At 35.0% G+C, this 288358-nt stretch overlaps 1 protein-coding gene across 8 annotated transcripts; it reads left to right on the plus strand.

The window, feature by feature from the left end:
• The first annotated feature begins 74443 nt into the window (after positions 1 to 74443).
• On the plus strand, positions 74444 to 216596 carry IKZF2 (IKAROS family zinc finger 2). 8 transcript variants are annotated; one of them, XM_045560326.1, is made up of 9 exons: positions 74444 to 74548; positions 76414 to 76480; positions 78005 to 78053; positions 78881 to 78985; positions 165022 to 165288; positions 172168 to 172335; positions 203160 to 203297; positions 210126 to 210269; positions 215692 to 216596. In XM_045560326.1, the coding sequence occupies exons 2-9, from the start codon at positions 76478 to 76480 to the stop codon at positions 216414 to 216416; spliced, it is 1599 nt and encodes a 532-aa protein (XP_045416282.1). In that variant the 5' UTR covers positions 74444 to 74548; positions 76414 to 76477; the 3' UTR covers positions 216417 to 216596. The 8 variants fall into 8 exon arrangements, with proteins under 8 accessions (XP_045416282.1, XP_045416284.1, XP_045416281.1 ...); XM_045560325.1 differs by lacking the exon at positions 74444 to 74548 and adding an exon at positions 75045 to 75261; XM_045560328.1 differs by lacking the exon at positions 76414 to 76480.
• Positions 216597 to 288358: the final 71762 nt, after the last annotated feature.

Raw genomic sequence — 288358 nt, forward strand, 5'->3', positions numbered from 1 at the left:
GCAAATATATCCTAATTACGTATGTCTCACAATAACTGTACCTTTTTGAAAGTAGACACCTGAGGAAATTGACATTTACCTCACCGATACTGCCCTTGCCTAAAGTATATTTTGGAACTCTTATTTGGGAGCTGCTTTCTATGCTGGGAGTACATTTTTGGAATACCTGTTTCTATGACAAAACTTTGCTTTTGGTGGTGGATTATAATTCTTTGAACAGCATTAAAAGGCATTTGCAGCCAAGACTGCAAATAGCAGTTTCATTAAGTAAAATAAAACAAAAAATAAAATAAAATAAAATAAAGGAGTAGGGCTATAATGTACTGAGCATGATGGAGGAGTTGTGACAGGTGTAAATTACATTAAAGGCTATTTTGAAACTACCCTTAAACCACCAGTGAGACATTTCCCAAATAATTTCAGCAATTTTAGCACTTGGGGGATATGCATAAAGTTTCTCAAGACACCTGTTTTAAGGGTGATGGATGTGCTCTGTTTATAGGTTTCTTTTATCACTAAAATGTTTATTGAACTGTTCATTAAATGTTTATTACATTGAAATTGTTATTGAATTGGAAAACAATTATAATTGAAATGTTTTAAACACATTCTCAAAGAATTGTATATATATCATTAGCATACAGAGAAAATAATTTTCATAAACTGAACACATCCATGTAACTAGGGCCTAGATCAAAAAAGAACATTATTACTTAATAGAGTTTTTAAAATAATCTCAATGTTTTGCATTCACATAATTATTACAAATAATCTTGTAAAAGAAAATGCATCACCCAGCAAGAACACTTGGGAAGGAATGCAATTTTAATTTAAAAAGCAAGCTTATATTTCATTTCAATCCATTAAAAATTAAAATGTTTTAATATCATATAATAAAACACTTAATGAGATGTTTTTAACTGAGCACACTTCATAAATACTTTGATAATTGTTTAATAAGAAGAAAATTGAGAAGGAACAAGAAGTAAAAAACAAATTTTGATAAGATTTCTAACATTTTTTTGTTATTTTAAAATCTAAAATTCAAATTTAAAGAAAAATTTCCTAAGTAATTTTGATAACATTTGAATGTATATTTCTATTCATGATGTCAAAAATAGGCTCCCCAAACTTTAATCTCAAGCATTAGTGTGCATACTAGTCACTTGGAGGATACTGTCAAAATGCAGATCTTGGTTCATTCTGTCTAGGCTGGGGCCCAGGAGTCTGCATTCATAACAAGTTCCCAGTTGCTGCTGATGTTGCTAGATCTTATACCACACTTTCAGTAGCAAAGATGTAGACTTCAATTTGGATATAGATATCATCACATAATATTTTATCCTTCTCTTTCAAATATTTTTCTCAGTCTCTCAACATGCCATTCATTTTCACCTTCCCTTGCTCTGGCCCTTTTTTTCTGGTTAAGAAAAAAAAAAAGCAAAAAATTCCCATTACTGTGGATTGTCTGACTCTTTATTGACAGTGGTGGAAATTCCCTTAAAACCCTCTCCCTTTCCCTTGCCTGGGCCCATTCTCCCCCTACTCCCACACCTGCAGCTTCTGTAGGCACTTTGATTTCAGAGGTTAGTTTCTAGCTCCATCCAATGCCCACCTTAATTCTTCAGTGTGATTCTGTGTAGTAAAAAAAAAAACTGTAATATCAATGTCCTGGACCCATGGAGGTTAGAAAGCTCAATAATTCAACCCTTAAAAAATCAGTTCTGCTTAAAAACAAACAAAACCTGGAGATACCCAAGGCAGCTGTTCTGTAATACTACAATTCATCACCAAGTACCATTATCTGATAAATTTTGTTCAACCTTAAAATATTACTTGTTTTCATGTTTTGGTTAATGTAAAAACAATAGTTCCTTTTATATCAATTCTACAAGACTGAGGCGGAACAATTTAAAGAATACAGTCAATGATTTCAAGAATGAAAAGAGGGGTCTATGCTAACTTTAATGCACTTATACCTGAATAAAGTATTAATAGCTTTGAATTAATGGTTGAATTTTCAAATAGTACAAAAATTTATCCCATATAAACTTTTCAAAATCTTGGCTTTTGAAATAAGCTTTGGAATAGTTTCATGTAAACTATTCAAATACTTTGTCAATTAGGGCAATTAAAAAAACAAAGCTTAAACCATGACAAAATAAAATTTCAAGAATTTTTTTTAATGCCAAATTTGGAGAATGAAAGAAAGAAAAAGAAAAATTTATCTGTAAGATGGATACCTGGAATTATGTATCATTCGGTAATTTGCTGTTAATGGAATTTTCTGATCTAAAAATCTTGCAGTTGTTGACAATCTATAATGAATCCATCTATAATAAACTCATAGAGATGTATAAATAATAATCACAAAAATCAGCCAATTTGGGTCCTTCCAAGACAAATTCATATGTTCATGAATATTTTTACTAGATATGTCTATGAATTACTTCAACTTATCTCTTCAGTAACCTGAAACAAATTATTAATTCTCTTTATAGTTATGAAACAACAGTGACAAGTGAACATGTCAAAAACAATTAAATATGTCTGTCTGCATTTCTGGTTCATTCAGACCATGGCATAACGAGTCCTGATCTGAGAATTGAAAACCTGGAATCTAATTTTGGCCCCAGCACTAATTAGCTTGTGATCTTGAACAGGTCAGCTAAATTCTCTGACTTCTGGTGTCTGATTCTGGGACAAATCTTTGATGCTAGACAGGATGATTTTAGGAATCCCAGGAGTAAGCTCACAATCAAGTCTCATTCTGACCTTAAACCCAGCTTCTAAAAACTAGTTCCTGGCTTGATTCTTAAGACTAGACATCTGTGTCCCCACTCCTGGCCAAGGATTCTTGTCTCTGCCTTGCTGCCCATGCTTCTGCCTTGGTTCTCATCCAGGACTGTGCTCTAGGACTGAAATGCAGACTTATTCCCCCAACACTTTCCTAACACTTGAGATTTTCTTCTAAACCCCATGCCCATAGCTACCTTCTTCCCTTTACTCCTAGACTGCCTAGACTTCTGGCTGATGCTTCTTGCCAAAGCCCTCTTGATTCTGAGATTGGCCCATCTGCCTGGGCTCTACCTGCTGCCCAACCTCGCCTCATCACCCAGCCCGGCTTAACTTTGTTTTTCATGGTCCCCAGGTCCCACGCAGGACCTATCCTGTGAGAACAACATAGGTGTTGAAATAACACTGACCCGAAATATCAGGGCTAGGCCTGGGATGGCGGTCTGAGGGTGACAAACTGAAGGCAGTAATGCAACAAGGAGGGCAGGACAGATGGGGGAAAAAAAAGTGAAGATGACGAATGTGTTGCATCACTTCAATAGAACGTTTTCTTTATCAAATATAATTGTCGTGAAAAGTAGCAGGTTAAGAGAACAAATATAGCTTAGACAACGACTTGCTAATATCAGTCCTGAAATCATGGTAACAAGTTTATTTTCCAAAGGTCATATGCTTCTCGGTTAAGTGCAAGTGTTCATAACAACATCTCTTCTAGGAAGCTCTCATTTAAACAAGTGGGAATACCCTGAAAGACAGAACTGAAATAAATTGGCACTGATCATTCAGGATTTATTTGTATTAATCTACTTGCTCAAATTATTTTCTTTCCTTGATCTCTACTGTGTACTGTGCCTGTATCTTACCAAAGCAAAAGTCAAATATGACAAATATAATAGATAGGAATGTGTCTAACAAGCCAATATTAAAACATCAGGATTGTTTCACATCTGGTAGCTCTCGTTGCAACAAACCCTGGGTTTCCAGTCACTCATTATCATTTCTGATTATTATTTTTAAATCACATATCTGATTTTTGTGATCATTTATTTTTAACAATAAGTTCACAGAAATATAAACTTGTCTGTGCATAAAAATACGGGTTTCTGGATCTACAGAGTTAGAATATTCAAGTATGAACTAGAATTCACATTAACAAGCTAACCAAGTCATTCTATCCCTGCCTTTCCGCAGAGGCCACTAGAGAATGACTATTGTCTTCTTAATTTAGCCCCTCTGCCTAAAATGTTAGGAAAGTAAATGGTTTTGTTTGATGAGCAGTGTTTTAAAAAATAAGGACTGAATTTAAATACCTTTAAACAGAGTATACCAACCTCTCATCTCAATTCCCACACCAACTTAGCAACTTCAGAGGTTACTTACGTGCCTGGCTCCTGAGGCATTGTAATTTGCTACCCTTGACCTCAGTTATCCGAGGAAATTATCATTACCAGTTGCAGAAAGATACTGAGCAAATAAAGCAGACAAGGAACCGTGTGATTTATATAGTTTAGTTCAACTCAGCTTGCTTTTCTTTCTGTTCTGTAGACATCACAAAGATGGAAAGGCCAATAGCTAATGTTATTTAAATCTAAGAGTAAGGATCATCTTTCAATTGAAAGGTTTTCTTTTCAATTATGGATAGACTAAGAGACATTGCCACAGTGGTTTTAAAATAAAGGTAACACTTTTTAAAACTAATCCATGGTATCTAAAACTAAATGAAATCCCTCTAGAATACTGGGCATTATTTTTTTTAAGTGTGTCAAACTTAAATAGTTTTGAAAATTCAATAAGTATTTATTGAACATTTACTATTTTTTAGATATTCAATCACCAAAATAGGGTGGCAACAAATTCAAATGAAAAATGCATGCGATTTCTAATCTCCCTTGGACTAACTGGAGCTTATAAAAATATATATTAAATATATGTGCATATATATGTGCACAGATACATAGACATTTCACTTTTAAATGACTATTGATTTTCACCTAACAAAGAGTTCTCTAATTATAAATATTTTACAGTGTCTTGACTGTGTCTTCACATTTTATGCAGTATATATGAACAGGAGCTTTACAAAATAACAATGTTTTAAGTAGACATGTCCAAAAAGAATAGACCGTAAGTATTAAGCAATGTTCTGGAGATTTTTACCTCTAAACATTCACTTATTTTGCAGGTTTGGTACTTTTTTTTAAGTTAAGTATTAACATTAAATCATATAAAAATGGACCCAATGACTAAGCAATAGTTTTTGTCTTTTTTATTTCACTTTTAAATACATAATTATTCTTAAATCAAAACTACAGTCCTTGCCACTAACATTATTTAATAAGCCTTCATAATGTCCCTGATGTCTAAACATACAGTATAGGAAATCTACCTTGTTTTTGTATTAATAACTTCATGAGGACTTGGTGTTTAGAACTGTTTCTTTTATTTATCAACCAAATGTAATCAAGAAACAAACTGCCTCCCTTTATTATCTGGATAGTTCATTATAATTCAGGCAATAACAATGACCATTACATTTTGTTTTGTTCCATAATATTCTGAAATCTCCGATTTTATAGTGTGAATTATTTCTGATTGTTCTCGTGTCAATAGGGCATTTGATATCTTCTTGGTTTTGGTAACTATAGAAAGTTTAAAATTGAGTCATCTCAGGAGAAGAAGTTATTTGTATATTTTTGTAACTCATGGACATCGAATGTGAATGAATCTGATATTCTGGTCCTTTAATATTAATATTATGGCACTTACTCCTGAATTCTCAAAATGGCTTTGGCAACACCCCAAACCCCAGTGCAAGAGTGTTACACGTTTATCTGTTCAGATCCTAGGTTGAGCAACAAAGACTGCTTTTGTTCAAAGAATAACTAACAGATGAGTAATGAAGTCACTACCCAAAACTAAATTCCATTGTCAATAAGAGAAGATTTGGATTGTATAGTTTCATCTAAAAACTATGTTGGAATTTAGCTTTTTTAGCAGAAGTCAGAAAACAACTGTTCTTTCAACCAGACAATTTTTTCTCAAGAATACACCAGCAATTCATACAGTATTTTCATTTGTTCAGTTTTTTTAGAAGGGGCCCTTGAGCTTGTGTTATATTGTAAGCTTAACTCCTGAAACAAATTGGTGTTTTCACCTGTTTGTTATCAGCAGTGGGTTTCCATTGTTGCTTTTTTTTTTCTAGTAGAGTTTTTGAAAGCTGTACGGGCTTGTCTGTTTTTGTTTTGTTTTGCTCTTTTTTGCTTTTATTTTTTTTTAAATAGCTTTTAAATGTTCATTTTGTAAAGGAGTCAAAGTAGAACTAGAAAGGCAATTCTTCAGGAAAATTTGCCTAAACTTAAAATTCCTTTGACCAGTACTGTGTTCTATAAATAATTTTGCCATTAAGGCATGAAACAAATGGAGTTAGGATACATCTGCTATCAAAGTGCAGAAATTAAGTCTCAGTGAGAAGTAAACCTCAATGGAGGTTTGCTAATGGGATACTCTATTTATTTATTTATTTATTTACATTGCATTTTTACTTCTCTCCAAAATGCCTACTGTTGAGATATGGGAACATTGATACTAACTTCTGTGTAGCACCTTTGGCGGGTTCCTCCCAGTTATGCAGATTTGGCACTACTCCTATATATAGGAATCGATTTTAAAATAAAATAGATAAAAATATGTCCTTCCTCCCTTCTCTCCTGGAGACATATACAATGCTGCCCATGGAAAAGCTGGTTAGGAACACATTTTTACTAGATTTATATGTGCACAATTCTCAACTTCAGTTGTTATAGTAAATTAATAGTTGCCCAAACCACAAAATTATTTTCTCTCAGTCACGACTTTTCTGTAATTTTTTAACAGATTTCTTTGCCTCATTTTATATACATTTTCTATTACCTTTCCAGTTATTTTTCCTTTTTCCCCTGCAAACATTCTTTCTAATACATTTTGACTTTCACATAATTACGCTAATTTTTGGTGTCATGTTTCTACACGATACCTTTCTTGTGAACCGCAATATCCATGATAGCATACTGTCTTCTCTCCAGGGTATTCTTAACCAGCTACCAAGCTTGGTCTCTGATAAATGAACCTGAGGCTTCAACTGCCTTTTATTTTACTTGTGCCTTTTTTATAGTCTTTTTATAGTCTAGATTCTAATATTGTTTCTCAATTTTGAACCTTTTCCCATAACCTCAAGTCAAAGTATTATTTCTAATTTCTAACTATAAAATAATTTCAACTGCTTATTTGTATGGTATGCAGTAATCAGGAAGTGTTTAGAACACGGCATTTTAGCACATCTGATGAAAATGAGAAAATAATCTTGTCTTAAATCTATAAAGTTTTCAAGACAACCACAACAGAATAGTCGCTAATAAAATTTATGTCGAGGGTCACAAATGGTGGATCAATGCATGAGTAAGAACTTAAGCCTTTCCTTTTTTTCCTATAACCACGGCACTGTTAATCTAATAGTTTTTCATTGTTCCTTGAACCCTCAGGTAATGACTATAGCTAAAAACAGGATATTAGGTCATCCAATTATCTGATGTATTGTTATATGTTCTACATGTTTATATTTTCAGATTTTTCACTATGATGGCAGAAAATCTAGACCTGGATGAGGCTATATAAAGTTTATCCAACATCCATTAAATTTATCTAAGGACTCTATCAGATACTTTCAGTGTGGTCTCTCCTAAGTTCATTGAAATTCAAAGTAATTAATTGAAGTAAAGCCCTGCATTTGTGCATGCATTCTGAGTAATTAACTGAAGTGAAACACGTGTATTGCTAATCTTGCTTGCTGTGATTAAGATAGAAATGAAGACATCCATCAAACTAGATTACTTCTTCATCAACGAGGCACAGAAATATCTCCACAGCTGTTTGGCTCATTTTAATTGTATCAGAGCCTTGCTTATCATGGGTTTAAGTGAGGCACTATTTCCCCCCATTAAAAAAGAGAATATTAAAATATGAGATTATACTAATCAGCATGTGAAAGGAATCACGGTGCATTTAAAGCTGTCTTCATGAGTAAAATTAGATTAACTAAAGAAACAAAAGGCATTTTGTGTGTTTATGGGTCTATTTTCATACTTAAATGCACAAACACAGAGCTGGGAGGACCAACTGAACCCTCCTTTCCATTATCAAATGTGCCCACCCGATTCTCTCTAGCCAATCTAACTCCTTTATTTGAAAAAAGAACAGGGAATGGTGCTACCTTCCCTATGTAGAAAAGAAATCTAATTAATGACCCACCAAAAATAACACTTGATCCTTTTTCCTCAAGTTAACATTCCTCCTTCCAATAGAAAGAAACATAGGTTTTTAAAGCACCTAATTATTCCAAAAGAACAGAAACCACTTAACTCTACCAATTTTTTGGTTAGTTACTCAGAATTGCCCCTACTAATATAAACTTGGAGTTCCGGCCACTCAATAGGACTGAGAAATAGCAAAATAAGACTAGAAGTTGTCTCAGAATAATGAAATAATTTGACACAAAGTGATTTCTTAAAAGCCAAAGTTACCAGGTCAGGAAATTCATTCTCTTGTGGTTCAGTGAGATATGAAGGAGGTGAACCAAACAGAATGAGAATAAATCAAGATTGTACATTTCATGGATACAGAGCCCTTTCTTTGAGTATCTCAAAATACTGCAAGAAGAACCAATTGTCTCATCTATCTTCAGGTGATTAATCTACTGACTTTTATCTTAAAAACTAAGTGAAAAACTGTTAAATGATTTGAGACAGAAATATATATGTATATTCCTATTCATAATAGCATGAACCAGCAAAAATATCTTCCTATCTAATTATATTACTTTAGCAGTAAGCTGTGTAAAAGAAAAATTTAGTTTTAAGTAACATTTATGTTTTTTCTCCACTCTGTTGTATATTTAAGGATCCATATGATTTCTATTCATTTAATGGGTCCTCTAGTTAAACACAAACAAACATAACACTAGACTCTCAGACTTCAGGAACCTGTAGGTCAGAGTGGTTCAATCGAAAAATCAGAGAGAAACATGCAGGTCCATGGCGACAAAATGACTGACCCCCGACACTTTACCAAAACTGGACAAGCAAATATTTAAATCACTAAGAAAAAAACATGATTGGACAAAGTATGAAGTAGTGATACTGAAAATGACATGTATTGATTGAACAGAATTCAAATATTGAAAAGAGTATCTTTATGCTTTATAACTTTAATCACAATTGCTAAATCAAATGGCAGTGTTAATGTTAAATAAATTGAAAAATACATGTTCAGGTAGGAAAACCAATAGGAAATTGGAATGTCCTATAATAACTAAAAGTATTGTTGTTATGCATTTATTGACACAGAAAAATGTTTACATTACGCTAAATTTTAAAAGCAAGTTATAAAACAGTTTTACATTCTGTAATATATCACATAATATATAAACTATATTATGTTGTATATAATAATCAATAATATTAAAATAGGTAATCTTATCTATTATTCTATAAACTACATATTCTAGAGGACTATGCAATAAAATTTTAATAGTAGCCATATAAAATGGTAAGAATGTATTCATGACTTTGAATCATTTGTCTTCTAATGTGCCTACAATAAACATATATTACTTATGTAAAAAATTCATTTAATTCTACATAACTTAGGTACATTTTGGCAGTTACTTAACCATGTATGATTCAGTCCCTTCTGTCTCTCCAATGACGCATTTCATTTCCCAATGAAATATTCATAGAAACACAACAAACAATACAATTTCTCATCAGCACAGAAAGTAAAGAAGCTCCGTCTGCTAACTGAGTACCTCTTGAAGGAATTACTCCTAAGTACAGTGTGAATGAAATAAACTGAGAAATGATGAGGAACAGCCAATGGTATAGAGACTTCTCTCTCCCCACTCACCACCACCGCCTCCAAAGACACCTACAACAGAGACGTGGGACCTCAGACCAGAAAGATCTAAATGCTATATTATTCACAAATTGCCTGCTAAGATTGTCAGAGTTGTCTGCTATTCTTACATTAGGTATTCCTTTTTCACAGGTATTAAATATTTAAAGTAATCCAGCAGGGCCGGACACCCAAAAGGAATAGCAGAGGAAAGCAGTAAAGAAACAGGAAGAATCCCTGGAGAATAAGAATTGAGAATATCAATAATAAATTTAAAGAAGAGAAATCCAGACCAATCAGACCACTGTCCCTCCTCTTTGGGAACAGAAGTAAGAATGGAGACAGAGTTGTTTTCTGGGAAGGAAATTCTTAAAGAAAAGCCAATGAGGTAGAAATAATTACATGTATTTCAGACAGAGACCAACAAAGTTCAGAAAGATAAATATTTGACTGAAAATCACATAAGAGGGATCTTGAAATTCTGAATTCCCATAATCAAACTTATCACTCCAAATAATGAAGTCACTGTTTTTAATTACAAATGCCAAAGATAAAATTAATCCAATCGCAGCATTTTAAAAAAATGCTTTTATTCAGTGTGTTTTCAAATCAATAATCTCTTTCTTTAACTAGTGGTTCTAGTGTCTTTTGAACTAGTGAAAGAGACAAAATTATCAAGATTGTTACTTTTTTTCCAATTTCAATAGTTTTTCAAGGTTTATGATTTATAATAATATTATGATTAATTAATAAGACAAGAAACAAACAAATAAAGCCAATATCATGCTGAAAATTCCTCATCACCATGATCTATCATTGTTTTAGTAGTCATTTGAGAGTGGGATTTGACTCTTAGTTTTTTAACTACTTAAGATGATAAATGATACCTCTAACCACACAAACTTCTCAATATCATGTTTTGCATACAATATGAACTTTAAAGTATTTTTTAATAGAAAATTAATTAGTCCTAGGTAGTTTAGGTAATAATGGTTGTGGGATCCCTTTTATTTATATGACTTTTGAATTCCTCCTGAAATTTCCACTATAAATGGTAATTCTTCTTAAACTCCCTTTGATAGAAAAATCAATGCTCCCAACCAAGGACAACATCCTTTCAATTCATACCAAATAGGGATTTAAGTGCTGCTAAATCCACTGCCAGCTAAGGACAAGCATAGATAAGGAAATGTTGATATGAATCACTTTCCACTAACTAATGGATAGTATTTTCATTTTAAACAGGATAATCTTTTACTGATAATCTAATATGCAAACTTAGTATGCAATTTATGTAATTATGTCATTATTAAGCATAGCATCCTATATCTTCTGCAGATTACTAAATATGTCTCCTCATATAGCAATCGGCAACCTGTAAAAAAGATGAAATGCTGTTTCCATAAGACAGGTAGAAAAACCAATTAGTCTAGGTTTTGCATCAAATAGCCTTTGATTTGATGCTTGATATTAATTGTTTTTAACTGTGTGAATGTTATGTTATTTAGTGTGTCTAAACCACAAATGGCTCCTGGCAAGACCTCATACCATTAACAATGAGATTAGCAGAGGAAAATTCAAAAACACTCATGGGGATTGTTTGTACTGTTTTTTGTTGGGTATGTTTTTGCTCTGTGGGATAGAAGACAGTTTAAAACAGCACTGCATGAAAAAAGAAGCGACCGACCGCAGGTTGCGAGCATGCTTCAGTGAAGCAGAGGTTTCTACAGCTCCATCTCAGCAAAGGGGAGGTTTCTAACGGTCCCCTGCTGACTTCAAATGTGTTCACAGCCTGCACGCAGCAGCCACAGTGGAAACTTACCGGTGTGATAATAATCACTTAGAGTGAGACTGTGGTGCAGACCCTCTTCCCCCAACCAGAAATCCCCTGAGTAAAAGCTTTATCCCCTGGGAGGTCACAGAGCTGCAAAGACATGAAAACAGGTGTACCTTTCCCTGACATTCAGAAAAATTTTCCCTCTTCCTATCCTCGGAGTCCAAAAAGTAGCACAAACACAATGTTACCCGACTGTTAAGCATCTAACTTAGAAGTGCCTTAAAACATTTGTTGAGACCATTTTTAACATGTAAAAAAAGACAATTTTCATTAAAAAGAAAATAAGTTTCTGGTGAGAGAGAAAGTGAGTGGGGTAGTATGTGTGGGGGGATAATTATATTTATATTTTATATAAATAAAATCCTGGAATAATACACAAAAATATGTTAATAGTTATTGCCTCTGGAATGTGAGGTGCAGGATTTTTTACATTTCTGCATCGCTTGCATTTTTTAAAATCTCTATATAGTACTTTTATTATTATTTTTTCAATCTTTTTTTTAGTTACTCTGAACAATTTCCTTTGATGAAGGTGAATTATGTTCTCTAAAAAGCTGCCTTAACTTTTTGTAAAAGATGTGGTATAAGTAAATATACAAAACAAAATGTCCTTCAAGGGTCAACATCTTATAGATCATTAAATTCATGAAGGTAATTTTTAATTAGATTCAATATTTCTTTGTCATTTTACAGATTCCAAAGTGCTTTGCATATTCATGCCCACATATTATGCAAAAACAGCCATCTAAGGTAGACAATCACCCTTATGATATTACACTTACATTAAAATATGATAATAATTATTATATATAAGGAGTAATATAATAAAAGCAAACTTGAAAATATCAAAGTTCAAGAAAACATTTCATACAATGAAAATATTTTTGCTATATTGAACTGAGATATCATAGAATGCTGTCAAACCATTCTCTAACAAGAAGCCTAAAAGCTAGTACTTGAGCAGTATTAAAAATTCACTCAGTAGTTGGGAAAATTTCAAGAGGGATAAACATAAGACAAAAGAACACAAAAGCAGCTCGAGTTTGCATGTAGGTGGACATAGTGATGGACCCTCATGAATCTAGATGCTCTATTCATTCTTTCACACATCCTTATTTTCCACTCTAGTCAAACTCACATAAGATTGGAAAACAAAATTTCTGGGGAACCTATAGCGTGTTCCCTCCACAGCTGTGGCTGCTAATACCAGGGAAAAGCTAACCTCATCCTCAGATTTAAAAGGTCTGTGAAAGCAAAAAGCTTAATTAAGAACACATTTTAGAATCACCTGGGGATTATTTTAAATTTATAGATCTCAAGGAAGGCTAAAATTGAATGAACAGAATTTCTGGGGGTGAAACCCTATCATGTATATGCATATTAAATATATGTTCATATTTAAACCTCCACAGGTGATTAGAATGCCCTGATTACAAAATATTTGTAGAGGAACCTAGGATAACAAAAATTAAGTGAATCTAGTGGTAAATTAATTTAAAAGTCTATATTCCATTTATCTAATTCCAAAATTGAGAACTGAGAATTATGATTATTTACCTGCATTTAATAAAGTGACTATAACAGTCAATTTAATTTGTGTCCTTATGTTAATCTAATTCATGTCTGCCTTAGTATTAGGTTGCCATGGTGAAGTAAAGTGGGTACTTGCTAAATTTCTCTCATCAATGTACAGTACTTTTTAATTTTATAAAAGTTAAATATCAGAAACTTTTTAGAAAAAACTAAAAAATGCCTCAAAAAAGTAAATTCCAATTAGTGAACACTGTTTCCTGTTTATAAGCTTACATAGATAGAATCCTCCCTTTTCTGTCACCAAAGCACAGTTTTTAACCAAATACGACCTAATAATATAAGCCTTACTTATCGTTATACATATTGCTTACTTAAAAGAACTCAGAGGTTTGTGGATGCTAAATCATCACTCCAGAATTCCTGCAAGTGGAGGAGAAGGAGTTAATTGTATATACATATATATGAAATTGAGGCATACACATATTAATAAGCTAACAGGAGTCTGTAGCTAGGCCAGGAATAGAATCCAGGTTACATATTTTTAGACTAGTGCCTCTTTGATTTTCACACACAATATGATACTTACCCATATGCTTTAAAAGGACACAGCTTTCAGCAAGGAGAGTATCAGGAAAGAAAGAATTTGAATAACCCTAGCATGGAATAAAATCTGCATGGCATGGTCATAAGTGTATTTGAAGTCTTCTTTAAACCACACATGCATTCCTTCAAATCTTTTTTTTTCTTCCCCTAAGCTCCACGCTCCACTCTCTACTTTTCCTTACTCTAAGGAAACATATATCACTCAAGGACGTAACAGCAATAATGACAATAGCTACTTCTTATATTCCAGGCACCATATTAGATACTTGACACAAATTATTTTATATAATGGTCATAACAAACCTACACAATAGGAATTATTCCCAGTTTATAGATCAGGAAACTGAGGCTCCATGATTTACCAAGTACAAACTCGAGTTCTTTGCACACATTCCGGGTGGATATGAGAAACTGATATTTTAACTTTTTCTGTTTGTGTTTACTACAAGTTACTTCAGGTGATCAACCAGATAAACTGGGAGGATAACTCAACGGTGACCAAAACGCTGACTCTTGGTTTCACTCCTAATACAGCTGCCCCCCTACCCCCTTATTCACGGTTTTGCTTTCTGCTGTTTCGGTTACTCGCAGTTCAAAAATAGTCAACGAAAAATTCCAGAAATAAACAGTTCACAAGTTTTAAATTGCATACCGTTCTGAGTAGCGTGATGAAATCTTGCATGGTCCCTTTCCGTCCCACCTGAGACGTGAATCATGTTTGTTCGGCGTATCCGAGCTGTATTTACTACCTGCCCGTGGGTCTCTTAGCTGCCGGCTTGGCTAACAGTCCTCACTAACAGAACCACTGCTGTGGTATCCAAGTGCTTGCATTCAGTACTATCCGCAGTTTCAGGCATCCGTGGAGGGTCTTGGAACGTATCCCCAGCAGATAAGGAGGGACTACTGTACACACGTTAGAGAAGAAAATGTTAAGGAATTCATCAAGAAGCAATATAGTATAAAAGTAGGTACTTTGGGGTTAGATAGCCAGGTTTAAATACTAGCTTTGCAATTTATCACCTTTTTCACCTTGGGGAAATTACTTAAATCTGTTTTCATTTCCTCTTTTTACAAAATGATACCATTGTTCCTATCTCACAGGGCTGTTGTGAAGTTAAAAAGAGACAATGCACATAAATGTTTAGTTTTTCACGTAGCACAAAACCAGTGTTCAACGTCAGCCACTGCGATTCTAGAAAGATCATCACTGTCTGAGCCCTTGGTGAGGGCCCTGGGGCTAACTGCTGTTGATTATCTTCTCCATTATCAGTAACAACAGATTGCCAATCACACAGCAGTCTCTGGTGGATCATATTTCTTCAAATAGTATATTAATACTTAATGTGATACAAGAGAGATTTTCTGTTCATTTTATTTAGGCCTAATTTGGTTTGGAGTTGTTAAAATACCTTCTACTTATTGAGAACTTACTATTATCCAGGCTTTAAGTATATTAATGTATTTAACTTTCAAAATCATCCTGTGAGGAAAGATAGATAGATGCATAAGGAATTTAAATAACTTCACCATGTGACAAATAATGGATAATAGGTGCTGAAGCCAGGACTCAGATCTAGGCATTCTGGCTATGTAGTGCACCCTCTTGCATTTACTGTAGTGCTTCTCACCGTGCTACATATTTGATTATTTTATTCTCATCACTCTGCTTCACAGAAGGCATTTATAAAGTCTCTTTATTACCCCCCATTCCCAGCACTTTAAAACCTTGAGTTCTTTTGTAATATGGGTAGGCATCATCTAGGCAGAGTTATGGAAGAAGATACAGGAAATTCTGATTTCTTACTACCTGACAGGACCTTTGCTTTGGGATTATAGCGTTTCCAGAGTTCCACACCTGATCCCACCATTTGCTGCTATGGGCTCCTTTTGTCACATCAGCACATTACCAATGTCCTCTGAGCATTAAAAATTGAAAAACACTGACCATAAAATTTGATACTGCTCATTAAACTAAATGTAAAATGAAAATCTTGCATAAATAAAATTTAGTGTTAATTCTTTTTCACATGAAGGGCAATATATTAAGAGCACTGTATGTATTTTAATATGATGGAAGTATTTCAACATTAAAGTCAGGCTCCTAGTTGGGTTGTATGATGGCATCCTGGTGATATCATAGCACAGGTTCTTCATGAAAGAATTCTTCATATCTGCAAGTTAATCCAAGCTTCCAGGCACTCATGTTATGTAGAACAAGATTTTTCTCTAAGGCTTCTAATCTCTTCTGCAGTTAGTTGATCATAGAGAGTGAGACTTTCTCTGAATAAAGATTGAAATTGAGTGCTTTTTCTTACAAAGTGTGAAGGCATGTACACACGCACACACATATACGAAGCTAGAGAAGCTTGTTTTCAGTGTATTCTTTATGTAAATACCTGGGCTTATCCTCCTTTTTTTCCTCAAGCTTAGAGGTATGTCTCAGCCCTGGGACAGCCAGGAAAAGCCTACAGTGGCCTAAGTGGGCTCATCTATATACTCCACAGCACTGTGTATATATTGTCCTTTTCAATATGTACCATATGACTCAAGGTTGGTAAGTACCAGCTAAGATATTTTTCAGTGCTAATCATTTGTACACACACCCTCAACGAACAACCAGTACAGTCTGTAATGCAATGTGTCTGGGTTTGTTGTTATTGTTTTAATTTCATTTTTAAGTAATTCATTCTTATTATTTTACAAAGGTATCTGTCCATGATGGAGTGGGGGGAAAATGGCCCCTCAACATAGTTAGACAAGGACTTGTTCCAGGCTACATCTACCTCAATCAATAGTAAGTTGAGACCTTCTGCTCTCCTCCAGTTTTGGAGTCTCCCCCATCTGCTTATTTATATTCAATCAGATTTGATTTTAGTCTCTCACATTCAAGCCAAAGTTCATGCAGGCCCCATTGAGGTTGGAGGAATCATGGTCACTTGTTGATGGCAACTGCACTAGAGCGCACATGATCTTGGTATTGTCACCAAACCCAAAGGCCTGGTGTTTTGTGTGAAATCTGACTAGTAGCAGATATGCTTCCATTTGCTTCCATGTGGCTAATGCTAGAGCATCTTTTCCTTGCCCGCTGCAACCTTTCCAGGGCTGTCCATGATGAATGCCACTTCTGCCTATTATAGTTTTCTTAAACCTTGGCTGTCAAAACTCTTCTCTCGTCACCTGGGTTGCCAGTGTTTGAGCTTGTTGGATTGCCTCACATAGCCTATATAGCCTGTCCCCTGGTTAACAGGGACAGGATGTGTTCACCATCCCTCATTGATTCCATTGCCTCATGGATTCAGAATCATCATTCTGATTCACCAACCTGACCTGGTGCAGGGGTCAGCCCACTGCCTCATTTCTTAGAATCTACTCTTATGATGACTTTATCTTAAAGAGAAATTGGGCCAGACACAGTGACCCACACATGTTTTCCTACAATTTTGGGAGGCTGAGGTGGGAGGATCTCTTGAGGCCAGGGGTTTGAGACTAGCCCGAGCAACACAGCAAGACCCTATGTCTAAAAAAAAAAAAAAAAAAAAAAAATAGCTATGATTGTGCCATTGCACTTCAACCTAAGAGACAGAGTGAGAACCTGTTGTTAATAAATAAATAATTTTTACAAAGAAAGAAATTGCCTTTATGTGCTACAAGACCTACATCTAATGCTACCCCAGCTCACCTCAACAAATTTTACAAACTTTGACTGTACTATGGAAGGGGTGTTGATCCATTTTCTACAAAATAGCAATTGGGCTTGATCATCTCCTTCACCAGCAGGCTTCAAGCTTTACTAATTAATAGGCTTTGCCAAAGAATATATATGGTTTACATTAATTCTGCTTCCCTAGAAATCCCTTTACATATTTTAAAATTTTTGTTGACCTTAACATTTTTCATACATCACAGTTCATTTTAGACTTTAGCACCTCTGACATTATCCTGACAGTCAGTATCACCGTAATATTTAAGTAAGTGGCCTTTCCTCTTGTGTCTCACCAATTTAAAATCTGGTCTTGTCAGTAATTTCCTGGGAAGTTACACTGGTTTCTTTCAGTACGTTGGTCCTTTTTTTTTTTTTTTTTTTTTTAATCTAGCCAATATGAAAATGTATAGGTCAATACTACGAGTTTCCCTGGTAACTTTCTTTACCTTTTGCTGGATGGAACTATCAGTGAGATAAGAAAAGAGCTTATCGAATGCTTGGCTCTCAAGAAATGAGATTTTCAGTTAATGTGTACTCAAAGTCCAGCTTTGTCATCTGCACCGGGTGAATATAATCCATTCACTTTCTCTTGTCAAGTCCTCTCTAATACACTCAATATAGTGATAATAATAGTTAATATTTTTGAGTACCTCCTTTATGCCAGGAAATTTATGTTTAATCCCATTTAATCCTCACAAATACAGATGAGGAATTCAAAGCACAGAGAGATTAAATAAATTGCCCAGGGTCCCCCAGCTATAAGTGACATCTTCAGGATAGGAGCCAAGGCAATCAACCCCAAAGTTCAGCCAGGTAACCACTGTGATACACTGCTAATTTAGTTTCTAATTTCCTGTTAGCTTCACACAACTACTTTCCACGCTTTTATAGATTTTCATGAAGGAATATATTATTTTAGCACACAGCCCTACTCTGTCTTTCTTAATAAAAGTTCTGTTTGATTTGAACCAAGGATCATCAGATCCTTTCATAACGTATTCCAGCAGTGAATTTCTTCCTTCCTAGGCTCTCGGGTCATATTTACATCCTTATGTCAAAATCTCAGTTTCATTTTGTTTATTAATCATGTTTTTTAACTACTCGGGCCTTTAGGTAATAATACATATACAACAGATGGCCTGACCAGATTAATCTAATGTACTTTTCTCAAAAGTATATTAGGTTTTAACAAATACAGAGAGGAGCATATTCTTATATTCTCCATTACTTACCTTAGATATTTTTTAAGTGAGAACACTGCAAGAAGAATTATTTGTAAGGTTAAAGTTGGAAGAGATTTTGGAATTCATCTAATACAGCAATTTCTTTTACCCTTGAAAAAATCCTGCTAGGGTAAGTTAAATGACCTGCATATAGTTAAATCAGCTAGTTCCTTAAATTGTTTTTTCCATGGTAATGCTTTCAGTAAATAATCACTAGTTAAAATTACATTTAACTTTAAATTTACTTATATTAACTTCATCATTCTCTAACATCTTTGCCCTAATTTAATGTGTAGTAAATTTAAAATGTACCCTTTTATCACTTTGTATTTTGAGTTCCTAAGAGTACAGTTGTTTCAATTATATACAAAGTGGGGGATTCAGAATGGATAGAGGACTAGATATTGTTACATAAAAACTTCTAATTTAATTAGGCAACACATATTCCGGAAAACATATACGATAGCAGCGTACTCAAAAAATTCTATAGTATTTCTGATGAAAACTTTCTAAAAATGTCAAATATAGGCAAAAGGAGGTTAATAAAATTTGTACACAGGTTCTAAAACAATAGGAAAATATCCATTTAGTGGAGAAACATATAGCTGCTTTTCCTCTGTTAGTTTTGCTTTTCCCCTCCTTGGAAAGTTAACAGATTTCTTGTTTCATCCTAATACACAACATTTGACAAGAGTATACAGCAGTTACCTGTGGTTGTTTAACTCATTATTTTGCCATAAATTTCACTTATGACATACTTTATAAAAAATATTCTGGTTTTAAACATAAGCATTGGCTTAAAAAAAAGATCAGGGCATTATGAAGAAACAGGTTTTAAAATTTACAATTTGATGATAAAAATCTGCATGAGTAGGTGAAACTGGATATCCAGGAAGTCTGAGAAAATTAACAATTGTAGAAAAACTCAGAAGTTTCATATGTGATATATTTTAATCATACCCAAACTCATATCCTTTCATACATCTGATATTCAAATTAAAAGTACAATTCAAAGGTAATGTGGAAACTAAATTTCATTTGAATATTATTATATACTTCATTTATGAGAATACAGATTTGCAAACAGGGGCTTGTGGGATGGTGTGACCATGACATAATGGGAAAGTAATGATCTCAACACAAAGGAGTCCGTTTCTTTTCAGCTTTTTTCCCCTGAGTTTTGTTGTTGTTTGTTTGTTTTTAGCGGTATTCAACCTCTCTAACAAGTGTCTCTTCCTTGTAGGCTGCCTATATGGTGGGATTCATCTTCATCCTCGTATTCTCTGAGGGGCTTATCCTCACAGCAAGGAAGAAACTGGTCATCTACTAAAGTGCACCGCCTGCTTTTAAGACCTCTGGTTGCAAACTTGAGAAGGGATACGTTTCAGAAAGTTAATAGCTCACCTTTTCAAATAAAGAATTAAGACATTTAGTGGTCTGGTCATTAAAAGCAATCTGGGTTCACAGACATCCTCAGGAAACTAGGGGGTTCCATTGAAAGGAATCCTGGGTCTGAGGTCGGAAGTATTTGAGCTCTAGGCACTAATTTGCAAATAAAAACCTGCTAATAAATTGAGAAAAGTCACTTAACCTCTCTGTTCTACATCTTTCTCACCTATGAAAAGGAGATGATGCCAGTTGTTGCAGTCTTCATTCATTACTTATTTTAGTTTTTTTTTTTTATTTTTTATTTTATTTTTGAGACAGAGTCTCACTCTGTTGCCTGGGCTAGAGTGAGTGCCGTGGCATCAGCCTAGCTCAGAGCAACCTCAAACTCCTGGGCTTAAGCGATCCTACTGCCTCAGCCTCCCGAGTAGCGCATGTGCCACCATGCCCAGCTAATTTTTTCTATATATTTTTAGTTGGCTAGATAATTTCTTTTTATTTTTAGTAGAGACAGGGGTCCCGCTCTTGCTCAGGCCAGTCTTGAACTCCTGACCTCGAGCAATCCTCCCACCTCGGCCTCCCAGAGTGCTAGGATTACAGGCGTGAGCCACCGTGCCTGGCCTTTAGTTTTATTTATGTATTCATTCATACCACAATTTCATCTCATAATAGATCTGAGACAGCTTCTAAAATAAATAGAAAAAAATTAGATTAAAAATGAAGTAGTAAAATCAGAACAAGAGGGGAAAAAAAGGAGAGTAAAAATAAAATGAAGTCAGGGAAAATGTTGGTAGACCGTTTGCATGACTTTATATATGAATGTAAATTTCTCTGCAGCCAATGACTCTCATCTTAGTGTGAATTGATGTCCTAGCTATCAGAGACAAAATGTTGATAGTGGAAAAAGTAGAGAAAACATAAAAATTTCTAAATTTTTATCAGGGACATAGGATAAACATATATTGTTTAATTATTTTACAGTTTTTCCTCCCTTGGTACATACCTGAAAAGAAAGAACTTTTCTTAAACTTTATGTTTTAGAATGGCCAGTACTGTTTGCCTCTGGCTATGTAACCAAATAATCATATAATTTTTAAAATAAAAATATCATAATTCCAGAAGTTAAAAGATCTTTTGATTGATGCTGACATAGGAAATAATTCTATAAAATATTCGTTTTTTTACACTGCCAGTACTAAAATAGATAGACTCTCCATGTGTTACTAACGCTTGAAAATACTTTCTTTCATTTTTTGCCACTCTCCAATTTTTTTCTTCCTCAGTCTCAAATTATGGAGGCAGTTTTCAAGGTCTTACAGATGCATTTCCTTCCAATTCAAAATGAGCCTTAATAATGTTAGTGTCAGAAACTAGTTCCATAGCAACAATAACAGGAGCTTTTACATGGACACACATTTCTAGAGAAATTATGTTTGAAACTCACAGTGGTACAAAGAAAGTTAAACTAAGATTATCTTTTGCCTCTGGTAGGAGAAATAGGAGTACTTCAAAGATCTTGAGGAAGTTTCTTAAGAATTCTCCCTCAATTAAGTTATATTATTTTGCTACCAAGCTGGTTATTGTAAAACAAGATTCAGGGCCTGGAAATAACACTAATCTTGTCTAGCTAAATGATTTAAATTATCATGGTTTTCAAAAGATAAAAAAAAAAAAAGGCTAGGATAATTTTGTCACTCTATCTTATAATTTCCTTTCTCACATATAAAATAATTTTATTCTTCTAAGAAAACCTGCTGAGTTAATATGGAAGACATTTCCACTACAAGTAGTAAAAAATTAGTCACCCTTACAGTTCATAGAAAGAAAATCAAATTCTATTTTAGTGAAGTTTTCATAACAGCCTTTCGGTAATAATGTTGAAGAATCATGATATATTTAAGAGATATTAATTCTAGTAATAGTCATTTATCTTTGATGTCAGAGAGAGACAAAGGCTTGAGAAATGGAAGATTTATGATGACATATTATAGATTCACTTGGTAGATGTTAGATTTTTTACTCTTCCTCTGAAACGACAGATAATGAAGCTTTATCAACTTCCTTTTATTAAGGCTAAAAATATATCCTATAATAGGATCATAAACATTTAATGAAAACCACAGCTGTACTGAATTTTAAAATTAGTTGAGGATGGGCAAGTAGTTCATAGAAAAGTAAATCAGCATAACTCATACATTATGAGTTTACAACCCAGCTTGTTTTAATTTAATATATCTCTGGGTCTGACCTCTCTCCTGAAGTCCAGACTTATACTGTCAATTTCCTAAATGAACCTGGATGTCCAAAATGAGTTGATTTTCTTCCCAAGCACATCTGAGACATATCAGTGAGGAAAGCTCAAATTCAGGAAGATAGAACAGGATGACCAATCTTGCCTTTATTCTTCCCACTACTTCCTGGGAAGAAGATTAAAATTCTTATTATCTCTATCTTCTTAAAAAAATATGGAACACTTCATGAATTTGCATGTCTTAAGTTGGATTCTCCACAAACAGGCTCTGAGATGAAAATTCATGTGAACGTGATTAATAGGAAATTTTTCCTGGAAAAACTAGTAGGGCAATGGGGAAATAGGACTGGTACAGTAAGGAGGCTAAGCAAGGGTATGTTATCAAGCAAAGTCTCATGGAGGGTAACTTTGCCTCTGTCCCACAGAGACACACCTTAGACACACCTGCACCACCGTGCAGGTCACACCTTAGATTTACCCTGATCAAGCCAAGGTGGCTGTAATATTGAAACCCCTGCGCCTGTCAGTCATTGGTTAAGAACTGCCCCTGGGGGAGGTGAAACAAAGTATTAATAGGTTCTGGCAGTCTGAGACCAACCCTCCAACAAAGAGATACAGTACTGGCTACTGAAGAATAAAGACAAACGGGGAGCCAGAGTGCCTGGGAATTAAAAAGATCTATGCAAGTTATAGTGGTGCACTGAGCATGACTGCTTCAGTCTCTATAGTGGCCACTATTTAATCTTATTTTCCTACTACCTATCTTTATTCTTTTTCCATTTACCTACTCATATTTTTCTTCTCCTTTATTTCTTCTATGTGCATCCCGGAGGTGGAGATGTGGTCAGGGGACATCAATTGCTGACAGAAGACTGCTACCATATGGGCCAAGATCATAGCTCCTTCCTTAATACTCTGTTCTACAGTTGAATAAGGCCAGTAGATATGTATTATTGGCCAGCTCAGTATTTTAAAAACTTGAACACTTTCAGATGAGACATGTTTTTTTCTAGTTCACCAGAATCTCCTAAAAGTATCAGTTGCATATACCAAAAAATCAAAAGTAACAGTAGTTCTTAAAGTATGGTTCCCAGACCAGCGGTATCATCTTCACCTAGCAGTCAACAGATAGTACAATGTTCTTCTGAGTCATTAAGGACCCAGGCTCCTCCCAGCTTCATGGTATAAGAAGGCTGCTTTAGCAGCATCCATCACCTCCTCATTCCAAGCAGCAGGTGTGGGGGAAGATGCAAGGAAGAAGATTCAAGGGGCTTATGCAAGGTGTATTTTAAGAAGGATAACAGCTTATAGTTGGCTCGTTGTCCAGAGCCAATAGCATGCTAGAAAATGTTTGACAAACAGCCCTCCAATCTTCATTGTGTAAGTATGCCTGCCACGGCTGATTTCAAACTTGACATCACTGAGCAAAGACAGGGAGAGATATATACAAGTGGCTCTCCCAGCGTGGCCAACTCCAGCATACCACTGTCCATAACTCTAACATATAGCCATCCCTAGCTGAAGGGAAGCTTCAAAATGAAGGCATTATTCCAAGGAGTCATGTGCTCAGAGTAAAATTTGAGGTTATATTGCTGAACATGAAAGAAAAAACGGATATTATATAGACACTGGCTCTCTCTGCCACAATACTGTCCCACACCAAACTTACTAATGTGCATTTACATCCATCCTTCTTGGATCTTGCAGAAACAAATCTCAGATATAGTGCCAAAATCTAATCAGATGTCTTACAGAAACAAATACAATTGACCTTTGAACAACATGGGTTTGAATTGCACAGTGCCGCTTACACGTGGATTTTTCTCAACCAAATGTATCAAAAATACAGTATTTGCAGGCTGTGAAACCCACATGTATGAAGGGTTGATTTTTCCTATACTCAGGTTCCTCCCATCAAATGCAGGACTTAAGCATGTACAGATTTTGGTATATGCACGGGGTTCTAGAACCAATCCCTCATGTATACCGAGTGACAACTGTAATTGCTCACGGAAAATGAGTAGGCAATGTGTAACAGATGTCAAAATGGCCTCAAAATACATTGCTTATGATCATACATGAAGACCAGAAAATATCTTTAGATAGACAAAACTCATTCAGAAACTAAAAATTCATAATCTTCTTTGCAGTAGGAAAAATAGAATATTAAATTGCCCATTTTGTGATGCTGTGAGGATCCGTGTGCTGCAGTAAAGAAGCACATCCTCTGTTGACTGTCAGACCTAGTTTCAAACCACAACTCTTCCACTTAGACTTTGTAAAAGTTTGTTCATATTCTTGAAAACTGTATCCTCACATGTAAGGAACTACTTAAGTAGAACAAGAAACAGGGTATTTGGGTAGATAATGGATTCACATATACATAAAAATCTATTATAAGAAGGAGCGGCATTGAAAACGAATGGTAGATAGTTACATGGTAACCTTCCAGATTAAAGGTTACTGCTACTCTGTATTTGCGGCATCAGAGTATGTTAGTGTTAAAGAATTCAAAAACTTTCTCATAGATAATAAAGTCATTAGAGCTCTCCTGCCTTCTCCTTCTCACAAAATTTTTCCTAGTCAATGCTTGCTGCAATTGTAGTCCTCTTTCCCACCACGTATCTCAATGATGATGGCTCTGAATCTCACAATGTATCTGAATCTTGTCTCATTTCTATGACTATGGATAAAATACTTGTGGTTGTGGTTATATTACTGGGCACTAAATTCAGTCTGGCTGAATTTAAATCCAACTCTGCTGCTTATTATTTAAATAATAGTAGAAATCTTACTTAATTTCTTGTGTGTGTGTGTGTGTGTGTGTGTGCATGTTTGTGTGTTCCAATAAAACTTTATTTATGGACATTGGAATTTGAATTTCATATAATAAGCACATGTCACAAAATACTATTCCTTTGATTTTTTTCAACCATTTAAAAATTCGAAAATATTCTTAACTCACAGTCTGTACAAAAAGAGACAATGGGCCAGATTTGACTCGCATGCTGAAGTTTGTCCACTCCTGCTCTGACTGCATCTTTTCTTTAAAACAGCATTATTGAGATAGAATTAATCCTTTTATCTTCCACTCTTTCACCTTCAACCTATTTTTTTATCTTTGCATCTAAACTGTCTTCTGTATACAGCATATAATTTGATCTTTTTTTGTTTGTTTTGTTGTTTTAAATCAAATCTCTACACGTGGAAATGGGGGCCCATGGTGGCTGGCCCTTATCTTCTGGGCTTTACCCTCTCAACATGGAACTTCAATCCTCTGAGTGATCTGGTGTTGGGAAGTGCAGTCAAGGCCTTGGGATTCTATGTCTGGTTTGCCTAGGATAGAGCTCCTGCCCTACAGATGGAAGCTGCGTAGGGAGGGGACTCAGTCCACTCAGCCATGCCTACTTCTATAACATGGACTTGGAAGGAATTAGAACCTCTGGTAGCCTATTCCTCACAGGATGGGGAGCTGGGGAGATAGGGAGCCCCTGTCTTGGCTGCACATGCTGAGGTGAGCTTCCACGACACCAAACTAAATAATATAGCAAGTCATAGTTCAAATGCTAGACTCTTATTGTTCTTACTCAGATTTAGTGCATTTTCTTGAATGAATGTTTCTCCATTTTCTGTATGCCTGTAGGACAATTTTCAAAGATTTAAATAAATGCTTTTCATACTTTTTACCAGTTAAGCCGTTTTGCAGGGGAGATTTTCCTCCATCGTTCTGGAAGTCCTATTCTCTATTTAACCTCTTTAAGCCTCATTTTCCTCTTCTGTTATATGTAGATGATAATAATAATGATTGTATGAGATGAACTGAGATGATGCTATAGGAGATCAGAATATGCCACCCCAAAATATCCCACTTTGGCGTAACCATTATTTTCCGCTGAAGGCAATTAAGGAAAAACAGATACAGGGTATACATTTCCCTTGTGAAACTGTCCTCCTCTCTCATACCAGGAAGGAAAGTACAACCTTTATCAACAGAGACAGAAACAGCATCAAGAGCAGTCTGCATACACAAAACCTTTTTAAATAACCCTTGTCTTCCATTGGTTTCTGCTATATATTTACCATCCTACAATTTACTGCCACAGTAGCCAAAATTCCTTTTCCTTTGTCTTATCACTTCTCCATAATTTATTGTCCTTTGTTAAGATATTATACAATCCCCTTGAGTTTAATCGCTTCTATGGTTCTTTATTTCTTTCTATGAAGGCCTCCATGCACATCAAAATTAAAATATTAACATCAAATAAAATTTATTTGCTTTTTCTCCTGTTGGTCTATGTTTTTTTCAGTTTAATTCACAGCTCCCAGCCATTTAACATAAGAAAATAGAGGAAAACTTTTTTTCCTCCCTTACAATGTATTTCCAGTGCCTGGGAGTTACTAAATACTCAAAAAAATGTCATATATAACTACAAAGAATACCCAACTATAGTCTTCTTTCATTTTATTTTTTTTACGTTTTTATTTTTTCAAAGTAAGCACAAAATGAGGTTTATTGAGGAGAGAAAGATAGGATCACAGAGCAAGAGCAAGATCTAGGTTTACAGAGTAAGAGCAAGATACATTCACCACAGAATGGCAAACGAACCTCTTGGCATAACAAAAAAGGCCTCTTCTTCCATTTTAAACAGTTATCTATCAATGCAATTCCTTAATTAACACGAAATCAGCAGCAATGTATAGAGTGAAAAAAAATTAGGAGATCTGATCCTCAAGAAATGGAATATTCTGTATGTATATATACTTGAGTTATAATTTCAGTTCTGTTGCAGACATCCAATGAAATTTTCGATAGCCTATTTTACTACACAAAATTGATTCACATTTGGTCTTGTTCTTTACCTTCAGCATGTACAAAATGATCAAATATGGAACATTCCCTAATGAAGAAACAGCTTTCTCAAGGGATAGCATTGTTTTCTTCATGTGAAATATAAGATAGTCTTGAAACAAATTCCTGTCAGGAATAGCAGTTGGTTGAATGTATGCATCAATATTTATGACATAAAGACAAAATGTTCTATAACAAGGAGGTAGTTACATCTTGCTTCTTGAAATGCTGAAACTCTATTTGACCCTGGAACAAACCTGAATGGAAAATAATCAGTTATTTAAAAAAAAAATGATTAGCATGGTAGCTTCTGGTGACTCACTTAGTAGTTGCACTTGCCCGAACTGGTTCTAGCTGTTCCTTTTTCTGCATTAGCCAGCCAGATCCAAAGTAAGCTGGTGTTGACTAAACCTGTTATTTTTTAGTTGTGTAAATGAATTTGTGCTCATTCATCTACAATTTCTCCCAAGAACAACTTCTATATATTTGTAAGTCATACAATCTGAAATGGAATGAGTTAGAAACACTCCATTAGAACTTTATAAAATCATTTTTGTAGAACCAGCCCCAAGTTAAAAGAATTTTCATGATTTTTTTAGAGAAAATCCATCTAAAAATATTCACCCATTTCAGCATGTTTGATGCCTGCGATTTTGTTAAAAAATAACTTATCAGACCTTAAACCATTTGGTCTTATTTCTATGCAAATAATCATCTATAGAGGTAAGTCTTTGGTCAATGGAGGAAGAGATTGAGACCAAAGGAAGTTGTCTGAGAATGGTAGTTCAATGGATGGGTCTTTCATTACTGGAAAAATGGCATCATGAAAGATGGTATAGACTCCCAAAGGAAAAGTAGGATCTCAAGCACACACACGTACACACACAAAGTCCAACCCTCTCATAACTGTCGTAGTCAGTGTTCCGGCTGCCATAACACAATACCATAGACTGAGTGACTTAAACAGCAGGAATTTCTTTCTCATGGTGTAGAGGCTAAAAAGTCCAAGATAAAATTACTGGAAGATCCAATGTCTGATGAGGGCCCCTTCCTGGTTTGCAGATGGCAGTTTTCTCCTTGTAGCCTCACATAGTGGAGAATAGAGAGACAATACACTCTCAGCACTCTTGGGTCTCTTCTTACAAGGGTGCTAATCCCATTTATAAGGGCTCTACCTTGATGACATAATTACTTCCCAAAGGCTCCATCTCTTAACATAAAATTGGGGGTTTGGATTTTACCATATAAATTGGGGGGGACCTGTAAAGATTCAGTCCATAGCAACAATTGTCCCTACTCCAATATAGAATCTCAGCTATACTAATTAAAGTTTTGAAATAAAATATTTGAAGGTATACCAAAATACAGCACTAATGTGTGTGTCCCAAAAGCTTCTATGATAATTTTTCAGGGGTTTCGATGCAGGACCATTTAAAGAGAACCTAACAGATCTTCATAGCTTCAAAACAAGCATGCATCAAAAAAGTAGCATAGCAGAATTTAGAATAAGACATAGGATCATTTTTCAACTGTACCTTCACATAGGTCAATAAACACATCATTCATTTATTCTAGTTCTGTGCTCATTATTATCCCTAACACTGGTTGTTTGCACCATCTCTTTTTGTTCTTAATAAATTTGCCAGTCTCAACTAGTTTTTTGTTGTTGATCTTCATTTTTTTTATATTTTAATTCATTAATTTGTAAATTTGCTCATTGTTTTCTACTTTCTTGCTTTTATATGTTGTTCTTAATCTAAATCCCTAAATCCTATGCTTAACTCATTTCTTTCTTTCTTGTTTTCTCTTAGATATGTGTAATGAGCTAAAAAGATCTCACTAAGAATTTCTATAATGGAGTACAACAAATTTCTAATTTCTATTCCGTGTTGGCAAAAATGCATTGATTGTAATGGTTCCTATTTTGATTAATAAAGATGTGTTTGAGCCTAGTTATAATGATTTAAAACTCATGGTCCAAAATTGCAATTACTTTTGCACCAACCTAATAAGCCATAGCTCAACCAGCAATCCTCTCCTTCCCAACTATCATCCCAGCTGCACCCTGCCTCACTGATTGTAGAAACAAAAAACACGGGAGGAGAAGTGAAGTACTGTGGCTTTCATTTACAACTGCCCCCTCCCCCCCCACCTCCCCACCCCACAAACATAGGTGGAAGAAGACACTGGGATGGGAGGGGTGCAGAAACCAATAAGAGAGGACACCACAAAAAATCACTCATAAAATTTGGAAGCACCTGCCAGAAGTAGAGAGTGACATTTCATCTAGTTTAGCCAATGGATTTTTTGTTTTCCCCTGAGCCTACCAGAGCCAAGAAAAATATAATTGGAAAATAATAACAGGTCAAAGACAAGGAGGGAATATATCAGCCAGCTTTTCTACCATTTATCATGACAGAATGCCTAAATTTCCTGTGAGTTAATAAACACAAATAGATGGTAGCCAGGTTTTAACTATTTTGCTGGTACGTAGGAAGAAAACCTACCAGAGAGGGAACAACAGCAGAGAGTAGCCATGGGAGATAATCACAAGGGCTGATGAGTCTAGGAAAAGGAAAACCTGAGCAATGTCAATCCAGAGAACTCTAGGAAAATGAAGTCTTCTCCAAATGTCTTTAGGAGATGGCAAAGTTTGAACATTGGTTGACAGCAGCGATTCAAGGGAAAAAAATTTTTTTTTATGTTTGTGCCATATTGAGTTCAAAAGGTTCAAGGAATAGGTTTTAAGTCCATAGAATGTTGAGAGTGAGTGAGCCAAAGAAGAAATAAAGTAGACTCTGTGGTTTCAAATCTGGGTGATTTGGAAAATGATGATTCTCCTGACCAAAGGGAAGGGAGGGAGAGGATTGCTTGGGAGGGGGCCAGAAAAACTAGCTGGTTGGGTTTTAGATATTTGAGTTTCAGGGGTTGCTGAGATTTCCAAATCGAAATATCCAGGAGGTAACTGGAAATGCATGAAGAAAGGTAAAAAGGAGGGCAAAGAGAATGTATATGGTAGTCGTTCAGAAAGAGATGGTCACGATATATGAAAGGGAATGAATTTTCCATGGTAGGATGCTCATTAAGCTCACTCAGACATTTCTCTAGGTGATAATGCAGGTTCCTTTTGTCTCCTTTAAGAGACAACAGAAAATGAAAATATTTAAATATCACGTTAAAGTAATGACAGAAAAATCAAAACAGAGTGGCCTGTGCCTTTTAGCTATATTTATTACTTCATTAGTGAAACACTAAATTTTTACATTTGGCAGTAGGTATTGTATTTATAATAAAGTCTCTTCTCCTTTTTATGAAAAGGACATGCTTTTCTTCTCAAGAAAGCCAAACTTTATTGAAAGATCCTGTCACTTAATAACTCCAGTTGTGCTATTTAAACAGCCTGGATTTGTTCTTAATGACCAGACAAGTGTCTGTCACTGTAAAATTAGGCAAGTCAAACTTTTAACTTTTGGAAAGTTAAAGTTAACTTTCTGAGAACCATGCTTCACAGGAATGAAGGGACAAAATGGATAAGGGCCTAATTTTCGAGACATACAATCTTTCTCCACCAAAAATAAATGTTACACTATTTTCTCCTGTAAATTTGACTGATAGCACTTGAACTTCATTCATAAAAACTAAAAAGGATTAGGCTGTCCACTTCAAACAGTACAAGTGTGTGTGTCTGGATATTCATGGTGTTTAATAAAGCATACCCTAATACGAATAAAGAAGAAAAAAAACATCTTCAGTCTGAAAGCAAGGGTGTTTCCCCCCCCTGGCACTTTATGACACTTGGCAGCTCATTATCACACTTCACAGAGTCTCGTGTCAGCATGTCAGATTTCTCTAAATTTTGACAGAATTAAAGTAGTGCCGTTTGATATAATTGATATTGTACAGTTAATCAGGCAGTGGCTCCATCACAGAGTAACATTCTCAAAAGGCTTAATTACTGAACTGTGAAGATTTACTGCCATCTGGAAGTTCCTTCCCAAAGTTCTGTTCCTGAATTTTATGTAGAGTTCACAAAAATAACTTGGTCCATTTAGAAATCATGCCCTCGATTTGGAAATTAAAATTGTTATTTTTGGAATCTCATTTGGCCTAGAGATCATAGAAACCTTATGAAAAATAAAGGAGCAATGGCAAATGAGAAAAAAAGAAATAAAAGTGGAAGCTCTGGAAATTATTCTCTTTATGTAATGTTTAAGAGGGCACACTCCGGAGCCAGATGGCTAGATTTCAAACCCCATTTCTGCTGCTTACTAATTGTGTGACCTTGAACGAGTTACTTAAACCCTCTGTGCCTCAGTTTCTTCATCTGTAAAATAAGGATACTAATAGCACCTACATTGTAGGGTTAGAGTGAGGAATAAATGTGCTAACAATTGAAAAGTGCGTGGAACTGCGCCAGGCACATTGAAAGAGCAATCTAAGTGCTCACTATTATTATTCTTAAGAGACAAACATACTATTTGAAAAGCTTCTTCTGGAGTAGTAAACTTCCTATGTCTAAAGATGAATAAGTCAAATGTAAAGTAACACCATCATTTCTCAGGAATTCTATATCTGGGACTTCTTTTGAGTAAAAGGTTGAATTGGATTCCCACTAAATCCATGCTTTTCTAAGAGTCTATAATTCTATAAACTCGATAAAATCAATTATAATGGGTAAGGTAAGGGAGGTTTAAGAAACATCAATTCATCATCTTCTAACCTGCTAATGCAATACCTATGAAGGAGGAGGAGGAGAAGAAGGAGGGAGGAGGAAGGGGAGAGGAGAGGGAGGAGAAAAGAAAGGAAGAATCAGTGTCCTAATGGGAGTTCTCTACTGATAGGAAGTTATAAATAATTCTGAGAGAAAGTAAGGTCTTCTATAGCCTGAGTAGAACCCCAGGAGGATATAGCAAGATGTACAGGGAAAGAGAAAAGACAAAAAGGTATTTGAAAGTTTAATCATTCCCAAGAATGAGAAAATTATTGATTTATGCAAAAAAATAAATGTATAAAATCAAGTCACATATCATCAAGATAACCAGATTTTCCAGTTTAAAATAACTTGCTGTGGATTTTTTATATCATTATATATACTTCTTTAATTTTTATTTATTAATTTATTTTTGTTTAAGGATTCACAGTGTTTCATTGAACAGACATGTCACAATTTATTTAACAAATCCTGAATTGATGAAAATCTACATCGTTTTTATTAGTTTAGTGACATGATTGGACACCTCGTAAGCACTCTTTTAGATGCTCTCAGCCTTACCTGCCTTTATTTCAGACACTTCTGTCACAATCAGTACTGCATAAGCTCTGACCAGCTTCCCGGCTTAGGCACCTGGGATGAACCTCTCACCTCCCATCCCAGGAATTCTTCATTTACTCTGAGTCATTAGATTCCAGGGAACCACTTGATGCCCACACCCCATGGAGTGAAATTTTGATCAATGAGAGTAAAAACTGATGGAGGGACAGACCTGATATGCATTTCATATGGTTTCTCAGATGGTCCCACATGATTTAGCAACCAGCAACCATAGTGGTTTCCCTTTTTCTGCTTTCCTTCCCTTGTCCATTGCCTCTTCTCCAAATCTAGCACATATACATAAAGCCTTTGTTTGAGGCTCTGTTCTCCATAAGACAGATCATGAAAGATGATACTAGCAAAGACCTTGGAAAGCAGACCCTCAGGAGAAGATTTTGGAACTGGATTACTTAATGGTCAGACATGACTAAGGAGGCTCCCCTCCCCCTACAGGTGGTAAGAACCCCTGTTGTACAATGGCATCACAAATACTAAGGCTCTCTCCATTGGTAAATTAAGATGAGGTCTAGATAGAAGGTGAGACATTTGAATGGTATGGATGGGGACAGTTATAACTACAGTTATTATATTTATAAGGATTTTGGTATAGGCTAGTTTTTGTTACCTGTGTTGGAAGCCTTGATATCCCTTATGCACCACTTCAGAGCCTCTCAGCCTTGTATTTCAGACACTTCAAGAGCATTGATCGGCTTCAGATATGAACGCTACTTCTGGTCAGACTTAGAAAGAGTGACCCTCAAGCAGAGACTTGGGATTCTGTGAGAGTAGGGGATACAGAGGAGCTGTCCCTGTGTCACCTGGAAATGTGGTAACTTTTGCCCAATGAGAAATGAGAGCAGGTGCATAAAAGTGCCCCTTTCTCTTTCAGACGGAGAGCCTGAGACATATTTCCTCTGGCTTCCCAGATAATTCTGCAAAAACGAGCAGCCTCTTGCCCTTAATGGTGACTGAATTGACAATGCGTCCTTTTTCTGGCCCCCAATCCTTCCTCACTTTGCTTTCTGCCCTCACTCTTGCTCCATAGGATGATAATCCAGTAAAGGGCTCACCCACAAGGCTTTGTTTCAGGGTCAGCTTCTGGAGGACACAGGCTAAGACACTAAATTTCTTCATGAATTTATGTTTTTTAGGATAAATTCCTAGATCTGGAATTGCTGAGTGAGTCAAAGCATGTTTTTAAGGCTTTATATGCATATTGCCAAAATTGCTCTCCAGAAAGATTTTTTGCAGTTGACTCTTATGAGTTTGCCTTATGAGGAATATAAAAAGTGACTGTTTCCCCACATACTCATTAATAATTGGCATCTTTTTTTTACTATTCTGAAATTCAATATGTAAAATGGCATATTCTTGTTTTTATTTTTCTTCTACATAAAAATAAATTTGAACTTTTTTCAGTAACCATATGTTTATTACCCACTTGTCTATAGTTGAAGTTTATATGTTTTGTCATTGTTGTATCATTTTTATGTAATTTCAAAAGATCTTTCTTTATCAAAGATTTTTACTAAGGTTATGAATGAACCCATTATCTTTTTTACATGTTGTTTTTTTTTAATTTTGCCTATGTTTTTGGAAATACAAAATTTATTGTTGTTGTTTTGGAGGTTTGGCCCATTAAGGTGACTCTTTCTATATGAGAATCACATTATCATAACAGTTGTATGCTACTTTAACATAATGCAGACTTTCCATTTTCTTTGTCCATTTTTAAAAATATTCTTGGCTCTTCTTTTACAGTCATTCTTTCCAAACTCACATTGGTTTATTGAATTTTAACAAATGACTCTGGACATCTAATCTAGGTGTTCATGTGTCATTTTCATTTTGATTTATTAGAATTGTGAATTAAAGCAATATGTTTCCAAATTAAACAACATTTTAATCTCTTGAATAAACCCAACACAGTCTCTTTCTACTTCCAGGCTGCTACTTATGTTTGGACTTTTACCATTTCATATCTGGTTTATTATCCTTAAAACACTCACTATCTACAATCTTGTCCCAAGATTCTAGTAGGGTTTTCTTCAAACCATTCTAGTAGGGTTTTCTTCAAATAATCAAATCTGATGAATTTTCCTTGTTCTCCATACCCTCAATATGAAGTCCATTTAACAGAGCATACAAGGCCCTTTGCAATCTAGGCTTTAGATGTCTCTCCTTCTTCATCCCTTGCCATTTGCTTTGCCCTTTCCCACCCCAGTCCCATGTGGGCCTCTGCAGTTCTTTAGTTATTCTGGAAGGAGCAATATCGTCTGTCTTTGGTGCCTATGCCCAGACTGCTCTGCAAAAACTGACTCATCCTTTTACTGTTCATCTTCACCTTTCTAATGTCTATTCATGATATGCGACTCAGCCCTTATCTTCTCTAACATGCCTTTCTTGACTCAGTTTTAAATTTTTTTTTATCTATATATTCCCAGCACACCCCATACATAACTGCTATCTTTACAATGCTCATACTCCACAGTCATTGTTTCTAAATCTTTGTAGTCTGGCATATAAGGGTCAGTTAACGTCTGATGATAGAATGAATAACTCTCAGTTTCCACACCTAAACAATGAGGAAAATATTTCAACTGAATATTATATAATGGTAAAGTTAGATAAATATATGAGAGGGCTTTGAATTCTGTAAATTGATATACAAATACAAAGTGAGAGCCAAAGATATAAAGTTATATTCCCAAATGATCAGAGTGAAGTAGCTGTTACTTCCTAGATTAAAGAAGAAAATGTAACTATTTACATATTGAATTCTGTTTAACCCAGTGACATTCAAGAATCATTTTCAGTTTTTAAACATTTCATTTGGGATTTTTTTCATCAGTACTTAAAAATGTGCTTTTCATACGTAATCATGGTTATTCCTACCTAACTTTTATATTTGTGACATTCTCAAGTTTTAAAACTTTCCTTTGTTAAAAGGTTATATTTCACCTTTTTCTTTACAAAGAAGTTTCATCAATTACCTCAGAAGATGAAATCATATCTTTTTTAGTCTAAAAACTGTTCCTATCTATATTCACTTCAGAATGCTTTCAAAGGGCAAGTATGCATCCTAAATAACAAGTTAGGTATATTAAATGAGTATAGTAAAAGTCAGAAAGACTAATCATAAATGTCTAAAGTTCCTGATATTCTTATCACATAAAAAAAGAGCAAGCAGTGGAAAGTTTTTTTAAGCTACCCATTAAAAAGCTGTTTATAAGTGGATTCAGACTGTGATCTCCTGAAACTTAAAATTAAAGACAAATTTTTATGTTAACAAATGTTCCAAACTGATCTATAAATACCATTCCATTTTGATGAACGGTAAACACAACAGACTGAGTATTGAGTCCATAAAAAGTGAACTTTGTATTTTAGAATATACTTTTTACTTGTTAGGAAATAAAAATAAAAAAGATAAAAAGTAAAACTGATAAATATCATATCATATTAGGTATAATACAGATTGTCAATAAAGAAATTCCTATAAGTATTATAGACATATTTGATTTTTTAAAATGTCCATGAAAAATTTAAATGCCCACTTTAAAAAAAAAAACTAAACAACTCAAAAGCAATATTTCATGTAGTAAGCAAACAATATTTTGTGTATTAAGAAAAACAGAAATTACTTAAAACTTTCTTTAATCTTAACAGTGGGTGATTGATTTTTGAAAATCTGAGGCATACTTCTACATTAGGGACAGGCTTCCACTTTAAGACATACACATTAGGGACAAACTCTTGGTTGGTGGCAAGGTCTTCTCTTCCACTATCCAACTGTATTTCTCAAACTCTTTCTACCAAGTGTCAAGCAGCTCTTCTCAGTCACAATATTCTATGTTCAGACAGCACAAAACGTTCACAGGAAAGATCTAAGTCCATGTTTCCCAAATTTGTAAGTGCATAGATATTATAAGTTTTTTTCTTTATTTTCTGAGCCTCTTTATCAAGAGTATTTTATCTACTTTCATTTTCTGTTATTTTTTAAATATGCTTTTCTGTATGTGGAATATGCTTTTCATTTCTGCAAATCGTTGTTTTTTTAAATGGAAATAGCTTGATTTTCTGATTAGCAAAATATTATAGCCTCAATGGAAATAAGCCAGACCATATAACAACTTTTTAACATATATACTTCTATTTATACTTTTTACACAAATGTGAACATACTAGAACTGGCTTTTTTTCCACTTAACATTACATGTTAGAAATTCTATGTCCATATCCAGAAAGCTGATCTACTATATATTTCTTAATGATTAAAGAGTATTTCATTATATAACTGGTATCTTAATTGGCTATTTCAATCTCCTATTTACTGAGGTCAAATGTTTGCTATTTTACATTCTTGTACGTACATTTTTGCTAACCCATTAAACTATTTCTTAGGGAAAAATCTAAGAACTGGAGAGGCACACACATTCTTTTAAGTGTTGCAAATAGCCAATTTGCCCTGCACAGCATTCGTATCCACCAACAGCGTGGGAGAATGCTTCTACTGTACTTGTATCCCCATCCTCTTCAATGCTGAGACTTACAAAATCAAATCAATAAAAAATGAGAATTTTGCTATTTTATTTTAATTCCTTTGATTTCTAGTGAAACCAATGACTACTCTGCCTTTGAGATAATACTTAGAAAATATTGCCCAGCGTGGACTGAATGGCATTCCCCAAGATTCATATGTTGAACGCCTAACCCCAATCTGGCTGCATTTAGAGATAGGGCGTTTAAAGAGGTAATTAAAGTTAAATGAGGTCATAAGGGTGGGACCCTAATCCAATATGACAGGTGTCCTTATAAAAGGAGGAAGAGCCACTGGGCATCCGGGGATGTGCACGCACAGGGAAAAGGCCATGTGGGGATACACAGAGGCCTCAGCAGGAATCAGTTCTGATGCTGCCTTGTCCAGCCTCCAGAACTGAGAAAATAAATTCCCATTGTTTATTGTTTAAACTACAGATATTTTGTTATAGCAGCAGACTAATACACTTCCCCACCTCAAGATTATAACATAATTAACTTACATTTTCTTCTCTTATTTTATGACCTTATTTTTTGCACTTAAATCTCTGATTTTAAATTCCAAAATATAATTAAATTGGAGGCAGGGTTCCAATGTTACATTTTTGCAAACACTAGCCATTTTTTCCAGAACATTTTTTGGAAAATTAATTCAGTCCCTTGATTTGAAATGTCATCTATAGTGTTTGCTAAACTCCTGGGGTTTTTACACTTGGGTTTGCTTCTGGACTCCATAATCTCTTCCCCTGACCTGCCTGTTTATTCTGATGCTGGTATCACACACTATCGCAATTTCAATTGTCACATCTTAACAATATGGTTAAATATATCATAGGTAAATTCCTACTCATTACTCTTTTTCCTCAGAATGTTTCTATATATTCCTACATATTTAGTCTCTCATATAAATAAGAGTTTTGTTGTCATGTCAAAAAATATTGGGATCCCTGTGTTATATTTACAAATAAATTTGTAGAAAATTCCCATCTTTACAATATCTATCTTCCCAACAAGGGCATGAATGTCTCTCCATTCATTCTGAGATTCTTTTATGTCCTTCATTTAGTTGGTTACTTTGTTTTGGGTTTTTTTTTTTTCTTCATACAGGTTCTATATATTTCCTGTTACTTTTATTCTTAGCATCCTTTGTACTGGACCTGGACTTTGTAGGGGAAGATAAGCTGTCCTGCTGTGCTGGTTTGAGTCTGAAACTTATCCCTCCTTCTCAAGCCTGGCTTATTTCTAAAAACACCATTCTTGAAGAACTTTGATAGGCTTCCAGTCAATTTTTCTCTTGAGAACTCCGTGGTTTAAAATACAGAACCAGAAATCTTGAAATGAGAGGCTTCTCCCTGCATCGCTACATCCACCTTGTCACTGACTCTCAATAGCTGCAAACGTGACCCGGGAAAGCTTTGGTCGCTTAGCAACAAATGGGACTAGCTCCTCCCCTCTCCATTCTTTTAGAAATAAAGGCTTAAGCCTCAGGGCCCTGAAGGGAAACATCAGTTAGAACTCACAGTAAAGGGCCTTTCTTCCTTAATCTGCCTTTGCTTATTTCCAAAAGCCCCTGCTGCATTCCAAGCTTTGGTCACAGGATGGATTTATAAAGGGATGTCTCATCACACGTGGGAGGAGGCTTGCACTGGAAAGTGCCTCAGATGGGCCAGGGTGCCAAGAATTCCCAGCTCTCCCGTCCTCCAGAATAACCCGATTCCCTGTCAGGATCCCAACCTGACCCATAGAAACAGAGTTTAGGAGAAGACTCCACTAGTGTCATTCAGTGCCGACAAAGTCAGAACCCGGCAGAAACCGCTTTCTGCAGCAGGAAGGTATAACACCCTTGGGTTCCCTATCTGTTTCCTACCAGACATCCCAGGGCGAGCTTGTATTCAAGTGTTCCTTTCCGTGATGTACTTCATTAAAAGCTACAGGAAGTTACCAATTCACTTCAACAACGCACTTCCATTTAGCTCATTATGTAATTCTCCAAATTTAAAAAATAAACCCAATCCTCTCCTTTTCAGCTAGGACTCAAAGCACAGCTTGGTCGTCCTTGGTTTTGTGTCTGTCATTGGTCTGATCAACTGCAGCCAGAGGTGGGCTGGAGTCACAGGATAAAGAATATATGGCCTTTATTCCTGTTGTTGGGACATTCGCAAGGAGCGAATGTTGGCAATAGTGATTAGCTTTTCTAGCATTATGTCCCTTGCTTTTAAGTTTTCAGTCATATTGTTTCAATTGTCTGTTTTCCACACCATACAGACTGCTTTTTGACCTAATTGGAGGGTTAATCTATTAAATAAATGAGTTACTTAATCCTATTTTTATTTAGATTTAAGAATAGCAATATTTAATTCAATAATATAAACTAAATGTATTAAATTATTTAATTTAATGAAGGTGATCAGCATTCATGGAACAGGTACTGTCATAATGCCTTTTTATGTAAATGACATATTATCATTTAACCCTCACATATAGGTTGTTTATTATCCCCATTTTATAGATGAGGAAATGGAGGCACAAACAGGTTAGGAATCTCACTCAGCAGCACACACTTAGTACTCAGTGAACCAGGATTGGAACCCGGGCTAACTGCTTGCAGAGTGCAAGCTTTCCCCCTCCCCTGTTTCAGTTTTCCATGCTTTATGCTGTTTATCAATTTTTATTTTATTTTTTTTTTTTGCTGTATGGTAAATATTCTCTCCTCTACTTCCACTGGTCTCCTATTCCTGTTCCTCTCCACTGCAGACCACCCCTCTTCATGTGAGGGGGCTCCACTCCTTCATCTGAGGGAACTTGGTGACTAAGGAAAAGGCCAGATCACAGGGACAAAGTGAGGAGGGGCTGGGTGCTCACTTTACATTCCAGAGATGCCAGCACTGCCTAGGAATGTTGTTGAACTGTGGTGGGAAAGAGGCTCAAAGGCCCCATCATTCCTCAGAGGCTGCCTGCAGCTCCATCCTTTGTCTCTCCAGTATTTGCAGGGTTTGCCAGAATTTCCTCTACTTCCTATAAGACTATTATACTCTCTTAAAAAAAATAGTATCTCCCTTTACTTTGGTTCTAAACGCTACTATATTTGGAAGAAATTCTGTCATGTTTTTGCTCTGTGTTTGGTATCATTCCCAAAGTCAGGATTACTCCCCTCCCTGCCCCGTCATTCTGCTCCACTGTACCTGTCATTGATTTACTTTGATCAACGAGGTACTTTTTTGTTTGCGGATAGAATATATGCACCTATGCTACTATCATTCTAGAGCTGTTAACTTCCTTTTGATTCAAGGTAATCTTTAATTCATTCCATCTATGTGAGGAAAACTTTTGAGCTCTCCAAAATCACCATTAAAAGTAGGCCTAAATATTTTAGTAATGAACAATCAGCAAAACTTTATTGTTTCTGTACATAGACGCCATTTAACTAAGTTGTCTACAAAGTAAGTTTAATGGAAAATAACAATGAGAATAAGCGGTAATGTTAATATTTTATACAATAAAATCATTAAGCACATGTTTATATTTTAAGTTAATACTTAACTACCAGGAATATAAACGTCATTATAAATGCTACATATTTATCAAAAAATCCCACTGAGACCAGGAAAACAGTAAAAGAACATTATCCTGCTATATGGGACAAAGTTCAACAGTTTCTCGTTTGTAGTTTGTATTCTGGGATGTGGAATGAATTAGATTCTGGATGTCTTACAAAATTTCACCGACTCTAGTAAAAGTCAATGGAAGTTTTATATGAGTCAGATCATGTTCCTTAAGTTATTTAAACACTAAGTATGATTTTGGACTAATAGAAGAGAAATTGATTAAGGTCAAGCGGGTTGTAATTAATGTGTAGGCCAATAAGCATTGCAGAAGGTTTAATTTCAAAAGTTATGCCAAAATATGACAAAATAATTTAAAAATAAACTGAGAGAGTGCTCATTGAATCTTACCATCTTATTGAAAAGGTAAATAGAATGGTGCAATGATGTCTTCTTTTAAAGGTATTTTAAAGTACTATCTGAAAAATGCTCATACTCTACTTGGAATCATCTGCCATATCATTCTTAATATGATAATAAAAGTAGAAATACATATAGAAGTTTCATTTATGTTCCACAAACCAGCATAAGAAAAAACTTCTTAAGTCTTCTTTCTGTTACAGAAATATGGCAGTAAAAACGTCTAAATATAATATTTACTAAACCTCATAAAATACAGAATCCATCACCAGAATCCTATAAGAGGGATGCAACATGGTCAGAATCATTTCTGGTTTTGCAAACATCCATTATGCAAACCATTAGGATTGTGTTTTACCAGCAACTGCTTACCACATATCTGGGAATTTGGTATAATTTCCACAAATGAGGCAGCTAATGTAGTTTTATGCTATAACTTACCTCAAAATAGTACCATACCTCTCAAGGAGCATCCTAGGTCTTGGAAATATTAAACGCCACACAGGAAATTATATCTACACTTTGTGGGAAAAAGAAAACTATCACAAGACATGTAAACCCATGAAAAGGAAGGAGGAGGAGCAGAAAAAGAGAATGAAGAGAACAGAGAAAGGGATAAAAATCTAAAAAAAGAGAAAATTATGACTGCTATTTGACTATACAGTAACCATTCTGGTTTTAATGTGAAATATTTTTCATTGCTTTTTGGTTATACTTCATAAATCTTCTAGAGTAGAAAAAAATCACTTTAAAATGATGGCATATGGTAGAAAGATAACCTTATGTCCCCAGTGAGAGGGCAATTAATTCAAATGGTATTCAGCATCCAGTTGTAACCTTGGATCCTTAAGTTCACTTACTGGCAAATCTGATTTTTTTCTATTCAGTATATAATTTTTCTACACTGAATCATTTCTGTAATGAATTATTTTTGTGGCTCTCTTTATGATATCTGAAATTATTGCTGTACTTAAAATTAAAGTAAAATGAGTCTTCTTTACCATGTTTTGAAAAGGATTTTTAAAATTTTCCTTTGACCTGTTGGTCCCAAATCTATGACTGATCCAAACTAATATATTAATACTTATTATATATCAATATTGCCTTCTCCAAGAATATACCCAAAGCGTGTATATTCTTATTCAAGGTAACCTGATAATTTCCCTTTTAAACACAACTTCTGAGCCACCCACACCGCAGAAGCTATAGGCAGTGTGCCAGTTCCACAGTTCAACAAGAAGAAATTAAAGAATTTCAAGATGATGAAGAAGAATCTTCATTTGCATTGAGAAACATATTTAGAAAGTGGAGTATTTCTAGCTTGTCCTTTCACTGCCACAACTAACATTGGCCTGGATCTAAGGAAGCTGGGACTAATGATACATGATTTCATCACCCATGTGGCATTTGAGACAAATGACATGTAATACATCATGGAGTAAATAAAGTAAAGGGAAAAGACCCAGAAAGAAGGACTACTGATGGTTAACAAACTCTGTTATCGAAAGAGCCAGACAGGTAATATAGACGAATGAATAGGGCTCTTGTAAGTACATATGTGTAGCAGAGTGGGTAGAGGGGACTATGGAAAATTAAAGAGAGCAAGTCCTGTCTAAAGGGGTAGACTAATCTACTGTAATTATATATATATAAATTTTTAAAAGAGAGCGATTCATTAAATATTTATTAGCATAACCTTGATCTACACTTGTTCCTGAGTATCTTCAGACCCACAGCTTTAAAACCATTATATGCAAATGACAGAAAATATCACATCCCGGACCAAAATACTTACCTGAACTCCATACTATCACTTCTGGCTTTCTACTTGATATTTTCACTTGGACATGTACCAGGCATCTCAAATGCAACAGTCTTGATTCTCTCCTCTGAAATCCAAATAGGATCTGCCCTCATTACTTTCCCATCTCAGCGGATAGCTTCGCCATCTACAATTTCTCAAGGCAAAACTTTAAAGTCATCCTTGATGCTTCTGTTTTTCCTGTCCTCAGATATATCAGGAAGACCAGTGGGCTCTACGTTCGAGACAGGCTCAGAGTCAGACCACTCCTCTCCAGTCCAGCACTACAACTCCACTTTTATCTCTGCCCTGAACAATTGCAAATAGCCCTCTTTACTGTCTCTCTGCTTCGACATAATTCCTCATAGTCTCTTCTCCACACAGCAGCTAGAGATTCTTTTAGACAATAAAATAAATAAAATTTTTAAATATAAAGTTCCTCAGAAACATTTAGCTCCAAGATGATCCTAGTGGAAAATAAAAAAGGGCTAATCAAGACTCCTCTACCTAGGAGATGTGCCCTCTTTTTTCTATCTCTCTGAATATCACTAAGTATGCTCATCAGTTTCTTTTCTTTTTTTTGAGACAGAGTCTCACTCTGTTGCCCGGGCTAGAGTGCCGTGGTGTCAGCCTAGTTCACAGCAACCTCAAACTCCTGGGCTCAAGCAATCCTCCTGCCTCAGCCTCCCAAGAAGCTGGGACTACAGGCATACGCCACCATGCCCGGCTAATTTTTTCTGTATATTTTTAGTTGTCCAGCTAATTTCTTTCTATTTTTTTAGTAGAGACGGGGTCTCGCTCTTGCTCAGGGTGGTCTCAAACTCCTGAGCTCAAAGGATCCACCCACCTCAGCCTCCCAGAGTGCTGAGATTTACAGGCGTGAGCCACCATGCCCGCAGTCTCATCAGTTTCATCACAACCACTGCTATAGAGCGCTTTATCATCATCTGACATGCTATACTTGTACTCTTGTTAATTGCTCATTCAGTGACTTTAGAATGAAAGCTCCACAAGGGAGGTTTTGCCAGTGTTATTCACTGCTGTATCCAGAGATGCTAGAACTGCGCAAGGCACACAGTGGCTGCTCAAAAATGAGTGGCTGTATGAATGAAGAATTAAGATTTAAATCCATGCATGTAATCTCAAAACTTATGTTTTTGCCACTAAATAGGATGACTCCTGGAATGGTGCTAAGTCAGGAAGGGTCTTAGGAGTTACAACAAAGAGTTTCAATTTTATTCTCCAGGCAAGCAGCTATTGAAGGGTTTTAAATGGAATAGTGACACAATTAGAGTCACACTTAAGAAAGATTGCTTTGATAGCATCCAGGAGAATATTTTGGATGGGGGGAAACGACTTAGGAAGATTTGTAATAATCTAAGTAAGAGATGTTAGTGGCCTGGATAATAGAATTGTGGCAACAGAGGTTAGAAAAAAAGACTAGTGAGAAAGTTGTTTATAAAGCGGATTCCTCAGGAACTGATGACTGATTAACCATGGGGGGTAAGTGGAGTGAGGAGTTAAGGGTAGTTCACAAGTGGCATCCTCTGCTGTAGGTTCTAGCAGGTTTAGGCAGTTGATTAGTTCAGTGTGGACATGTTGAATTTAGATGTTGGTAGGACATACATGTGGAAGTATCATAAGACCAGTCAGATATACTCAATATTGAGGTCTAGCCTGGGGCTTACGTTTTAGAGTCATTTAATAAAGAACTTATAATTGGAGCTATTGAAGAAGAGATCATTCAAGCAGACCATGAAGATTAGGAGTTGAGGAGAACCTAGGATAGAATCATGAAGGAAACATGCAAGAGACAGGTAGAGGAAGAAAACCTTGCAAAGGAGAATAAAAAATGGTTAATGGGTATAAGTAAAATCTACTGTTGTTTGCTCAGAATAAACTAAAGCAGCTTACTGAAGTGCCTAATATATTCTCCAGAAGTAGTATGTACCAGGAGACTTTGAATCCAATTACAACATCATTCAAAAGAGCTAATGTGTAAAGCCATCAGAGCAGAGTAGATGGACAAGCTGGAAAGACATAATGGGTTGATCAATACAATGTCATGCTTGGTATTAAATATGGTATATGATAAATAAGCAATAACGGATAGCAAGGTGCTGGGAAATGTTGAGTAGAGGAATGATGACAGAGGAAATAAAAGAAAGAGAAATGAAATCTCAGAAGATGAACAGGGCCCATTCTACCTCAATCTTCCCTCTGTATTCAATGTTTACTTATAAAATTTTTCAGTACTTTGAAATCACCAGAGATTGCTCCTTCTGAAAATATATGAAGAAAACACTTAATTAGCAGACTTTTGTATGGGTTTAACTATAATTCTGTTGTACACAGCTGCTCATGTTGCTTACTCTTAACTCTTAGGATAAAGAAGTAGCAATTCTAAAGGCAAAAATCAGCTAATTTTCAATGGCTGCCTCCAAATATTATGGCAAGATCTCTTAGATTGCTGTTTTAACAATCATAAATTGCAAAAATGCCAATTTTTTCAATATAATTTTACATAATTGCATACTTAGGATACAAGTTGAGATTACAATTGAAAATATGTCTGTTTAGTAACAGCTCACATTTATCGAGCAATTATTATGTGCTTGAGAATCTTTTAAGTGCGATACATGCATCAAATAATTTAACCTACACAATGACCCTAGAAAGCAGATTAAAACAGATTCTATTATTATCACCATTTTCCAGATGAAGAAGCTGAGACCCAGAGACTTTTACTCGTTCAGTAGCAGAGCTCCTGTAGTCTGACTCCGGCACTTAGGGTCATTTTCCTTTTAGTTATTTTGCTTCCAACATTTCATCATATTGGCCTTTCACTTGGCAACATTTATTTTGTGATTAGAGTTAAATCTCAAACAAAGAGTTATCTCTGTCATTTTATATGATGTAGTACTAATTTTTTATATTTACAGTAGAAGCAAATTCTATTGTGTTGCTTTTTGAATTGAACAATCATACTGAAAGTGAACTCAATAGGGAAGCACTTACATATAGATTTTAATGTGAAATAAATATAAAATTGTGATCAATATTTAATCTCTTACAAATGATGGGCTTATTTCCATTTCCTGGTGAGAAAACCTCGAGAGACCTTAGCAGCTGACAGAGAAGATGACTGGGAAGGGAACAGAGCTAGGTCAAGTCTCTCCCAAGTAGTTCCTGAATGCCTTGACTCTTTGCCCCGAGATTATTTAAAGTTTGCACAGCACACCTTCTGAGTTCATCTTGCTATTTATCCCTGTTATTGCCATAAATTTCCAGATTTCTGTAATTTCTTACACATTGATCAACGTGCTTATCGGCTGATAGGCATTTTATCACTATAATTTTACTCTTAGAAGAAATTAATAACCTATGTACAATTTTATTTTTAACATTTTATATGTTATTTTAACACTTTGTATTTAAAACACAAATAAAATATGATATGTATTTATATTTTGGTATTTTCCATAAGCAGACTTTAATGTCACGTGTATCTGATAAACGTGAGGTAAAATGCTACCATATAAATGGTGAAATTAGAGCTTGGATTAATTAAACAAGATAGCAAAGCCACTGGTTTGATTTTAATAATAATAAGTAGATTCCTATAACTCAAGTTAAGGACAATTGATTGTGGAGTAAATACACGAATGAGACCTTATATTCTCAATTCTATTCTAGAAATAGAGATAAATATGTAGAGATGCTAGAGAAAAGTGTGTATATTCATCAAAACACATACTCAGACGTGCCTGTTAATGAGTGTTGCCTAGGGAAATTTACATCAGAAGTGTATGACCACTAGAAAATGAACCTGGGTCCTTTGTAAGCTAGTTGCAGAAATAGCAAATGGTAGGGATGCTTGATTCATAAGAATTTTTTGGTTTGTTCATTTCTTTTGACAAATGTTTAGTTCAAAAAGTAAGTATAGGAAGCATAGGAGGGAGGGAGGTGTGGGTTGGAACTGTTGAGTATCTTAACTGTGATAGACACAGGAATGAACAAGAATGAAGTGATGAAATTGTAAGGAACTTCACACACATACATGTGCACACCCTCTCACAAATGAGTTCAAGTGAAATTGGAAGTCTGAGTAAGATTGCTGGATTAGATCAATGTCAACATCTTGGTTGTAATATTATGTAATAGTTTTGCAAAATGTTATCATTGGAAGACACTGAACAAAGTGTACAAGGAATATTTACATATAATTTCTTACAATGGCATGGAAGTTTGTCTACAATTATCTCAATGAAAATTTCAATAAAAATTAATTGTATTATTTTAAATTAACTTTATTAAACAGTGAATTAAAATAAAACCAAATTAAAATTTAAAAACCTACAATGCCACAATGTGTACCTTATTTTAAATGTACTTTATATAATTATCTCATCTTTGATAACTTTTTTGCATACTCTCTTCTAGGGCAAGTCTCATTTGTTAATTTTCTCATATATAGATATTTGTTCCATGGGCATGTGACTGAAAAAGAGACCAGCCAGGTTTAATCTACAGCAGGTACATGGAAAGATTATTTTTTATTATGAAGTAGAAAATGTAATGTTTTATTGTACCTCAAAGTAGAAAAAAAGTAATTTTTATATGGGGGAAAAAAAAAACTACAATTGTTTCCTAACTTGGATGGTAACAATATCAGAACACTATTGTAGAACAATAAGAACAAGAAAAATTGCTAGCACTTATTAAGTATTTATATCTGACACTAATATGTGTTTTGGTTTTAACACCTTTATTTTTTTTTAATTTCAGAATGTTACTGGGGTACAAATGCTTGCAAGTGTGCCCAACCCCCAAACATTGCACACCATACCCATTAGGTGTGAATTTACCCATCCCCTCCTCCCCCCTCCCACCTGGCTGATGCCCTATGGATGTTGCTTCCATATGTGCACATAAATGTTGACCCATTAGTACTAATTTAATGGTGGGTACATGTGGTGCTTGTTTTTCTATTGTTGTGATACTTCACTTAGAAGAACTCCTTTAAACCTTAAAATAATCTTCTAAGATTTATATTATAATTATCCCCATTTTATAGATAAGAAACCTGAGACCAAGATAAATGAAATTCTACCAAAATGAAATATCAAATATAATAAGATATGTACATTTGATATATAAGATAAATGTAGTAAGATATAGGATAGTATATTGAGATCAAATATAGTGTCAAGACTTGAATTAAAAGCAAAGCAAATTTCCTTTGGCCTTCAAATATCTTGTACACAAATCCGAATGTAAATCTCTACTTTACCCATGATATGGTTGTATTAGCTAACTAAAACGTCAAGATATTCCGCATTGACTAGAATTACATCAACAGAACTGATAACATTGATTAATTTTTGCTAATCTTTACAACTTTAGGTGAACTGTCATGACATCTTGGGAATTTCTGTGGTCCATAGGGAAGAAAGTGAAAACCAGAAATCACTGTTATAGCATTTCCTATGGCCAGGAAGAGAAACAAGCAAACAAACAAACAAAATCAAACAGTAAAACAACGTTTTCACATTCAGTTTTGCAGCAGTTTTATAATAATTAATATGTGTTAACTATGGCATAGTGCTAATGAGATCAAAAGCACAAGTTTATAAGTTTGATTTACTCCTACAAATATTTTTTATGCACAGCTATATGCAAAGCAATATTCTTAAAGCTAGGAGAAATATGGAAATATGTAAATTACAGTCCTTGCCTTTGAGGAGCTCAAAATCTATGAGAAAAGATAAGAAATGTAGGTAAATAAATTCAGGGCCAGGCACCATGTGGTGATATTGAAATAAATGGGAAAAAATAAAATATTTAGTAGATGAGTATGAATACAATTCAGAAAGCTGTTTCAGTTATGATACCTAACTGGTTTTAAGTCAATAAAAGGCAATTTATTAACTTACAAACTCAAAGTATCACTACAATGGAAGTTGCAAGCAAGGCTTGACTCAACAGTTCTATGGTAGTCACCAAGGAACAGTTTTGTTTCTCTAAGTTTTTTCTATTGTGGCAAATTTATTCCAAGTTTGGTTGGTTGCAAAATGTGGCTGTGTGGTTACAAAATGGCTACCAGTAACCATGGTAATAGAGTGGAGACGAGAGAAAGATAGTTGATTGATTAAATTTCTGACCCCAAGCATCAACTAAAGCCTTGGGCTTCTTTCTATCTGGACCACGTAAGTCCTGTGCTGACCCTTGGCTAATCTCTCTGACTACAGGAATTCCATGCATTAAGCTGGCTTAGGCCTTGATTCACATGATCTGTCCATGAACAAATCTCTGCTGTAAGGGGGCTTGTGACTATGTCATTCAGATTGGCATCGGCTAATCAGGGGTCAATCTTAGGAAAGTTGGACTGGCTTAATTCCACCCAAAACACGTGGCTGTTAGACAATGAGGGTGATGTAGAAAACATACTAGAGGGCAGCTGATGCTGACCACTACAGTCCATTCCATGCATCCATACACACCCTCCTTCCCATACAAAAAAACTTTCTTGGAAGAGGTAGCATTTGAAGTGACCGCTGAAAAATAGCAAATAAATATATAACTATTTATTTATTTATTTATTTTTATTTCAAAATATTAAGGGGGTAGAAATGTTTTTGTTACATGAATACACTGTATAATGCTGAAGTCAGGGCTTTCAGTGTGCCCATCACCTGGAGAGTGTTCCTTGTACCCCATAGGTAAGTTTTTATCCTTCATCCCCCACCCATCCCCCCACTTCTTAGTTTCCAATGTCCTTTAGGTCTCTTTGTGCCCGTGCATAGCTATCATTCAATTTCAGGAGGCACTTCAAGACCTTTTATTAAGTTAAGGGCATCATTATATTCAATTTACTGAAGTGAAGAAATGATGAGATGTTAGTTATTCAAATCCCCCAGACAGTCATTCAGTTTCAGACAGAGAAAGCTGTTCCCAGAGGCAGAGTTGTTTTGGCTGCTACATTCTGTGAAGAATCTTCCCTTCCTCTCTCTATTTCCCCAACTCTCATGTCTTTTCCCTTGCCCCACATAGGGAAAGCTTTGAGTGGCTCTTCAAGGCTTTCCCTAATCTGTTTTTAATTTTTCAACTTTTCTCTCATTGTTTCCCAAAATGAATTATACATTCTAGTCTAGTTGGTTTAATTACTATCCTGTGGAGACATCAGTGATGATTTCACCTTGTACTCTTTGTTTACCCTCTTTTCCAAAGGAGGAAATCAGGGTAGGTAGGTTATTCCTACTTCTGTATTTACCCAAGTCCTTCTGAATTTCTAAGGAATCATTCAACTTCCACCTCCGTAAGACTTTCCCTGCCCATTAAATACACAGTGGTCCCTTTCTCTTCTGAACTTCTTTGGCACTTGTCTGTACAACTCACTTGGAACTTTATCATACAAAGTGTGTGATCTTTGATTTGTCATATGTATAGATGTGTTCTCATCTTTTAGAATATAGGATCCTTGAGGGCAGGGTCTGTTTCTTAAGTCTCTTTGTATCTTCCACACAGTGCTAAGTACATGAGAAGGTCATAGGACAGAACTGTTGAATGAACTGAGTAAAGAAAAACTTGGTTTCAAGGTGGCAGATTTTTGTTTGCTTCTTGGATCACATATGTATTTTCCCTACAGAACCCACAGGTTTAAATTTAGGGTACTCGTGATCATTAATTTTATGTGTCACCTTGACTAGGCTAAGGGATACCCACATAGCTGGTAAAACGTTATTTCTTGGTGTGTCTGTGGGGGTATGTCCAGAAGAGATTAGCATGTTAATAAGTAGACTGAGTAAATAAGCTCACTTTTACCAACCTGTTGAGGGCCTAAAAAGAACAAAAAGTCAGAGGAAGTGCAAATTCTCTCTCTCTTCTTGAGCTGGAGCATCCATCTTCTGCCCTGGGATATTGGAACTTTTGGCCGCTGGGGCCTTTGGACTTTGGGACTTAACACCAGCCTTATCCACATCCCATCCCCAGTTCTCAGGCCTTCAGACTCAGACTGAATTATACTTGTCCCTTAGTATCCACAAGGGATTGGTTCCAGGACCCCCTGTGAATACCAAAATCCACAGATGTTCAAGTCTCCTATATAACATGGAGTAGTATTTGCATATAACATATGCACGTCCTCCAGATTACTTATAATAACTAATACAATGTAAATTCTATGTAAATAGTTGTTATGTTGGTTTCTTATTTGTGTTATATTTTTGTTGTATTGTTATTTTTTATTATTTTTCTTTTTCCCAAATATTTTTGATCCATCGTTGGTTGAATCCATGGAAGCTGCAAATGCACAGGACTGACCGTACAACACTGGCTTTCCTGGTTCCCCAGCTTGCAGACAGCAAATGGAGGGAGTTCTCTGCCTCTATAATCATGCAAGCCAATTCCCATAATAAATAAATACATGAATATATATTCTATTGTTTCTGTTTCTCTAGAGAACCCTGACTAATACAATGCTAGATCATGAATTTCTGCCTGCTAAGCCTTCTCTCTTTTCTTGGCAACTCACTGGCCTTTTCTTACTCCTTACGTGGAGTAGAAATCACTAAGTTTCTTCAGAGGCAAATCAGTCAACAGGTATTTACTGATTGCCAACTATGTGTCAGACATAGTTTATATACGGAGAATTAGGACTTTTGTGCCCAGGGGGCTTATATTCTAAAAGACATGGGGTTTGAGTGTCAAAGGGGCAATCACAATTTCCTCATTTTGAGTTCATTCTCCTCTTTGGGCTATTATTTGTCAACAAGCTTCTAAGTTATTACAGACTTATCCAAAGACTGGTGACCTTCCTCGACTTTCAAATATTGGTCTACTCCTGAAGATATGCCTCCTTTCTTGTTCCTGGTGTTAAGAAGGAATTTCAGTGGACTACAGGTTCCTTTTCATTAAACAGTAAATAGAAATTGTCAGTCACTTGGGTATATTGATGACAAGCTGTATCTTAAATGAAGCTGAATGCTCATCAGTGCTTAAAATATTTGCCCAGAGGGCAGCTTTAAACTCTTCTATATTTGCTTAAAAAGACCAGAGGTCATGGCTCTGAATTCTTATTCTAACTAAGCAGAGTGTTTTTATTACCCTAAATTCCTGGAATGGAATATGGCAGTGGTATCTCCTTGTGTAAATCTTGGAATTATTGCCTTGATATGTTGAAGTAACAATGCACATGATTTCAAAAAATAAAAAGCAAACCAATCCAACCAACCAAACAAAAAATTTAAACTATCGTTTTGAAACTGAGTGTGAATTATGCTGTCTACTTTTTATATAGTCTTTGCAACTTTTTTCCTGAACATCTAAAACTATTCTAAAAAAGTTTAAGACATGGTTTCTGACCAAAACAAAAGACAGAAGAGAGCATGGATACCATTTGTCCCTCATTTTAGTCTTTCTGTTACTTCAAATTCTATTCTTATTATGTCATTAGGATAGGAATATAAAATCCTATTCATTGTATAAATTAAATTATAAGATGTCACTCCTTTTTCTTTTTAAAACCTCTTGCTTGATTTGCTGAGAGTCAATCAGATAAAAAAATATAAAAAGCATTCTATCCTTCATACCAAATAAAGAAAAGACTTAAGTGCATTGACATAATGTATTGTCCTTCATATATAATCATAAGGCTGACACACTGTCAATAGCACTCTGATTTGAGCCAAGCAATGATGACAGGTTAATGCTGAGCTATTCACAAAGTGCTGCAAAACCTGTTCAGTAGAAGATGAGCCTGGAGTTTGGCTGGAAGTGGGACTGGGGCTGAACCTGATTCTGGTAAACCTGGATGAGAGTCAAAATAGTTTTAGAGGTGAACTTTGCTCATGGTATGAGATTTGTCCAGCCTTTGGCCAGGATGGTTAACTGAGGTGGTGTGAAACTTACTGATAGTGGTCCAATAGTGTATTCTTTAGCTCAATGGTTTCAAAAGTGGTGTATGTACAGAAAAGTCTCTTGCGGTTAAAGGAATAAAACATTGGAACTTGTACTTATATTTATTTTTATCTAAAAAGAAATACATTAAACTTTATCGATATTTAATATATGAGTTAACCCTGGTACCTGTACTAGATTGGTTCCTTAAGTGATCTTTGGTAGAGGAGAACATTGTTTTCACAAACCTTGTTTCTATTGGGAAGACTTTCCTAGGCAAAGTCTTGGCCAGGCAACTCAGTGCTGTCAGTCTCCCTGCACCCCTATAGCAACACTTAGACAGAAGGGGTAAGTCTGCTAATTCTGTGGTCCCTTTAGTGGGCCAATCTGGGTCTCACATTAAGCTACATTCTTTAACCTACATTTCTTAATAATAAAAAGATCATTTATCTTCATATGCCACATGTTGCTTCATTTCTCAAGTTGTTTAGAAAAGAGACCCCATTAGAGACGCTAACAGTCTTTTGTCATATACGTTAATATGAGGTTCTGAGGGAAATGTAGGTATTCCACAACTGGAGGGCCTGTCAGCGGTACTCTCATTCATTGATTCACTTTAAATCTCTTATAGTTCATGTGTGTGTGATCAAGTGATTTTAAGAGTGTGCCAGATATCTTCATTGGTTCCTCTAGACCTATTTTCACCCCTTTTCACCTTCTTCTTTGCCCTGACCTCAATGGGCTATATCCAAGGGCTCCCTTGACTGTCAGCTGTTGGTTGGTGACATTATCTGTGATAGCCAGTGCTTATACTGCCTAACATACACTTGCAAAAATATAAATAATCAGTCCTTCATGGTTGAGGTAATATTTTTTCAATGAGTGATATAGTATTTACTTTTAAAAATAAGTTCATGCTATAGAGGGTATATTTTGAAAAGAGATTTTTGGGATGGTTTCTACTATAATGTTCTTTTATAGCTAAAACAGTATAAGTAAACCTTCCATATTTAAAAATACCTTTCATATCCTGATAGGTAGAAATTTAAGAACAGAATTTTCTGACATGCTAAAATATTTCAGAATGTTTGAAGTGCATCTGTCAAAAGCAAAATAGTCAATCCTTTGATTGCCTTGTAAGAACTACAAATTAACATCAGGGAAGTAAGATTTACAAGTAAAATTTCAACAAAACATTTGTATAAATTGGTGGACAAGATTGAAAGCTGAGTATCATGATGTTTTTAGTGCAAATATATATTTCTTCCATTTGGTTCTACCTCTGTTTGGGGGTTTTCAATAAACAATCAAATCTAAGTATTATGATAAACTGAACATCTAAGCAGATATTTTAATTATTTCAACAAAAAGTTTTAAACCAAGATTTCCAAAAATATAAGTTTTGGTAATTCAAAATAAAATAATTTAAGATGGAAGGAACCTGATTCTCTTAATCAGTGAGTGGTATGTCACTCATAAATCCACAATAATCTGTTATGTGAGCAGAAATAAACTTTTAGTATATTAAGGCACTGAGATTTCAGTGTTTAATTACACCAACTATCCCACCTCAATAAGTACAGATATTGGTTTTTTGACACGTGCTACTATTGTAACAATACCCCAAAATGAGTGGCATAGGTTTAGTGACTGGCCAGCAGAAGGTGAGGATACAATATAGTGGGCTGGATATCTGGAGAGTTCTGCTATGCCTCAGCAAATTTTCAGTAAAGCTGTCATGGGGAACTTGGAAGGCAAACCACTTATCTACTGAGTGTGTAGCTCTAGGGGAAGTAATTGGAACTGTCAGAGTGATGGTGTGTTGGCCACAAGTTAAGCAAGAAAGAGAGGCACTCAGGTGAGTTTGGGCTGATTTCCAGGCATAGAAAGGAGAGAAGAAAGTTCAGGGAGCAAGAGCCTTGCATGGTTGAAAAGTTGATATCTTTTGGACCTGGAGTAAAAAATGGCCCTGCATGACAAAGGGCCAGTGAGATTTCTCAAACAACTCAGCTCTTCAGTAAACATCAGATTAAGACAGATACTTTTCCACCACAGCATATTGTTTCAGATAGCCTAAAGGTACCTACCATCAAATTGAAGGGAAAATATGAGGACTAGGAAATAAAGAGTAAGGTAAGTTTAATAACTATGTCTGGTAAAAACTTTAGCACATGGGATTAACTGGAAGCAAATAGATCAGAAACTTACTAAGAAATTTTTGAATAAATTATAGAGCCAAAGAAACTGTGAGCTAAGGCTAAAAAGGCCTTAAAACAGCCCTTGAGACAGATTAGAGTTATGAAAGCTGCACAACCCCCAAGAGAGAATATTTTTTAACAACCATTTCAAATATTGTCATGGAGGGTAATGGTTAAGATGAACTCTCAGGGAGAGTAGCCAAGGGCCACAGAAAGAGGAATCAGGAACAGAAAAGAAACTACCCACATCTTGGGTAGTCATAGTCACGGTGCCTACCCAAAAAGATTTAATAATTTCTATAGGTCATTGACAGCTATGTGTATCCTATTCTTTTTTTTTTCCCCCTGAATGGAATCTTTTATTGCAGTTATACTGGGAAGATGACATACATCACCAGACAGAGGGCAAGCTACATAATTTGCAGTATAAAATGAAAATGGGAGAACCTTGGTTCAAAAAAGCAGAGAAAATGTGCCATTAAAACTACTAAAATATAAAGCTTTTTCTTTTCTTCCACAGTATGTTTTGACTTGTCATGCTGTGTACTATATTTGCTATTTAATGCCATTCTAAATAAAGAAAAATTTAATGTTACTGCTTATCTTGTGCAATGCGAGTTTTAAATACAAATACAATACAATTTAACTTGTATGTAGAATTACTCAAAAGTACACAATTTGTGTTTCATGACTTGTACGTGCATGCATCTTTTGTTCTTCCCAGAACAGCAGAGATAATGCACACAACTAATTCAACTGTTTTTATTTGTCTTCTCAGTGTACGCATATTGCAGCAAATCTGTCTACCTTTAGCTTGCTGACGAATAAGGAAGGGATAAAAAGAGAAGGAATTATGGTTACTCTATCATTCCCTTTCTTTCCATGACATAATTTTAGTGTGATTGGCTAATACAGGCAAATATAGCACAAGAGAAAAAGATATAATAAGGTTCTTTAGTCTTTTGTGCTTCTTCGAACACCATTGTTTTCTATTTGTGTTCAAAGCACGTTTTAGTTCAAATGACAAATGTGGCTTCTCAGTGCTATGTCAGTCGTAGATGTAGCATGGTTACCTTGTACACACTTCGAATATTGCTAAACAATCAAGCGTCATAGGTCTACCAGAATTCTTCGCTCGTGGGTCATCACAAATGCTATATGTGAGCGAGACAGGAAGAAACAGAGGACACACATGTTGCATGTATCTGTTCTCACACTCATGCTCCGTTATCCCATTGGACTTGACTGAAAAAAAAACACAAGTTCAAAGATGCAATTATTATTAATTTTAAGATAGGGATAATTGAGTATTAAATCAATTGCAAGGGCCCATCTGAGTATGGGACTCATGAGGCCAGTCCTGATTGGACCTGAGATAGCCACAACAACCATGACCGGGAGGTCCTGAACTTTGAGCTGGATTTGCTGGCTGAGTTGGACATTGGATGATCTCACTTGGGTTGAGGATAAGTAAATTCTTTGTGAGGGAAAAAGAGTGAAATGGATCTTAGGGTAAATGAAAAGATAAGACTATTGACTTGCCAGAACCTATTTTTTCCTGCAGGGCATATGGTTAGACTATATTTCCCAGCCTCCCTTATAGTTAGGTATGCCATTTGACTGAGATCTATCCAGTGGAATTTGGTTAAAAGTGATGCATAGCAGTTCCAAGCTGGACCCAAGGAACTTTCCCCATGCTTCTCTGCTTTCTTCCTTCCTTTATCTGCCAGGTACAGGCAGAGGGGTCAGGAGAGCATTCAAATCTCCTAAAGGGATGATTGAGCAAGAGTTTAGAAAGGTCCTAAATCTCATCAAATGTTTTGAGCAATGTGTTAAGCCACTGAGATTTTGGGGCCTGTTTGTGTCAAATGCTAGCCTCTGTTGAATAGAAGAAACCTCCATCTTCATAATACACAATTTTCAACTCAAGAACTTACCACCATGAAGGCATAAGTGGCAGCAAGACATATCAGGCAAGGATGTCAGCTAACCTTGGAGACTGGACAGATATAGGGTAATGAAGGAGATTTTGGTGGTGGAATCTTTGGGTGCAGGAAAGCCACTGGTTGATTCCAAAACATGGGAGTGAGGCTACCCCTGGCTGTGTATGTTAAATAGCTGTAGTTTTCAATTTGGTGGGCTACAGTGGCTGAGGGTGGAAGGTAGGGTAAAGATATTTTTAAATCAATGTTTTATTCTCCAATAGGCCTTTAGTCATGCCTTAGTAGCACCCCTCTACTCCCACTGTTTTATTCCTTATCATGACACCTTGCTTGGTTGTTCTGTGACACATCAACATATAATACACATCGTAATTGTACAATTTATTTGCTGAATTACCTCTTCATTGTCTGTTTCACCCAGTTTAATGTGTATCATAAGGTTGACTTTGTCAATTTTATTAACTCCCCCCACCGCATGTCTAGTAGAGTGCTTATCACTGAATTACTGAATAATGGAAAAATACAGCTGGCCCTCCATATCTGTGGGTTTTGCATCTGTGGATCCAACCAACTGTGGATTGAAAATATTCCAAAACAAAAAAAAAAGAATGGTTGCATCTGTACTGAATATATTCAGACTTTTTTCTTGTTATTATTGCCTAAACAATACAGTATAATGACTATTTACATAACATTTACATTGTATCGGGTTTTATAAGTAATCTAGAGATGATTTAAAGTGTATGTGAGAATGTGTGTGTGGATTATATGACAATACTGTACCATTTTATATAAGAGACTTGAGCATCCATGGATTTTGGTATCTGCTGAGAGTCCTGGAACCAATCCCCCATAAATTCATAGGGACATTTATTACTTTAGACTCTTTAATTGGTTCCTGCCTTGTCCCCTGGCACAACAGTGAATGGATATCTTGCTCCTGAGCTCAGTTTTTCTTGACTGGATCCCTGTGTCATGCAATTGGACCTCTATAGCACTGTCCACCCCACAGCTTAGACCTCTTTCATTTGCCCAGCACCTGCCCCACCTTTGCTTAACTAGATCCACTGGGCTTTCTTCCCTCCACTGGGATGTTTTGTCCTTGGTTCTCATTCCCATATTCTCATTTCTGACCTATCTTCAGACTCTGTGTGTTTGTTACCACTATTACTGACACTGGCTTCAATACCCAGGTCCAAGATCATATATCCAATTGCTGCCATTCTGAATTTTTTTCTCTCTCCTTCATCCTTTTTATTATTTTTTTATTTCAGAATATTACAGGGGTACAAATGTTTAGGTTACATATATTGTCTTTGCCCCACCTGAGTCACAGCTACAGGTGTATCCATACCCCAAATGGTGCGCACTGCACCCATTAGGTGTGAATATGCCCATCTCCTCTTCCCCCCTCCCACCTGCCCAACACCTGATGAATGTTACTACTACATGTGCACATAAGTGAAATAGGAACATTCACACTGCTGGTGGGACTGCAAACTAGTGCAGCCTCTATGGAAAGTAATATAGAGGTACCTCAAAGAGTCATTCTGAATTTAAGTGCCCCCAGTCAGCAGCTGCCTCTGAGCTCTGTCTCTCCAAATTTTGTGTTTAACACAGAACAGCTTACTTGGGCTCAGTTAAACAACCCTCCTGAACTAAATGTGGTTCATATCAAACATGTACACTTTTTCTAATAAAATGGAACGTTTAAATAAAAGCGATAAGAATTTAATTAAAAATATTTTGGTAGTACTGAAAAAAAAAGGTGATACTAATACTTAGAAATTAATTTCAAGGAAGGGCTTGAGAGGTCAAGGATTGTCTCTGTACTACCTTATTTTGGATGTGATTCCCAATATACTACTACGCACATAGCAAGTACTCAGTAAACATTTCTTTATGGATTTCTTGGTTATTGTGTCTAAAAATTCATAATTTTACAAATATTGATGCAGTAAAATATGCCACAAAGTCTATTCCTAGTTCCAGTCCATTTTAGCAGCCTTGGCTCACTATCCAAATGATTATGTTCTGAGGTATCACAGAGCCACATTTCATCACTGTAGTGACAGCACTGAAGTGGTTGAGCAAATGTAGTGCCTGCTCATAAAATCATTTCAAGTAAAGGGCTTCAAGATCCTTCCAGATGTTATTCAAATCTATATCATTATTTACAGTAGGAAATAAAACATCAAGGTCTCATATATTTTTTCCTTTATTGAACTAACACCAGTCAAGCCATGTGACAGGGCATTGAGGTAGAATAAACGTGGTCACCTCATAATTTGTTTTCTCAAGTATTCTATTTTTTCTCTAAATTGTGGATAATTAGAATTGACAGTCACATGGACTTTGAGGGAATGAAATGCAATAGGCTAAGGCTTTGGTGCTTTGAAATGTATGGCTACACATATTAGGTGCAGGTCACTGAGAAGTTATTATGTATCTGTTTTAAGATAGACACTTTGCTGCTGCTAATATTCTGTAACTTTTTGTTGTATTAAAAAAAAATACGCCAAACTTGTTGCCATGGAAATGATTATGATGTCACAGAGGATGATGACTTCTTGTAATCTATAAGCAGCAAGAGCAGATGTGCTTGCAAGAAACAAAGATCTTGTTTTCATACAAATGTTCTCAAAATAAAACACAAAGGAAGAAAAATACCCAGAGCACATAATGCAAAGAACAAGAATTGCTTCTAAATAGAATGTTTTACAAAGTTTTCCATAAAGCCTCAGCTGCTCCTCAAAGCACAACCCGCTTGAACATGGATAGCAGACGTGAAATTACAGTATTCACAAAATTAGTATTCAGCTTGCAGAATCTCTCCTTTCAAAGGCTTCAAGCATACTTTATGCATGCACAATTATAGAAGCAGGTAATGAGAGAGATTCTGATTTTCCCCCATTGTTGTTATTGTACTTTGCTAGATAAGTCTTGATAAAAATTGCTTTGGTAAAAGTAAACCTAAGCAATAATTTATTAATTCTATTGAAAAGATCTTTTGGCTGTTATTATAAAATACATTGGATGACTTCTCTAAAACACACATTATTCTGTCCATGGAAATGGATTGCAACATATCAACTTTTAGTAAAGAACCAGAAAATTCAATAGCAATTAATAACCTGCAAGCTACAATAATTTTTTATAATTTTATTATTTCACATCACAATTAATTTCACTTAATTATCAGATTTTTAAAAAGGATATTCAAAGTTTATGACTATGATCTGCTGAAATACATAGATATGATAAACAATATATCAAATGAATGGGTTGTGTCAGAATGTTTTCATTACATCACTTTGAATTTAATCCTATATACCTTCATGGTCATTGATGCCCTCCTAAATTAATTCTTCAGATTTTCAAATATCTCTTATAGTATTTCAAATATTTCTTAGAATTAATCAGAGTTAAAATAATAAAAATGAATTAATTATAATAAGTTCTCACTTTCCTGCAATAAAAAACTCTACATCCAACTTGCAACATGGATTTACCAATAAAAATTTTAAGTTCTTATATAACTAAATGAGAGATATGAACTAAGTGGAAAGGAGATAAATTAACTATTTTGACAACTCCTAAGATATTCTGCACCTAAAGAAATCTACTATAGAATAACCTTTAACATGAAAACATAAAAGATTAAGACATTAAATATACATTAGACTAGAATTCTGCATTACTATTAAGCACATAAACATTTAATTTTACTTTCAATTTAATGCCAAAATTAATTTTTGTTTTTCATTAACAAATAAAAAAGAATACATGAATTACATAAAATAAAAACAAGTAAAAATAAGCAAAGGATAAAAAAGTGAAAGTTCACTATGTTCTTCAGCCTGAGTTGAAAGAAATTGAGAATAAGTTAACAGGTGTTTCTGAACGCTAGACTTTAATCCTAGTGTTAGTTCTGTGATCATATTGAAGTCATATACTATTTTAAGACATAAGCTCACTTTTTTAAAGCACATAATATAAATACAGTACTCTAAATGAACACCGATGTTTAAGTTGTATATTGAGAACTGAAAAGACTATGATAACATAACTTCTGAAAAAGAGAGCTGAAAACACTTGAGAGACTTTTTTTATAAACACCAAAAAGATTTGAAAGAAACCAAAGAGATGTGTGTTTAAGGACTGCAGAAGACAATAATAGCTTGGTTGATTTAGTCAAAGTGCAAAGGCCTAAATTAAAAAATAATATAGGTATTTGAATATAGAAAAAAAGGGAAAGAAAATTGCATTAATGGTGCTTTATAATGAATGAATGAGTAGACAGCATTGGAATATTTTATAAAACTTTATTGGCAAAGGATTTTATCTCTATGATAATTTTTATTACAAGATAGTACCAAATCTGTGTAAAGCACTGTATTAAGAAATAAGAACATTATAAAAAAAGAAGATGATCCAATCTTTCTCTAAAATTGCTCTAATATAGTAGGGTAGATAAGACACACATACATGAAAATATGTATTTTATTGTGAGATAAATGATAACATTATTGACGTAGATAGTAGGTGCTAAATAAGTTAACTTAAATGGAATTACAAAACATTCATTTATAATGTATGGTATCAGCATAGTTCAAGGGCAGAAATAAAAATGTGGTGTAGTGATTTAACAGAACTAAAACTTCATATAAATAAAATGTGATAGACCTATGTGGTCTTTTCACATACAAAGGTTTTTGTTTATAATTAGTTTTTTTGGTATCTTCGATTTGATTTCATTCAAAAAATGCTTAAACCAAAATTTTCCATTTTAAAGACTCTCACTAAAGGCAAACAAACAAAAACTGGACAGTTTATAATGTTAGGGGGAGACAACTTGTCAAATTGTCAAACCTTGCATTCCCTGCATGAGCATAGGTTAGTTTAGCTGATTGTTGCTATGTGAAAATTTTCTAGGCATGCTCTAATTTATAGTTGGCTGATAGAAATGCTCTAATTTATAGTTGGCTGAGGTCTGGATAGAAAAATCTGAATCTGACATACTTTATTAGGAGGATTATATTTTGAAGAGAAAGCATAAGAAGTGAGTACTCTGATCCATGTGGGAGAAAATGTGTTTTTTATTTGTCTATTTTTCTTTTTATAAAAGTGACCATCAGACATTTGGGGAAAGATTTAAAAATATTAGAAAGGAAATCAATAAAAATTAAAGTACAAAACAATGGTCAGCTTCTATGGCACTGCAATAATTATAATATCTTCAACCACACCAAGAATGTCCTTTGTAAAACTATTTGGAATACTTGCTTTCTTAATTTATTAAGTAAACATGTATATAACACCAGGCATCAGATGTTGCTCTCAGCCTTGATTTGATCAGTTACAAATATTAACTCATTTAATCTTTATTTTAAAAAAGTAAGATAAATTTTATTATTTCCATCCACTTTTAACAGATGAGGAAACTGAGAGATTAAGAAACTTGTTCAACTGTTCAGTTACATGGTAAGTAGTAGAGCTAGGATTTGATGGTAGGCCTTCTGACTCGAAAGCTCTTGATCATTGTACCACCAATGACACTTTTGTCAGTATTTCCTGGATCAAATTCCTCTTGGAGCACTGAGCTCGGAATTTTTTTTTTTTTTTTTAATTTGGGGAGATGAGTTCACAGGCTTCCTAGACAATTAGTTATAAAGCCTATAGTGTGTTTCCGCTTTTGCCTAGTCGCTCCGATTTCAGAAGTAATCTTTGTGTTCAGTTGTGGCTTTTTCATAATCAGGGTTTCTTGATATTTTTTCTTTCCCCTTTGCATCTTAGTTTGTTTTATTATGTATATTGTTTCACCTTATTCTCTGAATTTACCCTGAGTTCAAATTCTTTTAGGAAGCTTTGGTGGATATATCAATCAACCAACTTCAAAAAGTAGCCACAGGCCAGGCATGGTGGCTCACGCCTGTAATCCTAGCATTCTGGGAGACCAAGGTGGGAGGATTGTTTGAGCTCAGGAGTTCGAGACCAGCCTGAGCAAGAGCGAGACCCCGTCTCTACTAAAAATAGAAAAGAAATTAGACGGACAGCTAAAAACATATATATATATATAGAAAAAATTAGCCGGGCATGGTGGCGCATGCCTGTAGTCCCAGGTACTCGGGAGGCTGAGGCAGGAGGATTGCTCGAGCCCAGGAGTTTGAGGTTGCTGTGAGCTGGGCTGATGCCACGGCACTCTAGCCCGGGCAACAGAGTGAGACTCTGTCTCAAAAAAAAAAAAAAAAAAAAAGTAGCCACAAATCAGTGCTGAACAGAACTCCTTGCTGTTTTCAATTTATAAATCAAATAACTAGAGGCTAATATCAATCATTTAAGATGAAGCATGGCAAAACTAAACTGAAAGTTTACTTGAAACCAGTGATTTTAACTACTTCTAATATTTAACAATAACAGCATATAGACATTTGATTAAATTTGATCTTTTCAAAACATTCTCTCCTTCAGCAGCATTAAAAGAGCCATAGGTCACTAAGCCCACTTCATATAGTGAAGATTAGCATAATGATAATCTCTTGATTTTACCATCATAGTTAAAATGATGCCATGTCCTTTTATCTTTCATCAAAGGCTGAGTTAAGGGGTAGAGAGTGAAATACTATGGTTCCAGATGACTTGCCTATCTAGCCTGAGTTCTACCACTAACTAACTGGTTAACTTTGAGAAACCATTTAAATTCTATGGATTGAATATTATATGATTAAATCATATTTTCATTACACAATTCCACTGCTTCTTCCAGCTGGACACTTTGATTACTTTCTGGTATTAACCCTTAATTTCACAGAGGAAGAAACAAAGACAAGAGCAATAAAGTGACCAAATCAGAGTATAATAGTTAATGGCAGAGGCAGCATTAGAACAAAGATCTCTTGCTTTCTATTATAGAATTGTGTTAAGAAATCAAACATTGCAGTTGCATCCCATCCTCCTCTCTCTCACCCTGGAGGTTACTCCTTTTCTAAAAGTGGAGTCTTTCTTTCCATTTTATCATAATTTTACAGCATATACATATGTAAGTAAATAATATGTAATATTGTTTTCCACGTTTTTAAGAATTTAATTAACAGTTAATGTAAGTAATCTTTTATAATTGTTTTATTTTACCCAACATGACATTTTAGAGATTTATGTAGTAGTATCTGTCAATATATGTACTGGGTGTATGTGTGTGTATATATATGTATTGACATATGTTAAAGTATATAGCTGATGCATAGCATTTTAATAACATGATACACTTTATTTTGTTTATGCATTCTCTTGACTAGTGACTTTTAATCTTTTTCTTTGACCATGCAATTCATAGGGGGCAAAAATATATTTTACATGATGACCCAGTAGATATACATGTACCTCTAAAACAAAAGTTTACCTTTTTATTTATCCTTGTTATATGTGAGGCACTCTATTCCATTCTATTTTATTTGTTTTAGATGCTAGCTATGACTGACGAAATACACAGCCCACTAGCGGGTTATAACCAGGCATTTAAAAAATACTATTGTAGGGGGATATTTTTCAGACTGTTGTAACACTTCTAATACTTTGATATTCCTGTGGAAAGGGGTGGGAAGCTAGTACAGGGGGTAAGACCAGCTTAGAATTTTTTCAGGCAATGAAAGATGTAACTAAACAGGAATATATTAAACATGTAAATTGCTTAGATACAGCAAGTAAGTTTTTTAACCATGGTTTTAGGCAGTAAGGCTGATTATGAAAAAATTCTGAAAAATCATGTATAGATTTTTCAATAAATGATTCATATTTTGAATTGATGCTGCAAGCTTACTACTTTAAGGATTCCTCTGGACAGTCTATCTGTAAATTGGAATGAAAGTTTTTTTAGAAAGCAAATAAAAATCACTCATTTTAACTTATATATTTACTTGTCATAGTGATCGAAGAATATCCATAACTCAGGGAAATGGCTTTACCTACATTTCCATAAATTACATTGATAAGCTTTACGTCTCAGTTGCATTGCAGTACATATATTATTTGCAGACTTAAATACAAATGACCTCATTGACTCAAAGGTCTCCTATGATGATGTTGTCATGGGGATTTCTATGTTTAGTGAGAGAGGATCATTTCTTTTTTTATAAAGGAATCTTCAATTCCAATACGGTTACATGTTATATTGGTCTTTGAAGGTACATTTTAGTCTATGGCTGTGACTAGAGGCATAGAATATTTTGCTTTTAGCAAGGGTGGTAATTTTTGCTTCCTTTTTGGCATTGTCATCTGACTTAAGTACTCTAATCCTTTCGTCATCAGCTCTCAGTGTACAATGCTTGGCAAAATCTAGTGACTTCGATGAATAAACCAGTTTTCATATGTTCCAGAGGCCTTAAGCTGCCTTGTTTTCTTACCTTGATTTTAAAGCAAGTAATGGAGTTGAGTTGGCAGAAATAGAGCTGAATCTGCCAAAGCTCAGAATAAAGAACACTCAAAACATAAGTGCAAGAGAAAGTAAGTGGTAGGAGGTTATTGGCTCAATTAGGAGCCATACATAGTATGGCAAGGATCTGCAAGCACTTGGACTCTGGTAAACATTTAACTCACCCTGTAGTACATTAACTGCTGCAATCATTGGTCACAATGTGAAAATATAAATCATAATAGGCATATTTAACCTCTGAAGGCTCGGCTGTCCGTCTGACTCCAGACTGAAAGAATGAAGATTGAAATGGAAGATGCGAGCTCCAGCTGAGGTCAACTCTTCTCTTATTCTCCTAATTCCAAGAGCGCTTGGTAACTCCTCTCCCAGGGTTCAGTACTGCTCACTACCATCTCAAATCCCTTTTTACTATGGTCTGTGGAACTCTGTTTTCAAGCAAAACAAACAAATGTAAACAAGCAAATCCAACCTACATCCTCCCACTTCTTTTAAAAAACATTTGTTTTCTAAATAAAAGAGCTCTTCCTTGGGGCCATTACTTCACTCTAAGCTAGAGTGAATAGGTAATTTGACAAAGAAGCCAGGACACTTAAAAAGTAAAAGGGGGCACTATTTATTAATTATCATATCAGGGCCACAGGTGTAAATCAGAACTGTTCTTGGCAAACCAGCTCCTATGGTCATCCTATCTACAGTCCTCTGAAGTGGAGGCTATTCATTTTCCTATGATTCACTTTGCACAGGGTTAGTATATTGGGTCAGCATCCCTTATGTCAACATATTTTCAGAATATTTACACTTCCACGTAAAACCCCAGTTTCTCTGCTGCTCATTCTTTCCTGCTACCTCCTCACAACACTTCCTCTTTGTTGCTATTTATCAGCCTCCCAGGGCCTCATTTTTTAACACACTTCAGTACCTAGTTCAGTATCTCCCTCTATTCCCTAAGAACTACATGTCCTGACTATCTTATCATTTCTCTGATAATCCAACTCCAAGTGGCCATGACTTCTCAACCTCCGTTCTGGATCCTGGCACCTTTCCCATCAGAATTTTCCCTTTACAATCTTCTATACTTTCATGTCTCTCACTCAGTGTTCCCTCTTTCACAAGTTCTTTAACCTCATTGAGACCCAAGGTCTCTATATCCTTCTACTTCTTTCTATCTGCCGGTACCCTGTTATTATTCTTTATATAGCTTACTCAGTGGTCCATTATGCCCATTTATTTCTTTTAATTGAGGTCAACTTTGTTGATTCAATGTCTTCCAGCTCTCCAACAGGCAAATTTTTTACAATGGATCAATCCTGTGATTTACTCTTCAAAATCATATCCAGGCTATGAACTTAGCTATAGTTACTGCATTGAGCATATTGATGACTTATAGTAGTCATCAGCTTCAACTGGGTCCTCTACTCTGCTCACCAATTTTCCTTTATCTTTTTAGTTAGCCTCCTTCACATTCTTCATAGCAACTATTTTAAGCTTATTCACTCCTCTTAAACTTTTAATCCAGTGGCTTTCCCCTTCACCCTTTGTAAGTAACATCGATACTTTCTCCAAACCCTTTCTCAACTTCCCATCATGACAAACTATAATAACAAATTTACTTGCATCTGTACCCATCCTTTCTTACTTATCTTCAGTATAAGAAGTAGGTCCTTTTTTATCTGAAGCAAATCATGTCAATTACACAATAAATCCTTTTCTTTCCTGTCCCCTCAGGGACCTCACTTTACCAATGTTCTTCTATCTTCAGTCTCTTAATTGCAGTTGATACTTTCTCATCAGCATTGAGACATGCTGAAGTCTTACTTAAAAGATAAAAATTAAAACAAACACAAAACTTCCTTTAATCCCGCATCTTTCTTGAGCTACTAGCTTCTACTTTTCCTTTTATAGCTAAACTTTATGAAATTATTGGCTATGTTCATAGCCTTCAATCCCTCACTTCTTCTTTCCTCAACAACTCTAACCTGTCTTCTGCTGTCATCATTACAGGCAGCATTAGATGTTGTTGATCTCTCCTTTCTCAGATCTCTGAGGGGCTCCATTTAGACAGTCTATCTCAAAAATGCTGCTGTCTCTCATGAATCTCCTTAAGTAAGCTGGCTTGATTGAGGCTACAGGATCCATAGAAGTTCTAAAGCAGGCAAAAGAAGAGTCCATACTATTTATTCTCAAGGGTCAGTAGAGAAGTCTGGTCAGATGACAGGGGCATTGCTGAATGGCATGACCTTAGTGAGATCCACTGTCCAGGGTCTGGCCATTAGCTTTAAAACTGAAGTTCATAGGTACACCACTGTATTGTTATGAAAAAGGAAAACAATAAATTTCTAAGCTCATAAGAAATAGGTGTAAAAAACTCAGAAACATCATTATTTGTAAAGAAAAGCACACTTGTCAAGTATATTCTCTTTGCATGGGAATATCCAATGGAAAGCAAAAATATCAGAAAGTTGCTAAGGTTGGATTTAGAATTGATCAAGGGGTTTTATGTATATTCGACTGTCTAATGGAACCAGGCCAGCAGCCTGCAACATTCATTTCCACATCAGGAATGACCTCTGAAGGCAATTATTTCCAAAGACTTAGGAGGTGGGGTACTCCTCTGGCATCCATATTAGATTGTGAAGTAAGATGATTCCTGCTTAAATATTCAACCAGTCTGATGTCAAGCATTCATTCTCTAACATAAATATTGAAAAATGTTAAACTATTTTTTAAGAATATATTATGAACATACCAGATACTATGTTCATTTTATTTGTTAGCTAATTCCTGATGTTTTAGGAAGCTCTTCTAGGTTAGGATAGGTTATTCAAAATGCCCTAAAGCAAATTTTCCTCAGAGCCATTGATCAGCTTTCAAATAAATAGTATGTTTGTTATCAAATAAAAGCATTATTTCTTTTTGTTTTTAGAAAAAAGAGATCTTTTTATGAGAAAGCAAATATAGCAACTTCCACACCTATGCAAACAGGAATAGAAAAGCCTAAGTAAAATAATATAGTTATGTTTCTCTACTTCAATAATCACTGTATTTGTAAATTAAAAGTGAGGACAAAATCTTAATCTCATAGGCTTAACTTAATAGATACTAGCAAAATGTTCAAATTGGCTTTTAGTATAAATTGAGAGCTGTTCTCCACTGCAAAAATGTCTGTTTTCTGAGAAATCCAAAATATCATTTAAGAATGCCACAATCATTTAAAATCACAATGTTCACCACACAAAGTCATTCATTCATTCTTTGCACACCTAAATGAAGTAAATCTACAAAAGGCAGAAGCAGGATCCATACGTTTCTGGGAGTAATACATTAGAAATGATCCCCTTTGAAATAAAATGTGCAAATATGCTTGGTGACCCAGACTTTAAAGTTATGTTCTTGTCTGTATCTGTTTGTCACCATTAGTTGTTACTCAATTCTTTACAGGGTCATTATGTTTTAATTCACTCTCAGTGATTCTCCCATGTCATTCATTTATTCAGAAGAGCTCCAGGTAGGTCTTAACGAATATCTGATATTAAGGTATTAAATGTCAAACAGATCATGTTTTATGCTTAGATAGGCACTGGGTTTGGTAGAGAGTTCTATGTTGATGTGACATTCAATTAAACTTGTAAGAACATACTGGACATTCAGTAGAGATTCAATATTAGATAGTTTGGTATCCAAAGGGCTGGATTTAACTATAACAACAGGTCTGCATGATTGATGAAGACATTTGGGTATTTAGGAGAGAGTATAGCATGAATGGTTAAGAATATGGGCTTTCTAGAACTTAAAGCAAGTGTTTGACACTGTCTAGCTCTGACATTATGGGACCCAGGACAAGTTAATAATATCTCCAAGTTCCAATTTCTTCATGTGAAAAATGGGGATGATATAACCTCTGTTAACATGGCAGTCAGTATTAAATGGGATAATGCATGTAACATGCTTACCATAGTGCCTGGCACAAAATAAATGCATATAATAATAGTGATATATATGGCTTTCCTAGTCCAACTGATACTCCAACTTCATTGAAATCAGCTATATCAGTCTAAAATGCTGTAGATTCTGCATATGGATTTATTTCTCAATAATGGTATACTTCAAAAATGCAGCCTTCCAATTTAGCAGTTTCTGGAATATAGTTTATAGGACTTTTAGTGATGGTCTACTGAGTGGGAATTTCCCAGGCGTCTAGTACCTGACTGTGACATCAGGTTTTTAGTACCTTTTTGAAGCCTGGGCACAGCTGCTGGGGAGAGATTCTGGTGGTGTTATTCTCGTCTTCATCTATCATGTCTTGAGACAGTTCAGACACTAACTTCTATATTAGGCTAACCTTTCTCTAAACCACAAGTCATGAGAATTGGGGGAGGTGACATTTGACTTTACTACCTGCAAATGACCTTTCTTTGATTCAATTATTTTTCCATAGCACATACCCTCTTTCAGAGTTATCAAACAGAAAATGGCTCCCCAGTTCTATTCCCACATGATTCTCAATTCCATAGATTGCCACCATCTGGCTATGAAAAGAGGGAAGGTAAAAAATCCCTGGATTCTTTCCTTTACTTTCTATTGGTAATATGTTTCTCTATTTTCTTCAGTATATATAGGATTGTTTAAGCAAGTGATTCAACTTTGTTGTACTGTCAAGAATTTTGTTTTATAAAGAGTTGAAGCTTCTCACAAACACTGGGCATGTACTTCCACAAGCTTTTCACAGGACTAAAAAGACATGATCATACTGCTATGGGCACTGGTTTAACCACCAAATGTTTCCCTTGAGATGTAGCCTGTTATCACTCTGCTTTAGAGGATGGATCTCTCTTGCAGAATCTAACCTTTGGTATCACAGATATTTAGGCTACTTTGTTCTATTTTCACCTCCCAATTCCAGAGTCAAATGATCATTTTTGGTTTTCTTTCTTGTCTGCAGAAAAATAAGTTTCTTTTTAATCTCTTGCACTTAGCTGCTGAAGAATATTCTACATTATAGAAGGTGTTTTTTATCATGTATCTAAATTAATGCTCACTAGACAATGTCCTCTCCTTTGTTCTCTTCTATTGGTAAGCTATGTCTTCACAAAGTGAATCATCTCTTTTTCATTTCTTACATTAACACTTTATTGAGAATTCCACTAACCTCACTGTACTTTTTGTGCTCTAAAATTTTAGGGTTTCTTAGAAGAATGTTCTTCCCAATGGTTTTTAGAGTTGGGTTTTGAGCATCACCATTTGACCCAGCTCAAAGTTCCTTCATTTTTGCATTAATGGAACTCATTTCCTCAAATACTGAACACATCTGCATTTTATAAGCAACTATGATGGATTTTAATGACATCTTTAAAAATGTGTACTTTCATTTTTATTCAGAAACCTCTCTAGTCCCTCATCCCATTGGTCTAACTCCCACAATTTATAATTCTCCTTTGGGATAGAGATACCTTATCATCTGCTCTACATCAAAACATGTTCTCAAGAAGAAATCTGATATTATTCTTTCAAAGTGTGAATTTAAGTCATAATGTTACCTTTTCTAGGGACATGGGTATTTGCACAAGAGCCTTATCTCTAATTGCAAAGTGACACTCTTAAGAATTGCTAAAAGAAACTATTGTTGAAGGTGGATGGAATGAGAAGACCCTTACCATGTAGGATTTAGATGCCAGCTGAACAGACCCAGACTATTAGTGTACTCAGGAAGGCAAAGTTGGTGGTATTAACATATCTTACTTATAAACTGGATTTGGTATCTTACAATGTTTTCTTTGAAACTATGGTTCAATTTCTGGCTTTGTTGCTTCTCCATAGTACCAATCTAGGTCAAGAGGAGTAAGTGAGACCATTGTTCCATATCCCGTTTAAAAAGAGAATACTACTTCAAAGACAAGAACACCACTACCTGACAAAAATAAAACAAGTTATCAGTTTTAAAACATTGTGCCTATGTGTTCTTGTTAATCTTAACTTTTTCAGGGATTCAAGTTATGTTAGGACACCTACTCTGGGTGATTATGTTCTATGTCTAGTATAATAAAGCCATTTAAATAAAAAAATAAATATATAATTAGTTTCCAAAATTTTTTAATTCTTTGATAGTAGGAAAGAATTGCAATTTTCCAAATTTTCTCACCCTCTGCTAACAAAAAACCCCCAAAATTTAAAAATATGGAGTTAATTTCTTAAGCAAACAAAAATGATATTTTTATCCCATTCCCTTAAAAGTATACTTAAGGCTTTTAAATCTAAAATAGATAAAACAAACCATCCAAAGAAAATAAAACCAGTACTCCATAATGTACCTTTTAGTTACACTGCTTTGTAAAAGTTTTCTTTTGGTAATTGAACTTAGTGTTTATAAAATTAAACTTGTTGAATTCTTTGATAGTCACCCTGGTTCATGAATTGTCAGGTAGCAACATGAAATAATTTGTTTATGAAACAGAGAGGTCACATAAGTGCATTTTATTCAAAACTCCATTTTATATATAGTTTTAACTACTTTTACTATTTATATTTCTAAAATTTATTTTATAATATCTCTCAAGAAGTTTTCATCCTTCATTTGGACCACAGACCAGAGCTGACTGGTTACAGATATTTGTAATATGACTTATGAGCCAGGATCTAATAAAATTCTTTATGGAATCAGAATGTATCTTTGAAATCCAATCCTTTTTGTCCCTTGAAAATAGAGCTTTATACAGGAAAGGTAGGTGAGTATGTAATTTCCTCTGTGTTCATTCAGTAAATGTTTATTGAGGACCAACTTGTACCAAACATTGCACTGTGCTAGTTCTGAAAACAATGATTAACAGGACAGACATAATCCCTGCCCTTAAAAAGATCATATTCTAGTGGGAAAGATTTTGTTTTAAAATTCAACACATAAATAAAATATTGCAAATTGCGTTATGAAGGAAATATGCAAGGTGCTAACACAGGAGTTGGTGCTGGGAAGGAGCACCTGTGAAAGCATGGGACAGAAAGGATGAGAAAGAACCAGCTATGTGAAAAATGGTAGGGGTGGAGTATGTTTTCTCCTGACCTTACCACCTCCTCCCCAAAGTGAAAATGTAACTCTCCAACTGGATACATTGGCCAAAGAATATGAATTCCACCTCCCTGGTGGTATATTTTCATGCACAGTATAATAACATACGTGCTTTTAAAAATGTGTATAGTGTAGTTATGGCAAAGGACAGAAATAAATGCATCCTCTAACAACTATCAAAATACTGTCCACAGAAATTTGAACAAAGTGAATTAATATAGTTTATACAAGAGTTCTTTCCCATCAGTGGATTTCATTGTGAGTCTTAGTGCCAGGACTATAGATACCACAGGCATGAAATAGAACATACGATCTTAGTATGAATGCATAATCCTGACTACTCTGGGTGAGTTGGATACACCATGATATGCGAATAAGACAGGGACATGAGATGTTAAAAAGAAAGAAAACGTTTGCCAAGATGGGCTAATTCTCACAGGTGTTCATGAGATCTTTGCCATTCTAAAATCTGGGATTCAATGTCCCCTGACCAAATCTCCCATTCATGGGGAGACAGGGCGACAGAATGTAAACTGTCTGAAGGCTTAGCCACTAGAGGGAGAAAGTGTGCCTCTGGTGACTAGGGAGCCAATGAAAGTCAACTCATGTTAAGGATAGGCTTCAAGGGAGCTAAATTAAGCTCTAATCAGCCAGGGGCAAGAGCTATATCAACTGTGGTAGCTTTGGGGAACTTGAGGATGTATCTTTAAGAACTCACAATGGATTCTCTTCTACCAAAGAATTGAATTGTTTGAACTATGAAGCGATTTCATCTTAATTTTGAATGTTTTAACTCATCTTTTCTAAGGTCCCCCATAACTTTACAGATAGTTAAACACTTAGGCTTAGTTGCTAGGAAAAATTTATGACAATTTAGAGAATTTATGCTACCCTTTATATATTGGACATTTAGATATTACGGACAGCACCCCAATTTCCTGAGGTAATTTAAGATTAAAATCTTTGCTGTCCAGTGGGATGATTAGAATGATTTATGGGTTCTCTGTTCATTCTTTCCCAAATAAGACTTGAGGAAAACTAATTTTATTTAGGTAATTGGCAGATAAGTTAAAAAAGTGCTTTCCCAATATATAACTCACGGGAATTGCAATTTCTTAAAATGATCAGAAAGTTGTTGCAAGCCTGAGCCCAAATGGTTTCTCTCCAATGAAAATTGGTTAATCTTGTTTGCTGTCTGACACCAACTATCAATTTCAACAATTAAAAAAAGAGCCTATTGTTACAATTGTTTAATAACACAATGCACGGAACAGATTTTTTAAAAATAATTCATTTCAAAATCTTAATATAGTATTATATGGGTTTCATTATTTAGTGTGTATTAATATGAATAAATTCCTTCCCCACACCAAAATCTAAAGACATTATCCAAAATTTTCCTGACACAGAGTGGTGCTTAAGATACAGCTGATGATTTAATTTTCAATATATCATTTCTCTTTCCTCAGCAGAAAAAAAACCTCAGCAACTATTTCTGGGATTCTTGAAAAGAGTAGGAGGAGAACGGTGCCTGCTCCTACTCTTTCAGCATTGATTTTCTTCACAATCTGTGATATGGTTTCTCAGAAATGCTGTTTGGCAGTCCTGATAATTTCATGTGTTTTCAAACTTAAGCCACCCAGACTACACAGTTCACTATTTTCAGCTCCTTTCATTTTCCTTTTCCCTTTAATTATAGAAGTCTCTATTCCCTCTTTTTGCAAATGTGGTCAAGAAAGATACTAAATGCTACTATTTGTAGAAAGAATATACATTTGTTTTTCTCATGACGATTCACATACGTTGTAACCCCAATCAAGAAGCTGTGATGGATGGTATTGATAGGCAGCACTTCAAGGGTAACAACTTTTTGGATCCTCATCCATTCCTTTGACTTTGAGGGATGCGGCACATACCGGGGGAGAAAAAGCAAGTAAACACTAATTTTAAACTTGCCCTGTAAAGCACTTTCAAAAGAGTAATAGTTGAGCTTCATCTCAGACCTGAATTGCTTTCTCAGTCTAGTCCCCAGGACCCCTCTAGCCTGCCTGGCGTCCTGGTCCTGCGTGCTGTTTTCGGAAATCGTGCGGCAGGATTCCTTGCGAAGCCTGAGCGTGCGGGTGGGTCCACGAGCACACCCAGACTCAGGCCCGGACGCCTATCCCGGAGCTCCGCGCGGGCGGCCGCGTCGCCGCCCAGCTCCCTTCGCCGGCCTCCTCACAAACCCCAGTTTGAAAGAAAACTTCACGCGGCCGAAATGAATCTCCCCTCACCGTTCCAATCCTCCCTGCCCGGCCAGCAGAAAACGTGAGATTTATTATGACACGGGGAAAGGCGGGGAGCGGGAGGGTCTCGGGGGCATGCTCGGAAGCGGGTTACCTGGCCCCCTTTGGGGGCGGGGTCCGCCGGCCGGGGCCGACTGGCCGGGGGCGACGCGGCCAGGCGCGCGGGTGGGCGCGAGGGAGTGCGCGCGTCTCGGCGCCGCCGGGGCAGCACTTGTCCTGTAATCGATTGCCGAGCGCGCCGAGCGGCTGAGCGCGCAGACACGCGCACACGAGCCCTCCAGCCCGCGCGCGCGCGCGCGTACACACGCATACACACTCACTCACACACACACACGCAAACAGGCGCTCAGTCCCCGCACATCCGCACGCCCGCGGGCGCGCACGCACGCCCGCCCGCCCGCGCCCGGGGCCCCACAGCCCGCAGCTGCCGCCAGCCCGCCCTCCGCCCGCGGGCGTCTGCGCGAGCCCGGCCGGCGGGGGAGATGTGCTCGGGCTCCGCCGGATCGGTTTCTCGGGGTTTGACCAGCTGTCCCGGGCTAACCCTGCTCCTCGCTGAAGATGGAGGAAGTAAAAACAGGATTACCCTTAGCTACAGATCCACTGCCTTAGTTTCCACCACCAACTGCAGTGCACAAACACACGTTAGGCACAGGAAAGAAAGAAAGAGAGAGGACACATTAACAGTAAACACAAACAAAAGGGTGATGGGATTATTTTACTGCATGCACTGCTGAGGTAAATCTCCGCTTGGCTTTTGCGTGGTGAAGAACAGCTCTTGTTTTATTTGTCTTCTGATTCATAGATTATATATAAATATGTGTATGATTTGCAAAGGGGGGAGTGTTTTCAAAGTTAAGTGTAATTATATAGCATCTCGTTTTGCACTGTGATGTGATCAAATGACTTGTTGCTGTTAACCAGTGATGATAATATAGGTATTTTTCTCCGGGAGAGATGGATTGTGGTTATGATTAGGGTAATGATTTCTGTAAAGGACGCTCAGGGAATCGGGTTGAAGATGATGTCCTCTGCCTTAATTTATCGTCCCCTCCGTGTATTCTGTTTCTGGGATGTTAATCGATTAATCAGTTCTCATCTCTATAGCTGTCATGGATTTGGACTTGTTTTGCTTTGTTTTAACTTGAATTCCAAGAAGAAAGATTGGGTAGCGTGGAATAAATTCCAGCTGTCCAGATAGAAGGTAATATCCAGATCCTGTTGGAATTAAAAAGAAAATAAAAACTGGTATGACACATATAAAAAGGCAGCAGCTAAATCACTTTGACAGGTTCTAGTATGGGCGAAAGAGATGGAATTAAGATTTAATTTTTTTTTTTCTTTTTTGCCAAGGGCCAAAAAACAGTCCTGTGAAGTTGGCCTAGGTTCCTTGCTGGGTTCTGCCTGACTGTCCCTCCCCTCTTGCCCGCCCCCCTCCCCTTTTCTTTCAGTTTTCTTGTCTTAGCTTTTGGTCGATTCTTAAGGAACCGGTGGATCAAGTTTTTTCTCTTGTTAATCGCATTGCTGTAGCACTGACTGACCTCTCTCTCTCTCTTTTTTTTTTTTCCTCTTTCCTGAAAGTACGTGGTGCCATTCCTGAGTGACTTTTCCTACTAGACCATCCCAAAGGGACGAGGGGGAGGGGTGGAAGGAGGAGGAGGAGGAGGAGGAGGAGGAGAAGGGGGGTGTTCCTTCTCTCTCATTTCTTGGTTTTGTTTATCAGCCGATCTGTTTGCTGGATTTGGGCTTGGAATGACCCACCTGTAAAGTGCTTTTCCTTCCTCCTCGCCTTGAACTCTGCAGGGGGCTTGGCTTGGAGGGGCAAGGGAGGGAAAGAGAGAAGGGGGAACACAAAAAAACTTCTTTCTTTCTCCCTCCGTTTATCTTCAGCCCGACATTGTCACCTCCTCTTTGAGGGGTTAGAAGAAGCTGAGATCTCCCGACAGAGCTGGAAATGGTGATGAATCTTTTTTAATCAAAGGACAATTTCTTTTGTATGTACATTTCGTTTCTCTTTCTCCTTTTTCTTTCTTTCTTTCCTTCCCAGAGGGTTAATAACCATTTCATTGATGGGGCAGACTTCTTTCGCTTCTCCCTGACGTTTCTTTCTAATATGTGTGTGTTAAATGTGTACATTTTTAAAGAGATAAACTCATTTGTAAAATATCCGAAGAAACTGCTCCCCTTTTAAACTTTACGGAACCCTTTCTTTAAAGCCTTATGTAATCATAATTTGAAAGAATTTGATAACAGTACAGCAGGTTGAAATTTAAGTGCTATGTAGTGACTGAGTTGGGAATTTGATCTGATTATTCCATAAAGAAAAGAGAGAAAGAAAAGTTTTTTTTGGGGGGGGGAGTAGGGAGGGTGGTGGTGAAGAAAGGGAGGGGAGGGAGAAGGGAAGTGGTTTTGGAGACAAGAAGTGAAGCTGCCTGTTTTCCAGTAAGTAATGGAGAAATTCCAGGAGCCAGGGCTAAATATACTTGGCGATCAATACAGAAATGGCTCATTGTGAATAATTTAGCTGCTGGTGCAGTGAGAGTTTTGAAACTAAAGGCAAAAAGGACCAAGGCCAGAGAAGAAAGAAAAAGTAAAAATCTCCTCAGGACTTGTCAATTCTTAAACTTTTTCTTTCAAAAAGGATACAGTTAGATTATCGATCTTTTCATTATGTGAATCAAAGCTAGGGGGTGTCATCTCATACAATTTACTTTTGTTTCTGAGAATTAAGTTCTGTTTTGTGTCATTGGTGCATGAAATTAATTCCCCAAACTTTTAAAAAAAAAGTGATTCCCTCCTGCACAGCCAAGGTTTATGAAATTTTCAAAATCAGAATATATTAAATAGGCTTGGCATTTGTATGCAACCATGGTCTGGCAGGAAATTAAGGTTACATTGAACAGGTGCTTACACAGAGCTTGGGGTAGGCTAAAATGTCAATACAAGTCGGGAGTTGGCCAACTGCTGCAGAAATCTTCAAGACACAGGCACTAAGTTTTTTGTTTTGTTTTGTTTTCTTATGTTTGTTTGTCCTCCCCCTCCCTATTAGAACATGATGAACCAACTTGCAACAATTGTGAATAGAGCTATCTGTATACTGGGGAAGTCCTCAAACTGCAGTGTGATTGTGGGAAGTAGTGAATGGTAAAATACTTAAATCCCAGTTAAAGCTGGCACATTTGATTTGTACCCCCCCCTTTTTTAAAGTAAATTTTGATTAAGAAAGTCATTACTTTCTTGCTATAGCCCATCTCACAGCACACTCATCTTTCGTATCCTATCTCCAGCAGGAATCAGATCATTTGCAGAAAGAGTTCAGTGGCTTGCAAATGAGCACATACAGTACACTGTAGTATGTTTCTTAGGCACAGGTTGCAGTAGCAACATGGACTAACGGCTTGGAGCTTCAAATAAGTTAAGAGTTTAATGGCAGATACTGAAAGGAATCATTGTGTTAAGGGCATAATCTTTTGTTTTGCAGCACTGCACTTTGACTATGGAAACAGAGGCTATTGATGGCTATATAACATGTAAGTATTCATTTTCATTAATTTGTTATTGATAATAAAGTTACCTTTGTATTACCTGTGTTTTAATTCCTGAATTATAAGATTTTATTAAGAATTCTGTACTCTTTATTTATTTACAATTTCACCTTTAGATGAGTTTGAGAAAATATCAGCACAGAAGTGAAATAAGAAGGAAGTGTAGAAATATACTTATTACTAAGTGAAGGACAATATTTAAATCAATAGTAGCTTAGCAGATCAACACTTTCCTATTTGATTTTTTTTCATTTACTTTACTGTAAGTTTAGAATAGGTCAGGTTATATATATGTCTGCTAATATGGTGTGTATTAAATATTTACTAGTCTGTAACTTATTTTTTCAGACATAATGTGAAAGAGAATTAGCTTTCTTAAGTTAACTTTTTTTAGCCAACTCTCTTTTCAAACATGTCTCTTATAGCTAACTCCTGATAGCAAGCATGTTGGAAAATGCTTATTATAAATCCTGTATGCTTAATAATTAAATTAGATGTTAAAAGAAAACTTATTTTTTCAACTAAAAGATACTTTAAAAATTAGTTACTTCATTTCCTCTTATTTTACACATATTAGGATAATAAAGTTTTGTTAATTTTTTTTATTGTGGGCTAATGTGGCTTTTCATCATTTCATTCCTTTACATTTCTAAATGATGTTTCTTTATAGTTTCCTAAAGGAAAAATTTGTTATCCTACAATTTCAAGGCTATGCATGCATACCACTGTGTGTGTGTGTGTACGAAGCAGTTAGTAATTAGTTTTTATATGACAATGAATAGAGACCAAAAGATTTTATTTTGTGAAAACAGGTGACAATGAGCTTTCACCTGAAAGGGAACACTCCAATATGGCAATTGACCTCACTTCAAGCACACCCAATGGACAGCATGCCTCACCAAGTCACATGACAAGCAGTAAGTCTTCATTTTATGATTTTTTTTTTTTCTATTTCTCTAGCGACAGACTTGAATTTGTTAGGTCTGTAGGGTCCTCTCACATTGTGGTATAGCTACTGCTATAGATTTTGCTAAAGAAAGAACAACACAGATTTATTCCTGTTCATTCTAGTATCATAAAACATGAGCCTGCTTACTAGTCTGAACTATCCCAAGGTGGCATTTGGGAACTGGTGCTTACCTGTGTCAGGTAAGAAAGGTTAGAATTTGCTGGTTACTGTTTTGACTTTCCGGGTTTGTGACTGGATTTTTTGTTGTTGTTGGATAAAAAATATGGAAATGTCACTTTAGAAGGACTCTTCATGGTAAAAAATTGAAATAATTTTATATTGCCTTGGTACAAGTTAAACCTTGAGTGGTAGAATTGCAGTGTTATTTGTTTTGTTTTGTTTATTTTTAAGCCTGAAAGTTTCTCCACCAAAGCATTAGAAGTGAAGTGTAATTGATAATTTATGGAACTCATTTACATCCATTTCTCTAACAAAGTTAAAAGTACTTCGTTTTAGAATGTCCAGAGAACTGAGAAAATTTGAAAGGATGTTTTGAACTTGCAGGAGTAGACAGTTTTTGCTGCTATTTTTGATAAATGATCATTCATTGATATAGTATACATTGTTTTGTGTAATAAAAAAAGCTTACATGCTGTCAGTGACAGAAGACAAAATAGTTGTATTTATTAAGAATATGTCTGGTTTTCTCTTAATTGTAATGTTTTATCAGTTTAGTTATCAAGTCCAAGTGCTTTAGTACTCCTACTCAAAAATAATTTGAAATCTTGTTTCCCTTATACTTTTGATGTGTAGTATATTCTGGTATGGTGGAAAGGACACCTGATTTATATGTAACTACAATTTAATTTACAAGTATTCTATCTGGGTGATATTTGAAGGAAAGACATTTTCTTTCCTTTTTTCCCCCAATGATTTAATAACTAAAGAAACTGAATCATCTACTAAATTATGAGCATATTTGTAAGTTAATTCTTATTATTCAGAGAGAATTTTTTTTTTCCACTTCTCTCTTAACATCTGTCAAAACTTAAGTTTATTATAAATCTGCAGGCTTTGTAATTAGTAAAGACTACTGCATTGTAAACAAAAATATATAGAATACCATTGAATGTATTTTGCAAGTCATTAACTTTGTGATTTTAGCTGTTGACTTGAAATTATGATTGAACTATTCGAACTTATTTATTTAAATAATTTCTTTTTATTAATGGGGAGAACTTCCTAAGAAAATTTCATTCTAGAAGCATTTCTTGAAATCCCTTTATCATGTGTAAAGGAAAACTTATTAATACAGTTTAGTTGAATATGAGATTATAGTGCTAATCTTTTATAATGGATCTTTTGCATTAATTTAATTTTTTATTGGTTGATTTGATAAAAATTATACTACTGCAGTGTGGGCAATAGAATTTTTATATTTCAATATTTAATGTTACTTGTTCTTTGGTAGAATATGTTTTTATTTCTCAGATAACTTTCACATAATTTCTCAAAGAAATTAAAGATAGATTATATACAGTTTCTGTTAGTTAAATATTTAGCTGTTAGCTTTAGAAACACTGAATATATGGGGTAGGTGAATCGGAGACTTGACTGTCATCCTCTAGCCACCACCAGAATATTAGCAGGGAAATGCTTGTTTATTGGTTAATTGGCTCCTTTATTTGTGAATTTGATTCTGATTTTGTAAGTACTTGCTTCAAAAAGGCAGTTCACTCATATTTTTAAATAGACCGTGCAGAGTACAGGCATGATCAGTTTGAACAAATAAGAACTGTGCTGTTGACATTTGAGCTTTTCTCACCCAACAATAGTAAACTTATGTTTGGTAAAGAGATTTTTTTTTTTTTTTCATTTACTAGCCTATAGAAATTCCATGTTAGTACAGTTTTTGGCTAAGCTGCACATGTTTTCGGGTTCTTTTCCAAAGAGTTGCAGGTTAAATATTTTGGCTCTTACTTCAGAGCTGTCTGTTGCATCCTTTATGTAGCCTCTATTTACGGTATCTAGGTTACCCACTTAGGTGTTAGATGGAGAAGATACCCATTTTTCCTCTCTGTTAGATCTAGGAGAATATCAGCATTTTAGATTGCCAAAGCAAATAGTGATAGAGAGGGACTCTTGTCTATTAATTAGAACAAGAGACCTTGAATCGGTCTAGGTCCCTCAGATGTTTTTCTGTAACTTGGAATAATTTTTATGTGTGTGTGGCCTGTTCAAATCACTGTGTCTGAGATCACTGGTTTTCCTAAATCCCTTTACATGCATTGTTGACTTTGTTAAATTAAAATAACTTATTTACTTTTTGCATTTTTTTATATTTTCAAATATACTTCCTGGAGGGCTGCTGCTTCCAAAAACAGAATTGAAATTTTGATTGAAAGTGTTAAAGCCAAAAGTAAATGTGAAAACCTTCATGATAGAATAAGATAGTTTCTAGTAGCAGGAAGGAGAGGATGGGAATATATGTGTAAGGGGAAAAAGGTTATTTTTAAACAGTTTAGAAAAAAATAAAAGAAGTAAAACCTTTGATTTTTATAAAATAGCTGACATTCTGACCATAAACAGTATCAATAAGGTGTGATAACCCACTTATTTTAGCTTTAGGAAAGTGGTCAGTACTACGGTAAGATCCTAGTCATTTGTTTAGGTTATTTGGTGACTATTCTAAGATGAAGGGTATCTGTACAACTTGATGCCAGCTATTGCATAAAAAATAATGACAGCAGCTATCATTATTTGACAGTGCTAGAATAGAGTACTGGCGGCTCAGGAGAGAACTAAAAATGTTATAATGCTTGACAGATTTTGGTTTTAAAATTCAACATGTGAGATAATCTTAAAAAGAAGTAAGAGGTATTAGTGATCCCAACATTTTATAATGACTACTTCCTATGTTTTAGAATGAATTTTCTTAGAGAACTTTAAACTTTTTCTTCTGGAATAAGGATCTCTTTGATAAGAAGATGGGCATTGTTGCCTGAGATCATTAGTGTACATATTGAGTCTGCTGACAATCTTCTGTGTCAGGAATGACAGTATATGTCTTGATGGCTACTGGAAATACACCGTGTTAAGTGATTTTTAAAATAGAATCTGGAAGTTAAGAATCTGAGAGAGACAACTCAGACAGAACAATATAAAAATAATTCATATTGTATTTCGGCCCATCAGATGAAACTGTATGATTCCTTCTGTTTCTGGGTTAGCTTATTTCCCAATTCTTGCATAGTTCCTTCAGTGTCAGTTTTAAACTGTTCTACACCTGCAGCTGACTATTTTGGAAATTTTCTGAGGTTCAAAAATTTGTAATTAATCTTATTTTTCTTTTCATCTATTTTTATAATGCCAATAAGTACATTTACTTTGCAAGTAGTTACTTAAATGATATGACAGTACATGGTGACACAAAATTTGTTTCTATTACTTTAAAACCTGTAAGTGGATCAACTGTGTATTCAGTACTATTTATCAGTCAGTTTTGATAGCCAGGTAGCATGTATGGAATTGGAAGAAGTAGTGAGTCTAGTTTTACAAGGCTCTGACTAATAATCAGGTCAGGGAATCTAGTTTATTCTTTTCAGAGTGCTTCACATTCATTTTTTTGTTAGCTAGTTTCCATTTTTAGAACCTAGTGAAGCAGAAGTATATTGTGATTTCTGTTTTTCATACATGGAAATTGAGGGTTAAAGGAATCAGTTGACCTCTTGGGTTGCTTAGCAGAGAGACAAAGTTATTAGGATTGGGACATAAAATTGTGATACTACCTTGTGGTTAGTTAGATAACTGGTGTCTCTACAATGTCATCGTCTCAGAGTGTCTGCCATGTCCAATATTGACCCATGTTTTGCTGACAAAAACAGTATTACAGAAATAGAAGAGTATTATTATGAGGGTGGAGTGATACCAGGAAATCTTGTCAAGTGGGTGTTCCAATGCACTTTTTGAAATATAGCCTATAATATGGGATTCACCAGCTTTCTGAGTTGTCTTCCATAGCTTAGTTTGGCAGTCACCCTTGGTTGGATTTCCATAGAACACACCCACTATAACACAAGATGGGCTTGATGTAAAATCTTGCTCTGTTTTGAATCATAGTACTTAGGTTTGTGTATATGTACAATGTAATTTACATTTAGTTCTTATTAGAAAAAAATTTTAAATTCTGATTTAATTTCTTTATGGCTATCAGAAGTATATGTTATGTCTATGTATCAAAATTTTTTTAAAAAGGAAAAGAAACTAATATATTTGCAGGCAATTAACAGCAATGGTGCTGTTATTTTTTGCACCTTGTTCCATCCCCAAATCTATCCTACCTGCATCTTTTTAAGCTGTTTAGTATTGAGAATTAAGGTCTTTGAAAAATAAAACAATTTGCCAGGCGGACGGGCTCACACCTGTAATCCTAGCACTTTGGGAGGCTGAGGTGGAAGAATTACTTGAGGCCAGGAATTGGAGACCAGCCTGAGCAAGAGCTAGACCCTGTCTCTACTAAAAATAGAAAAGTTAGCCGGGCATGGTGGCAAGTACCTATAGTCCCAGCTACTCAGGAGGCTGAGGTAGGAGAATGGCTTGAGCCCAGGAGTTTGAGGTTGCTGTGAGCTATGATCACAACAGTGCACTCTAGCCCAGGTGACAGAGTGAGACTCTGTCTCAAACAAACAAACAAACAAAAAATAATAATAAAATAATTTATAGTAGAAATATTATCCTTATTGCCTCTATCTTTGTCCAAATCTTTCTCACTGGAAGTGCATTTTTAAAATGTAACATCATTGATTATGTTCTATTGGGAGTCTTCATGTAAGCCGTAATTAATTTAGATCTCTAGGTCCCATGTTATTATCTTCTAATTTTTGATAAATTGATATATTTTGAATGTTTGAAGGTTCATATATTTTGATCTTATGATATTCCAACATGGAAATAGCAGTCACAGTCCTAAAATGAGGTGGAATATGTTGTTTTTATTTTTTCCTTTATATCTGTTTATATCAAATATATTGATTGATCTGGTAGATTTTCCTTTTGTGAATTAATTGAGACTCCATATATCTCTGCTTTGATATAGATAAGCAGTATTTAGGAACCATTCTCTTATTATAAATGTAATCACAACTGGAGCGAGAGAAGGTAGAAGGGCATGATTTATTGAGTGTACCCAGGATACCCAGCACTATGTTAGATGCTTTTCATATATTTCACTTAGTTTCCACAATAATTCTGTGAGGTAGGTAAGTAATCACTCCACTTTATAACATATAAAATTGAGGCTCAGAAGCAGTCGATTGTAAGTGGTTAAAAATCAGGGCTTTGGAGTTATACTGGCCTGAGTTAGAATTCCTACTCTGCCACCAACTTGCTGTGTGACCTTAGGCATGTCACTTCACATCACTGAGTTCCAGCTTCCTTATCTGTGGAATAGGGATAAGCAGTGCCAATCTCAGTGGGCTGCTGTGAGGTTTAAATAAGGCAACTTCTGGTACATGCTAGGACTTAATAAATAATCATTACTGTTATTACTTAGAGGAATCAAGTTACTTTTTCTTAGGCCCATGACTTGTAGGAAAAAGGGTTTGTTTTTAAATCCAGTTGTGTTTGGAATCTGGGTCTTTTGCTCTTTCCTGTTTACTATATATGTTCATGGGACACAGGGTTTTCTGATAATGTAGGATAAAAATTGAAGAAAAAAATATATTACTTAAAGAATCTGTGAAGATTTTGAGTAAGAAAGAAGTAAAGTTTGTATATATGTCATAATATTTTTTATTGGGTTTTAATGTTCCTGAGTAGTTTTGTGTTTTTCATTATATGTAAAGAAAGTCACACATATTATTTGTGCTCTAAAGATGTCAGTTGTTAGGAACAGAAAAAGAAAAAGTCCTCTTACTGGAGTAAAATATCCCTGTAGAAAATCAATTCTTTCTTTGAGAGTACCCATCTATAATTTAACCTAATTTGAAGCTTCTGGTAGTACCATAAATTCTCATTTGATGATACCTAATCAAATTGTAGACCTAATTGTTAATTGTGCATTTTGGGGGTAATAGTCCAGGTGTTTTAAATTTGAAGCTTAAAATATAATTATTAGTTACAGGCATTTGGCATTTTCCTGTATGATTCTAGTTGATTAATTCAACAAATTCAACAAATATTTGTGGGCTACCTTCTATGTGCTGGGTACTGTAAGGTGAATCCAAAGGTGAATAAATAGTCTATCATCCTTGTCCTCCAGGAGCTCACACTCTTACTAAGTTATACTGTAGTAAGCTCATTGTCTTGATTATTAGGAGGGATGAGAGGTGGTGCTAGTTTGGGAAGTTTCCTAAAGGGAGAGGCTGCTTGAGCTGAGACTTACTAAATGAATAAGATTTAGGGGAGAAGTGGAAGGCGTTTTCAGTAAATGATGCACCTCCAATGAGAGGTGAGAAATAACATGCGGTATTCTGGGAAATACAAGCAGATTGTTATTTCTAGAATGTAAAGTTGGAGTCTAGAAATTTAAGGCCAGAGATGACTTTGGAGAGTTAATCAGGGCAAGATAATGGAATATCTTGTGTGAGAGGAAACTTGGCTTTCATTTTCAAGGGAGCCAAGGGTTTTGACAAAGCAAATGACTTCAGTCTTTCGATTGGCATGGCTCATATTGGCTGCAATGTGGGGGAAATATTGTGGATGGGGACGACTGTATAGGCAGGGGAATCTTTAACAAGCTGTTGCAATGATTGAGTGAGAAGGCAAGAGAGCTAGTAGTGGTGGGGATAAAAAAAAGGAAGGATTTGTGTAATATTTAGCAGCTTAACGTGGACAGGACTTAGGTAGTCAAGTTAAGGAAAGAAGGGATTTAAGGATGATGATCCCTTAATTACTGTATAGGTGGTGGTAGGTTCTATCATTGAAGATGGGAAATACTGGAGCAGGTTTCCAGGTAAACATTTACTTTAGTTTAATTCTAGATACAGAGTTTGAAGCACCTGTAGGGTAGCATTTGAAAGGGAATAGCAATCTGACAAGTGGATAGATTAGACAGAAGTGTGACTTTTCCTAATTAGTGAAAACTAATATGTAGTTTCTGGTTTGGTTACTTTGCTCCTATATTACTTTAACAATAATGTAATACCATATTTTTAAAAAATTCATCCCTAAGTAATTCTCAGCATTTGATCAGTGGCCTTATTTCCCCAAATGCCCTATTAAATTACAATTCTATACTGAAATGTATGAGCGCATGCTTTAATAAACTCTTTGCTTAATGGAATGCTTTTATGTTTTTCTCAGAAGTTGAATGTGATCGAATCACTGGTTTTTAAAAAAATTATACTAGTCCTTCTCTTTAACATTTTGTGGTGTATTTAATATTGTAACTTTTACAGTTACATATTTTTAAAAAATCCTACGCCTAATATATGCCATATACCTCAATGCCTCTACTCTAATGATTCGTCTTTATTTTGTAACCTGTTTTTTTAATAAATAAATATGTAATTTAAAATATATGTACATTTTGTTAGCCAAATACTGCTCAGTTCTGACACTTTCATAGCTAAGGAATTTGATAATGTTATCCAGAGCCTTTTTGAAGACTTTGAGATAAATGTGCAGACATGATATATATTATTTTAAATTTAAAAAAAAAATAATATTGTGCCTCCTGGGGTAAAGATACCTAGAGGCAAAAGTGTGGCATAGAGAACATCTTAATTAACATACTTATTGTTCTAAAATATCTATTATAGAATTCCTTCTTAAAACTGTAAGCTTTGATTACCCAAGACACCATGGAATTCCAAATGAATGTTAATGATGGAAATAATTCTTCTGAGATTGCCTATGTGTGGAAATTCATAACTCTCTAGAGAGCTATTTTTCATCTTTTAATCATTGATCCAACAAACATTTATTAAGCACTTACTTTTTGTGATGCACTGCTGGGGCTGGGGCAAAAAAATATGTGTGGGTGTTTTTTAGAGAAGAGTGTTGTCTTCCGGGGTTCAGATGAATTGATACTTTGTTTGAGATTGTAATACCGCTTATTTCATTTAGAAGTAAGTGAGTGTGATGTGCTCACCACAATTTATATGGATTATTGATGAGTGAATTGCTTCTCACCTTTTACCTCCAGTTTTTCAGAAGTGTATAAATTTGAAGATGCGCAAAGAAACAAAGAGCAGAACAACCAGCCACTCAGATAGGTTCCCACAGGATAACATTTCTTGACAAAAAAAAAAATTTTTTTTTTTTTTGAGACAAGATCTTGCTCTGATGTCCAGGCTGGAGTGCAGTGGCATGATCATAGCTCAGTGCAGCCCCAAACTCTTGGGCTCAAGTGATCTTCCTGCCTCAGCCTCCCAAATAGCTGGGACTACAAGTGTGCACCACTATGCCTGGCTAATATTTTAATTTTTTGTAGAGTCTGGGTCTCATTATGTTGCCAAGCCGGTCTACAAACTCTTGGCCTCAAGTAATCCTCCTGCCTCAGCCTCTCAAGGAGCTGGGATTACAGACATCAGCCACTGTGCCCGGCCCACAAATTATTTTATAATGCAGAATTTGGCTCTGATCTTTGCAAGTTTCAGAACTTGATTTGTGGCACACTTAGAGTGATTCCCTATCTCAGGGTTGTCTCATATTAGATGAGTTTACGAAATTGATATTTAAAATCAGAATACCGGGTCGGGCGTGGTGGCTCATGCCCGTAATCCTAGCACTCTGGGAGGCCGAGGTGGGTGGATCGCTCGAGGTCAAGAGTTCGAGACCAGCCTGAGCAAGAGCGAGACCCCGTCTCTACTAAAAATAGAAAGAAATTATCTGGCCAACTAAAATATATATAGAAAAAATTAGCCGGGCATGGTGGCGCATGCCTGTAGTCCCAGCTACTGGGGAGGCTGAGGCAGTAGGATCCCTTAAGCCCAGGAGTTAGAGGTTGCTGTGAGCTAGGCTGATGCCACAGCACTCACTCTAGCCCAGCAACAAAGCGAGACTCTGTCTCAAAAAAAAAAAAAAAAAACAAAATAAAAAACATAAAATCAGAATACCAATTTATGTCCATACCTTGATTAAAAATAAAACAAAAAATCTCTACCAATGAACATAGGATCTGGATTACCCTAGTTGGCTTGACCAGATGATTTTGTTTTTGTGAACTGACCTATATGGGTAATCAGTAAAGGTCATTTAGTGAGCAAAGAATCTGAACAAAGGGAGTTAGTTATATAATTCAAATGTTTAATGGCATCAGACTAAGAGAACTTAATATATTCAGTATCACAATAGAGATAGCATTGCCATTCAGATCATTATGGTTGAAGTCCTTTGTGTAATTCCTTTTCCCTTGAATGGACATGGATTTAGATTCCCTAGATCTAGATACCAAAATACTTCTGAGAGTCATTTTTTTTTCTTCTTGGCCTCCTTGGCTAAATCCCCCAGATTCAGTCTTTAACCTATATAATACATATAATCAAGTTACAACCAATTCTTTCTGGCCTGGCATCCATTCATTTTCTTTTATGTGATTATATTTCTGCCTTAATTTGTAAAATGTTGATTTTATAGCTTAATTATGAAGACAGTCTTATAATGCCTATAAAGGATACCTCAGCTACTGTTGCCATAAATTCAAACTTCCATTCATAGAAATGTTGACAGGTGATGTGGTCAGCAGTTTAAGAGGTCTTAATATCTATTTTAGATGAAGATGGAAAATAGCACTGCCACCTGAGAAAGACACCTTACGTTACCTGGAGATCTAGAGGAGCTTATAGTTTATAAGTCAGAAGGAAGAAAACGTCACACCAGTTTTATTAAATCATTGAAGTTATCTGACCACAACAAATGAAATTTCATAGCAAAATTACAGTATTTCATGATAGTTAATAGGAAAGCTATCTTAATTACTGAGTGTGAATTAAAGAATAGTTTTCAAAGAATACAGCTTTATTTTGGGGCACACATTGATTAATCTGAGATTTTCCAAATGTGAATCTTTGAGAACAATAGCCATACCTTATTTATGTCTTCATCCCCAGCATACAGTATACATTATATGAGCCCAGTAAGTATTTGTTGAATGAAGGAACTATTTATGGTTAGCATATTGCATGTCTGTTTAAATAATGTGCTTCTGATTTATTTGAAGAAATTCAGAAACTTGATTTCTTAGTTACTGAAATAGTCCTGAAATCCTAATTTACTTGTGATTTTCTTTGTTTGGGTATGAGTTAATTTTTATAATGTCTCACTCTAAAAAAATTTTTATAATCTCCAAGTCAGTCCCCAAAAGATGATCGCTAAAGTTCTAAACAGCTTTTAAGTTTTCTGGTTTTATACAGCCATGTCCACTGGAATCCAAGTTAACATAAATATTTGCACGAAATCATCATCAGCTTCATTACTACTACTACTATCTTTATATGGCATATGTAGAGTTACAGATTGAATTCCATACACTTGTAATTTTAAAGCCAGTTCTCTATCACTTACTTGAGTCTGTTTTTAGTAGCGTGTACAAGATGGAATGCTTCAATTAACTTTTCTTATGCACTCCAGATATTTTGAGGAGCATATAATTAATCAGTATAAAGTCACATTCTAATAAATTAACATTCTGGGTGTCTACACCTTTGACGTTTTTGTCATTGCTCTCATTATCATTGAAGCTGTAGTTCTTACACTTGACTATATCAACTCAACCTACTTCTTACTAAGACATCAATATGCAGGGCTTGATCATATTTTAAAGTGCTGGGGTACTATATTGCTGTGTTTCAGTTGTATTAACATTGAGAATTTCTGGTTGAGTTCTAAAAAGGCCTCACTTCATCTACAACTATATAAAACATTTTCTGTTATGGCCATTTTCATAAAGGTCCTTTTTTTACTTGTTACATTCATGTCTTAAAAATAATATTCACATGTGGAAATATATTTCTTTCCTGAGATACGTCTTACGGGTCTTTTAATCAGACTTATGTCAGTATCTTTATTATTCAGATGGCCTTATGTAGATTGCTTTATTTTCAATACATTTGGTACCATTTAGACTGAAAAGTGACATTTATATAGTATTAGGGCTGAAGATTTACGTTTAATTCCATTGTAAAAGGTTTGTTTATTTCTATTAGAAATGATTGCTCAGATTATCCATATATCATCTGAAGCTTGAAAATTGAGGTGTTTAAGAATTTTTAGGTACTAGAAACAGGTAGATAGTACCTAATCATTTTTGGGTACTGCTTTAAAATTACACTGACTCCAATATAGTATTTGGAAATATAAAATGAATTCTATTACATTGTTAAATTTTAAAAAACTATTTGAAAGCAGCAATAGATTTTGTCTGGGCATAACTGAAAATTATAAAAAAGAAATATGAGATATTTTCTGTGAGTCTGCTGTTTTTAAGCTTTTTTATTTCAGAGTATTACAGGGGTACAAACGTTTTGGTTACATAAATTGTTTTTGTACAGTTTGAGTCAAAGTTGTAAGTGTGCCCATCACCCAGATAGTGTGCATTGTACCCATTAGGTGTGAATTTAATGGGAAATCAAGCAGGTGGGAGCGAGGAGGAGGGGATGTTTTTAAACTTTTAAAGCATGAATTTACACAGTGCCATCTGTCTGAATTAGGACAAATTAATGACCTAATGACAGTTTTTGGATTCAATTTTTGGAAACAAAAACAAACAAAAAAGAAACACCTCCTATACCCCAACAAAATAATTTAAAATAAATTATTTTTACATAAATTTTCACAGTGAGTCTGTTTGCATAAAATTTTTTTGATGAATTTGAGTAGTTTTAGTTGGTTCTACAGTTTAAGTACAATAGCTGGTGACAATTTTGAAGAGATTTTTTTTTAAGGAGATCAGAGAAGCTATAATTAACTAGACAATTGATTTCATTCAACTGTATGTATAACATAATACCATTTCGTTTTGAACACATCGACTGCCACACTAGAAAAAAAAATTTTTTCTTGGGGCCACGGTGTTAAATCACAAAAATAGAATAAAAACTTCGGAAACAAAATGATCCTTTTTAATTTAATGAAAAAATTGTTATTTTTTATTGTTTTCTGTGCTTGAGTTATATGCAACTTGAAAAATAGTTCTTGTAGCTCCCAAGGTGAAGAGACATGTGAGTTACATATGCTTCATGAGGCCCCTGGCTCAAAACTAGTATGAGTTAAATACAATTCACATGGCAGTTAATGTGTTAAAAGCATATGCGTGCACGCATGTGTGTATGTGTGTGAATGCAAAGAATAAGAACGAGAAGGAAACATCAAACTATTGATATAGTTTACTTTGGATATGTGAGAATAAACAGAGCCTTTTATCTTTTATTCTAAATAGTTCTGCATTCTTTGGATCTCTTACAAGGAATGAAGTCATATATTACTTGTAATTTTAAAAGAAGACAAATGAATTCAGTCAGACATCTTCTCAAAGAAATAAAGTATGGAGCTGTTTTGCAAGAGAGCTGATGATAGCTCTCTGATCATGTAGGTTTAATCTTGAAATTTCAGTGAAATTATAGACTTATGAAAATGGTTAGCTGTGATTTAATAAATACTGAAGTCAGGAGTCTTTTCATATACAAATGCTATCTTCAGATTCATTGAATGTTCTTTTAGATTTAGTCAGAATATAAGGTATTTTCTTAGTTGCTATAATACCGTGGAATTTCCAAATAACGTTATATACTTGGAATTGTTTTCTGAATCATATTCATTCATAGCATAAGATGCTGTAAGCTAAATAATGTACATATAAATGTTAAAATGATTTCTGCCAATGGTAAGGAGACATTGTAGCATATGATGGCAAAAGAAATCTGAGCAGAATGAGTTAAAACTTATATTTTCTATTCTATCTTGTATTTGACAAACAAGTTTACTTTGTCTCTTTTCACATTCATCAATTTAAAACTCAATGCATTGAGTGTTGCTAATTTTTTACATTAAAACTTTCAAAGAGAAACTGTTTTTAGCAAGACAGTTGTGGTATATTGCTAATGGAGTAGGACCCCTGAAAATAACTTGAGGTCTGTAAAAAGAAAGAGGAGAGCTGTGAAGTACAGAGAACGTAGATGAGATCTAGCTCAAGAAGAAAGAAGCAAGATAGCAGATCCCGAAGTGAGGGACAAGCTGCAGACTCCACTATAGCTAGCAGAGCTATTATAGAAAGGAATAGATCAAATGAAAAATAGGATCTTTTTTTCCTTTTTTAATTCCTTTAGAAAATATAAATAAAGACAAATCAGAATTTATAATTCAGTCAAAATCTACCTGCTTGAATGACGAGGAATATGGCAATAAGCTTAGAATGTTTCCTAGTAGCTAAGTGAATTAGCATTGAGGTTCAATAGAAAGAAGCATACTTCTTCAGATACCTGAAAGCCAGGGAGTGGAAGACAGAGGTAGATGGATTAGAACTGGGGTCCTATGGGTTTAGGCCTAGAAGGACTAGCCAATTAAAGCAGGATAAAAGTCAGCAGTGCCAGGAATAGATTGTTCTAATAAACCAGTTGCTGTTACCAGTGGCCACCCTGAATTAATCTATTGCTTTTATCTTTTTCAAAAATGACTGTGTAATATATGGTATGTGTGAAGTATCTTAACTGGCTGTATATTTCTAAGTTACCACAGATTCAGTAAACTTTGGTTTTGCCCCCCAGCTGCTCTTTTTCCTTCTTCAGTGGGAAGTGGGAATGGGGAATTAGGGAGACCGTAAGTCTGTCAGAAACAGTAAGAAATTTCTCTGCTGGTTTTTTTTTTTTTCCTCTTGGTAAGTGGCAACGAAGAAGGAACTTGATAGTGAACAGATGAGATGGGGTTTTGCATCCAGTTTTTGTTCTCTGATCTGTTGTTTTTCCATTTTCCTCCTGAAGTGTTGAAGACATAGGCACTGAGTGCTTCTAAAAGACTTTGTTGAGATCATACTCTGTCAGAGATTCAGAATCCCCAGGTTGATTTTTACCCATTGAAACACTTTTCTAAAATTAACCTTGTGATAACTGCCGTAAAAATTTGCAGACATGAGGTGCAGTTTACATGTGTATTACTGTTGAAGAAAAGGTTTACTAAGCCCATAAAAAATAAAAACAATATCAGCGTATATGTTTAATTTGCTTAAGAAAACTGTTTTGAGGCCTATTAAAAGTAACATTTTATTTGTAAGGTACTTTATACTATTCAAAATGCTTTCACATCTAGCATAAAATGTGCTGATTAAAACTTGAGCTTAATATTTATTTAAACAATGTCAGAGAAGTCTATTCTTTCTGGAAGTACTTAGCATTTTATTTATTACTGGAAAATAATAAATATATATTTTGAAAAATTACAGAATTGAGTGAGTTTTCCTCTCTCTCTCTCTGTAGTATATAAAGAAGTGTGCCCTAATATTTGTCAAAGGTGTGGCCCCTATACAGATATTTCATCTCTTAGAATCTTGGCTTTATTTGTAAAACAGGGACGTTAATATCTGCCTTGTCAGAGGAGTGGTAGGCATTAGAGATAATATATGTAAAGCTTCCAGAATGGTAACTGGCACATGGTAAGTTAACCAAAATGACAGTTATTATTTTATTGTTAGATAAAAAGGATATGAGAAAAAAGTTGAATTAAATAATAACTAAGAAACAGATTCCACAAACATGTTACATCAAATAGTCTTCTAGGAAGGACATGCTTTTAGTCTGCTTTTAATCATCAGCAATAATAATAAAAAAAGTTGTCCAAAGTATTGCTTAGTAAACACAAGATATCTGGATCACTTACTGAATATGTTTGCTTTTCATCTGTCTTGAGTAGTGTCAGGTAGATAGACTCATACTCCTTTTTTGAAAAGAAATGTGTGTGCAGATATGAGACAGTTAATAATTCTGTTGTATTTAAATTAATTCCTAAAGAAGTGAAAGTAAAATTACCTAATTAAAGCCAATCACAAATAAACCTGCTCTGTTTGTAAGAGGTATAATTGAAATGGTAATTATGTTGTAGTAATGTGTTTCATTTGAGGATAGCAATTCAGAAGATGTCTTTGGAGGCAGGTCTTGGCTTCATAGTGTACCCTCCCTTCCTGACCTTGCCCAGAGTGATTTTTTTTTTTAGAATGGACTTGATTTTTTTTTTTTTAGAATGGACTTGTTTACTTGTCTATTAGATGTGTTGGTGAGTGCATTCCCAGGGTGGCCCTGAAATTTTATGAATTTCCATATTCATGGTGCTGTGTTGCGTATCTGGAATTCTCAGAACTATGTATCAGACCCCAGAGTGTCTCTTTTTTTTCTTATCCTGAGAAGAATCAAGGAGAAAACTGAACATTCTTTTTAAAAAGAGTTCATAGGAGAGTACATATAAACAGACATTTTTATGTCTGAAGTTTATCTTTTCTTGGGTCAGAGTTACTGTTAGCATAGGCACAGTACAATCAATCTCTAAAACCAAATGATCCTTTTTATCCAGGGGTAGTTTCTTCTCTAAAAGTTTCATCTTTATCACTTCCTATCTTGTTTTACCATTACTCGATTACTTGAGTGCAGTTTATCTCCTCTGTGTGACTGGAAACTCCTTAAGGGCAGGGAAAATGATATAATCTCTGCAGCCTGAGGGCAACAGGCAGAGCTAGACTTTAGAGCTGTACAGACTGGGATTTGTGTCTTGCCTGTGCTCTTAGTTTTCATTTCCTCATTTGTAAAACAGGGAAAGTTAGTGCTTGTTCTTGGGACTGTTGTAAGGGTTAATAAAATTACTTTAGTAAAGCTTTTATCACAGTACCTAACACATTTTAAGAAATAATTCAAGAAATGTTAATTTCTCTTTTCCACAGAAGCTAGTACAGTGCCTCATACATAGTAATTAAGACTGGCTATTCATTTTTTAACACATTGTGAGTTAATATGTGTTGGTTATCTGACTGAATGCATCAGAGACATATTTCAGTTATTCCAGATGTTATTACTCAGATTAACCCCACCGGTTTGGACACTTCAGTTATGATAGCTGAGGACACCAGAGACCAAATCACCCAGCTAGTCTTACCTGTAGGGCTGTTTTAAAATAAATGCTTTAAAGTTGTCTCTAGCTTAGATTTTTAACTATATTCTCAACACTCATTCAAGCAGAATACTATATTGAACTAAAAAGCTTCAAGTATTTAGAGCCTTCACATGGCTTCAAAAAATACATCCTTTCAGCCCACGTCACTCTGGAATTTAGAGATGAATTTTATAAAACACTTTGAATGATATGTAGAGAATCTTGATATATATAAATACATATCAATTAAAAGAAGTGAAATTCACCTCAAGACAATTTTGTTATTTAGTGATAAGAAGTTGTGGTCAGAGGTATTGCTGGAAGCATTTAAAGCTACAATTTTAACATTATTGTTGCTATTATTATTTTAAATAATGAATATTTCTAGTCTGCATGATCCAAGATCTCTCAAATCATAAATCAGTCACTTAATAGACGTACATAAAAATGGCATGTAATGTGATTGTTGTTTTGAATCAACTCTTACCTAGTAGCTAAATCCCAAAGATCATTTAGAAAACTGTGAATCAAATGGCTCTTCCTTAAAACCATTAGTTCTGTTTATGCCGGGTTATGAGGCCAGACCTCAATTTTCTGAGAGCAGTTGTGATCATTGCCACATTTGTCCATTATATGATTATTTTAACAGTACCTGGGATCAGATACACAACCTTTACAAGAGGTTTTTTCTCCAGTTTTATCCCAACATTTGCAGTTCTTTTCTCCCCAATTTAATCCTTACTTGAAATATAGTTTAAATGTGTCTAAACAATGTCCAAACAATCTGATAGATGAACAACTGTTATCTAGCATTTGTTTGTAATCATTCCTATAGCTGCAAGCAATAAGGCAGTGTATTTAATAGCATGGAGAATACCAAATACTAAGTCTTATTGTTTGCATTGCAACAGATCATCTTCTTAATAAGTAATGTTTTTGTATCTCTTCCCCTGGCTTTGCACTTTTTATTTAATGTTACAACAAAATTGCATATTATCTGGAAAGTCATGAAATGTAATTGGTTGGCATAAGGTTCTGTGAATTAAGCCCATTATATTTAACTGGCATATATAGGAAAACAATGTATTTAATCCTAACTGAAATGAAAGTATAAGCTTGTATCTGTGTATCTTTAGTAGCAATTAATGATAACAGGGTCATATGCATTTTTTTTTTTTTTTGCTGGAAAGACCTCTTTGTGGCAGTAATCAATTTGTAATTTTCTGTTTAACATTTTTTTTCTTTATTATGTGAGTGATTGGAATTGAATTACTGAAAAACACTTCAGCTTCTAGCAAGGTTGTTTTAAATCAGAATTAATGTGCAGTTTTCTCTATTTGTGTGGCCCTTAAGGATGGTAGGGAACTTCTGCACTTCCACAAATGCTTTCTTTTCAAATGTGGAGTTTATGGATATTTTGTATCTTAATATGTTTTCAGGATCATGTATCTTGATGGACACAACTTTGGTGATTGGTGCCTGTTAATTGTGTTTCTCAATTTATGGCAAAGCATCTATTGCTCTAAAATGCTCTCATGCTTTGACTTTGGTGTTTTTACTTCTTCGCTGTCTATGAGACCCTGCACTTGATGATTAGTATTTGTTTCTGAGTTTCTGTTTTTACCATGTGTTTTGATTTTCTAGATTACTGGCTATTGAGATAACGGAAATGATCCAGTTAGTTGACATCAGAAAACTAGAAGCTTTTGGTAGAACAGTAAGATCTATTGCCCCTATCTAAGAGAAAGAAATAGAAAAGGAGTAGCTTCATTAGAAGTGTTATAATAAATATCTGCCAATTAGTGAGGAGAAAATATCTGGCACTCACCTCATCTGTTAGCAGCCTTATATCTCCATCTGCAGCTCTTCTCTCAATTTATTTCTTTAGATACCATCAATATTTTGATGACTTTCAACTTTGATCTAGTACTACTACTTTTCTCAAACCCCACATCCAGTCCATCAGTGATTGTTGGCTCTGCTTCTGAAACAAATCCTGAATTTAAGCAGTTCTCACCATGTCCATCCTATAGCTTTAGTCTCCCATCGTTTCTTAGTACTCTAAGCTTAGCATGTTGCAACAGTTCATCACTGGTCTTCCTGCCTCCATTCTCTTTCTGCTATAGCTGGTAATCCACATACTAGATAGAGCTGGACTTTCTAAAGCCCAAATCAGATTATAACAATTCACCGCTTTAAACACAAAAGCTTTCCATTGAAACTAGAACAAAATTAAAATTCTTTTCCAAAGTCTGTAAAATCCTAAAGGATGTGGCTTCTGCCTTCATCTCTGTCTTCCTCTTCCTCCATTCTTCCCTCCTTCACTAAACTTTCAATACTCCTTCCACTTTTCTTTTTCTTAACATGGCAAATTTATTCCCATCTGAAGGCCTTTGCACTTGGTAGTCCTTCTGTTTGGAACACGTTTTCTTCATAACTTTGCATGAAAGCCTCTATCTTTTATCTCAATTTAACTTTTGCTTCCTTGGAGAGGGTTTGCCTGAGCACCCTAAATAAATAAGCTCCTCTCCAGGCATTCTATGACATTATCCTATTTCATTTTACTATTATACTTAATAATATCTGAAATTACCTAATTTATTTATTTGTCTCTTCTCCCAACACACACCACACACTTGAGGAACTTTTGGGGTATTCACTCATGTAGCCCCAATACCCAGAATAGTGCCAGGATCGTAGTAGACAGTAGATGTGGATTCACAGACTAAATGAATTCTTGTCCTTTCTCTTCTATAAATAGAATTCTGTGTGTATATGTGTCTGTAAAATACACAGTATTTTATGTAGTGTCCATTCTAAACCTTGTACTTTAGAAAGCTGTACACTGAGGCCCAAGGTCACACAGGGAAAGAGTAGTAGAACAGTGGTTAAAAATCTTGTCTTCTGGCTCATGGCCAGGTGTTCCTTGCTTTATATGATATGCTCATTCTTTGTTTTCATTTATTTATTTACTCCATTTATAACAAATATTGAGTTCTTCTATGCTCTAGACCATAACAGTCCCTATGAATGTAGCTGTAGATATGTTTTTGAGGTAGAGCTCTGTAGAAGTGGTTAAGAGTACTGACTTTCGAGTTACATAGATCTGGGTTCAAGTTCTGGCTGTGCTACTTACTTTTAGATTATACTATAGGGGATTGCTGATATTCCATTGTTTTTCAATCTCAGAGCTGTGTGACCTTGAGGACATTCCTTAGATTTTCTAAATTCAGTTCCCTCAGCTATAAAATGGGTATAATAATAATACTTACCATAGAGTTTTAAGAAATAAATTCAGCTACTTGCATAAAGCACATAGTTCATTTTCTGGCACAATTTGCTGTTAATTGTTTATAAACTGTAAATATTTGTGTATAGTTTTTTATACTTATTAGGGCTTCTAAATGTTGAAAATTAACCTAATATCAACTCATTCTAAAGTTAATACTTGCATTCTAGAGAATACATTTATTTTTCTAACTCAATTTTATAAGATTTAGAATATTCTTTCCGTTACACAAACAAAAAAAACAGGTTTGCCATCCTCAAATTTGATGTTTCACAAATCTGTTATGGTGTTTCACAAATCTATTTTATTTTATAATATAATGGTAACTTTATTTAGCTTTTCTATTTGATTTTATGTTATACTTAATAGTATTTTAATTATTATGGCTGATTATCATGATAATTGAATAGTCTCTTAGTACTTAGGAAAGAGAATGTTTTATAAAAACAATCAAATCTTATTTCTTTAGTTCCCAGGATGTCTTGGAGATGCATGTATTTTTAAGTTAGTTAATTGGGTGGAAAAATTGCATGTTACAATTCTTTAGAAAAGAAAATTGATATATCTAACCAAAATTTTGATGATAGATTAGGACCTAAAGAGAAAATGAAAACAAATATGTTATTGATTTCAAATTACCTTTATTTGGGTTGGATTAACTGTTTTCATGCTATGACTATTTGTGCATAATATAGATCAAATTTGGTGTTCAGAATGGGATTAACTATCTGAAAGGAAGTGGTGTTATCTCAACACTACAGCTGGAAAATATAAGAATTAAAAACTTAGTTGATTAATACTGTATCACATCATTATCCAACGATTAAGACTGCTAGGTAGAACTGACATAATAGGTTTTCTTTCTAAAAAATAATATCTTAATTGTAACGGTGTTTCACTGGGTATTTAGTAAAAATGCTGTTTACTGAGAACATACTCAGGGTTTAGAAACTATGTAGTTTGATCCTTACAGAGATTCTGATGCAGGATTTGGGGAGAGGTATGAAAGTAGGATGTGAAGTCCGAACAGCATGACTTCAGCTACTGTACTGTTTGCCCTTGACCCCTTCTCCACAACCTGCCAGTAATGAAAGGTCTTTGATAAGTGTAATTGCCTTATTCCCATTTTATTTACAGTTTTCATAGCTAATGAATAATAGGAAAAAGTCCAGTAGGACCTGATTGTTTACCTCTCTAATAGCAATTTACAGATAGTGCATGCTGTGGCTGTTACAAACCATGTCCTGTAATAGCATTTGATGTAAGTAGCTGCTCACCATTCTGTATTGTGGTTGGAGCTGGAGAAATAGAAAATTGGTCATTTCCCGGCAGATAGCAGTAAGTTTCAATTCAGTCAGAATGCTGTATGCACTGTGATAGGTTTATAATTATTACCCAAAGATTGATGGTTTTTTGGTGAGTGTAAATTTGTGCAGCAGTAATCCATTAAGAAATCAATAATCATTCCATTCTGATGTGTAGTTCCTATTCACTGTTATAAATGTGTACCAGGAGCTGAAACCAGCATGTGTGTGTGTGTGTGTGTGTGTGTGTGTGTGTGTGTGTGTGTGTTTGAAATCGTAGTTGACACTATTGGAAATGAGGAAATTATTATAATATTTTTTCTTCCATCACATTTCTTTTTCTTCGCCTGTGCTCTCTTGCACCATACAGCATACCTACTGAAAGTCTGAATATTTTCCTAACCTTTTAAAAATGTATTTAGACCTCTTTTTAATGTTCATATCTCCTTTTCTCCCATCTTTTACTTTGTTGTTTAATAATGGCAAATTATTTGTAAACATAAAGTAACTCCACGTTTCTTTCTTTAATCTGGAGGTGATTTATTACCAAATTTACATGGTCAGGGAAGTAATAATTTCTTCCTTTTTAAAATAAAATTTTAACCTTACAGGTATAATCTTATAAGTAAGAAATCTAACATTCACTTATTACCAGTACCTGCTAAGCACTGTGCTAGATGCCATTGGGGGAAGCAAGGATTAGGTCAACATTGACCCTGCTCGCATAGGAGCTTATATTTTAGAGAAAGCATGAGGAAGAAATCAACAGAAATATCATAAGGATGTGAAAAAAGGTGAAAAGTGGTGGGGGAAATTGTCAACTCTGAAACCATCCATTACGTAAGTTCCGAACTGGAACTTTGGTGTTATGGCGTGATAGTGCTGGGGATGAGGGCATGTGGGTGGTAAAATTCATCCCACAGGGGATGTGGCCAGCATTACAAAATTCTACCATGGTCTGGGGTTGAAGAGCAGTCTAAATAGAGATGTTAAATAAAAGTGATATAGGAACATGGTGTAAAGTGAAAACAGTAGAGAAAGATATAAAATGAACAGTAAAAGCTCCACTACCCAAAGTAATCCCAGTCTTCAATTTCTTGTGTTACCAATTTCTCAATTATCTTTCCATAATTTTCTAGTATATACTAGCACGATTAGGTATCTGTCTACATATATATTTTTTCTTTTCCTTTTAATAATACAAACAGGATTACACTGTGCATACTGCCTTGTGACTTGATTTTTCATTTAGGAATTTTATATCAACACTTTGTTCTTGGCTGCATATAATTCTATTATACACTGATGATACATGGTGATTTAATTTACTAGTTCCTTCACCGATAAGCATTTAGGTTGTTTCTAGGTTTTTGCTAATGTGTAAACAGTGTAACAATGATTATCCTCGCCAGTCCATTTACCTTTGCATACATCCTTAGGATAACTTAGCTGTGGATTTGCTATGTCAAGGAGTCTGTGTAGTGACTGTTTTGGTAGATAAAGTATGGCCAAATTGCTCTTTGAAAAGGTTGCCAATTTATACTACAACCAATATTGTGTGAGTACCTATTTTGTTACCTTGACAACAATGCATTTTATCAATTTTGGTTAATCTGATAAGGGGAAAATGGTATCTAGATGTATTTGACATTTCTTAATTATGGGTACTTACACATTGTTTCATGTATTTGTTGGTTGGAAAGTCTGTGTTTGATTTTTGTCCCTGAAGAACATTTCTGCTTCAGTATCCAGAGAAATTATAATTAAACATTCTGTTAAGAACTAGGATAAAGGGGGAAAAAAAAGATTTTATTTGGATTTCATGTGTTTGTTTTTTTTTTTTTTTTTTTGAGACAGTCTCACTTTGTTGCCTGGGCTAGAGTGAGTGCCATGGCGTCAGCCTAGCTCACAGCAACCTCAAACTCCTGGGCTTAAGCAATCCTACTGCCTCAGCCTCCCCAGTAGCTGGGACTACAGGCATGCGCCACCATGCCCGGCTAATTTTTTCTATATATATTTTTAGTTGTCCAGATAATTTCTTTCTATTTTTAGTAGAGATGGGGTCTCACTCAGGCTGGTCTCGAACTCCTGACCTCGAGCGATCCACCCGCCTCGGCCTCCCAGAGGGCTAGGATTACAGGCGTGAGCCACCGCGCCCGGCCGGATTTCATGTTTTGAGGCATATTTATTAAAGGATAATAGGAGGGTACTGGTCATTTGATGTTAAATCAAAACTTCCAAATGTTACACACTCTAGAGCAGATGTAGCTTTTATTCTTGTATCTGCTTTAATTTCACTGGTTATCTTAGTAAATCATATAAGAAACCCTTCCAAGGTAGTTAACATAGCACTTCAATAAAGTTCAGCAGTTAACGAAATTTGAATTGTTATACTAAGAAACCTGAGCATACACATAGCAATTCTATTAAGAGGAAAGTGTGTATCTAAGTAGTAGAAGTAGCAAGCAAAGAATGTAGGAGGAAAAATAAAGCTTTACTTAAAAATTATTTGGTTAATTGATTTAAGTTGCTAGGTGAGATATAAGGGGATAGATACCTTAGGATGTAAGGGATAAGGATCTGATGTCTTTTCCTTTCCTATTTTAAGACTGGTAGAGATCTCTGAGTCTGTCAGTTGATAAACAAGCTGAATTGCGGACAAACTCACAGGCTGAGCCTACTCTTGAGAAAAGCCAAGTCTGGTACTTTTTTTTTGTATACTTGTTCAGGAAACTACCAGGTTTGGGCTCCCACTGTGCTTTCTTCATATGGGAAACTGAAATATTTTTGAGAACAGAGGAAGTTCATTTCATGGCATATGTGTTTTTACATGAGCAATTATGCATCCAAGTGTGTTGTGTAGTTTTATAACTCCCAGTCTCTTCCAGGAACTAGATTATTGGCAGATTGTTAAAGAATATGCTAGAGGTCACCAAGCATCTGGATTTGTTCTTTGTCCCAAAGAGAATCCTGAGATAGGAAAACCTGTGCCTCTTTTCCTTTCCTCCTTTTGCGGAATAGCAGTTTGAGGACAGAGATGGTTGATCCTCCTTTGCTTTTTGCCTGTAGAAATTATATTTTAAAATATTAGGCTTCCAAGTTCTCCTCTGGGGCTACAACTGTGTTTGTGTGTGTGTATGTGTGTGTGTGTGTGTATTTATGTCTTTCATCTTACTGAAAATAACCCTTGAATCAAATACTTATCTGGAAGTGACCTCAAAGGTCATTTAGAACAACTTCCTAAACAAGGCAAGAAGATTGTCTGACAGCATGCATGACAGGTGGTCTCTGGGATTTTGCTGATCACTTCCAATGCTAGAGGAAATTAGTTTACTGTTGTGCTGTTGATTAGCTCTAATTCTTAGAAAGTTCTTCCTTAACTGAGCCCTCATTTGCCTCTCTGGAATGTCACTTTTTTTTTTTTTTACTACAATACAAACTAAACATCTCGGAGGAGTTTTAGATGCTTTGATCTGTATTAGTGCTTATAGGTTAGGTTTTCTTGTAGGTTTTTAGAGAGTTTTGCATTGGCCTTTGCATTTCTCTTTTGAGAAATAATGCTTATCCTATATGTTCTGTCTCTTTCCACCTTTGCCCTAACAGCTGCAAGTAAACCATGTAAGTATGGTGAATAAGAAAAATGAAAAAAAAAAACAAAAAAACAGAATCCTGAATTTATTTTCAGAAATTTACATCTTATTAACCTTACTTTTAGGCATTTTACCTTGATTTTTAAGTCTTCTATTTGGCAATTCAGATCAATTAGAGTTAAAATGATACTTTGTGTGAAAACTATGAGTGTTTTGAACATAGAAATCCATTGCTTATGTTTCCATTTCAAATACAATACAAAATTTTGTGTTTGTGCATAGAAAGTGGGCAGTTGCTTTGTTACTATAAAACCTGGTGCTTTGAGACTTAAAAGTGAAGAGGGATATAGAGATGTTGCAAAACTTATATAAAGGAAATGGAATCATGTTTCAGTGTTCACTTAGCCTACAGTGTGGAAATTTACCAGTTTTCCAGCTGACATTTATGAAAGATTCCCAGGTGAAAAAGGTAATGGGGATTCTACTGAAAGTGGTTCTAGGCATCCACATTTGTTCCTCTGAGGATATTAGCACTATTTGAATTGGCTTATGACTTCTCCCTTGCCCGAGTGGCAGTTTTACTGTGTCTTTATTGGATTTACTATTGTAATTGGATATGGAATTGTGCCGGGAAGCATATATTTCAATATGTGCACCTTAGCAATCTAAATCGTTAGGATGGTGACTCACTCACATTTAATAGGGAAATTAGCTGGCTTCATCTTTGTGTGAATATTTAGGGAGGAGCTGACCCTAGCTGCAGAGATATCACCAGTGTTCCAGGTCACCTGTGGCAAACAAAACCTAGCCATGTGAAGGGTTGGAGTTTCTCTTGATTAGTCAGGCTAGATTTTGTCTTTGCTTTGGAGAATTATCTAACCAGGAGATTCAATGGCTGAGAAATGATTGGTTGTAAGTTTAAAAGATATGTTAGCTCATTTAATTATGTCACTGAAGATTTGGTAAGGGTGCTTCAGCAAGATCGCGTAGTACCCTGGAGGTCTCCCATCATAACAAGGGACATTATGAAATTCTTGGTAAATAATAATCCTTACAACTGAGTTATTTTAAAAATAGTTATATCATATGGCCTCTTTCCCAAATTTGCTTGATCATAAGAATCATCTGGGATGCTTTTAAAAATAGATTCCCAGACCTCACCCCAGGTGTACTGAATCAGAATCTTCAAGGGCGGAGCCTGGGACTCTGTGATTCTGATAGTCAGGCAAGTTTAGGAAACATGATCAAATAATATGTATGCTGAGGATGGGAAAGGACTGCATTGGGAAAGAAGATATTGGTTACTCCAAGGAGCTAGCTGATTACAGCACTTTACCACTATACTCTAAAATGTCCCCTAATTTTCAACAGATGGTAGAAGAATATGACTGAACTGCATCTTTAGAGGTAGGTGGTAGGGGTGGAGGGTGGTGGGGATAGAGGGTGGTGGTGGATATAGCTTTTTTTCAAGAAAAACCTAAAAATGTAAAGATATTACATACATAGTTTTATTATAGTATGCCAAAGGTCTTTACTCATCTTCTCTCTTTTTTTCTTTCCTCTGCCTGTGTTGGGTCATTTTCACTTTTCTTGGCCTTCCAGGTCTTTTTGTTTGGGATATTTTATAGAATGAGTGTAATATTTTCACACTGCATTTTATTAAACTAAGCATTTTCTGTCTTTACTTCTCTTAGTTGTATTCCTTCAGCCTGTTTATGCAAAACAGACACATGTTCCTGTTTTAGCCAGGGAGTTTATGCATCTGTTGACACTTCAGAAATAATCAGTTTAGATTTCAGTAGCTGATTAGTGCTCTGTTCTAACCAAAGTGAGAAGGAACTCTTAAGAATGGTAACAGATATTATTCTATTTAGTTTTCTGTACAAAAATGTAATAATGACCATCTTAAACGAATGCTGTGGTTATAAAAGGCTTTTGCTAACGTTATGTTTTTTTTAATTGTACCTCTAAAGACGCTGTCAAAATATTTAGTGACCAATATTCTACAAGTAGTAGTATTTCAGGAGTAATCACAAAAATTTCATTAGGGTCCTTTCATTTATAGTCCTTTATGAATGTTAGAAAGATATTTGTAGAATTCCAGGAATATCCTGCATGATCTGCTAAACAGTTTCAGGACTCCAGCTTCCACACTGAATTACTACTGAATGTAAAAACTATAGCTAATGGTATCAGTGTGGCACCCAAGTACTGATTTGCTCTAGATAGGAAGCCATATCTCCATGAGCTGGAGCCAAAAGGAAAGGAGAGCTGCACATTTTAAATGGGCTTGTGCAAATACTTGGTTGACCTTATATTTCTCCAGCAGTCTATAGAAATAGACTAGAAGGTAGCAACAAAGAACATTATAGAATTGATAGAAATAGAATAAGAAAGCGTAAAACTGATTTCTAGAGAAGATCCTATAGGATAATTATTATGTATCTTAATCAGCAACTGTTTATTGAATACTTTATGAAAAATATTGTGTATAGAGCAGAGAGGAAGAATGCATTCTTCATTTAAAGAGAATGACATTTAGCAGAGTTAAGTCTTAAATAAAAAATTTAAATATCAGTTGAATATTTAAGATGTAAGTTTGAGACATTCAGGCAAACAGAACAGAGTTTCCAAGTTATTTCCATATAATTAAGGTACAGCATACAGTGATTTCTTAGAAAGAATTAGAGGTTGTCTGCCTTCCAGTTAGATTCATAGAATTAATCATTTTCTTTCTGTAATCTCATCACCTATTTCTGGAATACAAATCTGTTTGCCATTCCATTTTCTGAAAACCTTAATGACTCCCCTTACCTATGGAATGAAATCTAATAAGCTTTTTAGTATTTTATATGACACCCTTTATTAAACAACCCAATCTATGTTTTTGTCTGCATCTCCTAAAATTCTTTCATACACACTGTGCTTCAGTCATATGCACACTTGCCATGTCTTGAGATTAACATGTTCTTTCATATTGCCTTTTCTTTGCATAAACCCTTCCCTTTTCCTTGAATTTCTGTCCCTTTTCTCTACCAGGTAAACTCCTAGTCCTTCTCAAAGATCAAATGCAATTGCTTCTTTGAAGCATTGGCTATTTCCCATATTCCTGTAGCACTAAATATGTATGTATCTCTATTATAGTATTTACCACATAGTATTGTTACTGTTTTATGTCTTTGTCCCCATAATAGACTTTGAGAGCCTATGGGGCAGAGATTATTTCTTGTTCATCTTTGTATCTGTAATCCTGCCACTGCACTTAACAGAGAGTAGGTACACCCCTACCCAAAGTTTTATGAACAAAAGACTAAGGGAGAGACAGTGAGCTTTCTTGAAGTGGATGGGAGTAGGGACTGCCCTTGAGGAAAGAGAGAGGGAATAAAAAGAGGGAGAGACCTAGGCTGTATAACATGTAGTTTACCTTCAACAGCAAATCCTTACTCCAGAGCTACCATCTTACTACCGTCAGACAAGTGAGACTGCTTCTTCCTTTGCCATGTACCTTCCTCTAAGTGCATGGTACTTATTCACTAGTTTATTATTTTGTTCTCCTTCAGGATTGCTATTATAGTATAGGACAATTTTAATATGATTTCACCTGCCCTATGTGCACTGGATGCAGTAGGGATGTATTTATGATGATGTGACCTCTGAACCTGTGTCCATAGATAGAGTCTTGCACTCAACACTCAAGTCCATTCATGCTTCACGTTTGTTCTCATAACTTGGAGCTGACCAAGATGGATATGTCTGTAGCTGTGCCTTGTAGTAGAGTATTAATAAGCTAAATTCCTATGGACTTCCTTATATGTGTCATCTGTAACAGAATAACAATAGTGGTACATCCTTTCTTCTTTGTCCTTCTCATATTTCTTCTCTCCCACACTTTCATCTATCTTGTTTGTGCTGGCTCATGCCTTTAGACTTCTGATGAAACTTCCTCAGACTAAACTTAGGGAAATTTGTTTCAGCTCAGTCATTTGCCCTTTGTCAAGATGACCTATTTCATTAAAAAAAAATGAGGTTGTGGTGGGATGAATACTTAGAACTCAGGAAGGGGCATGCCACCAGTACCCTAACAAAGGTTGTGTAGATAGGGCTGGCTTTAGAGAAGTATCTGTGAATTGTCTTTGGGTCCCTTTACTATTCTTTCTTCTTTCTTAGCACCACCATTTACAAACCCACTTCCCTTGTGGTACTTGCTTGCTGCTTCACTGTCCTACTCAGTCCTGCCTTCCTTTCAGGGTTGCATGATTCTGACATATATCTTCACAGTCCTTTTTTATCCAAACCAAAACCTGTCTGTGGGCACTAGGAACCCTTTTCTCAGCTTTCCATCTATAGAACAATTCAGGTAAACTAATTCAGGCTGAGGTATTAGAGAGTGACATAGTTTAATAGATTACTGTTGTTTTATAGTAGCGTAAATGCTTTAATAGAGATGTCTCAAGTCACAGTAATAAATCTCTGTTAATGGGGATTTCAGGTACAAGATCATGCTGGAGGGTATGGAGGAGAAGTTTGGGGCCATGAATATTATTATTTTGTTTTCTATCAGATTAGTAGCATCAAAGTTACTGTCTTTCCAGCCCAAAGATAGCACCAGATCTGAGTTGAGACTTTTTTTCCAGGAGTACAGAATTATTAGCACTAATGACTACCTTTGTGGTTACAAAAATGTTAGAGAATATTAGGATCTGAATGTGACTCCTTGGCCATTCTTTGAACCTGTTCCAAATAATTTTGATGGAGGGAAATTTCTCAGGTGACATCTATACAGCCAAACAAGGGCTTTGAGCTAATAAGATTTGCAACTACCTTTTCCAATTTGCTGGAGTTAGTGTGTTTTGTTTTGTTTTTAATTTGTTGTGTTTTAACATAAGGAACTTCTAGTTTTAGTGTTACAAAACAGAACAAATTTAAAATGTCTTCAAATACTGCATAAATATGGACTTGATAATCTCAGACCAGAGCCCTTCACCTAGCCAGTCTCTTCTGGATAAGCAGTGCTCAGTCACGTGTAGTGTTGAAAAGGTGTGCTCATTTAGTAATTTCCACAGTTGTCGAAACTCTGCCATGGAAAAGAATTTCAAATATTTTGATAAAGTCCCCACAGCTTCTAAATATCCTTAAAGATGAAAATGCTATAGGTATAAAAGTATATTTTGCAAAAATGGAAGCCTTTCTATTTTTTTATCCAATGCACTTGCTCTAGGAGGGAGGGAAAACCTGGGTAGTTGGAAGACACAGAGTGAGAAGTCTTTAAGGTAACAGATTGTCTTTTAAGTCCATTTATAAACCACCTTTCTTTTTTATTAAGAATGCCTTTTTGTTCTGTATCCTGATTATGGTAGTAGTTATAGGAATCTATCCATGCTATAGAATTGAATGCCCAAAGGATAAAAAAGCTCAATTTTTTCTATATGACAATTTTAAAAATGGAATGAAGGAATGCACTTCTCATTTGAAACTGTGGTAAAAATAGTAGTTAAAATTCTAGAAAAACCAGAGTAGACTTAGTTAATGTGACATTTATGGTAGAATTAATAGTGTTATGCAAACTAACACTATTTATGAGGAAATACATTTTAAATCACAAATCAGGACTTGGGAAATACATTTTTCCCCATTCCTAGTCAGGCATGGGAAACAAAACTGTGGTAATTAGAATTCTGGCGGTAGCAGTGATAAATGTAGTTACAAGGACTACAGTGATGGATGTAGGGATTCAGAATCAGAATCGGAAGAGGATAGACAGGGAGTAATTGTTAGAGACCCTGACCTTAGCAGGGCAGGGGGCAGGGGTTTGACTGCTGTGCAGTCATCAGCTCCTTGATGTGCCTAGCATTTTGCCCATCGAAGGTGTTCAGTAACTAATGACTAAAAGCTGGGGCCTACATTCAAATCATGGCTCCACTTATCACCTGTGTGACCTTGGATAAGTTACTTAACCTCTCTATACCTCGTTTCTCTTGGCCCTAAAGAGTGTGATGAGCGTCTTTCTCATAAGACTGTTGGGAGGATTAGATGAGTCTAAGCATTTAAAGCTGATAGCAGAGTAAGGGGCTCATAGTAGTGTCACATAGTAAATGTTTCAGTAAATGTGAGTGTGATTATTAAATAACTGTTGGATGAATGGCCTTATCTCCTATGGATTGTTGTGTTGGGGAGGTGGTGTTGAATGACAGTCACTCATTTATATGCTGGTTTGTTTATTGGGGTCAGGGGATTTTTGTGAAATTAATATTTTTCATTGTTCAGCACAGAACACTCAGTTGTCTAAAATTTCAGTGTTTATTTCTTTTCTTCCCTACATACATTCAATTCTGAGCTTTTTTCCTATGGAATTTTACCTTAAATCCTATTGAGTAAAAATTATAAGGTTCATCAATTACATGAAGTATTTATTATATGAGTTAATTTTCCTGAATTGTGATTATTGATGTGAAAATTATGATTATTATATTACTTAATCTATTATATTTTAATGATATGTATTTTATTTCAGACATTTTAAATAGAATGAATGTAGGTTAATTAAAGGAAAAGAAAATATGCACAAGTGAAAAAAGTAAGGGGTAGGGCACTCGTAATCCTACAGTCAGAGCCAGTTACTGTGCAAAGTGATAACAGAAATTCTTATATAGCACTTACTTTGTGTCAGGCAGTGTTCTAAGTACTTTGGATATAATTTATTTAAATCAAAGTATATCTGTTTAGGTTATTTTCTATGCCCAGGTAAACATTGAAATGGATAGGATTATGTATAGAAATTGTTTGTGATATTTATGATTTTCCCTTAATATCATATATCCTAGACCCTGTTTCATGTTACTAAGCACAGAGATACATTATGATTTTTAACAGCTACAGAGGATTTCATTCTGTGGTGAAGAACCTACTGGTATCATTTTTGTGCTTTTGTAACTAAGGGAGAGTTTAACATTTAAGATATTGATAATATGATTTTGTTTTTCTACAAATAGTATTATTAACTAGAAAGTCAGTAAAGCATTATCTGTTATTCTTTCATTTAAAAGAGGCTCAGGTAGTGCTTTGGTATACCTAAGAGTGTTACTCTATTTTTGTATACCTGTATACAAAATATGAAAGCTCTGATATTACATAGCTATTTTTTTTCTGTCAGACACCCATACAATATAATACTAAGATAGTCATTTCTTTCCTAAAATGTTTTAAAGTAAATAAGATCTAGGTATTTTTTACACCATGTAAATATTTTGACTTTCTTGGTTTACTGAGATTTGGTAATGTAGCATTTCTATTATCTTTTGATTTTGATGTAAAAAACTTGGCCTAATACCAATTATGACTACTCCATGAGAGTAAATGGGACATAATTGTTGAGATCCACATGGTTTGAGTCTTGCAGTGTCTTTACCTATCCCTTTAATTTATTTTAAAGCAGAAGATCAAATGATGGATTGGTTTCAGGGTGTGAACCTCAGTCTCTGATTATAATTTGGGAGATAATGTGGATCTGGAGTTGATGGGCAGGGTGCCTGGTTAGCCAGGCAAGCTTCCATTATCTCAAGAACCTGTACTGATTAGTCTGCTATCATTTTGAGAGACCTACTATGAAAAGACATTTTCCCAGGGTGGCAGAGAAGTAAAGGAATAAAATAAATATTCCATAAAAGGTTTAATTCTTCTGTTTCACACCTATAGAATTTCATCTAATAGTGAAGCATATTTGTTCAGGAGGGGACTAGCAATGTTATTTTCCTCTCTAGTCACTATTCCCCTTCCTAATAGCTCACATTAGGACCATTTCATTCTTAAGGAATTAAAATGTATAATTTTATTTTCTTAGGCCAGTGCCTCGCGTTGGGGAAAAGTTCAGTAAACTTATTAAATACTGAATGAATGAAATTGGATTAAGACCTATTTCATGTTCCGCATGAAATTATTTATTTTAATGTATGTGATGGTATATATTTATTATCCAGCTTTTCACAGCTACCGTGGCCCAGCATTACCTAATGTAGCTGTGTTGCCTTGAGTCAGGCGTAAACTGCTCTTTTGTAACTTTTCAGGGTTAACATTCATTTGCCTCAATTCTAGAAAGCTTTTTCTGAATAGATGTATGCTTTTGTTTCTTAAGAGATTTATACATTGATCAAAGTCATATTAATTCAGATGCTGATAAAGTTCATATTTTCAGACTTTTTGGAAGACTTTTGGAGGAATCTCTCACCCGAGTTTCACATTATCTTTCCTACACTTTATTTTGGGAAGGCATTTGCTTCATACAGTGTCGTATATCACATAGTCTATTAATATGATCACTATTAATTCCATTTCTTAAATCCGTCCGACAATAAATAAATGAATGAAACCTGAAAGGAAGAAAAAACCTAGTCTTTCTTAATATTTTATTTAATTAAAAATACCCTTTTAGATTCTTCTGTAACAATTTACATTTGGCATCTATCAAAGTAAAGCTATCAGAATACTTGTCAAAGTAAAAAAAAAATCCTTTGCCCCTATAATACATACACACACACACACACACACATCACCCTCCCATTTTTAGAGGAAGATTAAATTTTAGATTTCTCTGAGGAAGAAAACATTTTTTCTAAGAAACTTATGTTATCATTAGCAAATATGAGCACTTAAAATATACTGAAAACTTTCAGTTCAACCTAAAATTTGGAGTTCGGTCTCAATGTTGGAGGACTTCAGGAAGACATTTAAGAGCAGAGAACCAGGATCAAACAGATATATTGGGCAGGACTGATTATTATAGGTATATTAGAAGAGTAACCATTGCAGTTGCCAGTTGCTAGCACTTGCTGTTCTTATGATAAGTATAAAAACAACCATTTACCTTTATTTTTGTCAAACTTGTGTATGCTTGGCCCTCCTTGCTGAATATATGCAACTTTAACAGTATAATCTCAATCAGACTCAGAAACATGCTAAAACAAAACAGATACCTCCCTCTACTCCATCCTCACCACAATTAGAAAAAAGTGTCAAATATCAATAAGTTGAAAAAAAGAGATAAGGAAAAAAAAGAACCAAAACTTCTCACTTGCAAAAAGTAACTTTCAAACATGATTCTTTGTTTTTTAGAGAAATAGACATTTGCATACTTACGGGATTTTTTTGAGATTGCACCTCAAGTTAAGGTAGTATATTTTACCAGAGATAGTCTACATATTAATACCATTTCCTAGATATAATGGATGTATCCCAGCAGGTTGATATAACAGTAAAATTATGTCTAATAAAAACCTATGCTCCATGGGCTCTAAAGTTCACATTGAAGAGGCCCTGGAAAACTGAGAATTAAAAAAGAAATAAGATTCCTCTTTCCTCCAGGCTGGATTTCAGATGTTCAACCCCCTAAAATACTGTAAATGTTCGTATACTCTCTGCATACCATTTCAGACAGAGTTAGAGTTGTAACATCATAGATCTCCTAAATAGTCCCTTGCTACAGCTGTGCCAAGAGGAAGCCTGGGTGTGCACTAGTCTTGGTGGATAAAATAGGGATTTATTTATTTTTTTATCATTGTGGCAATAATCAATGGATAATTGTGCCCTTTTATACAGATTTTTACCACGTGCTTGTCTCTAGTCCATTTTCAGTCCCTTAAGTATTAGCTTATAAATCTGGAGAAGAAAAGCTCTCTTCTACTCCCTAGGAAGATATTTGTTCATATCATCTCTCTTAGTGTCACCACCTTCTCCAGTAATAGTTGGAGTAAGGGACATTGAACCCCTGGATTCCAGAAATTGGATACTAAATTTCTTATGAAATACCTGCAGTTAGGTTGATGATACCATTAACTCTTTCACTACTCAATCAGAAGTGTTAGGGAGTAGGAAATAGGCAATAAGCCTGAAGGTTTTCATAAGGTATCATCAATAAATGGAGCATAAAAGTGTTCCTTTATCAAGTTTACAGATTTGAAAATCTGGTGGATAAGACTACATATACCAGAGGTATTTATGTTGCTGTGTAATTATTAAAAGCATATCGTTAAGATTCACAATTGCTGCTAACTTCTTCAGAGTGTACTGATAGATTATAATTTCTTAGCATGCTTTGTGGTTTCATGAAGGCCTTGAAAGGAGTTAAGTGTATCTGTATGGAGGAGGAATCAAAGGGGACCTTAATGATTATTTAATTCAGCAGATATTTATTGGTTATCTCCAAGGCCTTGGAAGGAAAGACACAGAACAGATCCAGTTTTAAAAATAATCAGACACTTAGATCATGTTGGCATGCTCATAATTATTTTTATTAGATAATAGGAAGTCTATATATTTAATGATTTTCCCTCAGTTTCTGTATTTTGGGAGTACTGTTTTTCTTTTAACAACTATTGGGTCAAGGGAAGTGTTTTATCAAACCAATCAAATATATTATTTCAAACTTGTATTTATATGTATTAATTCACATAATCTTCATAAAACCATATGAGGTAAATATTAGTATTGCTGTTGTCTTATAAATGAGAAACTGAATTACAATTAAAAGCCATGAAAAAATAAAATTGTGATTCGAACCTAGGTTGTCTGGTTCCAGAATCCTTATTCTTAGTTAATAAGAAAATGCTTCTAAAACTGCAAATTGTAATTTATGATTTGTTAGAAAATCAGCGTAGCGTATAACAACCAGCATTTTAATAAAAATGATAAGGAAAAGAAAACAGAATATGAAATATCATCATGTGTAGTATTGTCTTATGAAACCATTCTTCATAAACATGAATATATATTTAGAACCACATAGAAATGTATGTTGAGTTGCAATAAGAAATATATTCTTTATTGTCTATCTGGGTCAAAAAATTTGCAAGCCACTGCATTACACAATATAGACTTGAAAATAGTAGGTGTTCAGTAAATCTTTAAGTTTAATTAATGTATTGTTAAATAAAAAATAACCCATATACAGTGTTAGGATAAAATGCTTCTGCTGGACATATGATTTCCCTGTGGAGCAGGACTGAAAATGTTGGTCCCACAATTTTTAACCAATGGAACTGGAAAAATCAAACATTATCAGTTAATTTATACCCACTTCTCAACCTGAATTCAACTTTTCCTCTCCAAATCTTTCTGGTTAGTAATTTTTTAAATTGCTTTAATTATTGGCCTTTTGTACTTTAATTGTATCAAATAATCATAGTCCAAAAATAAGTGGCAATTTCTAAAAAATAAAAATTAAATTGACAGTCTGGATTCCCTTAAAGTCATACTTGGCTATGAACAAGTGGAGTTTATTTCAGCAATGCAAGGATGGTTTTTAATAGTAGGAAATCTAATATTTATTATATTAAAATATGAATAAGAACAATCATATGATTATCTCTATAGACACTGAAAGGACATGACAAAATTTAACAGCCATTCTCTACACTCAGTAAATAGTATAAAGAGAGACTTCTTCAGTGTGACAAAATATATCATTCCACAAGCCATTATAATTGATAGGAAAACACATAGGCATGCTAATTTCAGAAACAAGACAGATTTTGTTCATTCTCTTCACTGTTTCCTAATATTAGCTGGAGGAAATTGCCAATGCAGGTAGATAAAAGGAAGAAAATAGGGGTATAAAACTTTGAAAGGTAGAGGTAAAGTAATTACTATTTATGGATAACAGTAAAGAACCCATAAACTTCAGAGTCAGCTGAAAAACAAATAATTCATAAACAATAAAACATTTCAATGCTGGGGAAGTTCAAAATATACAAATTTCATTTAATTGTGTAATATTTGTATTAAAGAATATAAAAAGAATATTTAAAAATGGGAAGACATATTCTTTGACAGATAGATGCAATATCATCTATATCATGCACTGAACTTCAGGATAAGCTCTGAGTTGGAACAAAGATATATATGTGAATGATAAAACCATAAATGTGGTAGAAGAAAATATGAATGCGTTATTATAGTCTTAGTATGGGGAAGTCCCTTTTAATAAAATTCAATATCTAAAAGTCAATTTTAAAAGATTAGTACATTTTACATTTTAAAAATTTAAAATTTCTACCTGTCAAATTTACCTAGCAAAAAAAATAACATGCAACGAAAAGGTAAATGACAAGCTGGAGGTAAAAATTGCAATTCATATCATGAATAAAGAGCTAATCTCCCAAATATATAATAGCTCTTAGTAATTGACAAAGAAGAGTAACTGTCTAATAGAAATTAGGCCCAATTATTGTAACACACAGTTCACAGAAAAATACCATTGGCTCTTCTACATGTAAAGAGTTTCTTAGCTTCACTCAAAATAGGAGAAATATAAAACTATAGTGACATAGCATTTTTAATCCATTATATTAGCAAAAAGCCAAAAGTTTTTTGACATAGTGTGTTGGCAAGACTGCAAGGAAACAAAGACTTATACATTGTTGATGGGAGGATAAGGTGATATGAATGTGAATTGGAACAAACGCTTATAAGGTTTGACGCAATACTCCTATTTCTACAAATTTATCTTATAGTATGTTTGTAACGTGTTGACAGTACAAATTCATTGCAGTATTGGTTTTAACATCAGAAGATGGGATACATTTTGCAAACAATGTCCATCTGTAGGAGACTGGTTAAATAAATTAAGGACATCCAGTAATGGAATATTATCCTGGTGTATAAAAAGCGAGGATTCTTTTTAATATGGTAAGATTTCCAGAATATATTGCTAAGTTAAAAAAAAAAAGGGGCAGAATAAAATAAGCTACATTTGTGCAAAAAAAGAGAAACATATGCTGGTAATTATATTAAAAAATCTGGAAGGATATATAAGAAAATAACAAAGTGATTACTTGTTTGGGGGTGTGTAGGTAGAGGGTTGAGAGCTGAGCAGAAAAGAGACTGGGATAGAAATAAGACTCTTCACTAAATACCTTTTAAACTTTTTGATTATTGAGCCATCCAAATATATACCTATTTGACAACACTAAAAATAATAAGTGAACCACACTAAATGTTTGTTTGTTGAGAGCATATTTCTATGGAGTAGGACTGAAATATTAGCCCTTTAATTCCTTGCCAATGAAACTATAAGAGACCAGCATAAACCATTAATTTGTTTCCCCAAAACTCAATTTAGATGTAAAGTCCTTACACTCAAACCATTTATTGATGGTTTTAGTGCATGTGTGCATTTAATAATTTTAATTGCATTTTATGTCTTGGTTTCTTACATTTTAATTCTATCAGTTGTTATCTAACAATGTGTTTAAATGGTAGTTTTAAAACACTGATTGTACCAAAGTCAAGACTGGTATTTATTTTAGAAGTTACCAGATATTTTTATATAAGATGCAACTTTAGAAACCATAATATTAAAATCTCTGTATTTTATCTTGCTTATATTTATCTTCTTGAAATATAACATTGTCAAATTTCCATGCTGTAACATAATGGTAATAGCGGTAGTGTTAGTTTATTTTCATTAAAGTTATAGTACAATTTATAAATATATATAAATGACAACATTAAACATCTGTTCAGATATGGGATTCAAGAGCTACATCTTAAGTTTTGGTAGGATTCATTTACTAGCTGTGTGAATTATTTAATCTTTCAAAAGGTTGGTTTCTTAATCTGTAAAAAAGGGACATTAATACTTACCTTAGAGGGTTGTGGTTAAGATTATAGCACGTCTTTAAAATACCTACCATAGTAGCTTGTGTACAGGCATTTATTATTCCTGTGGTTGTGTTGATCATGGTTTGAGCCCTAAAATTCCAAGATGAATATTAACAAGACAGTGTGCACAGTTTGCCACTACCTATATTTGATTTATTTGGATAAAATTAATGGGGAGGATTGATTACAAAATGTTCACAGCTATACTTTTGTGTCTGCTTACATTTTTCACTTACTGAGAGTATGGTAGGATCAACTGTTTAACTGTTTAATCACTTTTAATATAATAATCTCCCCAAAGTGAGTAATATGGAAAATTAACTAAATATTTCAAATAATGGTTAATTGTTTTAAAAAATAGTGTATGCATTGGATAGAATAAAATGCAGCTATTAAAGACCATCTGCTAATAAAATAATTATGGCATGACAATTTTTCAAAATATGTAAATTAAAAAGGTTACAAAAGTTTTTATAGAAGGATCTTAAATTTATAAATAAAAGCCTGTCATGTATAAATACATGTATATTGCATAGAGAAAAGATGGGAAGAATATACACCAAATGTTAATAGTGGTAATTTTTGAGTATTAGGTTCTTTCTGATTTTTGTTTTATCTCTACTCTTTTCTAGATCTTCCAAATTTTTTACAATGAGCATGTATTGCTTTTATATATATAAAAAAGCAGTGTGTTTTCATGTATTCTTTGAGATTGGATTTGGATGAGTAGAATCTAAATATATGTACCTTCTTTTAAAGAAAAACAGTTCAAAGCTGTATTAACTTTGTTAGTGGAATTTTATTCTAGAAGAGTAGAAGTTGGCACCTGGAAGCACTCTTGGAACGTTTTCCAATTGAGGAGGGGTTTATTTTGGTAAAGTAACACTACCACTGTAGCCCGAAGGCTACTGCAGTGGGATCAGATCTCAGGTCACATCAGTTCAGTAGCTCAACATGTAGCTCAGCTCTCTGAAATTGTGGGCCACGTTAGGAAGGGTTTTTAAAAGCTGATCCCTATGTCTTTTCATACACTTCAATCTGCTCATGATGACCACAGGTCATTGGGGATGGCAAAAGTAGCACATTAAGCTAATGTAAGCAAGGTTATTTTATACTGTGTAAATGCAGAAAAAATTTTTAAAAATTTCTAAAGCTTGGTCATACTTCTGTTCGATAAAAACCACCTACTTTCCAGTGAATAAATCTACATCTCACATAGTCCTTATTATTTCATTTCTTAGTAGTTAGGTTATCCTAGTTGACATTAGACAAAGCACCCATTTTGAATACTTTGGGGGATCTCATTAAATACTGAAAAGGATAATACCTTGTGGGTTGCTATATAGTAAATTGAATGATTTTTTTCCCCAATTTGTATTCATTTCATTCTTTTGACTGTTCTATGTGGTGTCACTGTAGCATTATGCCTGATTGTTTATATTTCAATTAAAATTAATAACAGCTTTTGAGACATACCACAATCTCTTTTGTTTTAGAGATTTGAAAATTGAGACCCAGAGAAGCTGATGAATTGTCCCAGGCTACACAATGCATAGATAAACTTCAAGTCATTTGACTTCCAGTTCACCATGTACTTTGCTCTACTATGTTCCATTATTCTTTGTAGTTCTCTAAAATGTCAAGAAGGGTCTAGGTCGAGATCTTTGTGATCCCTCCAAGGAGTTTAGAAGTATGTATGTGCACTGTGTGATTAATTATTTTTTCTCTCCTAAGAATTACTGTGATAAGTTATCCAAAATATCACGAAAACTCAGATACATGAAGGTAGGTATACAGTTCTAGCAATGGCTGAACTTGAACCAAGATTTTCATACCTTACTTATTTAATATTACGTTCCAGTTAGGTTCTTACTACAGATGAGCAAATCTGCTTTTTCTGTAGTGAGAGAAACATTGGAGACAATTCTTCAGTTAGAATTTTGAGATTCTAATGGAAGGTAGAAAAATCTATGTATGCACATGTACTTAAAATGAGCCATATGGTTTGTCAGGGGTTCAAACATGGTCCTCTTTGACAACAGCAACTATGAAGCCATGAGACCTTATAATTATCATCTCTTTCTTGACATAAATGTGATAAATATTGCCCAAGTAAGAAATAATTCTTCATTTTGCTTGCTGAGCCTTAAAATTCTTATGGGCAAGGGATTAGAAAGTATCTTCTGAGGACTGTTATTTGACTGTCTTTTGTTAACAGTCCAAGTGCTGTGTGATGGCCTTCTCTCAGTGTGTGTCTGAGGAAACCCTCAGTGTTTCAGAATCTGGGCAGGCTAATTGCCCATAATTGACAAATGGACCTGTTGGCAAATGGGAACATTCTCCTTACCTCAGCCTCCTATATGTGATACAGTTAATTTCTAAATTTCTTATTTTCCGTATTATAATCAATCAATAGCATGATATGTATGTTCTTTACCATATAATGGCTTGCTTGATGAGTGACATAAGAGATATTTTGAATGAAAATTGCATTAAAAGTTTCTTTTGTCTTTCAGATCTAAATTGTAGAAATACTTTTTATTTAAATTGGAAAGAGACTGTTTAGTATCTCTGTCCAAGTATTACATATTAGCTGCATTTTAAATATGTGATTACTTAGTATGTTCATCATAGTGCTAAACTCGAACAATAGAGATGAGAGACAGACTTGAGATGCTTCACTTTTAGATTTTCTAAGTGGCCAAGGGCATTTAGATATTTGGTATCAGAAATAGAAAAGCTACTAAAAACAAATATTTTTTTTGAAAGTAGTTAGACCATCTTTTCATTTAAATACAAGAAAGGATCACTTAAATTCAACAGGAAAAAAATGGTTTGGTTCTCTGTTTCTGTAATTTTTTTTTAACCACAGGAGAGATTAAAAAAACAGGATTGATTTTAAAAATATTCAAATACTAATTATTTGATTCATATTATCATTATGGCAGTGCCTTTTGGAGAAGTAGTCATTAAGTTTAAAATTTTAAAGACAGTTTAGCTATATTTATATATTAAAAGGAAAAATGTAATCACTTCATTCTTGTCACTGCTGGTTATAAAAATATATTGACAGAATAGAATGTTTTCAAACCGATTGTACATTTATCTTTTGCCCTAGATATCTTGTTTTTATCTGAAGTAGGCAAAACTTAAAACTAATGTAAAAGCAGTTGTTTGGAAACTCTTGAATCTTTTTGTAAACTTTAGAATGAAATGAAGTTTTCTGAAACAGTTTGGTTAAGCATTGAGCTAGAGCATACCATTCTCACAAGAGAAGTGTTAAGCAAGAGGCCAACCTATCAATAGTTTTAGCGAGAAGTTTTTTCATTGTTTTATGTGTTAGTTTTGCAGAATTTTGATTTCCAGTGTTTGATAATCAGGAAGTAAAAAGGAAGCTTTTTTGATTTTGGTCACAATTTTATAAGTTGGTAAGTTTTATTGTTTTGGCTAGGAAAAATATATATACACATGTATACATAAACACGTACATTTCTTTAAATGTCTTAGATAAAACCATTTAATCAAAATATTTGGGAATGTTTGGGCATATTGGAGATGATATGATGTATTGTGTATAGACAAAGGTTAGGGAAAACCAGTTCAGGAATTGGAATATCATTTCTTCATTGTGTTTGTGAGAGAGTGTGTGCGTGTGTGTGTGTGTGTGTGTGTGTGTGTTTATGTGGTGTGTTTTTCTTTTACTCTAGTGGTATTCCCCCCGCCCTTTGCAAACCTCTGGTGTATTTGCACTAATATTGATGTCAGGTTAGGTACTTTTGGGAAGCATTGGAAAGGAAAACAGCGAGGGAGAAGAGGACTGGATCTTCAGGGAATGATTGGGAGGGAAGGCAGTCTGGGGAATTGGTTTCTATGGGTAGCTCATGAGAGAGAGCTTTGCGGTAGAGGAGGAATCAAATCTTTTGGGAGGTTCAGGGGAATACAGGGTCAGTAATTAGACATTTCAGGGAGTCACTGGAATTGAAAGAAGCAGTCAAAGTGTGGAGAGAAGTCTTTTGGATACTCCTCAAAGGAAGCCAGTGAGGAAAAGCAATGAACTCCTTTGAGAAAATTCTGGGATGGGAGCAGGGGGGGGAATCTCTCAACTACCTTTGTTGTTGGCTCCTCTTAACTCCCTGGTGTGTGACAGGATCTAGATAGGTATAGTTACAAATGGGTTGGCCCTCTTAAATCTATTTGTGTATGTGACTGTCTTTCTGATTTCCTTTTCTTTTTACAGTCTTAAATGAGTATGGGAATGGCTGAAGGCTTTATTGCTATCTGTGTGTTGCATGCTATGTGGATCTTTTAAGGCGTGACCTTATCAAAGTTGGCATCTAAATGCAAAGGAAAATGCAGGGCAAGCTTGTTCTAGTTGGGGTTCCTGTCACCAGACCATAGCATCGTGGAACAATGGTTGTATTACCTGAATTCACTAGGTACAAGCAGAGTACCTGCTTCCATGCATGCCCTTATCGGTGTTTAAAATAGTGTCCTGTACTGAGTGCTATCTTTAAAGAGAACACCTCCTTCCCATTCTCTTCCTTTCTCAATCCTTTATGAATATTTTTTGGGGAATGCTTTTATTTCAATAGCTAGAAAATGTGGGAAAACAAGACTACAAGGTTGAGATGAAAGTAGTACAAGATTAGAAGAATGAAAGTCTTTTTCTTCACTTAGAGTAAAATGATACTTTTGGCGCAAGACCAGGGGAACATAGGAGAGTTAGGATGGTGCAGACAGGACTAGCAACAAGTTTGTTAAGGAATGGGCTGTGAGCGCCTTGTCTCTGCCCTGTGGTTTACTGTTGTATCTGAGTTTTAACTCTTTGTTTCTTGTCCGTTGGAAGCAGTGGTAGAGAGACTACACTAAGCTTTAAAACCACAGGAAAACAAAACTTTTAAAACACTGTGTGGTAGCCTAAAACAGGTTACCAGGTTTTGTTTTAACTGTACTAGCAATGTTTTTCTGAAAGTTTGCAAAACCTCTAGAAGTGGAATAGTTAACTCTTTTTTCCCCTTTCATTTTATGTATATTGCAATAGAATCTGAGGTGTGTGAGCATTAAAACACAATTTTAATGAAATGAAGAAAACAAAACAAACACAATTTTATCCAGAAAATACATTCCTTTAAATACTAAAAATCTTATGAATATGCTATTTATGTAACATATATATAATACAATTATCATCACTTTCATTCAGTACATTTCAAAATATAGTACTTTTTTAGCAAATTCAAAGTAATTTTAACATTTCCTTGTAAATCTGATCACTATATTTGTAACTAAGAAGGAATTTTACAATGAGGCTATTTAAATGTTGTGTTTCTCTTAATGATAGTTGTAACAATTATCATCTTTAACACATCTCAATGGACCTTAACTAGCTCCTTAATTTAAACTACCTTTAAAATTTTAACATTCTTATTTCCCCTAATTATCCAAAGTTTACAAAACAAACATTTTTTGAAGATCAAGTTTATAATAATTTTATTGTAAGAAGACACTTATTTTCAGAGAATGGAGGTAGCAATAGGAAAGGTTCAAGTGATTTCCTATCCTTTCCTTAAACAAACTCTATTATTAATAATTTATCCTTGTCATCTTGTACTCTTTCATTCAATGTACATTCATTTAGTGACCACTAAACTTTCATTAATCCTTTCCTTTTCAGACTGTTGACTTTATAAATCAGGATATCTTTTATAAGCATTAATACAATTTTTAAAAACTATCCTTTTATGATTATTTATTAAGCTGTTGGTCTAGGCTTTGGAGACAATCAGCACTAGCTTCAAATCCAAATATTGCCAGCAGCTGTGATATTTGTCTGTCATCATTTTTCACAGTCTATCATTGTTCACCCAAATGAATAACTAGCTACTGACTGACCTGTGTGAATAAATTAATGTCCCTGAACCTCAGTTGACTTACCCATATAAAGTGAGAATGCTTATATGTGTTAATATTGTTGGATCAGTTGTATATTTAAGTCCCCTATATAATATTTGGAGTATGATAGGAGCCCGCTTACTTATTGTTATTTATATTGTCATTATCCTGACCACTATATGGACTTGAGCCTTCAGTTATTTCCTTGGCTCCCTGCCCATCTTACTTCTCTTATTTTTCCAGTACTGCTTACTCCACAATATTCTAGAGTAAAAACGAACCTTTGTTGGCTGTCCATTTCTCACTTGCTTCCATCTCCATGTCTTCATGCATGCTGTTTTGCTTGCTGCTGGAGAGCAGCGGAATATTAGTGAGGAAGAATTCCTTTTTAAAAAAATTTTTCTTTTTCTGACTTAGCTAGAAATGTGACAGGAAGAGTGGAATATTTTATTATTAGTTAAATCAACAGTATATTTTTCTATAAATTCAATTATTGAGACTATTCTTTTAAATATTATATTTAGTCTTATTAAAACTCATTTTGCTGTATGCTGTGGATTTTTATGCATTTTTTGTTGATTTATGATGATAAGTTATTGAGATTTTATGAGGTTGACATTTTATTTCTTTTAAAAATTTCATGTTTCTTGTACATTGGGAACAAACAAAGAAGGAGGGGTAAAAACGACTTCCAAACTTGGTGAATTGTGAACTGCTCTGGTTATTTTATTTTTTTAATCTTAAAATATTAAGGAGGTACAAATGTTTTATTATGTGGATACACTATATAATGCTGAAGTCAGGGCCTTCAGTGTGCCTGCCACTAGGACACTGTTCATTGCACCCAATATGTAAGTTTTTATCCCCTCTCCCCCATTTCGTTTGTATTGCATTTAATGGTCAAGTACTATACGTGTATTTTACATTTTAATTCAGTATTGAAAATTCAATTTGCAAATTTTGTCTTTTTCCATGTTATCTTTATGCTTCAAGAGCTTACTACCTTTGCTCCAGCTGGATAAAAGTTGGGCAAACAGATACCCAGACAACTGCTAACAGCACCATGCCTTGGTTTCCTGGGTAAAGAAAGTAGTTAGTATTTCTGGGATTACACATCTGTCTCATCTGAAAGATGCCACGCACGAATTCTAATGAAAATATAATATGATTGAAAACATGAAAATCACCACAACTTAAAAAGCTTTTTTTCCCCTGGTTTTTATCTAAAAGAAGTGAAAAAGATCTATGTAGCAGATTCAAGTCTAATTGCTTCCTGTTGGCTTGCATGGTGACACTGCTAAGTGCCAGTTTTGAATATTAGTAACCCGTCATGGATCAGTTATCTGAAATGGCAGGTTTATTTGTTAAAGGAAGAATGACATTATTTCCTGTCCTTTAAACAGAATTGAAGTGAGAATACAGTGGTAAGAAAAAATGTTTCTTTGCACTTTAGGTGTGAATGTACTATCATTTTTGCTACTAACTTGATTGCCACAGCTACTATCATTAGCATCTTGGACCAAACATGGAACAAGCTGTACTGTATTTCATGTATGGTGGAATACAGAGGCTGATTAAAAATACTCTAAAAGGTGTTGGATTATGTATTTGATAGCTGATTGTGGTCTTAGATGTTAGAGTCTTAGAGTTATTTTCATTTGTGGATTTAAGCATTTTTAATTACTGCTTTTTAACATTAAATATAAATTTAACTTGCAGCCTAGGGAAGGATCTTCTCCATTTGAACTAATTTGTTTTTGTAATCTCAGAATCATCTTAACATTAATAGTGGTGGTGTCAGTCATCAGAAAAATCTCAATGTAAAGGAAATATATATCATATTCCCTTTTCCTAGTGCATTCTTAAGGTAGATTGGAGTGAAGGTATCTATTCCGATTCTTATGTCTTTTCTGGACTTACGTAAGTAAAGATACTTTTAAATTGACATCTGAAAGAAGAAAAATCTTTTAAGGTTGGAGAAATAATGAGTAATGCTGATTTAGAGACTGCCTCTTATATTTCTCTCCAATCCCAGTCACTACATAGTGCTTTAAATCACCAATGAAAGCATTTTCATGGTTTATGAGATTTTTTAAAAAGCAGGCTTGAAACGTATGAAATGATTTACTGATATACCAAAACTTATCATTATGGATATAAGAATGGTTTCTATGCACCTCATTTTGTTTCATTGTATTATTTTTTTCTCATAGTGATAGAGAATATAGGAGATTTTGTTTCAATAAAGGGGTGTGCACGTGTGTTTCTTTCTTTCTCTTTTCCCCCCCTCCCCACCTCGTTAATTTGCATTAATGCCAAAACTGATGAGGTCATATTGAAGCCGTTAAACATGAGAAAAGAAAATACCTAATATGTATTATATATTCCATAAGAAAACCTAAAAACTAAACATTTGTTGGCTTTATATTATTGAGACTTCTCTTTATACAGGTACCTTCCCCTACCCCACCATTTTTTTTTTTTTAATACTACAACATGTTCTGTTAAAGTTGCCAAGTGTTCCTAAGTGTACGGTGGTTTAGTGTGAGGAACTTTGTTTAATAATTTAAATGTAACCTGTGAGGTTATTCTCATGGGCTGTTTTCGTAGTTTTAGTGACTATTCTACAGTATGGAAGGTATTCTCTACTGTTCTATGTTAAATCACTACTAAGTTAAACTCTTGTTGATTTTGTAAATAGCCTTTTAGGACAGTATATTAAATATGTGGTTTTCATCAAGTGGCCATATGATATATTGATGATTTTGCTATTTTTTAAATTAATATCAGGTTTGAATTAGATTTGTATAAGTGAAATATCATCAATAAGGATTTTTAGTTTTAAATTTTAGTTTGTTTTATTATACAACAGTCAGTATACATCATTCCTGAAATCAAGTATTCTTTAGAACTGTCCTACTTAATGTGTGGTCTGTCGGTTGGAAAGTCTTTGTTACCAGTCTGTCTTAAGTATAGAAGTTGAATAGATGCTTAAAACTTTTATAAAAACTTGACAAAGTAATAAAAATTGGGGACTTATATTTTGTTTTTGTCAAATTTGACTTTTACTGTGTTGTACAAATGTGATAAATTGGAAATTTAAAAACATGGTCCTTCCCACAGGTCACTTAAGGAACACTGCTTTAGAAGACATAAGAAGACTTATCTATGTGCTCAGTGTCAATTAGCTTAAATGCTATACATTAAAATATAAACATATCTCAAACTAACTTATTCTACTAACCTACTTTTGTAGATAACTGTATAAATTTTATAAATAAGATGGCAGTAGAAATGAAAGCCTACTCTTTACTGAATCTGAAGCAGTAGAGCCTTTACTCATATGCCTAATGATAAGTATCATTTATTAAGTGCTTACAATGTGCAACAGGTTTTTTTTTTTTAAATCTCATTTAATCCTATAAAAGCACAATGGGTTAGGTTCCATATTACCCTCATTTTGGAGATGTAGAACTAAGGGTCAGAGAGGTTAAAAAACGTGCTGTTGGTCACTTAGCTAACTAGCAAAGCTGACATTAAAACATGCTTTTGTTCATAATAAGATTAAACCTCCTGTATATTACATTTTTTCTTTTCATAGAGGAGGTAATAACATGTACTTGGTAAAGAATGTTGTGTTGTTTTGTGTTTATAGTTTAAGTTGTGTGTCATACTATAACATCAGGAGCTAATTAGAGGTAGAAGAGGAAAGCTTAAGTATTTGCAAATCCTCAGTGGTAAATTAATATAAGAGAGTATAAGATGAGGCTTCATCACCCATGTTGCTCTTGATCTGAGTTTGTTCTAATAAATTATAGATAAGTGCAAAATTTTAAGAATACTGTGTTCAAGTTATAGTTGATACAGCTTATAAGGGCAAAGTGGATGACATGTGATTTTTGAATAGCATCTCTTCATGTGGACAGAGACAATCAACTTTCAGGGAGTGTATATAGTATTTGCATCTAATAGTAATATTTAAGACATTTTTCTCCTTCCATCTGTTTAATTATCTTTGCAAATGAAAAGAAAGAAGGGAGGAAGGAAGGAAAGAAGACTGACTTTCCTCATGTAGGTTTCCAATTTAAGCCTTCAGATCTTCATCAGTATGTGAGTAAACTCAGTTCGTTTACTAGATATTTTTCATAAAATTCTGTAATTTGACTATCTCATATTCAGTTGGATTTATAGTTTGTTTTTCTTCATTTGGCCAGTTCAACTGCTGATCATTGATGTCCATGTGCCTGATAACCTCTGGACAATGTTTAGGGATTGAGGATAAAAACTGTCAAGGGCAAGACTAGAAGAGGTAACTGAATCCCTGAATCTCTGCTGCCCTTGAAGGTACTGGATAATGGAGAAGCAAGTGCCTGCATGTGTTGGATTTTGTTAGTTGGATCCAGCTCTAGCAAAGAGATGACCTAGGTCACGTCAGCACCTTGGAAGGCTGGGAAGCTGGAACTGGAGCAGCTGAGCCAATCCCCAGACAAACAGGTTTTAACCAGGACAGAGTGAGAGAGTGCTTTGCTTTGGAAACTCTTTGCCCACCACCTAAGGCAGTGATTTATTCACAATTTTTTTTCTACTCGGTTCATTTTTATATAGAATAGATTAGTTATGAAGACATATTTCTTTTTATATATGGCAAAAGGTAATTGCTACTTTTACATTAGACTTTGAAGTTTTTTTGTTTTCTTTTTTTCAGAGTAAGAAGCAAAGGAAATGTTAGTTTTATAATAAAATTAAGTGATGAAAGGACCATTTGTGGCAGTAGTAAGGGTGACCGTTTATTAACTATCAGCATTTTATATAAGGTTAAATGCAAATTAAATGTGATGGCTGCCTCAATAATGTGTTTAAATATTTCCAGGTTATAAAATATCAGACATTCAAACAACTTTTGACTCTATGAGATTTTCCCATAAATCCTAAAAATGGAAGCTAATCCTAGCTTCTTCACTGGCTTCTTTAGTAAATTTTTATAAGTCACTCTACTCTCTGTAACATTTATTCTTAATATATAGATCAATGGTTCTCAATTGTAGGTGCACATTAGAATCATCTGGAGATGTTAAAAAAATACCATTGCTTCCACCCCCCCCATACCTATTTAATAAAAATCTTCAGGGTTGGAGCTAAGGTATTTATAATAATTTTTTAATTTCCCCAGATAGTTCTGATGCATAATGAAGATCTAGAACCACGAATTTAGAATGATATAGCTGACTCAACTTCTGTGATTTTTCTGAGGTTTATTTAATGCATATTAACTATTTTAATCACTCTTGCAAAAAGCACTCTGTAATTCATTGGAATTTTTTGTTTTTAAATATTGACTTAGAAAAGGGTCCTTTGATGTGATCCTATAGTTTGGCAGATTACATTCAACCATATTTGGTGGTAGATATTGTAAATATGTATTTATATCATTTATCAGCATTTGATTACAAATAAATTGTTTTGTATGTCAACAAGTACATGCTGATAGGGAGAAGAAGGGAAGAGCTGGAAGTTAAGAGAAAGGGAATGCCATTTATTGAACACCTCTGTATGTTAGGCCTCAAGTTCTATAATACTCATAACAACCTCTAATGTGTAGGAATCAAGATTCCCCCTCATATATCAAAGAATGAGGACTTAGAGTTTGTTAATTAAGTTTAATTATATCTTACTAAGTGATAGAATTTCAAGAGCACAACTGATCTTAAAAGTCATTTTAATAACTCATCTATTGCACACAAAGGCTAAATGTGGAGATTTCTGGACACTTTAAAAATGTGAAATCAGGAATGAACCTTGGGATTTAAAATATTTGTCAGCAAGATGTAAATGTAGGACAAAAATAGTCCAGAGAGAGAGATTTCGTAGTATATCATACAAGTTATATAGCATAACATTTGCTTAACAGTGCACAGTTTATTTTTATTTTATTTATTTGGTACTTATGGCAGAGATAGAATGTTACTTTAATTCTTTAGATATTATTATTAACTAATACAATGTTTTAAAATATTATATATCAATTTACATTGTAAATCTGATTTTTCCAACCACTGAATATTTTTTAGAACCACAATAGTAAACTTGAAAACTTAGAATGATTCCCAGTTGTATTAACTGGCACAATAACTTAATTAATCATCTTATACAGCATGCCATCAGTCTTGATTTTACCTCTTGGTCTTTAAATATAAATAAAATAATAGTTTTATTTTTCAATAACTGATTATAAATTTTTTAAAAAATTTAATCTCAGGAGTTAATAGTTTATACAACAAACCTATCTTTTTAATGCTTTAAAAATAAGAAAAAAGAAATGTTCATCCCAATGAAATAACACATTAAAACAATAAAATACCATGTTTTACTCACAATATTAAAAGAGATTAAAACTACTGAGATTGTTTTACATTGATAACATTGTATTAGTTTTATTGATAACATTACATTGGTAACATTTATGCTTTCCTACATAGTAGTCATGGAAGTATAAATTAGCACCTCATTTTGCATGGCAGTTTTATATATCAGGACTTTTATAGTGTGCATACCAGTTGTTTTGTTTTGTTTTTTACCTAATAATGCCTTTTTAAAATCTCTAATCATAACAAACTAGTCAGAAATACAGATAGAGGTTTATGCACAAATATGGTCCTCTAAAGTATTATTGGAAATTATTTTTAGAAATAATACTTAAATTATGGTTATTCCATAAGATGAGTATTATATAGTTTTAAAAATTATGTTGAAGAGTTTCTTAATGACATGGAAAATGCTTAGGTTATTATAGAGGGGTAAATAGTATATAAGATATATTAATATTATATATATTTATTTATATATAAAATATTATATGTACATTATATATGTAAAATGTCAACTTTCCATGAAAAGGAACAACACAAAGAGACAAGCTAAAATGTTAAAAGTAGGGGTAGGTTTAGGTGTTGGTTTATATATCTTTGTATATACCAGTTTTATATAACAAGGTATTGTTACTTTGATAATCAGAAAAAGAAAAGAAAACAAAGTTTACATATAATTAGCAGCTTCATTTTGAGGGGCCAAGCTTGATTTGCTATCCTTAGACATTTTTAGCATTCCAAGATATTTTTAGAACCAGTCTTTTATATTGATCCTGTGGTTGTTAAGTTTCTTTCATGCGAAATTCATATCAAGTTTAGAGTATGATGTTTTCTTTATCAAGCAGCATATCTTCTGTAAATGGGTGCTGGATTTTGGTTTTTGTTTTTGAGATTTCAGCTACATCTTCTTATCCAATACTTCTTCTAGGCTCTTCTGGACATATCTTCTGAATTACCTTCTCAGGCTGTATAATATTTGGTAGTTACTATAACCCAGAGATGGGTTATTAATGAATATCAACTATAGTTAAAAACACTCCAAATGGGATTTTTTTTACTCCAAGTCATAATGTTTAAATTTTATTTCAAATATCTATAATTATATCTTTAGTAAATGGAAACAATATTTTTAGGTGAACTAGAAATATTAAACTAGGAATTTTTCCTGAGTTTTGCTTCTGCTGAAATACATGCAATAACTTATTTTTCTTTAGATCTAGTGAAATAGTGATATGTGCTTCTTAGCATAAACTGAAATGTCAATTTTTTCCTCAACTTTTCATCAACATATATTTCTACCATAAGAAACTTCAGTAAAACTAGATAGAAAACAATCTCCAAGACATTTTAATTTTTATAAAAACTTATTTTAAAGATTTAATATCAAAATGTTTATGGTATACTGTTGAACAATTAAAGAGTTAATTGTATAATTAAAATATATGTATAGTTTTTTAAGTTTTGACTCTTCTATGTTTAAACTGCTTTAAATTTCTAGATAAATCTTTATTGTACTTCCCTTCATTAAAGGTTATTCAAATTTTAATTTTTTTTAGCTTACGAATTTTGACTTTATATTTGTTCTTCCACAAGATCATTTTATGTTTTAATTCAGTGGTTCTCATTTAATTGGTCAAGCATAAGTATATTTTTAAAAGTTACCCCAATTTGCCTGGTATGTATCTTGGATTGAGGGTCACTCTTTAAAATGAATCTTGGATTTTTTGGAATGATTTATTTACTATATTATATAACATCCTAAGTTTTAATTTAATGATAATTTACTTTTTCCTAAAAGAAAGCTGTCTGTATGTACATTCATCCAGCATTCATTGTAGTGTTTACTTACTTAAAGAGCTTATTTACAGCTATTACATTTATACAAATATACTGATATTTGCTTGATTTTTCCCAATGTGTGCAACTTTGAGTTCTGGTCTGAGCTTAAAATTTGTATTTTTAACTGTCTTTAAGAATGTTTACAAATAACTATAGCAATAATGTTTTTCGACTCAACGGTTTAAAAACTCATATTTCTCATATACCACTTTACTCAAATTTATTCTCTTTCTAAAATGCCTTATCTCTGTTGTTAATAAAACACTCTCCCTCATTCAGTTCTTCAGACTTGAAATCTTGGAATAATTGATTAATTAATGTTCTTCGTTGCTCATAGTCTGTCCTCTGGTATCTTACTTTTTTACTTTAAGATTTCTCTTGGTTTGATCCTGGCCTCTCTCTTCCTACGGGTCTTCATCTCATCTAGCCTTTCTTCACCTGGGACTGATATTCACCCAGTACTTACAGACATGATTATACTGGTTGCTAAAATATTAAAATGCTTTTGTACAGGTTTGAGAAATGGCCCTTTTCCCAAGTCCACTGAGTAACTATGCTCTATCCATCCTAACAGCTTCATTATACCCTGCTGCCTAATGCACCATCAACTGGCTAGCCAGCCTGTCTTAGCTCATACATCTCAGCCTCCATCTTCCTGTGAAGCTTTTCTCCCAGGCCAGTGGGGGCTCAGGCTCCCACAGGAAAGATGGTACCCTTCTGGCAGTTCTGGCACCCCGGCAAATGCTGAGTACCCATCTGGGCCTCTGAAACTATGCCCTTGATACTATTGTCCTTTGCCAACTCTCTGCTGTTTCCTGTGGGAACTGCAGCCTCTCTGCAGTGTGCCAATTTATATAATTGTTAAATATGTACAATATCATTGCTGTGTCTACTTCAAGCTTCATAGTTGCTATGGTAGGTTAGTAAATCCTTACTGGCCCTTTACCTCTAGCTACTTCTCCCTCTAACATATCAGCATAGCCAGATGAATCGCCCTAATTTTATCACTCCAATACCTAAGAGATAGAAATTAGAACTTAGTTGTAACCTTTTATCAACTGATTCTACCATGTCTGCTTAACCTGTTAATCCATACTTCTCTCATATGAAGTCAGGCTGATCTCATGCAAGATGTTCTCATTTGCCTTTTTGCTTCCCCTTTGCGCATTTTCACATCTCGAAAATTCTCTATCTTGTGCCATTTCAAGTCAAACGTTTCCTTTACTAACTTCCTAGATCATAATAACCTTTTCTTCTGAGAATCCATATAGCAGCTTATGTCTTATAAAGTATTATAATAGTTTTAGAACTAGAAAAGGTCATGTAGTTGATGTTTCTTCCTAAGTTAGGAATCCTTTCTGTAAAATATGTGGTATACAATGAAGATTTTGTCTAAGACAATAAAGCTGGTGGTTCAGTTGATGGGCGCTTCTAGTTATTCCTCTAATTATTTAATAAAATACTTCTTGAGGCTTATTATGTGTCAGGCACTGAGCTTTCTTTTCAGCAATGAACAAAACAGACATGGCTCTGTCCTTATAGAGCTTATAGTCTAGTATGGGAGAAGACATTAAAAATGTAAGCACACATATAATGCTTAAAAAGAACATCAGGGTGTTAGTTTACATTGAATATTTAGAAGAGGTGAATTTTAAGCTGAAGAGTAAGGAGGGGGGCTACAGATAGCAGTAGGGCACAGGAGACCAGTGTATGTGTGCAAAGGCCCTGAGGTAGGAAGAAGTTGGGTTCTGTTATGTGTTCATCAAAAAAGGTGGCAGATGGGCCTAGTATGTGAGGGGGATAAGAGGAGGCACATGATGTGGCTGGAGAGATAGGAGGGAACCATATGATACATATTTTCTTGAGGATCATGGGAAGAAGTTTGGATTTTTATCTTATATGCAATTAGCAACTATTTAAAGAACTTTCAATACTGACTTGGTAGAATTTGATTTTTAGTTTTTTGAGGGTTGGGGAGGGTAGAGCAGGTCTTTAAATCTAGAAAGGCTCATTTTCTTTATTTTAATATTAATAACTCTCTTAGTTAAACAAATATAGAGCAGGTACACAGCCGTTGTCTTACAGCAGAAAATTCTTCTGACTTCATTAATAGAAGTTTGCCACTCCCCGCAAATGCCTTGTATTGTGCTGGTCCTGGAGGGGGAGATTCATTTACCTAAGATGCCCAGAGCCTTCTCGGAAAGAAAGAACTAATACTTGGTCTTTGCTGGAGTAGAGCTATGTGGCACTGACTGAATCCCAGCCTCAGGAAAGGATAATGAAATCCCTGAAATAAAATTACCTTGAGGACAGAAAGGCGAACCCCAGCTGGGAACCAATATTCATGAGAAGAGCTTTTGAGCTCATGAGGCTGATGCTAGAATTGTGTAGATGCTGTCATCAGTGTAGTTTGTTCCCTAACAAAGAGTGGCTGGTAATAGTAGTTTAAACCACAGAGGTAGAGCACCTTTGACTGAGCTGGGCATGATGGGAAACAAGATCATCAAACCACTGTGGCTTGAACAGTGAGCCACGATGGTACCATCATGGAGGGGACTTACACTGCTGGATGATAAAAGACCAGTAGCCTTGGAAGCAGACTAATCAAGCCTTATCACTGCTCCTTGTGGGATGGTGTGTAGACTGTATTCCTGGGGTAAGTGAGAGCTCTAGCCAGCTCTATTTAAAGTAAAAATTTAAATATGACCATAATTGTACGCTGAAATGGTAGAGGAGGTCATTATGGTTACAGATTACAAAAGATGGTTTATGTTCTTTTTTAGAGAATGGGTTGGTAAATGGAAGAGAAGAAATAGGGAAACTAGTGGACGTGGAGGAGGCCAGCAAAAGTTAAGTAAAACGTATTAGCACTAGAGTGACAGTGGTGGAAGAGAAATGAAGCTTTCTTAATTTTATCAAGATCTTAGATCTTTTCTGCACAAGCTACTTTGATCTTACATCTTCCATAATTCTAGCCTCGATCTTTCATATCTACCTTCCCCTGTCCTTTTTCTTCTGGTTAAACATCTCTAATTATTTAGGGATTCCTCAGATAGATGATTTCTGGAATCCAGACTTGGCCATTGAGAGGATCAGGTATCCTTGTTAGCTGTGTCATCCACAGGTTTGGCAAACATGCCTTGCATGTTTCTCTTCAATCTTGTTAAAGTAGCCCTGTGGCAGACATAACAACTTGAGACCTCTTTTCAAGTTAACATCTTTCATTAATCAACACTCTTTGGGTGTGGTTGTTCAACATGTTATGAATGTACCTCTCATATTATTTCTTACATATTTCTCCATATTTACCTCAAGAATATTATGAAAGTTTTCTTCAAATGTGTAATTAAGTTCAGACTGAGCAAAGTCCGCATTTTTTAAACTGCCAGTCTAATAATTCCCTCAACAGTAAAAATACTACTTTTAGTAAACCCATATTGGATCATACCGTTTTTAAAGTTGTTACAGAAACACTCACCTTCCAATTTTAACGGGTTCATGGTAAACTTCACTTTTCTGAGATTTGAAGAATTCATATCCATTGCCTTTAAAAATTATAAAATTAGTCCATGTCTGGTGCTTTGGCGCCATTCCTCTTCTCTGAAGCATTTCAAAAGGTTCTTACTGTTGTCTCTTGGTCATTTTGTACCTCCTTTGAGGTCCTTAAAACACATCTCATCTGGTCTATATTAATTTCCTGGGGTTGCTGTAAAAAAAATGAGGCGGCCTGCACGCAAGTGATCTGTGTGAAAGATGGTGGTGGAGCCAGCTAGAGCAGGAACAGTGGAGGTGGTGAGAAGTGACCAAGTGTCTTTTGGAAGTAGGGCCTATTGGATTTGCTGATGGATTGGAAGTGGCACACGAGGGAAAAAGAAGTATAAGGAATAACTCCTCATTTTTGGCCTAAGTGACCCAGTGAACAATGATGTCATTTACTGATAACGGAAGAAGTGGACTTGAAGACTGAAATGAAGAGCTCTGTTTTGAACAGGTAAAGTTTGAGATTCATCACTATAATCTCATAGGTAGATGAGTCTTAATCGAAGTGTCTTAACCAAAGGATTGAAGAGCCAGAACACTCTTGCAGGGTAGTACAGGTATGAAACCCCTTACAGTGCAATGGGGGATCAAAGCTGCCAGACATTTTTTAAGACTTGGTGTCCTCATCTATAAGTGGGGACATATTACTTATTTCACTGGGTTGCTTTAAAGGTCACATTAGGTAATGTTTGTGAAACTCTTAGCACAGTAGTCTGCATGTAACTAGCACTTAATGAATATCTTCAGTTATTGTTGGTTATTATTTTTGGCAAAAAGAATATTATTTTAAAGCTGATTTTAAGTATTTTGGAATGAGACAGGATATAAATTAAATAGTAATGGATAGTCATTTTACATATACGATATGCATATATACATACACATATATACACACTGATCTAAATAAAAAGGACTTTTTCTTATTTATGCACATTACATTTTTGTACCTTGTGGAAAGAACTACGAAGTATTAAAATCAGTATTTAGAATTTTATAAGCACACGTGGGAGGCTTTCTGAATTATAAATATTATTAGTGATGTGAGTTAGTGTTTGCTGCCTCATATGATCTGCCATACCTTTATGCATGCAAATCAGAGTTCCCACAGGAATAATGAGTTGAATGCAGCAACAGGCAGTATTTAAATCACTATTTCTTTCCCTGCTCTATTTAGGTTAATCTTAACCATATATTGCATATCAAGACCTTTGATTTGCTCAAGTTTTCCATTGATTTGACTTCCCCTACTCTTTGTTTTAAAACCTGAAATTACTACTTTAAGTGTACTGATATTGTGGAAGGTTTTATTCATTACAGAGTACATGTATATCAGAGAATATTACATTGAGACTCTCCCTGTTGCATTAACAGAAAGATGTTTTTGGAAGTTAAGGCTAGATCACTTAATAAAACCACAGTCTCTTTTTTGGCAATAGTGTTGAACCTGGAGGAAAGCCAGCCTTAGCCAGTGTAAAGTTAGATTCCATTCCATCAGCATAATAGTTAATAATAGTTGATTGACAGGGATGTGAAGGGTGCCCTTTTTTCCTCCCCCCTCCGCTCCCATTCCACACTAACCTCTTTAGGGAATATGCCATTCCTTTCCCCATTCCTAAAATTCTTTGCTTGAGCACAGCCAGGGGCTGCTGGAATGTTGCCTGTCTGTTCAAGGTGGGTAGTGGGGGTCTCTCTGAAAGTTGTTAGTCCCTGTAGGTGCTGCTGAGGAAGCCCAGCTATTTCCAACCATCTTTAGGGATTTGTAACAAAGATGAGCTTTCCCTGGTAGTGTTTGTGTGATATGTAACAGTCTTCCTGTCACTCACCTGAACTGCCTTAATATCACAAAATCAGGGTCACTTCTGCTTCCCTTCAACCACCTGACCTTCAGCCACATGACGTTCTTGTCCAAGGAAATTTAGAGATATTTTAGTCTGTGTTTCGTGAATCATACCTCATGTCATATATTATTTTGCATTGTTAAAACTATATTTTGGGGTAGTTTAGTACTGGTAAATTAGTAACATTTGCAGCTTTCTTCCAGCCTTTTTTTTTTTTTTTGGATGTAGGTATTTGCAGGATATGAACTATTCAGACAGAGCATTCCAGAAATTCTTTTCCCGGACTCTACATGGTTACATTTGGAGTTTTATTTAAATACTAAGAAATACGGCTGAACGTAAGATTTACTAGTATAGTGTTTAGGTGCAAATTCAAAAGTTTTTTCTAAGTCCAGGTAATTCCTATTCTTAGTGAGGTAATGAGCCTTACACTAAGCAGTCTTGCGTTCTGTAATTTGGTGACGTTAGCATTTGGTGTTGCCTGCAGTTTAGGTTAGCAATTATTCTTCACTCCACATCTCACTACTACAGAGCCACTTGCTAACTTTTAATCACCACCTTCTCAAGTTTAAGAACTTGGCCAGAGTGATCCCGGAAAGTCTCAACATTTTCCAGTGAGTAAAGTCCATCTCTTTTGGAGATCTTGACACCTATCGTTAACAAGGCTGCAACCTCCTTAAGGATAATTGAGAAAGGAGACTTACCCTTCTGTATGTATGGCAAAATATAAAGAAATGATACAGCAGTATATAATAATTCTTAAATAGAGTACACTGTATTGTCTGGCAGCCTGACCCAACATCACATTGCCTACTTCATTCTACAGATTATGTTGTGGGTTTCGGGTGTTTTTCTCAGGTCAGTTTCCCTATCATTAATGCTGCAACACCTTTGCCGAGTAGATATCCTCTCTCTCATTCTTTTATTACACCATGGTGAACCCAGCACTGCTGACTCTCATGAGTTGATGAATAAACTCCAGTTTTACTGCTTTTGTAAATAAAACTTTAAAAATAGTTTCTGGAAAAAAATATGGTGCAAAAAGTCCTAAACCAGATTTTTTAACAAAGCCCCATTTAAATAAATCACACTGAAATATGTTAATATTTAATGTTGATATATTAATATATGTACCATTCATACTCTAAGATGCCAATGGTGTCACTTACCTTACTGGCAAATTTGGCTGGTAACAAGAACGTGTGTCCAAAAGCCTTTTTATTTAAAATATATGCAATCTGAAAAATATTTAATTGCTCTTTTGTACCTTTTAATAAAAGGAGGAGCTTCTTTTGATTTTAAACATGTTTTCTAAAAATTGCTTTTACCATTAGCTGTTTCTAAGTATTTTTATAACAAAAAAGAAAAATGATTTGGAGTAGAATTCAACTTGATTCAATAAACCTTTTCTGAATATTACTGTGTGCCAACCACTGTGTTAAGTGCCTGGAATGTAGAGATGAATAAGATTGTTCTTGGGTCACAGTGTACAGTGTAATAGAAGAGACAGCTAAATCATATCACTCCTTTTACCACTGGAGTATAGCTTCACTGCTCTGTTAGGAGCCATTAGTTTTGCCAAAATTGGTCAGAAGGGATATTCTCTCAGGAAGTGAGATTGGGGGTGGACCTTGAATCATGAAAGGTAGAAAATGAGGACAAATAAGGACATCCAATAAAAAGGGCTAGTACATGACACAAATAGGGAAGAGCTGCAAAGGTTGCATAATATGACTTGAACATAAACTAATGTTATTGTAATTTTTCGGATTAGAGAAGCCACGATAATATTTTTCATGTATGAAAGGCTTTCAGATAATGCCCATCACAAGATCTTGGGACCATGTAGCAACTTAGAAAAGGTACAGTTGAGGGAACTTGTTTTTCTTTAAATCATAGAAATTGCAGAGGTTTTCAAATGAGTAAAAACGATGATTTCCTGAGAATGAAACCCCTTAATTTTTGAAGGGGAGAGAGCACATTCATTCATTCATTCATTTTTACATATAATATTAATTGACCATCTACTATGTACTTAGTACTGTGCTAGGTGTTACGAAGACATCAGGTGACTGAAATAGACATATCTGCCATCCTAGAACTTTAAGGTTAGGGGAAAGTCATGATTTTTCTTCTGAAGTATATTCCTGTTTTAGAGCATCATACATCATCTTTTCATTCATGTATTTTGTCATTTTATGATTTTTTCAAAAATATTTTGTGTAGACTTTGTTACTTCTGTAAGATCTCATATATGTTTATTTCCTTCTTCCAAGTTGTATTAAAAATACTTAGTGAGTACTTTTCTAACACTGACTATACGAACTAAATTAATATTGCTACGAGTAAACTGTAGTTTAGGAGAATCCTTTGGAGAAGGAGTGAGGAATAGACCTAGAATTTATTGAGTGCTTATACTTTTATACCACTTACTCCTTAAAGCAGCTCTGGAAAGTAGTTCTTATCACCTCAATTTTTTAAGCCAGGGAAACATTCTAGGAGAGGGAAACTGAGGCTTACTAATGTGCCCTGTGGTACATTGCTGGTTAAGTGACAGCTTGAGGATTTGAAATCAAGATGGTTGGATTCCACAGCATGTGCTCACTTTATTGTAGCTTAGACATATGCACTTGAATAACTGGTAAGTGACAAGTGTCAGTTTGCGTGTTTAAACCAAGGCCTGACTTACTGCAATATCTGTGTTCTTTCCACTAGAGCTTATACAGGCTATTTAAACCTCAGACACTGTAAAAGCAGAGTATTTTCATTACTTAAGGGTGTATTTAACTTTGTTATATCTTAACTTCTTGCTATAGTTTTTAATAGTTTTTTCAACTATGTGGCTCATTTTAACTAAAGGTTTAAAAAGTAGTTTTCTTGTATCAAAGGTATAAAATTACCATTTTATAAGAGGACACATGAAAGAAAATAAATATAAAATGCTTTTATGAAACTCTAAATGTACTGGTAATAATCCAGCAAAGCAAAACCTGTCCTTTGAAATTTTTTTTTACAAACATATTGTAGAATAAAAAAAGGAAAACTTAAACTGTCAAAGGTAGTGAAAATGTCCACAATTTTTATGGATGTAATAAGTTAATTAGCTGAAAACTCCATCCAAAACAATTGTCACTAAAATTTATGAATCCTGTTGGTATTTGTATAGAATTGACAGTAGGTATTTCTTATTCATACACTCATCAAATTTTGAAGAAGGGTATTTTTAACTCTTGCTCCATAATAGGTAAATTCACATGGTCTAAATATTTCTTCACATCTCATATACTGAGGGCTTTGAGTAGTTTGAATGATATGGGATATTGATTGTGTGTGTTAGGATCCAAACCCTATAGACTTAGAGTTTTAGAATTGACTTGGTCAGAGGATTTGCTTCATTCCCACCATTATTAGCACAGATTCCATAATGGTCTTTTCCTCTACTTATTAGTATTTTTATTATTATAAATCTTGCATGAATATAACACAGGATAAACTAGCAAACATACATTGGTGAATAAAAGAAAGGTCCTCTCTGACACTCTACTTTGTGTATTTGTACGTATTTTTAGGTAGCTGCTTTATTTCCTTAATTTGGCTGTAAACTTCTTGAGGGGTAAGGATCATTCTTTATCATTCCTGTTACTCCCCCAGCTTAACACAAGAATTTTTATATAGCAAGCCTTCAGTATATATTTATTGTTTCCAGATTTCATGAAAAAGTGTTTCAGTAAATGGCACATAACACTGAGTAGAACAAATTCCCATTTGACATGTTACCAAAAATCCTACATTTCTCATAATTATTGGGTAAGTTGTAGTCAGCTTCACTTCTCTTTAACTTAATTATGTGTTCTACTGGCTCTTTATAGACCATCCTTAAGCCTATAAAGTTCTTATTAAAATATAGCTAGTTTAGTTCTTATTGAAATATATTTCATGACCTGCCTGACTTTGCAGACTGACCTCTGACCTTGACAACTGGCTATCCTTGATGGACTCAGATTCTGGACCCTAATCATAGCGGATGTTAGGAGCTGAGGAGCTGTGTGGTGACTTCACTAGTTTAGAACAGGCTTACATTTGATGTCAGTCCTGGTCTGACCTTGGTACCTCAGTTCCTCAGGGCCTAAGTTTGTGGTTTGCTCCCAGGGTTTTGAGTTTCTTGCCCTTAAATTCCACTTTCCCTGTGACTAGTTCCTGAGCACCAATTATTTGCACTTCATGTTTTCATAATCCATTGTATTTGTACATGTTATTCCCTCTGCCTGGATATCTTCCCACCCAGTTTGACTGGTGAACTCCTCTTCATGCTTCAAGATGGAGCTTGGTCATCTTTGAAAAGCCTTGCCAACCCACCCAAACTTCTTTGGTCATCTCCTCTTTCATACTCCTCTTGTACCAAAGTCCACACATCTATTAGTGCAGTCATCATGCCATATTCATTGTTGACTTTCTCTCTATATTGGACTTTGAGCTTTTTGTAGTTCAATAAATGTTTAAAAGAGTGAATGACTTCTGCCACTTTATTTTGGATCATTGCCAATCATCTGTCCTGTATCTATTTTGAGGATATTATAGATACTGGAGTTGAATTGAATCTACTAATGACATACTCACATACTTGTTGTTTTTTTATTTGTTTGTTTTTCTTGTATTCTGGCTAATATCCTGATTTCAGTGTACCTTTGGGCCATGCTGCAGTTTGTTGATTTCTGGGATAACCTCTGGCCAGCTCTATATGCTGTAAGTCTTCCTGAACTACCTCTTGTGCTCTTTCCAGGCCTTGTATGTCTCCACTCAAGCTTTGTGGGCAAGGGTTCTGCCTTGTTCGTCTTCCTAGCCTCTAGGCCTGTGACTCTGCCTGACTTAATAAGTGTTGGACAAATGAATGGAAATTCTAATTACTTTTTAACAGTTTTAATAGTTATTCTAAAAAAAAAAATCCCAGCCTAACATATAAAACATGTTCTTTATAAAAAGAATATTTAATAATTAGGGCTAATTTAAGAATAGGTCAAGACAGTGCCAAACATTCTATCTTTTATTAAATGGGTTATGTAGAGAGAGAACTTAGTAAATGGGCTTTTTTTATTCCTCTCCAGGTGTGTTGCAATTGTCAAGGCTATTAGAATTAGGATTTTGAGTCAATAATATGTTTGGTTCCATATAGTTTAATTACCATTAAACCGTTTCTTGCCATGGGTAACCTATATACTTCATCTTAAACTTGTCACTGTTTTGAAAATTAAAATGCTGTTCCTCTAAAAATATTCACCAAATAACATGAAAATTTACTAGAGGTGAGAAATTATTTGAAAGTATTTTCTAAACATTTAGTTCTTCTCATTTATTTTACATATAGTCTTAGTCACTTGCATTTTACCCGGGTCTTTTATTGTCATAGATTGTTAGAGGGTTTTTTTTCCCTTTTTTATCATTTGTTTTCTATTCTAACCATTTTCAGAGTTCTCTCTGAATTATAATTACCATATTTTCAAAACTGTTGCCTCTGGACTGATTGATTGATGGATTGATTTGCTCTTCTTTTTTTCCTCTTGGCTTTTAATATGGGGAATTTGACTATATAGAGAAGTAAATGTTTAATGAACCTTCATGTATCTGTCACCTAGCTTCAATAGTTATCAATTCAGAGCCAATCTTTTCTAGCTATATCCCAAGATGCTTTCCCTCATAGATTATTTTAAAGCAAATCTCCAACTTCTTTGGAAGTTCACTAATACAATGTTTGTAAATTACTGGGTGAGCAAAAAGTTGTCTCATTCCTATTATCACATCAAAACAAAACTTAAAATATCTATATCTATAATCTCTTTCTCCCTCTGTATATAAACATGTATGTGTGTTTGTGTGTGTGTGTGTGTGTGTGTGTGTGTGTGTGTGTACAGGGTTTTTCATAGGGTGCGCAGAATCTCAACCCTGGTGCTCATATCTTTTTCTCTTAAGAGAATACTTTTGCTTCTTTTGTTCCTTTGAACTTTGTAGTTGATAGATATAGGAAGTTGAATTGGAGTAAACATGGTTTTTGAGTATTAATTAAGTTCTTTGCTAGAAATTGCACAGTGCTTTATCAAATTTAAGTAATTGGTTTCTTGAAAAGCTTTTGGCAGGGTTCCAGGTAATAGGAGAAATGATAGTTGAGTTTTGTTTGGGGCAAGTGATAAGAAATCATATACAAAGTGTTGTTCATTTAGGGCAACGGTCCCCAACCTTTTTGGCTCCAGGGACCGATTTCATGATAGGTAATTTTGCCACCAGATAGGAGGAAGGGAGATTCGGGATGAGTCAAGCACATTACATTTATTGTGCAGTCAGACCTCTCTGCTACTGATAATCTGTATTTGCAGCTGCTCCCCAGAACTAGCATCACTGCCTCAGCTCTACCTCAGATCATCAGACATTAGATTCTCATAAGGAGCAGCGCACAATTAGCTCCCTTGCATGTGCAGTTTACAGTAGGGTTCATACTCCTATGAGAATCTAATGCTGCTACTGATCTGACAGGAGGCGAAGCTTATGTGGTGATGGGAGTGGTGGGGAGCAGCTGTAAATACAGATGAAGCTTTGCTTACGTACCCAGTGGTCACCTCCTGCTGTGCAGCCTGGTTCCTAACAGGCCACAGATGGTACCGGTCGGTGGCTAGGGGGTGGGTGACTGCAGATTTAGGGTATATCATGCAAAGGATGAGCTGGGCAACATATTGGAGGGCAGAAAAACAATAGGCACTAATTAGGTGTCTTAAGGAGGCTAGTACTTTGGAAAACATGGAAGTGCCTGCCAGAAGAAAAAGAGAGAGAAAGTAAAAAGGAAAAGATGACAAGCTTTGCTTATTTTATTCATATTTTTACTTGGGCTGGCAAACGTATCCTGCCCAATTGTGGTAGGACAATACAAACTTCCTGTCTTGGCAGCATGCAAGAAATTTATGGTGGTAGCTATGGATGGAGACTGTTCCTTATAGGCCCTCCTCTGCTTTTTGCTTCAAAAAAGAAAGAAAAGGAAAAAAAAATTAAAACAAATGCCATATTTGAAATTTAATTTTTAAGGGAATTAACCTCATAATGATCGGGTAGTCCTGTCATATCAACCTGACATATCAGACTGTAAGAAGTTAGTACCCACCATGCAGCTGTTATCCTTTATATGTCTGGAAATAGAAAACTTAGGGAGCACAGTTTGGATGTGAACACAGTTGATTGACATGGAAGAACAGAATGACTTTGGTGTGGCAGGAAATGTCTTCAGGGTTCCATTCTAGATGATGAGTTGTCCATTTGGCCCATCCATGTTTATGGGACAGATAAATGATAACTGTTAAAATTAGGGAGCCATTTTATTTTACCAAAATGTAAAATTACCTTTCTGGACTCATTTTTCAAAGGGATGAAAAAACACAGTATTTGTAGGACAAAACGAAAACCAAAATCTAAGCCCTCTTTAACTTACTAGCTACATGATTTTGCTCAAGTCAGTTGAGTTTTTAGGAATTCAATTTTCTTATCTCTTTATTGAGGATGATTATACCACCTACTTCATATTGTAGTGTGAAGATCTAATGAATGAGCTGGAAGATTTGAGAATGCTATGTCAACTATATAGAACTTTCTAAGTATGAATTACATTATAATATAAACTCAGAAACCAAAATGTATCTCATAACCTCTAAGATACAGATTTTATTTTGGGAAAGAACATAGTAATTGTTGCTGTGGATCAGAGAACTAATGTAACATTAAGTTAAGGGAGGAAAAAACATTTTTTAAATAAAAAGTGTACTTTTTAAAATTTTCAACATAAGATAAAATATTACTGTCCACATTTTTAAGTTTCCTTAGCAATTTCAGCCAGTTTTTTCTACCCTTCTAAAATTCATATAGCTAAACATAAATCCATGTATTCATGAATTGTTTTTTAAAGGACACCTGGATAATCTGTTCACAGTTGAAGATTTGAGGATACAAGAATATGTAGTTTATCCGATTTATCAGTGGGATCTTCAGTGGGATCATAAAGCTTTAAAGCTGGAAAGGAATATAAAATCTCCTATTCTAGCCCACTTGTGTTATAGATTAAACAAAACAAAACTAGATTTCAGAAAATATAATTTCATAATTCAAACTAGTGTAAACATGATTTTTAAAAAATAAATACATAGAATAAAATTATAAGCAGAAGCCCAAAGTTCAGTTAAAACCGAAAGACCAAACTGACAAAGATAGTAGATTGTTTTCCATTTTTGTCATTCATATTCTTTGTCTGTTTTCCTTCATTTTGTTGTTTGCCAGCATTCACTATAGATAAGAGGTAGTTAATGGCAGTGGTTTACTATAAATTTTTAAAGAAAATTTAAATTTAGAAAGTTCAAGAAATATTTCTGTGATGGGAAAAGACTAGTATTATTTTACTTGGGCTATGGAGTACTACAATTTATTGTTACGTAACACTGGTGCTTTTCAAAGATATATTTTAAGAACTACTTATTTAAACAAATAACAAATTAATACACTGATTTGTTCTCCACTATGATATTCATTTGGTTGTAGAATTCTGGAAATAGATAATTAAGTCACTAGGAAGTTATTAAAGTAAGCCTTCTCTATACCAAATTCAGTGACTCTCACATATATAAGATGGTTATTTCTATAATTATTATGCAGCATATATAAAGATATTCCACAGTCCTTTTGGTAAATTTGTGCCAAGGTGTAACAATCTTTTATTATGAGGAAACCCAAATTTTCCTTGAAATGTCTTTTACCTCAGTTGTATACCTCTTGATTTTCTAAATTCATATAGTTTGATTTCTTAATAGTGAATTGTAGACTTTGGATGTAGAATTGGAAGTGGGACATTGCTCAGTCTTCTTCTAATTTAAAATAATATATGTAATTTTTCCTAAATAATTGAATATAAATAACCCATTCCATAATGTTGAATATAAGGAAATGATAGTATCCCATTTATTCTCATTTATATATTAAATATTCCAGAAATATTATAATAACCATAGTTAACACATGCATTTGACTTTAGAATTAAAAAGCACTTCACATACATTATTTCATTTAATTTTAATAAAGAATAAAGTACAGGTGCTGAAGACAGAATGGTAGAGGTTATGTCAGCATAACTACATTGCAAACCAGCATATTTAATTTTCATATTTGGATTATATACCTACTACACATTATCTTTAAATAGCTCTCTGTCTTATTCATATCTTTTATTTACATACTTAGGAATTTTGTTATTATCATTTTAGAAAATGAGAGTTTTGGAATAAATGGAATATCTATAAATAGATTTTTCTATATAAGTGAAAAACTATGTGATAATCCCTATGACAGCTTTCATCCCTGGGAAAATTATATATTTTGTAATGGGGTTTTATGGGGCTTAATTCAGTTTCTTTCCTGCCTGTTTAAAACAATCCAGTTTTAGTTTAAATGAGTTTATACATAGAAAAGGGTGGGGAAAATCTTAATTTTTTATAAATAGTGATGAACATATAGTCCTTAATGTCTATGTGTTTTCAAATATGTCTGTAAATTGCTGTGATGCCTCATCTGCTCCACTCTTTGCTTTGTGCCATTAGTCTAAATTTGGTAAAGTCCAGTGCCTGGGTGATGGCATGTTCTTAGTATTTGCTAATGATTATTTTATGCCCATGAGTCCTTTGACAATATTTTTCCCAGGTGAAGAAAGATTATGAATCTTCCTTTCATATTCTTAAGTTTTGTATATCAGTGCTTGAATTATATCAAGATGGAGGTCACATGAAATTGTTTTATCTACATTTTTACCCAACTGAGGATGATTAAAATATATTGAGTATATTTAATATAAATTATCTAATGGTTATTATGCCAGTATGTATCAATTAATGAAAAATTAATGAAATATTTCCTTTGAAGCATAGTTTCATTTTTCATGAAAACTTTTATACTACCTCAGAAAAGCAGTATTTGTAGAATTCTCAAATGAGAGTTGGTAAATAACCATATGTATGTAGATGACATTTGGAGCAAACTATATCACTTTAAAGAAAAATGAACTTCTAATGTCATAAGACAACATCCACATTTGAACTCATATGGCATAAAGTGTTATGTATTTTCTACTGAGTGAAACTCAGAAGTACTTAAACTTTTCATTTATTTCTTGGCTAATTTTAAATATTTCTGCTAATTATAAGTCCCAATTATAAGTATTTAAATGACCAATTTGCTAATGAACATAAACATATACAGCATGTGCCAATAGATTGTTTTACTAATGCATGGAATAACTTTTAGAAAACTTTTCCCAATGGTATTTACTATTTTATGTTTAATGTTAATGAATAGGAATGGCATATATGTTGAAATACTGATAAGGCCACATTAAGCCAACAAAACAAAATAAAACTTTAACTGAACAAAGTAAGATAGTATAGACTTCAGCATTTCTCTTTAGGTAAGCCTGTCTAAATCGTTAATAACAGGGTATCAGCATGGTAGATAGCTAGATAGCTTAGGAAGAATTAATTTGTTTGCCATTTTAGAATTATTTTCTAGAAAAGTATACATAGTTCGAATCTGAAATAAACGCAAGTTAGTTTTAAGAAAATAAACTGCTTTTTCAGGATTCATGCTTGTCTCTCTGCCCTGAATAAATTAGGCTTATGCTTAATGAGTATTTAAATAAAATTTTAATAATTTGTATATCACCATATTAATATGCTAAAAGGCTTGGTGGGTGAAATTTTTACAGAATGTATAAGGGGAGATTTTTTTCCCTTACAGGAATAGTTCCAGAAAATTTGATATTTTATTACTGTAGCAAAACTTGGCAAATACTGAAGCATAGAACAGAATCTAGATTCTAAGTAAAATTTAAATCATGACTTTTATGTGGTAAGTAATGCTATGTCAGTCTTTAAAAAATATATATGTGTGTGTGTGTGTGTGTGTGTGTGTATAAGCACAACTTGTTGATTGGATTTAAGAATTTTGTTGTGCTTCTTGTAAATTCTAACTGATATACAGCTTGGATTTTAAACTTTGACATAAATATTGGTATAGTCATGCACCACATAATGTTTCAGTCAATGAGGAACCACATATATGACAGTGCTCCCACAAGGTTATAGTATGATATTTTTACTGTACCTTTTCTATGTTCAGATACACAAATACTTACCACTGTGTTACAATTGCCTATAGTATTTGGTATAGTAACATGGTGTATAGGTTTGAAGCCTAGGAGCAATAGGCTATATACACCATGTAGCCTAGGTGTGTAGTAAGCTATATACTATCTAAATTTGTATAAGTATGCTATTCCCACAAGGATGAAATCACCTAAGAACACATTTCTCAGAAAATATTTCCATTGTTATGCAATGCTTGATTGTATATAATAGTTACAAACATGTCAGAGTAATTTATTTTCTTTGACTTAATTTTATATTGGGTTACAATCAAAAGACAAAACATAACAAACAAATACTACTATTGTGTTCGTGTTTTTAGTTAGAGATGGATGTCTTTTCAAAGTGCTTTTTGCTATTTTACTCTTCTGTTCATTGGTCTGATATTTAGACCAATGCTCTGGATGTCTGCAACAAAATGATGACGAATATTATTACTTTTGTAAGTTTCAGAGGTTATTAGAATACATTCAGGGGACCAGGGAAATATGATTATAGGAATTGGGTCAATTAGGTACAAATTTCTGGACCCCAGGGATTATGAAATTGAAATTCATTTTTTTCAACCTCTGGATTTTGTTTTAGAGATAATTCTTCAAATCATTCTGAATTTTTAAAATTTAGATTTATTTGTAAGTTTTTATAGACCCCTGGTTCTTTAAAAGTTAACAGGGTATTCACTTCCCTGATTTGCATGTTATATATTTAATATGTGCATTACATTTTGGAAATGTAAAGAGTATGTTGATTTTCTGCTGCTTTTCTTGTGGTATAAGAGGTAAATCCTTCAAAGATTTAACATGCTATCAATTGCCAAACAAGCATTTCAATAATTCTGTCATATAATTAAACATTTTTATGATTTTGAGACAATAGGTGATGTCAATAATGAATTAATATCATTTGTATAATACTTCCCAAGAAATGTTTTCTGTTTGACTTTTGTCAAGTTCCTCTTTGGTAAATATAGAATTAGTTTATTTCCATTTACTCATTGGGGAACTGAGATGCTAATATTTACCTCTGTTTTTACTCACTAAACTCCATAGCTAACTAGCAGTAGAATCTAGGAATCTTACTTCTAGTTCTGTGGTTGGATTATTTTATCTCAGTTCTTAGTACCACATTAACTACCCTAGTTTCCTTTGTTAACCTTTATTTGTTATGTTTCTCAAAGAATGGAAAAAGACTTCATTTTCTACTTCCTCCAGATCATGAAGAGTATGAACTTAAACAGATACTAAGTAGATTTTAAGGTTTTTAAGTATTTACGTCTATTCCTTTAAACCTTCTGTCTTTTTGCATGCAAAACAAAACTATACTCGCACTGGATAAGTATTCTATCTTAATATTTATTGAATTTATGTATTATTAAATGAATGAAAAAATGAAATGTCGATTAGCCATCATTTGAGAGTATAGAATAAGGTTAAACAAAATAAAATTTGTAGAACAGAGCATACATTCATGCCCCAACTGAATGAGCTCTAGACTTCATGTTCATGTGTCATTTGAGTTGAATTTTTCATATTTGCTTTTAGGCCAAATTTAATTGTTTTTGAGTTGCCACATTTAACTGTTTTCAGCAAAAGCTTAAAATAAAAGCACTAGAAAATATAAAATCTAATGTGCCTAATATACTAGGCTTGACAAGGTGCCGAAGATAAATAAATATGGTCTCTTCTCTTATCAGGCTTACTGTCAAGAGCTTTGAAAGGCTTATAGAAGTTCATAATTAAAGACAAGATATCTACAAAAGTATCTTCATCTTCTCTTTTAGAAGGAGTTGCTTGGTGACTTATTCTACTACAGGACAGGCTTAATACCCAGTGAATGATAAGGATAATAAAATCTGCATATTGTAGTCTGTCTATTGCATTATTACTTACTGTCATATAGTACCACATATTTTCAGCTAGTTTTACTCAATGTATTTGCTGGTGACAAAGTGAGTTTAAAGAATAGGAGTAGCTGACGAGTAACATTTGGAGAGATCACCAGTGGAAAGAGAAAAAAAAGCAAAGGAGTCTGAAAACTAATCCATTCTTGACCAATTAGTGGCAGAAATTTCTGAGTTACTCCTTTCTTATTTTTCATTGTTAGCTGATTTGATTGGGAAAAGAAGAGATTTTAATTTTACCTTTGTCATGCAGGGGGAGAATTCACTGTTTCGAAATGGAACTGACAAGTGAATTTAATTAAGACTGATAATGTGGCAGCATAGTGAAAGCTTGCAACTATTATCAGCATGCAGAAATTTTAACCAAGCTATTACTTACTCTTTGACCAATGCTCTATTACTTGTCATGATGGCGAATATGTAATATAATAGGTTGAAAAGGTTTCATTCAAATTTGTGTGTGTTTCATTTTCTTTTCTTTTTTTTTTTTTTTAGGTTTTACCCACATTGTGGGGCTACCTTAATGAGTGAACAAAAGCCAGTTAGATAATTTTGTGTATATGAGAGCTGCCAGTTGATACTGACATGTATGTTTTCAACAGTAAATATTCTGCTTTGTTAGTTGTTTACATAATAAGAACAAAAATCCGTGTCAGTAAAATAGTGATGAAATGAAGCTATTTCTGATAAAGGAATATATGGTAGTGCTACAAGTCCTTAATTCCAGAAATTTAAGTGAGTTGCTCTAAGCCTTTCTGATTCCCAGTTCTGTGCCTTAATACTAATCGCCTCCCTCCACACAAGCTCTTGTGGAATTGCAGTCTCCCCTTGTCTCCAGTTGGTATAAGCAGGATTCGAATGCAGGACTATTGTCACTGTATCTTTAGTGCTTAGCAATTTGTCTGGTACAAAACTGGTACCCCATAAATATTTGTGGAGTGAATGAACACTCACACTTTGCCACCTTGAAACCAGTCATAAAAGTCCAGTTCTTAGACTCACTCGTGGCATTTAGTTCCTTTTCTCTGCAAATTCTTTGCACTTTTATATTTGTTTTGTTGCATTTCACTCATATGAATGTTTCTTAGTAAATGAGCTGTGTTTTGTTTAATGTTGTATATCTTCATTTAGTCTATAATATTCTGATACCAGTTACTAATAAATATTTGTATAGCACCTAGTAAAATATGAATGACACCCTTAATGGAGAATGAACTTTGAATTCCCATATTTGTAGAAGTATGTTTTTTCTTCCCCAACTTTGTTCCCTTTATGGCCAATGAGACACATGTTAAGGGTATTTGGCTGATTCAGAGGCACAGTATTATTCAGCATTATAATGTGGTCCTGATCTTCACTTTCTTTTTCTACAAAATGAAGCTATTACACATAAGAAAGATTTATTTGGGAATTAAATGGCTAGTGTTGAAGGACATCTAACTAAATGGGACTTCATTCAATATTAGTACTTTTCCCTCTCTGTTCATTTGTTCCTTCCATTGCTAGCTATTTCACAAAACTGGCGCACATACGGAGTAAATTTCTGTGGTCCCATTGGCACTGGATTTAACCTTTAAGAGCCTTAAATCTTTCTTTTTGAACAGTACTATTTTGGAAGATCTGGACACCATCATTGCCGTCCTGTCTTCTCCTTTTTCTTCTCAAACTCTGTATGTTTTGTCAATGAGACCTGTGCTTCCATGGCATTCTGTTCTGTTCCTTTCAGAGAACTACTTATATTGCTGCAATTGTCTTTATCTGCAATTGGAATATAAGCCATGCCTGTCTTGTTGACCATTGTATGTCCAACACTCAACAGTGTCTAGTGTATAGATTGCACTCTATAAATACATATTGAATAAATGAATGGATTTGCTTATTTTTTTTTTTTTGCTATTCTTATGAGAAAGGGATGACATAAAGGGGGCATGATGAAAGCCAGTGAATTCCCTGATCCCAGAGTACAACCCAGTGCCTTCCCAAGCACACACTCTTTATATATTTGATGTCATTAGTAACAAGAGTTTTAATATATGAAGAAAGAAGCTAAGTTTTCCATCTGTAAAAACTGTTCTTCAGGATCCTATGCCTTAATTTGTTTTTCCTTTGTATGGTTGTAGATTCGCCATTTAAGCCTTACTTGATCTGTTTCTTAAAAATGTACCTGTCTTTCCCATAATTGAACATAGTTAACACTATGCTTTTCACATTATTTGAAAAACTATATCAGGATTTTATCATATTCTCATTAACCTTGTAAATCTAAAACTCTGGTGTTTAAAGCTTTGAGAGTTTAAGGAAGTTAGTTCAAATTTTCAATAGATAATTTTTTCTTCTCTCAATATAAAAGTTGAACCAGACACTTGAAAATGAATTTTATCCCAAAATGGGTGAAAATAATAGAGTTTACAGACTATATATTGTTAAAAATATTATTGCACAATTAAAGGAAGCCTACTTTGTCATACAATAGGTTTAAACTATTTAGAAATAACACTATGAGGAAGAAAATAAACTTTTAATTCAAATGATAGTGTCAGATCAAGGAAAGAAAAAATAATAGCTTACTCTTGCCAGGCACATATTATTAACTTTGTTCAGGTGGCAGCTTTGTGTTTCATTTAGGTTTCAGCTTGTCCCAGAAGGTGTTACTCTACTATGGAGGTGTTAGGCAGTGCAGTAACGGAACGAGAGATAAAATGGAAGGCTCAAACTGTCTTATCATTTGGGCCTTCCTGGAGGAACATAGCTTGAATTTTTGAGTGGTCAGCTTGACATTTTAAAGCAGTGAGAAGTTGTGTCATTATTTCTAGACTACTACAGTAGTTAGAAGAAAAAGATTTAAAGTTCATTGCAGTAATTGCTGACAGCTTCCACAGAATGAGAGGTGCTTTTAGTAAGCATGTGCTGCCTTGAAAAAAGGCAACCTACTAGGAATGTGAAAGAAGACAGTAGGCTTTATGAGATAAGAGTGACAAAAAAATCTACAAAAAAGGTAGATTTGGGAATTCTTGTGTTCCTGAAATAATTATATTCATTTTGAAGGAAGAAAATGATTAAAATGACTTTTAATGATTATTCATGTGTTGATCATCTTCAAGCAAAGAAAGACTCTAGGCATCTGAAATTAACACCTTATATATTTTCAGTAACTAAAAGTACAAAACCTGGTGGCTGGGTTGTCACAGGGAGCAAGGTAGCTAGTATCACTGGGCTTGGCACAATCCATGTGAAGTGCTGAGGTGATCCCTGCTGTAACACCATTCCCCTCCCTGGTCCCCTCCCTGGAAACCTACAATTTGCCTCTTAGTCCCAGATGGGGAGGAAACTCGCAAACAGCCGCAAGCCGTACATAATGGCAGGGTTCACATCCTGACAGGGACAGAGAAGAAAAAAGGAAACATTCAAAAGAGTCTTCATAACATTATTTGAGTCAAGGACTTTATGCTTTTTGTGAAGGTTGTAGCACTTTTTTTTTCTTTTTTAAAGTTTTGTGTATGTCATGTTTTTTTTTTTTTCCTTTTCCTGGATGTCAGCCAACATTCAACTGAAGGAAACACATGAGGATGGCACATTAATCACATTTCACTATCTTCTGCTTAAGTAGCTAACTTTTATTGCTTAATGAAGAACATCCTGCACATAAATATTATACATATGTATAAATGTACATTCACACTTAAACATGCTCTTACCTATGACCTTAAGAAACATGTCAAGACATAGTATTAGGTATGCTATTTCTAAGCCAGAGGTTTTAAATATATGATCTAAAGGTTAGATCTTTATCCAAACCCCAAACCTAGGAACAGATTTTATATAAATTTATATTGTGATACTAAGTGACTAATAATTATTATTACCAATTACACAAATTGTTATTTATATAAAACTTGAAGCATAGTCTGGTTGTATTCTGAATTCATAGGTATCACAGACTGAAGGAACCTCAAAAGCCTTGGCTTCAGGCAGGTAGGCGGTTAATTATTTTACCTGCACAAATAAGTAGCATTACCTTCATTTCACAGATTAGGAAGCTAAACCTCTTAGAAGGTAACCTGTGCAATTCTAGGTGGTATAGACATGATCTTCAGTGCTAAATCACAAACAATAGGAAGAATAAAACCCAGGTTGTATAAATGTGACTCTACTTATTATCTAACCAGTAGACCATTTTAAAGTATTTTAAAACATTTTAAAACAATTATTTTTTAAATGGATAAGGAACTCTCTTACATCTGAGAAAGGTAACATCATATGTTTACAAACTTTACAAGAAAGCTGTTTATATGCCCTTGAACTATATCAGACATGTCTGCCTACTTTGCTTTCTATAGTACATAGAACTATGTCATCACATAAATATGTTTCATATACTTTAGTTATAAGCTTTAGAAAGCTGGCTAAAGAGTGATGTAGAAATGGAGGCAGACAACTCAATGAATAATCAAAACTTCAGTTCACAAATAGATGAAATGCTTGAAATAACTACTTACAATCAGAAGTTATCTTCTTGAATTAGTGATCTTTATTTCTTGGTTATTTAAGCTCTACATTTTGCACAGAGATTTTATATTATTTGCATATTCTGAGGCCAGGGGGTGCTTCTGAATCTTTATATTTTTCATCACCATATTTTACAATGCCTGGTTGCCCATATATAAAAGAAAAAAAATAGATAAATATGCATCCATTTCACCCCTACCATGGAAGCAGGGGCCATATCTGTCTTGGTCACTGCTGCATCATGGTACCTGGTACAGAGCATGTGCTCAGTGAGTAGTTTTGAATGATTTCTGAAGAGTTCCATCCTTCATATTTTGTTTGTTGCAACACAAGTCTGCTAATAGGTTGACAACACTTGTCTTTTGAAATTACTGCCATTCAAGCATTAATTGTCTTATGTTTTACACTATTTTAAACCCTCTTTGATTTTAGAATATACTCTATTTATATGTTACCCATTGAATGTATGCATTCCTAAAAAAATGGTGTGACTTGAACCCAAGATGTCCTCATGCTGTTTTCCTCTCTTCATGCTTATCCCTTGAGTATTGTCTTTTCTTCTTATATAAATTATATCCAACCTGGAAATACTATTAATATCTTAAATACCACTTCTTTCATGAAGCCTTCTGTGTCTTCCCTGTACTTCTGTGTAGTAAACATACCTCTAGAGTTATGTATGTTTCTTGTAGGTTTATAAAATGATTTCACATAGATCTATTAAGAAGCAAAATAGCTCTAAACATGTTGCATATGTAATTAAATTTAATATTGAGAAGAGCCCTAGGAGGCAAGTATTGTCGTTGTCTTGATTTTATAGATGAGAAAATCTACACAGGTTTCCTAAGGTCACGTGATGAGAAAATGAAAGAAGTTGGCTTTAAACACTAAGGCACTGTATCTAGATCCCATCCTCTTAACCATGGGGCTATATTGCTTCCTCTAAGTGATTGCATGCTTTCTCAGTCTTAAGATTTTTATGTAGAAGATATTGTCCTCACTTTTATATAATAGGAAGAAGGGACATATTAAATGACTTCTTAACATTCACACATGTTAAACATTTAAATAGGTATTTTAATCCAGCATATCCATTATTTAACAATACTGCATATATCTTTTGTTATTATGTTTTACCTTTTAATATATGCATTTCTATATGCCTACTTAAAGTTTCTTCAGTTTCATTCATTAGGAGTAGAAAACTAGGTATGAGCAATGAAAAAAAATTGTTGCTGCTACATTGTGGGAAATAAATATGTGGCTCTGATTTGTTAAAATTTGCTTGGTGATTATCCAGATTAATTCCCCTTAATCACCACACGTTTTCTCTTTGTCACTACTTGATATGTTAGATATTGTTTATATGTTTCTAAGTGATCAACCCCTGCATCTCAGGGCCAAATATGGGCTGTTTATTTGACTCAGACAAATAGTGAAGTGTTTATGGAAGACACCAGGGAAAGAACTTTTGTAGCCTTGATCTCAGTGTGGGTGACCCAAGGATATTTGACCCAGGGTATGGAAAGCTGTCAGGTTCCCCTGTCACTTCACTTTGGAGACTCAGTAATGCTGAAGTGAGTCGCACTGCTTTGGTTCCTCCCTCGGTTGCCGTTGCCCAGTGATAGAAACCCTGCCCCACTCCTTATCTTCTCTTTAGTGTGCAGGCAGCACTGCCTTCTGACCTAGTTTAAGCGTCCTTAGTGACCTCTGGCAATCCTGTGTTGTGGGTCCCTTTGGGAACATGCCCACTCGGCTGGATTTTATAGTTATGATTTTCCTTCTTACAGAAGTTAGGTTAAGAATTTTGTACTCCCCTTATTAAAGAGATAATTTCACAATGTAATTTGCTTCACAAGCCTCCCACGCTTATGTTAAGCAGATGGTTGCCAAACACCAGTTCAAAGTAGATTGCTCTTATATGAAATAAAATCCATGCTCAGAAAATTTGGCAGTGTAAACTGGTCTTCTTCCAAAACAGGCTCTCAGACAAATTTCTCTTTACTCAAAACTGGCAAACTACTACACCTGTATTAGATCTGGAGGCAAAAATGGATCAAATAGTCCACAGTGATTTAAAGTTATCTTTAACATATTGACATCCCTTTATTTACCGGTTATTAGTAGTTGCTTTGCTATTGGTGACATAGAGGAAATAGCAAGAATTTGGTCATCAGATCTGGGTTCCAATCTCAGCTCTGACTCTGAGTAAACTCTATGACTTGGATGCTACTTCACCTATTGTGAGCTTCAGTTTCCTCATTTGTAAAATAAGAATAAAATTACATACTTCACAGAGTGGCTGTTGTGATTAAATCAGTTAATACATACCATGCATCTAAAGTCTTTCCTGTCATATAGTGGTCCTTTAATTAATATTATGTTGATGATTTGTGTTTAAAACCTAACTCTGTATTGTTATATTTATTTGTCACCTGCATTTAATTTATGCAAGGTCTCAGTAACCTAAAAAGGGATGTATAATATGTAAATCAGCAACAACAGTTCAACAAATACATATTGGGTGTCTAGTGTATGTAAGGATAGGATGGTTTTACAACTGTGAATAGAGCATTTCCTTTCAAGGACCTTGCACTATAGGCAGTGTAGAGTTAAGGTAAATATACTTATGAAAACATCGTAATGTAAGGTGATATAAGTGTTATAGGAGAAGAATTTTGTGCTCAGAAAACATTCATGAAAAAGGTAGCAAATAAGTGAGCCTTGCATCGTGTGTTAATTTTGATAGAAATAGGGGAAGAATTCCAGAAAACAATAACAGGACCCAGGAAAAAATAGTAAATAGAGATACATAGGATGTATTCCAAGAAAAGTGAAGATATAATGAGACTATGCTGTGGACATCCTTAAATTCCATAGCAATACCTTTGCATTTAATTTGTAGGCAAGGGGCAGTCATTGAAAAGGTTTAGGAGAGTAACACAAGCTGTTCATTTGAAAGACTCATCTAACAACTGAATATAGGATGAATTGGGGGAGTAGGATGTGGCAAAAGATTGAAGAGACCAGTTAGATAGCTATTGATATTGTTCCAAGTGAGAGGTTATGGGGATGTTAAAGTAGTTGTATTGGCCAAGAAAGTGCAAAAACAGACTTGGATATTCAATACATGGCAGATGTTATATCTTTAGGATTTGGCAAATAAAATCATTCATTTAAAGGATGGATAAAGGGATAGATTGCTGTTTGCTTGTGGCATTTCTATTTAAACTCAATTCATTTTCTAACATTGTACAGTTCTCATGAACTAGCTGTCTGCCAAAAAATAGAAACTTCATCCTTGGGCTACAATGGTGCCACTGTGCTGGGTAATAAAGGTGTGTGTTTTGATGAGGTGCATGCTATATAAGGTTTCATGCGTTGTGGGAGATCATCAGTGAGTTAGATGTTTTGCCCTCCTTTATTTTTTTTTCCCCAAGAAAGTAGGAAGGATACTTTTTTGGTCTTTGTTTTTGTTGTGAAAGATTCCTTTAAATGTAAATGAAATGCTATATGAGCCACTCACAGGTGTGATTTATCTTTATATCAATAATTGACAGAAGACTGTCAAAACTTGACCACAAAGGAATCCCTGAAATGCTATCCTTCATTAACTGTTGGTTTAGACAATAAAATTGATAATATTGATTTGTTCCTCAAAGTATTGTCTTTTCCCATCACTGATAAGTTATAACATGACAAAGAATATAGAAATTAATGTAAAAAGTGGGAGAGGAAGAGGGAAAAGATTGAATATGAACAAATTCTTCAGCAACTAGCTGTCCTACTTGGACCTACCCTAAATTTGCCTTAAGACCAAAACAAATTTAAAAATTAGGAGGTAGTTGTTTTGAGTTAGACATGCATCCCAGTTTGGATAGCAAGTATTCATTCAATGATTTGGTTTATAAGTATTTTTCTCTGACCATTCTGGACTTGAATTCCAACTGTCTTCAACCGATGGACATAGTTTTATAGCTATCAAAAGATCTATTTGCCCATGACTGATTTTTGTCCTAAATGTAATACTAATGCTGTTTACTTGTTTAATTGGAATATCATGTCATAAAAAATGGGTAGACTAAGAGGCAGAAGATCTTGAGCTGATAACAGGCTCACATTTACTAACTTTGTGTTCTTTGAAAAGTCACTTAACAACCCACGCTTCAGGCTTCAGTGTTCATCTGGAGCTTCCCTACCTATAATGTAGTCATTTTGAGTATCAAATGAGACAGAATATGTATTTTATAAATTATAAAAACTATGTTTATTATTTTTTCTGTTATTATTACTATTATTAAAAGCATTCTAAATCCTTACTCTATAAGAGATTACTTTATTCTAGCCTGCCGTTTTCAGGAATATCAAGTGTTATTTCCCGCCATATTTTAGATGATACAGGTGGATGAGTCAGGATAAACAAATTTCTCAAGGTCCCACAACTAGTTAAGCGGCAGAATGGGAGATAGAGACCCTGGTTGCCTATCTTCAGATGGAGAGTAACTTTTACTACACAATTCTTGGAATAATAACAGTATATCAGAAATCAGTACTTTCTTGATCTGGAGTTACTACTCCCAATAGGTTTAAGAAATTCACAATCTAGCTATATTGGGGAGAAAAATGAGGTGATGTGATGTACAGACTAGAACGCTACCCAGAAGTGGCTCAGCTGCAGTCTAGTGACACCAGTGTCTGGACTTGTCCAACTGTTTATAAAATGAATACTTTAAGGGTGTTGTGAGGGAGCAGTTTTGCAAGACTTAACCATTTATTTATCTACAATTAAAAGGAACAAAGATTTTATATTATGTGACATTTTGTTGAGGATATTAAAAATGCTTGCATATACCTTAAAATAACTTTTGTTGTGATAATTTTAATTGTGTAGACTGTTGGTAAATTCTTAGTAAATAATTGGGCTTTACATTAGAGTTTTGAAGGCAATTTGTTTTTCTGACACATCATGTAAACAGCTGCTGAGCTATTAACACAGATTTAATCACGTTTGGTGTTTCTGTTTTGAAAGTTTAAATAAGAGAGTTATGTTAGTGCAGAAGCAACGTCAACAGATAGATATATTGATTCAATTAGTGTGTATAACGCCATTTCCAATATCTGCATAGTCTGGGAGAAATTGATGCTTGTAAGTTATAAAATCCCTTCAGTTGTCCTCTTAAATTCTCACAAAACAGAAACCAAACATATGAAAATCTATTTATACATCAGCCTGAAAGATCTCTTCTTTTACTATTTGGTGAATAAAGAATGGTATTTTAGCTATCATTTATTCAACACTGTGAAACAAATATTCTTTAATGCCCATAGTGTTTACTTCCTTTAAAAATTAAAATTAAAAAAAATATAATGGGAAACTAAACAGAAGTCACTAATTTGATAGAAATTAATCTAGAAAACTTGTTTTCTACTCTATAAGATCAACAAATATTATATCCTTTTAAATAGAACAAATAAATCATAATGCATCTGCATTATTAATGTTTTCCTGGCTAGGAAACTTGACTAAACTGCTTGTGGATTAGTAAAAATCAAGTCATACTAAGAATAAAGTTTTAAGCTGTAGAAAATTTGATTTAGATATCCAAAAATGTTTTAATACTGATATTTTAAGTTCTGGTTACTATGTATTTACAGAACTTGAAATTTAAAAATTATAGGATTATTTATGAAAACCAAATTCTAATGATGAAGATAGAATTTATTCTCTTAATTTGACAATTCAAAATTAATTGAATATATTTCATAATGCATACAAAATTTATTATATAAATTTATTATATAACCAAATTATATATGTTAGTAAAACATTTTCTATACTCTTACTCATGAACTCTTCCATGGCTTATTTCAGAGTATATACTATATTGTTAATATGGATTTCTTATTTAAATTAATATTCTTTTGCTTTTAGCCTTAAACCTTCACTATCATTTTTAGCAAAGTATTAGGCAAGTAGTAGGTACTTAATATTTTGATTCAGTGATTTTTACAGAGAATTCTGTGTTGTCTTTATTTCTTATTGGTTGAATTGGATGGGTTCTATAAGTATAGGGTCTACAAGTGTATGTAACAGCATTGTACATTTTATTTCCCATTTCAAATATAAATGAAATTTGGGTTTTGATTTAACTTTTGAAATATAATAGTTGTAGCAAAGAAAATCCTCATTATAGCATAGATTGAATTGTTTTTAATAGTTTCACAAAATAACATAATTTTGCCCCATTTGGTTTTAGATTATACCTTTTTTTTTTTTTTACAGTGATCTGTATCTGCTTACCTTTGTAAAAGCTTGTATTCAATTATACCTTTATTCTTTGCCGTATTAGTGAGTTAAAGGCAAGTTTAGTGTAACTGTTCACTTGCTATTATGTATCTGGAAACAATGATAATTATGAAGCTTTTGAGTGAAGAGAACTCCCTATGGTTACTGAAGAAACTTTTATAATTGAAAATTGGCCTGAAAGTCACTTAAAAAAGAGCTCCAAATGAGTCTCTTTACTTCTTGTCATTGGTACAATCGTTTGTAAATGGAAATGATTAAGCTATGTGTTTTTGTCACATCTGTAAGATTAAATTCTCATGTTTGTTAATAGTATTTTGAAAGCGTAAAGAAGAGGGGGAAAAAGATGCATTTATAATTGTGTTTGCATTATAAAGTAATTTTTGGAAAACTATGGGGAACTTTTTATCCTGAAATATATTCAAAGCTTTTTCTATATCCACTTGGTCATAAAAATCTTTTCTTTAACCTTTCTGTGTTCACAAACCTCAGAATCTACTAGAAAAATGGATATAACAATTAGCCTTAAGTTCTAAGTAGAAGTTCCGTTACAACTTAAGTATAAGAAACATCTTTACCATCAAACCTAAAATCTTATTTCACATTCCCTCTTCATGCTAATAATTTGTTCTGGCAAAATACTTTTTAAATTAAGCCATTATTATTTGTCAGTCTGTAATAATTTGTGTAAATTCCCACAGATAGCCTTGAGTTTTACATTCTTCATTTCGTATCAGAGAAACAAGCTTGAAAAATAAATCTAGGTGTTAAGAATTCTAACAGCAAGATTTCATTTCACTCAAATGAATATGTTCTTATCTTCATAGCCCATTTATAATAATGTCTTCCTGTTACCAAATTGTAAAAGAAAAGAAGAAGATCAAAAATCTAATTTCAAAGATTTGAAAACTAAGGTCCTGTTAATATTATTGTACAGTGATTAATAGTTGTAATTCAGTAGTTATAACTTCATATATTATAGCTAGTCATAATACAACTTTTATTAATATATAAATTAATAAAATATAGAATATACTTAAGTTACCAAACACTTGCATTTAATCATTGAAATGTTAGGTGTTCCATGTTAATTAGAAACATCTTAAATAGTAAAAATAAATCATGGGAGAGTTTGAGAAAACTTTTCTATTTAATAATTAAGATTTAAATAATACTTTAATTAATTGCTTTTCCTAGAATTTCAACCTAATTTTAGTGAGATGGGTTAAAAATTAATTACTGTGAGATTTTGTTTGTACATAGGCACCTATGCAAAATTTAATCTATGATGTGTATATTAGAAGGAGTTGCACTTTGATTTACTATATCAGTACAGCAAAAGGGTGTACATTCATACATGATAAACACATAATTCCTTATAGTATTGTTAGAGAAAAGATTATCATAGTGTTACCATTTCTTGTCTATTTCCATTTTAGCAAAAATTTATTTTTTTCCTGTATTTATTTCATGCATATTCTTCTGTGGATAGAAAGTCCAAACTACATTTGTAATATCTACTGCTTTTTAAAAATGACATTTTTATCATTGGTTGATACTATGTTTTAATGTCCCTATTGTAATAATCTCACTCGGGAGAAATAATATTGTAATGTCAGTAGTATTCTTTTTAATTCTGTGCTATCTTTAAATTTATGAGGCCCATAGTTTCAGACTCAAAAACTACACTTTTAGGTATTTATTTCTTCAGTTCCTGCAATGGAATTCCAATAGACCTTATGCTCATTGAGTATATTTTATCAAATATTGACTAACTCAGGAATATAAATGATGGCATTGTTGTGAAGCTTCTGGTCTTTAGTACATTGCTTGAAATCAACATGTGGAAAAATTTGTTCACAGGTTGGTGTAAAGTCATATTGTATAAAATTAGACTTTTCATTTTTTTTAATTTTTATTTTAAATGACAATTATGAATGAAATATGGAACTATATAGGGTAACCAATACCATTTTACATTGATTAGAAAAGTCTTCCTTACTACAAAAAATATCATGGAAGAATTTCTTGGAATATGGAAAACCTTCTGAAGCAAGATATAGAACCCAGAAGCCATAATTGCAAACTTAAAAATTTTAACCTGTGAAATTAGCATGTATGCCAAAAAATACCCTTGATTAAAAAGATAAATGAAACTATTTGCAAAACACATCATAAACACAGTGCTATAAGTTCCTTAGCATATAAAGTGCATTTAAAATTCAGTGAGAAAAAATCAATAACCTATTAGAAAAATAGGCAAACCACTTTGATAAACAATTCTCAGAAAAAATAAAGAACATTTAAGCATAGAAAAAGATGCCCAACTTCATTCATAATTTAAACATGCATATTAAAAACTAATAAAATACCAGTATTAACATATCAGATTGACAGTTTATGTATTATAAAATAATGTCTGTAATAGCAGCAAACAAGAAATAATCTTAAATTTCCAGCAATAGGGTCTGAATGAACAAATTATGTTACATTTATAAAATGGATTTAGACATGCTTTGGAATTTGAAAATTGTAATAGTATGGTTGCTTTTGAGATAGGGACTGAGAGATTGTGAATGTTAGGTAGAAAAGGACTTTTTTTTGTTTTTTTGAGACAGAGTCTCACTCTATTGCCCCGGCTAGAGTGCGGTGGTTGTCATCATAGTTCACTGCAACCTCAAACTCCTGGGTTCAAGCAATTCTCCTGCCTCAGCCTCCCAAATAGCTGGAACTACAGGCATACACCACCATGCTTGGCTAATTTTTCTGTTTTTTTGTAGAGATAGGCTTCTCACTCTTGCTCAGGCTGATCTTAAACTCCTGGCCTCCAGACTCGGCCTCCCAGAGTGCTAGGATTACAGGTGTTAGCCGCTGCAGCTGGCCATTAATTTTTATTTTTTATCTTTTATGTTGTTTGATTCTTCTTTATTATGTCCATGGCTTCTTTAGACATATAAAACAAGCTTAAAACAATAAAATTCTTAATCAACTTAGTAAAACATCTCAGTGAATACTGCTTGAACACCTCCTGTATACCACAAAGTTCTTGAGCATGCTGGGGATATAAAAATGGGTAAAAAGTTGTCCCTACTGTTGTCCATAATCAGTAAGGCAGTACAGCTTCATTAATAGTGTGAAACTCAATGTAGTATCTACTCTGTTAGAGATGGGTCCAGGAAGGATGTATAACCTTTGGTAGATCTTAGAGTAGTTTACAAACCACAAGTTAATTGATTTTCATGAAAACCTTATGATATAGAGTACTATATGTCCAGAGAAAAATAATTCCTATAGGAAAAATATTTCCTATATTTTCTTATTTAATGCTCACATGAACCCTAGGAAAGGGGTACCAGTGTCATCTACATTTTAGAGACAACATAGTGAACTTAAGTTCTTAAAGATGCTTAAGAACTTAAGATCATCACCTAAACAGATATACTGTCCTGCTCAAACTTTATTCAGTAATCTGAATTCATCTCCACTTTACAAACCAAAAATGTAAGATTCAGAGATTAAATAATTAGTTCAAGATTGTACTGCTAGTTCTTGAACCGCACTGCCTCTAGTTCAGGAGAGGAGCAGGGGAAGAGCCATTTTAAAGCCCTGTCTTTAGTGATAAGTACTAATGAGAAATCACTGAATGTGTGGTTTCTCTAAGAAAACAATGGCAGTGAAAAGAACTTACTTCCTTTTTATGAAAATATTTCCTTTATTCAAGTAGTACCAAATAACTTGTTTTGCTCAGTAACTTTGATATGATTTCTTAAGAAATTTTCAAGATTACTGGATAAAATACTGATATTCAGTTAAAGCTTGCTGCTGCTTTGTGAAAAGACTCTGTCAGCAATCCAGAATGAGGGTTATGCTAACAAAATTCCAACTTTTCTATGGGATGATCCAAAAACAGCAAACAGAAGGCATTAAATTTCTTAACAGTCGCAAGTGTGTACTTGCATGCTATGCCATTCCTGTCATTAGCTGCTGTTTGGTCTGCATAGATTAGAGTTAGAATACTTTGATTTGCAGACTAGTATGTTTCATAGAGAATTTCTTTATATAGGGGGGAAAAAGCAGAATAACTTAAGAGCATGTGAAGTCTGTGCACCCTGCCCTACATTTATACGGCTCTTAACTGGAAATATGTGTTTAGTCTGATTTTAGAACATATGCCATGACAGTGTGCCTTCATATGTCAAAGACATTTGCTGGATTAAGATCCTGAGTTGTTTCTCTTGCTCTGTTCAGAAGCAGGTTTACACAGGTACTCTGATGTGAAACAGAGAGTATAAAGTATATATACTGATTGTTAAATTAAGAGGAGGCATAACCCAGTGAGTTAAGCAATATTTAATCTTGTGTCTTCCATAATCCTATTTTAGCTGGAGTAGCCTTAGAGACAAACTCAAACACCAGAATTATTTAAAGACTTGCTTAAAAAGTAATTACCTGAGTTAAAGAAATAAATGTGTACAGAAATAAAGGGTCATTCTGTTTACCTAGAGCTGTCTGGAGTCATCCTTTCATGCCTTTTCACTAAAATATCATAGAGTACACTATGTATTAATATGGCGTTTGGTGATAGACTATATTCTACTTAATATATCGCTTTCACCCATTTAGTAGAATAGCAATGGGTGGAAAAGAGATGTAGGTGAGAGCACCTAATGTGTACTTAAAATAATTTCTTTTTTCTTTTGCAATTACAGCAAATTCAGTAAAGGTAGAAATGCAGAGTGATGAAGAGTGTGACAGGAAACCCCTGAGCCGCGAAGACGAGATCAGGGGCCATGATGAGGGTAGCAGCCTAGAAGAACCCCTAATTGAGAGCAGCGAAGTGACTGACAACAGGAAAGTCCAGGAGCTTCAAGGCGAGGGAGGAATCCGGCTTCCGAATGGTAAACTGAAATGTGACGTCTGTGGCATGGTTTGCATTGGGCCCAATGTGCTTATGGTACATAAAAGGAGTCACACTGGTAAGCAGCTGAAAGAATAACCTGATGACTGCCTGTGACATCTGATGTTGATATTACCTGACATCTATTCTCTTTCCTTTTTATTCAGGGGTGGCAATGGTGAAACTACCTTTTCAGAATTCTGCTAGTATTGGATTGCAGAAAAACAGAGAGTAGCCTGGGTCTTGACTTCCAGCCTTCAAATCTGAATAACATATCAGAAAAGAAGTTTGGGATTCAGTTTCCACAGTTCTTAATATAGCAATAATATGATAAGGGTTCACAAGGTATAGGAGAATTTCATTGTGTAACTTAATCTTTTTGTATTTCTATACATATTTTACCATACCCATGGGCAGGTAATATAGTTTAGTAGCTAAGAGTTTATACTACAAAATGGCACTCATGCATTTATATAGGGGTGAATCATTTTCACTTTATCAAGTTAACTCCTTGGAATAGAATTTCTAATCAATCTTTGCTTAACACAGGTCTTGGTAGTAGGCAGGTAGTTTTTGTAGTTCAGGGATGTTATTACCTTCCTGTAATTTTTGGCTATAATTCCTGCAAGGAGACATGTGCGGTTGAAGATGAAAAAGGGTGGCGGGCATGCAGGTGGAAATGTGTAATCATGGAATAGAGTTAGGAGAAAGCCCTCAGATTAATTTAATGTATACTTTTAGACATTTGAGAGGTGGAAACTTCTTCATGAAAACCAACCAAATGAGAAGCCTTATTTAAATCTCTTAAAATCCTTTGCCAAAATTAAAAAAAAAATGACAGAAATGAGATTGTGATAAGATAGGATTGTTTATTCTTAAAAGAAAGTTTCAAGCTCATATAAAAATTAGTTTAAAGGAAATGGTAGCTTTCATTACAATGCAAAGTAGTAGTATACAGTAAAATATTAATAACTAATATTCTGTTTTAAAATATGATCTTTTGGAAGAGAAATCACAACAAAGAAATTTATTTTTTTATTTCAGCATATTATGGCAAGAAATTTATTTTAAAGTTTTATTTCTAAACAATCAGTTTATAATAATTAGGTGCTTAAAACATGAAAGATACAAGGTATATTGAAGTCTTTTTTAGTCCAAATCTCTCATTTTATACTTGAAGAAACAGTCAAGTGATTTGTCCATTATCCCTTATGTGTAGGTAAGGGCTTTACCTAGGCTGGAACCAAGGTTTTCTGATGCTCAGACTGGTTTTGTTCAAATACACTAGTCTTGGTATATCAATATACCAACAATTTATTATCATGTATCACCTAGGCTAATATTTTAAAAATTACAGTGAGAAGTTACACATTAAAATTAGTGTTATCAAAATCATCAGCTTTAGAACATATATACTTATTCCAACCATAAGGTCAGTTACATTTTGCTTTTTGTTTATTTTTTAAATTTTTTTTAAAAAGTGTCATATTTTTAAAAATATCTTAGGAAAGGATAAAAGATCAAGCTTGGTATCTATTTGATAAGACAAAAGGGAAATGACTATTAAATAATCTACTTTTCATCTATGCTTATGAAGTAATTCTAACTACTGTTCTGAAAAGCAAGTTCCACAAAGCTGTAATATATTCATTGTGTCAGAGTGATTATATTAAGGAAGATTAACATTCAAATGTGTAACTTCACCTATTAAAATACAAATAAGCAAAATCAGTCTAATGACTTTTCACTTAAATTGCATATAGTGCTAATTTTAAGACTGAGTAATATGCTAAAAACAATTTTTGAAGATTTTTAATAAACCTTTTATGTTCTAAGAAATTTCAATGAACCAGAGTATCCTTTCTTGAAAATTTAGGTTAATTAAGGTTTCACTTTATCTACAGTGATATTCATGAGGACTGTTAATGTGTAAATACAATAATAATTATATACCTACTCTACTGTCCATTTGCTATGGACTGTGGTGGTAGAGTTGAATTATTTTAGTTCTGAAAATAATATATTTGGCATGAAAAATGTTTAGAAATAGTTATATAGATTTCCACAAGTCCTAGGAATATAAGACTAGTAAAGAAAGCCCAAGGAGTATGAACTTAAAGTACTCTTGCAACACAGTGAACTTTTTTTGTTAATCAATGTTTATTGGAATACTGTGCCAACTATTATACTTTCTTCAGATCTGAAAGATTTTTGTTAAAGCTAATAGCTATTCATAGAAGAACTTGGGATATCTACCATGCTTTGTTGACTTTAAAATTGTGGATATGATATCTTTAAACTAGCCATTTTAACATGGATTTATGATGACCCTGTTTATACATCTGAGTGGGTCCTAACATTTTTTTTTTTGCAACTCCACTTTAGTACTATTTGAGAATAGAAGGTTTACTTGTGTTTCTTTAATTTAAACTAGATTGAGAAAAATGTAGTCAGAATCAAGTCATTAATCAAATTTTTTTTTCCCTTAACGTCATGTACCATCTTCATTTTAGAATTTCCCACTCTTATTTATAGCTAATATAAAAGGCACCATCTTAAATCCTTATAAAGCCTTTGGGAAATATATTTTTTAGTGTTTTTATCTTGTAGAATATCTAATATGAAAATGATAGTGAAAAAAGATGCACAACCACCCAATTCATTACAATAACATGGAGTATTGGATCTAATTCACTTCTTCTTCTCTCTCTTTCATACTCTACTAAAGTGCCAATTCCAGTGTCTTATAAATGGCTTGATGTTATTTCTTTGGTATTCCTACTTTAGTAAGTAATCAGGTAATATTGTCATCGGATACTCCAGGCACTCTTCACTGGGAACATAGAGAGAAGTAAATAAGTAAGGATAGTCAATCAATTCATGCATGAACACGAATCGATGGGAACATTATAAACATATCCTTAATTTTGCCCCTCCTTGGGGGTAGAGTACTCCCATCTCTGTAACTTTGTTTTCAGCACCATGTTTTGTACATTGCAGCCTCGTGGAGCCATTCTCTTGCTCCAAGGCTCTCTCAATAAGTTCTTTGAGATTTTGCATATTTGTAGGTGGTTGTCCCATCCAACATAGGAGCACCCTGTGTCTTTGATTCATCAAAGCAATTTGATGTACCTATCATTTGCATTTCAACTAAATATTTAAGCACAGATCTAGAAATGTGTTTATAAAATTATAAAAACTATCAAAATATAATTTATTCCATAATAAAAATAATATATAACCAGAAGATTGGTAGACTGTTTAAAAAAATACACAACAGATTGAGAATGGACATGAAAAATACCATGACCATATCTTTTTTTTTTAATTTAAAATAAGTTTCATTGGTAAATTTTTCAAATAGCGTGGTGAACATTTCCTCCAAAAGATAGGGCACAAGAGAAAACATCTTGTTTTTGCCTGATTTTCCAGATGAAATTAAGGTCTGGGGCATTTCATGACCATATAATTGTTCTCCTGGATCCAAAATTGTTAAGAAAGTTTAATGATTACAAACACAACAATTTATTTAATTTTTTCAATTTAGATTATTCTATAATATCATTGATACAGTTAGTAAATTTGTGAGGTTTTCTTAAAATTTGGTGTGATTTACATAAAAAGAACATGATTAATATTTTTTCAAAATCTAAACTGACTCTCAAAAGGCCGATTCAGTCCATTTAAAGAACAAATTATTAAAAAGAAATAATGGAGATATTTTGTTTAAAGTTGCATAGACAATATGGAGTTTTTTGCATGTCTGACATTTGCCTAGACAAAAGGTAATTAACTGAACGATTACTTATCAGATGATTTTATACATGTCTCCGTGATGCCTAGGCCAGGAAATACGCCACAACATTGAATAAAAGGCTTGCTGATGTTTTACAGAAATGACTTTTACAAAAATTGAATTAATTTACTTTTTATTTGTTGTTAAACAGATATGACTCCCACATTTGGGTAATTCCTGAAATATAATTATGTATACCCCAAAACAATCTCCTAAGTTACCCTGTTTTCATCCTGGTTTCCAACAGTAGTGTTATTGAGGGTTTCACTGTAATTCCAACTAACATTAATGTGGAACATAATAAGACAACTGGATTATTGAAATGATTATTGTTTCATATAATCAAGACACTAAGCAGAGTTAAGCAAATTTCAACCTAAAATGAGGGAAGCCATAGAATTAGTATCCAGAAGTAAAAAACATCTATAAAGACTTATTCATAATTCAAGTCAGTATTTCTCAAAGCCTTATCTGGTGGAAATGAAAGTGCATTATTGTCTGTACCCCTTTTCTCTTACCAAAAGAGGAGCATGACTGGTTACTTTCATCATGCCTTGTTCTTAACTTTTGGCCATGGTTACTTACCAAAGGCCTCTGCATTACAACTTCAACATACAGCAACAGGGCAATATTTCCAGATATACCTAGAGCACCTTCCATTCCTTCTACTCCATTTGAGGATGATCATGTAAACCCAGAAGTAATTTCTTACTTAAAAAAATTGAAAGTGTCTGGAGTATGTTGTAAATTTAAAAACTAAATTACTCTGTTGTTAGTCTCATTAAACTTAATTAGGTAAATTAAAAAAATTTTTTTAAAGATTTATACCCATTATTTTTTCTTTTTTAAAGTAGTATTATTTTTTATTTATTTATTTATTTTTTGAGACAGAGTCTCACTCTGTTGCCCGGGCTAGAGTGCCATGGCATCAGCCTAGCTCACAGCAACCTCAAACTCCTGGGCTCAAGCAATCCAACTGCCTCAGCCTCCAGCGTAGCTGGGACTACGGGCATGTGCCACCATGCCCGGCTAATTTTTTCTATATATTTTTAGTTGCCCAGCTTTAAAGATTGTAGGAGGCTTAAAGAAAATCTAAGTCAGCATGTTATAGGAGTATTTTCTAAAGACAAACATGATTTCAAAATTTTTTGTTCACTACACTCACTAGTTTAATTCCTTTGTAAAGTTATTGCATTCTAATTTGTTACTTTTCTGGGAAACTTGACATAGAAACGATCTAAAAGTAGAATCAAATATTTGGAGTGAAAAGTATAATTTATATTTTCTATTTTTCTCTTTCTTTAAAAAATCAACTTGTAAAAGAAATGCTGTCCTTCCCTTTATTACTATGCCATTCCATGGCAGGGGTGGACAGTAGAATATTATGAGTTTAAAAACTTGTAGACTGTTAAAGTATCAAAAATTAAGTTGTATATGTATGTGAAAAATAAAATATATCTGCCAGTATTAGATTTATTTAAAAAGTCTTGATTATTTTGTAAGACTTCATATAAGGGTTTTTTTTAGGTTTTACCAAAATAATCAAGCTAGTTAAGGAAAAATACAATTTAAGGTAACTTTAACCTGATAGATAATTTTTTCAACTCTCTACATCAATATAGGACCTCTTGTAGATGTAGTTCATGGGAGCTCCAGATTTCTGAAGAAAAAACCTTAACCCCCCACCACACACGCTGTTTATACTTTTTGGGTATCACTAAGTTCCAGAAAGAGTAGGTACTACAGAATTTGAGGTACATCTGATCTATCAATTTTCCAGTTTCTCTAGGTTTTATAACATATATATAATAGAATTTGCAGATCTGCTGCCAAAAAGTGATTACAGTTTATCTTCTTTATACCTCCTAGCTTTCTTTAAAGAATCATCGAGTTTGCATTATATCAAAGGGCAAAAAAAATACTGAGGTTTTATTATTAACCATTAATATTAATGTTACAATTAAACACATGAAACATGACAATTCAATGTAAATTTCTTAAAAAAACTATTAAAATTATAATCCTCTAACCTTAAGTACAGAAATGGTCCAGTTCAATGTAAAGGGAAATTTTTTTTGTTTTTATTCTAAACATTGAGCTTTAATATGTAACATTTTACTATGTATTTATGCATTGCTTTGTATTTTATTTCATAGCTCTCTTTAGAGATAGACAACTTAAAATAATAGTATTTTCTTCGGGTTTAATAATTTTATCAGTTTGACCCTACTTGCCAATTTTACTGCTTCATTACCTACATACATGTTTTTATGTTTGACATTGGTGACAGCCAGTTGATGGCAACAGACTGAATTGATAATTGAGGCTTAACCAATTTTATAGCAACCTCAGTAATAGAAGAAAAGAGAGAAAAGATTCCTATCAAACAAATAATTTTTACAAAATAAAGAGAATATACAGGAAATGTCAGGATGAATAATTTTCTTAGGGTTTTCCCTGATATCTCAGGAAATTTTGCCTAAGGTTTTACTATTAGTAACCAGGAGAATCAAGAGGCCTATATTTGGAGATCTTGTGGTAGTGAGCTTTGTAAGCTGGTTCACTTGCTGTAACTTTTTTGGCCCTCTTTTCCTTATCAGCTAACCGAGGGAGTTAAACTCAAGATCCCTTTCAACCCAGCATTCCTGTGATTTTTAAAGAGATGGCATGGTAAAATAAAGAGAATAAGATTTTATAGTCAGACAAACCAGTTCAGTTCTCAGCTTGAGTACTTGCTAGCTGTTACTGTAATCACATACGTTCTCAAGTGAACTTTAATGTCTTTATTTGTAAATTGAAATTAATAATACCTAATTATTAGTGTCATTGTGAATATTGAGATATTGTATGTAAAGCAACCAGTAAGACTGTAAAGTGATGGCACCTAGTTCAACCAATGGTAAATGCTGTTTTTATTCTTTTGAGTCAATGACAGGAATCTTATCAAATGTATATGAAGAGGGGATATAGCCACTTGGCCTAATGCTTGACACTTTGGTACTGTATTGGCAAAACAAATTCCAGGAAGATAAATGTTTAGAAGACTTATGAGGGAGATGAACTTTCTTAGCATAGAGAACTAGCTCTGGTTAACAGAGGATGGCAAATTAGTCACATGCACATAACCTACTTGATCTCTTCCACTTCTGCTCCTTGCTGCAGGTGAACGCCCCTTCCACTGTAACCAGTGTGGAGCTTCTTTTACTCAGAAGGGCAACCTTCTGAGACACATAAAGTTACACTCTGGAGAGAAGCCGTTCAAATGTCCTTTCTGTAGCTACGCCTGTAGAAGAAGGGACGCCCTCACAGGACACCTCAGGACCCACTCTGGTAAGTGACACCAACTCTTTGAGAAGAAAGCTAAAATGTGAAAATGTGGAAGAGTGCTATAGAATAATACTAAGTAATTTACAGCTTTGGTGTGTACCTAGGAAAGACCTAGGCAATATTTTTATTTGTGTATGTTAAATAACTGATGAATCTGCAGGAAGCACACGGTCCTTTTTTAGACTTAAAGACTTGGCAAAAAGGAGCACCGTCACCTGAAGAGTATCTTATCTCAAGATATTAGAATAAGAAACAGCTGTTATATAAATTTTCTATTTTTAAATTTTACAATTATTAATGCAGCAATGATGATTAATCCAAGATAATTGAAGATCCAGTAAAATATTACAGTTACATTCTGAATTTACTAGAGAAGATGAAAACTATAGGGTTATTTTGTTTGTTTTTTTAACTAATAGAATGTTTAGGCTGGGACCTCGGTGAGAAAATCAAATATTGTTATTTTTAAACTTGAAGTTATTATACTCATTAGAAAATTGGCTGTTAGAATATTTTATACTCTATTTTAATCTTCTTTGTATCTTTAGTTCTCAAACTATAGTCATTGGGCACTATCTCTGTTTCATAAATCATTTAAAAATCTAGAATAAATTTGATTTTTTTCAAACATGCCAGAATATAGTGCATAAAAGAGAAAGAATGATTAGAAATCCAAGTGAATCTCATTTGACTTTTAGCATGAATTGCCATAACCAAAATGTTAAAGGTGGAAAATTAACATATAATACTCTTAAGCCAGTTTTATTTGCTCCTTCTGTCCATGATGATGTACTAAATTTTAATTTATTATGAAGATATAATGGAAATAATATTTTCACCTGCATTGATAAATTGCGTTAGAGAGTGCTGAGGTTGTGAGGTAATGCTTATTGTGTTATCTTTCTTTGCATTTTTCCTGTTAATCTTTAAGGCTAATCTTTAAGGCCTTAGTTTTTAACATGAATGTGAATTACGTAAAACTACTTTAAACATTAACTCTTAAATTTGGAATAATTACACAAAATGTACATTAAACAAAATATTGTAAGTATACATTTTTCTTTCCTCCCTGACTTAAAGTAATCCACTCATGTCCAACTATAACATTTTATGTTTTATTTTAAAATTATGCTATGAAAATTATGTCTTAAAGTGGTATCATTTTATTATGAAAATTATTTTTATTGAATGATATTTTTAAGATATGACAGGCATTTCCTTTAGCTAGCCACATACTCTGCCTATTAAAGTATTATTGAGTTGTCCAAGGATTATATAACACATAGATGTTCATGAATATATATTTTTGCCTCAACTATATGCAATAGATAACTTTAAACATCTACTTCATTCTTTTCAAAATTGTGTTGCTTTTGATATCATGGTTTTGTGTATAAATATTACTTTATCTTCATAAAAAAAGATATGGTCCTTATAACTGTTTTGTGCTGATTTTGCTACTTAGTTTACCATGTCATGATTTTTGCAGTTATATAAACAGATAATAGTCAAATTAGGTAATTAAAGAGAGTTTAATGGAGTGTCTATTAGGGAAGGGGCATCAGGCTAATGCATCATCAAGGGGTCCCATCAAATTCATTCCTACTTCTAATTGAAATCTAAAATATGAGCCATAACTAATGTTCTTCAAAATAGGTAGAACATGCAACAGAGCTGTTAAAGTCCGTGCTTCTCTAATTGATCAGAAAGCTCAAAATTGATCAGTATAGCTTTCTTCATCCACTCAGTTCCATTTTTCTTTACTCGTACCCTCTGTTTAGCACCTGGGCTAGATTAAGTTTTTCATCTAATAGGTTATCCAAACCTTAATTTCTATAAGTTCTAAGTCTTTGGTGTTCCTGTCTTTCTTGGATTACTGCATTTGTTTAATAAAATTATTGGACAGGTATTTTTAAAGAGATGCCCATTGATTCTCCTGAGTTCAAAACATAGTTCTCCTTGCCCCCATTGTAGAACAACATCCCACAGTCATCTTGATAGTCTGGCAAAATTATCAGCCAGTCACTGTAAGTTCAGCAGCTTGAGATAGCCAAAATAGCCAGTGACTATTCCTGGCTTCCAATACAACAGAATTAGAACTCTGAACCCTGGTGAAAACATTCTTCCTTTTGTATCAGAGATTTCCCAAACCACCAATCTGAAGGTTTCAGGATGAATCAAAAATTCTTTAAATGGGTTATTTGATATATTAGGGTGGCCACTTCTACCATAATCTCTTTGTTCCCATACTCATGCATTGTTGCTATGGAAGAAATGACTGGCCATGTATTATATCCTGTAGACCACATCCTAACTTCTCCCAACTGACAACCATATATGAACCACTCCATTGGTAGGCCATTTCACCACTCCATTTAGCCAGCTCAATCTGAGCATGAGGTAGGACCAGTGAATTCTATACATTTGTGTCAACTATATTTTCTTTGCTATTAAGATAAGCATCCTGGTTGAAGGCAATGTTGTAAGAATACTCTGGTAATTGGTAAGGCATTCTCTTAAACTCATGTATGAAGGAGCTTGCAAAAGTATTCAGGGGGAAGAGAAGGCACATACATATTCTGACAATCTGTCAATTTGTATTAGGATAAATTTCAGCTTCCTCCGCGTGGGAAGGAGTCAAATGTAACCTACCTGCCACCACCTGATTGCTCTTCCTGGGCAGTGGTGCCATGTTAGGGTTTCAGCATTGGAAAATTGTGAGCTCAGCAGTGGTGGTAGTTAAATTAGTCATGGAGGGGAGGAAGTCTGTGTAGTTGAATTCATACACAGTTTCCATCGCTGCTCCCATTATCACCTTTGTATGTTGACCTGTTGAGCAAGTTCCAGGTTAGCCAAGTAAAGAATCTGACTGCCATCCATAAGATCCATAACCTTGTCCAGATTACTAAGAGTCTTCTCTACTGTGGAATTCCCACTAGAGGGAATTCACATAGGATACCATATCATCACATTTTGTACCAATTCTGAAAGATACATCCACATAACTCTCTCCTAGACCTTCTGTCACTGGTTTTCCAATTTTGTTCTTTAAGTCTTGACCATACAGCTGTACCATATATCATTACCTCAGTTATCTCTTCTTCCCTGCAAAGTGTACAGTCAAATGTACTAGCTGAAATTCTGGCTGCTGGGGGATATCATTTTACCGCTGTATATCAGGGCCAGCCCCCTTAAGTGGACCTGTAAACACAGTAGTCACAATTGGAACCAAGCACTGCACAACCCATTTATAAACTAGATCCACACTGTTTCATCCTCCATTACTTGATCAGTAAGAATACCCGTGAAGCCAAAGGTGAAAGTTGAAGGACCAGATGGTGAAACAGAAGTAACAGATACCAGGGACACCTGAGCTACTTGCTCACACAGCATATTTATGCTTCCCCAATCTGCTTGCTCCAGTTTCATTTAACAATGAAATGTTATTGTACACATATTGCTTTATCATATGTTGAATCAGATAACACCTAGCTCATGATGTGCAGTTTGGGCCAATAGTCATTTGGAGTCCTGTGACTGGCACTCAGTCTTAACCATAGTCCAATAGCAAATTAAGAGCTACTTTTCAATTGGAGAATAGTTATAGATAGAGGATTGCATGTCTTTATTACAAAACCACTAGGGATCTGCATGCTGAGGCTTCCATTGACAGAGACATTATACAGCATCTCTGTTTCCCACAGACATTACCAAAAGTAACTACAGCTGCTGGATCTTAAAGCCAAAGGTATAGGGCAGCTTTCATTATGGCAGGGGTATGCTACAGGTCTTTTTCTTGCCCCAGGCTCCTCTCAAAATAGTCAGCTTTGTGGATTACCTAGCACATGCATGAGAGCATGTGGTCTATGTTGCTTTCAGATTCTAAAGAGGCCACCACTTTTGTGCCTCATTCTTCATGATGGAAGGTACAAGGTGCAGCAATTTATCATTTACTATACAGGATCTATTTCAGCATGCTCAAACCACTGGACCCATAAAATTTCACCAGTGTTGAAAGTCCCTGAACTTCCTTGGAGTTTATCTTCCATTCTCTGACATATATCTTGGATGTTTACTACTTCCTGCTCACCGAGTCCTATCAGTGTAATGTCATGAATGTAATATTCCAGCTTGAAGTTTTGTGGGATGTCAAGATGAACAAGATTTCTCCAGACTGTATAATGACAGAGAGGAGAGTTGACCTAGCCTTAAGGTAAGATAGTGAAAGTATGCTGTCCCTGCAATGTAAAGGTGAACTGCTTCTGATTATCTCTGTTGATAGGAATTACTTTAAAAAGAAATCAAATCAGTAGCTTCATGCCTGGTGTCAGGGGCTATGTTAATATGCTCCAGTAAAGATTCTATAGCTAGAGCTGCATCTGCAGTTTGCATTATGTTATTAAATATGTATTTATCCACAAGACCATCAAGATTGTCCATTAGCCTAGCAAACATTTTAAATGGATATATAGGGTGAATTACCACCCCAACATTTCTCGGTTTTCTGATAGTCTCACTATTATCTGTAATTCACTCAGATATCTATTATTTCTTCTAGTTTAGTATCTTGGAAGAGGTGATAGTTGTTAGGGGTATGCTGTCCAATATGGTAGCTACTAGCCACATGTGGCTATTGAGCACCTAAATATGGCTAGTACCACATGTTGATATATTGTTGATTAAACAAAATGTATTATAATTAATTCTACTTTTTTTAAAGGTGACTACTAGAAAATTTAAAATTACATATTTGAATTACAATCATATTTTTATTGCATATCATTGTTCTTGGCTCTTTATAATATTAATAACTTTTCCTCCATGTGTTAGGAAACCAATGTAAGGATTTTCCCCATTATTAAATATATTTATTCCTCTAATACTGTAAGATGTACTTGAGTCAAATTTCCACATATTTCTTTACCTACATATGCCCCCACTTTGACTGGTGGGCCACAGTGTCATTTGGGGTTCCAGGGATTAATGTCAATTCATAGCTAATCCAATAGAACAATCTAATAACTCCTGGAAGGACTTACTATTTCTCTTTTCCCCATGCACAGTTACCATAAATAGCCACCCACCGTGATTCTGAAATAGCTTGGAGGAGAATTCACAATATACATCTGTGACCAGGTTTCAGGACCCCTCCTGAAAGGGACTAAGTGAGTCTCCACCTAATACTGAGTGACTCTGGGCCTGCAAATAGGCTTAAGTCTAGGTGGAGTATAAGAGGTCATGAATCCTCACAAGGGCAAGTCAGGTTGGATTTTGGCCCACAAGACCTAAACTTTTTCTGCCTGTGTAAGTCATTTAGCAGCTTGATGTACTCTCTCCATGTGTTTCATTCTTGGGGGCTCCATGATGAATTAGCTATCACCACAGAAACCTGTGGCACAAAACACTCTAATTATCACCCCATCCTTATGGCTTATTAAGGTAATTGCCCCTACTTGAAAGTATTGTTTAAACACCACAACATGTTCTCTGCAGTTTTGAGATTGACATCATATGCATTGATCCATTGTAGCATCTACCATTGTTCTCTCCAGCCTAGAGAAGACAGTTATTAATATCATAAAGCTTTTGAAGTATGCTGGTTCTTTCCTCACCAATGTATTTCCTAATTCTTTGGTCAAGGGAAAGTCCCACAGGCCCTTCCAAGGGTATGGTTAGGAGATGGCTGAACAAGGTGATCCATAATAGGTCAGTTCTAATATTCTTACTTGAGTTTTTGGACTTCTTCCACTTCAGTATGCCAAGAAGGATCTGGCATTTCAAGTTGTTACTATATATTAAGAAACCACCACTGAATCAATGATTCAATTAACTAGTCACTTCCACTTGCTCAAGTCAATGCATTAAATTCCAAATCCTAAGTGAATGCAGACATATCGATAAATTTGGCCCAATCTAACATTTTTGTTTATCCTCTTGGTATCAAACTCTTAAAACACATTCCCTTACATGCTACCTAGACATCTCCTGACAAAAAATGCCAAAGTTTTGCAATTCTTCCATTGTATAGGCTGTCTTCTGGATCAAGCCTTGATTTTGGCTATATTAAGATCTAACTTACGAACTCATAGGCAATGAGAGATAATATAAATGAGTTATGAAAATAACTGCTATTCTCTAATGGGGTTGCTGCCTTAGCTGAAGTAATTGAAAGTCTTTTTTACTATATGGGATTGCCAGTTTCCTTAGACGGAAAGGTGAGGAATGAGGAGGACTGTGTCTTCTTGCAAGAATGGTTTAGGAGTGTTTGGGAGTTCAACATTCTGAGCCTCCTCAGTATTTTATCAGATAACACCATCCCCAGTTTTGAATGAGAACAAAAAAGCTTGAAACTTCCTGATTTTAAAATATACTACAAAGCTACAGCAATCAAAACAATGTGGTACTGGCACGAAAACAGGCACATGGACCAATGGAATAGAGTACAGAACCCAGAAATAAATCCACAGATCTACAGTTAACTGATATTCCACAAGGGTACCAAGAACGCACAATGGGGAAAGGATAGTCTCTTCAATAAATTATGTTGGGAAAACTGGATGTATATATGCAGAAGAATGAAAATGGACCCTTTTTTTTCACAACATATATAAAAATCAACTCAAAATATATTAAAGACTTAAATATAAGACTTGAAATGATAAAACCCCTAGAGGAAAACACAGAGGAAAAACTCCTTGGCATTCACCTGGGCAATGCTTTTTTGGATATGACACCAAAAGCACAGGCAGCAAAAGAAAAAATAGACAAATGGGATTGCATTAAACTAAAAAGCTCCTGCACAGCAAAGGAAACAACATGGAAAAGGCAGCTTATGGAATGAAAGAAAATGTTTGCAAGTCATATATCTGATAAGGGGTTAATTTCCAAAATATATAAGGAACCCCTAAAACTTAGTAGTGAAAAAATCTGATTTTAAACATAAGCAAAGGACTTGAGTAGACATTTATCTAAAGATGACATACATATGGCCAACAAGTATATGAAAAGATGTTCAACATCACGAGTCAGAAGGGAAATGCAAATCAAAACCACAGAATACTACTTTGCATCCATTATAATGGTTATCATAAAAAACATTTATTTATTTTTGTTGTTGCTGTGATTGCTTTTGGGGCTACTTCATAAATTCTTTGCCTAGGCCAATACCTAGAAGAGTTTTTCCAACATTTTCTTCTAGAATTCTTATGGTTTCATGCCTTAGGGTTAAGTCTGTTATCCATTGTGAATTAATTTTTGTGAGTGGTGAGAGGTGCAGATCCTGTTTCAGTATTCCACATGTGGCTATCCAATTTTCCCTGCACCATTTATTGAATAGGAATTCGTTTCTCCTGTGTACATTCTTGTATGCTTTGTCAAAGATCAGGTGGCAATATGAGGATGGTTTTATATCTGGGTTTTCTGTTTTGATCCATTGGTCTGTGACTCTGTTCTTGTGCCAGTACCATGCTGTTTTGGTTACTATAGCCTTGTAGTATAGCTTGAAGTCTGGTAAATTGATGCCTCCTGATTTGGTCTTTTTGCTTAAGGTTGCTTTGGCTATTCAGGGTCTTTTCTGATTCCATACGAAGTGTAGTTTCATTTTTTCTAGATCTGCAAAAAATGATGGTATTTTAATGGGAATTGCATTGAATCTGTAGATCACTTTGGGTAGTGTAGACATTTTAACACTGTTGATACTGCCGATGCATGAGCATGATATGTTTTTCCATCTGTTTATGTCCCCTGCAATTTCCTTCTTCAGTATTTTGTAGTTCTCCCTGTAGAGGTCTTTCACCTGCTTGGTTAAATATATTCCTAGGTATTTTATTTTCTTTGTTGCTATTGTGAAAGGTTTTGAGTCTTTGATTCTCAGCTTGCCTTTTGTTGGCATATAGGAATGCTACTGATTTGTGTACATTGATTTTGTAACCTGAGACTTTGCTGAATTTATTTATCAATTCCAGGAGTCTCTTGGCCAAATCTTTGGGGTTTTCTACATATAAAGTCATATCATCAGAACAGAATGATAGTTTGACCTTTTCTTTCCCCATTTGGATACCTTTGATTTCCTTCTTTTGCCTGATTGCTCTGGCTAGGACTTTTAGCACTATATTGAATAGAAGTGGTGACAGTGGGCAACCTTATCTGGTTCTAGTTCTAAGTGGGAAAGCTCTCAATTTTTCCTGCTGTATAGCCGATAAAGGGCTGATAACCAGAATCTACAAGGAACTCAAGCAAATCAGCAAAAATAAAATAAACAACCCCATTACAAAGTGGGCAAAAGACATGAACAGAAACTTTTCAAAAGAAGAGAGACTAATAGCCAATAAACATGAAAAAAATGTTCAATGGCTCTAGTCATCAGGGAAATGCAAATCAAAACCACAATGAGATATCACCTAACTCCAGTGAGAATAGCTTTTATGAAAAATTACACAAACAACAGATGCTGGCGTGGATGCAGAGAGAAGGGAACACTTATACATTGTTGGTGGGACTACAAACTAGTACAACCTCTATGGAAAGTAGTATGGCAATACCTCAAATAACTAAAAGTAGACCTACCATTTGATCCAGAAATCCTATTATTGGGTATTTACCCAAAGGAAAAAAAGTCATTTTATTAATATCAAAAAGACACTTGAGCACAATCACAATGATGTGGAATCAACCTAAGTGCCCATCAGTACATGAGTGGATTAATAAAGTGTGGTATATGTATACCATGGAGTACTAGTAGCCACAAAGAAATGGTGCTTTAGTATCTTTTGTAACAACATAGATGGAACTGAAGACCATTCTTCTAAGTGAAGTAGGGCAAGAATGGAAAAATACACCCACTTGTACTCACTATTAAATTGGAACCAACTGATCAACTCTTGAGTGCATATATGGAAGTAAAACTCAGCAGAAATCAAGCAGGTGGGAGGTGAGAGGAGGGCGTAGGTAAATTCACACCTAACAGGTGCAATTCCATCTTTAACTCAAACTGTACAAAAGCAATTCATGTAACCAAAACATTTTTACCCCTATAATAGTCTGAAATTTAAAAAAAGAGAAAACAATAATTAAAAAAAATAAGCTTTGGAGGTTGTGGAGAAATTGGAACCCTTGTATACCATTGGTGGGAATGTGAAATGGGGCAGCTGCTATGTAAAACAGTGTACACATTCCTCAGAAAATTAAAAATACAACTACCATGTGATCCAGAAATCCCACTTTTGGGCATGTATCCAAAAGAATTAAAATTAGGATCTTGAAGACATATTCTGCACTCTCATGTTCATGGCCATATTATTCACAATAGCCATGACAGGGAAACAGTTTAAATGTCCATCAACAGATGGATAAAGAAAACTTGGTATGTGCATACAGTAGAATATTACTCAGCCTTTAAAAGGAAGGAAATTCTTCCATATGTGACAAAATGAATAGACCTGGAAGACATTATGTTTTTAGTAAAAAGTCAATCACAGAAGGACTAATACTATATTATCCCTCTTATATGAGGCATCTGAAACAGTTAAAGATGTAGATGTAGATAATATAATGACAGAGGATGCAGGGAGGGGGATATGGAGAGTTATTGTTTAATGGCTATAAAGCTACAGTTATACAAAATAGGTAAGTTCCAGAGATCTGCCATACAACATAATGCTTAACAATAAGGTATTGTGTACTTTGTGTACTTAGAAATTTGTTAAGAGGGTAGATTTCATATTAAGTTTTCTTACCAAAACAAAAAAAACAGGGACACAAGAAAACTTTTGGAAGGTGACTGTTGCATTTATTACCTGGATTGTAGTGATAGTCACATGAGTGTATACATATGTGCCAATCTCCAAATTTTATGAATTATATGCAGTTTTTTGTTGTACCAATCATACCTCAGTGGGGTTGGAGGGAAAAAGATATTACCATTCCCATCCCATGTTTCACCCCTTTCCTGTCACTGCCCAGTTACGAAAAACTGGTGGTCTTGGTAATGCCTATTTTAAACATTGCAATTCTATAACCCTTCTAATCAGATTCTGTAGTTGATCTTTAGCCTTATTTACCCTCAAGGATTAAGTGAATGAGAGAGTCTTTTAAAGCTGAAAGAGAAACTTTCTGGTATTTCACCTGTGTTCTGACTTGAGCATTCAAGAGCTTCAATTTGTCCCTTTACCTTTGCGTGCTCCTTGGTGCCATCAGAAGTAGCCCTGTCACACTATAATCTTCACTGCACACACTGCCATTGCTACTTTAGCAAGTCAATGCCACAGCTCCACAAAACTTACCCTGCATTGTACTTGATTCCATGCTACCACAGTGACAATTTCAATAATCACCTTGCCAGCACATGCCTAGGAATAGCACTCTCCCATGAACTCCCTGGTGAGGAGGCTATCCTTTTCTCTTCAGATATGAGCACCCCAATCCCAGAATTCCATCTTGACTGGAGCCTTAGGCCATTCCTGCTACCAGTAACTCTTATCAGTCAGGATCTGACAGGAAAGCAGTGAAACACTCAAATGAAGACAAGTTTGGGACATTCATGAAAGGGCAAATATTCACAAGAGAATGGTTAGGCATAAGGGACACTCACAAAAGATGATTGAAGCTCTCTGAGACTAACAATAGCAGGAAGCCATTACTAGCCCTAGTCTGAAAAAGCAAGGAAAGATAGAGGTCACTGGAATTAAGAGAAAAAGGAAAGGGTCTTGAGCACTCATCTTCAGTAGAGAGAAGTAGCCGCTGCCAACCTATGACTTGGGGAATAAATACCCGGATCTCACTATTTCAACCCTCAATTCTCTCGCTAGTGTCTCAGGTTGACTAAACTTAACCAGAAGCTGGAAGACAAGGGAGCCCATTGATTAAAACCGATAGAAATTTGCTTTCTGCAGGAGCAGAGCAGAACAAAGAAAGGTAGAAAATGGCTATGGAAGCCAAACAGAAAATATGCCACAGATTAACTAAAATTTAAGAACTAGTGCTTAAAATTGCTAGTATAGAATATTAAGTATAATGTCAAGATTGTAAATATAATTTCTGTTTTTATGAATTATTATTGGTAGAAAGTATTTGCCTCCTCCTTTCCTCTGGTCATGACTGCTAAAAGTTTTATTGTATGTAGTTATTTATACCACATTTCTGCTTCCTATATTTTACAATTAAAAATTTTCCATTATGATTTACATTTAGTATGTTGGTAACAATGAGCCCAGTATTGTTATGTATGTTTCTGTGATATATGTTACAGTTGGGAAATGAAAATACTGAAAAATGTCTGGAATATAGTACATTCAATAAATGCTACATGTAAGTGTGTGTGTGAGTGTGTGTGTGTGTGTGTGTATTTTTTTTACCTTACGTGATCTCTATATAGGTGGATAATTTTCTATCTGGAACTCTACTTGCATCCTCTAGAGCTACAGACCCCAACCCTTGGGCTGGGGCCCAGTACTGGAAGGTGGCCTGTTAGGAACCAGGCCTCACATCACAGCCTGAGCTCCGCCCTCCCTCCTACCACCCTCAACCCATGGAAAAATTGTCTTTCATGAAACTTAGGAACCAGGCCTCATAGCCAGAGGTGAGCAGTGGCTGAGTGAGCGAAGCTTCATCTGTATTTATTTATAGCTGCTCCCCATCGCTAGCATCACCCCCTGAGCACCACACCCCTCACTCCCCCACCCCTGTCTGTGGAAAAATTGTCTTCCGTCACTGGTGCCAAAAAGGTTGGGGATCGCTGCTCTAGAAGACACCAAGTAACATAATATCTAGAATTTCTTGAGCTCTCCCCAGACAGTAGGCACTATCCTAAGTACCTTCCATGGATTACTTAGTTAAAAACATTTTTATCTGACATAAGTAAAAGAAGATAGTTTATAGATTAATAGCAGTAAGTCTAGTAACTTGGAAAATGTTTTAAAAAGTTCCTATGTTAAAAAAATATACATGTAATCATTTATGTTTTGATATAAGGCCAGACCTTTTTCTGTAGGTGAGGAATTTGGTTTTTGAATACCATGCAATTCTTCTGGCCTATGCTACACCCATAATACACCATCTTTAATTACATTTTCAATTTCTTTAAAAACTTAAAAACCTTTGTGAAGTGATCAGACTTTTATTCAGTTTTTTAAGGTTCTTTCCCTAATTTTTATAATTACTTTTGCCCACATCCAATTCTTTAGCAATATTTTTAATCATCTAATTTTTATTGAATCTTTCCAAAGTGGTAAAATTTGTTTTCCTAGAAACAGCTCTATTTGTAATTAGTTCATTAGAAATTGAATATTTAAATAATTTATATAATTATAGTAGCAGGTAAAACTGGAATAAATAGGTTTGGCTACAATCATACCTACCTCTTAGTGACTGTACAATTCAACTGCTTGGAGTGCTTGGACGTACACCAAAGATGGGCCTACAGACTCCAAGAATTCAGTGTTTTGGATTACCCATCAGTATGTTTGACAAAGGGAATGGAAAGGAAGTTAATCAAGAGAGGTTACATGAACTCCTGGTTGGGGTTATTCCTGTTATATGGGTTAGGAGACTGAGGCAGACCCTGGATTCAAACCAAGGCAGTGAAACTCTAGAATCTGTGCTCTTTACCACTATGTGATGGGATAAATGATACAGCCCCAAATGTTTATTCTATAAAACTTTATAAAAGTAATTCCTAATGGTAAGGGAAAAAACAAGTACCATCTGGAAGTCAAAAGGTCAAGATGTCTGGGTTTTAAAATGGGCTTGCTGCAAAATTAGCTGTGGGACTTGGTCAAATCACTTAGTTTGCTCTTTAATAAAGTCTCCCTATATTGCTATTATATGATGCTAAATACAATGTGTTATCTTTTCTCCTTTCGACATTGCTGCTAATCAATCAGCCACTACTGTTTAACCTTAAGGAGTAGTCTGTACTCCCTCCAGACTACTACTAATAGTTTGCCCTAGGTTATTTTAACTTCTGAAATAAATTTCATGAAAAAGAATTAATAACAAGGTTTTCATTGAGCCTTCACAGTGGCAATATTTCTTCTCTACTACTCTGCTATCCTACATCTGATAGCGTTGATGTGTTTAAGAAAGAAAAAAAAAACTTTTCCTCCATGTGACATTAAAATGACATTTTAAGAGGGGGAAGGAGAAGAGGGAAAGGGAAGAGAAAGAATTTAAATGTATCATCAACACTATATCAGCTGAAGATTATAGTCAAATTTTTAGGCCAATGAGAAAATAAACCTACGCTTTTAAAAACATGTCCCAGATATACATTACATAAAGTTGTAAGAAAATAAAAGTACAGTCTATATTTTATTACTGTTCAATAATCTTGAGATTTACTACACAAATCTTCTATTTTATTTTATATAAATTTATAACATAACGTAGTATTTATGTGATATTTTAATGATGAATCAGTGCTCCTGCTACAAACATGATTTTTATTAGTTTGTTTCCTAGATTTTCAGTTTAACAAGTGACTATAGTTCTTTCATTCCTAGATTATAGTTCTTTCATTTGATTAGCGTGCTTTGTTCATTATATATTACTCCTTTTAATTATCTGTATTATACCCAAACTCTGGGAGAAATTGTGCTTAAATTAAGCCCTGGACCCCTATTAGTAAAAGTAATATTTAACATACTTGTTTTAAAAAATCTAGGAGGAATTAGAATTGCATGTTTTTTCTAATTAAGGTTTCAATTATATTTCTCAAGTACTCTAATGTTGCACCCAAATTAAAGATTTAATACAGAAGAGTGTATATTTTTAATATATGGAAAACATAATATATTTTTGTTATACATTTCTTTTTATAAATTATAAAGAGAAAAAAATGAGTAAGAATGCTTATCACAGAGTCTCAAGTTTTTTATGCCATATCAAAAATTCAGTTTGGGCCAAGATTAATATTACTATGAATAATTATTTATTGCTCAAAAAGGGAATCATTTTAAAACATTTGAAAAAGAAAAGTCCTAATGTCCCAAGGAAGTCTATTCATTGTTTTTTGTATTCTAAAAAAGCCAAATATTCTGTAATAGTACCACATTTTTAAGATACTTTTTAGTTCTTAACACTAAGTTACTTTTCAAAAAATTTTTATATCCTTAAGCAGATCACTGTAGGAATTGTTTCTGATTTTTTTGTTCACCCTCATTTTAAGAAAAGAATGATTTCATGTTTTCAATAATGCATGCTATTATTATAAATTCTAAGTAAAACCTTAGCTTTCAGTCAAACCACTAGTTACTATATGATCTATTAATTATTTGTATATATCACTTAAAAATAATTTGCAAAATTAATTTATTTGATATATCTATATCACATAACCTCGGAGTAAGAGAGTTTTGAAGAAACTTACAGTGTCAAAGTTGTTTTGACTTAGGGTCAACGTGCCTTAATTTTTCTGAACAGATACCTAGTTTGTTTCCAAACACCTCAGTAGCATTGATTTTTACATCACTACTTTGTGACCTATTCGGTGTTTGACAATTTTCAACTTAAGTTTGTTATCTGTGTCTAATTGTCAGTTTAAAGCAATTTTGTCTTATACAAAGGAAGTGGACCAGATGTACCATGTTAAAACAACAACTTCTTCCCTGTTGTACATTTTTAGTTTTTGTTAACATAAGGACTGTCTTTGTTTTTCAAATCTCTACAATTCCAAGGACTATATTTTATCCACAGAAAATAGCTCAGAAATCTTGAGTGCTTATATTATTAATAGATCCTAATACTGATTTTTAAAATCATGCCAATTAAATATATATAGTGATTACTGAAAGCTCACTTAAAAATTTACCTTTTTTAATTCCTAGTTTGTTTTGTTCAGTTATGCCTTTACCTATTATGAGAAAAATCCCTATAAAGTATTGACCCACCCTGCTTTTGAATATATCTGCACATTTACCTTTAATTGAATGTTATACAAACTAACAATCATTTTTAAGGCATAAGCTCCATACTCTCAGAGAAATGGTAAGGTAAGGTGGCTTTTTCCATATCTTCAAATTTCTTAAAAATAAAATCCAAAAGTAATATCTGGCTGGGATTGAGATGGAGCTAATCTTTGACAATATTGTTAAAGAAACAACTTATTACCAGCTGCTGTAGTTTTAAATCTCATAAGAAACAGTATGTTCATTTGTCAGAACAGCAGTATGCACTCAAATATATTGTCATTTCTTAATAAGTAATACATTATCACAGCCACATCGTTTCTTTAAATTGCTGACTGCTCAGCAATACCATAAGCTAAAACATATTCTAGTGGAGATGCAGCATTTGTAGTTACTCACTTTCTTCTGTAATATAACAGTTTCCATTTTGTTTTATTTAAATGACCCTCCTCCTCTCTTCTCATTTTGCTATCTGTTCTGTCTTGTGTTTCTCATAAGTCTTTTCCTCCCATCCTTCAACCATTTGCTTTACCATTTCTTCACTTTATTTTTTGTAGTGACTGCCAGAAAAAAAGTACATAATTCACTTCCTTCAGTTTATATAACATGCAAAAGGTTTTATATAACATGGGACTGCTGCAGATTATAGACCTTTGGATATTAATAGCACTGATTATTTTGTGAAATGACTGAGGAATAAAAAGTCTGAAAATTAGGTACGTGTCCAAAATATTATTATAATCAGTTATTTTCATGTTTATATTAAAACCAGACCACCATGGTTTTCATACCAGATTTGCCAAGGAGATCCCTTAAAAAAAATTACTGATCCAGGGACCAGTAGAATGATAAATACGTTGGATTAAATTATGTTCATTCAGAAATTAAATCTAGTGCAGCTCATTCATAACAGTGATGGTGCATTAAGTATAGTATAATTTGTCCTGCAGGCTTCCCATGAGAAGGAACCGTTTTAAACTGATTGTAGATCTGGCACCTGGCCCACTTTCTGGGTGATCTCCCAAGTGTGAACTTTCCCCACCCTCAACCCCTCCTTTTCTATCTGGACGTGGTTGATAGCGGTGGATTACGCTGATAATTACACAAGCAGTGTCAGTTGCACACATGATTTATATAACTGTGTTGTGCAGATTTCACCCATCAAGTCCTGATACCAATGCCCTTGTTGCCTCTCTGTATGCTTTGCAATAAACCCTGAAGAGAGGGGACTAATATCTTCATCCTTAACTCTTAAAACATTCGCTTATGGCCCTGCCCACTGAAATTTGACCAGGAGGTAAAAGCAACTTTGTCAGGCCAGGTGGTAAGACAGTCCATCTGATTTCCATCCAGTAGAATACCTCTTTCCCCACCACCGCCCAGCCAATAATCATTGCATATCTACCCTACCATGTATGTTCTTTATGAAATACATTTAATAGTATATACATTCTCATCTTTTATGAATATTAACAGTCAGCCTTCTTTCAAACACTTATTTCTAGAAGGAATTATTAACGAGAAATCTTTCTTTTGTAATGCATACTCATTTGATGTAGCTCTTTTCTTTTTGCTACAAAGACATTTATTAGATCAATTTACTGTAGGAAGTGTTCCTCTCTACCTTTCTCTATTCTCATGGGTTCTAAGGAAATGGGCAAGATTCATGGGCCTCTTTCTCATCATTCTAAATATTCTACAGATATTGCTCTCATTCCAAAGTTTACTAGCACAGTTTTGTACCTTGTGTGGACAGTCTTGTGGCCATTTCACATTTTTCCTTCCACACCGTGAGTCTGCCGGCCTGGTATGCTTGGAACTTCATGGCAGAAGTGGAGAGGCTGCATGCAAACTTCATTACTCACCCAGTGTCCAAAAGGCCATGTCACACTGTTGTGTGTGGTTCTTTGGAGGGTTTTTTTTTTTAATAAGCTAAATTCCATCCTCTCCTTTTATTTTTCCTGTTTTATCTGTGTGAGTCAAAGAAACCTGCTCATCCACAGCCTGTACTATCTTGCCAAATCTTGTAAGAAAACTCCCAAATTGTAGAAAATCAGACAACTGAGGAAAATAAAAACCAAGTATCATTCATCTTATGTATGTAAAATATATTTAGAGTATAATTAAAATTTTATTTAAGGTATCATAAATCATCTGAGTGGAATCCGTTTAAATTGGATAGAACTGTGATGATAATAAGCATGTAGATAAGAATGAAAGGTACTAAATTCAACATCTTAAAAGATCTTATTATTTCTATTTTGCATCCCCATCCCGTTTACACTGTATTGATTGAATGAATATTTCAGTTGAATATTCTTATATTAACTAGAAAAATTTTTACGATTAATGGAGGTTAGTGGTAGTTGGGTATGTTTCCTAGTAGATGATAAATATTATTGTTATAAAATTAAAAATGATGCCTAATACTTTATGGGTTTTTATTTTGTCACAAGCATCATTTTAAGAGCCTTATTTTACAAACAAGGAAAGTCAAGTGTAAAGACAGATGTTAACCTAATATCTCCAAATTCTGTAATTTTACATATTATATGTATGGGTGTTTAGCTTATTAAGATTACACTTTTACCGTATTTCTCTTTCCCCCCATTTTGCCAATAATGTATTATTGGATTAGATTTTAAACACACACACACAAGCTCAGCATAATAAAACTAAAGAATTATATCATGCTCTTATAAACAAAAACATCTCATAATGCTGGAAGACACATAGCTGCGTAGAACAAAATAAATCTAAGAATAGTATAAATAATCTTTGTGAAAATACTTTTTAAAAATTATGCTTTGATATAGTAAAAAAATCTTACCATTATAATTTTATATGTACCTTTTACACAACTTCCGATATACTGAGAAGATAGGACATAAACTCTGGTCTGCCTGACTCCAGAGCCTGTGCTCTCAACCACTATACTCCTGCTTTCCAATCTATTCTCCATATAGCAACCAAAATATTACTTTAAAACCCAATTTTAAAATAAAATCTTAAAATCTACTTAAAATCCTTTAAAGATTTTTCCATTGCTTTTATAATAAAATCAAAATATTTATCGTGGACATTGGAGGTTCTGCCCACCTCTCTTGTCTGATCTTATACCACTCTACTCCTCACTCTGAGTCCTTCATCACCTAAGTTTCCATTATTCTTTCCTACCCTTGAGATTTTGCGCTAATGGATAATCCTAGAAGTTGCTACTTTCAGCTTTTTCCCTAGTCTTGGCATGGTTGTCTCATTGTAGGTTAAAAACCCTACGAGGGCCTCTGAGTGTTCAGGTTAGGAGAAGTCAGTGCCTGGCTTCAAATCTTCAAAGGACAGGTTGACTCTGTTGTTAGGGGCTAATGCAGCTGGTGACTTGAAGCCAATGCTCATTTAGGATTCCAGAAATGCTAGGGCCCTTAAAATTATGCTAAATGTACTCTGCTTGTGCTTTGTAAATGGGAAAAAAAAGCCTGGATGATAGCACATTTGTTTACAGCATGGTTTACTGAATATTTTAATCCCACTGTTGAGACCTACCATTTAGAAAATCGGAATCCTTGCAAAATATAACTGCTCATTGGCAATGCACCTAGTCGCCCAAGACCTCTGATAGAGATGTACAAGCAGATTAATTTTGTTTTCATGACTACTAACACAACATCCATTCTGTAGCACAGGGTTCAAGGATAATTTCAACTTTCAAGTCTTATTATTTACTAAATATAGTTTGTAAGGCCATAGCTGCTGTAGATAGTGATTCCTCTGTTGGATCTGGACAAAGTAAATTGAAAACCTTCCAGAAAGGATTTGGCATTCTAGATGCCATTAAGAATATTTGTGATTCATTTGAAGAGGTCAAGATATTAACATTAACAGGCATTTGGAAGAAGTTGATTCCCAACCCTTATGAATGACTTTCAGGAGTTCAAGAATTTATTGGAGGAAGGAACTGCAGATGTGGTGCAAATAGCAAGAAAACTAGGATTAGAAGTGGAACATGAAGATATGACAGAATTGCTGCAATTTCATTATAAAACTTGAATAGATGAGGAATTACTACTTATGGGTGAGCAAAGAAAATAGTTTCTTCAGATGGACTCTACACTTGGTGAAGATGCTATGAACACTGTTGAAATGACAACAAAGGATTTAGAATATTATATAAATTTTGTTAATAAATCCAGCAGTGGGTTTTGAGAGGATTGACTATAGTTTTGAAAGAAATTCTGCTGTGGGTAAAATGCTATCAAACAACACCACATGCTGTAGAAAAATCTTTTACAAAAATAAGAGTCACTGGAATGGCAAATTTCATTATTGCCTTATTTTAATAAATTGTCACAGCCACCCCAACCTTAAGCAACCACCACCCTGATCAGTTAGTAGCCATCAACACTGAAGCAAGACCTTCTTTTACCAGCAAAAAGATTACAACTGGCTGAAGGCTCAGATGGTTGTTAGCATTTTTTAGCAATAAAGTGTCTTTAAATTAAGATCATTACATTATTTTTTAGGAATAATGCTCTTGCACACTTAATAGACTACAGTATAGTGTAAGCATAGTTTTTATATGCACTGGGAAACCAAAAAATCTGTGGGACATGCATTATCACGACATTTTCATTATTGCTGTGGTCTGGAGTTGAACCATCAGTATCTCCGAGATATCCTTGTAGTTTGGTGAATAGAAATCACATAAAAAAAAAGAGTTTATGTGATGGAATTATTTATTTATTCAATATGCCTAAAAAGTTCTTACTTAGCTGTTTACCTTTTATTCCCCATGGTGAATGTTTTGCACATTTGTAATAATGAAAGAGTAACAAATATATCTGCTGTCTGTCTTGTTTCTCAGAATTTACTGTCTCCTTGCCACATTAACATTATTTTCACCTTTATAATTTCTCTAGATCTTTTTTAATATTCATTAACTAGTCAGCTAGTTAAATAATTTATGTTATAGTTACAATTAAAGTGGTCATCCCTGTGAGTTTGATGGTTTATGAATATTTTGGCTATTATGATTGTACATTCCACATTTTAGGCAATAGGTAAATATGTGTGGTATGGATAAACAATTGACATGTATATATTTTTAACAGAGCTGCAAAAATTCTGAGAGATTTAAGCATCTATCTGTTTTAAGTAATTATTTTGTTAGCAAATATAAAAATAAACTATAAAATAAGACATTTTATGTGATAAAGAAATGCCTAGGAAGCATAATTGTTACACTGCCAAAATAGGTTACAATGTATATTTTGTTTAATTACATTTTGCTTCCTTATTTCAGGTGTTCAGTTCAAGAAATCTGGGGAAACCTGTTACTTAAAGTGCTATAAAAATAGATGCCAACAGTTTACATTCTTATGAAAATAATCTTACATGAGACATTTTCTTTTCTGAATTGTGACTGTTTTTCCCACAATGAACTAAAAATAAAAAGTTATTTCTTTTGCTTCCAAATGTCTGATTTTTTTAATTTAAAAGATGCACACACGCTTTCGTGTATAATTTCCCTGGTGTTTGTGTCACTTATAAGGTTTTTAATTTGGTTTTAAAATTGTTACTATATAATAAAACAAATGGAAATATTTGAACGGCTAATGCTAACCCTGTGAAGGCAGGGGCAATATCCCTCTTGTTCAACACTGCATCCACAGCACCTAGATCATAGTACATGGAACACGGAAGCTGCTCAATAAACATACATTAAATGAATGTTAAAGGAACTATGTGTCCTTGCTCAACACATGGCAAATCTTATAAAAGAATAGTAAAGTACATTAATGCCAGCAGTATTTGCCTATTTTATTATCATAGTGCGGTGTTTCTCAAAGTATGTTCACAAAAAAATTATTTATAATAGTTGCTAAAATAGAAAATAGTACTATATTTACAATTTAGGAAAACATTGGGCTAAACTAATTTTATTTTGTTTGCTTATTTTGTTATTGAATCTAAACATCCAAACGAACTTTGGATAATGCTCGTGTACATTGTGAATCTCTAAGAAAGCCACATTTAAATATTCTGTTTCACAGACTTGTTTAAAAATTTATATCATCCTTACCCTCATTCACCTGCATTGGTAAACTCTTAGAGACATAAAAGTTATTTTACTAAAATAATTTTTGACAGACACCAAATTATACTGAAATGGTTTAATAAAACAGAGATTCTCTTTGAAAAATAACTCACTCTTCAGGGAGGGATCAGTTTTCTTTCTAAAGCATTATCTTCCCACTTAATTGTTCTATTAAAAAAAATTTTAAGTCATTAAGGCTTCTAAAGATTTAGAAAAAAATAGATGTAGATATTTCTCAAAAATTCTCTATCAGGCAGAATTTTAAATAAATAAATCACAAAGGGAAAAATACCACCAGTTTTGACCACATGAAAATTTAAAACCTCCAAACCTCAAAAAAACCATAAGCTAAATACTTATAAGAAATTAGTTAAAAGGTTATTTACATTAATATATACAGAGATTGAACAAACTGATGAGAAAAGCAATAGCAATAAGACCATAACTGATAAATAGGTGAAAGTTTCGAATAGGTAACTTGAAAGGATGACCTACAAATGGTGAATAAATTTTTTGTTTAATGGTTAGTTTCACTAATGCCAATTAAACAGAAATATAAATTATATTGTATTGCCTAGTACAGAGGTTCCCAAACTTTCTCGGTTCACTGTGTTCTTAGTGTCTTAGTCATTTTTCAAAGTGCCATTAGGACAAAAAGAAATTACCTAATAGTTTCATTTATTATTAATAAGTAGTAAGTTCTAAACAACTTTATAATTATTTGAATCCTAACAACTTTATGGCCATTTGAAAAAATTATATAAGTTGAAAAACAAAATAGTGTTTTTATTTCATTCTTAAATAGCCACAGTTACGTACTAATGGGATTGTATGCCTTTTTGGGCTCTGCACAACTTCCCAAACTTCGGAATCATTTCCTGTTCCATATTGATTTTCACGTAGTACTTGCTTTGTACTGCAGCAACCACTGAAACTTAGCGTCACAAAATATGACATCACTGAAAGGAATATAATGTGATATAATGTTGAAAGTGAGCAAGTAATTTGCATGGCATCTGAGAGGTGTTGCATATTATTATTTCCCTCAAAAATGGAGACTATCCTGTGGTATCCCTAAGAGTTTGCTTCAGCACCCTGAAGTAGCTGGCTGCAATTTGAGTACATAGGCTTAGCACATTAGTGGAGAATTTATTATTTTAATGTGAGTATTCATTCTTGGTTACAGTATAGTGAAATGACTCTGTCATACACTACTTGTGTGAATATGAATTTGCAAAACCCCTTTTTAGAGGCAGCAATATAGCACTAAGGATCAAGAACCTTAAAATTATTCATACACAGAATTCATACAATGAAACAGACCACTAATTCAAAGAAACTATAACTTACAGGTAACTAAGAAATTAAATGTCAGTTGTGCCATATTGTCAGTGCTAATTTTTCTTCAGACTAATTTATAATTCTATAAGTTATTACCAGGTAAAATCAGATATCAGACTCCCATTTTTTACGCTGGAAGTATTTATAGGAAAGTAGGTATAGTCAATTTTATTAAAGAAAAAATGAATGTGATATATGCATAATGCTCTGTTACTAATTTTATGTGTCATGAAAAATGGTAAATATGTTTTCTACATATAGATGTGTTTCTTTGGATGTTTCTGTGTGTAAACATAAATACATCTATATAAAGAACATTTGTCCCATTTATTAGTGCTATTGTAATTTGTTTTATAGGTTTCGCTAGGATAATTCTTGAAATGACCTATTTCAACAAAATATAAATGAACAAGACTTGGTGTGGGGCTGGGGGCAGTGGCTCACACCTGTTATCCTAGCACTCTGGGAGGCCAAGGCAGGAGGATCACTTGAGCTCAGGAGTTCGAGACCAGTCCAAGCAAGAGTGAGACCCCGTAGAAATGGAAAAATAGAAAAAATTAGCCGGGCATGGTGGCACATGCCTGTAGTCCCAGCTACTCAGGAGGCTGAAGCAGGAGGATCCCTTGAGCCAGGAGTCTGAGGTTGCTGTGAGCTAGGCTGACACCATGGCACTTTAGTCCGGGCAACAAAGCAAGACTCTGTCAAAAAATAAATAAAAATAAAATAAAATAAAAAAAGACTTGGTTGTGCTATATACCTTCATAGCACCCTATGAATTTATGGAAAACATTCCTATTTGAACATTCTTTAAGGCTGTTTGATTTACTCTTGGGTAGGTATATGGGGCAGATATTTCTTATTTCTAATTCCACATAAAGACAGGTAGAGAAAATACTAGTAAAGGCCAACAAATTGTTTTCTAATTGAACAGTTGAATCATCAAGTTTTCTTTACTAGATCTTCAATTTGTAATTCATTCCTCAAGTCAGGAATCTCTATCTGCATTTCTGACTGATTATACCAATAATTCTTCCATTTTTGTTAGTGTAGGATTTTTGTAAGGGACAGTACATCAAAGAAGAGACTGTATGTTAATTATTGAGGTAGCTGGGAATGCCAATCCTTCTGTGTCGTAAAATCCTTACCATTATAACATGACTTCTTAAAATTACAGTCATAATAAACTTTTTATTCAGTCATCTGAGTTGTATTGTTACTAAAACTTAAAAGTTAGCCTGACTTGTTGGTATTTAATCAAATTAAAAATATAACTTTTCCATCTAACCATGATGAAGTGTCAGGAACCAGATTTATCATCTCACCTTAAAACAACTAGAATATTGGACAAAATAAATTAAATGATTTTTAGATAATAACAACATACAGTGCAGTACTGTGATCTCTGGAGAAGAAAAACAGAGGTAGGGAGTCCAGGATTGCCTCGGCATCCTGGAGGCAGTTTCGAGGCCATAGCTCAGGGACAGCAAATCCAAACAGAGCCAGGCAGAAGGCTGAATTGAGGAGACAGAAATCAGAGTCCAGGGAGACCAGTATGCTTAGAGTTTGCAAAGCAGAGTATCAGACAGGAGGAAGCTGCACAGAAAAATCTCTGGAGTTTTGCAGAGGGCTCCCTTGATTCTTTGGATAAATAATGATCTACTTATGTGTGTGAAGTAACTATCTGAAGCTGGGAAAAGAAACACTAGAAAGCAGAAGGCCAAAGAATTTCTGGAGCTCATGCAAAGCTGGGATAGTTCATTCTTACCAGTCAAAGTGAAAAGATCTTGTAATATGCAGGGCATTGTGGAAAGTCCTTACAAGAGTATTGCCTTAATACTGGGGTAAACTAGGCTTTAGATTAATTAAAGCATGCTGTGAACCTGCCTTAAAGTATGAAAGTAAATCTCGAAAGAATTAAACTGATACCAAGAATGTAACTACGCAACAAACCAAGTCAACCATATTTAAAAGAATGCAACAAAATCCAGAATTCACAATATCTGCTATTTCATTAAAAAATTAACAGATACGCAAAAAGGTAGAAACTGTCATCCATAATCACAAGAATAATCAATAGAAATAAACTCAGAAATGACCAAAATAGTGGAATTAGCAAAGTTGATTGAACAGCTATGGTAAATATATTCCATATGTTCAAGAATATAGAGAAAAACAGGAATATGATGAGAATAGAAGTGGTTCTTAGAGGGAAATTTACAGTATTAGGTAATTAGAAAAGAACAAAAGTCTCAAACTAATGATCTAGCTTCTTTCTTAAGAAATTAAAAAGACCAAGTTAAATTCAAAGTATGTTAAGAAAAGAAATTATAATGATAAAGGCAGAGAGCAATGAAAGAGTGAAACAAAATAATGGAGAAAAATCAATGAAATCAAAGGCTGATTCTATGAAAAGATCAATAAAAGGAATAACCCTCTAATAAGACCAATCAATATAAAAATAGAACACATAATTTATCAACATCTAAAATGAAATGATAGATTTATCACTAAAGCTCCTATAACCATTAGAAGCATAATACAGGAATATAGCTTTATGTCAGTAAATTCAACTAGATAAAATAAACAAACTCCTTGAAAAACAGACATTATTGAAGCTCACTCAAGAAGAAATAGCTATTCTGAATAGCCTTTTAGTTATCCCAGAAATTGAAATCACAAGTTTAAAACCTTCCCACAAAGAAAACTCCAGATGACTTCACTGGCAAATTCTGTCAAACATTTAAGGAAAAAATAATTTACCATTTAAGGAGCAAATTCTTTCAGAGAATAGAAGGAAGACTTCCAAATGAATTCTTGGGTTCAGCATTACCATGATAACAAAATCAAAGACTCTACAAGACAACTATATAGTCATATCCCTCCTGAATGTAGATACACAAAATGCTTAACAAAATTTTAACAAATGATCATGTATCATGACCAAGTGGGGTGTATCCAAGGAGTTTGAAGTTGATTTAACATTGGAGAAAAAAGTCAATCTATGTAATTCTTCATATTAACAAACTAAAAAGTAAAAACCATATAATCATCTTCAAGGTTGCAAAAAAAGCATTTGACATCATTCAGCATTCATGCACAATGAATATTCTCAGCAATAGCATAGAAAGGAACTTCCTCAACATGATAAAGGTCATGTATGAGAAACCTTCAGCTAACATCTTTTTTTTAATAAAATAATGAAAAGTTTACCCTTAAGATCAGAAACAAGGCAAGAATGTCTACCCTCTCTATTCCTATTCAACATCATACTGAGAGTGCTAGTCAATATAGTAAGTAATACAAGAGAAAGAAATTAAAGGTATCCAGATTAGAAAGGAGTAAGTAAAACTGTCTTCACTTTTACGTGATATGATGACCTATATAGAAAATACCAAGGAATCTACAAAAAAAATAAATAAAACAGTGATTTCATTAAAGCTGCAATATAAAAGGTCAATATAAAGAAATCAAAAGTATTTCTTTAATTAATTTTAATTGACAAACATTGTATATATTTATTATGTACAACATTATGTTTTGATGTGTATACCATTGTGGAATGCCTAAATTGAGCTAGTTAACATTAATCACCTTACATACTTAATTTTTGGTGGTAAGAACACTTAAAATCTACTCTCAGCAATTTTCAAGAATACACAATGTTGTTATTAGCTATACTCCTCATGTGGTACAATAGATTTCTTGAGCTTATTCCATCTATCTAATTGAATTTTTGTATTAACCAACATCTCCCCAACCTCCCAGTCCCCACCTCAAGCCCTGGTAACCACCATTCCATTTTTCACTTCTATGTGTACAATTTTCTAGATTCCACATATAAGTAAAATGCAGTGTATAAAATAACCTAATTTCATAACAAGATTTATCTTTGCATGCTCAGGAAAAATATAGGAGGATGATACAAAATATTAAAGACAGTCATTTCTAAATGATATAATTATGATTTTCTGGTTCTTTAAGAAATTTATATGGATTTATTGCTTTTGAAATTAGAAAAAGATTTAGGAAAAACTGTGAGTGAAAGCTATTTAAAGAGTTTGGAAATGATATCATTCATAAAAATACCACTTATTCTTTTTTGTGAGCAAGTCATCAAACTAAACTCTTTGGAGCTAACAAAGATATATAAGATATTGTTATAATTTCTCCAGAAAGTCAAGATCTAACATGGGAGATAACATGAATGTATGAATACCATGTGTAAAGACCACAAATAATGCAGATGCAAGGTAGAATGCTAGAATGTTCTAAGCCTGTGGGACAATACAGTTATAATTCTTTAGTGAGAAAGGTTACTTTTAGATGGAACAGAGTTAAGAAAGTTGGAAGTAGAAGGATGCAGAGGATTTCAAGAGGTAGAAATTGTGTGAAGTCATTTCAGAAAAAAATAAGACCCAGAAGTGTAAGTCCTAGGTAATTTTGGCTGGAGCCTGGGGTAGAAGAGGGTATGTATGCTTTGGGGCCAGATTAGGGTGCTGAATGCCAGGTAAAGGGATTTGGACTTTGTTCAATAGAAGTTAGCAGTCATTGAAGGTTGTTGAAGAGGAGAGTGAAATAATTACACATGGGAACAGAAAACCTATTTGAAGTCTATTATGCTAGCCCAGGTTAGTGATAACGAAACCTTGCAGTAGGATATTGGTTATGGGAATGAAAAACAGGGATAAAATTGAGAAACATTTTAGGAGTCTTATATAGAATTTAGCAATGATTTGGGAGCAGGAAAAGAGGTAGGAGGCAAGAAAAGTGACGGCATTTTTGTGAGTGTAGATTCTTAGAACAGAGGTAACAATAACACAAAAGGACGGTAAGAACAAAGAGGGAATTTTGTAGAGGAAGATAGTTTTTTTATATCTTGAATGTTAGATTTGGTTTCAGGAGAACATCTATGAGGCAATACTCAAAAGACAGTTGAAAGTATGGATTTGAAGTGTAGTCATTCAGCAAATACGTATTGAGTGTCTCTGATGTTTAATAACTCCATAAACATTGTCAGTTATCAATTGAGTAAAACATGATCTCTGTCCTTATGGTGCTTGTTGTTTGGAGTAGGGAAATAAGTAGCTATCAAATAGATAATTACAATCCAATTATCATAAGTAATATATCAACAGAGTATGAACAGAGTGCTGTGAGAGCACAAAGGAGAAAGCTATGTCCTGATCCTCTTTGTTTAGATTATGTGGAAGGGATTCACCAAGATCATTGAAAGAAGGTTCATGTGACCAGTAGGAGCTTACGAACGTGGGAAATTATTCCAGGCATGATGTGGATTGTTTCATAAAAATGAGAACTTAGAGAGCACAGAGAGAAAACACTGAACTAAGAACAAAATCTGGAGGAATGCTTATATTTGCAAGGTAGGAGAAGGTTGAGAAACCACTGAGGGAGAATTGTAGAATCTGATCCGAAAACCTAAAACAGGAGATTCAATACACAAGAAGGTTTGATAGTGATCAAGAGATTAGGAAGATTTAGGATAAAAGTACACTAGATTTAGTGATTCGGAGGTTATTAACTTTTCAAAAATGTTTCAATAATATCAGAATAAAAGTGTTTCAGTTGGTGAGAATGTGTAATAATATTATAAAAACAAAGGTAACAAAATACTGGTCCTCTTCTATGAATATATATGTCACACATACTTATATGTATTTACTTATAAATTAACAGTAAACTCATACTGATAAACTGATCATGTACAGGGAGTAAATATAAACAATATTTTTATGCACTTGATTTTTAAAAATATCCAGGAACTGACAGGAAATGGTCTTATGGGGATAGTAGAGCCATTGGATTTGGCAGGGATTGTTATTGATATTTGAAAACAACTTTCAAAAAAGTAGTAAAGGCAAAAGTTAGACTTTGAAGGAGCTGAGTATATGACAGAAAATATATGATAGGAGTTCTCATAAATCCTGCCTCCCCTCTACCTTCACTCCCCAATTATCTGTCTACTACTTTTTCTTCAGTTATCACCCTAAATGTTCCTACCTCAGATAGACCTTCCTGTCCAACCTTCTTCAGTTTCTCCATGTTATACTAGCACACCATTCTTTTGCTCCATATAGCTTCACACAATTGGTAATACATTGCTGTATATTAATAAGTGTCTGTCTCCCTCACCAGACTGTCAGTTTCATGAGGATAGGCACCATGAGAATTTATTTTCCACTTTACAATGTAACTTCATCACAGTGTTGGCACATAGTAGTCTTTTAGTAAATATGTATTGAATGAAAGCGAGAAGTTAAAGGGTAAGATTGAGTATTCCCAGAACAAATTTCTTGGAGATAGGATAGTTATAAGAAATGTCAAAATCCAGCATGTCACCTAGTATTTGGATTACTGGAGTAGAATGGAGATGAAAGTCGGAAAAATTGAGGTTATACTTTTAGAACAATTACTATGATCCCTGTTGGACTGACAACAAACATGGGGTGAAGAGGAAGGAGATATGTTTTAAAATAAATAGATAAAAAAATGGGAGAAGCTAAAGTAAAGCAGATGGGATAGACTTCAAAAATGAGGTAGTAAAATAATGAGTGAAAAGCAGTAAAAAATATTCTGTCTTTTTCCTCCTTAGCAGATAAGTTGGGATTTTATAGAGGGTTGTGAGCCAAAGGGAGTAGAATGAAAAATCATGTTTCAATTAAATTGAGAAGGTGTAAAGATTGCCTATAGAAATAATGGGAAGAAAGTGTAGAAGAATATGTTCATGGTAAAACAGAGGCTTTATAAGATAGAATGTGAAAGGACAAGCACTAGGGAAGACCAGGAAATGAGTGAACTATTTTACGGTGGGCTATTAGCTATGATGTCAGTGCTTAATAAGTGTTAATTGGTTAATAAACTTCTTCAGTGTAAATTCATCACTATTTCTAGGGAAATATAATAGTACAAGAGAATCCAAAATTGAGTAAGTCTAGTAGCAGACAAGGACTTTTTGTTATGTAGCAGCATGTCTTGGAATATAATTACACACAAATATATTTATATTATTTACACTAAGTGATTTTGACAAAAAATATTTTCTTATTTTGTGCTTTCACATGGTGGTATAAATTCTGCACAATATTTATAGCTACTTCTCAGAAATTCTTGGTTCTAAAATATAGAAGTAGTCACTTTGCCTACTATTTTTAAAAATGACTCCTCATGCTTTAAATAGTTTTTAAGATAGTTTACAATTATGATTATGAAATAACTGATTTTAATTTATGTGTACCTCAAATACAGTCTAAAAATTTGGTTTAGTTTTTTTGTTTTTACCAGTACAGTGAAACTTTTAGGCAGCCATGAATACCTTGGCTTGTTACAGTATTTCAGTTCCTCTTGTGACCAATGTCATAGCAGGGGTTTGTAAGGTGACTGGAGATAGGGATGCTATCTTTATTCATGAAAAAGAGTTGTCTGTCTATTCTCTGTGCAAACTAAATGATTCCTGTGGGAGTCGAATGAGAGAGACTAGGCTGAATCACACTGTGCTTTACTACTGAGGACTTTGGCACAGACCACCTGGTGTTTTATGTTGTCCTATATCCATTCAAAACCAAGAATCAAAGTGCTCTGTGATATCCTTATGAATAGTCATACATTAAAACATGCCGCTTTCCATAGAGCTTATTTTTTTAAATCATTTGTTTAAAATTTTTACATGAACATCACAGTATTCAACAGATTTACTGAGATAAGGGCACTAAGATAATGGTTCCCTGGCTGTTAGGGAATAATTCGTTTCCTGAATGTGAGATGTTTTGGAAAATATTACTGTTATTGTATAACTAAATATTGTGTAATGATTCTGACTCAAAGCACCTAGTAGGTTAATTCTTGGTATTATAAACGAAGTGCTGATGAGGAAGAATATACTTATCTGCCACAAAGTCTTACATGTATGAATAGCTATTACCAAGGTGGAAAGAAAAGAGAAACTCTCAACTTTTATCTGTACTTTTTCTCACCACTTGAATTCTTTTTAATCTACTTGCTTCTCATGAATAATCTTTTATTAAACCATGACATTTCGAGTTGTTGCGCTTTAGTTTTCTTTAGTAAAATTCTCTGCCCTTACCCACCCCACAAAAAAAAAAAAAAGATCTCATCATGTATCTGTGATACTCCTGTTTTGTCTTTTGAATGAGTCAAACTTGAGATAATTGTGTAAATGTATTACGAGTCAGATAATTTGAAGGTTGATCATCAACCCCTCACTGTCTGGAATATAGTCAGAGCATGAGTTTGATTCAGTATTTCCTCTGTCGCTAGAGGTATGATCTGTCTTTTTGCTGTCTGTTAGTCTTGTTAGAAATTTATTATCTTTTCTTGTCTAAATTGGAATGTGGAGGAGGAATAGATTTAGGTCTGAAAATCATTTAAATGCTTCCTCCAGACTATCAAAGGTTAGCTGTTAATTTTGTTTTGGATGTGAAGGAGACTGGCAGCACACTAATCTCAAGTTCTCTTCCCAGTGGGTAAACCTCACAAGTGCAACTACTGTGGACGAAGTTACAAGCAGCGCAGTTCACTGGAGGAGCACAAGGAACGCTGCCACAACTATCTCCAGAATGTCAGCATGGAGGCTGCTGGGCAGGTCATGAGTCACCATGGTGGGTAGAAATAGCATTTGTGATTTTCATTCCCCCTAGACTGCTTTTGTAGCTTTTTATGGATTAAATGGTTTCCTCTACCCTTCAACATGAAGATAAAAATCTTATTCTGTTTAAAACAATTTTAGATCACATTGACTTAAATGAGTTGACCTTTGGGATACATTGCAAATAATCTATATTAGATTTTTTTGATATTCCCAAATTATTTCTGATCGTGCATCTAAACTAACATAAAAACAGCAGCCAATAATACCACCTTTAACAACAAAGGAGGCATTATTTACTCTTCTCTTTGATTTCTCTAACCAAATAGAGATGTTCCTACATCAGCCTATAGGTTTCCTAACAGAATAAATTGGTTCTTTGCATGTTTTCATCTGTTAGGTAAGTGATCAGTGACATAACTTGATACCTCTCCAATCTGTCTTATAATTTATCTGAGAAATTACTGATTTTGCTTTATATAAGTGTGAGAAACAATCTAAACCAAAAGTAGACACCATTTCTCTCCATATAAAATATCCTCCAAGTAAGACATCTTGATCTCCACAATACACTATGGCAGATAGGAAGGCAGTTCCTAACGTTTATCAATTAATAATTCTCTATTCCTGAAAAGTTAATTTTAGTAATTAGCCTTACAAAGGAAGGTAATGAATTTCAATACTTTAGATTTGTAGTATCTATAGTCTTACTACTCGTCTTTTTATACTGATTAGTTTCATTATTAATACAAATATCTTACTTTTTTAGTATATTTATATCTTTTATTTTGAAAAGATTTGGCCAACAATTAAATGGTGTAATTGGGATTGCTGTAGTCATTTTGAAAATATAAATTCCGCTTATTGACTTAGATATAGCTAGGTCAAGCATTATTTGTTGATTTGTTTTATATGGTACAAACTGTGGAACTGTTTATTGCACAGCTAGTGATTATTTATTATTGAGTTGGAAATTTTTAAAATTTAAAATATTGTTATTCTGAATAATTGAAGGATTTCCTTCTATTGATGATAGTTTCTATAATTTAACACATTGACTGCCATGTGAGTTGTATTTAACTCAGACTAGTTTTGAGCCCAGGGCTACGTGAATCAAAACCCTGCAGTTGGTTCATGAAAATCTCACTTGTTGGTGTTCTTGTTGTTACAATTAATATTGACAATTTAATTCTAAAAACGTGGATTGTGCTACATATAACTCATGTACAGAAAGTAAAAAATAACAAATTAGAAAGGATCATTTTGTTTTAATAAAACACCATGGCCCCTGGGGAAAAATGTTTTTTTCTCTAGTGTGACAGTCAACGTGTTAAAGAATCTGATTTGATTATATTCATCATTTATTTTAATATTGTTATCATTAACATTTCTACAAACTTGTGTGTTTCATTTCTTGGTGAATTTGATACTGGAAGCTAGCATTAATTACCTGGGCTTATGAGGGTAGCATAGGATTCAGAGGATAAAGATTGTAAAATGGTGGGTCTCAGGGTCCAACAAAACTGTTCTCGCTACATGGTGTCTTAATGTGTCACTCATAGGCATTGTGTGAGAATTAAACGTGATTGGGTAACAAATACCTAAAAAATGGTTCTTTTTACTATTATATTTAAGGGTATTAAATAACTAAAAACAGTAAATGTGCAATCCCCTATAAAGTTGTTACTTACCAGGATTAACTTAAACATTAGAGGTTGCATTTGATCCAAACAACAGGGATGAGTAAAAATTGCATAGATTGGTCAGACACAAAGAATATATATTCTAGGCAGAGAGGAGGCTTGGAAATGTAAAATATTGTTAACAGATTCCTTGATGTTGAGCATTACTGGAGTTAAAGGAGGGATAGGAAATGAGACTGAAATAATAAGTTGCAATGCAAAGGAAGAGCCTTTTATTGCCAATCTAGTGTTTGAATTTCACAGTGTAACTGATGCGAGCCACTAGGATAATCAAATTTGTGTCTTCGAAAGAAAAATGTCACCAATGTAGAATATAGGAAGATACCTGACGGGTAGGAGGTGGCCTGTGAGGAGGGACTGGAAGTGAGAATGCCAAGAAAAGAATGAAAAGGCAGCGACAAGATGAGAAAACAAGAGGAAACACCAAAGACATATTTAGGGGGTAGAATAAAAAGTTCTTAGAAACGTTTATTGAGTGTGAGGAAAGGGAAGGACTTTCAGGACTTGTAGTTTTGGAAATCAAGATAACAGTGAATTGAATTTTATGGCAGATTATTTATCTTTTTTGAATGTTATATTTATGCTCATTTTTCAATCTGTTCAGCTTGAAGAAAAAGCTTTAAAAACCAAACTATGTAATTACCTTTTCCCCAAAGCCTGAAGAAAAAAATGAAAGTGTGAGCCAGGAAGATAGCCAACTTTAAAGCTACATACCGTTAGGTTTATGCTTTGAATTATTTAGGAAAGGGAGGTTCATTATTGTAAGTGTGGAAGCATAATTGTGTACCTGCAAACTTCCTAGTAAGCTTTTTTGACTTATTTCCATTGAGTGGCATCATTTCCTTCATTAATTCATTCAGTAAATATCAATTGAATATATTTGTCTCGTATCATAACCAATTCCTAACGTTATTTACCAACCACTATAAGAACTATTAATAGAACAGTAAACCAACAATTAGACCACTGTGTGATAAGCATTATGGCGGCATAGAGAATGGATATCTAAATCAACTGGGATTCTAAGAGGAATTTCCAGGGAAATTTGTGTTTGAGCTCAGTTTTGAAAGGCAAAATAGTAAGCTATTAAGTGTAGAACATGCAGAGAGAGCAGCATGTGTGAAGAAACAGAAGTCTAGAAGAGCAAGGAGAGTTAAGGACCTGCAAGTAGCTTTGTATAATGGGAGCTCAGTATGTAAGGACAAGAGAAATTGGAAGGTGATGAGGCTAGATAAATAGGCTCTGGATAGAACATCAAGGGCCTATTGTGCTAAGCAAAGAATTTTGTACTTTATCTTAAAAAATAGGATACTTAGAATTTTGTGCTAGAAATGTTGGAGAGAGATTGGAGGAGTCAAGAAACAAGGAGATCAGTTAGGGGAATGTTGTAGTGGTCAAGGTGGGCTTAGTAGCCTGGAATATATAGAAGGTTAGCTAACTGAGAGCAACGTCCCTACGTAAAAGTTAAAACACTGGTACTTTTGTGTGTGTGTTTGTGAAAAGATGGGGTAGGGAAGAGGAGAGGCAGAGGACTGGTTGAAATGAAAAAATCTAGGATTTACCATAGATATCTAGCATGGATGATGGAGTAGGTAGTAGTGCCATGCATAATTATTAATAGATGGGAATTGTGAAAATAGGAGAAAGTTTAGGGAGGAAAATGGAGATTTTCAGTTTTGAACACATTGATAACTCTTACATGCCTGTGAATTAGCCAGGTAAAACTATCTAGGAGGAAGTTGTATAGATCTCGAGCTCTTGAGAGAGATCTGGGTAGGAATTAACGGTGTGCGAACCATCATTATATATGTAGTAGCCTGAAGTAGGTTTTAATAAAGTGCTATAGATAAGTATAGGTTGAGACAACTAGAAGGACAGGAACACACCAGGAGGAAAAAAAAAGTCATGAAGCTGAGTAAGAGCAGAATAGGAACATGGAAAGAGTGATTTCACAGAGACCAAAGCAAGTGTCAGCACTGTCAAATGCTGTCAAGAAAATAAGAAAACGGATAATTTTTTTTTTTAAGATTCAACAACATGGAGAAAGTTTGCGACAATATAAAAAAACATGTTATTTTGCCTGCTCACCATTCCTTCCTCCTCCACTTGCTAACAAGCCTGCCATTTTCCTTTAGAGAACTTCCTCCCATTATATGCAGCCATGGTCCCACTGGGCTATCAGTCCAGGTGGGTAGACATGTGACCTAATATAGGCATGGAATTTGAATTTTGTGTGGCTTGGTTTAAACAACAACAACAAAAAAGCTATATTGGGAATACTCTTATGGTTTTGCCTTTATGGTTTATCAATGCAATGAAACAATGATATAATACAAGTATAAATGTATTTTTATCCTGGTTATAACTTAGAAAATAAGATCAAAGAAGATGTTTGCTTATAAAGTTTGCTCAAACAAGTGAAGGTAGCATATTGGTATGTTTTTAGCCCAGATAAATGTCTTGCTATGTGATTAATGCACTATTGAAATCTATAGAGAATTTGTGTTTCAAGCAATATATTGATATATTCAGAAACATTTTCACCTGAGTTATACCCAGATCTATGAAAGCAAAAAATTCAGATTAGTTATATTATTAAGGAAAAATGTATGAAGTCTTTTCCCAATGGCAGACCTTACATATAGGTCAAACTGGTTTATAAAAAGTCAATGCTCGGCTGGGCGCGGTGGCTCACGCCTGTAATCCTAGCACTCCGGGAGGCCGAGGCGGGTGGATTGCTCAAGGTCAGGAGTTCGAGACCAACCTGAGCAAGAGTGAGACCCCGTCTCTACCAAAAATAGAAAGAAATGATTTGGACAGCTAAAAATCTATATAGAAAAAATTAGCCGGTCATGGTGGCGCATGCCTGTAGTCCCAGCTACTGGGGAGGCTGAGGCAGTAGGATCCGGTAAGCCCAGGAGTTTGAGGTTGCTGTGAGCTAGGCTGACACCACGGCAACTCACTCTAGCCCGGGCAGCAAAGCGAGACTCTGTCTCAAAAAAAAAAAAAAAAGTCAGTGCTCAAAATACATCTACAAAGAATAGTATAGCACAGTGGTTAAGAGCCCAGGCTCTGGAACCAGACTTCCTAGTGGTAACATTCCCTACTAACTAGATGTAAACCCTAAGGAAATTACTTAACCTCTTGGAGTCAAAGAGTGAAGATGGTGATAGCACCTCTTCCATGGGGTTGTTGAAAGAATTAAATGCAAAACCTTAACATAACACTTAGCCACATAGCCTATATGTCATTTATTATTATTGCTGATATTGTAAAAACAAGATCAATTTTTGACATGCAACGGGCTTTTGTAAAGTTGAAGTTAGAGCAGAACTCTGCCAAAGTCATCATTTTTAGTTCACATGAGCTTCATTGAACGTGGGACAAATCATCTGAATTGAGGTGGATGTGGCATGGGACAGTTCCCACACCCAGGTTTCGTTTTGAGTATTAAATGTGTGCAAATATCAAAATTCAGGGTGAGACTTAGAGCAAAACTGCCAAGTTTTAGACTACTCGTTGCAGAAATAATTAGCATATTCAATCTTGGGGGCAAACCCTGGTAACCAGTTTTGCTGGGTTTTTTAGCAAAATTTACAACAGCAACTTTTTGCTTTACAAATTTTTTTTCATTTTGGACCTTTTCCCACTTGATAATATCATGAATTATGTCAGTATAGAAAATGACCTAAGTGTTTTCTTGTTCCTGAATCTCATCTTGGATTTTTGTTCTTTTTTTTTTTGCAAATTAACATCCAATAATTGTAGAATCCCTTGCTATTCATAGCCAGAGGACCTCTTATTAAATGTAGATTTAAGATTCAGTTTTTTATGGCCCGTTCAGTAATCAAAACTTGGAGGAATGTTGAAATTCTATAAACATGTCCAAATTATGAAAACACTTTGATGCTATTTTTCACTTTTTTGAAATCAGCAACCTCTATTGGTTATTAAGTAGGTCACCTAAATTGTGCGCTCAATTTTCCCTTCATCTCTTGCTTTTTCACTTTATTTTAGTGTTCACCAGCAGGATCTCCTTATAAATGAGAATGCATTTGTTGCACACAGTGGGGCTATCTTGTACAAATAAAAGAATCAGCATTTTACAGTGAATGCTGAACAAGTAAAGATACCCTAAGAAATGAAACCTTTGTTTCCATACAGTACTGGCACAAGGGCAATTGGAGAAAGCAACAATAATCAACAAGTAATAAATTTTGTTCTTTCCCATGAATACTGGTTTTAATCAACTGATCTAATCTGTCTGAGATGTTACCCTATCCTTAATTAAACATCCTTGGACAGTATTTCTATTCAAAAACAACTTTTATAAGTTCTTTACGCTATTAATGTCCATATCTAAGGCTAACATATTAGCCCATAGCAACTTAGACATGGGATGAATAAGGAACAGCATTGGAGAGTGTATGTCAAATGAATTAGGGCAGTAGTTTAGTAAGCCAATGTTCCAGTTTGGAAATGGATTCTTCTTCATGCTGAAGAGCTCTTTTTAAAATAAATTACGATCATAAAGCTGCCACAGTTTACTATGCATAAGACGTGTTCAGAATTGGATCTCCTTCATGAGATCTGCTTTGTGCAGGTATTTAAGCTACTGCCAGTAAGGCTAGCAGCTCATCAAATAGAAAATCTGCTGCAGGAAAACACATGGGTTAAAAAAAAAAAAAAAAGTTAAATATGGCACTGTTATTCTGTGTGTCTGTTTAAGCTTTTCTCCAAAACAAGTTGACTAACTTAAATTGTTTTAGAAAAATAAACTCCAAAAGCCTTGAAAATAGTGCAGTCTTAAAGTAGTATTGATTTTAATCAATGATAAAAACACTTTCAGAGGAATAAGATGAGAAATCAGATGAACATGTTTGCCAATCCATAGTGGCAACAGTTTATGTCATTGATCTAAGAAAGACTCAGATAAAAACAAATCCTGTGTGTGTGTGTGTGTATGTGTGTGTGTGAAATTAAAGAGTACACTTTCACCCTAGAGGTTCTTTCTACTTGCTTTTATTCAAGCATACTAGCTTATGTTTTTATAACATATTGAGATGGCAAATCCAGCTTTTTATCTTTCAAAATGTTGAAGAAATCATCAGATTGCACTCTTGTATGGTTTTATATAGTACCTCCTATGGAAGATTGTAAGGAACAAGAGCCTATTATGGACAACAATATTTCTCTGGTGCCTTTTGAGAGACCTGCTGTCATAGAGAAGCTCACGGGGAATATGGGAAAACGTAAAAGCTCCACGCCACAAAAGTTTGTGGGTAAGCATTGCAAATGCTTTTGTTTCTTTGCAAGGTGATTTTAATGGGAAAAGGCAAGTTACCATGTATAGAAATACATGGTATGTTCCAGTTCATGAAATAAATACCCATCTCTTCTCCATTACTCTTTTCTACTCCATGGAAACGCCATGTGCACCACACAACACATGCACACGCACACACACCCTTAGGCATGTGGGCAGAAGAAAGAGAAATAAAGGAAAGACTGATAATTGTCACCATCTGAAATTGTCATGCTATATAAAGTGAAATAGCATGTAAAAACTAAAATGTTAATTTATTTAAAAAATAATATGTTAGGGAAATGATCTAGCATATTGGCCAGTTTTATAATCTGTTTTAAAATTTGCACTAGTGCCAGGTTTTTAACTGTTTTCTTTATATAATATTGTTTTAGTATTTGATCTAGAATTAAGAGTAATTTATTTTTCAAAATTCTGCATTAGAAAAATAATGCAGCAACCTACATTCCAGATGTTTTATATTTGGGTCTATATTTTATACTTTGATCTTTGTTTTTTTATCCAGCCTATGATTTTGAACTGAAAAGATTAAATATCATATATTTAGACTGTCCCTTTTCATTTCTAAACCCTTAGATATTCTTTGATACACCCAGTGTTGGGATGATTCTGAATGCATTCTGTAAGTCAGTGTCACTGAGGATACAAAAAGAATGTATTTTTTTAAAGTAGTATGAATAATAAAGATTCAATAGAATTGTTAAAGAATTTTCATTCATTGTATATATAATGTATCCTTGTAGAATTAGTATAGGATGAAAATAAGAGGTAAAAATATTCAAACATTCTTACATTGTAGTGTTGGCATTGTGGGACATCCTAATTGAGTAGTGATTGGGAGAAAAATCTTTTCTTTGGTTATTTCAGCGCGAGAGTAATAAAATTTTGTTACTTCAGTAAACAGAGAAGGTTTCTTTTCAATCTAAAATTGAAGAACAAATCCGAAAAATGGCACTTTAAGACTAGTTAGAGGGATTTATTGAAAACTCATTGAAAGAAAGCTAACAGGTACTCCAAGGGCCATAGTTTATACAAGGTCAGTTTAAGGCCCTTGAGATTATGCTCAAAGGCCTACCTTGAGCCCTGGATAACATTTCCTTCTGTTCCTTTCTTTTTAGTAGTAACTATGAAAGAAAAGGAAAGGAAAAAGCCTGTTTATTTGTTTTTAATGTTGATTAGTTTAATAGATGTCATTAAATGCTTATCTCTAACTAGACTCTACTGTAGTTGGAAAAATATAAAATTTATTATTTGTTTTCTGAATCTGTATAGTCTTCCTTTTATAATATTTTTGTTGTTGTTTCCTATGCCTTAAAGATGTTACTCTCAATTTTATTTGATAACATTGCTGAGGAGAGAAAGAGATTTTTAGAAAATTATGGTGTGACTCTAAAATAATGACATTAGATTTTTTTATTAAGAATTTGAGAGTATATTTTTATTTGGATTCTAGCCTAGTAACATATAATAAACAATAGCTACAGTAGCCATTTCTGATTGCACTCAAAAGGAAAGTTTTCATCATTCCACACTTACCACAAATTCCTTTTACCATGTCCCTCAGTTAAATCCTATTCTTTGACCTTATCAAGCTCTCCAGGCCAGTGATCCCTGAACGTCCTGCATATCGATTTATCCCTTCCTCTCTCTCCTTATCCAGCTTAGATTCCATGGTTTATCAGTTTTATCACTCTCTTGCATTGTCCCGTCTATCACCTACTCCTGGTGAAACCCCACTCTCTCATAAAGCAGAATGAGCATCTTTTCCATATTTGTATTTCAGCTGCCCACACCTTTACGAGTTGGTGTCACTATAGATCTCAAATATCAGTTGGCCCATCCATCCTGTGCAGCAGCACTCTTTTTAATCCATCCTTGAATAGTCTTCTCTCCTACTCTCCACTGTGGCCATTTCAACCTTTCCCTACTCTCTGCAAACATGGTATTTCATTCCTTGGCAATATTGTATCTACATTCATAGGGAATAAAATCTGTTAAAATGATTTCAGTGTAATATCACCAATACTATAGGATTATGTAAATCCACATAAATACTTTTTTTCCCCTTATTGCCATGAAAGAAGTACCCCTCTTTCTGATTAAGCTTAATTCTTCCTCTTGTGCCCTGGAATTCTATCCTGCTCCCCACAAGTAACTTACACTATTATTTTTCCTCTTTCTCACTTATATTTTTAACTTCCCCCCGCTATTGGCATTTTTCTATCAGCATTTAATGCGATAAACTCTCATAATTAAAAAAAAAATCTTCCCTTAAACCCAAGTCTCCTTTCAGCTACCACCTACCTATATTCTCCTTCTCTTCAACCATGGGATTGTTGAAAGAATTCTCTGTGCTTGCTTTCTATGATTTCTTTCTTTCTGCTCATTTCCCAGTCCACGTAACCTGGCTTTCTTCCCCACACTCCATTGAAATCATTCTCATTGAGATCACTACTAGCTTCCATAGTGCCAAATTCAGTTGACCCTTTTTATACAGTATCTTACACAACTCCTAGAGAGCATTTGCCACTACTAAATACTTCATTTGGAAACACACTTTTTCCTTGGTTTCTATGACATTGATGTCTCTTGTATTTCCTCCAGCTTCTCTGACTGCTCCTTCTCAGTCGTCTTTATGGACTTATCCCTAACAGCTATGCAAATGGGGCAGAGTACAAATGAAAGCCCCCATTCATATGACTAAACATTTTCATATTCAAAATCTATATGAAAAACTTATATTTAGCCTCCTAGCTTAGAAGATTAAGTCCAAATAAATATGGAATTTTCAGATTCCTTGTAGCTCGACACCAGACCTTGGCAGCATGAGTACAACCTCCCCCTGGCTTCCAGCCAGGGTCCCCTCTTAGATTCTCTCCTGGTTCTGTCCATTACCAAAAGGGGCCTCACACACACGTGTAGCCATCCCAGCCTGTACATCCAAGTTCTTTTTGCAATGGTCCCCATACATAGCACCTAAAGAGTAGTGCCTTGGCCATGCTTCAGGCCTAGGTGTATTGCTTACCAGCAATACAGTTGGTACTAAGGAGGATGGAGACTATAAAGAGGACTGCGTAGACCGTGGAAGCAGGCTCAGAGCCATCTGGGCAAGGAATTCTGGGATCTGGGGGGCTCCAGATCAGCATATTCTCTTAGACCTACAGACTCCTCATTACATGAGGAGCAAGGCCCAGGGCACTCTAAACGTGAGGCCCAGTGCAAGAATCCCACTTGCCTTGATGTACAGGTAAGCATAAAAATCCTGGTGTTCTATTTTTGACCCTCACTCTTAACATTCTACCTATGCCTGGGTGATAGTGTCTATTCCCATGGGTTTAGAAGTTGCTTTCTGTCAGCTGATGACTCTCGTATTTCCATCTCAAGCCCAGATCTCTCTCCTGAATTTGATATTATATCTAAGTATGCTGGACATGACTATTACTCATAGTCCTCCCCAAACTGAATTCATCATCTTTTCCATCTGAGTTTCCCAGGCGAGAAACCTGGGCTTCGTGCTTCTTTCTCTTTATCATTCTCTCATGTCTAGATAATCACCAAGCCCTAGTAACTGTATTTTCCAAATTTCTCTCCATTCCATCGACTCCATTTTCACTGCCACTCCACCAGTTCAGACCACCATGATCTCCACCGCAACAACCTCCTAACTTCTCTTGCTAAATAAGTATCTTCAGTCCATTTTTCTGTTTAACTCCTTCAATTCTTATTTCTTTAGGATAAATTCAAATTTCTTAGAAGTTGAATGAGCCCTGTATTTATGACTTGTCTTTCTCATCTGTTTCTACTCTCAGCTGTATTGAAGTATATGTAATTCCTTATTTATAAGTCATGCCCTCTTGCCTCTGGATCTTTCCTACCAGCTGTTCCACCCCCATGTCTCTTTACTTAGCTAATATTTACCGTCACATTCTTACCCCTGATGCCACTTCCTTCAAGAAATCTTCCTTTACTCCCCTAGTATGAGTTATGTATTCCTCTTATTTAACCTCATAACACACATCACACTGTATGATAAGTGGTCCTTAAACTGCTGTCATTCCCTCTAAACTGTAAGCTCTTTAACAATATAAAGCTAGTTTGTCCAGCTTAACTTTGAAACTTTTAACATTGCAGTATTTCAAATCAGATGCCGTGAGATAATTTCTGATCATTTTTTTCTTCCACTTTCATTACTATTATATATTTGTTACATTAATCTCACTTTGGGGCCATTTGTTCAAATCTGAAATAATACTAACTACCTACCTTAATATGCTTCTCCAGAATACAATTCTGTGGATCAACATTTCCTATCAACATTAAAAGTTAGACATCCATCCGTGTATTAAACCTTTATAATAAGTCCACATAAATTTAATAGTTGGACACCACATGGTATTAGGGACAGAATTTTTTACAGATGAAATATTCTGTCCAAAACTGGTAATATTTGAAGAAAAGTTAAAATTTGCTTTTGTGTTTTAAACACCAGAACTCTTATAGTTAATGTTCAGATGTTATGTTGAAATAAAATATTGAAGTAAAATTATATTTGTTCACATAAATATTACGGGAAAAACTACGGATACTTTAATCAAGAAAAAGTATGGGAAACTAACAATAGGTACATACCAGCACCATCACGCATATGTCTAAATAAGAAAGGGATGATGTAAAAGTGAATAATTATCAATTTCAAGAAGTAAAACAATAAAACATGCATAATATTTACCAAGTTTATGAACAAGTACATTTGGAAGTAACTCCTATTTTTAAATATCATTCATTTTATGAAGAGAGAGAGCTTTCAAAAGTATCTTAAGAATGACTTTTGAATTTTCTGGACTGACATATACTGGGCTCTGTGATTTTTTTCTAAAACAGCAGCTAAATCTACCAAATTAATCCTACACAAAAACAGAGAGGTTGCCTATTATAACCAGATCACTTTCACTTTTATGATCCTTGGAGCTTCGTTGCTGATGTTTGAAATATGCAAAACAAGCATAGTCTCTGACTTATTTTCACCTAGTATTCTTTCTCCTATAGCTCCTGAGGCCTATTCAAGTGAGAATTTTAATAGAAAATGAAAATAAGATAAACTTAATCATACATTTCAGGTTAGGTACATTCTCATGATAACATAAGAACAAGTGTAAATGGCTTGTGAAATTTTTATTGCTTGTGTTCTTTTCATGTTAAGAGTATCAGTGAGTCTCAGCAGGATTAAAGAGCCCAAATACTTGATTCTAAAGGATAAGATATACCTAATTGTGAAAAATGGAGGTGATTAACTTTATAGTCTTTTATATTTGTTATCCCAATCACTAATTTTCTTGTATTCTTTTTTCTTTTTCCTTTCTTCTTGCCCTCCCTTTCAGGAGAAAAGCTCATGCGATTCAGCTACCCAGATATTCACTTTGATATGAACTTAACATATGAGAAAGAGGCTGAGCTGATGCAGTCTCATATGATGGACCAAGCCATCAACAATGCAATCACCTACCTTGGAGCTGAGGCCCTTCACCCTCTGATGCAGCACCCGCCAAGCACAATCGCTGAGGTGGCCCCAGTTATAAGCTCAGCTTATTCTCAGGTCTATCATCCAAATAGGATAGAAAGACCCATTAGCAGGGAAACCTCTGATAGTCATGATAACAACATGGATGGCCCTATCTCTCTTATCAGACCAAAGAGTCGACCCCAGGAAAGAGAGGCCTCTCCCAGCAACAGCTGCCTGGATTCTACTGACTCAGAAAGCAGCCATGATGACCACCAGTCCTACCAAGGAAACCCTGCCTTAAATCCCAAGAGGAAACAAAGCCCAGCTTACATGAAGGAGGATGTCAAGGCTTTGGATACTACCAAGGCTTCTAAGGGCTCTCTGAAGGACATCTACAAGGTCTTCAATGGAGAAGGAGAACAGATTCGGGCCTTCAAGTGTGAGCACTGCCGAGTCCTTTTTCTAGACCATGTCATGTACACCATTCACATGGGTTGCCATGGCTACCGGGACCCACTGGAATGCAACATCTGTGGCTATAGAAGCCAAGACCGTTATGAGTTTTCATCACACATTGTCCGAGGGGAGCACACATTCCACTAGGCCTTTTCATTCCAAAGGGGACCCCTATGAAGTAAAGAACTGCACATGAAGAAATACTGCACTTACAATCCCACCTTCCTTCAGATGTTGACATACCTTTTATTTTTTTTAAATATTACTGTTGATAATTCTTATTTTGTGGACGCAGTGTCATTTGCTCTGCCTAATAGGGAAGAAACAGAAAAGAGAAGGGATGGGGATATTGTTTCTTGATCACTTGGCTTGTTTATTTTGTGGGAATTTAAGAGCAGTTCATTTCTGCCACACATAGATATAAGGCATATCATGCTTTGAAAAAAATCACCTGATTCATATAGATTCACCTAAGAGATTCTAATTTGTCACTGATATTCAGGATTATGATTGAAAGCAGGAAAGTTTAGAGTTTTCTGGGTAGAACTTCAGCAGTTTAAAATGGTATAAGTAATTTTACTCTTGAAAAAAGAATTTGTTACAAAATGTAAACTGATTTTTTTTTGTTCTTTGGAGATCATGGAACACAAACACATTGTTATTTTTGGTAATAACTCCTAGGATGAGTTGAGTTGTTGTTGTGGGTTCTATGTTTACTTCCCCTATGGAATTTATAATTCAGTATGTTTTACACTGTACCATATAGCAAAACTTTTAAACTGCAGGTAGTTAAGGACCACCTACAATACATCTGAGGTCCTGTGATGTTATTTTTCTAAACTTAAGCACTGTTTTTCCATAGTTTTGATGACTGGCATTTTATAGACACCCTGGCAGCCTTACTTTTAACACCTTTAACGAATAGTATTTTTATGTAGTTTTCAGAATAACATATGGTCTAAGAGTGGATAAGAGGCAGTCAATTTCTAGGAGGGACTTCTACTTTTCATAAATTTGAGAGGTTTTTCTTTTAAAGTTTAAATGTGATGGCAGCATGGTATACATATTTGTTTCTAAAAGTATGCTCACGATTGTCACTTTAATCAGCATTTAATCAGTGTTAACCAGTCAGCAGAAAAATATAATTAGGCTAACAGTAGGGAGAAAACCCACTTATAAAATCCTTTTTCTGATATTTCTCTTTTCACTGTTTTTTTTTTTTTTTTTTTTTTTTCAAGCTGTGACCACCCAGTGTTCTCTCCACAGTTCATTCATCTTTTACTCTTCCAGTAGAAGGTCTTAAAAGTCTTGCTGTAGGCTATTTCTTTCAAAATCTCCTCGGGGCAATTGCTAATTTGACCTGAATATGGTAACTTGAACCCTGTAAGGTTATTGAACTAGGGCTATTCATTCTAGTATTTCTTCACTAATAATATTTACCACTTTTGCTGCAAAGAAAAGGGAACTTCTTTGTAACCTGTACGTTGGACTACAGATAAAACAACCAACCAAGTTTACTTGTATCCTTCTTGGAGTCTAGAATGTGACAGAACCTCTAAACAAAGGTCCTGTACATTTTTCTGTTTCAAAAATATTCATGTCTATAAATCCTTATCAAAAATTAATCAAATCCTTAGTACAGAATTTCCCTTCTTTAATCTGTATATGACATAGGGTACCATTACCATATTTCACGTGCAGCTTTTAATTTCATTTATGTGGGTGCTCTGTTATTTCTTTGTAGTCCAACAGAACTAGAGGTGGGGAACTGAGTGAGATTGATTCAAATCATTGAGGGACACATTTGGAAGGCAGAACTTGCTGCTCCTGTTTGGGGAGGTCAGGCCTGTGACTGGATTATCTGATAACCATTTGTGAATACTGAAATTCTGTTAAGCAGTAACTGATAAATGGCTCTGAAAGGTCATTAAATAGGATGCTGAAACTATATTTCTTAACACAGCGTGATATGAGAATTACCAAGACTAGAGAACTGTGGACAGATAAGCAAGTCTGGCTTGAATAGAGCTCTAAACTCATTTTCTACTTTACCATTTGCTTATTTCAAGCAACTTCTAAGCACTAATACAGCTAGAATTAGACAAAAATGGTTATAACTCAGCTCTCTTTTACTGGGCCCTGTCATAATTATTTTTGGAAAAATTTCCAAACTGTTCCTTTAAATCTAAGGGAATATATCAAAACAGACATGTATAGAATGTCAACTGTTACCTTTTTTTCTGCATGCCTTCCTACATTGTGAACATGCAATTTATTCAAAAGTAAAACATGTCTTTGAGACTCCATTACTCCCCACCTACCCTAACCACTCCCAGATAATAATTGGAATGCCATTTTTTTTCCTTTTGGATGAGGTAAATAATTTTAAGGTTCATGATTTTTGTATTTTACTGCAATTTAAGGAAACATTTGGATGCCAGTCAATACATTCGTAATTTTGGCTGTTTTGGCTGTGTGAATTTCTGCTGGCATTATCTATGAAATTTCTTCCTGCTTACTTTCTTTTCCCCCAGTACATGAACAATCATGTACCTATGCCCTGGGATGAAACTAAATTTAGGTGGACCTAAGGAGTTGGATAGTTCCCTTATGAAGACAGTACTAACAATGTACTTTCCTTTTCTGATTTCATCTTTTTGGGAATTTATTTTATTGAAGGTAGTTAATAGTCGTGAGAGTGCATTTGCTACAAGTGTATACTTGTATTTTCTTAGCTTCGTGTGAGGAACAGAAAGAGGTAGAGATGGCTCAGGGTGTGGCATAGACAAATAAGGACAAGGTCAATTCAAACTTGTAGGTTAAAAAGAATTTTTATGGACAGTGCTTTCTGAGAAATTCTAGATGGCTATATTTGCATGCCTCTTTTTCACAAAAGGAAATATGCAAGGTGTTAGCACCTAAAAATAAATATGAGGGTCAGAAATCAAATAAATCATGTTTTACATAACAGTTGTATGCCCAGTTTATTTAGGTGAGATATCACATTACAGAAAGTATTTGAGGGGTATGAAAATGGGTTATCCTCTATATTTTCCAGTTTGGCAAAAATTCAGAAATTCATCACATTGCTTTGCCCTAATTTTGCCCAGAATTTTATCTCCATCCTCTCTCTCTAAAAGTGATGAATCACATTTTAAGAGCCATTCTAATTGGGCTTTTTAAAACAGTGAAAGTGACCAGTAGGCAGACTGGAAGAGATTTCAAGTTGAAACATTCTATCGAGAATTTTCTAAAGGGACAAAATGGGAGAATGAGAAATTAGAATTTAGATTTGGCTACAAAATAGGAAGTGTCTCTCCTACATACATACAGGCAATTATATGTATAAATCATAGTGTGTATGTGCGTGTGTATCACACACATTCTTTTAAAGAAAATTCATGCAAAGGAGCAATTAATCAGATGTATTGTAAAAACAGTTAAAATTATAGTTAATACCTGAGTAGTTAGGTGGGTTTACTTTACCAGATTGTATTAAGAAATTCTAAAGAAGTTACTCGTGTGTCTTTGGGACTAGTGGCAACTCTTAAACTTAAAGCTTAGACCTTTGTTATCTACTTCCAGAACAAAGTGAAACAATGACAAAAAAGATTTTAAGCTAATTTGATATAAATTTAAAGAAATATAAATTCCTTTTTGAATAGGAAGAAAATACAGAAAATAAATATTATCAACTTTTACTTATTGGCAAATAAAGAAAGAATATTTTAGTGAGCTTTGTAGATTTTTTTATAGTTTTCTCAGTCATACACCTCACAAAACCCTGAAGTCTTTATGATATTTTATCAATATTTAACAAAATTTACATCAGATTAGAGTATTTAGAGGAAAATTAAATTTTCATTACTTTCCAAATCTTATTCCATCTTATCTCCAAAATTACTTCTTAGGGTAGAAAAAAGCAGAAGCGACTGTAAAATTATAAACAAAAAAACTGTATGCCCCTAGTTTCAAGACAGAACTAATACTGTAAGAGGTACTAGCTACATTTTTTTAACTTTGGATTGTTCATTTTATAAAAAAGGGATGTTACATTTGTGGTTATCTTCAGTTATATTTATGTATTATTTCAACAAGTACTATCTGTATGAAGATTATTCTAAACCAGAAAATTCCCCAAATCCAAAAAGAAAGTGTGGGAGGGGGTAAAATTGAAGTTTGTATATACAAAAGTTATCTTAGAAATATTTTTAATCCTCCAGTTTCTGCAAAATAATTAAAATATACAGTAACTGGTTTCTTAAAATCCTGAATTTAATGTATTAAATACTTATTAAAATTTTTATATTGGTGCCTTTTTAAAATGCATTGAGAGTGTTGGTTAGCTGTGGTAGCTCTACAACACTTTTAATATGCATTTTTTAAAATCACTTAAAATGAGTACTATATAATTCATATTTATGTTCTTAGGGCAAAACTTTAGAGCAATTTCCAATACAGAAACTTTCAGCTCAGCTGTTAAAAGGAAACTTTGGAACCAGATTTTAATATCTTCTTAGTTTCATAGTATTTATGAATATCATTACAAGATTATGCAGGTAAAATATAAGGTAGAATGACATTTTACCTGTGAATTGAATCATGTTTTTGTTTTGTTTTTAAGGAAGAATAAATTCTGTATCACATAAGTGGAATTTTTAGTCAACAAAATAACAGTATTGTTTTGGATTTTCATCTCCAGACTAGCATTGTTCTAGTCTTGGAACCTCTATTTTCTAATCTGTGAATATTTGATGGAATAATGTAAAAAAGCAGGTAATCAATTCTTCTTGAACAAAACAAAACTGAACAGTCATATTGCATTGCTATTCTCCAAAGCATAATCTCAAATGGTTACATACCATGGTTGTGTATTACTTGCAGTGGATGTGTTAGGATGTGATGGTTTTTTTAAAAAAAGAGCTGCTGGTTATACAAAGCAAATGTTATATGACCAAGAAGCTGTGATATGCTAGTGTTCTTTTTATCATAGTGTATTGCTAGGCCAAATAATGACACCTTGAATATTTTTACATTTATTGCAAAAACCTAAAACTTTGGAATTTCCATAAGGTTTTTATGTAATATTCTATTTCTAGCTTTTTAGTTTTATCTTGCTGTACTGTAAGTTTGTGGATATTTTTTCACATGCACTCTTAGGAATAAGTTCATAATTCTGTTTATGGGCTTTTTCTCCCATAACATTGCATTTGTATATTTTCTGTATAAATTTGCTGTGAATTAACCTTTATCCCATACAAAGAGTGGTACATGAATGACTAGTTTTCTAAGATGTCCTTTCTGTGAACAAAATATAAAATTTAGAGGCCCTCTGTTAAGCCACAGAAAGTACAGCATATATCTTCACATAGGTACAAATAAGCCAGTTTGCAGTGAATTGGGCCTTTCAAATTACCTCAAGTGACACAGTAAGAAAAGCTTCTTCAATGAGTGGAGGTCACTGAATTCCCTACTATGCACTTATTAGGATTTTACTTAATTTACTGGAAATGGATTTTTTTTTTAAGTGAATACACTGTAACAAGGGAAGGAATCTGGGTTTTGGTTTTGAGGGGTTTTTTTGTTTTAAGTAGTTCAAATTCTGAAACTGTGATAAAATTTGACAGTCAAGTACTCTCAGATTTTCAACATAAATCACTTGCCCTTTTGTGTAACAAAGTTCCATTATTTCTTCTTAAATTTTGTGCTATCTCCCCCAACCTTTCTCTCATCTGTCCATCTCCCTTCCATCATTGTCTCTGAATGTCTTTGCCTCTTTCCTCCTACTAGTTTGAAGATAGGTCAACTCTTACTTCCAATTTATTGGTCCTTAATTTTTTTGTTTGTGATTTTTGTTGGCTGTATAATCTGCTGACATATTTTTATACTCAAGTGTAGTTTTATATTAAAAAGAAAAGTGGTTGGATTAAAAATAGAAAGCTATATAACTTTCGTGTTACTTTCACTTTCAAATATTGGGTACCTAAAACATCACTTCAGAAATTATATAATTGTATTATAGCATGTTTGCCTTCCTTTTTTGTTGGACTTTACATTCTGATTTGGCTTTCCTCTGAAAATGTGTATCATGAAAGACTAGACAATTTTTTGCAAATATTTAGAAAGATTTTATAAATGTAGAGCAAAGAGTCTTAACTTTCTCCCTGTTGAGAGAAAAATGCTTTAACATTACTATAATAATATTCCAGGTTTGGAGGAGGGTCTTCAGGCTCCATATTTGCTCTTAATAGTTGGATCTTTTAGACCATGTGTTATTTGCAATCCCAGAATGATTGCTTCTGCTATTAGTTAAAAAGATACTATTCTTTTCTTTCTGTACAAGTGCAATAATCCCCTTGAAGTCTTAAAAACTATGGTGATTTTTTTTTTTTTTGTCTTTTCTGACCTATTCTTTCTTTAGCTAATGACAAAAAGAAACCCTTGAAAATCATAGTATGTTAAAGGACACAACAAGAAAAGAAGAAAACACTCCACAATCAAAAGATTAGAGAATGTGGAAAACCACTGGTCTAATCTCATGGTATCTTTATTTAGGCTAAATTTCCATGGAATTTAGTATTCTTTTGCCTGGGAAATGTGTCCTAAAGTTGAAATTTTTACAGACTGAATTTCCTTAGATCCTTGCCCAATGCTCTAAATTAAGAACCTAATATTTTTTATTTCATTTCTCTCCTTTTAGAAATGAACTTTAAAATAAAAGCAAAGCACTTAGCTCAGTTTTAAACACTTACATATCACCTATTGGAGAAAATTTTTTAAAAATATTTGGAGTCCTGTTTTCATACAAATTTAAGTAAGAAGTATTTTTCGTGTCATACGTATTTATATGTAGTGTGCTGATTTTCTTTTTTTTATACCTGTGCCCCTGTAGTAAACTGCTGTAATGTAAATACATGTTTTGTTAAAAGATAACATTTCTTTGGCATTTCTTTTAAAGGCAGTTACTGCATTTGTACAGTATGTGTCTTGGCCATTTTTAGATATTTTTTCTTTAACAATACCAAAGGTAATTAGACTATTTTAAAGACTAATTGCTTGACAGTTTCTAGGATATTTTGAGTTTTAGAAGCAAAAAAAAAAAAAAAAAAATAGGTCAAACCAGTAAACCTCATTTTTTTTCAAACTAATTTGGGGAAATAAAAACTATTGTTTAAAAAAGAAATATATATAAAAATATATATATGTAAAGCTAAAATTCCAGACCTTGTATGTCAGGTTTGCTCAGTGTAATGTAGTTTTTTTAAGGCTCAAATACCATACCTCAGAAAATGAGGTTTACTATGGAAATACTGAAACAGTCTTTGCAGCTGTGTGACAAGTCACTCTACTACATACTGATTTGGAGACCTCCGCTAAACAGTTTTATCACTGCAGACTAAAATGTGGGACTTGTATTTTCTTTGTTTTTAATGCACACACATACATGTTTCTGTGCATGTATGTGGGTACTGTGTATATGTGTATGAGTGTTGTATATGCATGTGTGAGTGTGTGTCTGTACGTGTGTACAACTAAAGAAGCTGCAGAAACTTTGTAATACTTTGTGAAAAGGATTATATTATAAAGGTTTGTACTGTCTGAGTGCACAGCTACTGGAATAAATTTAGGGAATCTCAGGAACAAGCATATAATTTGTCCAAGATTTATTTCTTCTCAGAAGTGTAAGTGCAGTTTTTAATTCTGTATATTATTTAATATTTTACCAATAAAATAAACTTCTGACATAAAAAGTTTGCTATAAAAACTTTCTGGCGAAAATTCTGTACACAAACACATCTTCCAAATACAGAAAACTAAATTGTTGAATAATACCAGGCTCATTTAAGTTATCATTGCCACTGTGTATGTGTCACGATTCCTATCCCAGAGATTTGGATACATGTGATTTCAGCAATCCCCATCTCAATCAGTAACCCGTCTCCATCATTACTATGTACTCCATCAGCACAGAGAACAAAGTATTTGGTGATTTGTTAAGGATGACATCTCTGCCCTTTAGACAGTTTTCATATATATCTTTTTTACCTTTGAAAAAAATCTGTATCTATGTCAGAGCCTGTCCCCTTTTGTAGAAGAAAAAAGTAGGACCTTTAGGAAAGAAAACTATGACTTGCCAAAATGCACAGTGAATTACACACACTTGTAATGATCTAATATGGTCAATAACTATATAAGAAACCAGCATTTCTTAGAAGTCAGACCAACATAAAATTAAGGATTAAGTCATAGAGATTGTTCAATCACATTGGCAAAAAGTTGGTTGCCGGTTCTGCTTCATGTTGTAGTAACACTGTGTGGGCCACAAACTTCTCATTTCTCAGATTTTATGAATGTTTATCTTTTGCAACAAACTCCAGATTATATCAATGCCCCGGGCCCAAGTAGAACCCAAGTATTGATTCTGGTTTGGTGGACACAAAAGCTTAAAAGATTTGGCCAACACCACACTTCTGTAAATGATAAGAGTCTCCAATTCTAATATTCCCTATTCAAAAGTAGAGTTGAGATGATCCAAGGCATTTGGCTATTAGAGTGATAAAAGTGGATAAGAAGTTTGTTTTGTTTATAAACATCTTTATAACCAGAGATATTAAAGGGCACATGTGATTGCAAACTCATTTTATTTAGTTTTAGCTATCCATTTATCCCTCATGCCAATTTTAAACTCCATCATCATATTAATATTTGAGATAGCTATTAGTTTTTCTTCATTGATGTATATTTACAGAATTTCGTGGATATTTATCACATTCCCCAATAATTTCACTTCCATATATCATACAGAATGAAAAATACTACAAATGAAATTTTCCTTCCTCAATGATATCATACTCCAAGTACTTACCCAATTTGGGGTAGGGGACAATGCAAAGGATGGAAATAGAAAAACAAGGATGAATTTACCAAATTCCCCTCAGGTATTAAGTTTATGAAGGATCCCTTCAAGATCAGTAAGGAATATCAAATTCTCCTTTTTTATAGTATCTTTTTTTGTTTATGGTATCAAGAGCCAAATGAAAAAGATTTTTTGAAAAACATGCCATATGCTCTTGACTTTTCCACTGCGATACAGTAAGAGAAATGATAAATAGTTGAAATCTTGATATGCTTCTAAGACATTTTATCAACATGCTCAAGCCAAAGTACTGTTCTTGGGGTATCAGCCACATGGTGAAAGTATTTCATTTAGCATTTTAGAAATTCCATATCCTGCTATTAGAGGGTTCTAAAATGGACTCATTAAACTTCCAACAAAACCCGATTTTTTCTTAATAGCCCTACAATTTTCCAGTGTGATTTTTTTTTTTTTTGACTTCTCAATAGCTGTTCCACCAAGGATAATAACTGGTCAATATGAATTTTGGTGCATTTCTCTTGTTTGGCAATACTCCAGAGAGGTGTTTCTATAAAATAGCCTAACAAACAAATGGGAAAAATTGACAAAGAAGATAGTTATTTGGACATCTATGGTCCCATATAAAAATGGGCAAAAGTTGGGGAAGATCCTGGAAAATGAAGATACGCTTAGTCTGAGATAAATAAAAGTGTTAGCTTTTTTTTCTTGTCCTTAGTGCTGTTTTATAATCCTAGACTATGTCCGGGATCAGACTGACTGCTTCTAACTTGAAATTTGTCAGGCAAAGGACAAATTCCCCTAAAACAGTAAAAAACATATACTGCCCATATTGGTGTTGAGTTATTTGTTCTAGAAACCCCTGGAAGAGCTGTATGAACCTGATCATCAAACCAATTGGAACATCTATGAAGAAGCAAGATTTTTAAGTGCTCCAAATAGAACAAAAGGTAAAAAGGAAGTAAGGTAAGGGTGTATGTGTTGGGCTCAGTGGCCTTAGATAAGCCTATGACTAAAGAAGGAATTATCGATCTATTGTTGTTTCACCTCAACAGATGGAGTCGGAATCAGAATCAACTGTCTTCACTGGGAGTGCTAAGTGAAATCCCTTGATTGGAAATTAGGAGAATTGAACTAAGAGGAATAGCAACAGAGTCCATACTGTATCAGTGCCCGGAGCCCAAACAGGACCCAAGTATTGGTTCTGGTTTGGTGGACATAAAAGCTTAAAAGACTTTCATAAATGATAGTCTCTCCAACTTTACTATTCCCTATTCAAAAGTACAGTTGAGGTGATCCAGGGCATTCGGCTATTAGAGTAATAAAAGTAGACATTGTACCTTGGAAGAGGAATATCCCTGTCCAGGGTGTGAGTGGCCATCTTTTCTTCCTTTATTATTTTCCTTTTCTGTTTTTTCCTTCTTTCCTTGGTTTTTTTTTCATTATACCATGTAATTTATCTACATTTCTTTCCAGCTCCTTTTTCTCTTCCCTTCTCACCTTTGTTTCTCCACAGCAACCATTTTCCCCTCCCTTCTATACATAATCTGTTTTACCATTTTCTGTTACCCTTATCCCTGTCACAATTCTGATTAACTACTCTAAAATGTACAGTCTCTTTCACTAGGAACAATTTAACGGAACCAGAATATATATAAGTTTTAGCCATGCCCTTTTTTACAAGTACTTTGCAAATTAGCACAATTATTCTTGGCTCTATCTAATTCACGTTCCAGTTGTCCATGAAAGTGTAAGGTATCTGACGCTTTATGAGCAAAGAAACAGGTTCAGGTTGATTGTGATTTTGTCTGTAAACACTCCAAATCAGTGAAAAAGCTAAAACTAGCCTCTAATTCCAGATATACTTAGCTCAGTATTTTATTTCTAAACCTGTTTATTCAAGCATTTGATTGATAAACCCCATTAATACCGGGGAAGAGAATCAGCAGGCATACTTTAAAAGTAATGTTTTACTCATTCTAATTTTTGAACAGAATTGTCCCAAATGAACTCATTGGCATAGTCAGGCGGGCTGAGAAATACAGTTTTAAGTAGCAGGGCAAAAATAACCTGAAATTAAAATTTTGTTGCAGAAATTTTTTAAATGGACAAATTATTCTAACTTGGTCTTCTAAAGACCTCTTTTATACTGAATAAATGTGGGTTTTTGCTTGCTTACTAAATTTACTTCACAGTTGTTGGGATTCTTTGCCATTTTCTAAATCACTCTATCCATTCTCATCTTCTTTACTTCTTTCATTGCTGAATATAACTTTCAGTATTTATACTTTGTTTTCTAGGTCCTTTCCATTTAAAAACCCTGAGCTGACTCATCATGAATATATGAATTTATCAGTACTGGAAGCTCTGGCAATGATATCCTGGTGTTTTCAGTTGTCATTTTATATCATCTTCCAATTTCGCTGAGCAGCCTTAACATTGTGCTTACTCTTCTTGGGTGCTAAAACCTATCTACTTATTTACCCCTTTACTATTAATTCTATAGCATAAGGCAACATCAATCCCAACTCTTTTCATTTTCAGGTGAGTGACATATTTACCATGAATTTCTATGTCATGTTGTTTAGCCTTAGGACTGAGACATGCACCACCATTTGGAATTTCTTGGCTTTGACCTGACAAGTTTCCCCAGTCTTCAAGGAACAATTGCGCTGTAGTTACGCCTACCATTATGTTCTCCTTGTCTTACTTCTACAATGTAAGTAAGTAACCTGATTTTTTGGCCTTCAAACAGTCTACTCTTTGTCTCCCCGCCCCACCCCACCTCCCTTCACTGTTTATTATTTATTTGCATCAGACTGTAATGTGCATGTATGTTACTATCATTTGGTAACACTCAAGGGGGAAAAAAACTGGGACAGCAAATGACTCATGTTTTTCCAAACTCTTAGCCAAATGATTTTTATTCATCCTAACTAATGGTGGTTTGGCTATACCGTAACCCTGCTACATTTTCTGAGCTACAAGTATGAGCCCAGAGTCTTCTGCTTTCTTCTTTAATGTTTTGATAAGTCTGATTATAGCTAAGAAAGTGGATCACTTGATCACATAACGAGCGTGAGAGAAACTGCTGCAGGCAAGAGTAAAGAGAAGAATTTGTTCTTAATTCGCCTTGAAGAATTCAAGTAGCTTTCATGGATCTTTAAAATATAAAGTGAGTCATTCCCAATTCTTTTGAAATAAAGATGAGCTCTATATTAATATCCCTTATGCTTTTTTCCTTTGTTTTTAGTTGAAATTCTAGAACATGCACACAATACTAGCAATTTCAACTACAGTATGGTGATGAACATGCTCTCTGCTTTAATTATAAAAATATGTTTGACTTTTTAAGAATTAAGAATCAGCTTTAATAAAATGTCCATTTGTGCTAACATATTTTGAATTCTTAATTTATCCTGGTTCATGGTTTATAGAAAACGTAAAAATTTTAAAGAGCTTGATATGGTCTGATAACTTTGGGGCTATATAAAAGTCTACTAACATTCCATCAATATAGATTATGTAAATGATGCATTTTTTTAAATGAGCAATCTGTTATAAGTATGTTAAGATACTCTGTATGCTTGCGTTAGTTATATGATACTCCTGTATCTGACTCATAGAACATAGAAACATGACATGATCAATTCAGTTGGAAAAAAAAAAAAAGAACCCCCTGAAATTGACATAATGAGGGATATGTATTTTCCTTTCTGTGATCCCATGGCTCATATTAACATCAATAGGTCTTCCCAGCACATTTCCAATGTATGTATAACCCAAATACAATTATTAGTCATCACACAGATGTTTATAAGTAGCTTTGGGCAATATTAGTGTCCCGTGGTAACTCGGTATATCCAAGCATCACGCATCAGTAATGACAATCTATCAGCCTGCCGCTGGACAGTGAGTATCACCTGCAACAATATGCCAGCACAGGGTTAGGGGACAACTAGTATAATTTATTCACTTATTACATTTTAAATCCATAGACTGTCTGATTTCTATTTATCTGCTGATTTCTATTTATCTGCTGTTTGTTTAGTTCTCTATAGGCTGGGTTATAAATAACCCTTGTATTTCTCAGAAGCAAACGCTTTTTCTACTTTTTTTTTGTTTTTAAGACTTATTTTTAATATTTTAAGACTGTGTAAATTACAAATGCAATAGTCTGTGATAATTGACCTGTTTTACTTTTCTAAATTTGCTTTGGTCTATGAGGTCTAATTCATTCCATTTGTCCAGACTGTTGTTACAGAACTCCATAATAAAACTAATTTGGGGAAGCAAGGACAGCCACCTCATTGGCTGACATTCATCTGAATGACAGTAAGAGTGAATGACTTATCTCACCTCATTTATCACTATGTACCAAAGCAGACTTGATTTATATGTAGCAAACACCTTTCATGACACAGCAAGGCCTTTGGAGATTTTATTGTAAGTAAAGTAAGCCTATAATAGGTAGAAGAGTGAAAAATATCCTTACCATTTTATTAATATTAAACAGTGAGGCTCTAGAAGTTATGAAAGAATGTATACATTTTTAAACCTAAATTCAACATAATTTTAAATTAAATTTAAACCTAAATTCAGGTGAAGAGAGTAAAATGTGATCCTTTGAAGGTGTATTTTGCTTTTTTTCTTTTGAGAACCCTGAAAAGTTAACTTGGTAAACAACTAGGGGAATAAAAATCAAGTAGGGAGCAACATAGTCACATTTTCATTCTGGGTTTCTTGCCCAATGAGCATTATTTATTCTGGGATTTTTGACAAATGCACTTTGTGTCCTTGGGGAAATTTAAGCAAATGTCTACAGAATTAGTCTGTAGGATGACACTTTAAGAGGATAAAATGTACAGATGATTTAGTTCCCAACATTAAATTTGAGTCCACTTTGAAAGTTGGGGAAATCATAAGCTCTGTTCTTTTCTATCTATAATTTCTCTTCCTTTCTGCATATTTGCTTCCTGTTACAGTATCCATTAGAAAAATCATCTAAAATTTAAGGGATTAGAGTGCTTACTGACATCAAAAGGCAGGGGGAGAAACAGAAACTTTCTATCCCTTGAAGGACAGAAAGATGACAAACACGTTGAACATGTTGAGTATGATATATCAGTGTGACATCCAAGTGGAAATGTGTAGTAGGAAATTAAAGATACCAAGTTAATATCAGGGGAGACATCTGGGCTTAAGTCACATTTACACACATACTATATACACACATACATATACAGTCATGTATATGCATAATGCATCGTAAAATTATGTACACAGTTCTTATAGAAACCTGTCTGATATAGCCTACTACACACACCTATTCCTCCTAAGCTACAAACTTGTACAGCATATTACTGTACTGAGTACTATAGGCAATTGTAACATAAATCACTAACCAATAGGCATTTTCAGCGTTGTTATAATCTTTTGAGACCACCATCCTGTATGTGGCCCATTGTTGATTGAAACATTGTTATGTGGTGCATGACTGTACATATACATACATATGTGGTCACTGAAGCCAGAGATTTGATGATATCATTTAAGGAGAGTGTATAGTAAAAGAGGAAAGTTTAAAGTCAAACTCATGGAGTTAAAGTATAATGTCTTAATATAAGAAGAGTTCTATCAAGGAATGCAGTAGAAGGAATAAGATCTGTATAAAAATTACTGTAAAGAAGAGCTGTCATGAAGGGTCAAACAGAGGCACAAATTACCTGGGGACTCATAGTAGGAGAAGCTTTGGGTGCCTAGGAATAGCCTCATGGAAAGGGTGGTATTTAAGAGACACTCTGAAATTTTATTGGGACATCTTAAGAACTAAAAAGTTTTTCTTTTAGAAATCATGTTACAGAGAAATTTTAAGGGTAATATACCTCAATGTTCAGTTCCTGTGAATCTGAATGTATTTGAGAGAGAGAAAGAGCAGAACCAGAGAGCTCAAACCTCCCCAAACACAGAGCACAGCCTGATCCAGAGAGTCCCTCTATACCTCAGTGGGGGCCAGGGGAATCTAGGCATATGTATCTCTTCTGTCATGAATGTTTCAGCAGTTTGTTTTTCTTTGTTGATGCATAGGGTGGATGAGTATTTAGAAATCATTCTGTGTATACATGTGGTATTTGCAAATGTAAAAAGTAGGTATATGTTTGTACTTACTTATTTGAATGTGTGTCATGCATCATTATCTTCTTTTGAGGTGGAGGTTATTGGCAATCATCTCAATTTACAGAGATAGAAACCGAGACCCTCATGAGTCTTTTGGTGAATTTATTTATACAAGCCTTTTTTCTTTACAACTAGTTAATCACATGACTGGGGGCCGGCGTTTCATCATAGTCAAATGATGCTCAAGGTCACAGTAAGAGACAGGATGTACAGTTATAGAACAACCCTATATCCCCACATAGCTTTTAGACAATCTCCTTTACTTATGTAGGCTTCTCTGGGACCACTTTTTAACCACAATCTATAACTGATCTTCTGGTAACCTGCATGCTTTATAATAAAATTAACTAAGTTTTCCCATTCATTATCATACAGGTCTTCATTTACCCACACATATATAAATTAATGGGGTACATAAATATGTGATGTCCAAGTACATCTTTATTATTTTTATAGGCTACATAAAGAGGGCATCTTGCAAATATAAAAAGAATCTTCTAATATCAAATTATAATATATATATAGCTCATTTAAAAATTTATAATCCGAAGAGAGCATCTTCTATATATCATATAATTAAAGTTTTCAAAATATTTAAATGTCTATATAACAATACAAGTTCATTATGAGTGACAACATTTCACATGAGAGAAAGTTTATGACAAGACTAAGTAAAACTAACCCCATTTATGATTTTGTGATTATCATCTATAGCAGTGCTAGTCAGTAGAAATGTAATGTGTACCATAATACAATCTACATATGCAATTAAAAATTTGTCTAGTAGCCATATTAAAAATATTAAAAATAAAATTTTAATATATTTCATTTAATCTATCATTTCAACATGTATGCATATGAAGACTTATTAGATACTTTACCTTCTTTGGTTTTCATACTAAGTCTCTGGAATACAGTGTGTGTTTTGCATTTATAGCACATCTCAATTTGAACTACCTACGTTTCAAGGGCTCAACAGCAGATCTATGGTCTATCTCAGTCATTAAATTCAATTACATTAATACTCTTGTGTTATAATAATGACCACAGCTACCTTTTATTGAGTCCTTGTTATGTGACAGTCACTATGCTGATTTCCATATTTTTGTTATGTCACCTTCAAAGCAATCCTATGATATAGATGCCATCATCAGCCCCATTTTCTAGATAGAATAACAAGAGACTTAATATTATTTAGTGGCTTTCCTAAAGCTACAGAATTAACAAATGATGGACCAAGGATTCAAACACAAAATATACAAGTATATTGAAATGAGATATATAAAGCATTATAATTTATATACTGTAATTATATTATAATAATTGATTGTTTTATGTTTTTATATTATTTATAATTTTCAATTTGCTTTTAGGGGAAAGTAAGTTTGTGATAAAGTGACTGAAGTGAGTTAATATTTGGAAAAGAGAGAGACCACTGCCCCATCCTGCTTGTGACATAAGAGAATTTATAAATAGTAAAAAATAAAAAAAAGAGAGAGATGATATTACAAAGATAATGATATTGAAGGATCCACAGGACTTTGTATCTTTGCCAAATAAAACAAAAAAATAATAATTAGAAGAAGAAGAAGAATATATCCTAGATTTTTTTTTTTTTGAGACAGTCTCGTTCTGTCACCTCAGCTAAAGTGCAATGGCATCATCATAGCTCACTGCAACCTCAAATTCCTGAGCTCAAGCAATCCTCCTGCCTCAGCTTCCTCAGTAGCTGGGGCTAAGGTGCACCAGCACACCCAGCTAATTTTTTCTATTTTTGTGGAGATGGGGCCTTGTTCTTGCTCAGGCTGGTCCCAAACTCCTGGCCTCAAGTAATCCTTCCGCCTTGGCCTCCCAGAGTGCTAGGGTTACAGGCATGAGCTACTGTTCCTGGCCCCTGGATGCATTTTAATGACATGGTATGGAAGAGAATCAATTGTGATGCGACACAAAAAGTTGTTGAACCTATAGATTATTAAGTATATGGAAAGAACATCAGGAACAAAAATTTTTAGAAAATTAGAGAATTTATTTTGGTCTGAATTTTCTAAAATATGAAGTTACTACTTTGAGAGTTAAAAGGGTATGAGTTATGGGTCTGAAGAACTCAGATAAATATTAGGCAAGTCTGATTTGGGTGAAATCAAAGATGAATGCAATGTTCAATGATATGGACTTAGAAGTCCAGGAAAATGATTAATAAAAACATGTCCTGTCCCTCTTTTCATGATTCTATGGAGTTTCTTCACTGTTCACTATAACATTGCAATAGCTCTTCCTCCTATTTGTCTTTGAGATTTGCATATTTTGTTTGTATCAGTTCCTTCACTCTCACTGGCCTTTCGGCCTACACATTAGATCTCTTTTTCCAAACACTAAGCTACATTTTCCCTACCATTCAAGATACACTTGGAATCAATCAACTCCAAGAAGTCTTCCCAAATGACATATGGGAAATAGGATATCCTCTATGGCATGGATAATTTATACAAATGTTCTCATTCCATGAGTTAAATAATGCCATAGAGTAAACCTACATCCTTGGGTCCGATGTGCTTTATAATCTCTTTCCCACCTCAAATTCCACATACTTCTGCATCAGACCACATAATCTTCCCTACTGCTCAGGTTTATGTCCTTTTTCCTAACCATTCTATTCCCTGCCACTCTTATTTACTGTTCATCTATGATTCTATTTTAAAAAATCAAGCAAAGACAATATTAATATTCACAAGCAGGTAGCAGGTAAAAGAATTGATTGGGGCCAGGAAGTGCTTTACTTTCATTGCTAGAAGAGGTTTTTCTCTTACTAGCTGATTGAAGGAGACATAAAAGAGTTGAAAGAGAGCATGAGCTTTGACATACACAGACCAAGAAGATCCCACGAGTTATTGCTTTGTTAATATTACTTAAGCTATTTAATCTTTCTGGCCTCAGTTTTCTTATCTAAAGTGGCATCAAGAATATCTATGCGACAGAGCTATTTTATTCATTTATCAATTTATATATAAAATTATGTTATATGTAATTTTATATATAAATAGCATGTATAAAAATATAAGGATATAACATTTTTAAAAAAATTCTTGCCTTCAAGAGATATGGGATAAATTAAAGGGAAATAGAAACAAATCAAATGTTAATAAGAATATTTTAAAGTAGTATGTTCAAAGTGAGTGCAGAGTACAGTGGAGGCAGCAAAGGGAGATTTATACATTTTACTTTGGAGTATGGAGAAATCATTCAGGAAAGTCAGACTATACTAAGCTGTTGACACTTCTGCTACAGTGGAGGAAGAACTGAGTATGAGGAATAGGTATCTAGATATTTTTTAGTATATTCATCTGCTCATTTCTTTATTCCTTCAGCAACTGTTTACTATATGGCCAGCACATGATAGTAAACGTAAGGATAAATAAAAGAGATGGCTCCTTTCTAAGACATACATGTTTCCCCTGTTTTCACAGTGCCTACAGCCAGTGTGAAAGACAGACAATTAGATTAGCAGAATTGCTCTTAGCAGACCTCCATTTAACTGAATTGACAAATTAACCAGTATTGTCAATTTCCTTTGCAAAGCAAACTGATTAGTAGTCAGGGCTCATTGAAAGCTCACAGCCAGTAGGCGACGCTCCAGTAAACCTACACACTTTTCTCATTGGTTCAGTTGCATGCTTGCCAAGAATTAGTTGTGTTTATTCCCAAATTGTTTATACTACTTGACTTATTATTGTAATCATGTAATAAATTAAACATTGCTTACTTAATTCAATGAAATAGAGTGTCAAATAAAAGGGTTGCTTTTAAAAATTGACTTGAATATTGTGGACAGACTCAATAAAGGAGAATTGCTTTTCTATCAAATTAGGCAAAGGAGATACAATGAGAAAAGACTCAGAAAAAAAATAGTCTTAATAATCCAGAAAAATCTATATTCAGATGGGTTTGCAGATATCTTTAAGTTTTCACTCTACTTTTAAAATGTGAAACTAGAAATTATGGATGGTACCCTATGGTAAAGAGAGTGCATGGGTCTTTAGTCCATGGATACATATCCAAATTAAAGGCCATATTCCTACATAAAATTTAAATGTATTAGGTTAAAATAAATGTTTATGAAATATAGATATTTTATGGTTCTTAGATGTAAACCTACTTTAATTATTAGTAATCATATGGGATAGGACGGCTTTTGATAAACAAACGTTATATATCTTATGATATGGAAAGTACTGGAACCTTGGAAGCCAATAGTTGCAACCTATCATTCAAGGGAGATATAATTAACTCTAGAGAATAGGAACTCTGGAGTAGGAGTGAGTCAGGCCAAGCAAAGGAATAGAGAGAGGGGAGTATTCAATACAGGCAAAAGGGACCAAAAGAGACACAAGAGAAACTGAAAGCAGTTTGGTGTAACTGGGCCTTACAGTGTGAGAGTACACATGATAAACCTTCTGGGCTGGCAGGTAGGGGCCACACCCAGATCTTAGAAAGCTTTATGAATCATGATACGTTTTTGAACTTTATATTGAAGAGTTTTAAGTTTGGGGTTATACAGTCAGATTTGAAGAAAAATAACTAGTTGAATATGGAGGATGGGTTAGTAAAAAAAACACTGGAGTCAGGAGATTAATTAATCTAAGTAAGAGATGGCAGCCCAGGGAAAGATGGCTGCAATGGGATTACAGCTGCATGATGAATTTTAGAGATACTTGTGAGATATAATCAAGAAGATATGGTAACTAGTTGAAATGTAGGGGTCAAAAATGGTGGGAGAGGTCAAATATATCTCCTAGATTCTGACTTTAAGAAATTGGGTGGATGGTACCTTTTTTGCAAGTGTGCAACTTTCACAAAGAAGAGGTTGGTTGGGGTGGGCTAGGGGATGATGCATCCCCTTCTGAAAACACTGTGGTTATGTCACCTACAAGACCATTAAGTGAGAGAGTCTATGAGAATTGTATATATAGAGTTCAGGAAGGAGGTAAAGTTTCAAAGTGGAGGATTATTTGGCATCTGCATATAGATAGTAATTGAAACCATAAAGAGTAGAGCAGACCTCTCAAAGAGAGTTAGTAGAATATAAAGAGAAGAGAAGAAAACTGCTTAGAAAAGAGTCCCCAGGGCAAAATATCAAACTACAGATATAAGAAAAATAGCCAAAAGGAGATTAATAAAGGATCAGCCAAAGAATTAGGAGGAATGGGGGAATAGTCAAAGTGTTCACTGCTGCTAAGTGAAAAGTGCCCAGTGGCTTTAGCAGTATTTAGGTCATGGGTGCCCAGGATTGAGGGCACATTCAGAGCAGTGTCTGGAGCCTAAGCCAGACTACAGTAGGATAAGTAGTGAAGGGAAGGTGAGGAAGAAGAGATGGAAAATGCTGTCATTTTGTTGTTTCAAGGGTCATATGCAAGGTGACATATAGAAAGAGAAAAGCCTGAAAAAGCTGAAAAGGGCAGGTCTGGAAGGCCTTGTATGCCAAGCTAATGGGGGTGGAATTTTGTCCCATAGAACTGCAGTCCCTAAGCCCCAGCCGCGGACCAGTACCTGTCTGTGGCCTGTTAGGATAGGAACTGGGCAGCACAGCAGGATGTGAGCCCCTAGTGCAAGCTGAAGCTGCATCTATATTTACAGCCACTCCCCATCACTGGCATCGCTTCCTGAGCTCCACCTGTCAGATAGATTCTCACAGTAGCTCGAACCCTACTGTAAACCGTGCATGCGAGGTATCTAGGTTGCACCCTCCTTATGAGAATCTAATGCCTGATGATCTGAGGTGGAGCTGAGGCGGTGATGCTAGTGCTGGGGAGTGGCTGCAAATACAGATTATTATTAGCTGAGAGGTTTGACTGCACAATAAATGTAATGTGTTTGAATCATCCCCATACCACCACCCCCCAACCCGGTCCATGGAAAAATTGTCTTCCATAAAATGGTGCCTGGTGCCAAAAAGTTTGGGGCCTACTGCCATAGAAAATGCAGGGCACATATTAAAGTCTGTATGATAGAAACTCACTCACTTTGACAGTAGTGTGTAGGATAGAATTAGTGTAGGGTGAGAGAATTAGTAGAGGAAGCTAGTTAACACGAAGCTTCTCAACCTTGGTATAATGTCACACAGGTGTGCTGCAAGCACTTTGCTCCTAAAATACAGTACCCAAATTTGCAGACGTCTTAAAAAATTGGAGCAGATTCAAGTTTATCTTTCTACTTTCCCTCCTACTTTTATCCCAGTATATTTTCTAGTAGAATGAGAAAGAAGGGGGTGGAGTTATTGCCTAAACTCCTAGAATTGTACTCAACATGGAGTATACCTGAGGGCATTAGTCACAAATGGGAACTTTATCCATTCTGCGTGTTGGTATCAGGAAAAAATGGTTGATAACTGTTGAGTTAAAGAAAATTGCAACCATGGAAGCAGAGATGACAAGATCCTAATTAGGTGCTATTGGCAGGGATGGTAAAGAGAGAAAGGATTACTGGAGTGAAGTTACAGAGTTAGAAACAACAGGATTCAGAAACTGATTGGATGTCAGAGGTGAGACATCATCCCCAAAATAGCAGTGCTCTTTTATTGAATGCTTTTGGTATGTGAGGCTCTCCAAGAAGAACAAATACCATGTAACATACTTCATCCCATTTCATCTTCTCAACAGCCTTGCAAAGTAAGTATTTTTATCCCCATTTTATAGACAATTAAAGTTTAGAGAGTTCAAGCAACTTTCCAAAGGTCATCCAGATTTTAAGTAGCATAGTTGAAGTTCAAACTCAGAGTTTCCAGATTCAAAACCATTGCTGTTCATCATTACCAAAATATTGAATGATTTTCACATTAGGTGTTTGGTTGTATCATGGTAAAATCAAATTCAGATGGTAAATAGAAAATGAAGATCAGGTTGAAGAGAGAAATGGTGAATTCAATTTTAAACATACTCTGTCTTTAAAAGCATGGAGAATATCTCCAGTAAAAGATGTCTAATAGACAGTTACATATATAAGTCTAGAATTTAGGGGAGATGTCTAGGAGGAGATAAAGATTTGTGAGGCATTAGCATTTAAAGTGTGGCTACAGTCATGGGAATATATGAGATTTCCCACGGAGACTGCAACATGAGAAGCAGATCAAGTGAAGAGGTAAGAAACACCAAAATTAAAAAGGTCAGAGAGAAGTATCAGTGAGAGAGCCAGGGAGGAATGTTAATACAAGTTAGAGGAAGTAGCAGAGGGTGATATCACACCAAAGCAGGAGAGAGTTGCAAGACAAGGGAGTGATCAAATATCATCAAATGCAAATGGAGTGGTCAAGGAAGGCAAAGACTGATAAAAGTCCAGTAGATTAAGAGGATTGTGAATGAGAAATATAAATTAAAACAGCATGAGATTTAATTGTAAATTATAACAGTATTGTCTAAGGTCTGGTAATATACAGTTTTTCAGAAAGAAAACTATAAACCTCTTGAAGGGTAATTGCTAGTGCACTCAAAAAGCCAGCATTTTCATTCTAGATATTTTTCTAAAGAAAAATAAGAAATGAGGACATTCATTGCAGCATTGTTTCTGATGGCACCCACATCACAGTAGTTAAGAGCACCCACTCCAGAGCCAGCCTGAGTTGGAATCTTGGTTCAGCCTCTTACTAGCTCTGTTACCTTGGGAAAGTTACTTATGTTTTCTGTGTCTCGGTTTCTTTATCTGTAAAATAGAGGCAGTAAAAGGATTACTATTATTAAAAAGGTTGTTACAGACTAATTGGGTCTTTTATTGATGCATAATAATTGTACATATTTGTGGGTATATGTGATATTTTGATACATGCAAACAATGTGTAATGATCAAGTCAGGGTAACTGGAATGTTCATCACCTCAAATATTTATCATTTCTTTGTGCTGGCAATATTCTAAACTTTCTCTTCTAGCTATTTTGAAATATACAATAAATTATTGATAAACTATAGCCATCCTACTATGCTATCAAACACTAGAACTTATTTCTTCTAACTATATGTACACGTTAATCAACCTCTCTTCATCCCCTCTACCCCTCTACTCTTCCCAGTCTCTGGTAACCACCAATCTACTCTCCACCTCTGTGGTATCAACATTTTTAGCTTTCACGTAAGAGTGACAACGTGCAATATTTGTCCTCTGTTGCCTGGCTTATTTTATTTCACATAATGTCCACCAGGCTCATCCATGTTGCTGCAGATGACAGATTTCATTCTTTTTATTGGCTGAATAGTATTTCATTGTGTATATAGACCACATTTTCTTCACCTATTTATCCACTGATGGACACTTAAATATGGGGGTGCAGATACCTCTTCAACATACTGATTTTCTTATTATGGGGTATGTACCCAGTAGTGGGATTGCTGAATCATATGGTATTTTTAGTTTTAGTTTTTTGAGGAACCCCCATACCATTTTCCATAATGCCTGTGCTAATTTACATTCCCACTAACAGTGTACAAGAGTTCCCTTTTCTCTGCATCCTCCCCAGCATTTGCTGTTGTGCAATCAGTAAACGTGATATTTATATGATCTAATTGGGTTTTACAAGAATTAAATGGATAAATACTATAAAGTGTTTATAATAGTGCCTAGCACATAATAAGAGTGAATTGAGTGTTTGTTAAATTAATACAGATACAAATAATCACAACACTCAGTAGTAAGACTGATTAAAAGAATTTATATATTCATGCACTGTGATACTATGCAACGGTGAAAAATTATGTCATTAACTATTGAACGACATGGAAAGATATCAATGGATTATTAATTAGAAAAGAGTTATGTCATATGAACAGTGATTCCATATGTGAATAAACAATATATCTGTATTATATATGCATGACAATTTTTAGAATGATACTAAGATGCTTGTGTCTAGGTGGCTGGATTGTGATTTTGTTTTACTTTTTACTTTTTACATTATATATTGAAAACATTATTTTAATATAAGAAAAACATTTTAAATATCCTGGAGGTCATGATATGGAAAAGCAAGTGGTGATTATTCTTTGGCAAAACTTGTCTGTGAAAGGAAGTGAAGTGAGGGCTTAGCAGCTAGAGAATATTTATAACCAATGGAGAAGCAGCATGTATGAAATACAGAATCCTGCTACCTGGGAAGCTTCCAATAAATGAGGGCTGCTATTATTAATATCACTAAAATTTCTCCAGGCCTCATAGACTTTCAGCATTAGCACAACTCTGCTGAGTAGCCAACAAGGTAAGAGAAGAAAAGTTAAAAATGAGAAGCATTCTAGAAAGAGAATTATCCTGGTAGAGCATTCTAGACACTGCTGTTAGTGGTCAGGGCAGTGTCCAGAGATGATTATCTAAAGGGACTGCCTCAGGACCACAGAGAAGATAAGACTCAAGGTGCCAGACAATCTGTAAAGTAGCCAAGATAAGTAAGAATAAGATCTTTTAAGATGCTTTCTTCCTACCTGCCATTTGTACAAACTTGTTTTAGTATCTAATAATTTGAGCTAAAAATGTTCTGGTTTATCTCTCATGTAGTACAGATTTTAAACCCCAACAAGGTTTATGGATAACATCCATCCTATAATGCTTCCTCCTGTGCTAATAATCATCTTATATATTCAATAAGCTCTACTTGAATAACTAATGGCATGAACAACATAAACCCACCACAATTAAGAATCATTTTAATTAGCCACAAATAATTTTAAAGCTGTACTAAAAAATAGGAAAACAGTGTGGAGGTTCCTCAAAAAACTAAAACTAAAAATACCATATGATTCAGCAATCCTACTGCTGGGTATATGCCCCATTTCATTTTGAATTTTTGATTTCTTGGTTCTATTATGGGCTGAAGTTCTGAAAGTAATAGCAAGTAAATTCCCAGGAAAACCCGCTGTTTTTGCTGTCAGGGCTCTAATCAGAACAAAACTTGGTGACCTTAGAACTTTGCAAATTTTAACAATTATATAAAAACACCACTTCTGAACCAGTTGTATCATCAAATCAGAACAGTATGAAAGAGCTTTTATAATTGTAATCTGTTTAAAAAAACTTGAAAATATGACTTTAAAGATCAAGTCAGTATATTGTGTATATGCTTTAGAATAAAGATACACCATTTGAAGAATCACTTAAATTCAAAGGTCATTTGTTTCAAGTTCTAAATCAATGGCCCAACCAATTAGGCATTGTCTTACAATTTTAAACTGGGATAATAAACCTATTCAGGTCACCTAAACTTTCTAGATATTTAAGTCTCCACATTTGAAAGAAACACAGCCGCGTTATTTAAAAAGACAAGTCTAGTAATTTCAAAGTTCAGGTAGACACAGAACACGAAAGAGGGAATTGTCACTACATTAGTGGTTTGCCACAACTCCATAACTCAGCCCCCGGCTTCCCTGTCCCCTTTCTTCAGCCCTGCCACCCCTCCACCCCATCCTAGGCTATAGACAAACAAGCTCTCCAATCTAATTCTTATCAAGATGGAAACAAGGCCAGACCTGCTCTTCTAGATAAAATGCCTTGGCTTCTAACTGCCTGGTTGCTTATCTTTCATCTTGCAGTGTTAACCATAACCCCTTTCCTGACCTGCTCTACTTCTTGTTTTCAGATGAGCAGTGAGGACTGGGGGAAAAACATGCTTAAGTGGACAAGTTCACTCTCTCACGTCCTTCTTCATTCCTTTTAAAGTTGGTTGAAATCTTTTCATGTTCAAAATATCTTTCCAAAATTATCAGAAATCACATTGCATGCATTACATGTAATTTGATATATTTCTAAATCTTTCTTTTCCAACTTTGACTCTTTCTACTCTACACCACCACATATATCTTTTCTTAAAAATCAAAATTTTCAGGTTGATTTTTTTTGTGGGGGAGGCAAGGAATTCAGTTTTCTGAGAAATAGGTTTTGTAGGGTTTTTTGTTTTTTGTTTTTCCCGCTTTTATTTCCCATTTGTCTGCCCAGGTCCAAATAAGCTGAATCATTTTTCTCATCTAAGCTGTTTGGTTTGGATACCTGAATTCTTATATGTTCATCCAAACAAAGCATTGCACCTTCCTTCTCTTTCCTGAGCAGGTGAAAGTTAATGCAATATAGACTTTGAGCAGTGAGGCAGTGTGACTCCGAGGTTGGTACTAGCTTGTTGTGTGAGGTTGCCCTTCTTTGACCCTTGCTCCTCATACGTGAAGTGGGAAAATGGAAAAATAAGCTAGTTTCCTTCTATTCATGAGAATCCCAGGAAACTCAATTCTCCTATATTTTGAGACAGCTGTTAAGTTGAACTGTGTGAGATTGCACAGGGCCCGGTGTTGTAAACACCATGTTCTAGTTTATGACACTTTTACCCCCCCACACACTCATGTACCTGAACCTGCATGGCCTTGAAAATATGAGAGTCTTTTCAAAAAATGCTTGAGCTCCTTGGAAGAAAATCATTCTACTGATACAAGGTGTTTTGTTTTGTTTTTTAAATTTTTATTTGTTAGCAGTTAAAACTAAGTCTACATTACCCATGAGAAAATGATCTCATAGGTACCCTGCTCCAGTTCAGGCCTTTCATTTTATTTGTTAACTTAAAAAAGATTGAATCCTGGAATTATATTGCTTCTTTTTATTTTTCATTTTCTTTCTTCAAATTAGGAATCTAATTGACACTTTGAAGCCAATTGTTTAACTGTGCCAATATTATCAATATTAGGGAAATAGTGTCACTGAATTCAATTTGTAAATATGTAGTATACACTTACCACGTGTAAGTTATTTCCTTAGGTACCGATGGGAGGAAAAAAAATAAATACTTGCCTTTAAAGAAATAATTTTATGCTAGAAAGCTAGAAAGGAAAACTTTTCAGCTTGAGTTTGACTTGAGCATAAATTTGCTTTAGGAAGATAAATCTGGGAAATGGCTTGAGGCAGGGAGAGTCTGGAAGTGGGCTGGTCAGTTGGACTTTCAGTCATCCATTCAAGCATGAGAAAATGATAATATGAACTTAATAGTGAGAATGGGAAAATGGAGAAAACATACATGAAAGATGTTTTGAATGAAAAAGAAAATGGCCAGGATATGGTGATTTACTTTATCAGAAAAAGAAGGAAAGATCTAAATCAAAGATGAAGCTTTGAGTCTGGGCAACAGAGAAAAGAATGGTGGTGGGGCTGACATCATGAAGCTGGCAGGGACAGCTGATGCAGAGTGTCAGAGAAGAAGAAAAGTTTGGAGCTTGAAGAAATACGATTTTCAAGTAGAGTTGTCTCTATTTAAGCAGAGCTATAGGCCTGGAACTCAAAGGAGAAGCTGGGGCTAGTGGTTCTGCATTTTTTTTTAAGAGGCTTTACCATAAAATTGGTTATGGGGATTGTGAGAAAGTTTCCAGAGCTCATTAAGGCCAATCGTGTTTTGAGAGACAAGCTCAAGTCAACAACAGAAATAACCACAGTTGGGGAACAAAGTTGAAAGGCTAACACTACCTAATTTCAAGACTTCATTGTAAAGCTAGTCATGAAGATTGTGATATCAGTGTAACGAAAGACAAATAAACCAATGAACAGAACAGAAAGAAATTCATATACATACAGACAACTGGTTTTTGACATAGTTGCAAGAGCAATTCAATGGAGAAAGGAGAGTCTTTTTAACAAATAATGTTAGAATAATTGGATTCTATATGCCATAAAATGAATGTTGATTCATATCCCATACCATATATAAAAATTAGCTAAAAATGGATCACAGATGTAACTATAAATCTCAAAACTAAAATTTCTAAAAAAAGACACAAAAGTTTTTTGATTTGGAATTAGGTAAAGATTTTTCAGATATAACACAAAGAATATGATCCATCAAAGAAAAAATAACCAATAAATAAGATTTAATCAAAATTTAAAACTTTTTTGAAAGATATTATTAAGAATAAAGTCACAGATTGGGAGAAAAATATTTGAAAATCATGTTTCTGATAATGGACTTGTATCCAGAATAAATAAAGATCTTTCAAACACAACAAATAATCCAATTAAAAAAGAAAACTGGCAAAAGATTTAAAGGCACTTTAGCAAAGAAAAGTATACAGATGACAACTCAACATATGAAGAGATATTCAACATCATTAGTCATTAGAAAAATGCAAATTAAAACCACAATGAGATATCAATATACATGTGGTCCCCAACCCTCAGGCCTTGGACCAGTACCAATCTGTGGCCAGGCCATAGAGCTTCACTGCCGCTGAAAAAATTGTCCTCTATGAAACTGGTCCCTGGTGCCAAAAAGGTTGGGGACCGCTGAATACGTATATTAGAATGGCTAAAATGAAAATACTGACCATACCAAGTGTTAGCAAGGATTTGGAGGACTGGAACTCTCATACATTTGCTGGTGGAAATATAGGATGTACACCATTTTGGAAATCAGTTTGCAAGTTTTTTAAATGATAAATATACTACCATATGATTTATGCATTCCACCCCATAGAAATGAAGGCGTACCTTCATAGGAAAACTTTCACACAAATGTTCATAGAAACTTTATATGTAATAACTCCAAATTGGAAGTAGCACAAAGGTCCATTAAAGAGTAGATAGAAATGAAAGTTTAGACAAATTATAGTATCTAAAATAAATCTGTACTCAACAATAAAAGGAATGAACTATTGATACAGAAAACAGCATGATGAATCTCAAAATTATGATGTTGAGTGAAAAAAATCTAGACCAAAAAAAAAAAAAAAAGTGAGTACTATTCTCATTTCATTTATCAAATTTCTAGAAAATGAAAACTAATCTATAGTGACAGAAACCAAATTAATGACTGCTTAGGAATGAAAGCAGGGGATTGGGGAGAGGGAAGAAAAAGTGATTACGAACGGTCATGAGGAAACTTTTGGGGGTCATCAGTATGTATGCTATCTTGACTGTAGTGATGGTTGCATGGGAATATAAATAGATCAAAATATCAAAGTATATACTTTAAATATATTCAGTTTATTTTATGTCAATTATATCTGAATAAAGCTGTCAAAAAAAAAAAGATTAAATTCATTAAGTACCCCCCATAGATGCCCTAAAGGAAAATAAAAAGGAAAAAAACGTAAAGGAAGCTACTGAAAGCTGAGACAAAAGGGAACTGAGAATGAAGCCAGTGTTTCCAGGAGCTTGCAGTTAAAATGACACAGAGATATCGAGAACAAGGACCTAGACAAGTCCAACGTGCTTGGCAAAAAGAAAGCCACTGGACATCTGTGAAGGTGCAGTGGGGTGCAAGCCAGAATGTCAGAAGCTGAAGGGAAGCTATACGAAACAGGGAAATGACGGCAGAGAGTTTAGACCACTCGTTTAAAAAGCTCAGAAATGAAAATGAGGGAAAGAAGACAGTAGCTGGAGGCGACAGCCAAGTACACTAAAGGTTTTTGGTGAAGTTTGAAAGTAGAAAAAAATAAAAGAGGAATGAAAAAGAAACTGAAGATTCCAGAGATAAAGGTAAAACATGTGGGAACAAGAGTCTTGAGGAATTTGCAAGGGATGGGATCTAAGGCACAGGTGCCAGAGTGAGCCTTGAAAAGGAGAAATCTGTAATTGTTAACTCCTGACAGTCCTCCCAAAAAGATGGGTGACAGAGCACTTAAGGTGATTATTTTAAACTCTGAGGGGAAAAAAGCAGCAATAGTTCTTTTGCCAGCAGAGTTCTTGGAAAACCAGGATAAGACGACATTCTGACATTTTTTAAACTGATTTTTGATAGAAGAAAGACATATTCATCATCCTCTCTAACCTCCAAAATGTGACTTTTCCCTGCTGTAATCTACTGACCACAGCTCAGAGGTCTCTGTCCCAAGCCCAGTACACAACAGTACTTCTGCTTTGTTGATCCGCTTCTTTCTGCTTTGGGAAGACTCCTGTGAGTCAGACGTTTCAGAAGGAAAAGAGGGCAGGAGAAGAGGCAGGGATAAGCTGTGGGTTTATGTGTACAAGGTAATGGGGGAAATCTCCATGGAGAAACAAAACAACCATAACAGGAAGGCACTGCTAAGGCTTAGAAAATAGTGGAAAGGATATGAGCTTTAGCATTAGACTTAGTCTCCAATCCAGCCTCCTCCTCCTCCACACGCCATATCCATTCATCCCCTTGCTTCCTCCATCTAGTAGGTATACTGTTTATTTCACATGGTTGTTCAAACAATTAAATAACTCAATGGATTTAAGTATGTAGTAGAACATAGGCAAACAATATAGGGTAGCTATACTTACTATTTTAGCGTTAGTATAGTAGGTGTTCCTAACCCATAAAAAATACCCTCAAGGTATTTTAATTCCATGATTTGTTTACCATGGATGTTCAGTTAATGCCTACTAACATTTCAGTGATTAATTTAGCAGTCCTCTCTGTACAACAGCAGCAAACTGACTAAAGGTCAGATACGACATCAACACTCAAGGATGAGGTGAAAATGCAAACAATTGCCCTTTCTCCATGTCAGCATGTTGCTTTTTCTCTTTGGTGCATACTGAGTCTTGATATTAGGTTATTAAATATGAAATGTCCGAATTCAAATCAAAAGTATAGTTTATTATATCTCAAACAAGAAGCAGTACAATTAATCAAAGTATAAGCCTAAACTATTGGCACAGTTTTGTCATCTTAGCGGTAGCTTGTTTATGCCAGCAGCGAAGAAGCCTGGAGAGTGAGTGGTGATGAAATCGCGAAAGGCATTTTCCACAGCTTGTTGAGAACTGAATATTTTTCCTTGCAAGAAGTGGTCCAAAGTCTGGAAGAAGTGGTAATTAGTTGGTGCAAGGTCTGGTGAATATGGTGTATGACAGAGAGTTTCTATTAATAAATCCATTCTCTGTAATTTGAGCAGCATTGTTTATGCAACATGTGATTGAGTGTTGTCGTGTAAGAGGATTGGCCTGTCTCTATTGACCAATCTTGGCTATTTAATCACAAGCATCCTCATCATTTTGTGCAATTACTTGTAGTAGACACCTACTGTAATTGATTGACCAGGATTCATGAAGCTGTAGTGGATAATACAAGTGCTGGACCACCAAACAGACATCATTAGGTTTTTCTGATGAATATTTGGTTTTGGACTGTATTTCAGCACTTTATCTTTACCACTCATTGTGCCAAACACTTGTGATTGTCAAAAAGAATCTATTTTTTATCACATGTAACAATATGGTGTAGAAGTGGTTTGCCTTCATGCCATGACAGCAAAGAAATGCAAGCTTCGAGATGATTTTTCTTTTGACATTAATTTAATTTACGTAGTACCCATCTATCCAGCTTCTTTAGCTTGTTAATTTGTTCTAAATGGCCTAATATTGTTGAAATGGTAACATCAAGCCTTGTTGTTAATTTATGCATAGGTTGAGATGAATTCACTTTCACTGCAGTTTTTAGTGTATCATTATCCACCTTGGTCTCAGGTTGTACATGTGACTCATTTTTAAGATTAAAATTACCAGAATGGAACTTTTTCAACCATCTACATACTGTGTGTTCATTAGCCACATCCTTTCCAAACACTTTGTTGATATTTTGAGCTGTCTGTGTTGTGTTGGTTTTACTACGGAACTCATATTTGAAAATAATATGAATTCTTGACTTATGTATGGTTGTATAAAAATTGGTCTAAAAAATTTTGAAAGATAATTACAAGCCAAAGTATGTGTTTGAAAGACTGAGAATGTACATTTACAATAAAAATAAAACAAGAAGTGTCAAAGTGAAACGTCAAAGATATTAACTGTGACAAACTTACTACTTGATGAAATCGGACATTTCATATTTAATAACCTAATACCACTATTCTCTCCTCCTGTCACCAGTGAAGGCCCTCAGTGATGAGACAGTAACTGACGTGGGTCCTGTGACCCTAGAAGATAAATCCCCAGTGGAATCCCTGGAGGGCTGGATATTTTGTAAGTCCATGAAGTAGGGCCCATATCCTAGTATATGCTTATACTTTTAAATTTGTGAATAAAAATTCTTATCCAGAAGTGACACAAAAATAACTATTTTCTGAAACCAAAGAGAATGTCTTTTAAGTAAATCAGTCCTTTAAAATGCATGCCACACAATACCTTGAACCTACTTTAATTATAGTCTTAGGCCCGGTGCTGAATTATGACTTTCTGATACAATTAAACTGAGCCTTTTTGGACCAACTTATAATATATTTCAGGCTTTCTCTGTCCAGCAATTTAAAGTATCTAGAATGTGTGGATTACATCAACTGTCCATTTATTGAGGCAAAAGAAAAATTCATGACAATTCATAGAATGAATGCATGAACTCAGTAATAAGATCTTTTTATCATAACTGGAAATTCAAACATATAGTATGAACACAACCTGATAACACTAATCATTGGCGATTGAATGGTAAGTCAGCTTGTCTCAAGTTTTACGCTATAATCAAGAATTAGTTCAAGTGCAAAAATGGAATGTGGTCTTAGTGATCAGGATACATTTGCTAAAAATAGCACACCCCTTGCCCATCTGATCCTCCTGGTGGCAGTTCACTGCATACTGAGTCCTATGACTTAAGAGCTATAAAGGGTTTGGCATGAGCTTTTCCCTGCTTTATATCATGGCTGGAATTAGTTAATAACCCAATCCTGGGCTCTAGGCACTACTAAATTAAGTCATATATTACCTCTGAAGGATATGCCACAATTTATTTTTTTTTCATTTTCAAGGTCTTTGTAGAATACGTGATTGGGCAGAATATCATTGACGCAAATGTTTTCTTTGAGTTAAAAGAGGGAAGAGCGTGCTCCATGAGTCAAAACCTACAAAAACTGCCCAAACTTGAACTGAGCTAATAGCATAAAGTTAACATTGCAAAGTTAGTATTGTAAAGTTAATTTGGCACATGTTTAATGATACACATTATTGTGCTACATGGTAATTAGGCATAAATGGTAAGCAGTTAATATATATGGTTGAAATTAGAAGTTTTACACAGCCAAACCAAGTTCTAATTGATCATTTTCTTCTGGCTTCGTTAATTTTCTATTTTCTATAAACAGCATTAATGTCAACAGCTTCTCTGACAACCTTGCCTTAGGAATCTCAGTAGAAAATTACTGTGCTATTTTAAAAATATACTCAAAATCACTCATTCATTATGGGTTTGTATTGTTTAACCAACCCATGCTGACTGCACAGATACTTAGAAAGTTTTAAAGGGATGCTGAATAAAGTCACTATGGAGTCTGGGTCTGTGTTCCACTCTCCCCCACACTTCTCTGTGGCCTGGGTGGCCAAAATGTATGGGCCTCATTGGTGAGTTTCCTCACTCTTCCGACTACAGAGACGAGAGTGCAGAGGAGAGGCTTATGCATTCTTCAGGCTCCAGCCCCATGGGGTTTCAAAGGTTTCAGCTCTGTCCAAGTACCTTTCCTGTCTCTGAGTTCCAGTAACCACCCCTTCCTCATTGCTCCTTAAGGCCTAAGGGTTATGTAGAGCCCTTTCCTCCCACTGTACTGACCTGAAGTTTTACTTCTGCCCATCTCATAATAGGGACATTCAATGCTTCCCACAGTTTCCTAGTATGAATATGCTGTTTGTTTCCTGCTTGGACCCTGACTGATTCAAAAGGTATGATTTCACCCATAAGCATTTATTTTGTCGTGGTTAACAAAAAGCAAGGTTATCATAATATCCCAGTATTTCTTGTTTTACTTGCATCGTATTTTATCAGTCTTGGTTTGTGGAATGTAGTAGGCACTGAATACCTAACTTTTTAAAAGAATGAATCAATCTATGTAATGTATATTTCTGAGTTACAGCTTCTACAATCAATAATATTCTAGTAAGATGCTCAATGATTAAATTGCAAATTGTATGTAGAATACATAAAGAATCATTATTTTGCCATGGTTGCATGGTCACCCTTATGAATTTAGAAATCACCTACACATATTGTACCTAAACTTTATTTTCTGAGTTTCTTATTCTTTAAATTTCCAAAGTTGTGCCTTTTCACTCACAACATAGCACTGCTAAAATTGTTTAAATCAAGGTATTTTTCCTTGCACAAAATATATGTTTAATAAATTCAGTTAAACAACTTATTGAATGGCTAATATATGAGTAAGATCATTTGCTTAGTTGTGGGGAGAATAGATTGGACAGGAGAGATTGGAGGCAAAGAGACTAGTAAGGAATCTATTGCAATAGTCCAAGGCAAACTAAATATTTACTGAGCTTTGTTATAGCTTTGCTTTGGCCGTTTCAATCCTGCTTAGTTTTTGGGTGGGGCTTTGGAGCAAAGCTGTTATTTGAGTTGTTCTGGTAAATTCTTCTGAGTTACAGTGTTTACTTTCTTTTTCTGCATTACCTTTTCCTTTTCTTTCTTTGGTCAACCAATTTTTAAAAAAAAAAAGGTAACTTCAGGAACTTCAAGTTACTTACAGTCTAGTTGGAAAACAAAATACAAACACAGTAAAAGGAATAGCAAAACCTTAAAGCATTAGAAGAGTTAGTGTGGCTTGGGATTAACATCCAAATGAACGGCAAAGACAACAGGTGTCAGAAGATTATGGGACCAAGAGGTGGCTGTGGGCTGGGAACCTTGGGAAATTTTTAGTACAAGTTTGTCCTTAATGGATAAGCAGAGAGCTAGAAAGAGGGTGATATTCATTGTAAGAGAGATTCTAATGAGAAAAGTAGAGTTACAAGAAAGTCTTATTTTTCTTATCCATTCCTTGTAAGTGCCCCCTCCCATTCCCTTCAAAGCACAGAGCTGTCTGAGTTATGAGCAGGGTAGGGAGGTGTTATCTCTGAATGGAGGATGCCATTCCACTTCCTTTTTTCCCATTCTTCAAAGCTTAGTGAGACCTGAAATGCTTGTCCAACATGTTGAGCTACTGCATGTTTTCAAGTCTGGCCCAAGTTCACACTAAAGACCCACTTAAGTATCAGACAAGAACTAAAATTGAATATATTTTATATATTTTAATTCTAAAATGCCTAAAATAGGGACACTATTGTTCCAGGAATGGTATGTAAATAGAAGATATCTATATATTCTTTAAATTATTTTAAAAGTCATGAGGAAACATTAAAATGTTTAGAGTAGATAAAGAGCTGTAGGAAAAAGTTTACCATATATTGCGTGCATGCCAGTTGCAAGTACTGGTTGGATAATCACTAAGGTATCCATCCAGCCTTAACATTCTCTATTCCTTGATGAGGTTTTCCTCATCTCTCTCACATATGCACCTTGAAATTCGACCTGATGTTAAAAATTAAATGTTGAATTTACATTCTCAATTCCTACTCTTTTTTCATAGCTCAAGTTTGGAGCTCTCTGTCTTCATTTCCAAAGGAATAGTCCCTCCTAGAAACTCTGACAACAATTGTTCTGGGTTTTAAATGACTTAAAGGGAATACGATTCCAGGTCAGTGATGAGCAATAATTGACTCAGATTTGCCATCTTCCCAAATTTTCCATGTGACAGAGGATCTATTTTCAGGATGCAACAGAAAATTGCCCTGTTTTATGGCAAACCTTAGTATATTAGTGACTAAGAAGTGGCTCCAGTTTTTTCACTGACATTAAATTGATAATCTAGGTTGAAATGAATATACCTACTGTAACAAAAGACCAAATGAAGCTATTCTCATGGTGGATATTTTTAAGCAGACTGACAATTTTATTTTTCTTGAATTGGTCTAAATACAAAAGAAAATTGCTCTCCATTGTACTAGCTCATGACATATGCGCCATCAGCCTTGCAGGACACCTGCATATTCTAGATCTTCCCCAGTGGCTTCAGTATCTGAGATATGATGGGCACCATAACAAGGAGAGAAGTGAGGACTGATTTAGAGGCAGAATAAAGCCCTGCCTGTTCCATATCCCAGCGTTTTGACTAGTAGAATTTTAAACAAGGTCCAAACTCCATTATTACCTGGCACCTCCAAGATATGTATGTGCATCAGCTGCCAGTCAGGCAGCCTCTGTACTGCCTCCAATGCAGAAGAGAGGGTGAGAAGGAGAGAAGAATCCAAAATCACCTGACACTCCCACTTTCTCCATATTAAACTTAAAGATGTTTACTCTCAGAGCTGATCTCATAAGCAAGCGTGGTGTCATAATTGAAATGTGTTAGGGACAAAGCGTTACATTCCAGAATTTGATGTGAAGGTTAAAATCCAAATCCCTCTGAAGAAAGCAGCACATTCATTGGACCCTTGTAGGAAAGTGTGAATGGGGGGTTGGGGGGAAGAGTTTTCTAGTTGAGATCCTGAAAGGAAAAAAGAGGACAGAATTGGGGTTAAAGTCTAAACACAGATTTTGTGCACCTATTTTTCTTTACTAAACTAAAAAGATTCTGTGCATTATTTTCTGTCATAAATGGCAATGAAGAGGCACTCAAAGGAACCACTGATTGAATCTGCAGGAAGCCTACAGATTATTCTTCACCCCGTTGTCCAAGCTCCCCACAATAAATATGAAGCATCTAAATTTAGAGTAAAAATCCAATGCGTTTTCTCTGTTTTCCTATGGTTTATTGTGTGTCATGAAAGTCTATAGGAAAGAGAACTTGAGTTGGGGGTATTTGGGGATAGGAAGGGTTTATTTTCAGGATTTAGCTCTCATTCTGTTTAAGCCACAGCACTGTCAGCACACGGGGATGAGAGAGGAATGTGGTGACCTGAGAATTTGGAGATGTGCTACTGAGGTGTGAGAAGGGCAAAGAGAGAGGACTGTCTCTTCTGAAGCGTGGTAACATGGAATGCTGATGGAAGAAGCTTCAGAATATCTTGATATTTTCTATTTACGTTTTGCTTTTTTCCTTCCTGTTTTCCTTTTATAATATTTCTTCTCCCCTAGCAATCTACAAAAATTCTAAACTGTTTCTATCACGTTTATAGTTTTGTTTCTTTTATGTGTATGATTTTGCCTTCAGTATTTAAGCCCATTTAAAGGCAATTACTCTCTCACATTGTATTACCTCTGGAAATCACTTTTTGCCCCCACTTCACTTTATCAAATGTCAATCTGGACTTCAGCCCTTTACTACAAATGGTGCCTAGGGGTCTGCCAAGTGAAACGCGGCTTGCAGCTATTTTATCCGAAAATGGCAGGGTACACGTGCCATAGTTTGAAAAAATGATTGTTCTTAGAGAGTTTATCTGGGAGACTTCTAGGTAGTGGATGAACATATTTATTATGTTTTATAGTACTTTTCAGCTTCCCTGAAAGGCCAAGAAGCAAACTATAAATACACTGGGAAAATGTAAATTAGTGCTAAATACTCTGCATAGGGAATGGATAGGAGTGGTTATGTCTTTGATAAATTAAAGAAAGGGGAAGAGAGCAAAAAAAATATGCAGTTTTTTAAAGGTAACAGCTGGGGAAAGATGCAAATCCCAACATGATTCATTAACAATAATCAGATTATTTCAGTTTTCATACCTATCTCTATTATTCTAAATATTTTAAATTGTAGCCAGACTACTGAAGCCCTTTGAAGGGTTAAATACAAAAGAAAGATGTTTGTGCTCACTATACACATTTGGATTTTTAGCTAATATTACATGATGAGTATCGTCCTCTTCCTCTATTAGCATACACCAAGATTACACTGTGGTCTTACCTTCTAGGGATTAAATTTACATAAATATATGTCATACTTGCTTTATTTAGTACTTTATTATTGTCTTTGCTTTTCAGATAAAAATTTAGAAAATTAGAAGTATGAAACTATTAGAGTAAGTATCCTCAAATAGTTTTATCTTAGATGAAAGTCTGCATTTTAGACCCAAATGAGACCCAAACAAATAATTGAAGAAAAGTTTCCACTTCATTGGTGATAACTTGATGGGAATAAATAGATCACTGGGCAGTCCAACCTGTCCCTGCTGCTAAGACTGGAAAGGTTTAGAGTCTCAACATATCACTTTTTGAGCAAGAAGAAATATATTCTCACTGGTGATATAAACCACAAAGAAATTCAGTTCTGTTAGCTTAAGTGTCACATGTATTAGGACAAACACATGGACAATTCCAGGTTCTTCTAAAGAAAGGGCATGTCTGCCCTAATCTTAAAGTTAGTTTCCGTCAATCTGCATGGAGTGGTACTGACATGAATCAACTTTTTCTAAATCCTGAGTGATGAGGAAAATGAGCAAGTTGGGTGGAGCGCAGAAATAAACAGAAAATACATAGCATGTACAGGCATGGTTCAGACCAATATTAGTTAATACGAATTTTGAGAGAGGAAGGGGCATATTTGTAAACAATTCATAGTCTGCAAGCAGAATGAAAGGTGCACTGTGATACAAATAAGCTGGGTAGAATTAACATTTTGTGGGGTTTTTTCTTCTTAAAGAAAGCAGAATTATTTGATTTCTCATGGGTTGGCAGTTGTCTCTCAAAAGTAGTTCAAGTTATCTGTCCACACCAGAATTCTGTATGCTAAGGGTGGAGTGCAGGCTTTTGTACTTCACCAAGCCCTCTTCTGGGTTTTCTTCCTGACATGATATTTAGACTGTGATTCCTGACTAATTGCTCGGTATCTTCAGGCCGCTGGTCTCCCCCAGCAGCATAGTAAGTGCTTATTTCCAAAAATGTTCACGTGTGAAAATTCGTGTGAAATATCCGCTTAAAGATAATTTATAAACATTATATTTTAGAATTATACGTATTCTTCATATTAAGACATGCCTTTAAAAGTTTTGGTTTTCATCTGGATTATTAAAATGTGTTTCTCCCCCTTAGCCTTTCTTTCCTCCTCTTATGCAGAGTCGCATTCAGAGTCTGAGTAGATTTCTGCAAACTCTCTACTAGTTCCTACAGGATAAGATAACCTCACTCCCACATTTACAGCACTGTGATGTTTTCACTGATATGTTTGGTGATTCCAGATTTATTGCCCTAATTATGAGCTAATGAGCTCAGAGCTTTGCAAGGAAATTTGCATTACTTGCTTAAGTAGGACAAATTATCAGCTTAACCAAGATAAAACATCTCTTATTGCTGGAGACCCTTTAACTTACCAAAAGAGATGCCTATTATCTAGCCAAGTTAAATCAGCTTTCAGAGAAAGGTGCTGACTACTACCTTGAAAACAATTCTACTGCAACTTTATGGAGTTTGCTTGGAAGGTCCAAACATCTTTGGGAGCCCTTTCATTAAGGGTCTAAACATCTTTGGAAGACCTTTTATGAATGGTCTTATTTAGCCACGTGGACACCTATCTCCTGCTATTTTTAAGACAGAAACATGTGAAGAAAGCCATTGACAAGTCTCTTTACAACCAAAACAGCAATTCAGGAATAATTCAACAGAGAAAATACAGTGTTGTATAAGTACAGACTTTTTAGATCTGAAATATTAAATTTCTTTGGCTTAACAAAGTAAAAGTTATAAGTATTTATAATTTTTTTCTCTCAGAGCCAGAAAAAATGTGTTGCACGTTTCATTTTTCTTTCCTTCATATTTTCTCATTGAGAGAAACAACTTTGGGATTTTTCAGAAGATCATCACTTCATTAAATAAGTTAAAGGTCTTATTTTTTAACATTTATTTCCTCTTTCTAAATGTATCTAATATTAAGTATCATTTTGAAGATTCTCTGAGAAATGATATAAATTATAATATAAGGAGACCACCAGGGTCTCCCTGAGCATTAAGAAAAGGTAAGCAAATTAATCAGCTAAATTAACTAGTTGCCTTAGAAGACTTGAGATCTTTAGTGCCATCATGTTATACCTCATTAGTTCCATTAGTTGCTTGACATTGTCATTATTCTACCCATTTCTTTCTATGCAGTTTCACTGTGTCAGCTTTGATTTCCCCATGTACTTATTTTTTTTTTCCAGCTTAGAGCTATTATGTCACCTTCCAGGAGCATTGATTTTAAGTCAGGTGTCACAAATTTCCCACTCATCATTTCCTTGCAAGCATAAAGCTGACTGTTGCTGCTACTGTTGCTGCTGCTTCAGTCTTTCATTATTTCAGTATTATTTCAGCATTAATCACTTGTTCCTGTGGGTCAGTTCTTGCATCCTCCTTCCCTGTTCAGGCCAATGTTTAATTATTAAATGTTTTAATTGACAAACGTTGAAATAACTTCCCATCAGTGTGCTTACGCAAAAATAAATCATTAAGAGAGCAAGGGAGAGGTCAATGATAGAGACATTTTTTGTTAAACAACCAGACATTTGTAGAATATCTATTATTTGTCCAGAATTGTAATAGGTAATATTGGAGGAGGGATAGAAATATAAGATATCACCATCTCTGACTCTTAAAGTACTTATAATCTTGCCATGCAAAGCAATTTTGAAAAAAGGTTTAGAACCTGAACTATAAACTTCACCGTTTGTTTAGATTTAACTTGCCTGGATTATTTTAAAATTTGGAAATACTCAGAAGTCAATAACCAGTGAAGGAATGTTTTTTCTTAACAATGTAAGTAGCAATAATTGTTGGAATGTGAAACAATGAATTGAAATTTTTGAATAGGAATCACAATTGTTGCCAACCAAAATTTTAGTTTGACTCTCACTACAGGAGCTTACATACCCATACAAAAAATACATCACTTAAAAATTGCTAAGATACACCACTGCCTCACCATTTAGCAAAAATTTCTACAGCTATTTAACAATATAGTATCTGTCTTAACTGGCATAAAGACCATCACTTTTTAAGAAAAGATGGTACAAATTCGTACACACAGCCACATGGAAATTGTGTCATCTATGGATGATATTTCTAAATAAACATAGGAGATATTAAAAATATAGACATTTCATTTGTTAGATGTTATACACATCCAGGTTGGAATGGTAAAAATTGTAATTTTAGGGAAAGAGAATGAGGAGGTCAGGAGGACTTTGTATCATAATCTATGGCAATTTAGATATACTTAAGCTTCTTTTTGAGATATATGGTATAGAATACTTTTAAAAGCAAATAATATCTATACAAAATACTGCAAGACAAAAATGTTATTTTTCCAAAGCACAAGGGGTTAGATTACAAACTTTGACCAAACCAACTCCAAGGATTATAATGCTACATCACCTTCGTCTGCCAACCTGCCTTTTTAAGAAAAATTTTCTTCTGTTCAGCATTATTTCTAACTTTTTGTTGAAGTCCATTCTGCTTCTACTTCTGAAAGGCAGCAAACTTTCTTGGAAAGAACATCAAGGTGATTAAGTTGTAACCTGAATATAAATTTCATGTCTGCTTTTCTTGGGGAGGTAACAAGCTCATTTCCTATGGTAAAATGTGAATAATTCTAAAGACCAAATTTACCTGTATCATAAGAATGTTGTTAAAATAAAACAAGAGTCTAATGGATCTGAAAGTATAGTGAGGGAAAACATTTCATCCAAATGCCAAGGGATAGTATTCTCTCCACAATTTGTGAATTTCTGCTTCTCTACATTTCCAACTTATGAATTATATGCTCTCTTATTGTATATTGAAGCTCAATTACACTTGAAGGCACCACGGGAAATATCACTGAAAAGGTAATAGTATGCATTATTGTAAAGAAAAAGAACTTTTCATCCAACTGGCAAGTATAAATAATACCAGATCAAACTTTTCGGAAGTCTTCTCTAGTCATTCTTCTTTGGGATGCCATTTATAGTTCTGAGTATCCTAAACTGGGGTATTATTTTTGACTGGATTTTATTGGTTACGAATATCCCTGTAAATTGTATTGTTATAAATAAGCCCTGTCATCCTTAACAAAATATGTCATATAATGCTACAAGGAATAACTACAAAATTTCCTTGTATTTTTGGTTCCACTGATTCTAATATACAACATAGAATACTTTGGTAAACATCTATCACTCTGCAGCCTTCTGTTAGGGGAATTTCCTACCTATACACATAGTATTACATTATTTATTTTGCTGTATGAAATAGGTCACTTGCAAAACCTGCTCTACAAATAATAATACCAGTATATCATCTACCTAGAGTTGAGGATTTTTTTCATAATCATACCTAGCAATTTCAGAAATTTCAATTCAGTTTGCTCTATTACTTAAGAAAGAATAAAGTATAATATTGGACAGGCATTGAGATATGCTATATTTTTTTCATTTGCAATAGCTGACAATGTTTGGCAAGTGGTTCTATTATTTAATTTGAAAGACAGCAAACATTTCTTACTCACTTAGCCGGACTTGGAATTACTGTCTTATCTAATCCTGAGTGCTACGTAGAGAGACCCCTCATAAAGGGCTCGCAAACACAGAATAATTAATACATTGGCATTTCTCTTCTGGAACAACTGTCTTCAAGTGTAATACGAAGCATCTTAGAGAAAATGCATTTTCAAGGCTTCCACCTTTCTGCTCCCTTGAGAATATACATAGTGACCTTCACACTGTAAATACTCAATAAGTATTTGTGGAGTCAAAATAAAATTCCTGTATAACTAGTGAATCTTCCAAACAGGCTATCTTAAAAAAAGGCCTATCTGTGCCAGTGATGTACAGAAATCTGATTCTTGCCCAAGATTGTCTTGCATCTGCTATTATTGTTCAAGACTCCTAATTGTCCACAAAATTTGCTCATTAGTCCCATGGAAACAAGAGTAAAGTCATTGCAATAATGCCACAGAAATTCAGCAAATGATTCAAAATATTAGCTTTTCTGCCCTAATATTTCTCCTGAAATCTAGCCATGCATATCTGTAGAACTTTCTGGTTTTAACAGTATGAGGCTTTTTCTTTGCTGGATCTATTTCTTTTTTCAGTGCCACCTCTGTCTGGATATCTATGTATATATCCTAATGTTAAACTTATCAAAAAAAAAAAACCCTAAAGTTTTTATTTTGTCTTAACACACTTATTCTCATGTGGCTGCCATTCCATGCTGGTTTTGCCCTAATCATTTCTTCCTTGAAACAATTATGCTGATGAACATTCTATACAATGTACAGTAAAGTTTATTATTTAAAACAGAGAAAAATATTCACTGGAATACCTATAGATAAAGAGAACCAATAATATATAGGAAAACATACATAAAGCCCTTAGCATAGTATCCAACGTGTAGAAGATGCCCAATAATTAAGTAGTATTCCTCTACACTCTCCCCACTCATCCCTGACAATGCTTGTGATAATCAACTTAAAGCATAAGAAATTGAAGTTCTTTTTGAGGCAGAAGATAGGATTATATTGCATACCATTTAATTGTGTATGTCATATTTATTTAAAGTCATTTTAAAAAATCTATTTCCAGTGATATAGGAGAGAAGAGAGGAAAAAAGGGAAAGAAAAACTTCATTCAATTCACTGTAGATAGAGTCCACTTTTGACTTCCCTAGCAGCAGTTTTTCGTGTTCCCATAAAACTCAGAATAGGCCCCAGGAAATTCCATCCCTTATAATGCCTGAATGACAGTAAGTACTAGTGTTTCTTGCTCCATATTGTTATAGTTACATTCCTCATCTGGGTTCTGATTATCTTTGGTCTTAGTTACTATTTCTTGGTTCGCCATTTTGATTGAAGACCCTGTTCTCTGTGGGTAAGTTCATCTAAATACTATCAACTAGTTTTCATTGCTGGAATCACATAATTGTTTTCTGAAAATCCCGCAAGTACCTGAGTTGGGTTTTGAGTCATCTAGCAACATTCCCGTTGTTGTACCTGGCTACTACTCTATTTCTCCCTGCTTCCCCATGACCAGGATATACGCCTTTACCAGCCCTCTCATCTGCATCCATTTCTAAAGTTTCTTCAATAGTTAGCTCAAAATCCACTTTATTCATAAAGTCTTTCCCGTCACAGTAAAGGCAAATGGAGCCCTTTGGCCATTTTCAGAGATATCATTGCATACGTGGTTTCAACTTGACCATTGTACCCTTTTCCCTACCTAAAATGTGTTTAGATGTTATATACTACAATTGTGTGAATTTGATCACATGTATTTAACTTGGCTTTTGTTTTTATCAGATTATCTCAGATATAGAGACTGCCCTACATATTCCTTAAATTTCTCCCTACAGCTCAAATGCTTGGATATAAGTAACATATACTCAAACATATTTTATGTGGCTCACAATAAAACATATGTTGATCTATGACAAGGTGCATAGATCTGCAGTTGAGATTGCAAACATTACCTTCTGCTATTTGTCTATAGCTCTCTAATCACTACAACTCACATTAATTCTGTCTCCTATCTTTCTAAAGGACTGGTAAGAATTATCAGATTGTAGGAATCTGATAGTTTGCACTGGCAAAGGGAACAGTAAAAAATACAGTCTTTGGGAAAGCTATTTTTCTATGTTCTTTTTATCCTTTTACTTGTTATTTCTGTACTAGGTGGTGGTGTTCTAGCTTGTAGTGTTTGGTTTACTTTTTCCATAGTCCTCCTAATCTTTGGTAACAGAGTCACATCTGCTTGATTACCTGTTTATTACTTTAGCCAAAGACATCTTGGCACCAGAACCTAACTTGGAATAAAGCCACAAATCTAAAGACTTATTCGAAGACATCACTTGATTCACAGAGAGACATGCTAGAGATCACACTGTTACCAGTTTGTCTTTGTACGTGAGGACATCTTTATATCTTCTGCACATTATGAGTGCTTTGAATCCCTGTTTAATTTTTCTAGGTGGAAAATAATTTCAAATAAGGCGACTGCAGGTACTCAAATGGATAAACAACCAAGATGACTGTGGAATTGGGAAATAGGATGCCAAAGTGGAGTAATTTAAAATGGCATGAAGTCCCTGGATAAGATCAAAGAGAGTTCCCTTTTCAGTTGATACCACTTGTGAGGTGGGAAATGGAACCTTACTGTGGTCAGTATTTATTGTCTGCGCAAGCCTGAGACAATTCTTATCTCTGGTACCACAGTGTGAAAGCCTTTGAAACAGACTCGGGTTACCCAAGAGAGTGCTGGAACAGAACAGATACCAGAGGACAGTGGCAGCAGGTCTGTCAGGAGCTCTAGTTAGAGCTATTTCATGATTGTGTATAGATGGTGTTAATCTATAGTAGGAAAGTTGGTTCTGACTCATGCTTCGGAATTGGAAAATTATTTCTAACATGTTTTAATTCTATGTCCAGGGAATAGTTTATTTCTTTAATAACTGGGGTCTGATAGCAGAATTCAAAAGTCTCCTCATCAAATATAATTCAGAACTTCGTGTATACAAATTATTTTTATTCCCTCATTCAGTCTGTGGCAGTTCTTAAATATAATTCTCTTACCTGGAGATTCACATACAATGTCCTAATGGAAATATCCTTCCTCCTCCTCATCTCTACTGTAGCTCCATTTTGTGCTGTAAACACTTTCCATATAATTCATTCCATAACTTTCTTCCCTATTCTGATAAGTTTATTCCCCTTACAAGTAGAAATTAAGCAAATTTTGAAGAAGAAAAGTAACTGTCATTTGTAAAAATAAAAACTATGGGCAAGAAGTAGAGACATAGAGCTTTAACATTCATGGAAAGAGAGGATAATATCCTCTTAAAAAAGACATTGTATGATGTTTATCAAAAATCCACAGAATGACATCAAAATAGCAAATATCAATGATGTCTACAACATTGGTTTAGATTTCATAAAAACCCAATGTCTCTTAGATTTCAGAGCTGGAAGGGACCTTCAGTATCAATTAGATTAATCTCTTCATTTCATAAATGAGAAAACAGAGGATCAGAAATGCCAAGGGACTAACCCCAGACCACACAGCTAGTGAGATCTGCCTCCACACCCTGCTCTCAGTTTAGTTCTCTTTCTAATCGACCACAATATCTTCCCTAGAATAGTGCAAGAAAGAGTTGTGCTGCAGAGGTACACATACATATAAGCTAGTCATTTGGGAACAAAACCCAAAGGTAAATGTAGTAAAATAAAAAAGAATTTGGAGGATGGAGATCTATTTAATAATCTGACCTAGATTTTAGTTATCACAATCAGATGACCTGTTTAAAGAATATTTTAAAATGTACAAACAGGTCCATTATTCTGATTCACTACAATCATGAAAATTACATATTAACAATGGCTGGACACTTTCTGGACAGCCCTCGTATATGGTTAAAACCTCTAAAATACTTTAGAGATTAGAAAGGACTTAGCCAATTTTCTAATATATTCTTTTTCTCACGTGAAGATTGTCCCCAAATAATTATTTTTCAGTTCTTGTAACCTACTTTAAGTTTAGACCGTTTGAAACGTAGAGCTTCCTTCCTTTCTTTGAAAAGATAATTCCAGTGTAATCTAGCTTGGGAATCAAGACAGGATACGTGGGAAACTGATGCACCCCACAGAAAACATTTTGGATGGTAGCTGATAAGGAGGCAACCAACTGCAATCTTAAGACGTGAAATCGCCTGGGAATCTCCTAACATCACTTAACAAGTAACAAATAACCAGGGCAAGGAACACTAACGCATTCCTCATTAACCAATCAGGGCCATTTGGTAACTGGGACATCATCTGGAAGGGACAGATATCCAAGATGCCTGAAATGTAAAGTACATTCAGGCTTGCTTGCCTGGACAAATCCCCAGTAGAAGGAAATGTATATAGTGCAGCTACTTGGATGCCATGTGAGGAGTTACTAGCCAGCTGGGCAGAGTGAGTGACATTTGGTTGAGGCGGGGTGTGGGCACAGTACTCCAGGCAATCTGGCTTTCATCTTCCCTAGTATTTATTTGGCAAACTCAGCCATCACTCCTCACTACTCCCCCTCGTATCTGAAGCACTCATCTTGGGGTGAGATGACTTATTATAAATTTCACATAGTGTTACTTAAAGAGCTTTCCAAAAGAAACAGATCCTTCTGGAAAACATGCCCAGGTCAAAGAAGAATAGAATGTGGCAGCACCAACTCTAACCTGGACTGACTGACCTCAACCATTTCTGGCTTCCTTGTGTTCCTGAGACTTTCCTTTGTACTTTTACATGAGCCCTAATCAAGTTGCAGCTTCTTTAGATGTCGAGAGAGAGAACACACTCAGTAAGAGATAGAAGGTCCTTTTTCCTCAATAAGCTGAGGAGCTGTGAGAGCTACACAGAAAAAAAGCATTCAGTCATCTTCATTGTTTACTGCTTCTATTTAGGAGAAGGTCAGCATTTCCTCATCCTGATAAAGAGTGATGAAGAGAATGTCTATTCCCAGTTGATTTTTTGGTTTTTAGTTTTCTTTGTTCCTCCCATGTCTGACCTGCTTTATTCAGGCCAAAGTTAGGGTATCAGCTGGAAGGAATTCTCTAGTGCAACCTAGTTCAAAGGCAGAAAGTTGTGTACTCACACACACACACACACACACACACACACACACACACACACACACAATAAACGGGGGCTGCTTTGTTTCCCCAGTGTCACAGTCAGTCTTATGATTTCCTTTGTGCTTTAATCGGGACCAGAAGTAGGGCATGTGACTAGGAAAAGGAGGTTACCGTTTGAAGGTGGTAATGGAATAGGGTTACATTTGTTCCATTTCCTATGCTCTTTACATTCATGAGATCATTATCATGAAAACGGATTTGTGCTGTGCCATTTCCTGTTCTTGTTACAATCTTTATCATGACAAGAAGGTACTAGGTTTTAACGCCTGGTGTTATATTTAACCATTTGCAATAACCGGTTTGTTGTAGGACTTTTCTTCCTGTGTTTTGTTGTCTGCACAAAAAGTAAAGGTATTTACCAGGTATTTACCAGGTAATTTGAATGATGGTATAGTGAGTGTCTTGAGGCTCTAAAGTATCACGGTAGGGACACATATCCCCTTCTTTCTATATCCCGACCTAGCCAACAGAACTTTCACCAGAGGCTCTGACTTGCTACTATACCCTCAACATAGACTTCAGATGCCCACATTTCTTATCCCCGGCTCTTCATAGTCCAAATGACACTCCTAGTGACAGTCAGATTGTGTAACTTGAGGGGCAAGGCAGTACAGTTTCCAATTATCATCAAAGAATTTCCCCAGCATTACCATGCTGAGACTTCAGGCTGTTGATATGGATTAGATCAAAAATAGAACATGGTATAATAAGAACCTTTGCTTCCTGGCATAGACTAGAATCAGAATAGCTAATGGTACAACACTTTCAAGCTCTCCTTTTTTTAAAAGTAGGTTTGGTTCTTGTGAAAGCTGCTGAGTTGACAGCTCAGGATACTATGGATAGAAAAAAAAAAATAAGCTTTCCCTCCCTGCTCTTCTCAATATACCTTTGGCTTGCCCTGGAGGGAATGTCTCAAGAAGAGAAAGGTTAGTTCTTTCTCCAGGTACTTTTAATCTTTGAATTCAGGAGTGGGAGTATTATCCAAGCTGATTATGAAGAATGTTTCAAGATGGGGCTATGCTTCCTCTAAGATCAAAGCTAAAACTGACAGATCATTTCATACAGTGAACTACAAAACCACCCAGCTGGAATCAGTCTTGAACTCCTATGTGTCTTCTCATAAGTGAACTCCAGAGCTCTCCAAGTGAGTTTTACAATGCATTCTGTGTGACTGAAGTTTGAAGAACTCAACTTTTAAAGGAAGACAGGGTGGAGCTTTTGCTTCATAACCAGCACTTATGAAGAACCAGTCATTCTAATGCTGACCCACCCAAATTTCTTGATAACAGCAGAGCTCGGCGCAGTGGGGCTCACTAGGAGGAACTAAAGACTTCAGTGATAGGTTGGGGGTGGTGGGTTAGCCAAAGTTTTTCAAAACTTGGTAGATTAGAGCTAAAAAGTCCATCTCTTCCTCCCACAGGATTTACCTGATACTCAGACTTTGGGGTGGGGACCTATTGATGCATTTCAGGGGAGTTCTGAAATTTCTGAAATTCTAAGTTTTGTTATAAGTTTATGAACTTTTTTTTCCCTCTCCTGAGGGTGTGCCATCCTAGCTTTCATCTAACTTTTAAGGAGACCTGTGACATCCCACATTTTAACAGCCATTGCTTTAAAAAGTCAAGTCTCCTTTCTCACTTTTCTCCAATTCTGGGACCAATTGTCACCAGTCCCACTCAGAAAATAGTTTATTTCTCACTTCCAAAAGCTTGACTCCCCTCTCATTTGTGCTGTTATCTTATCTGCTAAATGTATTTTTATCTTTGCATTTGAACTTTTTGAAATGACATATGTATATAATATACTTGATATCTAGGATAATGTCCTATAAAAGTAAGCTATTAGAGTGCATGCATAATAGTGGCTGGTTCAGAAAGAATTCTCTTAATGAATACTACCTTTTCAAGAAAAGGAAACTAAGAAAAATATCACCCAACTTATAAAGGATAAAAATCTATTTTCAAATATAGCAATTCATCTCTCAGAAATAATCTTGAGTGCTAACACAAACATAACCACATTGCCTGCTCTTACTTTACAAAAAAAAAATAGAAAAGAACTAAAGAGAACAGCTCCTCCTTTTCCACAGAATATTGTTCTGGGGAGTTCATAAGGGCAGGAACTTGACACTGGTTTCGGGCAGAAGCCAGTCAAGCATGATTTCTTTGCCCTCTGTACAAACGGTTGGCCTACTTCAAGAATTTTGAATAATTATTGCCATTCTCCTCAACCAGGAGAAATTACCTTTCACAAAGAGAAGAGCTTTTGGCATTAACTTAATCCCATTGCCTGAATACACAAAATCAGTTTTGCTCTGTATAATTATTGTCCCTGATTTATGAGTATGAGAATTATTTTATCTCATTCCTTGGGTCTTCATGAAAATGAGGCATTCATGGTGTTGCCTAGAATATGACATAATGTCCAGCACCATGCACTTCCCCAAAAGAAATCTCATAAATACAAGGTAGTGAGAGGAACAGATTGCTATTCCTAGTAAGTCCAATATTGTTTTTCACTAAGGGGTATGGAGGCAGCAATTTTGTGCCTATAACCATGACACTCAGAAGTTTTGCATTTTCATTCTATTCCCATTAAAATTACTTCTAATAACTGCCATACGGATAAGCTTATAGTAGCTGAACTCTCTGGAAAGCATCACAGTTAGTAGTCTGTCCTGAGATAGTGTGTGGTTTTGAAGCAAGTAGTTGAATAAACTAAATTCTTCCATAGTCTTGTTCTTGACCAAAATTAGCATCTAAGTTGGTTTGAAGAGGACATGATTTTGACAGTCACTGGCCAAAATTACCAGCAGCCCTATTTTCATCAGAACAGCAAAGTTACTTGCATTTTAAACGCCCTTTTACTATACCTTGGTGATTTCTATTGTTTTGGAATCATTCTCTACCATACATAACAAGTACTATTAACCATATGGGATTACCTGTCCAAATTCCCAGGGAACAGAGAGTAGCTGTGATTATTTTTGTATGTCTCTGTTATTGCCTTAATACTACCTCAGATTACTAGAGTAATTTTCACCAAGAATCCTCCAAGCATTTGGCATCTCAGGAATTGTTCCTGTTCTCCCATTAACTCTGAGAATATATTGAAGTATTGTTTCAAAACCATATAGACTTTGATCTAGTACAGAAAAATCTTGTGTATGTTTCTTTTGGTAATCTGTAAGGATTTTTGCTTTGTGTGTGTGTGTGTGTGTGTGTGTGTGTGTGTGTTATGGGGGGCTGGTTATATGGATTTTCTTGGACAACTATCAATCCAAGCCATTTATTTGGTCTTTCAGTCCAAGTGAAACATACACAACACTAATTCCTAACTGTTATGCAGCCTATGCAATTGACCTTGTAACCAATTAAGTAGACAACTAGCATACTGTTTTGCACAGAGGAGTTTCTCAATGCTTTTTGACCCAGGTTTGTCGATTGCTTTAATGTTACTTCAGTACCAAAAAAGGGTTTCTAGATTTAAAAAAAAAAAACAAAAAACAGTTCTGTGATCTTACACAATTTGCCTTGGTGTCTTGTCACTCAGGCTTTCAGTTGTATTTTTATATCATCATTTCAGGGACACAGTAAGAAAAAAATAGCTTTAATGACATCTACTTGTTTTGAGCTCATTAGATAAAATTAAATACCTGCAAGGAAGCATTTCAAGTTAATACTTGGTTATGTGACTTGGCCAAACTTTTGAAATGTGACAGAGTTAAGTTTGTGGGCATGCTCTACTTAAGAATTTTGCTTCTTATACCCTATGTTGGGACATGTTAATTCAGGTGGCCCCAAACTGAGGAATCCCACTTTGTGAACCTTCACTTTGTTTGCTCAAACTTATGTCCAGATTTTTTTTTATACTTTATTATAGAAGAACACAATGTGAGATCTGCCCTCTTAAATTTTAAAGTGTGCAATACATTATTGTTAACTACAGGCACAATGTCGTACAGCAGACCTCTAGAACTTTTTCATCTTACATAACAAACGTTATGCCCACTGAGCAACCACCCATTTCTCCTTGTCCCCAGCCCCTGGCAGCCACCATTCTATTCTCTGCTTCTATGGTTTTGGCTATTTTAGATAACTCATATGAGTGGAATCATATAGTATTTGCCCGTCTGTGATTGGCTTATTTCACTTAGCATAATGTCCTCAAAGTTTAACCATTTTGTTACATATGGCAGGATTTCCTTCTTTTTTAAGGCTGAGTCATATTCCATTTTATGTATATACCACAATTTCTTTATTCAATCTTCTGTTGATGGATGTTTAGGCTGTTGCCACATCTTGCCTATTGTGAATAGCGCTGCAATGAACAGGGAAGTGCAAACATCTCTTTGAGATCCTGATTTTAATTCTTTTGGATAAATACCCAGAATTGAGATTGCTGGATCATATAGTAATTCTATTTTTAATTCTTTGAGGAAACTCCATACTGTTTTCCATGGTGACTGTACCACTTTATATTCCCATAAACAGATTGGATATAGTGGCTCACACCTGTAATCCCAGCACTTTGGAAGGTAGAGACAGGAGGATCAGTCGAGGCCAGGAGTTTGAGACCAGCCTGGGCAACACAGGGAGACCTTGTCTCTACAAAAAAAATTTTTTTAAGTTAGCCAGGCATGGTAGCATGCATCTGTGGTCCTAGCTACTTGCAAGACTGAGGCAGGAGGATAGCTTGAGCCCAAGAGTTCAGTTACAGTGAGCTATGATCATGCTCCTACACTACAGCCTGGGTAACAGAACGAGACCCCCTAAAAAAACAAAAGGAAAAAAATCCTTTCCACCAACAGAATACAAGGGTTCCAGTTTCTCCACATCTTTGCCAACATTTGTGTTTTGGGGAGGGGATGACAGATCCCAACAGGTACGATTGGTTTTGATTTGCATTTTCCTGATGATTAGGAATATTGATCATCTTTTCATATACCTGTTGGCCATTTGTATATCTTCTTTGGAGAAATATCAATTCAAGTCCTTTGCCCATTTTTAATCATGCTGTTTTGTTTCTTGCCTTTAGGGTGAAGAAATTGAGTGTCCAGATTTGATATTTGATATCTCTTAGGATAATGATTTTTATATACTTAAAATATTTTTGTTGCAACCATTTAAATAAATATTGGGAAGAGTTTTTTGTTTGTCAAAAAAATGACGTTAGAAGCATCAATAATACAAAATTAAAGTCCTTTGCCAATTTTTATGGTTGTTAAGTGATCATATTCTGTTATGCCTTGATTCCCATCAGTATGCAAACATTACAGAGCCCTCATTTGTAAAACATAACTCTTCTGTGGTAGCCAGGGAGGTATACTATCTGGTCTCCTGCTAACAAAAACCTTGCTGATCAGCTGTAAGGAATGCAATTAGGTGACAGCCTCCAGCTACAGCACCTTTGGAATCCCCCACAGCGTTTAAGCTAAGGCCAAGCTTTCCTCTAAGTAACCACTAGCCAAGGACTGAGCAGGAGCACAGCAAGGCTCCAAATTCCTGGCCACTCTGCCTCATGAAGGACTCCTGTGTGGGCAATCTTTATGACAGAGTTCCCTGATTGGGCTAAGACTTTCTCAGAGCTGCACCATAGAGGATTTTCCTACTTAGTCCTCTGTCCTTTCTCCTCGCCTTTCATAGGTGTCATGGTCTTTCCCTACCTACTCCTGCCCCTTCTCTCCATTATCTTTCAAAAGCATTATCCTAGTGAATCTTTGACTTCTGTCTTGGGGTCTGCTTCCCAGAGGATCTAACCAGCACACCTCCCTTACATCCCAAATCCCTTTCTAGTTATAGCCCTATTTCTTTTTCTGCTCTACGACAGAATTTCCCACAAGAACTGTCTAAAGCTATGGTTTCTACCTTCTACTTCCTGCTCACTTGGTAACCACCATCTATCTGTCTTCTATTACCAATGCTCCACTGAAAAAGATATTATCAAAGTCACCAGCTAGTTACCTCCATAGTATAAATCCATCGGGTACTTTCCTCTAATCTTATTTTGGCTCTCAGTGACATTTGATATAGTTTTTCCATCCCCTTAAAAAAAAAATCAAACTAAACTTTTCACTCACAACTCAGAAAGGCAATATCAGATCCTAGTTAAGAAGATGACCTCTGGATTTAGATAGCTTTGATTTGAATCCTACATCTGCCCCTTTTGAATTATTGGGCAACTGTTTAACCACACTGTGCCTCAGTTTCCTTGCCTATAAAATGGGGGTGATAATAGCAGCTACCTTTTGAAATTGAGGGATTGAATTTTAGGCAAGCAGAAGAGTATCTAGTACAGTAATTGCTAGTAATCATCATTATTCAGTGACAGACTGTTGGTTTTTCTCCTTCCCAACTGTTCCATCTCTATCTTCTTTGCTAGGTCCTTCTTACAAATGAGGCCTCTAAATGTTGGAGTGTTCCAGAACTTGATCAGGAGCTCACTTTCTAGCCATACTCTCCCCTAGCCCTGTGAATTTATGTACCATATAGATGCCAATAGCTCCTAAATGTATCTCTTCAGCCTTGACCCAAATCAACAGCAAATGTGATAATTCTTCTTGTGTATTATAAAAATGCCAAGTTTAACGTATCAAAAACAGAACTCCTGATAACTCCATCTTGTCAAAACCAATGCTAAGACTCTCCCTTCCCCCCAATTTTCCTTACTATCTCAAGTTGATAATCCAGCAGTCTTTGGTCTTTCCCTTTCTCTCTCACCTGTCAAATTTAATCCCTCAGTGCCTCTTTATCTCTACAACCATCACCTTGGTCTAAACTGCCAAGTTTCCACCATCCCTATCCCAGAATACTGAAATCACCACCAACGCAAGCTCCTACCTTTCTCTTGATGTTCCTTTCTACAGTGGATTAAGCACCCAATTGCCAAGTTTATGTTTTTAACAGGTAGTCAAATTATGTTTATTGCCCCCCTTAAAATCATCCTTTAGCTTCTGATTGAATTTAGAGTAAAATCTAAGCACTCTTTGGACTACATGACACTATATGTCCTGGTCCCTGCTTCCTCCACCCACCATCTCCGCTCCGTAATCCTCACTGCGTGCTCAGCCACACTGGTCTACTCGCTGGCCTTTGAACACACTAAACTTTTATTTGCTTCGGGAGCCTTGGTTTGCTCTCCCCTCTAAATGCAGCACTCTCCTCCTTAGCTCTTTCCCAGGCTGCCCACCCACTTCAGTTCAAGTTTCCCATTCTGACTCAGAGGGCACCATCTCTGGGAGGCCTCCCCTGGCCAGCTATCTAAAGGAACATATCCTACCCTTGTCATGATTCTTCAGCCTTGTCCATCACACATGAAAATTTGATATCATCTTGTCATTCCACAGAATTTAGGGAGTGAGACCTTATCTGTCTTATTCACCTTTATATGCCCACTACCTGATACACAGCAGGCACTTAATAGATATTGGCTGAATGAATAAATGAATGACCAAATCTTGGCAGACAGCAAACATTAACAATGACATGATGATTCATAATTTAAAGGGGCTACTCTGGATAATATAGCCGCTCATTGCTCTTGTCTGCACTAGGAATTGTAGATGTCAGACAGATGAATGAAGTGATATTAAAATTGTTAAAAATCGAGACTATTTGAATATTTAGAAAACTAAAACCTAACATCTTTGTCATAGACTACTACATAAAGTTTATGTTAAAGTTTATGCAGATTTTGGGGTGAGGGGATGTTAACATTTCTTACTTGTCTACTATGTGCCTGGAACTTAGCTAGGCTCTTCACAGTAAAGATGTATATTTGTCAGAATATGTTCACTTTCTACTTTTACATTAAATTGATTTAAAAAAATTGTAATATTTATATGCAAATAGAAATAAAATTCATAAATACTTTATTTCCTTTTATGTTTATAAAATAGTACTTAATAAACCCAAGAAATATGGATTATGGCACCTTAAAATAAGAATTTTGGAACCTATAAAGTTATTTTTCATTGGGATGTAATGCATTTTATATTTTTTTTGTATTTTACATTTTAAAACATCATAAATCAGGAATAAAAAATTATGCTACATTTCACTATAACTAGAATACTTTCCTGAATATTTTTAATGATTACATAAGGTAAAGGAAGTCATTTAAAGAATAAAAATGACAGCTATCATCTAAGCCAGGTGATTAAGTACTTTCCCAGTAGGATTTCAGTGAGGTGGTCAGCTGTTCATTTCACAGATTTAAATAACTGAAGCTAAGTAACTTGCCTAAATTCTCTCAGCTAGTCATCACCTCAGACAATATTTGAACCCAGATCACTGACTTTCAAGCTCTTAACCCCACTGCAAGGCAATCATTGTGTTGGTTCTACAGCGTGAAAAAGTTACTTAATGAGAAAAAAGCTGAGTTCTTTACTGCTCCAGCTATAATAGTAAAACTCACAAGGATTTTTTTTCTCTTGATTCAAATAATATTTTATCAGAAGTTAAGTTATAAAGTATATGAAGAATTTCGTCACCAGAGAGACCTAGATCTCTGCAGAGCCCTAGTTGAAGTTCCACAGGAATCCTTCAGTGTATTAGGCTGCAGCAAATTCTCTCAGGTGCTTTACTTTCATGAGCACTAAAAATCCACACAAGTGTTGAAGGGAAGACTTGAAAGGCCCCCTGAGCTGACCCAGAGTCTGAATGGCCCTTGACTATATTTCCTAGTAGGACATTCTGGCTTGATCAATCCCAGATTTTTGCTCATAGCCACCAGCAGTACATGCTGTGCAGGCAGTATTTTAAGCTCCCTGAGGGATGAAATGCCTCATCACTCAACAACCGCTTTGGCAGACTAAAGGGTAACATTTATTGGCTCTGAGCAACTGAGTAAGAGAAACAGCATCCGAATCTCCAGGGGAAAATCTATTAGAAAAAAGAAAAAAAAAAAAAAAAAAAAAGCATTCTGAATTTTTTTTTTTTAAAAAGCCCTTTTTAAGCCAATCTTAATTTTTCACAGATCCATAAAATAAATGCACATCTATTTGCAGTGGGAAACTCAGACACTCACAAGATGGTCCCATCTTTAGAAAAACAGTTATTTTATTCATTCATTTATTCAATATTTGTTGAGCCCCTATTATGTGTCAGATTCTATTCCACACCCCAAGGAGGCTGAACAAAAAGTCCCTGATCTCAAGGAGAAAGACAAATAGATAACATCAGGTGGTGATAAATGCGAGGAAGAAAAATAAAGCAAAGAAGTAGAGTGTACTGTGAGGAAGAAAAGGATGCTGTTTCCGCAGGGTGGTGAGGGAAGGCAGGCCTACAATTTATAGGAGACCTGAAGGAAATAAAGGGTAAGTCATTCTGATTATCTGCGGGAAGAGCAGCAGGAGCAGGATGGTGCATGTGCCATTGAAAGAAATCAAAGTGGGGAGGGTGTAGTGTGGAGCCAGGGCAGGTACCACCATGCAGGCTCTGTTAGAACTTAAGTTTTTATTCTGCCCAGATGAAAAGCACTTGGAGGGTCTTGAGCAAAGGAGTAACATGGTAATGGTTCACAATTTAAAGGGACCACTCAGTAGGAAGCTACTCAGTAGGAAGTTGTTCAGGAAAGAGTTGATGTTTTGAAGCAGGATAAATCCTTTGGTGGTCATGAGAAATGGTCAGATCGGGATATATTTTGAAAGCAGAGCTGGCAGACTTTGCTGAGAGCTTAGATACAGGCTGTGATAGACCAAGAGGGTGGTTGAAGAATCATCTGGGGCCATTTATGGAGATTGGGAAAATTGGAAGAGAAACTATTTGATTAAGGTTAAAAAAAATTGAGTTCTTTTGGAGAAGACTTTAGATAGGCAAATGGAATAAAAAGTTGGATATAGACATCTGGAATTCAGGGGAAAGGCCCATGCTGAAGAGAGCATTTTGGGAGATCACCAAGGAAGTGAGGTGCAATGGTAATAGCTAACAGTTGTGAGAATGAATGTTTAGTATGTGCCAGGCATTATCGTAAGTGCTTTACTTATATTAAACTCACTCAACCCTTATAGCAACACTATGAGGTAGATACCATTATTCACCACTTGAAGAAACTGAGGCACAGATAGGTTACAGTAATCTGATCCAGATCACAAAGCTAGATAAGCGGAAGAGGCAAGATTCAAGCACAGGCAGACAAGACAGGTACCAGAATCTTCCACAGAGAAGGCTCAGGCACCACATCACCACTCTCAGACCTTGTTTCTGTTTTCAGTGCCCTGTACTCCCCAGTAATGGTTGGAACAAAGAATAAAAATAAAAGTCAGAGTTTTGCACCATTTAAATTCTAGGCTCATACGGTCATTAACACTAGAAAAGGGAAGACTCATAAACAAGTTGTTAAAAACAAAACACAAAAAAAATCAAACAAACCTTCCCTTAAAAGGAAGGCAAACAACCCCAGGAAAGAAACTAAGACACTTTTCATCTTATTCTATTTACCCGATTTCATCTATAGATTGCAAGATGCCTTTCAATCCTAGAGATCTAAAAAGAGGGAAAAAAATATGTCTTAGAATTGATGAAATGTGATATTTTAAGGTTTTTTTCAGCAGCCTGATTATTTGGTTGACTGGTCTGTAAGCATTATTTCACCAGGAATGCACTGTTCTTAATATGCTCTCCATTATATTACACCACAATGCCTCTTCTATAATAGAAACAACTTTCTTTTCTAGAAATGTTCATTGTGAGCACCAGTGAAACTTTTTTTAACCTTTCAGTTATTGTACGTAACAGTTCACAGTGATCTTCATAATGATGGCTGATGGTAGGCATAAGAAAGGGGGATCATTTTCACATTTTTATTGAGGGCAGCATCTTTATCTCATTCTCTTACTATCTCTAATATAGTAGCAACTTGGTAAATCTTTATTAAATAAACATTTAAATTTGAATAGTTATCCCTAATGTCAAAATATTACTGTGTGCAAATGCAGAATGTGTACCTAAAGCTCACCTTTTGTCACTTTAGACTTTGATATGCTCAAGTGCAACATTTATGAAAATAAACATGTTATTCATGCTTGGTAATCTGCATATTTATAAAATTTCTCCATCCCAGGTATCTCTAGACATGACCAAATTGAACATGCTACCCTAGAGAAGTTGTTGCCAACATCCAGTGGTGGCAAGCAGGAGCTGTAAAGAAATGAACACTTAAAACCAGAGGGCAAACCTTGAAAACATTATGCTATGTGAAATAAGCCTGACATAAATATTGTATGAGTCTACTTAGACGAGGCACCTAGAATGGTCAAATTCAGAGAGGCATAAAGTAGAACAGTGGTTACCAGGGGCTGGAGGGAAGGAGTGGGGAGTTGTTTAAAGAGTGTGGAATTTGCTTGGGATGAAGAAAAAGCTCTGGAGATGGATAGTAGTGACAGCTGCACAATAACTTGAATGTGTGTGGTGCCACTGAATGGCACATTTAGATATTAATTTTATTTTACCACAATAAACAAAATGAACACAACCCGTGGGGCAGCTGCAATGCTACGTATCTCCATTCTTGTTTAAGAGGTTTTCTAAAGATATGGCAGGAAAAGTTGTGGTGTCTCTGTCCACTTACAGGTGGAAGCACGTGTGCATGCATCTACCAGCAGACCGTGCCCCTTGTCCCCAAATATATGATTTTCCCACCTCCTCCAAACCTGTCATAAATCCAGAAATTCAGGTTTTGGTTTACTTCAAACATGTGATTTACCACTTGATTTTAGGATATCTCTTATCTCAGCACTTACTTATAGAACCCTTAAATGAAAGCCTGAATTTGCCCCAGGTTGGGTTAGGGAAGGAGCTTTGAAGTCATCAAACTGTATGTTCCTGGGTAACTTACGACAGGACCTCATCACCTATGGGGAGAATCAGAGAGGCTGTTTAAAAAAGTCTCAAAAACAAAGTTCCCCAGGGTTGAGTCGTCAAACACTTCAGAAAATACAGTTTAACATCTTTTTCTCCTAGAATGGGCTATGATGGAAAGGGCACAGGATTTGCTTGCTGGCGGATCTGGGTTCCATCCTAGGCCTTGCTCCCTTTCCCATGTGATCTCATGCAAGTTATTTCCCTGATCTCAGTCTCCTTATCTATGAAATAGGGAACACTAGCACCTGTTTTACTTGGTTGTTGTGAATAGAGATCTACCACTCTGGGCACAAAGTAAATATCAAGAAACTGGAGGTTTCTTTCCCTTCCCAAATTAGATTATCCTGACATGACCAATAAGAGTTTAGGTCTTGAGATTAAGTGTGGGCAACCCACAGCGAGTTTCCAAGCCTATCTGTATGAAGAGGGCTTTGCTTTTGATCCTGTGGCAGGAACAAGTAAAATCTGCAATGCTAAGGACCTACTTATTTAAAATCCAAAGGAACTATAGCTACTTTGCCTTATGTGGGAAGTGCCAAACTCTTATTGGTAGAAATCAATCAATACTGTCCCCTTCCCTGAAGGGTCTAATGGGGCACACTAAAGCAAAGACTGAATGTCAATGAATCTCTTTGGTACTGTTAAAGGGAAAGAACAGGAATGGACAGCCCCCTGTTTAGGCCAGCCCATCGATGTATCTTTGGTAATGCAAGTGTGGAGAACATAACTGCTCTACGTAATTAAGTGGGGGAATAGAAATTTGAGGAAAGCTTTGAAGCAGCAGCACTATTGGACTAAGTATAAATTCCCTTATTATCCCTAAGCCTTTAATAAAAAATGCTACACACTCACATGAAAATCAAGCAGAAAGTTCTCTATTGTATTTCAGGGGTGACACGGCACAGTACAGACACAGGCTTTCTGTGGGAAAGCCTCACAATCCACAACATAAACTCAGAGCAAGCAATTCAGAGGCAGAGTTGACCAGGAAAAACACACACCATCTGCACCTTCCCCTCCCCTGCCCGAATTTGTGGAGAGATTGAAAAATGAATGAGGGGGTTCCTACTACGTGTGAGATAAGGCTCAAGTCCATTGCATTGAATTGAAGAAGAGCACTTCAGCTGATGCCTGGGATACTCTAGTAACGGGCTGGGAATTAAGTAGGAAGGGTGCTCATGCAAGCTCAGATTCTGTGGTATTCCCCTGAGAAAACTCAGGGATAGCAGAGCAGGGATACACCCTATTTCTAGCAAAAGTCTCTGGAAAAGAGATATTTTTCTATAGAATTTTTTTGTTTTGTACTTACACATAAAACATACTTTTAGTTTCTTAAGGGGAACTGGCTCCACAAGAGAAAATTCATCAAGATTTCCTTTCAAAGTGTTTATCAGCTGCTAAGGTATGTATTTCATACTTGAGCTCCCAGTTCGGATAGGAACAGAGATTCATAACTTCATTAAAGACTTTGTCTTATTTCTTGAAGACAGAAAAAAAGGTATGTAATGAGACACACTTCCTTTTCGATATAGCTTAAATGTGAAGGTAGATAAGTTACCCTATTGTATTCTTCCAATTTGCTTTATTTTTTTAACTTCCTAGAAGCTTGTTTCTATGCTACAATTTAATCACTTAATCTAAGACTTATAGACCCACAGATGGATATCTTTAATTAGGAAAGTATTTTTGTTGCTGCACTATTCAGTGTTTTTTTTTTTTCCTTTAAAAAACATTTTGATGTTAGTGTAGCAAACTCAGGGGTATTTGAATTATTTTCTCTGTAGAATTACAGCAACTCATTTTAGCTTGCTAGTTAGCTATCTGAAAGGAGAATAGCTGTGCTGAGGGCAATGCTTAGAACACTGTAGATTCTCAGCAAATACATTAAAAGAAATAAATTAAAGATGGAATAAATCAATGAATGAACCAATGAATGAATGAACTAAGGGAGAGTTGTCCATATTTCAAAAGAATTAGCCAAATGCTCTTCACTAATATAGGTAACAGTTCTGTCTACCCTTTGTAAAACCTCCCGAACAATAGCACACATTCATTGACACCAGTGTGTTTATAAAACTGTTTGGCAAGATAACTGGGTATATAAAAATTTTATAGGTCTAGTCTTAGGAGATTGAAAGGTTGAAGTTGGGGAAAGGAAAGAAACTTCCCCTTCAAGTACCGTCCTTTCTTAAGTGAGTATTGGTTAAATGAATGAATAGTGAATGCCACACTCTCTTCCATCTGAGCTCTCTTGACTACCCCAAAGGATTTTTATAAATGGCATAAAATAGAGATTTTGATTTTTAATAAAACATGTACTTTTAATTACCTTTTCTCACAGAAGTGATATTAAATATTATATTTACACATTATTTAGGATCAAATGGAACTTCTCTCTCTCTCTCTCTCTCTCTCTCTCCCTCCTTCAGCAAACCATTTCTTCATGGATCTATGTGATTAAACAATTACAGCATCCCATCCGAATCTGGAATTCACATAGTACTATGAATTTATAACATTTCTTTTAGTGATTAGAAAAAGATACTATACATAGCATTAATGGAATTATAATGGGTAGCATTCATTTTGTTACCCAAATAAAAGGTTATTAAGGTTATTAATACCCAGAGATTACTAAGATTTCTGTTAAAGTTTATACTGTCAACCCTGAGTGGCTCTGCCTTTTTCTTTCACTATTGGTAAAATGAGAATCTCTGCAATTAGACCATTTAAAATCAAGTAGGACAGACACAGAACAGAAGAGTATAGAAGGTGTAGCTTGAATGGTCACATGGGCAGGAAGAGTCAAAGGCTATCGTGTTATACTCTATAATACTCTAATGTATCCAAAATAGTATATAGGCTGGAAGTTGGTAATTAACCAAATTAAACAAAAATTCTAAATATTTTTTATTTTTAAAAGGCTCAGTCTGTTTATAATCAAATGATTAGTGCATATAAACATATATTTTAAAAAGAAAAAAGGAGAACAAAAGAAAAAGATTTGGCATTTGCAGGTTGGCTCCAGTAAGTTCCAAGTGCCAGTGACTGAAGGTGAACTCTGATGCTTCCCTGCATTGTGTGGGATTAGAATTGTCCAAATACCCTCAGTAACATGGAAGTTCTCTGAAGGGTAAGTCAGTGCTCTGATGTAACACTTCTGATCATTCAATTAGAGACATAACTGAGAAACTTTGCTGTGGCAGTTTCTTGGAGATGGGAGTGATATGCAGAGTCACTCTACTTGGAACTTCATCAGTTTATTCCTAAATCCTGGCAGGATGAATCCAACATTTGCTTGGTCACTGCTGTTGCCTCTTCATGCTTAAGAAATAAGGCCTAGTCTTTAAATATCCCCTGTCATCATCTTTAACACCACAGTACGGCTTCCTCTTCCTCAATGCTTCCTACTTCATATTCTACAGAACATTATAAATAAGATATTTCTAAAAGATAAGTGATATGCTGTGCTTTTCCCTGAAATATATCCTTACTGTTTTGAGTTTATAGTTTATAAGGATTCCATTGGTATTTCTGTATGTTCCATCTCTTTTGAAGTTACGTTTTGGGTGAGGTTTTATCCCATGGGCTTTGGTGACTAACAGCAAAACAAATTATATCTTTATGGCACTTAATATTTATCATATTCCTCTTAAGAGGAGTTCAAAATACTTTAGACATTTCCTTCTTTATGTCAAAATGCTTTCATGTACTACCACTGGCTTATTTTCAACTAATTTTCATTACTGAAATACCTACTGCTAAATAATTAAAATAGTCTCATAAAACAAAAATTATGAAAATAAAAAGGACAAAGTTCACTTAGTGTCTTTGGATTCACTTAACACAGTGCTTAAATTTTGGGGTCCAGTAAATTTTACCATGGCCTTACATTGGATGGCCAGATGGATATTGTGCTGTAATCTAAAACTATGAAAAACCACTTGTAGGTAAACAATTGAAGAAATTATGAATTAGTTTTAAAAAGTATCAAATTATGATCACATGTTAGCATGATTTAGAACTAATTTTATGTTTTTTTTTTTTTTAGCTTTTCCTTGGGTTAGGGTCCATATTTTTAAAAGTACATTTTAATTATTCTTTCCATATTCATGAACACAAAACCCCGAAAAGAACAGTCATAGTGAAGAGGTTTCCACAAGTTTCAAGAGAGTGACATCTGGGATAATGATTTAAAATGAATTGTAAATATATAGAATATAGACTTGTTGGCTACCCCAGAAAGGTCAATTCCTGATTCAATAATAATAATGACACACTCTAATAGATAGAGTTCCTTATTAAACAGCAGAAAACTTCCCAGAAGTCATTTTCCTACTTTTGTGTGATAGAGTAAAAAGTTTTGGAAAATGTTCTATTAGAGGTAAAAAATACATATAAAAAATAAAGTCAACGTGTCCTTTTTACTACAGATTTAAAGTTTATGAGAGTATCAGAATCTAATAATGCTGCCCAGCTTAAAATTTGTTCTCAACTTATAGCTAGAAATAATTAGAAGTCTCCATTTTAAGTCATGTAAGGTCTGTAAAGATAGTTGAATAACATTTCTAAGAACTTCCTATTTAAATAAGAGGAACCACATAGATTATGTCATTTTCTTGACAACTTGTAGTGGTAAAACCCCTTCACTATATCTATTGTTTTTGGTTTTCTGTAGATATGGCTACAGAAAGAGTGATTAGAATGTACTTTTAAAAAATAAAATTCTAACCCAAGAAAAAACCTAAACGAACTTATGGGCGGGAAAAGCACTAAAGTCAATTCTAAATCATGCCAAACTGGATTACAATTTGTTTCCATTTTTCATTTTTCTAACTTCAATTGTCGTTAACCTGCAGTTGGTTGTCCATTGTACTTCCTCGTGCATCCATTTCTCTGTTTTCAGGTTCCCCAAACTCATCCTCAGGGACTCTGGGGCCTGTTAGGTTTGACATTAACTACAGGCTCTTTGGTAAGTCTTACAGAGACACAGAAGCTTTGTGAATCTGTTCCCTCATATGTAAAATATGAGAACGGGGAAATGAGATTATATCTAATATGCCTCTGTCCTCTAAAATTTCATCATTCTGCGATTCCAATTCAGGCTCCTCGTAAAGCAGAATCCTGTGCTAGTTGATCTTTCTGCCTCTGATCTGAATTCTGGCATTTAAGATTTGTTCTAGCAATTTAAATCACTTTTAACTTGGGGAATCTTTTCTGTTAACATAAGTTGCTGTTCAAAGTCAAAACTGTCACTTGACTTTTTCCAGATATTCCTGCCTGTTTCCAAACTTGTGTAAGACTACTGTGAAAGCTGGAATTATTCTCATACGTCTTGGCAGAATTCTGTGCAGGTAACTTGGCTTGTTGGCTACAGGGCTCTTAGTCACAGCCACAGGTAATCCATTTCCTTCTTGGCTGTTAGGGAAGGGCCTAATAAGTGAATCCAAAGAATTCCACTCCCTAACTCCTGCCTCCATCGGTTAGTTCTCTGCTCCTACAGGCTTCCTGCCAGGCTGCCTTGAGCGATCAAATTACCTTTACAGCCACAGTACAGAGTTTATCTACCTTTCACCCCACAACTGTCTTTTTCTCCATTGAAATTTCTGCTCCATTTGACTCTTAGTCATGTTTTTTCTTACTAAGAAAACCTAATACTTCTCCCATTTGCTTATGATGAATCCATGATTTTGTTATGATTTTTAATGAAATAAGACAACTTTACCTCCTTCTTCCCAGTAACACCTGAGTTTCACATGATTTGGTGAGATTTAACTTCAAGAGCAAATGCAATAAAATCCACCTACCTCCCAAAATGTCTCTTTTCATCTAAAAAGTCATGTGCATGTACTAAACATATTAGAAAACTACAAACTGGAATGATTCAGAAAAGTTAGGCATTTAGGATTTTTACAAACAGGGAAACAATTCTTTATTTCATTTTAGTCATAAACTTTCACTTAAAATGCCTTCTTCTAAATTGTCTTTGCTTAGATTAGTGTGTGAAAATATAGCATGGAGTAGTAAAATCTATAATATGTCAAGGTACACTTGGCAAAAAGAATGACTCATCTTCCTGGATTCTGTGTGTATTCATGAAAGTTCAGTTGGGCGGCCAGGTGACCGGTAGGAGTGGGTTATTTACCTGGGAGGACCTGGAAAGCTTTTGACACAGTGTCAACAGGATTGTTGTTAAGCAGCAAGTTGGCAAATATGGGAAGGTTGTCATTAAACAATGTTGGGATTCAGAACTGTTGACGTTTATTTGCTTTTCAACTCTTCAACAGCTCGTGGAGAGATCCAAGCTATCTTTTTTAAAAAGCACATGCATCATTGCACTCCCTCCCTCTCTTTTTAAAGCTCTTGGCAACACCAAAACAGGGTGAAATAAGCCTTTAGGGTAAGGCCTTTTTACATAGGCTTCCATAAATGCGCTTTGGAGGAATTCATGAACTTATGCAAATATGCTAATACATGTACATAATTATATGTGCATACATATAATCTGTTTGGCTGAGGAGGCTGTGTTCACATCTTTTATTAGAATTTCAAAGGGGTCTGTAAAACAATACAGTTTACAAACTACTACTTCAGGATCCAACTTGAACAGCTTTAATAATGTGGGTGGGGAAGGGGACAGAGAGGACGCTAGTGTGAAGCAAATTCCTCTCATACACAATTTTTGGAAGCACGGCCAGCTAGGTAGTCATGGACATTAAGAGACTGAGAACCCTGGTCACTGCCACACAGGTAAGAATAGTATGTTGGGAGCAACTGAGTGGAGACAGAGAAAATTAATGCAGCCCCTCCAAGCAAGGGCATCAGGACAGCCTCCTCTTTTTCATTTAGACAGAAGTTTCCAGCTTTTAGTACTCTTTGAATAACTGACAGCAACTACTGCTTTTCTAAGAACTTCACTCACCAATTCAACATCAGGTGGATATTCGGGTCAGGACCTACCTGCTGCTGCACATGGGTCCTTGCACAGTCCTGAGACTTACATCCAGAGTGCCCTAAATAACCCTCTACTGCTAAATAAAGGGAAACTGACTCAGCATTTGTGCTGCTCTGTCCCCCAAATCTAGATACTTCCCCCAAATTCCATCAAGGTAGCCAGCTTAAGAAACGACCATCCAACATTTAAGATTCCATTACCTTATTTTTGGTAAATACAACCTATGAATATCAGAGATTATTTTTTTCCAAACAGGGCTGCCACCTTTGACCATCCCTTCCACACTAAGCCGGGTGCATTCACATTCATCCACCATGTGAAACAGCACAGAGAAGCTTTGCTCCAGCTAGCTCAGACTTCTCTCCAAGACAGGCCTCCTCCTCCTCGTAGAACTTTTTATTTTTATTTATTAATTTTTCTGGACTCATTGGGCTTCATCGTTTCTAGATCAGAGATAAGCTGGTTAAAAACTCATAGTCTTACTTGGATGCAGTGGCTCACGCCTATAATCCCTGTATTTTGGGGGGCAAAGGCGGGAGGATCACTTGAGGCCAGGAGTTTGAGACCAAGCTGGGTAACAGAATGAGACGATGCCCATCTCTACAAAAAATTTAAAAATTAGCAGGGCATGGTGGTGTGCACCTGTAGTCCCAGCTACTTGGGAGGCTGAGGCAGGAGGATCACTTGAGCCCAGGAATTCGAGGTCACAGTGAGCAGTTACAGTGAGCTATGATTGTGCCACAGCACTCCAGCCTGGGCAACAGAGTGAGATCCTGTCTCTAAAAAAAAGACATAAAAAAACCCTAGTCTTCTTTGGTTTATGCCTCATTTGCCTGCTTCTCCTAAAGAAATCGCCCTGCTGGTGCCTTATCACTTCACCCACCACAGTTTATATGCCAGTGACTGCTGGGCTATCCCCCTCCCGCATGCACCTGGGCACCTTACACAAGACCCTGCCTTATTTTGGGTCTTATTTTAGAGGATTGGGGTGGGGGTGTGGGAATCAAACTTAGACTTTCCTTGAAGTTTTAGATAACATTCTAAAAATAGATTCTTTTGCCTCCTACAATCCTTCCAGTTAACTGCACACATGCACACAAACTCCGTTTCCCCAGAATGTGAGATTTTACTCATCAAAAAGGCAAGTTATCAGAATTAACTGGCAACCTGTCTGCTTCAGCAGTGCTGAATCTGTGTTCGTATTTTAAAAATGTCTGAGCCAACTGATGGTATCGTATGTTTTTCAACTCTAAAAAATGATCGTTAGCATTAAAATAAAAACACTGTTGTTGGAACACAAGCCCCTTGAGTATAAAATCATGAAGAGTCATTTGCATATAATTGTAACAGTGTGTGGTGAAATGTAATTATATGGTCTCTGATTTTGTGGACTTTTGGTAAAGTTTCCCTCATAAAAGTGGAACAGATTTTTAAGTTTTGCTTTGTAAATATATTAGCTTCCGACTGACGCTATACCAAATCAGTGGCTTAAAACGACGCAAATTTATTTACTTACAGTTCTGGAGGTCAGAAGTCCAAAATGGCTTTCCCTGGGCTGGAAATCAAGGTTTTGGCAGGGCTGCGTTCCTCTGGAGGCTGTAGGGGCAAATCTACTTCCTGTACCTCTTCCCGCTCTTAGAAGCTACCTGCATCCTGTACTCCTTGGCGCTAGGCCTCTTGCTCCATCTTTCAAGACAACAGGGCAACATTTTCCAATCTGTCTGCTGCTCTCACTCTGACCCTCCCGCCTCCCTCTTATAAGGCCCCGTGTGATTACGTGATTACTCTGGGCCCACCTGGATAACCCAGGCTCGTCGCCCATCTCCAGAGCCCTCGCTTAGTCACACCTGCAAAGCCCCCATAGCCAGGTAACATATTCACAGGTTCCGGGGATTAGGATGTGGCCATCTTTGGAGGCCCATTCTTAAGCCCACCACAGTAAATTAACGGGTGTCTAGAGTATAACGCTCACTCTAAAGGGGATGTTTACCCTTGAAAACTTGATTAGGAATCAAAGTCTTTACTTTTCTTTAGACAAATTAACCTGAGCCAGGTCAGAACTCTTCAAAGTACATTCAACCGAGAAACTTTCCAATTCGGCTCCACAAATGTTTTTGGAACAAGTCTAGACTAGAGCATTGAGAAAAATACAACAACTCTTCGGGTAAAAGAAGTTGTCAAGGTGATTTCTTTCTAGTCCGTGGTTTTTCTCCACAGATGGTGCAAATAAATCAGCATGAGCAGGGAAGACTGGCACGTGCGTTTAGTATTCTCCCGGCTGTGCTGAAAGCTGACAACCCATAAAAACCGTGTTCTGTCTTTATTCCCAGTAAAGGAGTTACGGAGCTAGTTTGCCCTGCAGTTCTGACTTTTCCAAATTTTGTAACTTTACGCCACCAGACATAAACACCCGAGGCCGTGCCCAGTTCTCTGGGCAGCTGCTGAGCCTCCCCTGGCCGCCGCTCTCAATGCCTCCTTTCCGCTGATGATGAGTGACACCCAGCCGAACAGGTGTGTGGTGTCTGCCCTTGCCATGTCAAAGCATGACTCGGGGGAGGAAATTTGAATTTTTCTTATTTCTTAGAGGAGAGGAGAACCAAAAGATGACAGATTCCCATAGGAAATGCACACACACCTGTTATGTCTTTGGATTTGGTGCTCTAGGCAGTTTCAGAAAACAAACCCCAGAGTAAAACCATCAACATGAGAATGCCTTTGTGCCCTTCAGAATGATTCTCACAAGCTAAATAGCACTGTCTGACCAGGTGCAGGCGAATACTTTCCCCAAACACAGAATTTTCAGTACCTTTCTGGGCATTAAATTATTCTTTTAAAACCATATTTATATAAAATAACCTGGGAGATAAAATCAACAAGTTTTAAATTACTAGCATTTGGGTTCATAATCTTTGAAAACAAAATGTGAAGTGTTTTTGGACAAATATATATTCAAATAAGCATATAAATTGTGCTTATGTATAATAAATATGTAACCTGCCCAGAAATTAGCATCATTAAGTAAAAGAGCTACTTATCTAATATTTTTACCCACTCTGGGCCTAGGTATAGTGGTGCACTAGTAAATTCATAATAAAAAGTTCTCCAGAGGAAGATACGTAGTGTTTGCTGATTTGCATTGTGTTAAAAGTTCCTTCCACCAAGGCCTGTTGTAAGCAATCACCCTGAAGTTGATGAAGACAGGGTTGGGAAGCATTGTGCAAAATTGACTCTCTTGAGCTGGTCCAAGCTGGCTCCAACACACTAGTGCCTATGTAAGTATCCATAAATAATGCAACTTAGAAGACACATGAAGATGGCAATGGGATGTATTCAGAATGATTGTACACTGACTCAGAAAGGAGAACTATAAAATTTTGCTATACCATAAACCATAATAATATATCATAGGATTTGTGACCAAGAATGTAATCTCTGACCTCTGATGGTCTGGATTTTTCGAGATTTTGGTAACCCTATTCTCTGTGTTCTATCCTTGTTGTGCTGGGAATCTGCCTCTTGCTTCAAAGGCCTTAGTAAAAATCACAAGAAGTTCTGAATTCTCGTTTACACACGGACTCCAAGTATAGGGAGGCTTTCCCAGTTGCTCTGTGTGAAGGACTTGACTTCTTTCCAGCATCAGCTGAAAATACCAGATGTCTGTGTGGAAATTTCCCTAGACAGCAGGTCTTAACTCTGTGACCCGAGCAGTATGTGTGTGAGTTTTCTGTGGGACTGTATTCTCTGCATTTTCTCTGCTGTACAGAGGCAAAATGTTTGTACCAAGGTACATAGCACCTATCAACTTCCTACCCCCAGACTCAGTGCTGCCCTTAGACCTGGGAAAGAGAACCCCCTGTTCCGGGGTCCAGCATTTGAGATTTGACTCTAACCATCTACTAGGTGTGCCCCTTTCCTCTAAGCCTGTGTACCCCTCTTCAAAGACCACTGTCTGGGTTCCAGAGACTCCAGAATTCCCTGCCCGAAAGGTTCTGAGCCTATTGGACCTTCACTGGCCTCTTTGCTTTATCCATCCTCCAATGGGTAGAGCCTACCTGGGGTAGACAGGGCCATCTCCCAAGATTTGGATTAAGGTTAGCTAGTTTATAGGGTTTTTTTGGAGGAGAGAGTGTTGGAACTATACTTAAAGGCTACTATGGATGTCCACACGGTGCTCATACTTGTACAGACCATGTGGAGCCCAGAGTAGGAAGATAAGGGATCCAGCAAAATCAGAAGGCCTGGGGTCAAGTGCTGGGTCTCTCCTACCTGACCCCACATTTCAGTGTGGACCTCTGAAGACTGTGAGTGTCCTAAATTTGAAACTTGCTTTCCAGTCAAGAATGTAGAAAGGAATATATTTCATTTAAGATCTTACTGGCTTAGTTTAAACTTTTAAATATTTAGTGATACAGTATATCAGCCTCCATTTATACTCTTGCTCCAGACTCTGCAAATAATAGGACAGGCCTCCTCAAACCACAGGTTAAAGAAAGAAACTATTTTATTTTCTCCTTCAAGTGTAGACAGTCTGGGTAAGTAAGGATGAGGTTTCTAAGAGGGAGAAGTTCCAGGGAAAGAGGCATAGGCATGGAAATAGGCTTATCAAAGAGTAGAAAGTAATGCCTCTGTGTCATTGCCAGAGGGAATGTGGTCATTCTAGCCTTAGGAGCTGCTAAGAGGCATTGAGGCCTGACCAGCACAAAGACTGGTCAGTGGTGGCAATCTGGTCTCATGGACAAGAGTATAGACAGGGCTCAACAGAAACCTACTTGTTCTTCCTCACTTACTCCCAGACTCTCTCTCTACATGCCCATCACTGTCCTCCCTGTGTGCCCAGTAAACCTGAAAACTGACCTGGGGGAGGTGTTACAGGGTCCTTAGAGTTCTGTACTCTCCTGTTATTGCTGTGTCAGCTTAGTTTCAACTCCTCTTGCATCATCAGTATGTGATTTACTGAAGTGAACCAATGAGTATCTTAAACCCCATTGGGTGGGAAGAGTCATTTTCTGCTTGGACTTCCGGCTAAACACAAACCTTCTCGTTGTGCAGCACTGTGGTCCTTTCTGTCATGTCATTAACCTCCTTCTCCCAACTGCCCAGCTACAGTGGCTCTAGGACACTACAATATAATTGCTTTTTACTTAATATCATGTTGGCCACATGTATGAACAGACCATTCCCTGAGGTTTTCTCAGCAAAATCTATATCAATGTGGGAGTTCCAGTTACACCAAACTCTAGATTGATGTCATTTTATGTACTAAACAAAATGGCACTATAAAAATATAATATGGTTCCAAGAATGTCCCAATTAGTACGTATATAATAACAGTGCTCAAGTTTCAATGGCAATTCTTCTTGCAGGAAGGATATTCTAGTATCTTCTAATTAGCAAAAATACTAAGATAAACATTTTTGTGAACTTAATTGGGAAATATGAAGTCTTAAATTAGGATTTGGGGAGCATCAGAGTACTATGAGGTTTACAGTAAAAATATAACAAGATTCCTGCCTTTGGATGGATGCTATCATAAAGGATGTTACCAGTTGGGTAGAGACAAGTCTAAAACACCAAAAACAAGAGTAGAAAATGAAGACAATAAATTTCCCTTGACCAGCACATGGTATTGACTCTCTGAGTGATATAGACAATTGGGACAAGGAGGAAATTCATGAAGGGAGGTTAAGGAAAGCTTCCTGGAAAAACAGACCTTAAGCTGAGCCTTAAAAAGATGTGCAGTGGAAGGAGAAGGTTTCCGGGTTATGGGAATATGACAAGTGTGATGGTTCATTTTATGCATCACCGTGGCTGGGCCACAGAGCACCCAGATATTTGGTCAGATATTATTCTGGGTGTGTCTGAGGGTGTTTTGGAAGAGATTAACATTTGTATGGATACACTGAGTAAAGC

Source organism: Lemur catta, chromosome 8, assembly GCF_020740605.2.
Source record: "Lemur catta isolate mLemCat1 chromosome 8, mLemCat1.pri, whole genome shotgun sequence".
Taxonomy (NCBI): Eukaryota; Metazoa; Chordata; class Mammalia; order Primates; family Lemuridae; genus Lemur; species Lemur catta.

Bases quoted from the DNA above. Each gene is read 5' to 3' on its own strand.
- IKZF2 (XM_045560326.1), top strand. The intron at 203,298-210,125 runs GTGGGTAGAAAT...GGTTTTATATAG, and splicing joins GCAGGTCATGAGTCACCATG to TACCTCCTATGGAAGATTGT. The intron at 210,270-215,691 runs GTAAGCATTGCA...CCTCCCTTTCAG, and splicing joins CACGCCACAAAAGTTTGTGG to GAGAAAAGCTCATGCGATTC.